At 40.1% G+C, this 288,358-nt stretch overlaps 3 protein-coding genes across 10 annotated transcripts; 2 read left to right on the plus strand and 1 right to left on the minus strand.

Moving 5' to 3' along the window:
• The first annotated feature begins 12,939 nt into the window (after positions 1-12,939).
• LOC119857958 (small VCP interacting protein) lies at positions 12,940-25,480 on the plus strand. The gene is made up of 4 exons (XM_038407566.2): positions 12,940-13,247; positions 15,938-15,988; positions 22,143-22,259; positions 23,378-25,480. The coding sequence occupies exons 1-4, from the start codon at positions 13,185-13,187 to the stop codon at positions 23,390-23,392; spliced, it is 246 nt and encodes an 81-aa protein (XP_038263494.1). The 5' UTR covers positions 12,940-13,184; the 3' UTR covers positions 23,393-25,480.
• A 16,756-nt stretch (positions 25,481-42,236) lies between these two features.
• Positions 42,237-203,275, minus strand: GAS2 (growth arrest specific 2). 8 transcript variants are annotated; one of them, XM_038407865.2, is made up of 9 exons: positions 203,014-203,275; positions 197,810-197,943; positions 162,255-162,416; positions 144,311-144,435; positions 119,051-119,192; positions 106,868-106,931; positions 96,964-97,108; positions 92,498-92,605; positions 42,237-42,970 (listed from the first exon to the last, which is right to left on the minus strand). In XM_038407865.2, the coding sequence occupies exons 3-9, from the start codon at positions 162,394-162,396 to the stop codon at positions 42,752-42,754; spliced, it is 945 nt and encodes a 314-aa protein (XP_038263793.1). In that variant the 5' UTR covers positions 162,397-162,416; positions 197,810-197,943; positions 203,014-203,275; the 3' UTR covers positions 42,237-42,751. The 8 variants fall into 8 exon arrangements, with proteins under 8 accessions (XP_038263793.1, XP_043372609.1, XP_043372611.1 ...); XM_043516674.1 differs by lacking the exon at positions 203,014-203,275 and adding an exon at positions 202,751-202,882; XM_043516676.1 differs by lacking the exon at positions 203,014-203,275 and adding an exon at positions 198,682-198,798.
• Positions 203,276-203,559: 284 nt separating this feature from the next.
• On the plus strand, positions 203,560-204,878 carry FANCF (FA complementation group F). Its single transcript, XM_043516673.1, has one exon. It carries the CDS (start codon positions 203,666-203,668, stop codon positions 204,812-204,814), a length of 1,149 nt encoding a protein of 382 aa, XP_043372608.1. The 5' UTR covers positions 203,560-203,665; the 3' UTR covers positions 204,815-204,878.
• Positions 204,879-288,358: the final 83,480 nt, after the last annotated feature.

Raw genomic sequence — 288,358 nt, forward strand, 5'->3', positions numbered from 1 at the left:
TTTAAAAGGGTCAATTCATTGATGACAGTGAAAGTTATACTTTCTGAAATGGATTCATGCCACAGAAATGAATTATGCCACTTATGCAAGGGGCAAATCTGGTCTTCAAGTTAAATCCTTCATCTTTTCATCAGCAAGGTTGAAGAAATGTGCCTCTCCTATGAATCTCTCCACACTATCACATATTTAAAATCTGAACATCTTTGCCTATGCACTTTTATATATTTTTGTAAATATGTACTTGTTGGGACCAGATTTGAGACAGTACAGTACACATGAACCCAATGTGCTAGGCTCTTTTACAAGTCAACTCACTTATTTGGCGCCTAAACGGGAGAGGAGCTCCTCCCAAAATCTGGCCCTTTGTATATATTTGGCCCCATGAAATTGTTTTGCTCCTTAAGAATTTTGTAATAAACAGACTGATTGTCAGAGTTACAGAGCTGAACCTGACCCAAATATAAATAAAGACTATTAATTTTTAGAAAGTGTTCACATGCGAGTTTACTGGTCACATTCATTCCCCTTGCGTATTCGCTATTTATGAACATAACAGCTACCAATTTTCATTAGAACAGTATTTTATAGAAAGCTAATTTCAATATCCGATGGGCGAGTATTCATAGGAATTGAGTTTTAAATTTGCACGAGTATTTGGGCTGCACATGCTACAGGCTCTTCTATAGTCAAGGATCACAGACAATGCCATGAGACCATCTGACTTACCACTAGTAAGCAACACTGCTTGGATTTCAAGTATTCACGATTTATACATATATGTAAGTGTCTGAACAGATAAATATTAAGTCAAAGTGCTCACAAAATAGTTTATCTGGAAAATGTACACATGGATTGCTAATGCGATATCACTCACCTCTACAGTACTTTCAAATTAAATGAGAATTAGAAAGCATTTCAGACTTTATTCTTCAAAAAAAAAAAAAAAAAAAAAAAAAAAAAAAAAAAAAAAAAAGCAAGCTTCTGATGTTAGTATTACTGCACCTCCTCTGGGTCATCAAGTGCATTTGAACAGATTTATTTATCTAGACTGCAAGCTCCTTGGTACAGGTACCGTTTCTTCCTATGTTTTTTGTACACAAATGAACACATTGTGAAAGTAGCAAAGAAAAATACATATTGGTATTTTATGTATTTTAGTCGGCACTAGCAACATTATAATTAAGGTTAAGACTAGCTTATCATTTAACAGATGAATTTTCTATGTGCTTTAAAAGCAAGCACATGGCCATGACTCTCCTGAAAATAACTATGCCTCATGGGGGTCAGACTAAAGTTTCAGAGATCCAAATTTGAGGTTGTTTGAGCAAGGGCTTCCAAGTATTTTTAACTCCTGAAAGTACTCAGCCATCAATTTGTGGTCATAGTCTATATAACTGTGCCCATTGTCCCCACATTCCATCTTTTTGTTTAACTCATCTGTTGTGCCTTACATAAGTCTTTACAGCATCAGAGTCGAAATGTTAAGGACTGCCAAGGTTCCTTCCCCATTCTGAACTCTAGGGTACAGCTATGGGAACCTGCATGAAAACCCCCTAAGCTTATTTTTACCATCTTAAGTTAAAACTTCCCCAAGGTACAAACTATTCTACCTTTTGCCTTTGGACTTTAATGCTGCCACCACCAAGCATCTAACAGATATATAACAGGGGAAGAGCCCGCTTGGAAACGTCTTTCCCCCCAAAATCCTCCCCAAACCCTACACCCCCTTTCCTGGGGAAGGCTTGATAAAAATCCTCACAGATTTGCATACGTGAACACAGACCGAAACCCTTGGATCTTAAGAACAATCAGGTTCTTAAAAGAAGAATTTTAATTGAAGAAAAAGTAAAAGAATCACCTCTATAAAATCAGGATGGTAAATACCTTACAGGGAAATCAGATTCAAAACATAGAGAATCCCTCTAGGCAAAACCTTATGTTACAAAAAGACACAAAAACAGGAATATACATTCCATTCAGCACAGCTATTTTAATCAGCCATTTAAACAAAACAGAATCTAGCGCATATCTAGCTAAATTACTTACTAAGTTCTAAGACTCCATTCCTTTTCTGTTCCCAGCAAAAGCATCACACAGACAGAGAGAGCGCCTTTGTTTCTCCCCCACCTCCAGCTTTGAAAATATCTTGTCTCCTCATTGGTCATTTTGGTCAGGTGCCAGCGAGGTTATCCTAGATTCTTAACCCTTTACAGGTGAAAGGGTTTTTCCTCTGGCCAGGAGGGATTTTAAAGGTGTTTACCCTTCCCTTTATATTTATGACAAGGACATTTAACTTTATGCAGTGCGAGTAGTCCCATTGTCTTCAATGCGGCTACTCACAGAAAAAGTACTTTACCCAGTGCTTAATTTTGTAGAATCAGGGCTTTAGAGTACAAGCTTTTCGTAGCAGGGACCATATCTTCCTGTATATATTGCACTGAGCATGAGGTCAAATCTTGATTATGGCTTCTGAATGCTACTCTAACAACTAAATAATTCATCTCTGGAAACTTTCCATTTTGGGCCAAAAACCTTAAATGCACTTTATGCCATTGAATCCTACAAGGGTGAGGAAGCTAGAATGGAAGACGCAGAGGCTCCAAAGCTCATACAAAAGCAGCATAATTGCCAACTTCAGTATGTGCCTGAAGTACAGCAAGGCCCATCTCTTTCTGGCAGCAAGGCTACCTCTTTTTCGGTGCATATCTAATAGGACCCTTTTGTGGACTGGGACAGATATAGTTAGTAACAGTCAGTTTCAGCCCAACTTGCTGTTCTGTAACTGATAGACTTACAAATGAGCATTTCCCTGTGTTGCAGGTGGCATTTAGAGAGCAGAACACACTTTTACAACCAGAAATAGAACTTATTTACTACTCAACAGGCAGGGTTGTAGGTGACTGAATGAGAAGACAAACTAGCACAAATGTAAAGATTACTAGGCTTAGAAACTTGCTGAACTAACCAACTGGTACACACTTCAAATCAGCGTGATGTCAGGCCTGTTCTCCCTGGAGTCAATAGAAATTTTGCTATTAATTTTATGGGATCAGGGCCATTTAAGAGATTCTTCCTTTAAGCAATTACAATTTTTGATTTAAGAAAGATCAGAGAAAGCAGCGATACCTATTGTATTTCCTTTTTTTTTTAAATGAAGTTTAATAAAAGAAAGTCAAGGACTACAATTCTGCTTTGGTAGAGGAAGATGATCTAGATGGTCTAATAAGTCTTCTCCATCTCTAACTTTAGGATTCCACATCTAGTGTTTGTTTTTGCTGATACAGACTAATATGGCTACCCTTCTGAAACCAATGGAGGAGTCCTTGTGGCACCTTAGGAGACTAACAAATTTATTTGGGCATAAGCTTCCATGGGCTATAACCCACTTCATCAGATGAATGGCGTGAAAAATTCAGTAGGCAGGTATAAATATACAGCACATGAAGCGATGGGAGTTGCCTTACCAAGTGAGGGGGTCAGTGCTAATGAGGCCAGTTTTGGTGGACGTGGCCCATTCCCAACAGTTGACAATTTGCTCCAATCCCTCAGACAGAGACAAACACCTACAGGATCTCTATCAAGCATTCTTAAAACTACAATACCCATCTCGGGAAGTAAAGAAACGGATTGACAGAGTCAGAAAGGTACACAGAAGTTACCTACTACAGGACAGGCCCAAAAAAGAAAGTAACAGAATGCCACTAGCCATCACCTACAGCCCCCAACTAAAACCTCTCCAGCGCATCATCAAGGATTTACAACCTATCCTGAAGGATGATCCCTCACTCTCAGAGACGTTGGGAGACAGACCAGTTCTTGCTTACAGACAACCGCCCCCCCCCCAAACCTGAAGCAAATACTCACCAGCAACTACACACCACACAACAGAAACATTAACTCAGGAACCAATGCCTACAACAGACCCCATTGCCAACTCTGTCCACATATCTATTCGAGGGACACCATCATAGGACCTAACCACATCAGCCACACCATCAGGGGCTCATTCACCTGCACATCTACCAATGTGATATATGCCATCATGTGCCAGCAATGCTCCTGTGCCACGTACATTCGCCAAACCGGACAGTCTCTATGTAAAGGAATAAATGGACACAAATCAGATATCAAGAACTGTAACATTCAAAAACCAGTAGGAGAGCACTTCAGTCTCCCAGGACACAGACTTAAAAGTGGCCATTCTTCAAAAAAAAAAAAAAAAATCTTCAAAAACAGACTTCAATGAGAAACTGCAGAACTGGAATTAATTTGCAAACTGGACACCATCAAATTAGGCCTGAATAAAGCCTGGGAGTGGAGGAGTCACTACAAACAGTAATTTTCCCTCTGGTGATACTCACACTTTCTTGTGAACTGTTGGGAATGGGCCACATCCACCATGATTGAATTGGCCTCGCTAGCACCGACCCCCCCCCCCCACACTTGGTAAGGCAACTCCCATCTTTTCATGTGCTGTATATTTATACCTGCCTACTGAATTTTTCATGCCATGCATCTGACGAAGTGGGTTATAGCCCATGAAAGCTTATGCCCAAATAAATTTGTTAGTCTCTAAGGTGCCACAAGGACTCTCGTTTTTTTTAAATCAAGTGTTTGTGTTTCAGTTTCTTTGGCTACTATTTTGGGGGGGTTGGACTTTCCCAGCTTTTTAGGACAGCTTTGTTAGTTTAAGATATTCCACTTTTTTTTTAAATAGGGTGGAGTGACGGCTTCAAGATATGTATTGTACAATAATTCAATCAACTGATTAGTGGAATTAACTTTGCAACTTAGGGCAGTGGTTTATTTAGGCCCCCAAATTGAACACACATTAATAACTTTAAGCATGTTAATAGATCAGTTAGGGTTCATGCTGAACAAAGGCTTAGGGGCCAGCCCTTCAAGATGCTGAGTGTATTCAAGTCCACTGGTTCCAAGCATTGTGTATGGACATTTAAGCAGGTGACTAACCACGGAGTGACATCAGGTGCCACTCTCTAAATATGCCCCGTAACTCTCAGATGCATATCTAAATTTGTGCTCCAGTACCAGTGCGCTTACAAAGTCTTTCCACATTGAATATAAATTGTTTAAGTTGCTGCATCAGCCATTTGTTATTTTTTTTTAATTATTCGGACAGTGATATACATATCAGAAGGATAGTGGCAATAGTGATATACAAATAGTTGTAATTAAATCAAAGCTATTCTTATGTACAGCCCTTGACTTTCTTTTCTTCCAGGAAGAGAGATTTGTAGTGTTAGAGACAAAAAGCCCAGATGCAGATAGTTAAAAACTTAAGATACGGTGCTGAAACTAATTCCTAACTGAGGCAAATCTCCCAAAGGAGTAGTGATTTCAGGTGAAGTTCTGTAACAAGAACATTAAGAGTTAATCTTTGTAGAGTTTTGAGGATTTAGTATTTGGTAGAATGCAGAGCATCAATTCAGAAAACTTCAAAGGTGTGGGGAGGAGGGACTTGCTTCCCCCTCCCTGCTGAGGCTGTACTTGCTTCAGGGGGGTTAACAGGGCACTCCTATCCCAGAAGGGGATGAGGAGGTAGTGTACTGGTCCTATATGGGGGTGGGGGAACGTGACAGGCATGGACACCAGAGGTGTCAGGGGATGGTCCTTCACACACAGGCTTCCCAGTAGAGCCCTTTTCTTGCTAGCATGATGGAGGGGTGGACAGGCCAAATTTTAGTGAGGGCATTGTGACATGAAGTGCCCCCACCCCAATTCTGCAGTCTTTCCAGCACCCCTGGTGGCAGGAGGTGTCTCTGGTAGCTGGCCTGGGACACGGATTGGGGCCCAGCTTGCTCTGTGCTCAGTTCTGGCCCAGGCTCTTGCCACCTCGTCCTATCTGCCCATCAGGGACTTGTGAGGCAGGCTGGGGTTCCTGATTACCATGAAGGAGGCAGTGCCTCCTCCAACAACCCCTATAGGCCTGAAAAAGGCAGTGCAGCACCATCTGGCAAAGAACTCTGAAAAGGCAGGGGGGCAAATCAAGGTCTGGAGGCAATTGCCACCCATAGCAAATGGTGTCCCATGCAGAATGACTTCACAAAACAAAAGCAGCAGTCAGTCAGCAAGTTCTTTCTCAGGGGGCTACTATTTATAAGAATGAAGTAACAGTAGGCAGTTATAGGCTAATCTGATCACAAGGCAAGTTTCTTCCTAATACTTTGGGGATTGTCTTATAGCCTAAAGACATATTTCCCTTGTCTCTAGGTAACATGAGAAAATTTCCTGAGACATTTCCCTCCCTGTCTCCCAGGAGATATTCTTATAGACCTTTCCATAGCCTCTACGTAAGAAAAGGGACAAGCTGAATCTCAGCTTTTCTTTACATCACTCCCTGTACCTTATCACAGTTGAGCAGAAAAAGGATGACAGGTCTTAGAAGTCTAACCCATTAGACTTTGTTGCTATTCAGAGCCATGCGGTCCATAACAGCCCATTTCAAAAAGCTAAAGAAAAACAGTGAGACTAATCATTTTACACTTTTAGACAGAAAAATGTGTGTGTATACAGCACCATCTCCTGGAATTATAGAGCGCTATTTCATGCTAAATACCAGTCAAATTCATATAGAATTAAATATCACACCCACATACATACCATCAAGACTAATGTGTTCCAAATGAAGTGATAATGAATTGTCACCTATTCTGAAGAGTTGCCAACAAAATTTCAGTGCTGGAATGTCAAGATTTATACTCCTTGTTAGAGCAGACACTCAAAACCCAATACGCTCTATTAAGTATCTTAATTAAAAAAAAAACTGTCACCTCGTAATATTGTTAAAGATCTATGCGGCTACTGATGTCATTGGAAAGAAACTGTTCAAGCACATTGTGAAGAAAGGTTAAAGAATGACAATTTAATGCAATTACTCCATTTCAATATTGCTGCAAACAAACAAAAAAAAACTTCTCATTATGAGCCACTAGGCAATAACCTTATTGACCTCATCATCATCATGTACTCAGCATTCAATTACCAAAAAACAGTTTCTTGTATAAATGAGAAAAGCACATACAAATTAAAAAATCATTGCTGTATTATCCACAGAAGGTGAAATACACCCTAATTCAGGCAGCCAGCACAAGGCCCTTTGTGCCATTTATGGATTACATACCCTGAACACTGCTCCACAGGTACAGAACATAAGAACAGACATACTGGGTCAGACCAATGGTCCATCTAGCCAATGTATCCTGTCTTCTGACAATGGCCAATGCCAGGTGCTTCAGAGGGAATGAACAGAACAGGCAATTATCCAGTGATCCATCCCATATCACCCATTCCCAGTTCCTGACAAACAGAGGCTAGGGACACTTCAAAGCATGGTTTTTCATCTCTGCCAATCCTGGCTAATAGCCATTGATGGACCTATCCTCCATGAACTTACCTAGAGGTTTTCTTTTGTTTTTTTAAACCTACAAGTGTTGGCTTTCACAACATCTTCTGGCAAAGAGTTCCATGGGTTGACCATTTGGTGTGAAGAAATACTTCCCTATGTTGGTTTAAAACCTACTGCCTACTACTTTCATTAGTTGACCCCTCATTCAGGATCAGGTTCACAGTCATGCTGGAAGGGCATAATGGGTGGGTCCTGCAGGAATTGGTTTTGGGTCCGGTTCTGTTCAATATCTTCATCAATTATTTAGATAATGGCATAGAGAGTACACTTATAAAGTTTGCGGATGATACCAACCTGGGAGGGGTTGCAAGTGCTTTGGAGGATAGGATTAAAATTCAAAATGATCTGGACAAACTGGAGAAATGGTCTGAACTAAATAAGATGAAATGTCAGCAAGGACAAATGCCAAGTACTCCACTTAGGAAGGAACAATCAGTTGCACACATACAAAATGGGAAGTGACTGTCTAGGAAGTAGTACTGCAGAAAGGGATCTGGGGGGGGTCATAGTGGATCACAAGCTAAATATGAGTCAGCGTAAAACTGTTGCAAAAAAAAAAAAAAAAGCAGTAAATATCATTCTGAGATGTATTAGGAGTATTTTAAGCAAGACACAAGTAGTAATTCTTCCACTCTACTCCATGCTGATTAGGCCTCAACTGGAGTATTGTGTCCAGTTCTGGGCACCACATTTCAGGAAAGATGTGGACAAACTGGAGAAAGTCCAGAGAAGAGCAACAAAAATGATTCAAGGTCTAGAAAACGACCTATGAGGGTAGATTGAAAAAAATTGGGTTGGTTTAGTCTGGAAAAGAGAAGACTGAGAGGGGACATGATAACAGTCTTCAAGTACATAAAAAGGCTGTCACACGGAGGAGGGAGAAAAATTGTTCTTCTTAACCTCTGAGCATAGGACAAGAAGCAATGGTCTTAAATTGCAGCAAGGGCGGTTTAGGTTGGACATTAGGAAAAACTTCCTGTCAGAGTGGTTAAGCACTGGAATAAATTGCCTAAGGAGGTTGTAGAATCTCCATCATCGGGGATTTTTAAGAGCAGGTTGAACAAACACCTATCAGGAATGGTCTAGATAATACTTAGTCCTGTCTTGAGTGCAGGGGCCTGGACTAGATGACCTCTTGAGGTCCCTTCCAGTTCTATGAACCAAGGACACAATCTGGCCCTTAATATTTGAAGTTCTATGTGAGTTTGAAAGTCGTGGATCCACCATCTCTGGAAACATTTAAATTAGATAAAGACAACCCCCAACCAACATTGTAGGGAACAATCCTGGCCTAGCCAGAGGAATGAAAAAGTCAACTCAATAGCTTTTACACTCTCTGATCTTCATACTTCTAATGATTCCCCATCCCCCAGAGAACTCTAGCCACTCATCCATAAGTAATAACTGGGATCATCATTTTATTATTTGCTCATCCACCTCTGCATGAGCCCTTTCATGAAAAGGAGGATCCCACACCGATCTGCAGATAACAGCAACAGATATTCCTGTAAGTATTTCACAAATATTTGTATGGGCGTGGGGAGGATTCCTTCTTTTATGAGGTTTCAGAGTAGCAGCCGTGTTAGTCTGTATTCGTAAAAAAGAAAAAGGAGTACTTGTGGCACCTTAGAGACTAACAAATTTATTTGAGCATAAGCTTTCGTGAGCTACAGCTCACTTCATCGGATGCGTCCAATGAAGTGAGCGGTAGCTCATGAAAGCTTATGCTCAAATAAATTTGTTAGTCTCTAAGGTGCCACAAGTACTCCTTTTCTTTTTTGCTTCTTTCATGAGTTTACTTATTGCATTGTGCTGCCTCCTCTTCAGGGATGACCTCCATTACACTTAAACAGCAACTGTTGTCACTCATCATGAGTTTATTTTTGTAGGAAGTTACTCATGGGAGTAGACAATATTTCAGAAACACCTACAGAATTTGGCAGGAGAAATCCCAAGTAATTCAGCATATAGGACTACCCTTTCTAGTGGCTTTTAAGCCAAGTATCCCCCTTAAACCTAGACAACCTAAAAGTCTAAATTTTGCTTGCACCACTCAGCTTTACAGTTATGGTTCTTATCAAGTCCTGCTACCCGCAGACTACTCTCCTCTACTATCATATGCAACATTCTCTCAGCTGCAGCAGTATTCCCCACAGAGGAGTACTGAGTCTAGTCTCCTGTGACAATGACAAGACTGACTACTGAGGGGCCATTGTCTGACAGATGAATCATGAGGTTGTGAGCCAGGAATTTGAGAATTCTAAACTGAGATCCAACAAAGAGTCACTTTATACGTGGGGACACTAAGCCAGAGGTTAAGACAGACTAGTATTATCTTAGTTGGGTTTAAGGTTTTTTCAAACTGACAATGAGACAGGGCTAAATGGTGACTCCTCATTCACTGTAATAGAAGAGCACAGTTAAACCTTCCCAACCACAGCTCCAAGAGGTCAGAGCCAGGCCATCCTTGCTTCACCCTTTGAAGGGGTGCAGCATGCCCTCACCAAATTATCCCACCTTTGCTAGTCAGTAAGGAGAACACAAACCATTCTACCTTTCCCCATATCCACAAGTCTAACTCTGCTCCCAGTTAAGGCAGTGGGCATTTTGGAAGGTACAGAAGCACACACCAGGCCTGTTTCATTAAATGCCCTCATATATATGACATACAGGTAACTGTTTTTTTCAAACCAAAAAGGTCTGTGCAGGTTATAGAAATTTACTCACCCACTGGTGGGTGGGCATGGCTCTCCTCCTGCCAACAATCACTCCAGTTATCTGCCTCTCAGTACTCTGATCAGATCACATTCAGTCTCATCATTTTCAGATTAGGAAAGTCCCTAATGACTTCACACCTGGTCCACAGATCCCCAACTCCATATCCAGTGTTCTTTATACCCCTTATCTCAGAGCTTCCAGTAGTACTCACCCCCTTTCTATAAGGTGGTTTCACACCATCTTCATTAGTGGCAAGTAGGGGAACCCAGGCTCTTCCTACACTCTAGGTTCTAGTCCAGAATCCTGGCTGAGAGCAGTTAAGATCTGCTTCCTTAAACCCGTTGTTATTTCTCTGGATTCTTTCTTTAGCTCGATACTAGGTCCTTTACCCCCAGGCCCTTTCCAGGCTTTACAGACATCTTTCTAGAGCTTATAGCAGCCTAGAGAAGTATTGCTTTTCTCCTTGAAAAATCTTATTCCTGCCCTTTTACCAAGGCTCAGCATAGGGACTCTCTACCCCTCTAGCTTCTCTAAGTCACTTTTCTAGACTGTGTCTACCATTCCCATCTCAGAAAAGATTAGTAAAGCTCAGCTATCTTCCTTCTGCCTACAAACCTTTCCTTTATATTAACTACACAGCTCCACTCCAGCTGGATCTTATCCTCAATTGAGCCTGACACACCCTTTTGTTGCCACCAGGTGCCTTAACTGAGGTCTCCAGCTCACTTAAATCACTTTCTGTGCCATGTGGGACTAGATATACCCATCACACAGCGTTTATTCAATCTTCACAATTCAGATTTTGTTAGAATCTTTGTACGTTGGCAATAGCAACATGGGAGCTGGCTTTCAAAAGAACATTCAAGCCCTGGCAAGACTAGCATATTAGCCTGTACTTTTAAAATAGCCCTTCCCAGTTACACTAAACCTGTACTTCTAGTTTTGGGGTTAATGCAAATCCAGTTTAAGAGCTATCCACATGTAACAGATAGTGTCCATTATATTTTATTACCAAAACAAAGCGTATGTAGCCAAGTGCAGAGATCACTAAAGTGAGTAATTAATGAATGTTAGTTGTTGCTCAGCACTAATAGATAGCTGTATAATTGAAGGAATTAAAAAGGCTCTGTGTTAAAGAGCTGCTAATAGTTTTAGCAATTTGCAGGTGGAATCCAAGTTTCAGTCTAGGATTTACCAGAATGATCTAGAAATAAATTAGGACAGTGGGTGATCCATGAAACTACTTAGGCTTTGTCTACACTAGCGCTTTTGTCACCAAAATTTTAGTCAGTCAGGGGTGCGAAAAAACACACCCCAATTGACGTAAGATTCACCTACAAAAGTGCTGGTGTAGACAGGGCTACATCAACAGGAGAGCATCTTCTACTGATGTAGCTACTACCACTCGCTGAGGGTGTTTTAATTATGTCAGTAGTAGAACTCTCACCTGCTGGCATAGAGCAGCTATACAGGAGACCTTACAGCAACGGAGCTGCAGCGGTACAGCTGTGCTGCTTTAAAGTCCATAGTGCAGACCTTAGTCCCCAAGTCCTATTTTGGGGCATCACTGCAATTCACAAAACCCTTAACATTCCTGATCAGCTCCATCTAATCCTGTAGGCTCAACTCGAAAACAAATGTTAGCATGTTCTCATGCTGCTTGAAAGAGCAGAGAGAGAAAAAATCCAGTGGGAGGGGGAAAAAAATGATCAAACATGCAGATATTGTGACAACCACTAATCCCTATCTGATCAGATGCACACACTGCTAGTTGATGGACCTTTTAAATAGAAACTGGATTTTTATCTCCTCTACTAACTTCACTAAATTCAAATTCATCCACATGAACTTTCACATGTGAGATGTATAAATGGACAACATTTCCTTAAAGATTTTGGGGTATATTGGACAATGCATTTTTCCCCATTGGCTTCACGGTTGAGAACCACCTAGAGACAGGTTTCAGAGTAGCAGCCGTGTTAGTCTGTATTCGCAAAAAGAAAAGAGAGTACTTGTGACACATTAGAGACCTAGAGACAGTATAGGATAAATGAAGAGGAACAGCCATGTGAAGAGGGGAATAGGTGGGATTAACCACATGTAGAGGTGAGAGTCCAACTAAACAAGAGTCTATCACTGCATAGTTTACAAAATTAATTGCAATCCCTGCCGTTTCCCAGGTCTGGCAAACCTGCCTCCAAACAGCGTATCTATTTACAAGCGCAATATTCTAGGGGAAAATATTTTGTTCGAATTAGTAAACATGATCTGAAGCATCATTTAGCATCTACTGTAGGCTCAGTTTAGCACCTTAATTCAGTAAGACATAGATTTAAACTAAACGGATACAAACCAGATTTACACCTTTTTAAGAGAGTGTCTACATAGGGGTGAGCAATCAATTTTTCAAACAACTGTAGTTAAAAGTCAAATCACTACCAAAGAAAGCTTCACTAAAAGTTAGATTTTAAAATGATTTAGTCAAACCAGTACAACGTTCTCATTTTGGTTTAAGAGGGGGCTTATTTTGGTTCAGTTTCAACCCATTAGGAATCCGTTCAAGATAAACGCAGGAAAACAGAGGGTCCGCAGAGAGAGCTGCACTGGTTTGACTACAATCACTTTACAAAAACAATGCAAAGGTGTACGGCAACTTTCTCGCGTCGACACCGGAGCCCGGGGCTGCTTAGTACGTTTGTAAGGACAAGCCCCTGCCAGCTCCCGCCTGTTCAGTAACGGCCAGAGGCTTTGAGCCCATATCTAGGAAGCCCCGCAAAGCCGGCCGCAGCCGAGCCCCTCGGTAACAGGCCCACGCTGGAGCGCCGGCTCCCGCCAACTTCCCGGCGGCCTCCGCCCCGCCCACCCCGCGGCGGCGGCGGCTCCGGAGCTGCAGGTGGCGCCGTGTGCCCCGATCCCAGAACTGGGCGGGCCCTGCCGGCCTCCGCGCGCTGACCGTGCCGGGCGGGAGCGTCGCGGCTCGTCCCCGGAGCTCCCGCGGCCTGAGCCGGGAGGGCGAGCGCTAGACGGCCCGGGGCCCGGCATGGGGCTCTGCCTACCCTGCTTGGGGGGAGCCGCCGAGGACGTGGTGGAGACGCCCGACCCGGTGAGTAGCCCCCCCGCCCCCCCCGCGGGAGCCCAGCGCCTCTCCCCCCGACACGCCCTAGCTGGGCCCCTCCGCGCTCAAGCTGGGCAGGGACCTCCCACCCCGGAGCAGGCCCCCCAGCCGGTGCCGCCGCCTCTCAGCTGCCTCCTCCGGGGTCCCCCCCCCCCCGGGGCGAGCGGTTTGTTTTTCTATTTCTGTCGGGTTTTGAAATTACCCCCAGAGAGAGGCGACTTTCCCTGGGGTGGTTTCCCCCTCATTGCAGGATTAAAATAACGCCGCAGAGCAGAGGCGGGGCAGTTGCTGCTGCCGCCCTCGTCCAGCCTAGGGACTGAACATCTGCGCGCTGTGGTCGCTCAGCCCACCTGGGGTGCAGTGAGGGTTGGTGCCTCCCAAAGGCGCACCCGTAACATGCTCCAGTGACATACACGCAGTCAGAGATCCCGTTAAAAGACTGCGTTTTTAATATGGGGGGTGGGGGGGCACAGAGGGAATTAAGCCCTCGATGTATAATTAAGGGTTAAATATACCCTTTAATTACAAAAAAAAAAAAATACATCATTGATCTTTCGTGGATCTGCAGAAGCAGGTCCCTAGCGCTCTAGGTTTGTTTTTGTTAAGCGCATTTTGCTTTAAAGGGACACGGTCAACTAGAAAATAATAATTTTGTGAGAAAATGTTCGACTTAATTTAGGTCTTGTAACTGAAAGAAGTTGATGGGCAACCAGAGATTTTTCTCTCATTCCATCCTGTCTGCTCTGGGCATTTGACCGCTCTTGGTATAACAGTTTCACTCTTTGCCCTGTACAGACCGGATCTTGCAAGTGTTTGCACATCTGAGTAGTCTCATATGAATGTTTGCTGGTCAGTTTCTTCCTTGATTGGCAGGGAGTCAGGGGGAAAAGGGAGATTATAAACATCAACAGAAAAGGCTTCAGAACTAAAAAAACAAAATCCAAACATACTTTTAAAAATTAGTTTGTCAAATTGAGTATCATTTTAAAATGTTTTAAAACATTGAAAATCCTGTTATTTATTTTATACTGTCCTTCTACCAGCCGGTACTGCCAGGTTAGTATCTCACCACACATTATGTAACCAGAGAACAAAAACCATAGGATACGATCCCTTCTTCTTAGCATGTGTGCAACATGCCTCTGGAGGCACATGACTAGATTCATCACCGAATTTGGTCGCTTGTTGCATTATTAGCTTCCCCAGGCTGCGTACTGACGGGGAGAGTCACATGAATGCTGATCCATGCCTGAAACCTCTATCATGAACTAAAATTAACATAATTTGGAGTTTGTCAGTCTCAGTCACAGGTGTCCTCCACTTGAAGTATCTGCAGGAGCACAAAGAGAGAGATCTGGAGAGACCATCTCTTATGAGGGAGAGGGTAATTCTGTCTTTATGCCCATTTAATCCTTGGTCTCTCTGTTACACTCCTGTTTGTTATAGGCACCCTCCTACTAGAAACTTTACTAAGATGGTGAACTCATTTCACATATTCCATCACTACCATTTATTACTGATATGGGTACCAATCTTCTTAGCAAAGTTCCCTGCATCCTTGTGGAAACCCACTGAATTCAGAATCAGTGGGACTCTTCATAGGTTTAGGGGCCTAGGCTAGCTGTCTTGATTGTTGGATCAAGATCCTGGTTGGGATTTAACTGATAAGGAAATAAATCTTCTCTTCTAACTCTGGAAAACTGTGGAGCCTGGTTTTAGTGAACTTATATTCAGTGAAAATCCATTTATAGTAATAGCTATTCTAGTTACAGTTGTTTTGTAAACGTCACTATCAGAGGTTCCATGATGTTTGTTTTTAAAATATTTATGCTTGTGATAACCTCATGAGACATGTGCCTCATTTTCATGAGGCCCTCAGGAAAACGGCAATCGTACCAAGATCTCATTTTTCTTTTCTCCTCAGATGATAAGAACATCTTATGCACTGTGTCCATTTCTCTGCCATATTCACCTTCTTATTGTAGGTTTCATCCTAGAATGATTTTTTTTTTTTGGCGGTAAAGATGCAAGTCACCTGAAATATGGCCTTCTAATGGATATATCTGCATGACACTAACTATTGTTACTCAAAGAATGGAATACATCATAGCAGCAATAACACTCTACCATCTTAACAGGTTTCAGAGTAGCTGTAGCTCACGAAAGCTTATGCTCAAATACATTTGTTAGTCTCTAAGGTGCCACAATACTCCTTTTCTACCATCTTAGTAACCAAAAGCATACTGTCCTTACGCAAAAAGAAAAGGAGTACTTGTGGCACCTTAGAAACTAACAAATGTATTTGAGCATAAGCTTTCGTGAGCTACAGAGTTCACGAAAGCTTATGCTCAAATAAATTTGTTAGTCTCTAAAGTGCCACAAGTACTCCTTTTCTTTTTGCGGATACAGACTAACACGGCTGCTACTCTGAACCCTGTCCTTATGTAGTTACTTTAATACTTAAAACAGAGAGAAGAAGCAGCTGCCGTTTGACTTCAATTCAGAATTTGATTAAATGACTTCCATTGTTCATATGAATGACAAGGAACGGACGTGGAGTAGTCTATGCATTATATCATTTAATCTTTTTAAAAACTACTATATTTTCATTGTTAAACAATTTATTCTGCTTTCTCTACTACAATGGAACAAAACTCCTTTTTTCAAATTTTCTGTAGGAAAGTAAAAGACGACAACTTGCGGAAGCTGCAGAAAAGAGGCAGATGGAGGTAACATTACATTTATTCAGAAACTTGTTATGTAGCCACTGGTTTTAAAATGGAAAATACCAGAGCTCTCTTTGCCGAAATGCAGCTGAACAGCATACGTGGACTATCGGCAAGTGGAATTTATCATTGCATTTGGCTGTCATGTTACTGATTTGATGGGTATTTATATAATGATGTCATGGAACATTGACGGGGATTTTGAAAGGATCTTAAGATAGTTAGGCACCTGACTCCCATTGAAATTCAAACTGCTATTAGCACCATTGAAAATCCCTGCCATTATAAAATGTGAATGCAAAGCTGGAAAGTTCTTTTAAACCAAAGAGAAATTGATTTTTGTCAGTGATATTTTTGTTTTACTTTAACCACAAATACCAAAGATTTCAGTTGCATTTTTCAAAGATATTTAATTGTTTTGGCAGCATTTGCAAGTGTTATTTTGAGACTTGCTTCTTCTAAAAGCTCAACATAGCTGAATTTCTTGGCTGTTCGCTTCATTAACAGGGGGAAATGTGGGTCTCTTTCCTCATCCCAGTCAATTATGCGGTGGCATTGACAGACTCTGGACCTGAAAAGTTGGGGACTTGGGTGTTGAAGCTAGGAGGTCTTAAACTTAGGAAAGTGGAGGTAGTATGTGCCTTAGGGCAGAAGTAATAATAGGAAGGTGGAAACATGTACAGAAACCTAAAGCAAAGGAACTGTAGCCTTATTTGCACTTGACCAGACTTTTTTTAAACACTGCATAACCTAAATTCTCTATAGTGTTTTGATGAATTTCAAATATGCAGCTGAAATCTGAAGATAATGAATGGGTGTATTGTATGAACATTGTTGGTTGTTCTCTGTATAGTTTGTTGGCCTTTTGCTGATACGGGCTTGTTCTGTTAGCTACTTTTTAAAAGATCATGATTATTATTTGAGTCATGGATAAAAGCACTTTCTAAATTATTATAGCAGCATTTAAAGGCCTTTTTATTAAAATTTTTTTGGTTTGCTTTGGCCTTCATTTTAATTAAAAAAAAAAAAAAAGATTTAGTACATCTACAGTGTTTTGAATCTCAGAGTACTTTCTAAATGTATATCCTTGCAACAACCCTGAGTAGTAGGTAGATAAATACCATATAGGAAGAGATATAGTAGATCAGGGATGGCCAACCTGAGCCTGAAAAGGAGCTAGAATTTACCAATGTACATTTCCAAAGAGCCACAGTAATTAATGCATCAGCAGTGCCTCCCGCCCACCGGAAGTCCTGCTGATCAGTGCCTACCCCTCCCTCACCGCACCTCTGATCAGTTGTTTCATGGCGTGCAGGAGGCTCGGAGGGGGAGTGGGAAGAACGATGGTATGGCAGGCTCAGGGGAGGGGGCGGGAAGGGGTGGAGTGGGGGCAGGGCCTGTGGCAGAGCCAGGGGTTGAGCAGTGGGCACCTCCTGGCATATTGGAAAGTTGGCGCCTGTAGCTCCAGCCCCGGAGTTGGTGCCTATACAAGGAGCCGCATATTAACTTCTGAAGAGCTGTATGTGGCTCTGGAGCCACAGGTTGGCCACCACTGTAGTAGATGGTGGAAACAAACACAAAGTAAAGGTCCTATTCTACAAACATGTAACTTGACACATGAGTAGTCTGTTGATTTGTGTGAGTGAGTTTAAATGACTAGGGACTAAGTACGTACATCAGTGAGTTGGTGTCCAAATTGGAATTAGAACTAAGGCTTCCAGCCCTGTGTTCAGACCATGCTGCAGCTAGTGTCATTCTGTTCCTGTGCAAATAATATGCTAATCTAATATACTGTTCAGATCACCCTACTTCATCTTTTATATTGCACTGACAGCTTAATGCCTCTCTTCAAATTCTTACTCCGTCTACAGTCTTGCTTTGTCACAACTCTGCTTTGACTGTTAGCACAAAACCAAGGTGGTGGTGACTGATAAGCTGTTCCTCTTTCCTCTCAGCATAGATTTAACCTTACTTTTTCTTTTTTTTCAGGTTTCAGAGTAGCAGCCGTGTTAGTCTGTATTCGCAAAAAGAAAAGGAGTACTTGTGGCACCTTAGAGACTAACAAATTTATTAGAGCATAAGCTTTCGTGAGCTACAGCTCACTTCATCGGATGCATTTGGTGGAAAAAACAGAGGAGAGATTTATATACACACACACAGAGAACATGAAACAATGGGTTTATCATACACACTGTAAGGAGAGTGATCACTTAAAATAAGCCATCACCAACAGCAGGGGGGGGAAGGAGGAAAACCTTTCATGGTGACAAGCAGGTAGGCTAATTCCAGCAGTTAACAAGAATATCAGAGGAACAGTGGGGGGTGGGGTGGGGGGGAGAAATACCATGGGGAAATAGTTTTATTTTGTGTAATGACTCATCCATTCCCAGTCTCTATTCAAGCCTAAGTTAATTGTATCCAGTTTGCAAATTAATTCCAATTCAGCAGTCTCTCGTTGGAGTCTGTTTTTGAAGCTTTTTTGTTGAAGGATAGCCACTCTTAGGTCTGTGATCGAGTGACCAGAGAGATTGAAGTGTTCTCCAACTGGTTTTTGAATGTTATAATTCTTGACGTCTGATTTGTGTCCATTCATTCTTTTACGTAGAGACTGTCCAGTTTGGCCAATGTACATGGCAGAGGGGCATTGCTGGCACATGATGGCATATATCACATTGGTAGATGCGCAGGTGAACGAGCCTCTGATAGTGTGGCTGATGTGATAAGGCCCTATGATGGTATCCCCTGAATAGATATGTGGACAGAGTTGGCAACAGGCTTTGTTGCAAGGATAGGTTCCTGGGTTAGTGGTTCTGTTGTGTGGTGTGTGGTTGCTGGTGAGTATTTGCTTCAGATTGGGGGGCTGTCTGTAAGCAAGGACTGGTCTGTCTCCCAAGATCTGAGAGAGCGATGGCTCGTCCTTCAGGATAGGTTGTAGATCCTTGATGACGCGTTGGAGAGGTTTTAGTTGGGGGCTGAAGGTGATGGCTAGTGGCGTTCTGTTGTTTTCTTTGTTGGGCCTGTCCTGTAGTAGGTGACTTCTGGGTACTCTTCTGGCTCTGTCAATCTGTTTCTTCACTTCAGCAGGTGGGTATTGTAGTTGTAGGAATGCATGATAGAGACCTTGTAGGTGTTTGTCTCTGTCTGAGGGGTTGCAGCAAATGCGGTTATATCGTAGCGCTTGGCTGTAGACAATGGATCGAGTGGTATGATCTGGATGAAAGCTAGAGGCATGTAGGTAGGAATAGCGGTCAGTAGGTTTCTGATATAGGGTGGTGTTTATGTGACCATCGCTTATTAGCACCGTAGTGTCCAGGAAGTGGATCTCTTGTGTGGACTGGTCCAGGCTGAGGTTGATGGTGGGATCCTAGCCACTATGGATGTAGAAGCCCTCTACACCAACATTCCACACAAAGATGGACTACAAGCCGTCAGGAACAGTATCCCCGATACTGTCACGGCTAACCTGGTGGCAGAACTTTGTGACTTTGTCCTGACCCATAACTATTTCACATTTGGTGACAATGTATACCTTCAAATCAGCGGCACTGCGATGGGTACCCGCATGGCCCCACAGTATGCCAACATTTTTATGGCTGACTTAGAACAACGCTTCCTCAGCTCTCGTCCCCTAATGCCTCTACTCTACTTGCGCTACATTGATGACATCTTCATCATCTGGACCCATGGAAAAGAAGCTCTTGAGGAATTCCACCATGATTTCAACAATTTCCATCCCACCATCAACCTCAGCCTGGACCAGTCCACACAAGAGATCCACTTCCTAGACACTACGGTGCTAATAAGCGATGGTCACATAAACATCACCCTATATCGGAAACCTACTGACCGCTATTCCTACCTACATGCCTCTAGCTTTCATCCAGATCATACCACTCGATCCATTGTCTACAGCCAAGCGCTACGCTATAACCGCATTTGCTGCAACCCCTCAGACAGAGACCAACACCTACAAGATCTCTATCATGCATTCCTACAACTACAATACCCACCTGCTGAAGTGAAGAAACAGATTGACAGAGCCAGAAGAGTACCCAGAAGTCACCTACTACAGGACAGGCCCAACAAAGAAAACAACAGAACGCCACTAGCCATCACCTTCAGCCCCCAACTAAAACCTCTCCAACGCATCATCAAGGATCTACAACCTATCCTGAAGGACGAGCCATCGCTCTCTCAGATCTTGGGAGACAGACCAGTCCTTGCTTACAGACAGCCCCCCAGTCTGAAGCTAATACTCACCAGCAACCACACACCACACAACAGAACCACTAACCCAGGAACCTATCCTTGCAACAAAGCCTGTTGCCAACTCTGTCCACATATCTATTCAGGGGATACCATCATAGGGCCTAATCACATCAGCCACACTATCAGAGGCTCGTTCACCTGCGCATCTACCAATGTGATATATGCCATCATGTGCCAGCAATGCCCCTCTGCCATGTACATTGGCCAAACTGGACAGTCTCTACGTAAAAGAATGAATGGACACAAATGAGACGTCAAGAATTATAACATTCAAAAACCAGTTGGAGAACACTTCAATCTCTCTGGTCACTCGATCACAGACCTAAGAGTGGCTATACTTCAACAAAAAAGCTTCAAAAACAGACTCCAACGAGAGACTGCTGAATTGGAATTAATTTGCAAACTGGATACAATTAACTTAGGCTTGAATAGAGACTGGGAATGGATGAGTCATTACACAAAGTAAAACTATTTCCCCATGGTATTTCTCCCCCCCACCTCACCCCCCACTGTTCCTCTGATATTCTTGTTAACTGCTGGAATTAGCCTACCTTGCTTGTCACCATGAAAGGTTTTCCTCCTTCCCCCCCCTGCTGTTGGTGATGGCTTATCTTAAGTGATCACTCTCCTTACAGTGTGTATGATAAACCCATTGTTTCATGTTCTCTGTGTGTGTGTATATAAATCTCTCCTCTGTTTTTTCCACCAAATGCATCCGATGAAGTGAGCTGTAGCTCACGAAATCTTATGCTCTAATAAATTTGTTAGTCTCTAAGGTGCCACAAGTACTCCTTTTCTTCTTACTTTTTCTGTTGCTCACATGTAGTGTTATAGCTCTAAATTATAATTTAGAAGTGCATTAAAAAATCTGTTAAGTTCAGATCTCAGAATAAGTAAGAGGAAAAAGAAGCTATTGTGTCCGGCCGTGGTATTCATGTTTTAGAACCGTATATCGCTCTAATTTAGGTACTTATGGCCCCATCACCACAGTATCTCAGTGCCTCAATCTTTTAATGTATATATCCTCAGAACACCCCTATGAAATAGGGGAAAGTACTATTAACCCTATTTTACAGATGGACAATTGAGGCACAAATAGTGACTTGCCCAGGGTCACAGAGGATATTTGTGGTAGAGGATTTGAACCTTGGTTTCACACATCCTAAGCAGGGCCCCTCAGTAGGGTGCAAATAAGGACTGTAGATGTGGGAACTAAATCTGTCATCTCCCCTCATGCACTTATTGTAAATTGTAATGAGACCGCTTGGCTAATATCGCTCTGTTAGCCATAGGATGCCCAGTACTTACAGAAATCCATGTCTTAAGAGAAGGTGGGGCAGTAATGCCATATAAAATAACAGTTTGGGTTCTTGGATGCAGCTGACTGCTTGAACCATCCTTTCTAAGTTTCAGAGTAGCAGCTGTGTTAGTCTGTATTCGCAAAAAGAAAAGGAGGACTTGTGGCACCTTAGAGACTAACAAATTTATTTGAGCATAAGCTTTCTAAGTTAAAATTCAATTGGTGAGGGCAAGAATATGGAGTTCATACCAATTGGAAAAACTGCAGGATCAAAGTGATGGGACTTCTTGAAGGGGAGGGGGAAACGTTTAATTTTACAATTTGAATACAAACCACATGCTACTCATTAAATTATGCCCATCTGGATATGTAAATGCAAATGAAAGAATACCCCATTGCCATCACTGGCAAATACTGTGCAATGTGAAAAAGCACCTTAAAAAATTATGCTGCTGTGTTGCATACTAGTATTAATTAGTGTTTCAATATTGCTTCCAAATAGAAACCCACAAAATATAGTTGTCAAGATTTTATTTCTTTGAAAAGAAATTGGACTGCAGTATTTTATCCAGTCTTATTTCCCTAAAGGCCACCTCTCGGGGTGTTAAGAACCCACTTTCTGTGGAGCAAAAGAAAAAGAAACAGGAGGAAATGGAGAAACAAATTGCATCTTCAAGCTCTGGAGGAGGAGGAGGCGGACTTAGAGTAAGTTTTAAGATTCACTTTGTTAAATCCTTTTTTAAAATATTTGGTTTTGGATTTAACTAGCTTTATTAGTAAGTTCAGTTTTGTCTGTATACATCTATTAAAGAACTATATAAAACAAAGTAAGCACAAATAGAAAGCAAAAGTAAACTTAACATGTCCCATGTTTTATTCCAGATCCTTCTTATCCACTTGCTTTCTCAGCAGTTATTGACAGTATCACCCTGCTCCCAGTCACAAAAGCCAATCATCTGAGTCCTATTTAATTTCTTCTTCCTTTGACCTGCATATCTAGGTTGTGTACAAATTTTTCAGGGCTTCAATTCCTGTCAAGTTTCTAAGATGCAGCCTTTCCTTTTTATTCCCACAGCAAAATCTTGATCAGACTCTTTATCTCATATTGACTGTTGCAGCTGCCTCTACTTATTTCTCCAGTACCCATTTGACCCTTCCCTCCAATCCATTCAAAATGCAGCTTCTAAGATCATTCATCTTCCTTCGTGTTGTCTTACTATATACCCCCACCCTCTTTGAATTCTTCCACTAGGTCTCCCTTTTGTACCACAAAGCGCAAGCTACTTTTCCTAACCTTCAAGGCTTTTCACAGCTCTGTCCTTCCCCACTTATCCATTCCTGTCTCTTACTGCATTGCACCACCATTAAGCTAATATTGACTTCCCATTTATCAGCTTCTCCCACAGTCATATTCACACCTTATTCCAGGCTGCTCCCTGCACATGGAACACTCTTACTTACCCATACTTGTAAGATGGCAACCTTCAAAAACCCATGTTTTTTCCTCTGTGCTTATAAGAAATTAGCCAATTAATAATAAACAGGCAAGGGGGCAGTTATGTATATTTGGTGTGCATCTGTTTTTTTTTTCTCTATACTTTATATATGCTTATTTCCCTCTCCCTTGCCTTTTTAATAAGTTACTGATTTCCTTTTAGATGATAGGGACAGGGATAGTATCTTTTTGAGACAGGGATAGTATCTAGAAAGTTGTGCCGCCTCTTGTTGCACATAAAAAGTATTGGTGGATTTCAATGAAATACATGGATTGTAATAAATCACTGAATTTACTGCATACATACAACTTTGTTTTATTTTTCTAGTGGCAGGTTGGATAAAGAAGTGTGGCATTTGAAAAGAAGAGGGTCAAATACTGCCAATAACTTGCCAGTTTCTGCAGCTGAGTGGCACTTATTCATTGTGTGGCTTTTGCTGTTTGCATATGAAGATTCAACAGTACTTTGCCATTGCAGTACGACAGAGGATAGAGGTGTATGCTAAGAATATTTTTCAAACAAGAATCTCAGAATGCAAAACAAAGGTGGCCAAAACTTGTCATTTTTTTTAAACGTCTCATGCTTCAACTTTTGGGTGGGGTGGACAGTGGGAGATGCACAGTTATTTGGGAACAAACTTAGTATTTAATGTGATACATTCACTCTATTTTATTTTTGCTCTTGAAACTAACTTATGCACAGCTTGGGTAACTTTTAGTGTGTGGGAGTTTTTCTTTTTGTTTTAGCGTTTATTTAAAGTTTTGTAATGAACTTTGTCTCCCTCTTTGTTTAAAAAAAAAAAAAATTATCTTCTCTAGATGCTTATAGTAAAATACATGTGCTGCTGTCCACCTCTTTTGTACTATTTATTGGTTAGTCACCTGTGAATTTAGTGCCTTTAAAAGGCTTTTGGAAAAACTTGGCTTCTGCAAATTGAGATTTTGTGAAATGTGCTATAAAAAAATCACTTTGAATTATAAATCACTTTACATGCTTTTATTGAGGTAAATATTTTATGTGGTCTTATGCCTGTTCTCTTTTCATTGATTCACCGATTATGGATTTCTTTTGAGTACATAATTATATTATATGTACTAGAAGCTAATGCTATTAGTTAAACATTGTTGGCTATGTTGTTCTTTTTTGCACCACAAGGGGGGGTGGTGTACTTCTGGAAATATTAAAAAATAGAAAAGGAAAAGACGTATTAAGTCATCTCTTGGATAGTTTATTTCCTAAAATCTTCTGTACTACCTGGGTGGCTTAACTATATATAGTACAATAATATTTTCCAAGTGCTAGAAACACTTTTACTGCTCTTTTGTATCAAGGAATGTCTGTAATCCTTTTCCCAAATGTGAAACTGCTTTTGATTATTTACAGCTAACTAAACTGATGTATTATGAACTAATTCCAAAATTAGAAGCGACCTCAGAACGCTACGGAGTAGATGAGGGAATTTAGAAACGATCCTCATGCAGTAAAAATACAACTTTTATTTTCCCTGGAGGGCACTGTTTGGCCTATTCATGTCCTAGTGACTCCATTTTTGACCCAGGTTAGACCGTGGAAGTGTTACTTGGATTAAATACACTATCAAGTCCACTTTCTTGAAAGAACTAGCTTTCTGGCTTCTGCCTTCCTAGCAAAGGAATTCTTAACAAGAGTATACTACTGTTAGTTTACTGACAAAAGCAGTCGCCATCACAGAAGATAGTGATACCTCACATTTACTTTGTGTGGGCATTTGCCCTATTCAGTGTTCTATTCCCGTTTTACTGAATTAAACTACAATGGAAGACTTATAAAATAGTGTATGTTTAATGTGCAACTTTCTGTCCAGGATTTCTAGTAGAGTGAGTATCCTACAGTGTGACTATGCCAAAACAATTTGTTGTGCCATTAAAGTGTTACTTTAATGGTTGTAGAGTTTTGCAGAGGGTTGGGTTGTGGGTGTGGGTTTTTTTTTTTTTTGCAGGGGGAAGGGTGGCGGAGTTTGTTGATCAGGAATTTGTGTTACTTGGAGTTAACCTCTGCATTCATGCACTTACACTGCATTGTGGCTCAGTAGTCAGCCAGGAGACAAATGTAAATAAGTGTTGTCCTCTTAAGTGTGACATTATTCTTCGTGCCAGCTCTTAACTGCTCAGTGACTTAACTTTGATTTATGTAAATGAGTACTATCTTTAAGTTTTAACAGTCTAGTCTTGCGAGAGTCAGAGTTCTTTCAGATATATTGACTTTAAAAACATTCAAAAGTATTTGGCATTTTAGAGGATTAGGTTCATAGTTTTTCGTATCTTAGGGTAGAGAAGAAAGTCCAAAGTCTATTGAGCTAGATGAACTGCTCAAAAAAGTGATATGGAAATCTGTTTACCCACTTGTATTGGTGGTTTCAGAAAGTACAGGAGATCTTGTCAATGGAAAAACTCAGCCACAATAGGAAAAACAAAACAGATTACAACACTGAGTGGACTTTAAGTAGAGTAATCCCAGAATAATTTTTTAGCCCCCCCCATTCCACAAACTCCTGCCTTTCTGCATAAAAAGTTAATGGAGTGCTTTGTACTTGTTTTTAGTGAAGAATAATAGAGACTCTACAATTGTATCTCAATTTACTGTATTTACAAAATAAATGGACAAAGTCTGGGGTTGCCCTATCTGAAAAGAATGTAAAATTAAATACATTTGATTGCAAAATATGATTTAATATGTACCTGTCTTCTGTACAGATCCTAGGAAGAAAAAAAACCAGAGTTCTAAACAATGCCTCACTGAAGTCTGTGGTAATTTTGCCATTGAGGTCAAGGGATCCAGAATTTATCCCCTTAATTTTTTAATCATTTACATGCTCTATGAAATCATATCCTTATGCCAAAGTATATGCTGCTTATGGAAGCTGACAATTCTATACTTGAGTGTGGAACTCTTTTTGGGTTTTTATTATAACTGAATTTTTTCCCTTCAGTGATAAATGTACTTTTTTCCAGTCTCTCCCCATCCATTTATAAAGTTATCTTCCCTGTATAAATTTAAGCCCTTATGCTGCAATTTGATCTGTGCAGGTAGACCTTTGTACCTGTATAGAGTTCTGGCTTCAGTCATACTCTGGATCTAGGGGTCCATCAGTACAAATCCAGTTGCAGCATGAAGGCCTTAAAGATTCAGCATGTTTAGGAGTGTTTGCATGCTTCAGTGTACGTATTGTTAAATATGTGCATATATTTTTGTATACGCCATGAAACCAAGAATTGATGTAGGTTTTCCTGCACACACTTTTAGTCTATTAATAGTTGATTCTCCCCATTCTTCCACTAAATGGAAGTAGGTCAAGGAATAAGTAGTTTTTGAAGAAATCAGGATGCTATTTGCATGGGGTCATCACCCTGATAAGATAGCAACACTGCATGTCTGAAATCCAACTAAAACATGTCCTGTTGAAATTAAAAGGATTTTTGTAAAACAAAATCATAATTAAGATGCAAACAAACATTTTATGTAGGATTACAGATGTTTGCAGTTGGAAAGACTGCAGGATGAGGGTCTTAAATGGGAATGATATTCCTCCATTTGCTGTCATTTTGTTTCTAGATCTGCCATTTTTAGTGATTATACTGTAAATCTGAAGTGGTGGTAGAGATGGATATCAAAGGAAAATTGGACCAACTTGTATCTACAGCCACTAATGTAAAAATAAGATTAGTAGTCAAATTAGATTGACAAATGGTCATTTTTGGAGAAAGCCTTTAGAATTTGTCTATGCAGAAAAGTTTTAATAGATCCTCATTAATAGCATCTACTGCAGTTAGTGTTCCTTTAGAATGCATAATTTGTATGAATCCAGAACCATCAAAACTACAATTTAAAACATGTATATTTATCACAATCCCCTGGTACATTTAAACATAAGCTACAAAGTTAATATTGTATTTTTTAAAAGGCTAGAAAGGAGGAAATATAACTACTTCACTCTGTCATGCTGTACATGTTCTACCACCCTCTAGCCTGAAAAGAAACTGCCTCTGAAGTCTCAATTTTTTCCAAATTTAAGGCCTTCACCCTATATGCCCAGTCAAATTCCAAATAGTTTAAGTAACAGTGGTAGGGAGAAGCCCCGCTAATTTCCTGGAATAAGAAGAGGCAGGTCCATCCCCCAAAACATTTGATTTCCCCCACCCCCATCTAGGGCCATGAAAAGCACTTGGCCAGCCATACTCTGCTTTTGTGATTAACAAGACTGTTACTGGGGGGGGGGGGGGGGGAAATGTCTGTATCAAACTGATAACTGTTTTGTATTCCAGGCTGAACACACTTCTAGCCTTCTCCAAGGGAAGTATATTGAATTGCATTCTAGCTAGCTTCTGAGCTGAGCCTTCAGTCAGGTCTCAAGTCCCTTTCCTGAGCCTGGCAGCTATCAAGATGGCATTTTAGGGCCATCAACTTCAATAATCTCTCAACTGCTGTCCTCTGGTACTGGAACAATATATATATTTTTTCCTAATGAAGGGCCTACAGAGGCCAAGAGGAAAGCTTTCCAGCTAAACAGATGGCATGGCTTCTCTGAACTGGGGCAATGACCATTACCACATCCAAAGCAGACTAGCTAGAAAGGGAAAGGTAGGAGGGACTACCAAACCTGACTCAGAAGGGGTGAGATCAGGTTTCAGGACTTTTTTGCAAAGATTTGTAACAGATTATTCTTTAAGCATAAAGAACTGTGGTCAAGAATTCCTTTGCTAACTGTACTTTATGCCCTTCGGGGACAACATGGCAGGGAAGTAATCTAGGAGTTTAGAGAGCCATCCCATATCCTAAGTGGGACTCTAAAAAAGCATCTATAAAGTGATAGAGAGGATGGGCCCTGGGAGGTCTAAAGCACTAGTTTCAGGGTCTAAGGTGATGGGACTGCAGGGTCCCACATCTCAAAGAAGGGCATCACTCATGAAGTCTGACTCTGGAACTGTGCTTTGTGGGGATTGAGAATAAGGAACCAACTTTTGCCTCTTTACAGCCTCAGATTTGTTTAGTTATCTCTACATTGAAATGGACTTTTCACCAAAAGCCACAATCTTGAAGACTACTATAAAATGCATTGTTTGGTCAGGGTCAGTGTGCAACCAACTTAACCCAGAAGATCACGAAGCTTATTTGTTCTCCCTTGCCCTCCAAAAAAAAAAAAAGTCTAATTTAAAGGGACATCCAAGACCACTTATGAAAATTTTAATAAGAAAGATCTTTCAAAGTCAGCAGTTCTGATGGTCTTTTGGCAAATGTTACAGCCACAAGGGAAGAAATCTTCAGTGAAAGATCCAAGAGAAAACTGGTCCTCAGAGGCTCAATAAAAGCCCCCATAAGCCTTGTGGAAACTAAAAGTTTCCATACAATGGATTTACAAGTTATGATTTTACATATACATACAGACATTATATACATATGAAACCTTTAAAATACTGTTCTCTACAGGATGAGATGACTGCCATCCAAACTGCAATGCAAGTCTGAGCCTCCTTGAACAGAAACACAAAAGGTAGACCTTGGAGTCAAGTATCCCAATAAAATACCAAATCAACTAGACTGATAACAGGACAAAAGACAGGTCATAATCTTATTAGGTTCCCCAAATTCTTAAATTACTTCCACTGAGACTGTCAGAGCAAAACCCTTTGAATAATGCTGCCCCATGCAACTGGATCCTTTTCTCATAGATATGAATGTTCCTTCTTTGTCAGGGACCCAGCAGAGAATTCTCCATGAAGATGAGTCCATGTCCTGACATTATCTTTCTCCCAAGTCCTGAACCCCGATCTCTCACCATCTCTAATACAGAGTGAGCCTATCAGAAAGTCCACATAAAAAACAAGAAAAAGATGACAATTTGTACACATTTTAAAATACATTATCCAAATAAAAACCAATACCAGGATAAAGATTGGGTTCACATCTGCACAGGCCTGCAGAAAGAAAAAGAACTGAGAGGCATTTGAAGGGTTTTTACTTCCCTTCCTCAATTGGTTGGGAACATTACCATTTTGTACAGAAGAGCTACAGAGGCAAAACCAATATATTTTGTTTTTAAAATGACTATTTTTAATATATCACTTCATTTTAACAATGACAGTGGATATATTCCGTAAGATTAATGGAAATCTAGTAATAGGAGACCTCAGCTATTTCCAGTTGAAGTTTTTCCTGAGAAATAGGGCCAAACTTTTAAAAAAAAGATATTTTACAAGTTAGCCGAGTGAGAATTAGCAAGATTCTGCCATGGAAACTAATAGACTTGTAGCTAAAATGATGTTATTGAGGAGGATGAATTACAGTGCCTCTTTCCAATGAGTAGTTACATACCAATATATTTGGAGATGGAGAAATTTCTTGCTTGATAATTTTCTTTAACAGCTTCTCTCTGAATTTGTTTCTTATGGGCAAATGCCCCCCCACCCGTGGAATATGGAGGCAGTCCAGTGTTGTTACTGGAGCCTCCAGGACTAAGCTCTGCCCTTCAGTTTAGGTCACCAAAAAGAGTAGAAACTCTCCAACCAACCAATTATTAGCATTAAGACAACTAGACAAAACACACAAGGTTAATTTAAAGACAATATTTGTCCGTCTGCCTTTAGAGAACATTTTCAATTTGGGTTGAATTTGGAGATAGACTGTTAGAAAGAAAATCAGGTAATAAGTTTTATTCTGTTGCACAGCTTCTCTCCTCATTCATTACTCATGGGAAGTAGCAAGCAGTGAATCCGCAAAGGAAAAAAGGAAAAGGATAAGCAGAGTTTTATTATAGTAGAATAGGCAGGACTAGAGATTCCTCTCAGATAAAACAAGAGCTTTGTAAACCTAATGATTTCTCCATGAATAAAGAAATTAGTTTCTTCCAGATCTTCCTTCCCCCCCCTTGACCCTGTTAGAATGTAGGAGTACTAGTCTACCTAATTCCCCAACAGTCCTCTTAGTCTTTAGGGCTCTTATCTTCCTAATTTCCATTAGATTTAACCTCTTGGGCTAAGGTTAACAAGTTTCATCCTTAAATGTATAGGATTTCTCCAGTTGCTACCAGCAGCACACACAATGGAGTCATAATACTCACACCATAAGCTTGGTCTTGGATTGGCTCCATTTTTGTTAGTGTTGATTCAAAAGCTGAGTTGAAGGCTTGGCATCCATAATCTAACTGGTCTTAATAATGCCCTGTCAGCATCAAGTGGGGTACAGATAAGAACACATTGTTCCCAGCAATACTTTTAAGCAGATTCCTCCCATCTTTGCATTTAGTCTTGATATCATCTATCTGATCCTCCCAAGTTAGTTTGTGATTCAACATCATTCAAAATTTTACATTCTTAGAAGTTCTGTATGGCTCTACACAGAAAAAAAAATACATTCCATTCTTCCTCAATCTCCACAGCTATCTAGTCTTCCATGATTGACCCATATAGCACAGTCCCCAAATAGAGCAATACCTACTCCTGCCCATATACTCTTGAGGAGATCATTCATTAGAATGTTAAACAAGGTTGGGTAGCTAATGCTCCCTTGTACAGTGCCATTACTAAGTTTATAATTATTCAACAAAGCTGTCCCCACTTTGACTTGTGTGGTTCTATCACTTAAGAAGTTTCATTCACCAGAACATTCTTCCTCTTATTCTAATTGTGGCTAGTTTATACAACAGCCTTCATTCTGTAGCATGCCATGCACTTTTTCAATGTCCAAAAAGACAGCTATCAAACTCTGTTCCTCATGGGTTTTGTATGCATGATTAGAAACAGAAAATATGATCAACTGTACATCTTCCTTTCTACTTTGTGCACTTTATATTTTTGTAAGTATGCTACTAATCTATCATTCTTTTAATATATTTTGCTCACAAGTGATGCAGGCAATAGATCTATATGCATCAGGTCTGGTGTAATTTGCCAGGTTTTCCTATCATATTAACCACTGCTTCATTCCATTCTGCTGATCGTATTCCTTTTCCCCATATTTTTAATTGAAATTTAATCTCAAACTCCCTTTCAGCAGGTGCTTAAGCATTGCATTACATGTGCTCTCTTTACCTGGAGCTATATTTTTACTTTTGTCTACAGCTTTTGAGTTCCTGTATGCTGAAGTTTTTAATTCAGTATTTCATCCTTATATTCTACCCAGCTATGTAAGAGCTCAACTTCAAACATTCATTTTTGTTCACTAAACTTTATATCACTGCTAACTTTTTGGAACTCTTGCCAAAAGATTTGCTTTCCTAAATTAGAACTTTCAACTTTATCATTTTCTATAAGACCAAGTGTAAATGTGTTTATTCCATTCACTTTTAATGTGTTTATAAATAACTATATTTCTCTGAAACCTTGGAATCAGTTCATTTTCCCACAGTACTTTCTCAAAGTGTTTCTCTGCCTTTTTAATTTTGTGCCACTGCTTTACATCCTTTATAGTTCGTTAGGTCTTTGACATTCATTGTCCTTTTTGCTTGTTTGTATGCCTTATTCCTATATTTAATCGCAGCTTTACAACCTTCACTCCACCAGGGAGCTGGATTTTTGAGTTTGTGGCAATTAAACTAATATAGCTAGGTTGGTGGCTGCTATGTCTATTATATCATGAATTTCCTCTACATTACATTTATACAATTGGTACTTAGATATTCAGCACATTTATTCTTAAAGAGTCCCCAGTTTGTTTTAAGGCTCCAGGTAGGAATTCCTTCAGTATTTTAAACATTATCTAGGCCTTGATATGTAATTAGCATAGGGAAGTGATCGCTTCCTATTCCACCTTCTTTGTAGATTTTTCTAGCTGCATTTACTTGCTGTATTGCTTGTTGCAATTCCCCAGATCTAAACATGAAAAGGTTCCATCCACTGAATTAACTGAGTAGATTCTCCAGTATTGAGTAATACCAGGTTGTGCATGTCAATAACCTGATATAAGCATTTGCCATTATAATTAGTTTTTCTGCTTCCCCCTAATCATTTACTATTAAGGTCTCCACAAATATATGGGCCTTTAATGTCATTAAATTGCAATTCTAGATTAACATGTTTATATCAATCTGTCTAGTTTACACTGGTTGTAAACATGTTATTGTTCAGAAGAATCTCAACATTGTATTCTAAACTTAAATTTTGTGCATGTCAATGTAACCAAGACCTTCCTTTATAAGTACAGGCCCCCCTCATTATTTCTCTGTCACATTTGATTACATCATATCCCAAGAATCTAAACATCATTTATCACTAACTGTTTCTTGTACACATCATCATGTCAGGTTTGTTTTCCATTTAAAAAAAAGGTGTTCTTTAACTCCTGACCATGAGTTAAATTATGTGCATTCCAGTAAAAAACTGTTAGAACCCTGTTTAAACTACATTACGTTCATTTAAAATTGCATAAAATGTGGTTTATCAAGAGATTGCCTATATGCAGTGGAAAAGCATTTGCTTTTGTTACATTTTATTCTTGTTCTTCCCTGTCTGTAAAATGCAGTTAATCGCTTTTCATAAATGCTACAACTTTCTTTGCCTACAAGTAGTACATAGTCATCTATTATGGTTCATGGCAGGAGAGATAAAGCTCTTTTCCCTCACCAGCATTTTCCTCCTCCACATTCAGCTGTGAATATCTTTTGCCAGCTTCTGCATGGGATAGCTAATGGATAGTTTTAATTTTCTGTACCTCTTTAGCATGTTCAACTGCTGCACACCCTTTGTATGCCGCACTGTGCTTATCCCCACAATTGCTGCATTTTAGGTTTGTTCTTTCCATACAGTTCATACAAGCAGTGTCCACATTTACCACACCTTGTTTTGCCCTTACAGACAGCCGCCACATGCCCAAACCTTTGACATTTATAACATTTAAGAAGCAGCCAGGATATAGGGTTTAACGTAGAAAAGTTGATATCCTATCTTATTTCTATCAGGAAGCATTGCACCTTTACATGTTACTCAGATGGCTATGGATAGTTTGTGTTCTCCCCTTCTCCAGCTAATCAGTTGTTTAAACAAACACCCGCTCCTTATCTGCACCCTTTGAAATTTCATCCTTAGTCATGCCTAGTGAAACGCCGTTACCCCTCTTACTTCTGTCATAAATTTAGGTAGCTGCCAAATTACTTTTAGTTTCCCTAAAATTGTAGTTTTAAGAAGTTTCTCAGCCTATTCCTTAGGTATGCAATCTACGAATAAATCTCCATCCTGCATTTTTAGCTCTGAATAGATCTCTAGCACTTCACCTAATTCTTTCTACTGTGTTCAGGGGATTAACATCTTTAGCTAGTTTTCATTAGGGAGTATACAACATCTTATATTCTTCAATCCTGTTTTCCTTATCCCTTGCTTCTTCTCCCTCATTTTCTAACATGACTTCCACCCTGTCAGCTAGTATTCCCAGCTTTGCTTAAGCAACCAACCCAAACTCCCCTGAGTTCCAAGCCCCAGCTCTCAGTCTCCCCAGCCTACAGTCAGTCATGCACAATGCCCAACCCAGCTCAGCCCCTTCCTGCTCTTGCTTCATGGTTTATAATCCAATTTTAACACCTCCTCAGATGGACTCCATTTGCCATTAGGCTTTATCAATCCCTGGTTCCTTCCCATGTGCAGTATACAAGGTTACTTGGCCCCTTCTGGCCCTCATTAACTCAATCAGGGCCTGTCTGGGATGGATACCCCATCACAGCTACTTTCATGTCATTATGTCTTCATATTTCTTTGTTGTTTTTCCCCCAGTATAGGAACTTTTAGCATTATGTTTTGTGTATTTATTAGACTAATTAGGACAAAAGTGATAAGCATTAACTAAACAAATCTCTATAAAAGATTAGCAACACTCATACCAAGCAAAGATCTAGGCTAAGGCTTTGGCACAAATATTATCCTATCCAAACTCATCCACTATCCAGAAGTATAAACTCTTACCATTCAAGAATTCATCTTTCTATTTCGATATCATAATTCAGCATTTGTATCATGCATACCATGCTAAGTTATTCATTATCTTTTTTCATTTTAATGGGAAGTTATAGGGAACATGATAAATGTTGACATTGGAAGTCATCTTCTCCAAACATGGGTTTTCAGGGAACTTTTGCTCAAAGTTCTAGCATCATAGTTGTAAATTATTAAAAGACCTTTTCACTAATTTTACCTGTTGTATTTTTGATGAGTACCTTTTATTTTAGGGCCTTGATGATTAATTGTTCCCCAAGAGATTGCTGTACTAGCTTCAACAGTGAGGGTTGAGGGCCTCTATGCAAGCTCAGTCAGTACTTTCTCTGTCCCCCCCCCCCCCCCATTACCCCTCACCTGCAAGTTTACATGCACAAAGTAACCATTTAAGATGGCTATTCATGAGTGTAACACCACTTCCGTGTAGCCATCAAGTTGGACTCCATTTCTTGTCACAAATTACATTAAAGGTTTGACCAGGAGAACCCAACACATCTCACTCCAAGGATACTCTAGACAATGAACCACTTTATGGTAAAGTAGGCTTTCCTTACTAAAGGAATGGAAAGCCTTTAATCTGAAAGACTATCTGAGACTTTGGACTTGCTGTGCAGTTTATTATCACTCCTATGGTCTATGGCATCTTTTGGAAAGAAGCCCCCTTAAGAGAAGACTGTCTGACTGTTGAAGCTACTGCTGCACCAAACTTAAGCTCCCCAAACGTAGGAAATTTTTGTTTTCAATAAAGATTTGGCTTAATCAGATGTCCTCACTTGGATCTCATGCTGTCCTCAAAGGCAGCATCAGCAGGAAGATTTGTATCTAATAACATATTTCTTGTAAGCTACTAGAAAAGTCCTGTATGCTGGCATGTGTGTGGGGCACTTCTTCCCCAGGCTATTTACAGTGAGAAGGTAGTACACTATTCATCCTGGTATGGGGATCATACAAGAGAAGAGGGATAATGGCACACATACCTCAGCTGTGCTAGTAGCTTGCTAGATATCCCTAGGAATCTGAAAGGCTTCCAGACTTCCCCTGGCCTGGTTACTATGGAGGCAAGCTACTTCCACTAGGGCTTTACTCAGTCACAATCATTGTGATCATAGGAAATGATTTCTCACTTGCCTCCCTGCAATCCCATGTTGATGCAGCTTCAGGGGAGAATGGAGTCCTCGGGCACTTCTGTTCTAGACAGAATGTGCCTGAGGTGCTCCTAAGACTTAAGTGGAGCCACTCTATGGAGGAGGAGGAGTGGGAGTCTCCTTCCTGTCTTAGGAATCTAAGCCCCTTTCCCTGACAAAGGAAGGGTTGTTGGGCTGAAAGGCATTCAGGCTCCATTTCCACCAAGCTGCAGCCTGACAGAGAAGCCTGTGCCTCCTGGGCAGCTCTACAGGCGCAGACATGCTGCAGGGTCTAGGAACATGACAGAGCACAGTGTAGGAGGAAAGTCCCAGCAAATGCTTCCTCCCCAAATCACTAACCTGCAAAGTATACACTTGCTTTTGGGAGTCTCTGGGATTTGCAGGATTTATCCTTGAGAATTCTCCCAATTCACAGTGGGAGGAAAGGGAGCTTTGTAGGAGCCCTGGTTCTTGATCCAGGAAGCCGAGCACCCATTTCAGTATCTAGGGCTGGAGGACTGTGGATCCCATCACTGCCCCTCCCCCGCCCCTTCAGCCTCTGGACTGTTGCAGCACTCACCTCCTGAGCTGAGGAGATGGAAACTTCTCTCTGTTTGGAGAGAGGATGAGGAGGGTTCTAGCTGGGCTTTTCTGCCTTGGACTCATGACTCTTCAGGACAGGTGGGGACCCTACGAGTCTGAATTTGAGCTCCATACCCTACTGATGTAAGGCTCAGCTGGCTGGCCTCAGGCAGGGCATAATTAATGTTCTGTAAACTCTAAGCACTGTCTCACATAACTTAAATCTAAGCAGTTTTCCCAAAGTGTGTGCAGTACAGCTCATGCCCAAGTGGAGGCAGAGTCCCCCCACAGGGAGGCACTGCAGCAGCAGATCCAGGTAGTTGAAGTCACCATGCTACTATTTATCCAATCCAGGTGAGGAAGAGGAATATTAGAGGTTTCAATTGCATGAAAGTGAATAAAAATAAAGGTTTAAAACTCTGGCTTGAAACTTGCCTCTCTCTCTCTCAACAGCAGTTGGTCCAGTAAAAGATATTACTGCACACACCTTGTCTAAAAAAAGTAAGGACTAGAACCTGAACTGCCAATTTGTTCCACTGCCAGAGGCAGAAAATCTGGTAGCCTGAACTGAAGGACTTAGTCCAGGAACCTCCAGCAATAACATTGCACAGCTGCTGAATTCCACAGGGTTGGGGGCATTAGTTCATGAGTAAGGGATTCAGACCCAAGTTGTGCCACAGAGCAGGCAAATGCTCAAGCCAGAGGGACTTTGTTTGGAGAAACAGTTGGAGAACTGAAAATGAATACTAACCACTGATCAATCAGCTGAAGAACAGGGTGCAGCCCCCTCCTGTACTTGAGAATAGAGTGCTTGTCTCTCTACCCTGCAGTGTATCATGACCCTCTCCTTGCACCCCCATCTGAAGGGCAGTCTGGATCTTGACTCCCTCCTTCTCCTGCCCCATTATGTAGAGGCAGGCACTACAATCCTCCCCAGGGAAACCCTTGTACATATGTGGTTCCCCCAGTCTTCCCCAATGGCCTGCATGCCCTCATATCCCCACTCCATTAATAGATTACATTTCACAGGGCATAGCCCACATCACCAGACTGACTCCTCCACCTTGGTTATGCTGAGGATTAACTCAAGGTTGACACCCACACGATGCACAACAGCTCCCATCTATGGCTCCTCTCTCAGCTACCAGATACACAGCACGTACATCTCAACTCAGCCGTCCAGGTAGATTGCCATCTGGGTTTCCCCCTCCAGGGGTAGAGATCTCTGTCAAACAGTCCAACCACTTCACCAGAGGCAAGTGGGAGGGGACCCACCCACTATTCCAGGCCCCTACCCAGGGACCCTGTAAACAGCAACCTCCTGCTGCTCCTCTGTAACCTCAGTCAATGCCACTATTTCCCTGGGTCACTTTTCCAAGGCCCCAACACCTTCTTCAGCCTTAGCTGAAGGCCTCAGCTGCTCAGTCCAAGGTGCTTTCAGTCCTCTAATGTACCATCCTTACCCTCTAGACTCCAAGCAGCAACTAACACTGTGCTACCCTGTGGCTCTTTTTATGTGGGCCTGCTGGGCCATTATTGGGTGTTCCTCACAGCCCCTCTCCTATTGGCTGCTTCCTGTGCATCCTTCCCAGGGTTCTATTAACCCCTTTTCTGCCAGTGTGGGGTGGACTTCCCATCACACTAGGAATGGTGCAAGGATCATAAGGACAGTGGGCACATCCAGTGAGATGGGCTATGAGGGAAGGAGGCAGCTGTGACTCTGGTGGGGACTGAGGTCCATTGAAAGGTGGTGGTTCCTCAAGAAGCTACATCCTGTGGTACTCAGGAGCTTTGGGGATTTGGGTCTTCCAGGTGGGAAGCAGCCTTTCAGTGCCCTGGGGCCCCCAGGCAGGTAACAGTCCATTGGGTACTGACAGAGCTGCTTTTAGGCATCTGCCCAATCACACTCCACTTCTGGCCAGTTCTGAACCCCAGTGGCCCTGCAGCTTCCCTTTCATCCAGCAAGGGGAGGAAGGAGTTGGAAAGAGGATATGGCATTACTTTGATTGGTCCCAGGGACGGTGCCTTCTCCAGGTCCACTGGGAAGGGATAATACCAGGGAGAGGTCTGAACCCTAAAGTTGGGGGGGGCGAGGAGGGGGAAGGGCAGGTGCAGGGGTGATGGGGAGGAGTGAAGATCAGTAGGAGTTTCCTCATCCCCAGTAGAATGTATGGGAACTCCAGCTTGGGCAGCATAAAGAGCATACACGCATGCATACCAGGTGGAGAGGATAACTCCCGTAATGGCCACCAGCCATGTTGACATCAGTCTCCAGGCTAAAGCACTAAAAAAACCTGCATCATGTCACACTTTCCAATCCTTCTGCAACTGCCTATAGGAGGCATTTTTCAAGTGCCTTTATAGCATAAAGAACTGTGTAGTTTAGATTGATGCAGGTCCCCCTCAATGTCTGGGGTAGTGGCTGATTTATGTCCCATTGTAAACAGTTTGCCTATCAATCTTGCTTTAACTTACCCTGGGAGTCTGAATAATTTTTTCTTCTTTTTTCCCAAGTTGTAGGAGTTTGGTTTCCTGTAGTTTTCTAGGACTAAAACTTTCCCAGACGATTACAGTTTGATTGATGGTGTGCTGTGTGATACCCGCAACTGGCCCAATTCACACATCCAGCTGAACTGTATAAGGAGTGGGCAGGTGTAAAATGGCTTTTTGCCACCTTTGTACTCTCGAATACGAGGGCTGATTCAACCCCAGGCTAAGTCACCTCAGTGCTGCTCTAACCTATGCCGAGCTGTCTATTGTTAGATGTCTCATTGTAGCCATGTCGGTCCCAGGATATTACAGAGACAAGATGGATGAGGTAATATCTTTTATTGGAGCAACTTCTGTTGGCTCAAAAACTTGTCTCTCTCACAAACAGAAGTTGGTCCACTAAAAGATATTACCTCACGCACCTTGTCTCTCTATAGTTAGAAGATGCTGTCTGGCAGCCAAGAACAGCTTGAGCCTAGAGATGCAAAATAAATCTCATACAACATGTCCATAATTGAGGACTGGTGTTCTTCTCTGTCATGAAGATTTTGTGACATTTATTAAATGTGTAATAAATTTAAAGAACCCAATCTAGGAAAATACTTTTATGATTATTACTGCCTGCCCCCAAATAATTAGTATGTAAGCAGACAGAAGATAGACTTTTTTAATGAACAAGAGCAGGTTAAGCTCTCCATTGACTGATATCCTGCAACTTGGTGCATGTCTACATTGCAATAAAACACCTGTGGCTGGCCTGTGTCAGTTGACTCAGGCTCACAGGGCTCAGGCTGTGGGGCTATAAAATTGCAGTATAGCTGTTTGGGCTCAGGTTAGAGCCCAGGCTGTGGGACCCTGTGAGTGGGGAGAAATCAGTGTCCAGAGCTCAGACTCTAGCAGAACCTGAATGTCTATACAGCAATTTTGTAGACCTGCAGTTCGAGTCCTGCAAGCCCAAGTCAGCTGATGTTTTATTGTAATAAAACTGGTGTTTTATTGTAATATAGACATACCCTTATTTATTTTTTTAAAGAATCACCGTCACTTATTTTAAAATGAAACTTGGACACAAACACTCCATTTTGAAGGGTTTGGTCCTGCACTCAGCTCATTTGACATCACGTCTCTTGCTAAGAAAATGTTTCCCTTCTGGTACTCAGTATTTTTACACCTACGTGTCACCAAGGGAGTGATCCTGAGAGAGGCTGACCACATACCACTCAATGAGGGTTGCAGTTGCTTGGCTTCTTTCAGAGCAGGCTCTCACTGAGGATGACTACCTTATTATTCACTTACTGCTAATACAAATAGTTACTCTCAATAGAAAATTATTGAAAATAAGTCACATGCAACTTACTGTACAAGTTATTTCTAAATGTAAGCAATTAAGCAGATGTGTTTTGTCTGTATTTAGTAGATACATATGGACAGTGGGGAAAATCCTGGGCCCATTTAATTTAATGGTAAAGGTCCTACCGCTTTTAATGAGGCCAGGATTTCACCCAGGCTTGACCCTGCCCAGTTGAAGTCAAAAGACATTTTTGCAATTGATTTTTAATGGAAAGGGGATCAGACTCATATTTAGGGATTCCAATTTGCAAATTTAAAGTGACAACCAACAGAAAACATTGATTGTAACTTTAAAAACCTGCTTTTTAAAAAAACAAATTCAGCTTCTCCCGCACCCTCCAAAAATGAGAAGGTTCCTTTAAAGAGATTTTCGACAAAATCCATGTCTTCTTTATGTCACCTGCTGAAAATTTCAGTGTGCATCAATTTCTGTTCCTGTTCTTCAGTATTTACATTTTGGGTTGCACATAGCAATAGTACAGGAAGCAGCTTGCTTTCTTTGTGTGTGTGTGATTATAGTGGGGGATCATATGTTGCAAACAATAAATAAGACTTAAAAAAATGTTTATGAGTATTTTAAAAAAGTTTCTGTTTATTTCATTGCTAATGAAACAACTGATTTCTGCTCAAATTTATAGCCATTCAAATAATCCTATAAAATGATTTTTCTAGGCAGTTACAAGGCACAGAAGTCACCAAATATAAACAAGGAAAAGTAGCCAACCCTCCCCCCCCCACACACACAATCCCTATATATATATTTTAGAGGTATGTGAATGATTTACAAGAATCTGAATTGCTCTAAAGAGTGGGCAATAGATCTTTTCATATTTGACCCAACTAATTAAAAAAAGTAGAGCTAGACTGTGCCTTTCAGTCAAACCCAAAGTAAGGAGCCATAGGAAGGTGAATTGCCACAAGGGAATCACCAGGTAACATTCTGACTCAAGGCTTGTCTACGCTTAAAATGTTACAGCATTACAGCTGTACTGCTGCACCTGCGCTACTCCAGCGTTTCAGTCTAGACACTACCTACGTTGACGGGAGGGATTCTCCAATCAGCATAGGTAATCTACCTCCCAGAGAGTTGGTAGCTAGGTTGATGGAAGCCTTCTTATGATGACCTAGCACTGGCTACATGGAGAATTAAGTTGGTTTAACAGCACTGCTTGGGGGAGTGGATTTTTCACACCCGACCAACATAGTTAAACCGGAGTGCCCATGCACACACAGTTTGCATTGTCATTACGACATCCTTTTGTGCATTGTAGTTTACAACCCCTGGTGCAATCAGGTGCAAGCCCCACTCGTCCCTATTGCATCTTATATCCTCCCATCATTGGGCACCCATGTAAGGACCAGGTGGATTCAGGCCTGGATCCGCAGAGGAACTTAGGCGTTTCAAGGGCAGCATTGCAAAGACTAACTTTTAGGCACCTAGAAAAGCCACAAACCCTGAGTTAGGCACCTAGGCTCCCTACAAAGGCATACAGAGAGTTAGGCACCTAAGAAAGGGATTCATAAAAAGCAGCATGCCAGCTGGGGAGCCATGTAAACTAAGAAGATGCTGAGAAGAGGTGTGTGTGTTAAGCCTTACCCCTCTACTAAGTTAGGCAGCTAAGTCCAGGAGTAGGGAAGTCCTATCTCTGCTTGAGTTCCAGAGCTGGGAAACTTTCTCCTGGGATTAGGCACCTAAGCCATTTCTTGCAAGAAACACTGATGGGAGGTGGGGGTCCTGCCCACCTTATTAATTTTAACCAGTGATTAGATCATTTGCCCAGCATATGGGAGAGCTGCATTCAATGCCCCTCTCTGTCTGGTGGAGAGAAAGGATTTGAACAGGGGCTCCCACCTCTTGGGGGCATGCCCTAACCACTGGGCTACAGGATAGCCTGATGTGTGACTTCCTCAGTTTCTCGAGTTGAAGCTGTTCCACCTTGTATAGTGCTATATTGAGAATGAACCTGGAAAGGGGGCACTCCCTTGGAAGATGGGAGACCCAGGGTCCACTACTGGTGCTCCAATGACTAATTATTTTTCCAAAGTGGAACAGCTTCCAGAGTGGAGTGGAGAGTTTGAGGGAGTCCCACATCAGAACATCCCATAGTGGTTAAGGCACTCACCAGTGTGGTGGGAGACTCCTCTTCAAAAATTCTTTCCTCCAAAAAGGCAAAGGGGGCAACCGAACACGGGTCTCCCACATCCCAGGTGAGTGCTCTAACTACTGAGCTAAAAGTTTTAAGCAGGGAGGTGGAATTGCCACCACTTCCTCAGCCGGTGTGACTTTGAATGTACCCCAATTTGGTAGGCATGCTGTGAGTGAGCTAGGCAGAGGAACGCCTATCTTAGCCTCATCTGAGGACCCTGCTGGGGCATGAGATAGGTGTCCAGATGTCTGACATGAGGTTGTGCGCTTGCTGGGAGGCAGGAACTTAGGTGCCTAGGGAACTTTTATAACAAAAATTGAGTTTAAGCACCCAAAGGATTAAGTGGCAGCCGAGCAGGTTTTGTGTATTGCAGTGGTGCCTAAATCTGGGATTTAGGTGCCTGAATCTGGGGCAGAGGTGCCTAAATCCCTTTGTGGATCTGAATCTGAAAGTTGACTTTGTCAAAGTAGCTTAAGGGTAACAAACTTTTCAAAGTGGCCTTTTTAGCGAACTGTCTAGCACACAATAATCATTTTTTTTAAATTATTGCTTAAGGGAATCTTGCAACCTATAAAAATAGTCCATTTTTATTTTAATTTGTAGGCAGAAAGTGTTAGCAAATAGCTTTTATCACTCTGCACACTCAACCTACATATATCTTTTCCAACTAACCCTAACCTAAAAACAGTCATGGACTCAGTGTCACAGGTTTTTCATACAAATATATTGTACTGCAGTTTCTTTTCCTTTAACATGAACCACATCCTTTAAATCATTCTAAGTATACATTCACATATTTAAGAGTAATGATTTGGCTAAAAATATATGTCTATTTCTTATCTGATTGTAGTAATTAACCTATCAAGGATAATTTGCTATAAAAGGTACAGTACTAGAAATAAATAGTTCTACAGTTCAAAGATCTTCAAAGCAGGTTGCCATTTTCAGTCTGTTAAATTTTCTGAAGTCCTTTCAAAGCATGAACTAAATTTACTACACTGAAGAAGATAATTTGGACCTACATATATATAGTCCCAGTCAAATGAGAAGCTAATTTCACTTAATCTCCTTCTTGGTTTTGTAATGGGCAGAAACAACCAAGTAATTGTCTGGATTCATGTCCTTGATGGTCGGAGACTTGCTCTGGATTGGAGAGGTTTTCCCATCCACCCGAGAGATCTGCATTATTCGGCATGGGTCGTGTTTCAGCAAGTAGCCTGCAAAAGTCTCCCATCCTCCTCCTACACGAACCATCACATGTTTGTTGTGCAGCATCTGAAATTACATAAAAGACAAAATCTTGAAGGGCTACCATCAAGTTGAAAATCACATTTCTGTTTGAACACGCTGTGCTTACTATAATTACAAGTAACATAGTTTGCAGCCTAGTTTACAAGAATGGGAAGAGGCAGTAGCTTCTGGCTTGCACTGCAGGTTAGTGCAAAAAAGTGGGGCATGAGCAGGGGAGATAGAAAAGTAATTGCATGGAAGGAAATGGAGCAGCACCCAGTCAGATTTTTCCATTTTAAAAAAATGTTCACTACACGTTCTTCTAGCCTTCCTGAAGAAGGTGATGTTGTTCTTTAGATGTTTATTGATGAGCTCCTCAGTAAAACTGGATGTTTTTTAGCTGTATTTGTTGAAAGCATATTTAGTAACAATGCAGCTAGCTTTTGATGTTGTAAAAACTGGCTTCTGATTTATTATGGAGAAGGGGCCCTAGCTCTAGAAACGGTCAACATCCAAAACAATCTACTCTGCCCAAAATTGTTAAATGAGATGTGGAGTTAATTTCTTTAATAAAAAGAAGCTCCCTTCTGTGTTAGTGATATGATTTAGCATTTCTGACACACTATAATGTACAACAGTAACAGATAAAGTACTGTGGTTCTAAAAGGAGGGACATCTAAAATAATGACGGTACCCTTAACCTGTTATGGAGATGTCTGATTTCAGAAATAAATGCCAAGTGAAAATACAGATGGAGGGCTGGAGATATTATAATAATTATTATTAATTTGCATTCTTGTTGGGTCCAAATTAACCACAATATTTGTTATGCTTGTAATCTGTATTTTGGAGACACTTGGACATTAAAAAATAAGTATGTTGCTTGTCAGGACTCACTTGCATTAACAGAGCTGTACTGAGAAACTTGAACACTGCCTATCTGTACCATGCCTTGTTCTAATACTAAGTCATCTGCCCCTTATTTTCATGAACTAAGTATGCATATTTAATCTGTTGCGCGCTTATAGCTGAATTGTTATTATTATTGTGTGTGCCCGTGCGCACAGCATGTGATATAGGTCACAATCAAGTATTAAGTGGTGGAACGTTGCAATCTTATTTGTTAAGTCTTTTCTTTTTTCTGATACAAAGTGAGAAATGTGATCCCACCCAAGTAAAATGTAACTTCTCTAATGTCTTCACCTGGTATTTCAGCTGGTAATTTCACACTCACTTCTTTTCATCTCATTTCCTATATAGCATAGTAAAACAAATGTCATCTGGGAATCATAAATGAGCAAGTTCTATGACAGCCACAGCTTAATTCAGGTAATGAAAGGTACTTCAATTAATACATTTCACAAAATGCTAGACATCTTTCATCTAGGGTGTAACAAATTCGAATTCTGGTTTGTAAGAGCTCCACCTCTGTGAAAATTCCTCAGCATGCTTACGTAATCTAGATAATGAGACTTGGATTAATAGCTGTGGTGGGTGGGTGTGTGAAATTCACCTAAGGGTCCACACTATTTTGAGGACATAAATAGAACTTAAGTGCTACAAAGGCCTTGTGCTGGTCCTCTGCATAGGGATAAATTTTATCCAATTTCTCATTTAAACCAGCAAACAGAGTAGTGGGGGGAGAGGAGGGAGGAGGAGAGGAAGTCAAGATAATGAAGTGTTACACTATTAATTAATTGTTCACACCCATCTTTTACAGTAGCTTTTCTTTTGGGGTCATAATTCCATTTAAAAATATATCATCATATGGAAACCAAAGAACAAGTTGCAAGGATTTGTGAAGTTTCAAAGACAGGACACATTTAAATTGAATCAATCTCTCAGTTTGAATTAGTAGCTGAAGAAAGAAATTAGAAAAGATTGAAATATTTCATTCAAAAATGTTTTCAATTAAAATGGCCTTTTTTTCTAAACATTTTTCTTTCAACACTTTATGAAAATGAAAAATGAAAAAAATAGTTTTCACAAACTTAAAACAATGAAAACTTTTCATTTTTCGTAGAGAAACAAAATACATTGAAAATTTTTGAATCAAATCATTTCATTTGAACATTTTTACTGAAAATACTTAACAATTTCTGATGGGCTCTAATAGAAATAGAACATTTCTTTATTCCAAGACCTGGGCAACATTTTGGACCTGACTCTGATCTTCCTTACACTGTTCTTACACTGGTATAACTGCATTGACTTTGCTCAGGTTACACCTGATTCACACAGATAGAAAGGGGAGCAGAATCAAATGATCTGATTTTTATTAAAATTATTCAAATACTGTATATGTGTAAATTGTTGGAGTGGGCTACATGGTCCTGAAACAGAAGTCAGTCAAACTTTGTAAAATTCTGTCCATCTGAATACATTTGGAGTTTTTCTGGATTTACCTAGTTGTGAGAGCTGAATCAGGCCCTTACTGTGGATAGGATAATCACAAAAAAACCCAAAAGGTTTTTATGTAAGGTTGGAGAAACCCCAGCTCAGACTAACCCAGCCTTCTAGAAACTGATATACAGCTCCTTTCTCTGCAGGGGCTTCCTCCTGGGTGAGCGCTGTCTTCTATTGGCTACGGCTACACTAGAGAGCTTACAGTGGCACATCTTAAAGCTGCACCGATGCAATTGTGCTGCTGTAAGCTCTCTAGCATAGCCACTCTAAACTCTCGGGAAAGAGCTCTCCCAGCAACTTAGTTAATCCACCCCCAACAAGCAGCGGTAGCTGTGTTGGCAGGAGAAGCTCTTCTGCTCACATAGTGCTGTCCACACTGGCGCTTAGGTCAATGTAACGTATGTCGCTCAGGGGGGTGGCTTATTCACAGTCCGAGTGACATAAGTTATATCGACATAAGTGGTAGTGTAAGACAAAAACGTCTAAGACATGATCCAAAGCCTTTTGAAGTCAATGAACTTTGGACCTGGATCTTAGTCCCAACTAAGTTCATTGCACCCTTCTATACTACTGTGGGAGAGAGTTAATTCCTTGTCTGCTGGTGTTCAGGTGATGCTTCTACCCTTTGTCACACAGTGGCTCTCATTTCAAAAGCAATTAGTTTCTGGATTTTTGATTTTGTCATACAAGTTAGAGATGGAAAGTTAGCAAAACATATATTAAGTTCATCCCCCTGCCAATGCAGGATTTTTGTGTAATTTATAGTGGGGTTTTTTTTCAAAAGAAAAGGAGTACTTGTGGCACCTTAGAGACTAACAAATTTATTTGAGCATAAGCTTTCATGAGCTACAGCTCACTTCATTGGTTGCATTCAGTGTTTTTAAATTTTTCAAGTGATGCAGCTTCCACCACTTTCCCTTTAGAGACTATCCCACAAACAAATAAAACTCATTGTTGGTAAGTTATTTCCCGATATTCAACTTAGCAGTACTCTAGCCTCTTTTTGTCTTTCCCCAGGCTGCTTTTGCCAGTTTTGTATTTTATTATAATTTGTTATGACATAGTGTTATGCATTTACTACCCATTCTTTATATATATATATATATATAAAAAAATGATGTTTTGTTGCCTCCTAAATGTGTCCATTGTTTTGTGCTATGTTCTGCCATGGAAAATTCCAATAATACATATATAGTCTGTATCATCATCTCATTTACACCAGAATAACTCTTCTGGCTTCAAATTACTCCAGATTCACACTTGTGGTAATGAGTCCAGAAGCTGGCAATTTGATAAAACAATAAATACATGAAATAGCACATTGCATTCTTCTCATTTAAAAAACAAACAAACAAATAAAAAACAATCTTTTTCCTACATATTACAGATGAAGATCTGATTAATTTGTTGTTTGAGACATTATTGTTGACCTGATTCAGTGACTCTATTGGATGAGAACTTAGGAAACAGTAAGAATTTGGATCCAGCAAGTGTAAAGCTTTTTAGTCAGACTTCAGTGTTGACATGAAGGAATTTTCATATTGCTACCAAGTGAATTAAAACTAAAATGAGAAAAACTTTATGATTCAATCATTTCCAGGAGATGTTTAAGAAGGATATAAATCTTTATTATTTGCTGTTTTCTATGAAGCATGGCTTCCACAAGAGAGTTGTTTTCTCCAGAATCTTCATTTGAGTTAGTATAGAAGAGTCTGTGGTGCAGTAGAAATATGAGAAAACAGCCTTAACAGGCAACAGCATCACAAAGGAATATATGAATGATGTACCACTGTAGTATACATTAAAGTTATCTCAAGAGGTAACATGAAATAAATGTACATAGAAACATTTGCAGTATGAATCATGTGGACTGAACTGTCATTACATAAGACTTTGGAACTTCAGTGAAATATACTAAAAATGGATGTGTGTTTCACATAAATTAATGTATTGAGAGCTTTAGGGCTTATTAAAGAGATATTGGGCCTATACCCTTAACTCATGTCAATGTAACTCAATAAATAGAGCTATGGTGGTTTACAAGAGTGGAGGATCTGGCCCAGTATGTTATTCTCTATACTACATTACAGCCATATTTAAGTATACATTTTGGGGGGAAAAATTACACACCCTGAGCCTGATCCAAATCCCATTAGAGCCAAATGGAAGATATCCCACTGACTTTAATTGGAGTCATATCGGGCTCTAGAAACCAAAATCAGCAAAATTCCACCGGGAGTAAGTTGGAAACCTCCAGGCCAAATTTAGTGGTGACATAAATCGTAGTGTAAGATACGTGTTAGGCATACATTGGTCATAAAGTGCATGGGGGCTAGTGACAGAGTGGGGTTATTTGCACCTATCTGGCATTCAGTGGTTGTGCAAAGTGTGTGAAACTTACACACTGAAAAGATGGAAAGTTGTAAAGCAGGAAAAGCAACTAATAGTGGGCGTGTCTGGTTCTAGGATAAAGATCACATCCACTTCAACTTAGCTCAGCTGAATTGGGGCCACTTTGTCAAATTCATTCTTGTCATCAGAGGGTACAACTCTCATTTGCCATAGTTTACCACTAAGCGTCCCATTCTGAAAGGCACTTAGCACTACAGCTCCCATGGATGTCTAGAATCACCAGTTTTTACATAGGCAAGGAGACAAATGCTCTTGGCACTTCTTTAGTGGTGGAGTGGGTAAGAAGGGTAAGACTGCATCATGAAAGGGGTGCATTTCTGTGGCAATGTTTTACTATATGTTTAAAATATTTTGATATAATAAGGTATCTAATTAGGAATAGGAATAAGGAATAATAAGGAATGGAAATTCCTAGTGTATTGCTAAGCAGCTACAGCTTTTTACCCCAGAGGTGGCTGCATTTCAATGGTGGAAGAAATGGTCCTTGTGCATTGTTGGTATATCGTTGCTAAAACAATGGGACTACTCACATGCAAGTTAATTGCCTTGTGTTTGCAGGACTGGATTCAAATTAATTTAACAATTTTTTATTATAAGAATATATACTGCATAATATATTATGCAAATACATTTCAGCCTATGGATAAGTCACAAACAGTTCATTATTCACAGGAATTACACTGATAATTTAATATTCACAGTTCCAAATTCAAATTGGTTTGATTGGACACAAATAATTTAGTATGTTTCTGTTGCCTTACTGGTTAAGCATAAAGTCTTAAAGTTAGATTTACAGTGCAAACGCTTTCAATTCTAAAATCCAAATCTGATTTTTCTGTAAACATTTTTGCTGGTAATTTAATTTTTAATTTAATATTTGTGAAAAGCAAACCCAAAAGAAGTGAAAATGCTATCAATGAGAATTCATTAAAAATGTGAATGAAAAGTGGGTTGTCTGATATACATAAATTATGGGTTGTCTGATATACATAAATTGCTATACAAAACACCTTAAATTTCTAAACTTTTCTTAAGTTTTTCAATACTACGATTCATGTTGGAGATGTAGAAGTCAACATTTGGAATCAAAAGACACCAACATAGATCTGGAGTAACTCCATAGCTCCATCTGTTTTATATATTTGGGGTATTATATGTTTTTAAAACATCATGTGTATTTTCAGCAATCCATGAAAAATTAAAATACCAATTGGATTTACTACTGTAAAAGACCATGTTTTTAAAATTATTAGACTAATTTATATTCAAACTAGTACATAGCAAGTAGAAATTTCAGTTATCATTAATGCAATATCATATTGGATGTTTATTTATACTTCATCACCTGACATCAGATATTTTTCCATCTACTAGTGTATTGGGCTCTTTTCAACAAATTCTCTTAATACATCCAAAAAAGGAAGTAGCCTTTTAGAAATCGGTAAGTAACTGTTGCTATGTTTTAATAGCTTTGAGAATGCCTACTCATCAAAACAGAAAAGCAAGAAAATGAAAATTCCCAACATGAATATGAAAGAAATACTGAATGGATACTAACTGAAATAGCTAACATTTTTCCATAATATTTTGAACAAAATAGATCATTTAAAAAGATTACAGAACAGATTTTTGCTGGTGTTAATCCAGAAAAACATCACTGATTTAAAGACACAGTAATGTTACTGATTTAAACCAAGGGGGTTAGTTTGTATTTATATCCGTGTAACTGAGATCCAAATATGTCTCTAATATCAGTATTAGAGCATCTCCATTTATTTTATATAGTCTCTCTCCCCCCACCTTTTTAATTAAAGGTCTATCTAGCATAAAGTCACTCCCCACACCAAGGCGCACACTGCATTTTACACTAATGGTATGGTCTAATTAGTTAGAGTACCAGTTTGGCAGTTGTGACTTTTAGGCGTAGTCTATACAAGAAAAGGTATTTTTAGTATAGCTATGGTGGCAAACCCTCCTAGTGTAGATGCAATTTTGCCCCATATAGTTTATACCAGTTGTCTGCATGAATTTGCAAACAATCCCAGGCAGATCACGTATCTGTAGGAAGCAGTCCAGTAATAGCAGGGGATGGGAAGCTATCAGAATTAGGTTCTGCTATCAACTCTGATAGTGACTTACTGTGTGGTCATGTGTAAGTTGTCCAGTGCCTCAGTTTTCCCATTTATAAAACTGGGATAGTACTATTTACACTCCTTTGTAAAGGTTTTGAGATCGAGGGTAGGGTAAACAGACATATCTCCACTGACTTCAATGGAACTACACCTATTTACATCAGCTAAGAATTTGACCCTTAAAAGCTATGTACTTCGGGAAGATTGTACACTTCCTCTATTTTATAATGAAAACATATCACCTCAAAGTGACATTGTGGATTGCATGATGTTCTAGCAAATGACCATGTATTTCAGACATGGTAAGGAGGAGTAAGATACCATGCTGGGAGGTGTTCAGATACTATTCAGAGGAGTGTGGTTTAAATACATAGATCAAGAGATAACCTTGTATTCTTAGTCTTTAAAATATATTTATTCAGCAACCTGGGCAAGAATTCATGTGATGAGAAATGGATGTAATGACAAAGGCAGGCAACCACAGGATGTCATGCTTCATTATATGAAGGTATATGTCAGGGTGAAAAAAGACAAGCTCAGGCCCCCTAATCAGTCTCTAAACCTCCAGCTGCAGCATTCCCATTCTCCGCAACAGCAGGAATGAAGCCAGGCAGAGATCCATGTGTTATTTTTTATGGAGCTCTATCTGCACTTAGGGTTTAGTGCAGAGCTTTCAGGGATAGGAGGAGGAGTTTTTTCTTCCCCCTCTTCCTTGGGTATGTGTGTGTGGTGGGGGGAAGGGAGAAGAGGTGTTCCAGGGCTACTTTCTAACTCCCTGCCAAGACCCTGGGATTTGTAGCAATATTGACCTTACCTAGCGGGACCCTGATGATGGAAGATGGAGCAAACAGCTATTCAACACCCCTCAAAGATATGAGATAGTGCAGGTGGCCAAAAAATCCCAAGAATGATAACAGTACAAGGGGAAGGAGGAGGTGAAGATGGCTGAGGAGATCCCCATGGATATGTGCAGGAGTTAAAGCACAGCTCCCCCTATTACAAAAGCAGGAAAACTCTCCTGCAGCTACTTATCCTCTTGGCTGTGTAGTGAGAACTTTCCATTTTCATTCTACTTTATGTGTGTGTTCACATCAAATATTTCTCCATGGGTTGGTTGAGTTTGTCAGAAAATAGGCCCATTTAGATGCTTAAGTGCTTATAGAGGTGCCTAGGTGCAGATTTAGGGAACCATTTTTGAACCCTGAGCTGCCCACGCCAATTTATGTAAATACAGGCACTGACTGCCTCTTAAGAAACTGCAGTGCAAATCCGGTAGCCAATTTCAGATATTAATCTTTGACCATCCTTGAGTCATCTATATACAATATTCATGTATGGATTGATAAACAACAAAATTAAAATTGGAAGAAACAAGACATTTCCCAACTTTGAAAGAATAGTCAGAATCCATCTCCTTTTTTTCCCCATTAAAATAAAAAATGAATCTCATTAAGTCACATTTTGTCCAATCCTCTGTCATTGTGGCATTGTTCTCTATAGAACATTTTTAAGTGTTTTATCACATCTAGTTCTAAATGTCTCAAGTGTTCCAGCTTCCACTACTACATCAGGAAAACTATGGATTGTTTCAAACACCTTTAAAAAAAAACACCTCTGAGATTTTGTTTTCCAAGTTCTAGCTCTAAACCCCTGAAAAAAGGATTGAATATTGCAAATGCTGGCTTTGGTCTCAGGAGGCACTTGTGATAATGAACACACAGAATAGTTAATACATTGGGGTAACATTTCCATCTCATTGCTGGGGGATTTACATGCACAAATCCCATTAACTGAATCCCCTATAACATGGGATGAAAAAAAAAATCACCTATAATAAAGCTAGGTCTGAAAAACATCTCCAGAGCTTTGTAAGAGTCCTGTTAATTGCTTGTCACAACATATCCAGCTGTATCAAGGAGTGGCTTTTATAAATAATACTTTGTTTTGAGCTGTACTTCTAAAGAATTTAATATCAGTTTTAGAACAAAAGATTCTATCAAACATGTTAAAGTGTATTCCCTTGTTTATCAAAACAATGCATGTGGGCCCTCTTCCCTCTGAACAATTCATTGTGATATACTGCATACTCAAAGAACAGGTTGGGAATCTGTTGCTGTTTAATATTTAGAACTTAGGTTCACTGATTTAAGTCACCAGTTCCAGAGTAAATCAAATGTAATTTTTCATGATTTTGTAGTGATTGTCTCTCATGGAAAATAAAGTGGAATGGAGTCACTTTACAGAGTCCTTCAGTTTCGAGTTGAGACCAGGGTAGACTTTGCCATTGTATTTTAATCTTTCTTTCTATCTCTTGCTTAAAGAGCTCAGTTTCCAAGTAGAAACAAATAGAATTACCAACTGCTGTGGCAAAACCGCCACACTTATGCATTGCACCCATACTGACCTACATTTAAAATACACACACATGCACAATGAGTGCTTACATGCAAGTAGCACTGACTTAACCATTCAGAAAGTGCTAAAAGCTCCATCCAGCTGGAAGGAGTTTTGACAGCTTCTGGTTCACTGATGCCATAGGCTTCCCTGGCTAGACAGACACCGATGCTACTACCTGTCCCCTTTTCAGCACCCACATTCTGCTCCTAACCCTTTCATAGGAACAAGGAACCTGCTAAATATGGTGATCAGGCTCTGAGGTGTCACTCAGCATGTGATCAGTTGTACACTCAGTGATATTCTTTCCCAGATGATTTAGGGACAGATTTTTAAAGAGCAGAAATCCAGGACACTTGCACAATCCAGAATTTGTAAACACAAATGCCTTGTAAGATGTAGGGTTGCCAACTTTCTAATTGAACAAAACCGAACACACTTGTCCCGCCCTCTTTCGCCCCCTTCCCCAAGACCCTGCCCCAGCCCTGCCCTCTCTCTGAGACCCCACCCCATACTCACTCCAGCCCCCCTCTCTCTGTCGCTCGCTTTCCCCCACTCTCACTCACTTTCACTGGGCTGGGGCAGGGTTGGAATGCGGGGGGGGGGGAATGAGGGCTCCAGCTGGGGGTGCAGGCTCCAGGATAGGGCCAGAAATGAGGGGTTATGGGTGTGGGAGGGGGGTGCGGGCTCGGGGATGGGGGTGCAGGAGGGGACTCTGACTGGGTCAGGGGGTTGGGGTGTTGGAGTGGGCTCAGGGTTGAGGCAGGGTGTGTGGACTCTGCGGTGGGACCGGAGATGCGGGGCTTGGGGTGCTGGAGGCAGCTCTGGGCTGGGGCTGAGGGGTTAGGAGTGCAGGAGAGGGTTCGGGGCTGGGGCAGAGGGTTTGGGGTGAAGGGCCCAGGATGGAGTTTGGGTGTAGGATGGGAATTTGACCTGGGACAAGGTGTTCAGGGTATGGGCTCCGGCCGGGCAGTGCTTCCCTCTGGTGGTTCCTGGTCGGCGGCACAGCGGGGCTAAGGCAGGCTCCCTGTCTGCCCTGGCTCTGAGCTGTTCCCCAATGTGGCTAGATGGAGGCATGGTGAGGCAGCTCTGTGCAGTGTATGCTCCCCACAAGCACTGCCCCTGCAGCTCCCATTGGCCATGGTTCCTGGCCAACTGGAGTTGCGGAGGCGGCTCTGGGGGGTGGAGGCAGCACACGGTGCTTCCCTGGCCACCCCTCCACCTAGGATCCAAAGGGAAATGCCGGTCACTTCCAGGAGCTGTGTGGAGCCAGGGCAGGCAGGGAGCTTGCCTTAGCCCTGCTGAACCGCCGACCGGACCTTTAACAGCTCAGTCAGCGGTGTTGACTGGAGCCGCCAAAGTCCTTTTTCGACCGGATGTTCCAGTAGAAGACTGGACACCTGGCAACCCTAGTTAGATATCCAAATAGTCATTTGCATGTGCTAATATTCAAACTGCTCATGCAATCACTGGAGCTGTGGAGGGGAAAAAACTGCTTCTGCCCTTTCCAGAAGCTGGCCACAAATAACAATCAGTAGGGGAACATCAATCAAAGGGGCCTACAGATAGCTGTCTCTGAGCAGCAAACTGTTCACTTTTGGAAGCCAGCCAAGGAGAAGAAATAGAGCATGCAGCTTTAAGTTTCTCCTCAATTTACAAAAAGCTGGAAACCATCACACTATTTTCATCATTTTTTCTGAACAAAGATTGTTATTAAAATCAGCATATTCAGAAAAATAAGGAAATAATAATTTATAATCTATTATTTAGATAGTCAGGGCCAAATTCTCTAAGGTGCATAGAATCCTAACTTCCATTGAAATCAATGGAAGTTGGAAGCCTAAATACTTTGAGGATCTGGGCCTAATCTTTGTGAGTCAAAGACCATCTTTTTGTTATGTGTGTTTACAATGCCTAGCACAATAAGGTCTTTGTCTCTGATTAGGGCAGAATATGTGCTACCACAAGACAAATAAGTAAGAATAATAGGGCACAATGGCAAATTTATATGCAATTTTAACTTGAGCAAATTTCAAACTGCTTCAGAAGGACACATGCTTTATTTCAGATTCATATTTATAAAGCTTCCTTTTAATATTCTTTTTAGCAATGAAAATACAATAATTTTAATAATGTTTTGCAGACAACTATAGGAGGTACCTTGACTTGAAAGAAAACCCTGAAAGAAAGCCATTTAGGACAAAATGAAAGATTCATAAGCTCTAGAGATCAATCAACAAAGGCCTAAAGATGTCACCAGTCTACCAAGGGACCAGATGCTTGGGCTTTTGAATTATGATACCACTGTATTCTGATTAGGAGGTGTTTTATCCTCCCCAATCATGTCACTCATTTCAGCGACATAAGCAGACCTGAATAACATTGAGATTTTTATAGTATTTGTGCAGTGTCACTGGCTTAAATTAAGGTATTAAAGAATTCTTTACCTGAGGCAAGCTGTTGTTATGTAGGATATAACAGCCTCTTAGCAGATTTTCTTTTGAAGAGGTAATGAAAATATTTATGTTGCATATAGAAAGGCAGATTTTTTTTTTTTGCCAAATGCGGAAGCTTACTGAGTTGATGTCAGCAGAAAACCAGTTAATAATCACAGCTATGCTCTTGACATTTACACTTTCTTCAAGGTTAGTAGGGTTTTGTAAATGTTTTTATTTAGAACAGAGAGAAAGTCAAAAGCAAAATGACTTCCAGTAAACACAGTTTGGCAACAAACAGATTCGTGCTCATATTCGATCACAGTACATTAATTTTCTTTTTCTACTATTCTTTTTTAAAATGATAAAATCAGGGGAATGAAGGATTAGATGGTTCAGAACAATGGGGTGGAACAGCATATGGAGTCTTTTACATCTACCTTACCTATTCAATCTGATCCAAGAGGGTACTGACCCAAAATCATTACTGTCTGATAGTTGTTTAGTAGATTATGTAAACTGAATCCAATTACTTGTTGACAGGTGCCCACAACACAAGTCATCCTTTCTGGCTATCTCAACAGAGAAGCCAGGGATTTGGCTAGTCAGGGAAAATGAACTACCTTCTTATCCCTTAAGACAATTGTACCCATTTAGGATTGAGGCACTTGGCTGGGCAGTTTAGGGTAGCTTGCACTGCCATTGCCTGTGCTGTACCTGTTTTGTTAGATAATTAGAACATGTATACTTTGTAAGAATGTGCATTAACTATTTTGACCTTTTTCTCACTGTTATTCATCTCTCTTATTCTGCCCATGGGATTTCCTGTGATACAAGAAAAGTACTTGATTGCTTAAAGAACATCCCAAATATAGATGCACATACCAATATTTAGTGACAGAGGAAAAGGGTGTGCTCGAGAATATGAATTTCAATATTGGCATGAAGATGTTATTTTTAACCACTTGATACATCCAACAGAGATTCAGACACAATGGGCCCAATACACATTTTTGTCACAAACACTCAGCATCCATTAATAATACATAGAACTTTTAATCTGCAAAGTACTTTGTAAACATTAGATCTCTGTGAAGTAGGTAAGTAAATACTTTTAAACCTTCTCTGCTGGCAAATTTCCTTAATATGCATATTGAAGTCTAAAAAAGATAATATTGACATTTCATAAAATTGACAGTCAGGTTATGCAGCATTTTCATTTAGGGCCTGATCCAAGGGTATGTCTACACTTAAAATGCTACACCAGCATAGCTGTGCCACTGCAGCTGCACTGCTGCAGCACTTCAGTGCAGACATTACCTACACTGATGGGAAAGATTCTCCCATTGGCATAGGCAATCCACCTCCCCGAAAGGTGGTAGCTAGGGTGACAGAAGAATTTTTCCATCAACCTAGTGCTGTCTACATAGGGACTTAGGTTGGCTTAACAATGCCACTCAGTAGCGTGGATTTTCCACACCCCTGACTGATGTAGTTAAATGACCTAATTTTCTGGTGTAGATCAAGCCCAATTCCCACCAAAGTCAACTGGAATCTTTCCATTGCCTTAAATGGGCTTTGGAACTTTATTAGATCCAAAATGACCCTTCTGTTTTAGTAAAAGGTCATTTTTTTCAGAGAAAGGCATTCAGATAGTCTTATGATGGACATTGTAGAAATATATAGCATGTCCTAACTAAAACCACTCCTAATTCAGATGCCCTAGTGTTCTCTTTCATCCAAAAGACATTGCTATAAAAAATGTAGAGTAACACATGGCACCAACTTGATCACTTCACAAAATTAGTTCCCTCATTGTAGAAAATGAACTTGCTCTGTTAAGATATAAGTGTGGGATAGAATGAATTGTTTTATAGCTTTCACAAGCCTTACCCTCACATAATTGATCAGACAGTAATTTTGCTTTTATATTGCTTTCCCTTCCCTCCAGGCTCAGATTACTGTCCATTCTGCAACTTCTTTCATTTGCAGGAAACTTTTTTATGAGCTAGTCAGCCTTTAACAGCAGGAATATGGAGAAAGCTGACCTAAATTTAGAACACCTTCGCCTATCGGGACTCACCATAGTGTGTTTTCAAACACCTTATTATTTATTCCATTCACAGGTTGTCTCTACAGGCTATTTGCACCTTGAGTGAGATTTTTTTATTGCCAATTGAGTCTTCTGACATTTATACATCTTTTTAAGCTACTTTATGAGTCAACATTGTGTTATATGAAACATTATTCTAAGATGGAGCACTCTCGGCATAGGTCTGCTGATGTAACCCAGAATTGAGGACATTGGTATCCTGTGAAACACTGAGGAACTTGAAAACAGGTGTTCAGTAGATCAACTGGAAATCAGACTACTAGCAAAGGCTGAATACTTACAGACAATCATACAATAAGTGTGACCAGTATTACCATGGCACCTGCTAAATAAAATTATTTACCTGTAGTTCTGCTTCTCTGAACATATCATTCCAACAGGATTCTAACTGCTGAGTTTTTTATCCTTGAGCATAGTGGGAACCCAGTAGCCAGACCCCTATTGGCCAATGTGCACTACATCTTTTGGGGTATAAATATTGCCCTCTGAATGTTCTAGTCAGTGCTTTAGGTTGCATCAGAAGCACAGCCTCATTTCAGGCCAGCCAAGGTCATACCAAAGTGAAATACAATCAGCTACCCATTTAGACTTAGTCATGACACCCACACACTTGTAGAAAGCACATTGAAATGAAAAAAGCTATGGAAGTGAAAAGTAAAGTATTATCTGTATTACAAACTCTGAATACAAGTCAGAAGCCATTGCAATCTTATGTTTTTTATTTCTTAATTTTCAGAGTATATCAGATGCTTAGCAGTAACTGGGTCAAAGATGGCTCACAGTTACAATGCTGTAAATCCTGAATAAATCATGGAAGTCAATGGAAATACTTTGGATACACTTTGGTGTAAATAACAGCAGGATTTGGCCCTTTGGGATTCACAGTTCTGTGATTAAACTTTTTGTTGCTTTTATTTCTGGTTTGTGTCTGGTACATGCTGCTTTTTTTTTCTTTAATAGGGGTTGGGGATATTCTGCTTTTGGATGTCGAATTAACACTCCTGCTTCTAAAAGGAAGCATGTGTGGGCGAGCTCCTGATACGTGAGAAATGATTCAGTTACAGAAAGAAGTAAACACACTTGTTTATTCATTAGAAGGCAAGTGAATTGCTGGCAAGTGAAGCCTGGGGCTTCTCAGGAATTCGTGTAGGAGGAACAATATGAAGCAAAATTAATTGGATGTGGTAGTCTCACTCACAGAATGGCATTTTCCATTTCCCCAGTACTTCACAGCATCCTATTGCCACTGTGAAATTAGGAGAACACAGGGACTGTGGGCTCGATCCAATATCTATAGACTTTGATGCACTTTAGATAAGGCCCTGTGTGAGAGGAACAAGAGATGGAAACTTCTTGCACACTTCTTCTCTATCCACTCATGCAGGGGCCCGCTACAATATAGGCCAGAGTTCTCCATCAAATTAAATCTGGGCTGTTTAGCAGAAATCTAAGTACCAAGCTGCTGCACATTTCCAGCCAGAGCAAGTGACTCATAACAAATATTTTATGCAATGCTCAGCAGAAAAGGTGATGTGGTGAATAGATTAAATATGAAGCATAAAGCCAGGAGGAGAGTTGATGAGGTTAAGGGGAAGACAAAAAATCTAAACTGGCAACTGCATGGAGACATAGAAAACCAGATGTATTAAGATTAAATAATATGGGAAGGGGAAGAAAATATATAAAAAAGTGCAAAACACATGAAACTGTCAAAGCAAAACTATGCATTATTGTAGGAGAGAAAAGGGCCAACTATTATCTTTGAATCAATCACACAGCTGTACCTTCTTAGATGTAGATAGCTAATTATTAATTCTTAGTTTTGTATCCATAATGTTTGTACAAGCATTTAGAGCCTCAGAGAGCCACTTATTACAAGCAAATAATTAATTTAGGGCAGATTCTGCCTTGCTTACTTAGGCTGAGTAAGCCTTTCTTATCCACTAGTCCCAATGAAATCAATAGCACTAGTGGAGGAGAGAGAATATGATTGAGGGCATAAGTAAGGGTGGCAGATTCTGGCCCTAAATAAATAAATGCATAGTAGTGCTCATCAGCAGCAATACTACAAAACAAAGCTATAAATAAAAAGGAATTTATTCATTTAAAGGGATACTATCAACCTATTTAGGTCCCCCAAATTTACTGTCCTTTAAGGAAATTAAGTTTTTTAAGAAAGTGCGTGCATACAAAAATCCTACCCATACTGATGTCAATGAGAGTTTTGTCATTCGGTGTTTTTACATATACCTCCCCCCAACATATAGGCACACATTGCAGAGCCCATGTGATAAATTTATTTAAGCACCTAATCTGTTCTCTGCCTTCTAAACCAGTCCCTCAAAACTTATTCTGCCATTCCAAATTTCTAAGCAGCAGCTTCAAACAGTTACCAATAAAGAAAATCAATCTGCCCCCAAAATCTTTCTTCCTCCTCCACAAAATATGGAATTTCCTATCAAAATTGCACTTGGCTGATATGGAGGTAATGTACATGTCATATACAGTACAGATATGTGATATATAAACTTAACATATGCCAGTGGAATTTATCACATACCTATGACTGCACCACCTGCACACTAATCTATCTCCTCTGGGATTCATTTAACATTCCAACCAATTCAGCTGCTTTAAACAGCTCTCTCTCTCTCTCCCTCCCTCCCTCCCTCTCCAGTGTATGTAATACCATTTTAGAAGCTTGGAGTTAAAATGGCTTGTTTGCTTTCTTCCTTTTTTGTGCACCAGCATCCGTGGGAATGCCACTGCAAGCCAGTACTGATACTCTATTGGTACACCTGCATATGAGCTGGAAGGTACAATTTCTAGCTCATGCAGACATACCCCTGCTAGCTCTGCTCAAGCTAGTGTGCTAAAAATAGCAATGTAGATAGCACAGGTGTTAGCTTGAGCTAGCTGCCTCAGTAAATACCCCAGGGGTTCAGGTGGGCAAAAACCTGGTCAGTCTCTTACTATGTATTTGTGAAGTCCTTAACTCAATAGATACCTGATCTCAGTTGGGACTTACAGGTGCTGCAGTAATACAAATAATTAGTGCTTAATAGTAATAATATAAAATGGGACATGGAACCAAACTGTTTTTATTTTATCAAAGCAAAATCTTATCAAGAGGTTTTGTGAAAATAAAATCAATCCCAGTTTTACTCTTTAAAGAAATGGGCCCAAACTAGAATCATTTATCCTCACCTCCTGAACCTTGGAGTTTGTATAAAAGGTAATCCTGATCCAACCCACTTGTTGGCAACCATCCCTAGTTGAACAGAATTATCATAGCTGCACATGTATACAATGTGTCAATGTGACCTCAGTGCCACAAGGCATACAAGTAGACCTTCTAACACACCATGCTGCCAATAACACAGGTGATTGCCTAGAGTAGCACTATTTGATGAAAAGCAATACTTACATGGGCAATTTAAGACTCTTTCAGGCCGGTATAATTGAGAACAGCATTTGGCCTGCTGATTCATGAGATTTTAAACCCAGTTAGCAATGGGAGGATGTGCTGCTCCATTTGGTAATGGCATCTTGACAGTCTTGTGCAATGATACATGATGACAGAGCACAACAATGTGCTCATCAGTTCATTAACAAACCCTGATGTGTGAGATTGTCAAGTGATTCACTCTTACATGTTCCTGAGAAACAAATAAATAAAGATATGCCACATATGTCGCTGCATTATTTAGCTGACTAATGGGATCTAAGCCTATCTCCAGTCTTCTGGGGAAAGCAAAAAAGACTGTGGAGCTGCAGTTATAAAGCAAATCACTGGGTGGCAGACACATACTATGGCCAGAAGGCATGAAGAGGGTCATTCAAGACAGCTGAAGCTCGAGGAGGAGGCAGTTTTGCCCAATTAAGTGAACTTTAGTTTTTCTTCTGCTTATATTATCAAAACCAAACTCATTGCGAAGGAGTGGAGTATGAATCAGGTTTGAAATCCCTAGACAACCTGGAAGCATAAATTCCCAGCATCATAACACCATGCAGTTCACTGTAGCCGGTGATGATGTGATTGATGGGCGATCACTCGTTACCGAGTAAGATCATCTTCCATGGCTCAAGTGGCTAATAAGGCCAATCCTTGAACCACAAGCCCTTATGGTCAAGTCAAGAGATACAGGACACTATTTATCTTTCCTTTGCACCTACGACCAGGTTACCCATATCCCCTGCACTCATACAATACAATACATTTTAGCCTGCCTATGAACCTGTTTGGATTGTGGCAACCACTAGCGCCCCTCGCCTGTTTGTGAAGTTCTGCGAACTACGGAGAGGCAAGCAAAGAGTATCTCTCACCCTGCTGGAATGGAAGGTGGAGGCTTGACCTTGATGCTCCCTGAAAAGTCAGTGTGGGAAGTGGTCAGCTGGCACCCCTTGCAGAGCCCAGGAGTGAGATGGATGCCAGGAAGAAAACAACAGGGTCCCCAGGAAGGAGTACTGAACACAGGGACTAGTTTCTGCTTCTGAACTTTCACAGATTTTGGATCGAAACCCAGAAGATGATGGGTCTGCTGTTCCCAATCTGAATACACCAAAGTTCCGGGGTATTCAGATCTGGAGTTCCAATCTAAGACCATAACTAATTTGGGGGGATTTTGGAAAAGGTTGATTAAATTTCAGAGAGAAGTGGAGGAGGGGCAGGTAGGTCAATGGGAAAAAACCAGGAAAGAGGATAAACACAAAGAGAAGCCATCTACTGTAACTTCATTTACTCTTCTTAGATGATAAAAAAAAAAGTTTAATCCACCCACCCTAGATAAAAATGACACCATCATAAAACTGGAAGACTTTGCATTAGGGATTTCTGCTGAACCCCCGTTTCCCCCATTGAAACCCTCTTTCTTTGGAAGGTATTTTAAACCTTGCACAAAGCAGGATTGGGTAATAGATATCAGAATAGTGTAATATTGCAAAGTACTCCTGTCATTCATTAACTCCCCTGAAGCATGAATTATTGATTGCCTGCTAAAATCTGATAATAATCTTACCAACCCCAAATTCACCATCCCCTATTTTTATTTTCAAGGCCGGTGATATCTTTGTGTAAATGGCAGCAAGAGAAAATTACTAAACCTAAAAACCCTAGTATGTGCGGCCAACAAAAAGAGTGATTTTTAACTACAGAACATTTATTATTGCTTCCAGAATTTTGTTCTAAAAGAGGGAGCCTCCTCAACAAACCTCTATATTTTGCTTTTTGGTGTCTGTATTTTTATTGTGCTACACACAATCAGCCAAAGAATTTAAGAGCTTATTAAAATGTCAAAATACTCATTTCTAAGAAACACTTTATTTAGCAGTTCCTCCTGATTTGATCAAGCATTTATCACACACCCAGTATCAGAGCATTTATAATTTCTTAATAGCCTCAAAAGATAAGTCTGGCTTCACCTACCCCAAAGACCGTTCATGACTAAATCTCATTTGTCTCATTAACTTAATTTCATTGACTCTCCTTTTCCCCAAAGTTTTTACTTCCAGGTTTTGGAAGGTGTTCCAGAACTGGCAAACACCACTAGAAAGTTCATACACTATATTTCTGGCTCAACTAGAAGCAGGGAGCCATTGCTCTTCACTTTGCATAGCAGTCCAACCACTGATGGAAAAACCAGGCTGCTGTATGCTGGGGAGCTCTGGGAGACACAACGATTCCCAGTGTTCTGTCTGGGTAATGTAATGTCACACTGCCAGCAAGAGCAACTGTACTTTAGTAAGGCAATCTTGACCTTGGAATTTAGAGAGGGAATTATTTTATTACTTTTTTCCTAAGATAGCAACAGTATGGTTCTCACAAAACACAGCAAGACAATATATAGAGTAGGGCCCCAATTCTCCACCAGCACAAGGGCCCCCAACACAAGTTTTGGTGCTTAGGGATATCATATGCATGGCTCCACATTCCTAGTGCACCATTAAGTTCACATCTGCTGGGACTTCTAAAGAGGCTGCCTGAAGTAGCTCTTCAGTACAGTGCAGTTCCAAAGACTCCACTGTTCCACAGATCCTCCAATTCCTTCTCACCCCCACACTTGCCATGGGGGCAGTAGGTTATGAAGCCTATTCTGGCTCTTGACCTGAGTATTAGCCACAGGATGTCTCTTATTACATTCTGCTTCCTGGGTTTGACTCAGGAAACCTAGGTTCAATTCCAGACTCTAACAGAGACTTCCTTTGTGACCTTGGGCAAGTCAATTAATCTCTCTGTGTCTCAGTTCCCCCTTATAGGGAAAATAAGATTTTCTTTCTTTGAATATTTTGTCTGTAAGCTATTTGAGGCAGGAGGACTGTCTCTGACTATGTTTATGTACCGCACCAACAACATCATGGCTTGTAAATACTACTGTAAAACTCAAAATGTGTTGAAAATTGTATTTAAAAGCAGTTTTTAAAGTTCTGTTAGGAAGCAGGACAGGTTTATAAGAAAACGTAGAGAAGACAAATAGCACTATATTGTGCCTTCTCACTGAATGCTTTCAGTTAAAATGGGACTGAGAATTGTACTGATGTGTTCAGCTAGCCAGGTTGTACTTGAGTACCAAAGATGCAGTAGCTGTACTGCACTATGGCAATGTGCACTAGGCCTCCCTCTCTTGGTGGAGCCACTTAGAAAAAGGAAATGACAGATTGATATGGCTAGAAATTTTAGTTAAACCAGTAAGTGACAAGTCTGAAGCCAGTGGACCCCAGTGTCTGACCTGCTGGAGACAGCATAACAGAAAACAGAAATTATTTGAGAATGGTCATATCATCCTTGGATTCCATTTACTCCAGTTCCAAACAATGTCACTTAAAAAGGCCTTTACGGGCTACATACTATACCATGCAGAATACAAAGCAATGTGTCTTTGGTTGCTTAGTGACACTAGAATGATGACAACAAGATGCTCACTGGGCTTTTATGCTACCCTTCTTTTCAGAGAGTTATATGTTAATTTTTTTTAGTGCATAGGTAAATAATTACAACGTCAATGCCAAATCCTTCAATGCTAAATACCCATAAAATATAATCTAATAATGAGAAGAACACAATGCCCCTGTTACTATTCTCTAAAAAAGACTCTCCATCAGGATGTCTCTATTTTTTAGATATTGTTTTCAGAAACTCTTCCACTGGCAATAGGAATGAGAAAACATCACAGGTTGGGGCTTGTGGGGAGAGGTTAAGGTTTAGCAACTTAGCATGCTAAACATTGGGTCATTCTTCTGTAATTTAACCCCCCTCTTTTCTGCTCCTCCCCCTCACCCCCTGGATGATTTAGTCTGCTTCCCCTGGGTTTCTGTCTAGGGACAAGCCTAGGATTGGAAAATAGAACATATGAGAATGAAGAGACTGATTGTGCACATGGAAAGGGAAGGGAGCAAGGAGCTTTCTTTCCCCCCAGTACTGCTCCGTGCTAGTGCACCTAGGGATTCTAGCCACCCTATAAGGGGTGGGGAGGGATACAAGAGCTCTGTGTCCCTCCCACACTCATCCCAGCACCCTCATGTGGGGTGGCACACTGGATCTCCATGAAGCCATGGCACTCCCTAGGGTGGAGTGGCCTTGTATCATTGCCAATACAGGCCTGTGCCTTAATGGCACAATCTGGCTCTGAGATGACAAATGGATTCCCAATATACTGAAACAGATCTTCTCCTCTGACCCACTTCCCAAAGGTCATGAGGCAAAGAGTGGGCTGGGCTCTCATACTTCCATCCAGTCCTCTCTAGCAGGAGCTGTGTCCTTTCCCCTTCTCCAATAAGAACCTTTCCATCACTCCAGCCCTCACCTCATTCCCTTGATGAGCTCCGGAAAAGAACTACGTTGGGTGACGAGCCTCACACTCCCTATCACTTTTGAGCAACCAGCAGGCGGCTGCAACCTATTCCGGACAACATACCAATAACCTCTTTCCCCAGCGTGCTCTCTTAAAACATGTCACATGCCAGAGTGAGGTGGCAGGGCACACAGATGGATGGTTTTAGGAAGGGTAGATGAAGGGCACGGATACTTAGTGAGAGAAGGTGGGTCTACTCAGGACTTTCTCAGTTCCATTTTAGCTCCAGCTCCCTGAAGCTAGAAGCCCTCTCTCCTCCAACCACAACAATGCCTGTGGTCTCCCCCAAAGCCATGGAGGTTAGGGTCCTTAAGGTAAATCACACCTAAAAAACAGACCAGTATCTTAAGGGAGATTTTTTTCAGATGTAGATTCCTGCCTCTCAGATGAATGCCTTAACCACTGGGCTATAAAGTCATTCTCACTTTTCTCTCTCTCAAAGCATATTTAATTATTTATACAGAGCAAAACAGCTTCAATAGGAGAGATTGAGAGCAACCCATATCACAATATTCCAGAGGTCAGTTAGGGCACCGTAAGGTGGGAACCCCAAATCTTTTCACCTTGTCAGGCATTGGAGGTAGTTGAACCAGGGTCTCCCATGTCTTGGTGAGTTCCCTAACCACTGGGCTAACGGTTATAAGGGAGGCCACGTCTCTCCTCCCTGACGTTTTGTGTGGAGGCAGGTGTGTGCCGCTACTGTTCCTGCAAGAAACTGCCTGATTCCAGAAGAGAGGTTCCCAACTGCAAATCCCGAGGAGATAGGCATCTCCTTTCAGCCTGGACTTAGGCACTGAACTCCCTGTGAGGGACGGGGTGTAGGACACACCCCTCATGTCAGCATTTCCTGTAGGCTAACTTAGGCAGTTGCCTTCCTAGTATACTGGCTTTTGTGGATCCAATTCTTAAGTGCCTATCTCTCCCCATTTTAGGGAACCAAGCTGCCTAACTCAGGCTTTGTGGATCCCATGAGTGACTAGGTGCCTTAAAGTTAGGTGTTGCAACACTCAGCATTGCAATGTGTAAGTCCCTTTGTAGATTTGAGCCTAACTCTTTTGAATTCAATGGACTTGATTATCCTTACAACCATACTGGTTTAACTCCACTGACTTTATTAGAGTTACTCCTTATTTACATTGCTGTAAATGAGGGGAGAATTAGGTCCTTTATATAATGTTTATGTTTAGACCTTATTTCCTTTAAGCAGCACAAACCATCCTCACAAAGTTCTCAAGATGACATCACTGCAAGCCTACAGGGGATAATATTACAATGTTGGAATGAAATGATGTCAGTGCAAGTCTATGAATGTAACATTGTATAAAAGTAATGAACTAAGGATATTTTAATGCATGTTATACAATCATTGCAGGAGCAGCTATCTAAGCAAATTAAACAACACTAAATAAAATTAAGATGAAGTCAGACTTACAAAAGCACAGAAATTATGATTTAGCTCTGCCATAATAATCATCAGTCTTAACTGGATACACTGGGTCAAATTCAGCCAAAAGCAAGCTGGAATGTTGGCCAAATTGTCATCCACCAAAGTCCACCTGGCTTCAGTGCATACAGATTGTCTGGAAATCTCTGGTGTAGGAAATCTCCTGTAAGCTAACTTAGGCAGTTGCCTTCCTAGTATACTGGCTTTTGTGGATTCAATTCTTAAGTGCCTCTCTCTCCCCATTTTAGGGAACCAAGCTGCCTAACTCAGGCTTTGTGGATCCCGTGAGTGGCTAGATGCCACCAGTGATGTATGCAGTGGTGAAACCACCTGTGGTCTGGAAACATGTAAGTAATCAAAGTAGTGTAACTTGCACTAATGTGGAATGCTGTGGGGACCAAATTCAATCCTGGGATAAGGAGGAGCAACTCACACAGGAATGTCAGTCAATCAGATTCTGATTTCAGTTACACTACTGTATAGCCAGGGTAATTTAACTGAAGTGTGGAGGACAGTGTGGGCATAAATTAACATGGGCACATGATGAAAGGGCTATTTTACCTTACAGTAGTCTGTTAGCTGCTTTTCCAGTTCCACTCTCTTCCTTTCATCCTGGGGCCAGGTTCTGTACTCATTTACACAGAAGTCCAAAGTTACACCCAATTCAAAGTCCATTTATATCAACTTTACTCTGAATTTAAACTGGTGTAGCTGAGTGCAGACCTTACACTTCAGCATGTAGGTTACACTCATTTTACTCATTCAAGATGATAGTTTCTTAAAAATTACAATGCTTTGTTACTTATAAAATACTCATTTTCTGATCACCTGACCGACCAACAACCCGTCTGTAATCTACACCACTGATTACATCAATGTTGAATATGACTGGATATGCAAAACTCCACCAACTCAATTCACAAGGGCTTATGCAAAACTTTCCTTTGGTTTCAGTACACATGGATTTGCATCTTCTGAGTGTTTCCTCTGCATTTCTGTTTGCATTAACCCCAAAGTTCAATTTAAAATTCAGCTGAAACCAGTTTCATCTGGCTTTGATGTGAAGTCACGCATTTTCTCATGGTTTTGAAATAAAGACCATAAATCTCAGATAAGCTTAAACCTGTGCAAGATTTGCCCCCGTGTCTCCTTGGTGGCAAAAGAGAAAAATGCTAATGACTTGCCAAAGATCTTCTGTTTTTTTCATGTTTGCTTTGACAGCATGCCTGATATTGAGCTTGTATCTAATCCTCTCCTTTCCCCAGGAAGGGTCCAGAAAAAACATTGGCAATACTATCTCTTTTGTTCTGTGGAAGTCTGAGTTTATCTTTAGAGTGAGTTCTGGGGCTGTTCACTGTTCTACTTTATTCTTGCAGCACTGATGAGTGATTGCCAAACTGCCAATCCCGGAAATCCATCTACGTGATGGGATTGCTACCAGAAAAGTCACTTTTCTGGGGTGGAAGTTTAGATACTGAGCTGATGACCTCAAATGGAAATGCAGCCTGTGCCTTGAGCAGATTGAGTTTCCATGTTATCCTTATCCTTATCTTAGTGGGATTTGATAGCCTTATGGCTCTGATAACTCCCTTGATGTGAGGATGAATTATCTGAATTTAGCATTAGCTGGCTAGTTTGTTTCTGATGGCTGCCAATTGTAACTTGATGGCACTCAGGCTTAGTCCCATGAAAATCCCCTGCTGCAGAAATGCTAATATGTTGGTTCTCTTTGCACTCATCAGTTTTATATCTTTCCTCCTATACCAGAAGAAAAATCTTTTTAGACTCTGGCAAAGGTCTTGGAATAGGTTCTAGCTGCCAAGGCACTGATTATTGTAACAGAATCTCCGGGAACTTTTATTCTTTTTCTGAAAAGCTGGATTCTGGTGTAGAACTGGGTCTTGTGACAGAAGGTATTTTGCCAGTGATAATTTGTGTGTAGTTTGGTTATCAATAACTCTGCTGTCTTGGAGTTCCATAGCCACTTCAGCCAATTTAGAGTGATCAGTATTAAATAACACATTGTCTTGAATCTTATGTAGCTTGCTTAGTATTAGAGTTGGAGAGAGTGCATACAGGAGCTAAGGGGAGAGAGAGGTCACTTACATGATACAGCATCTGTGCCCTTCTTGCCATGACTTCTGTAGCTGGTGAAAAATCATTTGCCTTTGTTTTTCTCTTAATTTAAGGAGGTCCATCTGTAGGCAACCAGAGCATGTGACTACTTGTTTAAAAAGCTTTTGGCATTTAGGTTCCACTTCTATCATCTTTCTGCTTAGTCTGTCATCTAGCTGGATTTTCCTCAAATACTGCTCTCACAGAGAATTTTGTGAGACAACTACATTGCATACAACAATAGAAAATTCTGTGGCATACAAAAATGTCTACAAGGACATCTTGTGTAGTAATGACATACAGTAACTCCTGACTTAAAGTCATCTTGGCTAACATTGTTACGTTGCTGATCAATTAGAGAACATGCTTGTTTAAAGTTGCGCAATGCTCCCTTATAATGTTGTTTGGCAGCCACCTGCGTTGTCCACTGCTTTGGCATGAACAGTCCCCTTCAGAAGAAATTACTTTTGCAATATCTACCTTAGGAAGGTCTATAAGCTCTTTTATGTCCATAAAGACCTTATACTGCCTATGGACTCTATTAGTTGGTCGACGGAGCATGAAGCTTTGTAAACAAATGTGCAGGTCTAGGCATCAGTTCTGATATAGGTAGACTTCCTGGAACCCCAAGTTCAAATCCTACAACTCAACCTTTCAAGCTAGGTTATGAAGGTGACTGTCTGGTTCTTTGAAATGGTCCTCTCTACCTAGGTCTCCATGTAGAAATCCATGTGCAATTGCATGATTAATTTACATGCAAAATTACTATATGTACAATGGAAATTTAATATTATATATTTAAATAGAAATAAGGGGCCTACTTATGGGCACCAATATATCAGCTGCTGTCCTTTTGAAAATCAAGTTGCAGTGGTTCCTAGGCATTCTTTGTGAGAACATTGCTTTGCCCAAACTGTGCTGGCCAATACATCTCTTTCTTCCATTTTTATGTAGTGTTCAGTATTTTGTCACTGTCCACCCAAGACGTGGCTGCATTTCAATGATATAGTATGTGTGTCCTGTCATTTGTGAAACAGTTTGAGATCTTCAGAATGAAAAGTACTGAATATATGTAAATACAAATGATACATTTTTCTCAGCCCTATACCAAAAAAATTCTGGAGAAAACACAGGCTCCCTCCCTACAGCTACAATGTTCATTAGAGGGAACACTTTTCCCTTTCAGAACTGCTGTTTCCTTGACTGACAAGAAAAAGCTAATACACACAAAAACACATATCAGAACACATAAGAAGGGTGGATTTGCCAGAATCACTTGCCTATAAATTCTATAAATCCTGATTTCAGACTGTATTCTGTGAACATGAAATTATGACCAAACATGTATACATGTCACTGTTCTTGAATACTGTGAAATAGCTGAGATGCTATGCTAGAACTTAATGGACCATAAAAATCAAGATCAATACTCATTTGAAAACAAAATTTTACCTAAAATGTTTAGTGAATCAAAATTTCAGCTGATTCGAAAAAAAATTCTACTTATTCTGAGTTGGCATCCTATGGTATTTGTTAAGAAGTGTGACTTCAGTCTGAACTGATATCTGAGAGAACAGTGTTGTACACATACATAAATAATAACTGGGTAGGGCTCACTGGGCCTGGGTGACACCACCACTAATGCAGACAAGAGTTTTTAAATGCAAATAAACTGTTTGTTTTTTTGTGTTTGTTGGAGATGATACTCTTGGATATTTTGCAGTATTATATCATCAGAACCAGACATTGGGGTGCACAGAATGCAAGCCACAGCTTCTTTAGCTTGAGAGAACCTAAGGGTAACTTCAACCATTTAAAAAAAAGATTTCTAGACCTTTTTTTAATAGAGAGAAGGAGAGAGAAGCTTGAAAATGAAAACTAAATTACTGCGGTTGGAAGTTAGTTTCTGATTTTTCCAAAGACCATGGTTTATTCCCTGACCCCACACAACAGGCCCCAGATAAATATGGGGTTATAGGAGCTCTTGCCACGTGGACTAGAAATGATGATGGTAGGGCTCCTGAGAGCTTCCTCACAAAAGATTTTCTGCAGCTGAGCTCAGCCATCTGTTGAGCAGTTATTGTGGATTCTGATCAGCTGGGTAACATGAGAGGCAGCCTCACCTAGTGAGTTCAGCACAGGATTGAGAACAAGGGATTCCTGTGTTTTAATCCCAGTTTTGACACTGAGTGCCTGAATCTGGTTATATTACTTAAATATTTTCTTTATTTTCCCATCCAAAATATTCGGGATAATACTCACCTACTTTTCATGCATTTTTGAAAAATTAAGGTTATAAATGCTAAAATTCAAAGGTATCCACACAAAGTCCTCAAAGATTCAAGGCCTAGCAGCAGCCAGACTTCTGGATCTTTGGGAAATATTCTAACAAAGACTTCTTTTAAATGTTGACAGACCCCAGCTCACAATTGAGATCCACATTTCCTGCAGCAAAGATCACCCACCTTACTGTACAAAACAAGTCAGTTAAGCTCAGAGGTGTCTCATCTCACTGACCTTTCCAAAATGCTCAGACCACTCCTGGGAACAGTGGAGTGATCAGAGTGGAGAAAAGTCACCTGTGTCAGTCCAGGGCAGGGGTGGGCAAACTTCGGCCCGCCAGCCGTTTTAATCAGACCCTCAAGCTCCCGCTGGGAAGTGGGGTATAGGGCCGCTCCGCGTGGCTCCCAGAAGCAGCAGCCTGGCCCTCTCCTGCTCCTATGCGTAGGGGCAGCCAGGAGGCTCCACTCTGCATGCTGCCCACACTCCAAGCGCTGCCTCCGCAGCTCCCATTGTCTGGGAACTGCAGCCAATGGGAGCTGCAGGGGCAGTGCCTGAGGACAGGGCAGCATGCAACAGAGCTGCCTGGCTGCCCCTCCACATAGGAGCCAGATAGGGGACATCCTGTTGCTTCTGGGAGCCACTTGAGGTAAGCACCTCCCAGAGCCTGTACCCCTGAGCCTCCCCTCGTGCCCCAACCCCCTGCTCCAGATCTGATCCCCCTCCTGCTCTCCAAACCCCTCAATCCCAGCCTGGAGCACCCTCCTGCACCCCAAACTTCTCACCCCCAGCCCCACCCCAGAGTCCGCATCACCAGCCGGAGCCCTCACCTCCCCCCCACAAACACCCCACTCTCTCAGCCCCAGCCCGGAGCCATCTCCCACATCCTGAACTCCTCATTTCTGGTCCCACCCTGGAGCCCACACTGCCAGCCAGAACCCTCACCCCTTCCCGCAACCCTACCCCAATTTTGTGACCATTCATGGCCCGCCATATAATTTCTATACCCAGATGTGGCCCTTGGGCCACAAAGTTTGCCCACCCCTGGTCCAGAGGATAAAGAATAATGATGCAAGCCCAGCCAGAAATGCTAAGGCTGTATCTGAATGCAATATTCTTTACTAACTGTAAGACACTTGGACAAATAGCACACTGGATGGTGTAAAACATACCAAACAAACTTATTTTGCTCTTTTCCTTAAGTACTCTATGCACATGTACACAAAGAACTCTTCAGAAGGGGAACTAAACAAGGTTTAAAGTTCAGGGTTATTTCCTTGCATTGGCAGGATATTTATCCTCTAGTTTTACAGTATGGGAGGGATTTTCGAAAGTTCTCAACATTGGCTCACTATGCTCCCACTGAAATCAATGAGAGTTTTACCACTGACTTCAATGGGAGCAGAGTTAGACCAACGCTGAAGGCTTTTACAAATTTCACATGGGAGAATAGGTAGAGCAGGTACTTTAAAACAAACAAACAAACAAACAAAAAAACCCTTCTGTGTATACTGTTTGCCTTCAGTTCTCTTAATTTAAGATGCTTTCCAAAATAAGTCCGGCCTTTGTAGTCCTGTCAACAACTACAGATAGACACTGACTCTGAGCAGAGTTAACAGCCTCAGCTATATACCAAGAATCATGGATGATAGCATGCATAATTCTCCAAAGACACCTGAACTATGTTTGCAACGGCCCTGAAAAGTGAGTTCGTGCCCATACTACTTTTGGGAGGACTTCACACTTTTCAGGGCTGTCATTTTGGCACGTTTCACAAACACTAAATTTTTTTTCTAAGAACTATAGAGAGCACCCTGGGGAGAAATGAGGGGAGGGTCTGAGAACAATGTACACTTTCAGCATGAAAATGCCATGATATCACTCTTTGGCTTGCTAGTGTATATATTTTGGGAGGGGGAAACAGAAACAGGGCTCTTTGTACCATTATGAAAATGCCAAATAACTCCCTGTCCTCTGCCTTATTAAATCATAGAGAAGCAGTTAAATAACATGAATCAAGAAGCAAAAAAATTAGCACTAAATATACCATGGTTATTTCTGAAAAATAGGTTTAACTAAAATGCCAGACTGTCATTTTATCTGATTTATTTGACTCAAGTTAACAGATCTTAACAGAATGTAAAAACCACCATAGACCTAGAATTTAAGCACAAATGGAGTATTGATCCTATTTTTATTGTCATCCCACCCCCCCCACCCCCAGTGGAGGCTCCTCAAGCTGGACAGAGGCTTTGTCTACCCAATTTGAATCAGATCTATTTGTCTTGTGTGTATATAGAGAGCACAGTAACTAAGCTCTAACATTATGACTTTTACCTGCTGTTGTAAATTGTCTCTGAGTTCACTTCTAAGTGTTAATGTCACCTCCCACTTGTAGATGTTACCAGCCTCCACTGTCTGTTGTTTCAGTGAGGAACTGACTGGAAGTACATTTAATCTTAGATTTAAAAAAATCATACCAGTCTAGTCATGCCAAAGTAGAGAAACTGACCTTATTTACAAGTGGAAATTATGACATGTTGACACCCAGCAGACTGCTGTACCAGCCAGCAATACTTTGAAGTCCAAAATCAACAAATTGCACTTTTATATATCTATTGCTCTAGTAGGAGTAAAACTAGAATAGGCAGTTAAAAATGGACTAATCAATGTTTGGTTAAAAAGCTGGTGGTATGCTAAAAGTTTGGCAAGAAGATCAACTCCATCTGCATGTAATTACCTCTTAAAGATCCAATTTTCATATACAGCCTACAGTGAATCTAACTGACCTGTACAAAAATTCCTTATTTATTATTCCCTGTCCTATAACCTCTAGTCACCTGCCTCTGTTTACCTTTACATTATAGGCCTCTCAAGGAAGGCACCATCCCTTTTAAATGTCTAGAAAGTGCTTACCATATTGTGGGTGCTGCCGCAAACAAATAATGAATAGTTGGAAAGGACTTTGCTTTGATCATAGAGCCCTGGAATATTTCTCCCCATCTGACTTTTGGAAGACACCCAGAATATTAAAAAATCACCTTCAATTTTGTAAACACACTAATTGATATTCAATCTCATTTGACTGCTACTATGTTTATTTTTCTATGAGACTCATTGAGGTTTTAAGGAAGATTAAACAAAACCAGAAAGGAATGCCAAAATAGCAGCATTGTGATGAGACTGTCTAAAAGACAAAAAGAAAAGGAGTACTTGTGGCACCTTAGAGACTAACAAATTTATTAGAGCATAAGCTTTCGTGAGCTACAGCTCACTTCATCGGATGCATCTGGTGGAAAAAACAGAGGGGAGATTGATATACACACACAGAGAACATGAAACAATGGGTTTATCATACACACTTTAAGGAGAGTGATCACTTAAGATAAGCCATCACCAGCAGCAGGGGGAGGAAAGGAGGAAAACCTTTCATGGTGACAAGCAAGGTAGGCTATTTCCAGCAGTTAACAAGAATATCTGAGGAACAGTGGGGGGTGGGGGGTGGGAGAGAAAAACCATGGGGAAATAGTTTTACTTTGTGTAATGACTCATCCATTCCCAGTCTCTATTCAAGCCTAAATTAATTGTATTCAGTTTGCAAATTAATTCCAATTCAGCAGTCTCTCGTTGGAGTCTGTTTTTGAAGTTTTTTTGTTGAAGGATAGCCACTCTTAGGTCTGTAATTGAGTGACCAGAGAGATTGAAGTGTTCTCCAACTGGTTTTTGAATGTTATAATTCTTGACGTCTGATTTGCGTCCATTCATTCTTTTACGTAGAGACTGTCCAGTTTGACCAATGTACATGGCAGAGGGGCATTGCTGGCACATGATGGCATATATCACATTGGTAGATGCGCAGGTGAACGAGCCTCTGATAGTGTGGCTGATGTGATTAGGCCCTATGATGGTGTCCCCTGAATAGATATGTGGAAAGAATTGGCAACGGGCTTTGTTGCAAGGATAGGTTCCTGGGTTAGTGGTTCTGTTGCGTGGTGTGTGGTTGCTGGTGAGTATTTGCTTCAGATTGGGGGGCTGTCTGTAAGCAAGGACTGGCCTGTCTCCCAAGATCTGTGAGAGTGATGGGTCATCCTTCAGGATAGGTTGTAGATCCTTGATCATGCGTTGGAGAGGTTTTAGTTGGGGGCTGAAGGTGATGGCTAGTGGCGTTCTGTTATTTTCTTTATTGGGCCTGTCCTATTTTCGACGTCTCCGACTCAAGGAATATTTCCAACACACCTCTGACCAACATATTAACCCACAGAGACCTTCCTACCAACACTACAAAAAGAAGGATTCTGGGTGGACTCCTCCTGAAGGTCGAAACAGCAGCCTGGACTACTACACAGAGTGCTTCCGCTGACGTGCACGAGCTGAAATTGTGGAAAAGCAGCATCGCTTGCCCCATAACCTCAGCCATGCAGAACACAATGCCATCCACAGCCTCAGAAACAACTCTGACATCATCAAAAAGGCTGACAAAGGAGGTGCTGTCATCATCATGAATAGGTCGGAATATGAACAAGAGCCTACTAGGCAGCTCTCCAACACTTTCTACAAGGCATTACCCTCTGATCCCACTGAGAGTTACCAAAAGAAACTACAGCATTTGCTCAAGAAACTCCCTGAAAAAGCACAAGAACAAATCCGCACAGACACACCCCTAGAACTCCGACCTGGGGTATTCTATCTGCTACCCAAGATCCATAAACCTGGAAATCCTGGACGCCCCATCATCTCAGGCATTGGCACCCTGACAGCAGGATTGTCTGGCTACGTAGACTCCCTCCTCAGGCCCTACGTTACCAGCACTCCCAGCTATCTTCGAGACACTGGTCAAACTGGACAGTCTCTACGTAAAAGAATGAATGGACACAAATCAGATGTCAAGAATTATAACATTCAAAAACCAGTTGGAGAACACTTCAATCTCTCTGGTCACTCGATTACAGACCTGAGAGTGGCTATCTTTCAACAAAAAAGCTTCAAAAACAGACTCCAACGAGAGACTGCTGAATTGGAATTAATTTGCAAACTGGATACAATTAATTTAGGCTTGAATAGAGACTGGGAATGGATGAGTCATTACACAAAGTAAAACTATTTCCCCATGTTATTTCTCTCCCCCACCCCACCCCCCACTGTTCCTCAGATATTCTTGTTAACTGCTGGAAATAGGCTACCTTGCTTGTCACCATGAAAGGTTTTCCTCTTTTCCCCCCCTTGCTGCTGGTGATGGCTTATCATAAGTGATCACTCTCCTTACAGTGTGTATGATAAACCCATTGTTTCATGTTCTCTGTGTGTATATATCAATCTCACCTCTGTTTTTTCCACCAAATGCATCTGATGAAATGAGCTGTAGCTCACGAAAGCTTATGCTCTAATAAATTTGTTAGTCTCTAAGGTGCCACAAGCACTCCTTTTCTTTTTGCGAATACAGACTAACACAGCTGCTACTCTGAAACCTGTCTAAAAGACGTATTGCTTTAAACTAAATGAACCAGCTCTTCAGTTGATGTAAATCTGCTTAGCTCCATTTGCTTGCTTATTTTCATCTGATACTAGAAGATCAGGTGAGGCTTAAAGATAATTAAATAAAGGAAATAATACATAAGATCAATACATTAATGGATAAACAGAAAGATCAATACATAAAGGGAATAGTTGTGAGAGTCCCGTAGATTAATTTAGGAGTCTTTTGATATGAAATCTTTTAAGGTTTGAAGCTTAAAAATCAAGTAAAAGCCACTAAGTGCACCTGATAGAACATCTTATAAACATTGTGATTAACTATTTTACAGGAGGTTTTATCTGAGATGTACCATCCTAATGGCCAGGGAAACAGCATGGCTGATGATAAAATATTTCTCAGCTCTAATGCAGAAAGTAAGCAATGATTTGTGGTCTGAAGAGACACTGTAGTGCTAGTTCTTTTGAATGGGTTCTCAGAAAAGTATAACATGCTTGAAACTGTTGTGTATTAAGTTGCCCTAGCACCAAAATAAAAGAGATATTCATTCTATTTAAAACATCTAGGTGGCAGGTGATGGTTTTTCTCTCTCAGCACATCTTTCATTGCTAGCAGTGCGTTGCATCAAAAATGACACCTGAAATGTTAAAGAATCCTAGCCTAGGTTTCTAAAAGCCAAACATTTGATAATGGAAATTCTTATTTAGTGATCCTGCTGTATACAGGGTCAGCCTAAGATGGGCCCTTAGTGTATCACATCTGAGTTAATACAAGTGGAAGAGCACTAGCCAATGGTCACTCACAAAAAAAGCCAGTCCTCAGATACTCTTTAGGAGCTATGGAGTTTGTTTCTCCCATTCTCATCTTCAAAAGGGGTCCCTCCTGCTTCTGCTTAGGCATCTTCTGGATTCAGCAGCATGCTGGAGTCCCTCACACCATCTGCTTCAGTATCTACATAGATGTGTTGCGGCCTCTGGGGGAAAGGATTCCAAGTCATATTTGGGGATTATAAATTGGCTTGTACTGCAAAGTCCAAATCCAGATGTGAATTTCCTCAGGATTCGAAGGTGTTTAGATCAGGAATTTTGGCTTCGGCTCACCTGTATGAGGAACTCAAGGTCCCCACTGCTTGCAATAGAGGAGAAAGAGACACACTTCTGGAGGAAGAAACGACATGGATCAGAGGCCAGATGGGTTATTAAGCAGAGTGGGTTGCTGGGAGGAAAGGAAGAGTGATTGGGAAGACAGGAGGCCATCAAATCCTGCACCAAAAGCCTCTATCGCTGCTGCCTTACCGTGATCAGCAGGAATACTTTTATCAGAAAGCGTTCAAGTAGATTAAGACTTCATTAACTTTTCTGGACTGAGAACACCAAGTCTCTTGCTTTATATTTAAGAACAGTCTCAGTATGGAATTGTTGGGAGTCTTTATTTAAATTAGAGATCCCTTTCTAGCTATGCATTTCACAGATAGTTAGCTGGGTTTCTTTATGAACACAGCATTGTTTTTAACTTCACATGGATGTATTTATTTGTCAGGATGTTCATGCTGAAAGGTGATAATATTAAGAAAAGCCAAATTGCCATAGACTTTATCAAGTAAACAGGGTAGAGGGAGTTGTTCCAATTTCCCCATATATTCTGCAGTGATGGGATTAAAGAAAGATTTCCATACAGATTAAAAATGTTATATGGAAATATTTTCAGCCTAATATATAAAAACATTCACCACTCCAAGTCTAATCACAGGTTTCATGTTTACAGCATTCAGTTCTACCACCTATGCAACTTTATAAGCTTGTGTAAATCAGGTATCGATCCGTTTATTTAGCCAGAGGACTTTTTCTGACAATGAAGCTTGTTTGCACACTGACCAGATCAATTTTTATTCCAGTATGAGTTTTGCCTGAAGACAAAACTAGAGACTGAACAAAAACTGAGTAAGGACATCAGCATGTGGCCCAAGGATTGGAATACTGATTGAAAAAACACCAGAATTAAAAAAAAAACTGATGTGAAATTATCATTTTAATTATCCTGTTCCTAGATTATATCTCTCCAAAAAACCAAGTACAGCATATAATGGTTTGGATCAGCTGGTGTGCAGTCAGGATCTGGGGAATGTCACTCTTTATCTGGCTTTCATTTGCATGATTTAGGACATACTAATTTCAACAAACATTTGAGTCACACATCTCCTAATTTCCCCATGGAGAATTATTTGCTGTATTTAATACTTCCTTACAACACAGGATTCTTGTTGTATTGCTATGAGATCCTCAAGAGACAAATACTGTATAACTTAACACCAAAACAGCCAATGCTACTGCATGTGTGTGAACAGATTCTGAACGCTCATAATGTTAACATTTCTCAACCAATTCTCTTCAAATTCATTCCTTAGGTCTCAGTGAAACCTACAAAACAAATAAAGTTTAACTAACACTGCTTCATTTGTTTTTGTGTGATGTGTATGCAAAATTCCCAGTCATAACCATACGCGGAAAACATTTGCTTTCAACAAACACACCCAGCCCTCAAAACAAAAAGACATAGCTCAAAATATCAACTCAAGGCCACCTAAAAACAAAAATCAAACAAAAAAAGGTACCTCTGAGCTCAGATGAAGCATGGAAATTTTCAGTCGAAAAGGAAATTAAACAATGGTGGTGTTTGTGGGTTATAATGACATTTTATGTTGTTTTATGTATTATGTAATTTATGTATTATTCCATAATAGCTGAAGCTGCAATAAGGCATAGCTTCATGGACTTCAGTGGAGTTATTCCAGATCCAGATGAGGATCTGGCCCATTAGGTTGCAAGCACAACATAACTCATTTACTTGAGATGAGAGGACACTAATTATTGCCTTAACACTTAGCTGCAAAAGGATGGTAACTTTAGTAAATAACACTTGCTAAAATCCATTAGCAGCTGATGTACAGAGCACAAATGGTCTAATGATCAAGTGCTACAATGATGTAGCATACTGAGAAGACATGAAGGGACTAAGGAAAAATGAAGCACAAAACAAACTTAGAGCCAAATTCTGACTTTGGCTGTGCTTTTGTAGTTCTCTTCAATGAAAGTCCTGCAGGCATACTTGAAGATAGCCCTGCATTAATTAGATGCAGGATGTAAGCCACAAACAAGAGTATCACAATTCTTTCACACAGAAAATCATAATGTACAAAAATAACACAGAAAGATTTTCTAAAATCTGTTGATGCAAAATAACTTCATCATAGGTAGATTTCTGTATTTCTCTGGTACTTTTTATCCAAAGGTCTCAAAATGCATTGAATTAAGCCTAATTTCATACCGGTGAAGTAGGCCTACATTATTATTCCTATTTTTACAAATGGGGAGATGGAAGGACAGAGCTTAAGTGACTTGTCCCAGTCTGTCCTTGAAGTCTATGACAGAATTAGTAGCCAATCCTGTAATAAACTAACTAAAGATTTACTAACTAGGAAAGGAAATGAGAGTTATTTACAAGGTTAAAACAGGTAACATACACACACACAGTGACTAGTTAAGGTTTTGTATTAATGAACAAAACTAAACAACAATATCACAGGATCAACTTCCACAGGAGAGACTGAGATATACCCAGGCCAGAATACTCATAACTCAGTGGTTAGAGCACTCACCTGGGAGGTAGGAAACCCAAGTCCCTGCTTCACATCTGGTAGAGAGAGGATTTGAACCTGTGTCGCCCGTACCCTAGATGAGTGTTTTAAAACCATGGGGCTATTGAGTAATTTTGGGTGGTGGATGGGTGGCTGCATCCCTGTAGTTTGTGCAGGGCCCAATGCAATACAAATGCTCAGAGGCTGCCTTGGAGCAGTGGTTCTCAACCTTTTTCCATTTGCAGACCCCTAAAAATACTAAATGGAGGTATGGACCCCTTTGGAAATATACTATCTGTGTATATATATAGTGGAATTCTGTTCAGTCAGTTTTCAGGCTATGTCTTTCATGGACTCCTTAGACATAGTCCGCGGACCACCATTACCTTAGAACCTATCTACAGATCCATCCCTATAGGCAAGATAGTTTAGTGAATGCTTAGTTTGTGAATCCCACTGAGGCACAGGTGTGAGTTAGGCACCAAGCTGCTCCGTGGTGTCAGAAATTAGGTGACTGTGTACATGCACGGCAGAAATGTAGCTGTCTTTGGGCACCTACAGGATTAGGTGGCAGCTGAGCAGGGGTTTTGAGAATCTAAGTTTTGGGCTTAGGCACCTAAAATCCCATTTGCGAATCCCATCCAAAGTGTTTAAGTGATTTGTCCAAAATCATACAGGAAATCTGTGGCAGATCCAAGAACTGAACTTAGATTTCCTAAATCCCAGTCCACTGTCTTAACCCCAAGGCCATCTACTCAGACCTTAAGCCACCAAAACTCATTGAACCAAATTTATCATCGGAGTAACTTCAGAGAAGTAACAAAGGGGCACATTTAGCCACTTGTTTCAATTAGAAAGAATGGAACATCAATTTAATTATTTGTATCTGGTTTAATGGGGATACGAATTGTTTAGTAATTTAAAACAGGGACTAAGACACACAAATCGCTGAGTTCTAGTTCTGACTCTGCCAATGGACATTCTGTGTAGTCATTTAGACCCCATATTGAATTGTACATATATTTTTCCTTGAGTTGCACACACAGCATTTGAGATGTGCATGTGGCATGTGTCTGCCTTGGAGATTGTTCACAAGCATAAACTTTTTAAAAACTGGGCCACAACCTCATTTCCTCAGTTTCCTCATCTGTAAAGTGATAACTACAACAGTTTCCCTCCTGCCTATTGTACTGGCTATGGTGTGAAAATTAATTACTTCAATCTTGCAAAGTGTTTTTAACTATCAAACACACTATAAATGTTAAGAATTAGTATTATTCATCATAATTTTTCACATAACTATGCTATTGAGCTTTATCAATTTAATATAATCTCAAGCAAGTTGTACTTACAAAAGCATTGGTTCAACACATCCTACACAATTTAGCACAAGGGAGATGCATACTGAATTTACAATCACAATGATATTTCACAGCATATGTCTTTGGTTCCCAAGCAGATTCATCAATAATTCAAGGACACAATATATTATTTATAAAATGTCTCATTTTTTTTACCCATTCAACACCAGAAATCTTTACTTTCGGTACATAATTTTTTAAAAATAAATGGATTCACACCCTTTGCAAATATTACTGTGGAAGGTGATGAGGTATTTTATGGTATGTTAGAACACAAAATCAGAAGCCCACAAAATGCCATAATTGCTATGGTAAAAGTAAAACATTAAAATGTGATTTTTTGGTAATCTAAAAAACAATGTAAATAACAATGGATGTCCATGGCATAGGGTATTTAGTAGCTCAGTTCATCAGTTTTGCGATTCTTTCATACAACTATAACTTCAGAGAGGTGGTGTTCAATCTCCCATACATAGTGTGGATCAAATCTTATTCATGGAGTTCAATTAATTTGGCAAAATGGAATACTCAAAGGGAGATTTCCAAAATACAAGCAGGAGTTAGGAACCCAGCTACTACTGGCTTTAAATAGAAATTGGGCACCTGACTGAGCTTTGTGCTCTTGATCATCTCTTCTCAGATGGTATATGCTTAAAAAGTGCTTCTCCTTAGCATTTCTGTAATCTAACAAAGATTAAGATTTTAAATGTTGTAACTTGGTTTTTGGTTTGTTTCCTTAAAACAACAACAACAACAACCCTCTCTCTCTCTGAGATGAGGAGAGATTTTAAAATATTGCCCTCAGACACATACAGTCCAGTGGAGCACAACTTGGAATATTCTTTGATGTGTAAATCCAAAGTATCTCCATTGAAAACGCTGCCCATTCCTGAATGTGCTGAGTAGGATTTGGCTCAAAGTTAGGACACTCTGGGAACCGGGTTTGACAGTTTGCTGCTGTTCAGAGCCAGAAGATGAAACATTATTAAACAAATACAGATTCTGATGCCTTTATTCATGGCGAGTAGTGTGTTACTCTGTAATTAGTACCACTGGATGGAATGAGTCTACATTAGTATAACACACTATTCAGTGTAAGTAAGGCCATCAGATTTTGGCCCTTATTTAGCCCGTAAATATAAACCATGCTTAGCAAAGTAGACTAATGCCTTAAACCCTCATTTGTACCAATGTAAACTGAAATAACTCCATTGCTTTCAGCAGAATTATTCCAGATTGATATCGGAGAGCTGAATTTGGTCAGATGATTTCTGCCCCAAAGAAATGACAAGGCTGTATTCCACTGGAGTGCTCTAGCACTTCTGGCTCTAATGCAATGTCTTGTCCCATTGAAGTCAATAGGGTTATCTGTCTGAATAAGACCAGCATAATTTGCAAGCAAGGTGAGAAAAAACCAAAGAAAATGAATAACTTCTAAATGGAAAAGGACTCGGTAAGGGAAGAAAATTTATTCTTGAGTTTGTAAAAGTATTGTAAGGAATGGCAAAGTAAAACAAAAAACCCTAAATAATGTATTTGGATGTGTTCCTTTTATTTCAGCAGCAGAAAGACCATGTCACACATCACGAACAATCTAAATCCTACATACTGTATTGCCAAACCATTGGCCATTTCAGCTCTAATTACACAGTAATACTATTCTCATGTTAAAATGTAAAAATTTTAAGTCTCCTTGGAAATCACAACATAAACTATGTGTCCTTTTAAGACCATTCAAAACCAGAACATGACCATAAATCTATAGAGATTGCAGTTAAACAATATTTTTATGCATGAGTACTGAATGTGTAGTGAGAATTGCTTCTACCGCATAGAGGCATATTTGCTGTAGAAATAAATGAGTCTTCTGCTGGTATCAATAATTTCTCTCAGCTGTACAATAATAATGTCATTTATGTTTACAGCATGAAAATAACCCCTTACTAGTACAAAACATCTGTATGCACCAAAAACCATAACTTAAACAATCGTGCAAATGGTAAAAGTTACCACAATGTAGCAGTTGCCTAAAGGTAAACTTCACTTAGTCCATAAGACATTTCACCATTAAGCCTATAAAACAGAGGTTTCTGCTTTTACTGATTTGAATTCTGTCCACACTATGCTTCACTTCACTAATTGCTTAGGAAGGAAAGTCTGAAGCTCAACGTTTTCCATCCTTAAAACATGACACCACTGAGTAGCTGCGTTCCCATTTCTAACACTCAGGGTTAGTAACTCCAAACCATGGAAAGCACTTACTGCCTCATCCCTAAAGCAAAATGTGTTTCTACAGTAAGACTTAATCAATTTCCAGGTATTCCGGGCATATAATCATAGCAAAATGGTATCACTAAACCATAAGAAAATTCCCTATTTTCCATGGATACTTCCCATTATACTTACTTAACTTTTCCAGAGAATTGCACTACAGTTCTTGAAGGAGAACATCCTGTAATGCTCATTTTTTAAAAAGGCTCCCAAGGTGATCCTGGCACTTACAGGCTGGTAAGCCTAACTTTAGTACTATGCAAATTGGCTGAAACTATAGGTAAGAACAGAACAATCAGATACACAGATGAACACAATATGTTGGGGAAGAGTCAACATGGCTTTTGTAAAGGGAAATCATGCCTCACCAATCTATGAGGATGTCAGTGAACATATGGACAAGAGTGAATCAGTGGATATAGTGTACTTGGACTTTTAGAAGGCCTTTGAGGAGGTCCCTCGTCAAAGACTTTTAAGCAAAGTATGCAGTCATGAGAAAAGAGGGTAGGTCCTGTCCTGGATCAGTGACGGGTTAAAAGATAGGAAATAAAGCATGGGAATAAATGATCAGTTTTCACAGTGGAAAGGGGTAAACAGTATCGTCCTCAAGATCAGTACTGGAACCAATGCTATTCCATATACTCATAAATGATCTGGAAAAAGGGATAAACAGTGAGGGGGCAGAATTCATAGATGATACAAAATTATTCAAGATAGTTAAGTCTGAAGCTGACTGTGATGAGTTACAAAGGCATTCACAAAGCTGGGTGACTGGGCAACAAAACAGCAGATGAAATTCAATGTTGACAAATGCAAAGTAATGCACATTGGAAAACATAAGCTATAGCTCATGAAAGCTTATGCTCAAATAAATTTGTTAGTCTCTAAGGTGCCACAAGTACTCCTTTTCTTTTTGATAATCCCAACTGTACATACAAAATGATGGGGTCTAAATTAGCTGTTACCACTCAAGAAAAAGATCTTCGAGTCATTGGGAATAGTTCTCTGAAAACATCTGAATCTTTGAAATTTACTTCCAAATTCCTTATATGGGAAAATGGTCTCTTTTTCCCAGGTGTCCTCTCAACTCTTTAAATTGAGGTGGTTCCCTATCCTCAAAGAAAAAATGGACCAACTGTATTAGTTTAGAGGAAAAAACAATGCTATAAAAACAAAAAGAAGTCTCCCCTTCTCCTGATCCCCACTTTTTTTGACATGATGTCTTTGCTGAGAAACTGGAAGTAAGTCAGCCATAGAGGAAGTCCCCAGGATGGGGTTATGCGTCACAGACATAGCAACAGAGGAAGTGGCAAATAAGAGGGTATAGAATTTAGAAGATGAGAATGTTGGGATCAGGAGAGGCAGAACAGCTGCTGTGGTGCTGAGGGTAAGAAGGAAAGTTAGAACAACCAAAGATAGGCTGGAGGCAAATCCAGGCATAATAAGCACATCATGGGAAAACTGTGAATATAGCTGTGTATGCATCTCTGGGTCTGAATGGTAGCACAAAATATTTGGCATCATGGCAGTTTCAGCATCATTTGTGCTTCGAAAATGTCCCCCCACAAAATGTCCATATTATCTTATTTCCCATGGTTAATTCCGTGATAATTTCCCTGGGTGGATGTAAATCTGTATATTTTTATAAAACAACACATTCTTCACTCCATGAAGGGGCAGAAGTGTATACTAGATTACTGTTTAGAGACTAATCATATGCACACACAAAGATATACTGGTGCCCCTTTCCATAGTGAATCCCAAAAGAAAATGCCCAGGTTCTGTTTCCATAGCAACCAAACTACAGTGATGTTCTATGCATGGGTTTATACATTGAGTTAGTTGTAGATAAATCCTTTGGTATTACTACTAGAATAGAATACTGAAGAATAAAAGTATTAGAAAAGCACACAGACAATAAAAATGTGATTGTATATGAGAGAGTATGTATTACTCATCGTTTGGTTTGCAGGGGATGATCCTGCAAAATATGGAGCATCCTTCATAGATTCATAGATTTTAAGGCCAGAAGGGACCGTTAGTTCATCTACTCCACCATTTTTCAAAGTTAGGGTCGCAACCCACTACTGGGTTGCAGCATGTAAGGCACTGGGTTACTCTGGTCAGTACCACCCACTGGGACGTTAAAAGTCCCGTCAGCGGTGCTGCTCAGCTAAGGAAGGCTTGTGTCCACCTGTTCCGAAACCGTGCTGTGCCCTGGAAGCGACCAGTTGCGAGTCTGGCTTCTAGGCAGGGGGGACAAGGGACTCTGCGTGCTGCCCCCACCCTGAGCACCTTAGCTGGGGGGGGGAGGCACGGTGTCTGCAGGTGAGAGCTGCACAGAGCGGCTTGCATGCCTCCGCCTAGGAGCCAGACCTGCTGCTGGCCACTTCAGGCGCAGAGCAGTCTGCAGTACCAGGACAGGCAATAAGTCCGCATCCCAACCCTGCATCCCAATCCCCTAGCCCAGCCCTGAGCTTCCCACAAATCCAGACTCCCTTCATGCACCCCAACCCCCTCATCCCCAACCCACCCCAGAGCCTGCACCCCTAGCCCAGAGCCCTGACCCCCTCCAGCATCCAACCCTCCTGCCCCATCCCTGAGCCCCCTCCCACACCCTGAACCCCTCATCTCTAGCTCCGTTGGTCACAGGCATCAACAATTTTCTTCAACTGGGTCCCCAGAAAAAAAAGGTTGAAAACCACTGATCTAGTCTGACTTCCTATATAACACAGGCCATAGAATATCACCCAGTTACCCCTATTTTGAGCCCAAGAACTTGTGTTTGACTAAAATATATCTTCCAGAATGGTATCTTGATTTGAAGACTTCAAGAGATGGAGAATTCATTTCCATTGGTAATTTGTTCACATGGTTATATCACCTTCACCGTTAAAAATCTATGCCTTACTTCTAATTTGAATTTATCTGACTTTACCTCCTAGCCATTGGGTCTTGTTATGCCTTTCTCCACTAGATTAAAGATCCGTTTAGTAAATTAGAACCTCAGAATTATGAACACCAGAGTTATGAACTGACCAGTCAACCACATACCTCATTTGAAACCGGAAGTATGCAATCAGGCAATAGAAGAGAGACACAAAAAAGCAAATACAGTACAGCTATAGTATTTAAACTGACAAAACATTTTTTTAAAAAAATGGAATAATGAGATTATAACAGAAAATTTTAAAATTCACTAAAAGTAAACTTTCACAACTTGCCTTTTTAGATTTTGTTAGCATTAACAAAAGTAAACTACTAAAACAATGAAGGGAAAGCAGCATTTTCCTTCTGTATAGTAAAGTTTCAAAGCTGTATTAAGTCAATGTTCAGTTGTAAACTTTTGAAAAAACAATCACGTTTTCTTCAGAGTTACGAACATCCTCCATTTGTGAGGTGTTTGTAACTCTGAGAGTCTACTGTACTTTCTATGAGAAGATGAGGACTCTGAAGTGTTATTGACCTCAGTGGAAATTGAGGGGTTTAGTACCTCAGGCCTGAACAAATTAATGCTAACAAAATCTGAAAAGGCAAGTTATGAAAGGTTTCTTTTAGTGAAATTTTAAAATTTTCATCATGTTTCTGTTATAATCTCATTATTCCATTTATTTTAAAAAAATGTTTTGTCAGTTTAAATACTATAGCTGAAGGATTGAGGATATTAAGGAACAGCCAAGTGTCACAAAACCAAGTAGTGACACAATGGTGGGAATGGGACACAATGAGCAAAATCATAGAAATGTAGGGCTGGAAGGGACCTCGGCAGGTCAACTATTCCCTCTTGTCCCAGAGCTAATATGCAAGTGGTTTCCTGTACATGGTATATACATATGGGAGTGTTAACTCTAAACCAAAGGATCAGATTTATACCTTATTAAATTGGATACCATAATTTATTTTAATTCAAGTAATTAGCATGCATTATTATAAAATACAGCTTTCGTTACCAGTATTTAAGCAACCTTTACAGTTATCTACTCCAGCCTAGCAGGCAAACACCATATAAGTGAATTAAGGAAGAACAAAATAAAGAGAAGATGCAATTCTCATTTAAAATACTTGTTTTCAGTATTTAAAGCTTTCATGTTCACTTCATGGAAGGCATGCTCAGTTTAAGCGGGGTCTGAAATTCAATCTGTTAATTTCCAATCTCAAGGAAACTGGAAAGGGGAAACAAACCTTAGCTATAGTATATTGTCAGACAGGTCCTTGTCATATTTTTAAATAAAGATTTCCATTTTGCTTTAATATTGTTTGTTACACATTTTGCTCTCTTTTTACATCACATGTAAATACACTCTGCTGAATACCAAAAAAAAACCAGATTTAATATCTGATCCTATAATCCTTGCTCCTGAGAGTAATATTCACTGAGGAAAGTAGTCCTGTTTGTTTCAGTGGAACAACTCACTTGAGAGAAGATTATTCTTGTGAAGGATTGGGTTCATTGTATTTTTGTTTTCTTTTTTATTCCAAAGAGAATTTTTTTCTGTGATAAATATTCCAGGCTGACAAATATTAATTTTGGGTAAATTGCACATGAGGATTGTGTTCTGCTAGGTTTGTTTTTTATTGGTGATGTGACAGGGTCAGGCCAGATGGCTACAAAAGAGTGGTCGAAGGTAGATACATTAGTTCCAGTTTAAGCAGGTCCCTTTTCCCTGGATAAAACAACAGGGACTATTCCAGAACACTCAGGAACTTTCTAAAATTAATTAAGGCTAATCAGGACACCTGGTTTAAAAAGGCTCTCACTCCAGTTAGTGAGGTGCGTGTAAGGAGCTGGGAGTGAGAGGACATGCTGCTGGAGTACTGAGGAGTACAAGCATTATCAGACATCAGGAGGAAGGTCCTGTGGTGAGAATAAAGAAGGTGTTGGGAGGAGGCCATGGAGAAGTAGCCCAGGGAGTTGTAGCTGTCATGCAGCTGTTACAGGAGCCATTGTAGACAGCTACAATCCACAGGGCCCTGGCCTGGAACCTGGAGTAGAGGGTGGGCCCGGGTTCCCCCCATCCCCCCAACTCCCTACTTGATACTGGAGGAGTTGACCTGGACTGTGGGTTCCACCAGAGGGGAAGGTCTCTAGCCTGTTCCCAAATCCATTAGGTGAATCAGCAGAGACTTTGGGGATTGTTCTTCTTCCTTTTCCCCATGCTGGCCAGTGATGAGCCAAACTGCGGGCTGCCATGAACCTCTGAGGTGAGCAAATGTGCCAATAAGTGCAGGACCCACCAAGGCAGAGGAGGAACTTTGTCACAGTGGGGTTGTAACTTGCGTTAAAAATAGCAGCATAAATCCTTACAGAAATGAAATAAGGGAAGTATTCTTAATTTGTCCTTTAAAAAAGTTGTGGATCCAGAATGGAAGAGGAATTTATTGCAGAGGGATAATTTCATTAAATACTCATTAGCATTTTCTTTTTGTGTCCCATAATCATTAACTCATCTACTGTAGTTACAGTATAATTGCATTTATAATGAACACTACGGTATTAATGTGGCCATAATGTAATTCTACCATGACCAAGCAATAATAGTAGTACCATTAAACCAAAAAGAAAAGGAGTACTTGTGGCACCTTAGAGACTAACAAATTTATTTGAGCATAAGCTTTCGTGAGCTACAGCTCACTTCATCCAATAAAGTGAGCTGTAGCTCATGAAAACTTATGCTCAAATAAATTTGTTAGTCTCTAAGGTGCCACAAGTACTCCTTTTCTTTTTGCGAATACAGACTAACACGGCTGCTACTCTGAAACCTGTCATTAAGCCAAAGTGCTATATAAGTTCTCAGACATGATCTATGGTTACATCTACATATACGGTGGAGTGTAGAGTACAGACACTACACTCCCAGCTAGCATGGCTATAAATACCAGTATGAACTGTGAGATATGGGTTAAGCAAGTAGAGTATATACCCTATGCAGCCCACTAAATGCCAAATAAATGATTCTCATGTCTACTTTTACATGCTATTTTTAGCAGTGTAATGTCCCACCGCCTCCCCCACCAAAGCCTTTCCCCACTGCCCAACGTTTCAGTGTGGCATATAGCTACACACTGCAGTGACAAGTGTGGATGTAGTCTGCCTCTCACATGTAGTGCCTGTACTGTACACACCACCCTAAATATAGACATAGCCTATCTTCTTACTTCACAAGTTTCACACACAATGGTATCTAGGTGCCTCAGGAGGTGAGTGACATCTAAAAGTGGGCAAGCAAAAGTGACAAGTAGAGGTACACTCAGCCAACTTACAGGAACAGGTGAACTTTAGCCCATGGGTAAAATTTTCAAAAGAGCTTAAGTGACTTAGAAGCCTAAGTCCCATTTTTTAAAGTGACTTGGACAGTGAGGGCCAGATTTACAAAAGGTATTCTGGTGTCTAAAGATGCACATAGGCACCTAGTGGAATTTATGAAAACACCTAAGTGACTTAGTGCTTAGCTCCCATTGAATTTCTTAAGTCACTTAAGCATTTTTGAAAATGTTACCCTAGTATCTGATGCAAGTCAGTGAAAAGTTAGATCCAGGATGGCAGAGCAAAACAAAGAGCCAGTTAAGAGCTATATTCTATAACTTCAGGCATCTCCACAGCAGAAATCAAGCCCAGCAGAGCAGCTCTCCACTGTGTGCAGAAAGGTAGTTCTGGTCTGCAGAGGATTTCAGTATTTCAAAGTTTGATTTTGTCCACAAAAGGGAAAGCCTTGAGGTCCCTGCTCTGAGGTGAACTGCCCCAGCGCCACAGACGCCAGTCCAGAAGCCAAGCCATCAGTAAACATTTTCACCATATAAGACCCTAACCCTTGTCCCATTGAAGTCAGTGGAATTTCTTCCACTGGGCTCTAATTGAAAAGAGCCATAAATCCAGATAATATTGTTGCTGAACCAAACTAATCTAGAAATTTCATCCAAATCTTTTAGTCAGTTACTTTATATGCAAGGGGACAGTTGATGGCAGTGTCCAGGGAAACAACCTATGTCATAAATGGAACAGATGGGACAGAAGGAAAAATTATCCCCAGCAACATCAGGAGATGGTGCCAAATGGCCATTGAAATTAAATGTCAGTTAAGCATTTCTCTACCTGCATTTCTACTATTGTAAGAAAGTTTATCAAGGGTCCAAAAGAAAAGCCTAATACATGTATTAATGTATATGTGAAAAATCCATAGCTTGAAGGGTTAAAATAAGCTGGTGAAGAATTACTATAACCCAGTGGAACGCTCCATAATGAGACAGATTCTAGTGCAACCAAACTATAATGTACTTTATTTTTGAAGTACACTAACTATGGATCAAGTGGCTCAAGCCGACTTCCACTGAAGTCAATGGCAAAATTTCCAATGACATTAATAGAACAGAATCTGGTCCTAATACTGTAGTTTGATGTCTAATCCATATCATAGTTAGATTTTTTTGGCACAATTCTACCTGGAATGCAGAAGCATGATATGAAAGGGGTGTTTTGTTTGCACACTTGGAATGGAAAACTGACTTGGAATGAATTATATAACAGAGAAGCCAGCAGTGGGGAATTTGTGATACAAAATTTTGGAAGGAAAACTTACAGTTTATCAAAAAGAGAAGGTTAAGAATGGTTTAAGATTTGTGATTTAAGACTAAAAATAAAGGAAGAAATCAAAAGTGTAAGCGGGCTAAAAAGCATCAGTTTTATACAAGGCTACTTTCAAAGTACAGCTGAAAAACTACAGTTACTCATTTTCCATTGTTAAAAATGTGCTTTTAATGGGAACAACAGTGACTTGTGAAACTTGATACTGTGAAATGTAATAGAGGACAAAAATTAAACTAGAAATGTGAATTATAAAACCTCATACATTATGTGCATAAATGCACAGCTATGGCCTTTGGCTGATTAACATTAACTTTTGCACAAACTGATTAAAAAGTAATCGTTTTAGTGCCCTAAATATATTGTAGAGTTAAAAGGAAGTTTCTGAGGCAATAAAACATAAATTCCTTTCTTTATCACATTAAAATTCCTTTGCAGAGTCCATCTGTAGTCCAATCTTTCATTTTGTGTAGACTCAGAACTCCTTAATTAATTAAGGGTTTTCAGGCTCCTATTCAGCAATGCACTTAAATGTGTGCTTAACTTTAATCACATGCTTAAGTCATTCCAATTTAGCAAAGCCCTTAAGTATGCACTTGACTTCAATGGGACTTAAGAATCTTCTTAGAGTTAAGCATATCCTTTAGTGTTCTGCTGAACTGGGACCTCAAGGAATGCAGGACTGAGAATATGAGGGAGTAAATAGTAGATTGCAGATTCAAAAGCTAAGATTCCAATTGACTTCATTTGTCTAAAAAGACTCCCACTGACTTCTACGGACTTTGGATCAGGCCCTAAACCCCCAGTTGTGCAAGAGCAGAGCCACGTACCCCTGGTGGAATAGAGATAGCACAGTCCATTTGCTCCAATGAGAAGAGGAGGTGAGTTGCAATTTTGTCTGGCTACTACTTGTGTCTAGCACAAATGTATGTTGGGGGACCGGGGGCATAATGACAGACTGGATCTTGGCCTATATCAAATCAATAATTTGGGTATTTTCAAATTACTAAAATAAGCAAATATACAAAAGATTAAGATTTAAGAATGACTGCAAAATTGTGCCTTTTGGGGGCAGCTCAACCAGATAGAAATTCTATGTGTATTACAAATACAATTCTTCGGTATGTGAGTTAATGTAGTACCTGTGAAAGATGCCTGTAGTAGTGCAATTTTGCCCATGCTACCCTACCAATGTACATCAGCCATGGGATGGAGGGATGGGAGAGTAATCTCATTCAGTCTTTGATATCTCTCCTGAGACTGTCAGGAAGGGTACCAATTAACACAAAGTGGGACGATGGCTTTTCTGACAAGAATACTATTCCCACAGGAAATAAGAAATCATCATCTCTATTTATGAAGATTTTTGGTCATCATTTATCATGGCCAGCATGGAATCAATGACCTAGAAGTAGAAGAATCTACCATGTTATTAATTCTCTAACCCAACTATCCCTTTCTCCTTCCCCTGAACCCTCCCATGGATTATATCTCCCCGATTGTGCTGTGGATGAGAATCTGTACTTGTCAGAAAGAAAATATTTTCTCCCATTAACCAGTGGTGCCATTTTAACCTGGGAAGAAACAGCCCAAGCATTAAAAAATGTTGCTGTCAGATGGCAGATATCAGTGATCCCCCAAAGGAACATTGCATAACATGAAAAATGAAAACTTTTTACCCTAATAAAGAGAATCTTCTCTCCAACTCTGTACCGTCCTTGTGAAAGACGCTCCACGCAGAATTTATTGGGGCATTTACAAGGAGGATCTTCAGAAATGTGTTTGACCTGAAAAACAAGTTATTATTGTATCTCTTTAATAGCATGTACCTGCAGCAAACTGTTCAAAAGGGCAGTTAACATAATGTCATGCCCTTGATTTATTCTCTGTCATCATGACAAATGACTTCTTCCTAACACCTCTTCAGGCCTTTAATTAAAGCGCTATTGCTGAAATTGTCTTACTTCTTTTTTCCCTCAACTCTAATGTTTTTAATAGTATGGCATTGAGTGACTTTTTAAGACACTGATTTCAATACCATCGCTGCTACTAATGGGCAAAATCATGAAATCTATACTAAGTTTCTATGTGGTCCATAGGGAACAATCCCAGTGTATTCAGTGGGTTTTTTGCTGAATTAAGGATGAGTAAAAACTGAATGAAGACTTCAGGATTTGGCACATCTGGTACAGGTAAAGCCTTGAATCAAATAGTAATAAACCTCATATAGCATGCAGATATTAGCAACACAGGCTCCCTTCTTATGTTAAGCCATTTGAAGGGCGGGGGATGGGGGGAAATAGGTGATCACAGCTTTTTCAGGGCCACTCTTTTTTTCTCATTCTGCAGTGTTTCTGACATAGCTTGGGGACCCACAAGAAAGACCCTAGACCTTAAAATATCTGCAGAAGGATCTTTTGCATCAGCATCTTCTGTCATCAACCAGTAATGACAACATAGATGATGTGTCCTCCCTTTGGGTGATGGGCAGAGTTCAGATGGGCCCAAGGATTGGGCCCTAATTTCTTCTTGAAATCTGCATGTATTTTCAATTACATAAAATGGTAACATTAAACAAATCTATATTCTGACTTATTAAAAATATTAAAATGAAAAATAAATACAGCAGCAGTTTTTTAAAGCATCTGTGAAATCCAAGGTTGTGGGGATTCCCAAGTCAGAAGGGAATTCCCAGGTGTGGAAAGATAAAATAGAGGCCAGTGATGCTCTCAGATACACAATTTGCTATGGAATTGCATTACATAACTGAGTGATCAACTTAGCCCAAAGTTTCGTCAGTCTGAAGTTGATGGTATGTGAATAGAATTGAACTCTACTGATTTTTGGAGGGTAGACTTACAATTAAAATCCACCTACAAGTCCCAGATGAAAACTAAAGGAAGTCCAAGTACTGGAGTCCTGAGTATATCTGATACACAAAAAGGAAGGTGCCCAGTAATTTCTCCAGCAGGGCTTCCCTACTAATAAAATTAACACTGCTTTATCTTAGAGATAGAGGACCTGATTTCCCACTACCTTCACCTTGCATATCCATTTATACCTGGGTAAAACACTATGCTCACTGATCATGAGCCATGACCCAAGCTAAACTCAGTGTCATTCAGAAGAGTTGCAGGGAGAAAGGTGCCATTTACGTTCCCCCTATCCTCAGCTCTGAGATGTTCACCAGTGCAGGGACATGGCTAAGGTAGATGACATGCTGCTGCACTCTCATGGTTGCCTGCTGTTGCATTAGTCAATTGGGAGCTGTTATCGCCAGGTGTAATTTAGAGTTGCCTTGAGGATTCTCTAAGTTACTGGTGTAAAAAATGGACCCCAAAGCCCAGGGATCAGGGATGAACAAGGGCTGCTGAAAGTTACTTTTGCCCCACTCCTCATTTACATCAGCCAAACTTCAGCTCCAACTGAGAATTCAGCCTTGAATGTGAAACCAGTGACATTAATATTTAGTAGATGTATATTCTGAACTTTTAGGTGATCTTAAAGTAGCACAACCATCAATGTCAACAAGCAGATCTGGTTGAGTGAACTCTAATTTGACATTCAAGTAGCACTTCCACCAAGAAACACTGACAAGTGCATGAAGGCAATCATTTCCACATACTGTCCTTCTCCTGGATGAAAGCTGACCTAATGTATTGATGTCAAATGAAACAAAATGCAGGACACACTTTCCAAAGGTTTTGTCCACTTCACATAACACTCAGCAGACCTTTTCAGATCCAATTTGTAAACTAAGGCCCCATAAAAAGAGCCTAAGTACAGAAAGAAAGTTGTTAGAATAACTTACTGATGAAAGTTTGAGTAACACTTTCTTAAAAGGAAAAAGGCCAGAGTCGCATACTGGGGCTCTGTTAGGTATTTTGGTTGTCTGACAAAAATACAGGAACAGATCTGTTATACAGAGGAGGAGGTTTTAGGATTTAGGTTTTATATTTGAGGGAAAATTTCAACACATCAAAGGAACTTTCTTTTTGTTGGAGGTGATTGGGGATATGGATAGATGTAAAAAGTGAACAAGTTAACTAACATTTTTTCTGTAATTAATCTTGTCAGCTGATGGCCAGGAAGAGAAACTTTGAAAATTGACTTACCTTCTATCATCTAATTTGAGGGCTTTCCACCTTATTGCTAAAATGATTCAATGCTCCCATCTGACCAGGCCTTTTCCCTTGTGGAATAATTGCTGGGAATGATTCCTCCCTCACTCAAAAATGTGCAGTAATATTGTCATGAAACTTACTTCATGGCTTGAAATTATACTTGGCACTAAACACATTAAAAATGGTCATTGGGCTTGATTTTCCAATCACTTATTTGTTTTTACACCAGAATAATTCCAGTGACTCCAGTGGAAATTCTCCTCTCATTCACACTGGCATCAAGAGTATTAGGTCTGGGATGTTGAATATCAAACCAATCTTAAGATATTCAGGACCTCTACCATCCGCTTAAAACAGGAGTAACTCTACTGAAATCAATGGGTCATATCGAATGTAGCTTGCAGGAGCTGCAAAAGGTATATCTGGACATATATGTCCTCGGATCTTGGGACTGCATACCAGAGTGATCCTCTAAATGTTCCCCAAATCAGCTGGCCCATGGCCCCAGGGTCTAACAGGAAGGGATCGCCAGTACATAGATACATGCCAACCATGCCCTCTGGTGACACTCCTTATACTAGAAGCCAGCAGAAAGGTGGTGTAGGGCCTGTAATGATAACTCTATGCTGCCAAGGATTCACCTGAGCAGGGGGAGTCCTCCAGTAGCTGGGTCTGTCACCTTTAGAGTTGCTTTATTCTGGGTAAGTAGCACAGAGCAGCTCAGTGTTCGGGAGAATCAAAGCCTTACTTTTGCATTTGCCATTGCTGCCTCCACAACCCCACTGGCCTGAGGTGCATAGAAGTATTATTGACTGGAATTTAAAAATCAAATATGGAAGTGGAGGGCAAAATTAAACCCTGTTTTATTTTTTTGTGTCTGGATTGTATGAGTGCTGCCATTAGTTTATAGTCTGGGGACAGTGAGGATCAGGAATTTAACTGGATAAATTCAACCCTTTCTATCCCTACTGCATTTTAAATTAAAGAAGATGGCTGGAGACAGCCTTCATACTCTCTTCTCTGTTCCCCTGAGATATACAGTCATCTCTTCCATTCTAAACATACCCGTATTCTCCACAATTCTCCGAGAGAAGCAATGAGTGGGTTTGCATAGTTAAAGATGACACAAAATATAAAAGTTAAATGTAACCTATTTACATTTTAAAAATACATTTTTCATTAAAAGAATGAACATTAGATTCCATCTGCTCGTTGTAACACAAAAGTGGCACATAGGTTTTTCAAGAAGCGCTTTGTAACTCCCAGGTGGCACATCTACCATGTGATATAGCAGTTACTATAGTAACTGTTTCTTTTTATAGAATATATTTGTAATTTCCTAGTTAACCTCTTCATTGCCTCAAATGTCTCTTTCAGCTGATTGCAGCTGTTTCAAAGTGAACCCCTCTAGTGGAGCATAAATGAGAAACGATCACTACAGTATCGTGTAAAGAGCTTAATGGATTGTAAAGTAAGGTATTTTCCTTGGTAATAGTAAGGGGAAAAAAATCTATTTTGAACTTGTTTTATGCTAGAAGAGACATGCAGACCGAGAGCATAAAAAGAGGCTCAAATAACTCAGAAATGTTTTGTTAGAAATATGTACAAGTCAGTAAGGGACAAATCTCACAGTCCTGACTCAGTCTTTCCTCAGAAAAAAACATCAAATGAGAGTTCAGTCAACAACTAGTTTAAAAAAATGAAATAAAATAAAATAAAATACAATAAAACAAAACAATAATGACAGTCAGACCTGGACCTCAGTAAGAACTTTAGCACTGCAAAGATGGGCCAAATTGCAGATTTCCATTATCCACTTAAATTTTCCAAACTGCAAATATTTGTGGTCACAAGTGATATTAATTGTAGACTCTTGCAAATCTTGTCATTAGACCTCTAAATGTGGTGAGATGTCAAACTCAGGCACTTATGTCCTGTGTATGTCAGAATGTGTCAGGAAGATGTTAGTCTATTTTTTTGTCGATATCTCATGATAAGAAGCCTTGCCCAAGCACACTTACAGCATCATCCAACAGTTTTCCTGTGCTCTTTTTCCCTGGAGACTTTGTTGGGGAGGGTGAAGGAGACGGAAGAGGGGCTGAAAGTATTTCCTCTTGTTCAATCTCTTTCTCCAGCTTTATTAACCCAGGAGGTTCCACACCAAACCTTTTGAAAACATGCAAACAAATTACCAGTGCTTTCATATCTTAATAGATCATGATGCATAAACTTCATACATATACAGCTGTGCAACACAGAATTGCTAAACACACTAATGAAGGGATGAGTACATGATATACTATTGTAGCTGCTATCAGTATCATAAATATGCAGTATAAAATTAAAATAGCATCTCTCATTTAATCAAATTTACAACAAATGGGCTGAGTCTTCAGCTTGTTAGAGAAACATCTATAAATATGTCATATGGTATTTGGTATGTGTCACAGGGTGCACATAGGTTCTCGCCCTCTTGTCACTGTGCTCAGGCTGGTCAAAGAAAGGGTCCCGATGCCTCTTCCAGGTGTTTCACCCATGTCTCTTTATTTAGAGTGCTTAGTGCAGCCCCAATTCCCCCAACACCGATCCCCACACTGACCCTCCCCTGGGTCTTCTGGCTTCTCCCCTGGCTAGCCTCCTCACTAAGCCTTTCCCTGGGCTTATATCTCCTCCCAGGCACCAGCCCAGCTGGCTCCACTTGGCTCAGCTGATTCTCCTGAGCCTGCCCTCGTTAGGGTCTGCAGCTGAGCTCCTTGCTGAGTGTCTGGGCCCCTGCCCCTGGCTGCTCTGCCAGGAAGCAGGGGAGGAGCCACCCCTTTAGCATGGCATCCAAGAGGTTTATACCCCTCCCTTGCCACAGTATGTGATAGACACATCCCAAAATTGTTATAATATGAGCGTTCAGTTCAGAGAACATCTACTTCGCATTTCACCATTCTCTCAGACTTTTTCTAGGAATTATGAAAACTTAAATAGTTTTCACAATAAATCTATATGAGAAAAAATTAATCTGTTAAACCTGAGCATAACCTGCTGTAATAGATATTATGCCCAGTTTACAGATGGGTAAATGGAGATAGATTCAGGCCAAATTTTTTCAAGAGTGGCCACTGATTTTGTGCACCTCAATTTTTGGGAGCCCAACTTTGAATCTGTGGGGTCTGTTGTTGTTGTTGTTTTTTAAGAACTGCGCAGTACTCACTGTTCCAATTAAAGTGAATCCCTGAAAATCTTAAAGTGTCTCAAGTTTGGCACTCAAAAAATTGAGGCACCCAAAATCAGTGGCTACTTTTACAAGTTTGGTTGTAAGTTACTTGGCCAATGTCATATAACGAGTGAATAGCAGAGCTGAGACAGAATCCCAGAATCCTGATGCCTACTTCACAGAACTAACCACTGAACTACAACCCATCTTTTTTTTTGAAATGAACAAGAAAAGAAAATATATTTTTATATGATTATTTCATTTTAGCTAAAGACCACCATGCTAAATATAGGTTTTCACATCAAACCATTTTTTAGTGAAAATACATATTGTATTGTGCAATATAAAAACCTAGGGTCAGATCCAGAACTTTGCTGATTTACACCAGCTGATGACCCAGCCACTAAAGTTATGTACCAAAAATATACCAAGTATTAAAGACTAACATTATCATAGAACTTAAAGTCATATAGGCAAAGGGCATAAGTGTATATATTGGCCCTTGCATTTTTCATTACAAACTACAAGCTAATCACACTGCTGCATAGTAAGTTAATACCCAGAAAACTAAGAACCAAATCTGTGCTTGTATTGGCTGCTAACTGGTGCAGTCTGCCTAACAAAAAGTCAGCCAACATTGGAGCGAACACTTATATACAATCCATTTACTTCCTGTCTGTCTGCAGATGCTGACATGCTGTAAATCATTAAATTCCCCCTGGGCTCTAAGCCTACACCTGCATGAGGCCTTACTCATCAAATAAACCGTTCCCACTCACATTAATGCTGCTTCTTTGCTTCTGCTGCTTTTCAGAATCTAATTCACCTCTGATTTCTATCATTACAATAGACAGTATATAATTATTATAGATAACTTTAACAAACTTCTTTCCATTAATCAGCTGAAATTAAATTTAAACATATATTCTCCATGTATTGCATCACAATCAAACAGCTTAATTAGAAGGCTGAATCGACAAAGAAATCCTTCTGCTCTTCTCACAGTGGCTTTCCATGAAAAAAAAGGTACAAGCCCTGTACTGAGAACTATGTTGGGAATTTCCTTCTCTACTCCTTTCTAGCCTGCCTTCTCCATAACTACAAATAGAGCAGCATCAGACTGTAAAATGATCTCCAATAGACTTCTAAGAGCATCACTTCCTATTTTTCCCAAGGAAAAATTAAGTACAATACCAGAAAGATATAACTTCTCAACAGACTATAATTTTCTAACAAAAAACATCTGGGGGCTGATTTAAAAAAAAAAAGTTTTACAGCCACATAGGAAGAATTCCAATTCTTTTTGTAGAACGGACAGCTTAGCTATTGCGTGTCATACCACCAAAAAAGCAGCACACAGATATATTTGCACCTAATTCACTTTCCAGAATGTAAACATTCTTTAAGACATATTTACACATGAAGCAAGATTGATTCTGCTCACTTTTATGTCAATTTTACCTCAGTGTAATTCCAACTATTTCACTGGAGCTTCTCCTACTTTACAAAGGTGTGAAAGATAAATCAGACCCGCACAATGCCATTGATTGCAATGGAACTGGATAGCCTAAGTCAGTACTGCATTTTACCCCATAGGATTCATCCATCTTTCACAAGGACTATCAATCCACTCATGTGGGATCAGTCAGTACAGAATTTGGCCAATTGTATTTATTGAATGAAAAGCCTACAAGTCTTATATTCTACTCTATTACTATACTCTATTCATATTTCCTGCTTTAACTTCCATCATATGAACAAAAGAGAAAAATCAGAAAAGTTATTGATTGGGGCCAGTAGCTGATTAGCCATTTTTACATGCAGAACAAGATTTTAGTTTCTGATAATGGGCTGACCCTCTGTTTAACACTGTCCCTGATCTTGCAATTCTAAGTCTCATGAGTACACTTCAACTGGAACTACTCACATGAGCAAAGGCTGCAAGATCGGGACCACAGATTACTACAGTGGGAGCAGGCTCAGGCCCTGAAGGTCTGTCAAGAGCCTGAAATATAAATAAACTCTTCTCTAATGAAAGGCCAACCCACTGTCAGCAAGGTATTTGTTTGTTTATTAATTTATTTGGATGATTTCCTCAAAAAATTTACTATTTTTGAAATTTCACTTTCGTTCATTTAAATGCAAGCTCCAGTAGTAACTTGCAATAGTTTCTCTCTTTGCGAGATGATGTGTTCTGTACAAATGGTGACAAAGCTCAATCCAATCAGGTTGGTCCATCTTTCTGCTGAGTGGGTGTACAGTATTAGCCTAGCTCTCTGGGCACAAATCACTAATGTAAACACTCTGAAAACTATTTAGATGATTTGCTAATAATGAAGGCTTCCATAATGTATGGTGAGTTAAATGGTAGCATCTACACAATGACATGTACCTGATAGTGATGCGCAAACTAGGAGAGGACCGATTGTGCCTACCCTTTGTCTGGAAAAAGCTGACTTTGCTTTTCCCTCATTGTAGGCTACCAAGACACAACATGGCCCAATGTTTGGGTTCTGTTTTGATAAGAAATCAAAAAAGTCAGGCAGTTTAACGGCTATCTCCCCTGGATTAGGACCTGCTTCTCTTCTCAGTAATACAGATATAAAGTAGTGTAGCTCCACTAAAGTCAATGGAGTTACACTGATGTAAGCAAAAGGGGAATCAGACCCTTGGTCAGCAAAATAAGTAATCTGAAAATCTCCTGAGAAATTCCCGCAGACAAGTTCAGCTGTCAATTATGGTCTGGAGTAATTATACTGATGTCAATAGTTACTCTAAATTTACACCTCTTCAAATGAAATCTGATTTTTTCTCTCTATTTCCTCTATATAAAAAAGTCTCCAGTCTTTACAGAACCTTAAAAGGTTTGTTTCTAGAAAGAAGGCCAGTTTAATAGGGTGATGGGAAGGTTTTCATCCCCCACCCACCCCCCAAACCATCCATACTATCTATCACTCAGTAAAGGCCTGATCCAACTCCCATTCAAATCAGTGGAAAGATTCAAACTGGCTTGACTGGGAGTTCAATCAGGCCCTAAACACTGAGATCTGAGAAAATTGTTTTGAGAATTTCATATGTGACTTTTAATGATGATCTCCCCAAACACCTCGTTGTGCTTTTGGAGGAGGAAGAAAAATGTATTTATAACTGCTCAGCATCTCTTCCTTTCCTAATTCCTTAGGACTCTGTAGAAGCTCCTTTTCAATGTTATATCTTTGAGATTCCTGTTCTGAAAAGCAGGCCCCACAGACTTTTAGTACAGTTAATTCGATCTTCAAGGTGAACAGTGCTTTGAAAAGCAAGAAAGATGTCTGTTTTACATCTTATTGTTCCTCATGGGTAATTTAAAGCAATAGCTATAGCAGAGTTCAGTTTATTAGAATGCTTTTTTCTTTGTTAAATCCAGCCAACATACAAAACACAGAGTCTATTCAAATCACTCGTCTCCCACATAGCTCAGATTTTAGCACACTTAAAGCAAGAAGGCCATTAGATACTTGTCATTTAAATGATATAACCCTGTTATGTTACCCATTCCAACATTTCCTGTGCACCTTGAAAACTTACTAGGCCGTGGAGAGTTTGCAAATCCCATATTGAGATAGGATTTTTTTAGGGGGGAGGAAAAGAAACAAGTCAAAACGGGAAGAAGGAGTTGCCTGTTATTCTGCTCCCAAGTTGGTTAAAATATGAGCCATATGTGATGGAGTGTATAAACCCCGCACTGAAAGGGAAGGGGCTTGGGAGGCTCTGTGTGCTAAAGTAGCCTCACCTTTCCAGCCCTGGCAATCATTCATGGTAGGGAGCAGGGATTTAAAAAGGAGGGAGCTGCAGTCAGCAAGGGAGGAAGCCCTGAGAAAGGAGTGGCTCCTGTGCAGCAGGAGTAACCATTGTGCAAGAAACTCCCCCAGCTCTGTGAGGAGTCCAGAGACCCCTGGGGCAACCCTGATAGGGAAAGACTGGCTTGGCTACCCAACTGTAAGGACTCCAACAAGGTAAGTACCCCTGAAGTAAGGTGGTGCCACGAACATTTCTGCTTTTTTATTGATCCCAGGAAGGGCCTTATTTTGTGTTGAATCTGAACTTTCGTTTCCCCCCCACACCTGTAAACAAAGTAAGCAGGCCCACAAGGGGGGGTCCACTGCAAGGATTAGGAGGTTGTGGCCTGTATTAAAAAGAGACTGCAGAGAGAGACTCTCTTTACACCGTATCTTGATACTTTTTTTTTTAACATTAAATTCCCATTGACTGCATGGAATGATGAAATGGAGGGTATCTTTTACAAACCAAAATAAACAGGCATGGTCATTTAAAAAAAAAATGAAGTTGTGCTTAATAAGTGATAGCACTATATGACTTGGAATTTGTTTTTACACCTAAGGGATACACTGCTATGAAAGAGGCAGGGCTGGCTTTACCATGAGGTGAACTGAGGAGGCCACCTCAGGTGCCAGACGTGGTGGGGGGGGGTGCCACTAGGACCCAGGCTGTAAAAAATTGTGTGTGCTGTTGGTACATGTGTATTCTCTCTGCTCTAGATGCACAGAGATGGTGGCGTGCTGTGCTGGAGGAAGGAGGGCACAAGAGACATAACAGGCAGGCAGGAGAAAAGGTGAGAGGGAATAACAGAAAGCAGCAGGAGCTGCAGGGAGAGAGAGGAGGAGGAGCCTCTTATGTACCTCTCTAGTATCCCCAGGAGCCTGGACTGATTAACACCAGCTTGTCAGGGAGCTTCCTGTTTCCTGCTGTTTCCCTGAACCCACTTGAGGAGAACAGGCAGTCAACTGAACTAGTAAGAGCTAGTTAGGCCTTTAAGAGGCTGATATCTTCCCTCACTCAGGCCCTGCTACCAACCTGCTTATTTGTCCCCCTCAGTTGAGTGTTGAGAACCACTATAGCTGGCACAGAACAGCAGTCATGAGTGAAAGAAGAAAACGCCCCTCTGGGACAGCATTTGGAAAAAGAAAGAAAGCAAAAGGAAGCTTTTCTATCTAAGCAGGAAGGAGCACTCCTGAGATACATAGAGACAAATGTTCATAGTGAGCCTTCCGGCCCCAGTGAGGATGTGAGTGGTGAGGAGATGCCTGATCTTCCAGTTAGTCAGAGTGCAGGTGACCTGGCAGCTACTGCAGCATCCATATCTCCCTCTCAAATGGATGTAACCATGCACATTCCTGAAGAAAAGTGTAGATCAGAGAAGAGTGTGGTGGAGGCACAAGAAACAGCTGCTGCTGAGTTTAGTTCCTTAAATTGAGATGATCCAGGATTATGGACCCACTTGAGCAGTAGCCTGAGGGACTTCCTTGTCCTGCATGGGCCACAGCAAGTGAAAAACTTTGTTCCCCAAAGACAATGAAAATAGAAGTTTCCATTCAACACATTACTGGCATGAAATCTCCAATGGTGACAAAATGGCTTATGTACTCAAAAACCCAGAATGCTGCATACTGTTTTTTGTTGCAAACTCTTCCAGTCTAATGTTCCAGCCACATTGGGTTCTACAGGAACAAAGGACTGGAAAAATCTGGCTAGAAATCTGGCATGCCATGAGAAGGCAGGAAATCACCAGAGAGCATTCCATAGATAGAAAGAGCTTGAGATGAGACTAAGGTTAAAGGCCACCATAGATGATCAGCATCAAGAGAAGATTGCATCAGAGTCTCTTTACTGGCAAAATGGACTGAAAAGGCTCATTGCCATTGTGAGAATGCTTGCTACCCAAAACCTAGCTCTGCGTGGCACTTCAGATCAGCTGTATGTGCCAAACAATGGAAATTTCCTTAAAATTGTGGAGCTGATGGCTGAGTTTGATGCCGTACTCCAAGAGCATCTAAGAAAAGTCACCACCCCAGAAATGTACACACACCATTACCTTGGAAAAACAATGCTAAATGAGATCATATAGTTACTGGCAACAAAAGTCAAACAGAAGATTGTGGCAGATCTGAAGTGAGCAAGATATTACTCTGTTGGTCTGGACTGCACACCGGACATCAGCCATACGGAACAAATTACTTTAATGGTGTGTTTTGTAACAACAACAGAACATAGTGAAAATGTCTCTGCAATGGTGACTGTCAGAGAGCATTTTCTAGAATTTATTGACGTTGATGATACTACAAGACCTGGTATGACAAATGTGCTTCTTAAAAAGCTGGAAGATATGGGAATTGCAATAGTTGACATGAGAAGTCAGGGCTATGATAATGGTGCCAACGTGAGAGGAAAGAACAGAGGAGTGCAGACACGGATCTGAGAGTTAAACCCTCAAGCTTTTTTTGTCCCATGCAGTTCTCATTCATTGAACTTGGTGTTCAGTGATGCAGCATCAGCTTCTAGTGAGGTTGCTGAATTTTTTAATGTAATTCAAAGCATGTATGTATTTTTTCTCTGCATCAGCTCATCGATTGCAAATTTTGAAGCAACATCTGGGAACACCCTCTCTGATACTGAAACCACACAATCCCACACAATGGGAAAGTTGAGTGGAGGCGATAAAGCCTATCAAACACCAACTTGAGAGGATAGATGATGCCATAGTTGCCATTATGAGGATAATGCTATGACAGGAACTGTTCATGGGAGAACAGTGGCAGAGGGAAATGGAATCACCAGAAACATACATAACTCCAAATTTCTGTGTGGCTTAGTGTTGTGGCATGACATACTGTTTGAAATAAGTGTTGTAAGCAAGAGACTCCAAGGTGTTGTCCTTGATATATCTGGAGCAATGGAACAACTGGACAAAGCAAAGTCATACCTACAGTCTTACCGGTCAGTTGAGGGATTTCAAAACGTTCTGAAGAGTGCACAGAAGTTGACAGAGGAACTTCACACTGAAGCTATTTTCCCACCCATTCAAGAATACAAGAGTCACCGAATAAGACGACATTTTGATTACGAGGCACGGGATAATCCCATAAGAGACCCCAAACAACAATTCAAAGTTGAATTCTTTAACCAGGTGCTAGATTGTGCAATACAGTCAGTTGAACATTTCATGCAGCTCAAGGAACACAGCAGTATATTTGGGATGTTGTATGATATTCCAAATCTCCTCACTATACTTGAAGAAGACCTACACCAGCAATGCAGGGCACTAGAGACAGTGATGACACATGATGACATGCATGATATTGATGCGAGTGATTTAGATGATGAACTGAAAGCCCTTTCAAGATACATTTCAGCAGGATCAACTCCAAAGGCTGTTCTGGAATATAGGTGCACAAATAAGATGACCACCCTCTTTCCAAATGCTTTTGTTGCTCTGCGCATACTTCTAACACTTCCTGTAACAGCTGCCAGTGGAGAACACAGCTTCTCCAAGCTGAAGTTAATAAAAACACATCTATGCTCCACAATGACACAGGAGAGGCTGGTTGGCCTTGCAACCATCTCAATAGAGCATGAGCTGGCCCAGACTGTGGATCTTCAGGAACCAGTTCAAATCTTTGCAACCAAGAAGGCACGGAAAGCACTACTTTCATTATTCAAACAGATAAAAATGCCAGTGTTTACTATGCTGACAAGAAAAGTTACATTTGCTGTTCGGGCATTTGAAAGTTAAGTGTTACTTAAAATTTTTGAACAAGGCATTTTAAGTTCTCCTTTATTGAGGTAGGTAGCAGAGCAGTACCATGAGAGGAGTAGAACAGGAGAAGGCAGAATTGAGACCTTTCAAAGTTTTGGACCAAGCGAGGGGGCATGGGGCCGTCATTTGAGCTTCCTGCCTCAGGTGCCAAAATGTTGTGGGCCGGCCCTGGAAAGAGTACCAATGGGAAAACCCAGGATATACAAATTTAAGTGAGGGAACTTAAGTTTTGAGAGGGAACAATTTAGTGAAGTTGCTTCCCAAGATATGAATGCATTTAAAGCAAACTTTTTCTTAAAAACAAAGAATAATAGCTTCTTGAGTTATAATGCCCTAGGACTAACTTGTGACATCCTTTCTAACATTGAAAATACCTTACTCCAAAAGTAGCCCCTTTGATTTCATGTAAAGGATACAGTTCACTGTGACTATGTAAGAATATCACAATATGACCTCTAAGAATAAAGCATAGACTGAATCTAGCAAGAGCAATAGTTGTCTTAGTAGCAGAGACTGTTGAAACCTTTCTTGAGTACCATGTCTGGCCATAAACATCCAACAGAGAAAGATTCAATTTCTGAGCTTGATTCTTATCTTAGATTGGTGCAAATCAGGAATAACGCCACTGAAGTCAACGAGGTTACAGCCAGAGTAAATGAAATCAGATCTAGGTTATCTGAAGGCAGATTCTACTACCACTGATGTCAGTGGGAACACTTTCATTGACTTCAGTGGGATCAGGGTTAGATGCTAATATAGAAGATTTAGAGAGAAACGAGTTTTGATTATTTACAGAGACAACATGATTATAAGGAGTAAGAATTTAACAACTTTACTTAGAAAAATCCTGTTCTAATTTTAAACTTCTTTTATATCAGTTTGCCCCAAGATCCCCCTTGCAGTATGAAGACAGCAGAAAAATCTTATTGCTATATTAAGGGAAGTTTGATTATATTGTTTGAACAACTGCCCACAAGGTGTTCTTGTGTAACTATCAGTGGGTGTTTTGCCTTGACCCTGGCCAGTGTAAATGTTAACATGAAGATGCACTGAGTTAGTAAGTCTCTCAGTAGCCACTGCTGTCAAAATGTAAATATGTTTTAATTCTCTAAATATTTTCACCTACCTGGCTGCAATCCTTCCAAGTTCCAGCAAACAAAGGCACACTTCTCTGGGCTGCTTATGGAGGACTGCGAAAGCAAAATACAGATAGAAAATATTTACAATAAAGGATATTTTAAGGCTTTCAGTGATAAACAGATCCCAGCTTACTAATGGCTGTCAATAGCATGTTAGTCCTGAATGTCTCTTTTAGGCAAAACTGCTATTGGCTTGCAAGATACTTTTGCCTGGATAAGGAGTTCAGGATTAAGACTCAAGATGTGGCATTTCCAAAGGAGCTTCCAACTCCCACTGAATATCCCTTAGGGTCCTTTGAAAATCCCAGCCTAAATCACCAAAGCTTGGTCTACACAATTTGGTAAAATACAGCCTACCTATAGCCATTATACATTAAAAATGGAGGTCTCCTAAAAAATGCTAAAAACTAGTGAAATGTCAAAGGGTTCTGGATCACTTTTTACGAACCATAAAGATAATGTTCTGTAGGAAACTGTTTTTCTCCCTCTGCTTCAATGAGCAAATATTAAAATTATATTAGTGAAGACAAATCCTTCTATAAACTTGATCCTGTATTACTTGTGCACCCAAGCTCTCCCTCTGAATACAACATGTGTTTAGGGTACTCAAGGAAGTCACTCAGACCTTGAAAAGAAAGCTACTTATCTGTAAATCTTGTTCTCTGAAGATATGCATCTATGCAAGTTGCCATGCTTGGATCCAGTGCAAGACCTGGGGGAGCTCCCATAGCTTTTATGTTTGGAGGCAGCTGCAGTACCTCATGGACCACTCGGTCAGGTATTTTTGGAAGCACTATCATGTTCCATTATCAGTTCCTTTAAAAACTTGGGATGGTAACTCCTCCCCACCCCTAAAGAGGCACAGTAAAATACATAAGGAAAAGTATACAAAAAATCTGATTGGAGAAGCTTGGTTGATGAGCAATCCATTTGGATGTATAGCTTCAGAGGATAAGAATTATAGGTACCTTGTTTTCTTTTCTCCAGAGATACCCGTCTTAGTGGAATCCTCCTCTTGGGAATAAATTCAGACCTTGGTGTAAATGGACAAGTTTCCCCTTGTCTAATGGAAGAGAAACCAGTGGCAGAGAAATCGGTCTACTTTGGCTGTGTTCATGAGAGCTTAGATATATGAACACTTAGTCAAGTGAAAAACACCTCCCAATAGGTGCCTCAGAGGCTAAAAAATTTAAGTCAAGAAGTTTTCATCTTCTCCTACATGCTGTACACATGGACCTCTAAGTGGGAACTGCTGAAATAGATATCTTTGAATATAATTAATACAAAGTTGGACAGATCCTCAGCTGATGTCAATTGGCATAGCTCTATTGATATCAATAGAACTATGACAATTTACTTCAGCTGAGGATCTGCCCCAATGACTTTGGGGATTGCACATTCAGCAATACTTTGAAAAAATATATATACATTTTCCCCCTAGAATCTGAACCAAAAATATTTCCAGAAGGAAAACTGCACTGCAGAGCAATAAAGTGGCAAGGCATTGGGAATAGAATTTCCATTCTATGGCCATCTGTTATTAGACATATCAGAGATGTAAAAGAAGACCTGGACACACCATCTTTCCTAATATTCTTTCTTGCCATAAACTAATTCATGGATGGAAAACTTAATCTTACTGAGAAACTAATATGTTAAAAAAATGTACACCAATGTCCCAGACATACATTCTACTGCTTCCACCTGAAAACTGTTTCAAAATAAGCAATATATTTAATGTATCTTAATGCTAAGAAATATATAAATATACAGCCAGAACAGACTGGATAAACCAGTTCTGGAAATATCTTGGTGGGATATAGGGGGCAAATATTTTTGACCTCTACTTTACATCTGCACACATCGGATGTAAGGCTGGGTGGGGGAGGGGGGAAAGAGGGCTGCATTTTGGGGGGAAGTATTTGTAAACATAAGAAGGTTTGAATGAAGGACAGAAAGTCTCTGCCAATGCTCAAACTTCTACTTCTTAAATGAAAACAATGTGCTCCAGTGAATCTGACCCACAATGCTCCAGACACATTTCATGCATTTCACAATGAACAATGTGAAAGAGTGAAATCATTGTTAGAGCATGACAAGTTGTAATAATCAACCATAAAAACAAACATCTGGTGATGTGATAAGAATATGGTGATACAGTATTTCTAACAGCAAAATGTTAGCATTCCTGAGGACTATACCAGCATACACATTCATGAACTTCAGGGGAAAACAAAAGCCATTCTGTATAGAATACAGTACCCACTGGAAATAGTTTAGATTCTCAAAACAGAATTCTTATATTTTTACAAGCAGGGCTTTTTAATGGACTATTAGCTAACAAGGCAAAGTGGCCAGGATTTAAAGCAAAGTTCTGAAAGTCAGAAGACATGGGTTCCATTCCTACCTCTGTTACAGACCTCTTATGTGAACTTGAGAAAGTCTCTAAAGCCAAAATTTGCAGAAGTGAGCAATGATTGTGGGTACCTTTTTGGGATGCTCAATTTGAGATGCCTTCTGTCTCAACCTGAAGGTACCCAGTATTAGTATCCACTTTTTGAAAGGTGGCTGCTACTCTAAACATGTTCCCTCTGCAAAATGGGGAGAACAGCACCTCCCTTTCTGACAGAAGTGCTGTGAGGCTATATTCAGTGTTTGTAAAGTGCTTTAAGATCTCTGATGGAAGGTGTGACAGAAGGTGTGCAAATCTTCTAAACTTTTTATGCCAGTGTGATTTTAATTTATGTTATCCTTTGACAATGATGTAAGCAGGTATTTAGGAGTGTAAATGTGGAACTGAACAGGAAAACCTGTGTCTGTCTTTGTAATTTTGAGGAAAATGGCCATGCATTGTCTGCGCTGGAGCAAGTTAGGTATCCTGTTTAATGTGTTTGCGTTCAAGGGTTAAAAAGCAGTTCCTTGATACCAATAAATATATATATTCAGTAACAAGTAATACAGTTCATGGATTAGAGGAAATTCCTCTTTGGAGTGAGCGATTACAGACTCAGATGGAAATCTTACATCTGTACCTGTGGTATGCTGTTGCTTCCTGTGGGAACTGTATTCATAATTTTCTGAATTACTTACTGGAATCTAACTTAATGTAGGTTTCTGAATTACTACCAGTACCTCAACTTTCTGACCTGAAAGGTTACCTGATCCTTCAAGCACTGAGTGGCAAATACAAGTTTGCTAAATACCAGATTTATGGTAATTGTAGCAATAGACATTCATCTTGACAAAGAAAGCATCATTGGCAATAGATTCAATGGGCCAAATTAATTCATGTTATAACTCTATTGATGTCTATAGAGTTACACCAGGGATGACAGTGATCCATTATATCTTCATTTAGGGGAAACTTTTCTTCTCATTTACAACCCAGGTCAATGTAATGGATGGATGGATGTAAAAAAGGAGACATTTGTAATTTCCTGCCAACAATTCACTCTGTCCTTAAGAAGTACATCATTTAGCATATGTAGATTCTTTAATACTTAAAAGGTTATTTAGTTTATATAGCAGCTTAATCCCTCCCAAGCAGTTTGTATAAAAATACACATTTGTGATTCATCTGTTCTGATACCTAAGTTTCCTCCCTTGTGTTTGATGTTCATTTTCTTATCACATATATTAAATGTATTGCTAATAATAATTTCAAGACAATATTATTAAATTATATAAACACACTTTGTATGATCACATACATGTAACATTTATGACATCCAAAAACCTACATTAAAAACTGTTAAGTTTGCAAAATCACGCACTTCATAGTCAGAAAAAGACAGAAATAAGGCTGCCTCTGCAAACTTAATTTGACCCCGTTGTGCACTGGCATATGCCAAAGGCTTTAATTACATGATCATATACTACTTTTTCCACAGGAAATCTGACTCATTCACTGCACAGGATGGATGGTATTGTCAATTTTTTTTTAAAAAAAAATCCTTATTATTCAGTGTGTGGCCGCATTCATTATTCACTGCACACCATCCAAACCCTGCACTGAATACAGAATTATTAGCTCCCTACTAGGTTTTTCTGAGGTGCTGTCATCTTAGCATTTTACAATATTAATGAATTTATCTTCACAATACCCATGTAAGGGAAGGTGGTATTACTTTTTTATACATGGAAATGGAGGCATAGAATTAAAGCCAAACTTGTCAACTAATTTGGGATGCCCTATTTGAGATAATTAGGATCTTATGTTTCATAGCATGTAGCATTTCCTAGCCCCCATTGCCCTCAGATACAGTTGTGAGTGCTCAACACTTTCACAGATCAGACCCCAGTGCCTCAAGTCAGGCACCCAGAAAATGAAGAATACGCAATCAGAGACCACACCTGTGAAAATTTTGGTTTAAGTGATTTTCCCAGTAGCACACAGCAGACAAAAGCAGAGAGAAGACAGTTCTCCAGGGTGCAATTCAACTGCTTTAGCCATTAGACTGTCCTTTCTCTTCCTACAATCCCCTTATTGATTCAGGACACACCTTCCAACTTCTGCAACAAATGAGGCTTTGGCCCTACAGCCTGATTCATTCCCAGAGTAAAAACCATCCTGGGCACTGAATGAGGAAGGGGTCCTGTAGAAAAAAAAATAGTATCTGAACACGTAGTTAAAGCCTATCATAAAGCATATGTTCAAGAGGGCTGAATTAAGATTACGTGGGCAGCCTTAATTTGAGTATTTTCTTAATTCTGAGTGCTTGACTTTCCAACCTTAATTTTCAATTAATGTAGTTTTTTGGGATGCAATTTTCTAACTTTTAAAAAAATGTAAATGTAGAAAAAACAATTATTTCATCTTGTGAAACCATATTGACCCGTACATGGTCTTCAGCAGGATGGGGATCTTTAGATCTACTGGACACCACTTGAGCAAAGGGAATAACTAGTAATAGTAGAAAGCTGTTATCTTCTATGTGGGCCTGCCACTAGACCGGAATGGAGATTCACACTTTGTGGGTTTCAAAGCTATTTGCTAAACAGCACCACAGAAGGCCCCAGTATCTGGGAAGAGTAATTGAAGGGAAAGTCCTGCTCAGCCCCTACAGACGTGACCTAGAACATACTCAGTCACTCTGTAGGGATGGCACCTGCAGTCTGGTCAACATTTAGGAACTGTGAGGGGATGGAGCATACTCAGCTGAGACAGAATCTTCAGAAAACATAGCTGCTAAATTCTAAGAAGTCTCTTACCAAGCATGTGAAACTTGTCAGAGGTTTATAACTTGGTCAAATCTGGGCAAATTTTCACAGAAATTGCAAAAGGCACTTTCCTGACACCATGATGACCTGCCCCACAAAATGTCAAGTCTCTGCTCCAAAGTATAGAAGTGCTGGTTCTTATCAATGAAGCAATTTTAAGAATATTTTTAACATGAGGAAATCATATTTTCCCCAACTCTCAGGAATGGATGAACCACTTCAGATGAAACTTTCCAAAAAAATTCTGCCTGAGGTAGAAATGCACCGTGGAAGATTTCAGCCCAAACAGTTTAAGGCTGGCAAGTTATAAGCAGCTGAAAACAAGCTTTTATGGAAAGTGTCTGGCAACCTTAATTACAGGCGTCACTGCCTATTACAGCAGTTGGGTTGAATTTCCACTATTTGTGACTACGGTATTATATGTCATTAATGTGGATTTTCCCTGACCTTTATGGGGAAATTTTCAAAAGCACAAATGAGATTTAGGAACTCGCATCTCATTGACTTTCAATGCAATTTAGGCACATAACTCATATTTGTGCCTTTCAAAATCTCATCCTAAATACCTGGTCCCCACCCCATAATCACCAAAGAGGTTTATATCCTTTAACCTTCATAAATACCTAAGGGAAACAATCCCAAATATTGGGACAATATTAGGACAACAAAATAATAGTTATTCTCCACCTTTCCCCAAACTCAATTTCTTTGTTCTGCACCATGTTCAAGTTTCTCAGTGTTCCAAAAAGAGTGATACCATCACAATGTTATTTCAGTGAGCTACTTCACTATTTTTTCTCCATATAGTGATGATATAGCTCTCAATCTGTAAAAGTTTTTCATATGAGATGTATCATGACTTCTAAATCTCAACTGTGGTACAAGTATGGAATTAATTATGGAACATCTAAACACTTGATATTTATTGGTATACATTAACTTAACTGTATAGTGCTAATAAAATAGGGTTCAAGGTGCTTCGATAGTCCTCAAAGTGACAAGACATGCTCAACAATAATGTGGATTGTTTAGTCAAACACTGTGAAGGATAGAAACAAAGTCTTATTCTGATGCAATTGGATATGAAATATAACCCAATATTTCAAATTGTAAATAGTCATTTGAAAAAGAGTGGCAAAGTCATCGATTTTAATTTTGTTTTTACTTTCTTTTAAATGTGAAATTTGAGCAAATACTAAGAGTATTACAAAGAAAAAACTGCTCTATATTGTGCGTATGAAAATGTAAGCAATAAATATTTGCTTACTATTTTTGACAGCATTGAAAAAGCAATATTAGAATGGAGAACACAGAAGTCTGCGTTTTACTCTACATTAACATTAAAACAATGCAGACCACTGTTTAGAGAACCTACTCTACTAAAGGGTGGTCATTGTATTGCATCAAAATAAGTCAATGTCAGATATCACACACACAAAATCAGAATATACAAGCACAAAGGATGAATAGAACAATGCCATCAAATACGCCTAAAACTAATCACACACAGCATGCTGGCACAGTTAATGGCAAACCCTTTTCTTGCTGTGTAGATTCTTTTCGAAGAAATAGATGAAGAATATTCTTTGGCTCCACATCCTATAACCATCCAATAACGTTAGAGTATAGACACAGTCATTGTTAACAAAAAGTCCTTAACTTTCTTAACTATGTGAATCAGGCTGAATTCTATCATTCTTACCCTGGCAAAACTTCTACTGAGGCCAATGGGAGTTTTTCCAGACTACAACATTCTTCAATCTAAGCCCCATATCAAAATAACCTCAGTATTGAATACAAGCTTCTTCTAGTAAATTGCTTTATCATAATCTCATGAATCCACTGGCCTAAATCCCTCCACAGGGGAACTTTTTCAGGATGTTGCAGGTGCAAATGCTACTACAACCAATGGACTGCAACACTCACTATTTGCCTACAGGACAAAAATTTAGGCCATAGATAAGGTTGCTGCTGGTAAGTAATTATAATCCCATATTCTTTAGATATGCTGTTTGTGAAAGACGTGACTGAAAGGGACACTATGTTGGAACACCCGTGCTGAGGAAGATGCAAGGAGTTTCCCCATCCCCCCTCTTGTGCAACTGCATTGGGGCTGGGTCATAGTGATACTGGTCAGTTGGGACTGGTCAGTTGAACTACTCAGGACTGTTCCATGCTAGTGTTAATACTGCTGATTTGGTAGAGGGAAGGGAGGAATGTGGTGTGAGAAAGAGATGATGCTGGTAGTTCCTGGATCTTGAGACAGGTACATCAGTCCCCTCTACTGCTGGAGACATTATGCCTGATTCTTTCCTGCCTTGTGCAGTCATACCTGTGCATAGTAAGTGCAAAGTGAGTATGACATGGTATCACTGAGCTCTAGTAGCATTTTATACCCATTCTACATGGGTGTAACTAACTACATAGGGGGAAAGACAATGGAGAAAGAAACCTATTGGGTCAGCCTGAGGCACAAGGGCCCCAGAGTTTCCATTTAAATGGGGCAGCTCAGCTTCACAGACTCTTTTATAGTGAAACAATGCAAGTCTAAAAAGGTCTAAAAGTGTCTCATTTGATGATAAATTACTAAAGAGCAAACTATTTTATGAAGAGTAATGAGCTAGATTCTGTTCTCCATCATTCTGGAGTAAATCAGAACTCACTTCTCCAACTCACACTGGTGTGAATGGGTGAGACCAGGATTAGATCCAGTGTGTACACACACTACACACTTCAGGATTTATACTCTTTAAGGACCTCTGTAAAATCAAGTTGCTTGATGACATGATAATTGTACTTGCAAAAATAAATAGAATGCATCGTTTCTTCTACTTCCTTACCAAAGATCCTGCATTCTTACATTGGCCCCACAGGTGCTGAACACTCTGGCCTTGCTCCAACAGAGCACTTAAGCTTGTACTTATCCTTTAAGCACAAGAGCAATAGCTTTAAAAATATACAAGAAGTCTGAGGGGAGAAGTGTAGGTGACAGTGGTAATCCATTTGGATGTATATCTTCAGAGAACAAATCCCTAAAAGACAATTGTTTTCTTTTTATAAATATACTCCTAAGAAGATTCCTATGCAATGGACAAATGCAGACCCTGGTGTAGGTAAAAATTCAGACTTTCACATGAACCTGAAGACAAGGGGTGATATCCGAGGGACTATTCATGTGCTTAAATACCTTACTGGATCAGGTCCAGAGTGCTCAGTACCTTGCAGAATTGAGGCCTCCCTAACTCCCAAAACTCCTATTAACATCAATAGTGTGTAGCTCTTTGGGGAAGTGATTATATGCTTCTGTGTTTATACAGTGCCCAGTTCTGAGGGAGGATATCTGTGAGTGATTATGGTCTAAGAAATAGATCATAATGGGGGTTTTGGATGCACAGGGAGTACATATTTGTGCCACTGTTATGATTTCCATGATTTATTAAATGATTTTTCCTCCCTCAAGAGGAGGATCCAAATTTAATAAAAGTGATAATAAAATAATTTATATTAACTATTATCATTATTACTACTATTTATCAAATGTGTCCCCAGTTTTATTCCCTCCTGCAAGGGACTCAGGGCATTTTCCCATTATTTCATCATAAATTATTTAAACATTTTCAACAACTCAACAGAAACATTATCAAAATCATCCTCATAAAATCAGACACAGCAAAAACAGAAAATTAGAGCAAGATCTTAGATTTAAATAGGACAAGGACAGGGAAATATTCTAAATATAGATATAATAGTGGTTCTAATTAATTAAAGCAGGTTTTATATACCATAGGCAGGCAAGTAAGATAATAAAGAAAGAGAGGACACAAAATCAGGTGGACTAAGACCAATAAACTGAGGACCATGGAGACTAGATGAGCAAACATTTGCTGTACCACTGACAATTTACACAGGTTTTACACAACAATTTGGTTTATTACAAAACAAAACAAACAAACAAACAAACAAACAAACCAAAAAACCTGTTACCTTAGTAACCACCCCATCTCCAGAGCTATGCAGTCTCAAAGACACAAAGATCTTTCATAAAGCAATGCAAACACCAGTATGTCATGTGCAGACATATCTCATCACTTTTATATTTCTTAGTTTCACTGAATTTTTATTTGCTGTCTAGAGGGAAAGTGAATGTAAAGGTCTATAACAGCAGTTGTTATTTCTACTGCATTGGCCTCAAAGGCCCTAATCAGGATAAAGATCCCATTGTGCTAAGAGCTCCAGCAAAAAGCAGGTAAAAATACTAATCCTCATTGCTTGAAGCTCTATAATTAAATGGACACCATCAACCTGTGATCTAGTCAATTTCAGAAAAGGAGCTCATATTAGTTTCAGGTCCTACATCTGACACTGAGTCACCACTCATTTCTTCCAAGTGTTCTATCCATTAGCATGGATATCTTGCTAGACATTAATACTCAAAAAGAGGAGGGAAAAAAACCACCACCAACAGCAAAACATGTTTTTAACAGACCTCTCAACCAGTCAACAAAAATGAGTTGCTTAATCAAGTTCTTCTAATAAAAGTTGATCTGAATTGTGCTTGATATATTCAGGAATACTTTAGCTTCATTTCTTAAGGGAGGAAGTTGTCCAATAAGGAAGGTCTCTTGTACTTGTATTTCAGTGGAATTGGAAGGGGCACGGCAGGCAGCCAATGGCAGCACTGTGTCTGTGAGCTGGGAGTGGGGGGGGGGGAGATGGAGGAAAGGAGATAGTATCCAGGGACTTACTCTTCACACAGATAACAGATTAGCCACAGATCCAGCTGTCGATCTCACAATATCCATACATTTAGGGGTCCATTCCTCTTGCTCCCCCAAGCGTTTGCAAACCCTTCTTTCTCAGATATTCCACAGCTTCAGAGCTTTGGAAGTGTGATCATTCTGTTTGCCTTCCATGTGATTTTTTTCATGTGAGAAAGATGATTAACCCAAAATACAATTAACCTACATAAAATGCGGTAAGATCCAATCCACATATCTTCAAAGCAATATCCTCAAAACTGGTATTTGTCAACACATGCTAAATTCTTCTCTGCCAAACGTTTTCCCCCAAAGGATACACAACAGTTTTGTGTATTAAACAAAACAGCGTAAGAATAGAACAGATCAAGTGAACAATGAAACAAAATCCTTTCACAAATAATAGTGCTCAAAAAGCATAACACTAGAACAGAAGGGGAACAGATCAGTTGCAACAGAGATAAGGCTTTACTTATACAGTCAAAGATCTTTTGAGGAACTGAATACCGAAGCCTCTTGATGCATTACAATGTGTTCATTTATCCTCAGTACAAACAGATTAGTCTCATCAAAACAGCTTTAGGCTTTTATCCGAGTTCAGATCACAAGTAAACAATCGATTCTCTTCATCTTGTGTTTTCTACTGAAATGCAATCTTGAGGCAAAAAGTTGTCCTACATTTTCTTTCAAAAGAGAAGAGTAATAGGTCTGAAGCATTATTAGGATGATGATTTAGCTGAAATAATCCATTCTTGTAGTGGAGCAGCTGCCGGCACGAGTGTTGAATATCACTCTCCTCCTCAACTGCCTAGAGGAATCAGCTGAAAAGAAGTCAGTGTGGGACGGGGAGAAGAATTTCATATTCTCTCCCATCCTGATATATACCTACCAAATCTGTGATATAATGGTGAATTTCCTGCAGCCAAAACTGTGAGCACATTTGGACCCTACTTTCCAGAGACAAAAAGAATCATCTTATTTGGTGAACTAAGGAGCAAGAATTCCAGGCCATTCTAATATTAGGGATTTGTACAATAAAAAAATGTACCTAGCATAAAATAAATCTTTGTGCAGGGGGAAAATACAAAGCCCGTGTACCTCTTAAGTCCAGCGTACATAGATTTAAGTGGTGCATAGGTCTTGTGTCCATCCCTTACAGGGGGGTGCATGCAGACACAGGAGCTATCACAGTATTTCTTCCTCCTAATTTCTGTCACAGCTGCTTTTTTTAGTTTTACATTATTTTATTAATTATTATTATTATTACTACAAGATGAAACTCAGTTGTACTTTACTGCAGGTTGCAAGCAGTGTCTAAACTTTAATGGATCTTGGTCCTGGTTCTTAATTAATTAAAATTTTCTGACCAATGATAAAGTTATAGTTCAGAAACAGATTTTTTTTTCTTTTAACAATCCATTTTAACACAAACCACAATATCATGGAGGAATTTGGTCATTAATAACTACTATGTATCTAAAAATGGCCTGTCTCACATATGTAGATATTAAAATATGACTAATTTTGAACATTCCATTGCATGATCTTATGCTTATGCTTGTCTGTCCAGATGCACCTCCTTGCCCCCCTGGCACTCCATCAGGTTAGCATTAAGTGGTGAGATCCAAAGCTCTAGACGGCTGTGGCCCAGCCAGGATATCACTGATAGGGGGCTGCCCTTTTAAAGATTCCCCCTTCCCCATTGGGTAGCAGTGGCCTAGGGCACTAGAGTGTCTAGTGCCATCCCTGACTGTGCAGTTCTTACTCAAACTGAATTGCCAGTGAAATAAATAGGAATTTTGACTGATTAAGGGCCAAAGGTTAAGTGCCTGAGATACATTAAGAAACTTTATTTCCAGGTTTTATTTCCAGGTGTTTTGGTATTTTTCTTTCTAGTCATCTGTTTTAAAAAAAATGAATATAGTATTTTGAAATGCTATTTAATCAGCTTTAGTAGATCACACTATACTTCTAACATATGTGACAAGGCATGTATGAAAGTTAACCATCTGCAAAATGTCCACCTGGACCAAAAAGATATTCAGTAGCCAATCAATTTTTAACAGCAGTGCTTTTGCCTTATTGGTTTAATACAACTCCCATTAAAATCAGTGGTAGCACAACTGACCTTTTAGTAGACTCTATAAAAGCAGAATTTTAACATTGTCGATTACCATATAAGCAAGTACGTACCCAAGCCTTCTGATTCAAATAGGCATGTGTCGTCCACCCCCACATCTCTGCACCAGGATAAGAAATTTGCCGTGTTGTCTCGTGCAAAAAAAGACCCTGAAGGAGCATTGGCTTTGCATGGAATCTTCCGCACTGGCAGGGTCTATAAAAATAAAACAAAAACCCCTCATTCTAGATATATGATATTTGGAAGGGCAGTATTTTTACCTAGGGAACATGAAATCACATCATGCAGGTACAGCATAGATATATACGTATTGGGTCAACCGTCACTCTTGCTCACTCCCTAAAGAATTACAGCCAAAGATAAATAAATAGTACAATCTATTTGGCACAAAAGTATTCGCCTGGCAGAGCTTTAAAAAGTACCAAGAGATCGACCCAAGATGTGAAGTTTGGATCTGGATCAGTACTAGAACTTTCCCCAAGTTTGGGAGCTTGGAATCCAGTGTTTTGGTTCAGCTAATAGAATAAGAAGTCAGCTGTTAAGTAAGGATCCAGATTTGGCTGAACTTCCCCCAAATTTGGGGCGGATTCCTTGGGTTCCAGGTTCTGGTCATATATAAAGGTAACAATACAGTTTTGAAAATACTGTATTCACATCTTTCATTAGTAACCAAGAAACACCTTAGGAACAGGGGTAGTGATGCATGTTCTAGAGTCTTTGGGACCATAAAATTCTGAACAGCTGACTTTCCAAGCCCATTGAGTAAAGCACACACTATCATCCCGTACTTACAAAATCAAGGACTAGGACACAGCCAGATTCTCAGATCAATGATACCAGAGTAATTCTAACTAAACACTGATTCCAAGGGAGATACTCCAGATTTAGTCAGGTATAACTGAGAGCAGAATCTGGTCCAAACAGAATGACTAGCACAGAAAAACTGAGGGAGTGTTGTACCCTAGTTGCATTTGCAAGAGATACATGCAAAGTTGCTATCAATAATTTTAGTTTTCATGTAAAGCTCATTTTTATGGTGTCAAAAGCTATATCTGCCATAGAAGGCCAAATAAGCTGAGAAGTGACCATTGTTACCCCATAACTTTTCAATGTTGCCCCATCACTGAGAAATTCAGACCTCAAAATTGTTTTTATTGTGCAGCTTTGCCATTAAGTGATTTATGGAGTATCTGCTTCTGTTCTGGAGTTAATTGTTAGATCCAATAGCCATTAACTAAAGAACTGAGAAAATGCAAATGGTGTCTGTAGCAGTTTCCAGTTCTATGTCCAACAGTTACTATCAACAGTCCAAATAATTCTTGAAAGCATCACATAAAACACTGCAAGAAAAAAAAAACAAATGACTTTAGAAGGCTTTCACCTGACCCCCAGCTGCTGGCAGCACACTAATTACAGGATTTAGGAACAGCTGGCTTATGTGGGGCAGTCAGGAGGGTGGGGGTGGGGCGGGAAATCAAACACTTATCTTATTAAAGTTACTTGCAAGACTTCCATTGACTTCACCAAGACCAGGATTTGGCCCAATCTTTAGGAAAAACCTCTATAAAGAACTGAGATGCAGTTTGTATAAAATATGTTACACAGCAGTAGTGTATAATCAAGATAATGCACCCAATTATTTGTTCTAATATGACCTCTTTGTGCTGCCCCAAAAGTACAAAGAAGCCATAAAGCTGGCCTAACTAGCCAATTCACAGTTTTTTCAAGATGTCGGCCTCTGCAAAACTGCCTCCTGGACTGTAGCCTAGAGCATGTGGCCAGAGTGCTGCTATGCTCCAGCAATGCCCAGCTCCAGAAATATCCACTAAGTGACAGGTACAGCTAGGAGGAACTCCGTAGCTGTGGGACTGAATAGGGAGAGGAGTGGTATAAAGGTCACATATATCCATGTTCCTATATGTCAGCTCCTGGGGTCCTGTGGCAAGCACAGTTTAGCTGAGTTCAAGAATTAGGCCAAATAATTTTGAGTTATACAGTTTTGAAAAAAGAAATTATTCCTTTTGTTAAGGACCAAAGGACGTAGTGTAGTGTAGAACAGTGAAACTTCCCAAACACCATTAGTTTCACTAGTTTATTTTAACTAGTGAAAGGCATTGGAATATAGGTTTTAAGAAAAAAAATATTACTGATGCTGATGACACTCACCTATATATCTCATTCTGAACTGATGGAACCACTGCTGCTACTAAAATGGCAGAATGCCTACAGGAAATTTGCTCTTGGATGAAAAGCAGCTGGCTCAAACTGAACCCAGGCAAGGCTGAAGTGATGCAGGTCAGAAAGGGGAAACACTTTGAAGATCTAGCCAAAATTCTGTCTCCACCTTCCAACAAAGCCATACAGCCCCATTCATCAAAGTGGCATGAAGCCTTAGGGTCTTGTTCGACTCCTCACTAAACTTAGATGATCAGGGAGCATCAGTTTCCCAAAATGCCTCCTTTCACTTTCAGCTTGCCAGGAAACTTCATTCCTTCCTCCCAGATGAGGACCTGGCTACAATGAGCCATGCATTTATCATCTCCAGGCTGGATTACTGTAACTTGCTTTATTTGAAGCTGAAGAGAATGCTCAGGCTCCAACTGGTACAGAATGAGGCTGTCCACCTACTCTATGGCTCAGCCCCCCATGAGCAAATAAGGCCTGTGCTCAAGTCCCTCCACTGGCTCCCAGTCAGCATCCAATACCAGTTTAAGACCATGGTCCTAATTTTCAAAGCAATTAATGGATCAAAGCCCAGGCATACCACAGATTGAATATTGATCTATGAACCCTCAAACAGCTGTGATCCTCTAGAATAATGCAGATCTCAAAGTCCAGTACAAAGCACGTGAAAGCTGTAGACAAAGTATTCTTGGTCAAAGAAGTTTAGCTCTGGCACAATTTTCCACAGAAGATCAGGTGAATCCAGAATCTGACCATCTTTAGGAAATATTGCCAAGCCTTCCTCTTTGAGGAAACTTTTACCACCATAAGAAATACTCACAGCTTGAATTCCCCTTTTATTCTCAAACTCCTCTCAACCCTCCCAAAAAACCTACCCCAAGCAAAAGTCTGACCCTATAAAAGAAGTTACAGAGACTTTCTGAAGTCCTCTAGGGACTTCCCTAATGCTGTTGATTTTACATGTAGGGCTCTTAGATAATATGATGATGTGTGGCAGTATAAAACTCTAAGATCAATAGAGAGAGTTTTGCCAGCTCCTGATTTTATTGCAAGTCTGTTGATATTTGGTGTTTTTTCTTAAAGCTCCAGTCCCAAGAGTGAGGTGCGAATTATGTGCGAATCTCAACTTTTTTATTTTAAGTAGGTTTCTAGCCCTCGTGGGTACAGAGAAAAACTTTAAAAAGTGAACCTCAGAGACAAACACCATGAGGCAAATAAAAAAAGAAACACATCATTTATTATTTTAAAAAAAGTCTTTTCATTTTTAAGCCAGTTTCATTATTTGGGGAACCTGTCTCATAATTTTGTACAAAGGGGTTGGCAATACCAAGGAGGCAATACATTAGGCTTCATCTCACGGAGTAAGAGCCAGAGCAGATATGGAGGGTGGAAAAATACTCTTGAATTTAAGTAAGAGTTTGTTGATCACTGTTTGAAGTCCTCCTAGCTGTCCCCCTTCACCCCACTACTAATGTTTTTCCCTTCCATCCTTCTTTGGTTCCCATACTGAGAAGTGCTGAGTTGAAGTCAATAGAAGTTCCTCTTCATAGAATTGGGCTTTAACAATATTAACAATTAGCACTAGTCAGGTTTCGAGAGTATTACCTCTTCATATCAGAACAATCTCAAAGAGTGAGTGAGCATCAGTATCCTGAGGCAATTTCACACTTTAAAGCACTGACTCCTTCGCATTTTCAATTGAGTTCTCCTTCATGACTTGCACCCTTCTTGGTGAGGTAATGAAGCATTCATCCATCTCAGCCCAATCCTGCACTCCTTCCTCAGGTGAACTCTCAGTGAATGAGAATTTCATTGGAATAAAAAGTAAAGTACAGAACTTTCAAAGGAAAAAACAACAATACAAAAGAAAGCTAATAAAAAATTAGTGATAGTTTTATCAGAATAAGGATTCGGGGCTAGGCTATGCCCTTCAGAAAGCCACCAAAATAGAGAGAAATCTTGAGTCCTTGATGCTAATAGTTCTCCTAATGAATACAAATTATATCACTGTTTTACTCAATATCATTTCCATCAGACACACACTGGTCCCAACTCTGACCTCACACTGCTGCAAATCAGGAGTAATTAATAGAATCAGCAGAGTTAAAATAATGCAAGACCAGTGTAATGAGTTTAGAAATTGGCCCAATGTCTTATAATACTTTTTTACTACAATCAAACCTTTGAAACGTATGTTGTTAATTTACAATAACTCCAATATATGCGTGAATTCGAAAATGTGGTGTTTGGCAACATTATTCATTCATTCGACTCACTAGACTATATATCCCCCAAAACCCAGTCTGATGCTGCTACGTAAGCCTATTGACACAGAGTCAGATCAGCTGATGTAATTGAAGCTAATGGAGAGAAGTCATTTACATCACTTGAGGATCTGACCCATAGTGTCCCTACAGATATGTGGATGATCATTTTACTCAGTTAGTTGTGACATTAAGAAGATCAGATGAACTCACCTCACAAAATATGGATACCTTCTCTTTTTAAAATCACTTTAGGTGTGTAATAACTTCATGCAAGACTAATTTAAGAACCAAACCTTGGTTGACTCCCACCCCTTGATAGGTAATTAAGAAGGTGGTGTGCACAAAGCTTCCTCCTTTGCACACCGGGGATAGGAGCCAGCCAGGATTGCAATCCCTGTGCTAAGAGCCTCCTGAGTGTTTACTATCCCAAAGAGGGTGGGAAAGAGTCAGAGCCTCTACATTGAGCACAGAGCTGAGTAGGTGTGAAGGAGAGTATGCTGCACTTGAAGAAGGAAAGTGAAGCATACATGATACCTTTTGTGCCAGGGATCTCAGGGAGGCATTATGCGTTGCTGAGGCACAGTGTCTTCCAGAGCTCTCATGTAGAGTAGTGTGGCTCTGCATCGTCATCAACACATGGTGTCACCAACACAATCTGTAATGTTCTGTTTCTGTGTCTCCTACTTTAAGTAGATGGCAAAGCCTGGATATAGAAATGTAATTGAGTATGGCCATTCAGTAATGTGTCAGGCCCATACCGGGTTCGTTTCAGTACATAATGTTTATTTAATGTGCTACCCATAAATTAAATATATTCACCTTGACAACTGAGGTCAGCCCCTTAACTGTATCAGTCAAGTGAGTTTCACTGTGAAAGAGATATTTTCATGAAGCTAGCAAAATCTCTTACTTTTATAATGATTAAGACTTCTAGATTACACAATTTATATGAAGATCTACTGAAGACAAATTGCAAAAGTGTCTAGGTTCCTGAACTATTAAGCTTGTCTGACTGCTGTGTTATCGAGTTTAACCAACAGACATCTTGCCAATGTCACTGACAGGTGGCCTGAACAAGTATGAAATCAGAAGTGACAAGCAATGGCATGTAAACACAAAACATGTGTTAGATTAGTGGTCGGGAGGGTGGGGGTGTTTTACTTTATAAATAATTCATGGCCTCCCTTCTATTTACTCAGATGACAGAACTTATCAGTACAAACGATATCACTGTCAAAAATGTTTAAAATAAGACTACAGAACAGCAAAGTACCATTCAGCCTAAGCTATCTTTCACGGTAAAGAACTATATCATGCATTCAATATATATCACAGTATATTCTACCCCATTTCCCACAAACTTAGGGCCCAATCCTGCTCCCACTGAAGCCAACCGCAAAATACCCTTTCATTTCAATTACAGGAGGATTGGGCCAATTCTGAAGAATCGCAAGGGGATACCAATATTTTCTTAACACCTGATACAATTCCCTACCTCCTTTTAAAAATAAGCCTTTTTTTATTATTATTATTATTTTCAAATCTATTACTGTAAGACCCAACTCTAAAACACATGAAAGTTCTTATTAAAGACAGGTTTTATGCTCAAATATTCTTTACCGATTTGTTTAAATGGCTTCAATGTCTCAAAAGTGTTTTGTAACAGATCATTCAGAAATAATTAGGTTTCCATATGGCAAGAGTGACTTTTGTTGACATAGTATAGTATATCCACTGTTACTTTGAAACAGCAGTGCCCACAATTACTCCTATCAAATATCACGAAAACAGGTCCCCAGTTACACTCTTTTTACAGTCTTGTCTTGTTGATGTACATACATGTGGTTTAATGCAGGATGTGAAAGTGTGAGTGAAACAGATGACGTAATCCTGGAAAAATGCTGTTAGGTTCACTTCTATACCCCAGAGTGTCTCTGTTTCACTGTGCTGTGAAATCCCATGGAAAAAGAAATGTATTTTTATACTTTTTTTTCCATAATGAGTTCCATAAATAAATGTTGTGTTTTGTTTTGTTTCTAAAAAACTATTTTATTTAAGCAGACTCAAAAGCAGGTTTGAACGATTTTGATAATGGCTACATTCCTTTTATTCTCTCCCCCATTTTTGCCACAAAATACAGGGAATATATGAAGCCATTTTTAATGCTAAAAAGGAGGGTTATAGCTGGCTAGGCACTTCCGCAAAAAGTTCTATTATGTTCTGAATTACCTACAATATCGAAAAAGGGAAGAAAGCGGTATTGTTGAATACTGCCATATCTACCCACAGATGTATACATCTATGATAGTTATTCAGCTAGTAAGGGATATGAATTCACACTCAAAAGGAAACTAAAAAAATTCATTCCAAACCATTTCACTGTCTCAGCTTCGTATCTTCTTTCATTTTGCCCCTATATTTGGAACAGGCTCTCATTTCTTGTCCTGCAAGTACCACCTTCCTCCTTCTCAAACCCCTTAAAATACACTTTCTAGCCTAATATGTTGTCTGAATTAGTGTGTTAGGGCAGGAAACACAAAAACAGAGTTTTGCCATTGACTCAGTGTGGCCAGGAGTTCTCCCCTTGTCCTTCATGAATTGGTGAAGTGTGAAATACACTTAAGGTTGGTGTCATATTTTATAAACATATCCTCCATTCCATTATCCAAGTCATTAATGACGATATTGACAAGCACTGGACTCAGGACAGACCGCTGCAGGACCCCACTAGATACGTCCCCCCCAGTTCAACAGTGAACCACTGAAAACTACTCTCTGGGAATGCTTTTCCAACCAGTTATGCACCCATCTTATAGTAATTTCATCTAGACTACATTTCCCTAGTTTGTTTATGAGAATGTCATGTGGAACTGGGTCAAAAGTCTTACTAAAATCAAGATATATTATGTCTATATCTTCTCCCTACCACCATCCAAGGGGTCAGAAACCCTGACAAAGAAGGAAATTAGGTTGGTTTGGAATGATTTGTTCTTGGCAAATCTGTGCTGGCTATTTATCACACTATTATCCTCTAGGTGCTTACAAATTCATTGTTTGATAACTTGTTCCAGTACCTTTCCAGCAATTGAAATTAAGATGTCTGGTCTAATTCCCCAAGTCCTCCTTTTTCCCCTGTCAAAGCTTCCAATCATGAGACCATTGATAAAATTACTGAACAAAGAATGGGACCAGAAAGAGCGCCCAGAACAATAGAAAAATGGCATTTTTTGTCAAAATACCAAAGAAAGGCAACCTAAGCAACTGTACTGACTGGTGAGGTGTAACAGTCTTTTCAATGACAGGCAAAGTCCTTTGCAGTATCATCTTAAGCAGAATAAGGGAAGAGGTTGAGACAAAGATAAGAAAGAGCAAGATGAATTTCAACCCTGAAGATCATGAGTTGACCACATTTCCACCCTAAAAATAATATTTGAAGAGAGCATTGATTGGCAAAAACCACTCACCATAAACTTCATAGACGAAGAGAGACGAAGAATAATCCTCCATTATGATTTACTCCATTATGAACATGCTGAAATGTTATGGTATGCCAACAAAAATAATTAACATCATCAAGTCTTCATATCAAGGTGCAGCTTGTATAGTTAAAGTAAATAGTGAATTTGAGTGAATGGTTTGACCTGGACTCTGGTGTCAAAGAAGGATACATTCTCTCAACTCTCCTCTTTGGCATAGCCATTGCCTTTCATGTATGTATGAGAAAAAGTGCAAATGGATACAACACAGGCATTGCATGTTTCAACAGAAGTACACTAGAAGGTTTAGATTTTGCTGATGACTTAGCTCTTCCACGTGACAGCTCAATCAACATGCAAGCAAACTTGGAAAGACTGTTCAGAATTGCTAAAGAGATAGGGTTAATGATCAGCTATGAAAAAAAAATCTAACGACAACCCAAGTGTAAGAGACCAGCTGGCCTTTAAGGTAATCCAGACACAGCCTGTGACCTACCAGCTTGCCCCAGTGAGGATTTGTGGGACCTGAACCTGGGCCTGGGGGTGCTTCCACACCACCACCAGGCAGTGCTGGCAGAGCCACAGTAAACACACCTTACATCCTGGGAGACCAGTCACTCCAGAAAGTGCTGCCCATGGAAGAGATGCCCAGCATCCCCTTCCCTGGCCTCTGTTTGTCCTAGACCTAATTTTAAGCCTGGAGGGAGTACTAAGAAGTTGTCTATGCAACAAGGCAGATCCCTAACCTGCTGTTAAGACAGATGTCACCTTGTTCCTGGTCCCTAGCTATTGACTCCATCTTGACCCTTGGCTACAGCCTCTGATTACCTCTGGCCTGACCATTGGCTCTGGTCCTGGCTATTGACTCCAGCTTGGCTCTTGGCTCCAGACCTTGGCTACGAACTCTGGCTCAAACCTCAGGCCTGACCACCCATGGTTCTACCCACTGAACCTGACCACCCATGTCTCAGTTCTTGACAGCCCCGAGCTGATGGTGATATGGCAGCTTAATGATAATTAATGACCCCAGCTGTGAAAGGGTCAGGAAAAGCCTATGTTCACAGAGTGGAGAACTCAGAAAAGAGAGACTAGGAGAGAGGAGCCAGGAGAGTTCCCTCTCTTTGGGAAGGGCCTGGTGAGGTCAGTCTGGGGGAGACACACAGGAAGCTGGTTAAGCTCCCGTGAAGAAAGTCCTGAGATAAGATCTTGAAGGAGTAGGGAGATCCCTGAGGAAGCTGCCTCAGTCTGGGGACTGGGAGGCATTGGAGGGAAACTGGCTAGGAGGAAGTAGCATAGGTGAATTTCTGCAGGGCTCAGGCATAGGGGCTAAGAAGCGGAGAATCACAGTGCAGCCCAAGAGGGCAGAGAATTATCATATTGATATCTGTTTGGACTTTCAGCTGGATCTTTAGTTACCCCAGAAAGGGGATGAACTTAAGAAGTGAACAGATCTTCTGGCCAGGTCACAGAAAGACTCAGAGAGAGACAGGTCGGCACAGGGCTAAAGAGGTGGTCAAAAGGAGGTGCAAGAGACAAGTCCCCCTGAAACATAGTGACCTTACTCCATGGGACACTACAGCTGGTATGTGTAGTGCAATGCAAGCATTATGTTAGAAGGCAAAGTAGTACAAGAGATGAGTCAATTCACATACCTTGGCAGTAATGTACAAATCATTGGGGATATCCGGAAGGAAATAATGACATGAACTGGCAAGGTGGCAACTGCATTCACCAGCTTAGACAAAATTTGGTCATTGAAAATCTACAGATATCTTAAATCTTAAAGATTAACCTATGAATTGTCAACATTAATGTTATTTCTGCCTTAATATACGCATGTGAAAACTGGAAAACCACCAAAAAGTACAGACAGGTGTCTAAACGCCTTTGGAAGCAACTGCCTCAGGAAATAGTGGGTATTAAATTGAATGAATTTATAATGAACGCCGAGAGTCATCCAAGAGTTCAACAACCCTGTTTTTTCTAAAGTTATCTGGAAAAGAAGATGGAAATATCTGGGCCATATGTGATGAATGAAATCAGAGTGTCTGCCAAGGCTGGCGTGCCATTGGGCAGCTGAAGAAACAGGCAGAAGTGGCCAAACGAAAGAATCCTTCTGTTGAACAGGACTTAGAGAGGGGAAACTTATAGGACTGACTTTCAAGAGGACATACAATGTACAGCCCAGGAAAAACCGGGATGGCGGTGCCTTGTTCATGCCCTTAGCTATGTTGGATGGTGCAAGAAGGATTCAGATTATTTTCATTGTGGTCATGCCGACAGGCCCAAAGCAATATCAAGGTCCATTTGTGGTTAGTACAGTACAAACATAGTAAGAGACAGTCCCTATCCCAGTAGGATTACTATCTACATAGAAGAGAGACAAAAGTATTTGCATCAAAATTGGATAAGTGAGAACTGAGGCATAGAGAGATTAAGTGACTTGTTCAAGATCATACAGGGAGCCTGTGGTAGAGCCAGGGCCCGAATCTAGATCTCCTTAGTCCAACTCTTGTACCTTAACCCAAAGACCAATCTTTCTGTGGACAAAAGTGTCCTAGTTTCTGTGGCACTCCAGTAGGTAAACTAAAAGTTGTGTACCAGATCCATGCATTTATTTTGACATTAAATATAATTTATTTTATACTCCCCTTACATTTCAGTTTCAATGTCTATGGATTTTTGTAAGGACAATGCATAACTGCATCATAGAAGTTTTTATAGAGGGAAGCTGGGCGATTTATCATTTGGGTAGGGGATAGCTGAGACTTTTGGAATGCCGTAAGGTGGTAGACAGTTTGAGATTCTGGAATAGGCTACATTAGCAGGATGTTTCTGCTAAAATGATAGTCAATGAAACAATGTCAATATTTACATTGCAATCTTTAGGTTTCATAATTAATAAATCATAGAAGAGACTGGGGAAGTTCTCATAATTATTGTTTCAAGCTGTCTATAGAATCAGGAAGACAATACTGGTGTATCCTTGATTCATACTTTCAAGGATTTTTTTTCACAATCATAAAGCTAAAAAATTGTTGCGTCATTCCCCTCCTCCCCGCAACAGTTTAGATTCTGGACCAAAACCACTACAACCTGCCACTCCATGCTCACTCTGTCTTTGCCTCATCCAGAGAGAGCAGTGCACACTCTTCTAGCTAACATCTGTAAGAGTTAAATGAAAATTGTGCAATAGTGCAACCTTCTTACCTTTATTACAAACAGAAAATGTGCGTGGCACATGGACATGGCGCAGTCATGTTAGAGACCTGAATCTGATTCCCAGCTCTTTCAGAGGTAACTTTATGCACCTTCCCTGTTACTTTCTTCTCCTCAAACTCCTTTTACACGTTTGAGGTGTTGTTAAAAATGATGTTAATGAAAACCACAGAATTATTAACATCAGTTAGTTCATAGTCTTCTGGCTCCCATTCTAGCTTACTATCCCTGCATGAATATTTGATGGGGGAAAGCTGGAGGATCAATTTTGTCTATGTTCCACTAAGAGGCTAAGCTTTGCAATATCAGCTTCAGAATGATGCATGGGGCTGGGTAGGGCCTGTGAACATATGCAATGAACTCAGGACATTCAGTAAAGAAAGGAACAATTGTTGAATGAGTTTTACTGGTATGCACAAGTGCTAATTTATAATATGTGGAATATCATCTAAATTGAAGAGGATTTTCACAGGGATAGCAAAAGACACTTCCATGACCCCATGATCAGCCCTGCCAAATCTCAAGTTTCTTCTTCAAAGGATGGAGGCACTAGGTTCTCTTAAAACTGAAAATTAGTCAGAAAAATTTTGAACATTAACAAAACTTCCTATTCATCACTAGACTCATTCTCAAAAAATGATAGAGCTATTTTTCCTCAATCTTTCAAAAAATGTTCAAGCTACCAAGCATGGAAAATTTCTGTAGGGGACAGGGGCATAGGCAGTCTTGTCTAGCAGTCACAGCGTGGCTGAGGTCTGTCCCCCAGGGTTTGGAATCACCAGGCCAGAATTGGAGGAATCGCAAGGCCAGGTTCCATTAACAAGAATCTGGGTCAGAGTCAGGCCAGGGTCAGGTAGTACCAGGTTAGAATCAAGAGGCAGGAATCAGGGTCAGAGTCAGGTTGGAGTTAGAGACAAGAGCAGAGGCAATACTGGGTTAGAATCAAGAGGCAAGAATTGGAGTCGAAGCTGGGCTGGAGTCAAAGGCAAAGTTTGGCATTGCAGCAGGCCAAGGTCTGTGTAGTTGCCCAGATAACTTTCTGGGCCAACCCCTGGGGTTAAGTACTGACACTTGACCAATCAGAGGGTGGCAGGGTAATGTCACTCTGGGTCTCATGGGTGATACTTCCTGTAGCAACTACTCTCCACAGAGCTCCCTGGCCCTACAATTCCTTACACTTTCAGCCTGAATAATCAAAGGTATCAACAATTAATAAAAAAAGGCCTATAAAGGGAAATCATAGAATCATAGAATATCAGGGTTGGAAGGGACCTCAGGAGATCATCTAGTCCAACCCCCTGCTCAAAGCAGGACCAATCCCCAATTTTTGCCCCAAATGGCCCCCTCAGGGATTGAACTCACAACCCTGGGTTTAGCAAGCTAATGCTCAAACCACTGAGCTATCCCTCCCCCCATGTTAGCAACCTTATCATAGCTGTTGTTACCACTTCCCAAATGACATGGTGCTGATCCCAAAGTACTAACATTTTGCACAGATTTATGGAACTGAAGGCAGATGACCTGCCATTGGCTGGTTGAGTAACAAATTCCTAGATGTAGTCATCATGACAGGGTGTTTATCATCATTTTAAAATAAAGTCTTTTCTCCTTCTCATTCCTTCTCTTCCCAGTTTTCTCTCAATGATCAATCTCATTCCTTGTGATTCTTTTAAATGTAGTGGTGCCGGTGAGGGGGGAGGTTCTTTCCCTTCCTGCAAGATTAGTTCCAAATGGGGCTTTACCTAACATGAGCCAAATGTCAAAAATAGAGACCAAGATAGTGATCTAGGAAGGAAGTTCTCTCTTCCTTTAGACTATTTTTTGCAGTTGTTTTATCTGATTTATTTTCAGATTTCCAGATGGTTAACAAAGATACAACTTTTATTTGACACCAAAAATGCTCATATAGGATTTCATGCATAACTGTACTGAAGTTTAGTTTGATTCTCCAAAGCCCTTGTACATTTATTTTAAACAAAAGTTGCATTTTTGTCTTTTTGATAAAGACTTTGGTTTTCTGTAACTTTTCTGATTAGAAATCACAAGAAAGCTGCTGGAGGTTTGGGAATTCTAAAAAAAGCTTCCATGAGTTGAAAAAAATATTGGAATGTTAACCTATAAATCCAAATTTCCAATCCATCTTTAAATCAGTCTGAAATTATGAAAAAAGCTTTCTTGTGTCCATCCATTTGCTCAAAGAGCTGTGAATTAACATGTGCAAAGAAAAATACATGCAAATGTAAAAATGCGAATTATATGTACAATTGTCCAACATATACACAATTTGGAAGCCATTCTTGAAAATTTTGTTCATAATCCATGATTTCTTCTGCCTTATGTTCTCCACTTGCATCTTTGTCTTCCATACACCTCTCTATTTAGGAATCTCTGCCCAGTGTTGTATGATTCACAGTGTTTGGATATAAGAACCAAATCTTGTACTTCTTACTAAGCTATTGCTCAGCCCAAACTGGAGTCCATGGGAGTTTAAACTAAATAAGGACTGCAGGGTTTAGCTCAAAGCAATTGTTTGCTATTGATGATAAATTTAACATGAATGTAAAAAACAAAATCATATGATGCACTTAAGTCCAGATTCTGCAATTACATCCAATAGTGTGTGTGAGAAGCCCCATATCAAGTGTTCTATTATAGGATATACAAGTTATTTTAAAGTACTTAAGAAAAGATGTTATAGTAACCTGTTACCAAGCATTTAGTAGAAATGGGGACACAAAAAATTTCTAGCAACAAGTTAAATAATGAATCTATCTATCTTAGCTAATACTAACTCATCTATCCCCATAATACTGACACAGCTTTAATGATAAATCATTTAGAAATCTAACAGGTAATACTAAAACTGGTAAGAACATGCCATGCCATAAATGCAAGAGACATAATTGTCAGCTAATGAAAGCACATGACCGGAAATCCAAAGATCTGGGTTCTGCTGCTCACTCTGACACAGTTTTGCAGGCTGACTTCAAACCAGTCACTTGGGGTGATATTTTCAAAAGCAAATTCAGGAGTTAACCACTAAGCTCCCATTGACTTTTCCAATGCAGGTTAAAAATCAACTCCCACTGATTTTAGGAGCTTGATAGGCTTTGGGCACCTAACTTCTTAAGCTGCTTTTAAAAATCCTACATTTAATATCTGTGCCTCAGTGTCCCCATCTGTAAAATGGGAATGATCGTATCAACCTCACACAAGTGTTGTGAGGATTAAATCGATGGGCCCAGATTCTGAGCTACCCTGCAAGGCCATGCAGAGGCAGCGGGGTGAACAAGAAACTCCTTATTCCCTTCCATGGCTGCATCTAGCCCATGACTGCAGCAGGGCTGGTACACTATGACAAGCAATCTGCTCCATTCCCAATTGAGACAGCAAACTAGGCTTTCTCCATGTGCAAGAAGCAGCAGGATGCTTTTCAAAGGCCCAATGTTTCCGTGCTCCCACTAGGACTGTGTGGCTCTAAACAGCCCCTGACTCAGTGCTGTTGTTTTAAAGCTATGACTTAGCCCCCAGTGTTTATAAAGTGCTTTGGGATCCTTGACTGGAAGGTGCTATATGGTTGCAAACCATCACACTTCCATAATAGTGTCAACTGGTGTGGTAGTATGCACAACTCTACATTACCATACAGTCCTCAGAAGACAAACAATGCTTCCATTGGGCTCAGTGGGAGAGTTGCTTGTCTGAGGCCTACAGAATCAGGCCCTTAGTGCATCTGCTATAAATTTGTTAGCAGTCCAGTTAGAGTGTCTGTAAGTGAGTTTAACACATTATTGACAATGCTGAAAAAGGTGTAAGGAATTATCTGACAAACGGCTTTACAGCCTTGTGAAAATAATTCCATCCAGATGGATTAATTCTTGTAAATGGTTTTGCAAGGTTATCTTTTTTTCCCTACACCATGTCAGCATATCTTCATTCAAAACAATTCAGAGAAAGCTGCATATGTAATTATTACCTCTTCTAGTCATTATGCATTCTAACATTTTGTGTGTTTTTCATGACAGCCGCTACACATTGAGCAGAGGTTTTCATTGAGTTGCCCTCACTGTGTCAGTTTTTCCCTGAGTACTTATATTAATTTAGAACCCAGTAAAGTCAATGTGTAGTTCCAGTTATTCCTTCCAGTGGTCATTAGATTGTCTTCCTGATTTCATTTCTTACATGTGGCTAGCCATATTTTATGCTCCTTTCTGCTGGCTTCACTAGGGCTGGATTCCCATTTTCTGAAGGATAACTGTTTGGCTCACATAACCTATTGAATATTGTCACTTAGCCATATTGGTTTATTTCTTGCAAATCTGCTTTTTTCTTTAGGCGTATGTATGCCTTCTGTAGCTGTCAAATAGTATGCTTAAGCAATCTCAATATAGAGTCTAAGGATTTTAATCACCACATTTGGGCATTTTTTATTAGCGTCCGCATATTAAAAATCCCTAAAATTTGCCACCCTTCTGGGGGTTTTATATGATTCCTCCCTTGAGAAAGTTGAATTTAATTATTTTGTTACCATTACTACCTAGTGGCTCAATTTTAGTTACTTCTTGAACCAACCCCTGTGTGTTACTTAGGACAATTGAGAATAGCCTCTCTTTTTGTATGCTCTAGGACTAGGTGTTTTAATAAATAATTCTCTAATAAATTGAGAAACTACTTCCCTAAGACTTGTCCCAATGTAACATTTGATTGGTTTGTATATTGATGTCACCCATTATGGCTACATTATTAGATTTAGTTGCTTCTGATCTCCCTCAGTACTGGGCATTCAATATCCTTTTCCTATTCCGGCAGCCAGAATTATAAACTTGCTCATATCTGCCTTGGGATTTTCTCATGTATGGTCCTCTCCACTCTGAAATATTATCTCATTAGATTCTATGGAATCCTTTATGGATAATGCTACTCCCCCATGTCTATGTCTTAATATGCCCTTCATGTATCAATTCTAGACACGGATTGCAGTACCCCACCGATTTTTGCCATTCCACCCCTGAGATGCCTGATTCTGATATGGAAATATTTAATGCTTCTCCAATGGCCCACATAACCCTGGTGCCCACCAACACTGTCCTAATCCCTTAGCAATATGCAGCTTTGGCTTCTGAAGTTTTGTTAATATAAATAATTACTGGCCAAACCTCAAAGTCATTACTCAGTCCTGACTCCCATTGATTTCAGTGAAACATAAGGAGATGTACCAAATCCTGAGCAGTTAGTCAGCATCCCAGATTCCCTAACATTCTGATGCAGTAGTACTATATTTTGCTAAGAAATGTCATCTCAAGAAGTTCTGAACATTTGGTTGTATTTGGCTAATTAGGATATAAATGATCTTCCTGGTAGAATAGTTGATTTAGTTCCACCTAGTATTTTCAATATCACAAATCCAAGAGCCCAACCTTTTCATTATGAATATATGTGTGCACCAGTGACCAAATTAACCCCTGTATTCACACCCTACACATTACTGTAATAATCTTTGTACAAAATAAGCCTTGTGACGTATCATTTGAAAACCAATCATTCACTGGTCAATAATATCATGGTGAAATGTATATAGCAACATTATATGTAAAGTTATGAAATCCCCCCCATATAATGTTAAAGGCACATGTTCAAACTCACCTAGCCCTGATTAGGTAGAAGTGGTCAACCAGGCCTGTCTTTAATAAAGGGATGTGTGTTTACCTCCATTTGAATATAAGCTGTAAACAGAGTCTTCAAACAGTGAGAGGGGGAAGAAAGAAGACAAAGAAAATTTGCATTTCAGCATACACAGGTGAAAAGAAACAGCATGAAGCCTCCCTCCTTCATCAGACTCCATGTGTCCTTATTCTCAGCCAAAAAGAACTTTAACTAGGGATTACTCTCATGAAAATGCTTTGCAAAGGGTGACTGAAATATAAAAATGAGGGTCAAAAGCACCCCAAGCTCTCTTTCCCTATCCAGCTGTCTTTTTTCACCTAAGAAGGCAAGACAGCCAGCCACTGGGACCAGATCCTGGCCTGAGAGTTTGGTCAGCAAAATTACTGGAAATATGATAAGAAACTTCACCTTGAGCCAAGTCTAGTTTGTAAAGTTTAGAAAGCATTTTATCTTAATTTTTCTTGTAACTGTTTCTGACTTTAATGCATCATTTCTTATGCTCACTTAAAATCTCTTTCTTTGAAAGTGAACAAACTTGTTTTATTCTTTAATCAAAACTAATCCTGTGTTGTGAACTGCATAAGTAACTCCATTTAACGTGCCAAACTGTTGAATCTTGATCCCTTTAGAGGGGTGACAGACCTAGTATATCTGGACTGTCCACGAGAGGGCTGGACACTTCAGAACATATGTTTTTTGGGAAAAATCTGAGACTGGCAGTGCGTTGGGGTTACCCTAAATGTAATAAGTAAGGCTGTTGGAAGCCAGAGTGTGGCTGATGTTTGTTAACAAGCTGCTGGGGTCAGAGCTGCTGGACTAGAGCTGTGGCTATACAAAGTCACTCTGAGTGTGGCCTGCATGCTGTTTGGCTTTGTGTGAGGAGCCTAGGTTAGGAACCACAGCAGCAAAGCATTGTGAGACACCTCAGCTTGCAGGGCAGGTGGTGACACAACCCCTCACTGGTCTGGACTGCACCCCAGAATGTCATAGCATCCCCCCATCTATAGTCATTGACAGACCTTCTAAAGCTCATGGTGTGCTAGCCACCCTTCATTCCAGCTAAACAGAAGAAATTATAGATCAAGACAGTTAGAGACATCTCAAGCAGTGGCTTGCATTATGAGACCACATGAAAGGCCAAATCAGCAGCTAAGCCATATGGACTGAGAAATTTCCCTGCAGACTGATTGCAAAGGAAGGAGCTGTGGCATTGATTGGTTATAGCTGTGTGTACAAGGTGGGTGTGGTAATATCTTTTACTGGACCATCTTAAGCTGGAGAGAGAGACAAGCTTCTGAGGTTACACAGAGCTCTTCCTCAGGTCAAAGCTCTCTGAAGCTTGAAAGCTTGTCTCTCTCACAACCAGAAGTTGGTCCAATAGAAAATATTCCCTCACCTGCCTTCTCTCACTAATATCTTCAGACCAATATGGCTACAAGAACACTACATGCATGCAACAGGCAGAAAGTAGCCAGAAGGCAAAATAAAATCAGCAGCCAGTGAGAGAAGTATTGTGAGCATGGCCGTAGGAGGGAACAGAGAAAGAACTCCTTGGGGCACAGGACTATCTGGAAAGGGAGCCTTGGATGGAAAGTACCTCCTGTTGAATGTCTCTACTTTGTTCAGGGAAACAGGCATTGTGTACATTTTTTAAAATAAACAGGATTGCCAAAAAAAGACCTGATTCATCTCATGTAATCAATTTCTCCTCCCAAAAGAAACAACCTAATGAGTCCCTGAACCACTCGGGCCCAGACCCATACATAACATATAGAACATACAATCTGAGAATCTCAAAGCACTTTACAAACTTAATGAATTAAGCCTTAAAACAATCATCCAGGATACATTTTATTCCTAATTCACATGTGGGAAGAGGAAGCATAGACATGTTAAGTGTTTTGCCCAAGATCAAATAGCAAGTCGACAGCAGAGCTCGAAACTAACTTGGGTCTCCAGCCTTCCAGTCATGTGCTTTAGCCATAAGAACATCCTTCCCCATTTGCACACAGACACACAATGCCCTTTAATACATTTTTTTTTAAAGGAGAACAGAGATTTTGAATTTTACAAGTTTTCACCACTATATGAGCTCTACAAGTGACAATTGCTTAGCTTCTCTGAAGCTGTCAAGAGACACTCTTTAACATGAGATATATCCTCATGGGAGAGTTTATTTATGGCAAAATACTCTTCTCCAATTCTCAATGTACACTTCTCATCTTCACTGTAAAGCTCAACATGGATACTCTGCAGTCACTGCGCCAGGTCCTCAGCTGATGCAAATCAGCATAGCTCCACTGAAATCAATGTGGCTACATCAATTTACACCTGCTGAGGATCTGATTCATTGTATATATTTTCCATTGCCACAAATGGAAGCTTTGGACTTGGAACAAGAGCAAAAAGTACTATAGACATCTGCAATGTGATTAAGGGATGGACAGTGTGGACCAAAGAAGAGACACATCCTGAAAATACAGACTCTGAACAATGATTGCAAATGTAATCACTATCTTTGGGTCAAATTCTGAACACAATCTCAATGGGAGCTGCATATGTCTGCATCCAAATGCTAAATTTGTTCCTCTATTAATACAGTAGCTGAATTCATTGCGTATGTAGTCTAAATCCTATAGTCATTTTAACTTAGCTATTAGACAAAGAAGACACACTGGAAAGCTGTCTCCAGTCCCCTTACCACATGTAAAAAATCCTAAAGTCCATCTATCCCACTATGAAGCTCAGGCATACCTCCATTACTGGCCCAAATCAAAGCCCAAGATGCAGACTCTCCCAATTGGGGCCGCGGGAGGGGGCAGGAGGAAAGAGATTTGGATTCAGACCCATGATTCAGGCTTATATATATAAAAAATATTTGAAGACAAGCTGAGCTAAGACACTTCCTTCTGAGAGGTCATAAAAAAACCAAGAATGAGTCTGTATGAACCTCTGGAGACTGAAAAATATGTCTACTGAATGTTTTATTTGCTTTTATTTGCCACACAACCATTATGACTTAATGGAATTCAATGATAATTCAGCATAAATATACATCCAGCTTAAGTACTGTGGGCAGAATATTATGATCTTGTATATGAAAATACTGATAACTATTAACACATTTTATTTGAGCTTACTTTAAAATCTTACAAGTTACTTAAATCATTCCTAGCAAATGTGCGCTCAGTGCATACCACACATGCCTTGATGCTTTAAATTTGTTTGTACAGCTGTGAAATTCTCAAATTAACTATCTGTCAGGAAAAGTAAAATATTGCCTGGAGATTTAGGAGATGAAATCTAAGCCAGTGGGAGAAAATTACAAATGGCATCCTGCAACATGAATCACTTTATTGAATTGCATTTGTTGTAATAAGAAGTTTCTGGGCAGCAAGTCCATTAGCTGCAACATGGGTAGTTTCAGACATTTACTTACTGTACAAGTCTCTGGCATTATTGATTTCACTATTCTCTATATCTGCCAGTTTATTAAACCTGCAGGGATTATGACTCATTTGATATTGCAAACATTATGCTTCTGAAAGAAAAATGCAGCTTCTCTTGCAGAATGCATTCTACACTGACTGCCCTCCAGGGTCTCCAGCAGTGCATGTGCAGACAAAGTTCCCATTAATGGCAGGAGGAGTTTTAACTGATTCAGCAGTGTAGGATCAGACCTCTAATCAATATGTAACATGAACAGAATTTCAAAAGTCCCTACAGGCCGATTTTCAAAGATATTTAGATGCATAAAGACATACAAAGGCACTAAGTAGGATTTTAAGGAGCACATAGGTACCTAATTAAAAATGGGTGCTTTCAAAAATCCCAGTTGTTGCTTTTCTGAATCTTATGTAACTAAATACCTGGAAAATCTGTCCCTGAATAATGATCAGCCTAAATCTATGGGGCTAAGGAATTAGCCCCCTAAATATGTACACATTTTTGAAAATTCGACCCCGTATGCATAAGGGACATGAAACTGTATTTGACCTCAGAGAATTTATTTCAAATTTGTCCCTCAGGGAAGCAGCATTTTGCTGTGCTTGCCTGCGGAAGTATCAGAGAATTCAGCCCCAGAAACCAGGGATCCCTCAAGACCCAATGCATGAGCCTATACTTTCATGCTGGTTTCGGCTCCCCACTTCCCTTTCCAGTTTTTTGTTCAACCAGGGAATTTCCAGCCCACTGCTTCTTCTGGAAGTATCCTAATACCACAGGGATGCTTCTACTTCACAGAGGGGGGAGCAATTTAATTAATGCTATCAGGGTCCTTTAGGTTTGGAGAGAGAATGCTGCTGTAGAAACAGCTCTGCCATTGGTTAACTCCCTCCTAATTCTTGTACTCCCCCACTCCAAAGACCAATTCCTGTGGGACTCCTAAGCAGTTGAGGAAAAGGGAGGGGAACAATCCCATCAAAGTGGTATTCCCCAAACTGCCCAATCCTCCTGGATATTTTTACTCTCCTATAACTAAAAGGGCCAGACTGTGATACTACCTTGCAGTAGGAATAGTTCCACTGGATCAGTGGTACTGCTTATGTAAAGCATTACTCAGGCTCTATGCAATTCCAATGAACAAATGAGCAATAACTTCCTTCAGTGATTCAGTGTGTGCATTATCCATTTTAATGCATTCCTAGATGTGTTACTGGACATGACACCTAAGGCAGACAACTAAAAGACTTTTAGAAGGGCCTAGGAATTAGCAACATACACCTGAGGTAACAGGATGTATCTTTTTCCTTAAACTTGTAAAAATGAATTAAACCCAAAGTATTTTATGGAGCCTGAATTGCCAGTTGAGAAGCAGCTCACAGAGAAGGGAGAGCTCCACGCTTGGAGGTAGTTTAAATTCCCTCTGGTCTTTAGGATTATGGCAGTACCTTGTGGGATTTTCCCATTATCTGTCTCTCCTGGTCTCACCCTACACTGTCTGCCTCCCCCACACTCAGCTTTGGCCTGGCTGCTGCCTCCAAGCCAGTTATTCTGGCTGCCATTCCTTTTATATCAGTCAGCTTCTATTTTTTTTTAAAAAAGGATCTAAGTGATTTCTCTATTTTAATAGAAGCTGGAGTGTCTAATAGAGCCAGCTGCCAAAAATGTCATCTTCGAGGGGGCGGCTGGGTAAAAGCCCGTTATGTTTCTTTATTCCTATGCACTGAGTAACGACCTAATGTACATACCCATATTCCAGAGTTATTGTAGAATTCTTACTATGCTAAATTTCATACACTATGATTCTCATATAAATTTCCTTGGCACCAAGAGTCAAACTTTCCAGTTATGAAGTCTACTGCCTAGGTCTGCTACCTTAGGGAATTACAATATGAAAGGATAAACAGACCCCTACTAGTTTGTAATGACACACAGCCATTACACTGTCATTTCTCTGAATTCTTATTATTCCAAATATGAAATATACATTGAGAAATAGCTTTGGACTGAGATTTTTCTATGTTATTTCAATTGATTATACCAGACTGACAAAGAAAATGACCTATAAATCTGAATAATTACAGTATAACAGATTGCCAAAATTCTAATTGTCCTATTCTTTACCTGCTGCCATGCTTACTCCAAAGAGTGAGTTCAGTGAATTTTGGCTCTTTTAGGGCCAGATTCTCACCTGATGTTAGTGTAAGCCCAGAATGTCACAAGATCTGAGGAGGTGGCCCTTGCTAACATCATCTCTCTCTCCAAGCAACATCAGATAACAAAGGTATGTGATAATGTGATGATACAGAAAACCAAAGTGTAAGTGTCCAGCAGAATTGCATTGCTCGAGGTGTTGATTTAATAAAATATTTGTTAAATTGTAACTACTGGCTAATCCATTTTGATTCAAAAATCTGTCTCATCTGCCTATCAAATTCCTCAATAGACTATATAGAAAGTAGGAGGGGGAGGAGAAAGTATACATAGAATCATAGAAATGTAGGGCAAGAATGGACCTCAAGAGGTAATCCAGTCCATCCCTTCTGAAAGTTTATGCCAACCTGTGCAAATGACTGACTTTCTGGGTCACCAAGAGACAGCAGAACTCTATAAGGGAGAGCTATCAATGGTAGTTCTACATCAACATTTTAGGTGGACCACCATAACTTGCATTAAACTTTCTTCTTTAATACGATAAACTAACAAACTGTGGTAAATAGAGGAGGTCACAGGATAGGAAAAACTTCCACAAAGTGTCTTTTTTGTCAAAAAATTCAAATTTTCAATTTTTTGATCCCCCCCAGCGATTAATAATTGATAGAACTTAAGTAAAACTCATAGCTGCCAAATTTTGCACAGCCCCAGGTGTGACATTTTATGCAAATTGTATGATAAACTAACTGCATCGAGATTAGAAGACTTTAAGGCCAGAACAGACCACTCCAATCATCCAATGTGATCTCTTGCACAGCACAGACCATAGAATTATGGTTTCTTCATCAAGCCCATAAGTACCGGTTGAGCAAGGGCATAACTTTGTATTACAAAGAAATCCGATCCTGATTTAAAGACTTCAAGTGATGGGAAATCTACCACATCCTAAAGTATGTAGCTCCAAAGGTTAGTTACATCCACTATAAAAAATGTGCACCTTATTTCTAGTCTGAATTTATCTAGCTTCAGCTTCCAGCCATTGGATCTTGTTATGCCTTTACTAGACTCAAGAGTTGTCTACTATCAGAAATCTTTTCCTTATACAAGTACTTATAAACTGAACTCTTAACCTTCTCTTTGTTAAATTCTTTAGCCTCTCATTGTAAAGCATATTTTCAAGATCTCAGATCATTCCTATAGAACTTTTCTGAACCCTTGCCTATTTGTCAACATCCTTTTCAAAGTGTTGACAACAGAACTCGTGATAGTATTCCAGTAATGGTCTTACCAATGCTATATAGAGAGGAAATAACACCTCCCTCCTCCTACTCGATATTCCATTGGTTATATACACACAACCCTAATATTTGCTCTCTTAGCCAACACATCACACAGATAACTCATGATTAACTTATCTATCATGACCCCTAAGTCCTTTTCTGAGTCACTGCTTTCCAAAATACAGTCCTACATTCTTGGTTCCTAGACAAATGGCTTTGCATTTAGCTGTAATAATGCATGTTTGTTCAAGAGATGAGATCTAGATTGCTCTGTAGTCCTGACCTGTCATCATTTATCACGGCACCAATTTCTTTGACTTGTGTTTGTGAGTTTTGCATATGTACAAACATCTGCATATGACCATAAACTTTAACTTATGGTCAACACATCCTGCCTCAGTCAGTGGCAAGTGAAGGACAGGAACTGCAGAAAATCTGGCAGCTTGTGGCTAGTGTAGGTGGGAGTGACTCTGAGGAGCTGCTAGGATAGATGGCACGTAAGTGCCAGACGGAGTCTGGAGATGGATGGGTGTCAAACAAACTAAGGTTGCTGGAGGGAGTCTGGAATTGCTAAAGAAGAGGAAGCAGGGAAAACTTGGATTCTCAGAGAGGACTGGGTGTCCACTTTTGGAGGGGGAGGGGCTAGGAAAGCCTGTTTAGACATAATCTGAAGGCTTAGGGGAGTTGGCTGTATTCAGAGGGAGAAAGCCAGACATTGGGATAGGTGACTCTGGTAGGATGTTGGGGATACTGGTGCTAGAACTAGGCCCCTCACCTCTGCCCTATGACTGCCTTCTTCTCCTCTTGGCAGCTCATTCCCTACAGTGATTCAGCATGGGGAGACAGACAGGCCACATGGCTGCCTGACTTCAGGCAGAGCAAGTGCTACAGTGATCACAGATGGCCTGTAACAGCAACTGCAGCCATTCCTGCAGCCCAGCTCTAATTGAATGTATGGCAGATGTTACCAAAATTATTACCGGTGAAGATGTGTAAGATGGAAAGAGCCAAGCTTGACTCTGAGAGCTCAGGCTTTGTTTTCAGGACTGGCGGTTAGAAAAACCATCTTTTTTTACTTGTACACTGCGTTCATTTGATAGGGAACTTACTGAAAGACAATGAACATGAAATTCCACTATGCCATTTTTACGATGTTACTTTGAAGAGCAGAAGCAGACTTTAGGGCTGATCAAAAGTTTACTGAAGCAAATAGAAAGACTTTCATTGTCCCCAGTGGTCTTTGAGGCAGTCCATTTAAGAACACATTTCAAAGCAACATTTGCTGCTCTTCTGCGGATTCCAGGCTGTTCACTGAAGTGCTGCTGCAACAGAGCCTCTAATGAAATGTGCACTACATTGTTGAGGATACCTGCATGATTACTAAAATAGCTCATTTTTGTGAAAGAATTGGCATATATGAAAAAGCACTCAGCATTTGGAGGAATGTATACTGATTTTACTAGAGTTTTATTTTCTCATTTTTTCTATGTGGAGTAGTGGTCGCAGGTTCTGAGGGGTAGAGCCTCCACAAACAAAAACCTCTGAAACTCTCAAATACAATTAGATCCATGAAGTTACAGATCCCTAATGCTGATAACATATGCGATAACATGTTATTTAAGACTTACTTTGCCAGGTTTGTTTGCATCAAAACTGTTTTCTTTAAATTTCTCTTGTAGGGTCTCAGCTAGTCGACAGAGCAGGGCACCATTATCCAACTTCTCCATAAAAGTTTCTGCCGTTATTTCCCTACCTGAAATGCAAGAAGAAAATTAACATGGAAAAAAAAAGGATGCCTGTGTCTACACAGGAAATGTAAATACTGGATTTGCAAGGAAAATCCATAAACCAAACCCACTGAGGTCAATGGGAGTCTTTCCATTAACTTCAATGGGTTTAGCAACAAGCCCTAACTGAATAACTCGCATTACACTGAGTTTTTATCATTTAGTCTTGCTGCTATTTTCCTGGCACTGAGACACAATTTTTTGGATACATTTTTTGGTTGGATAATTTGCTGTTTTCTTTGGGATGGTATTGTTAAACATTCGTCTTGTCAAACAACACATTTTTGTAGAATGAGTCCAACTAATATGCCAGATTCTGTTAATCTTATTTTACCATTTCTGACTATACAGGACCACTTTTTTATTTTAGTGACATTATAAAGGTGCCAGATTGACAGCCCTGCAGCATAATGTCTTAAATTTATCCTCAGAACAAGTACACTGCAAGCTTCACCCTCACTCCCAATAGTCCCCAAATTTAGAGATGAGAGGTTAATTTCTATTTCATTGTTAATTTAGGGTTTGATCCTGAAAGGTGCTGACAATCTTCTGTCAAAATTGTTTTTGAAGGAAAGTTGAATTTAACAAAATGATTTTTTTCATTAAAGGAGTGTCTACTTTCCGTGGAAAATTACCAATTTATTTGGCCTAAAAACTAAATGCCCATAAACAAAAATATTTTGATTTTGGTAACGCTGTCACATTGCTTCATGAGGATTGAAGTTTAGTTGCCTCATTTGCCCACTGAACTCTACAGGCTGGCTCCCTGGTGCACTATATCTCACATGATACACTGCTTCCACTCTCCAAGACGGGACATCCTGGTGCATCATAGCAGATGTAATCCAACCAGGGTGCCAAGCCTATAGATCAGCGGCCAGGACATCCCTCGGCCCACGCCGCTTCCAGCAGCTGTCATTGGCATGGAGCAGCGAACTGCGGCCATTGGGAGCCATGATTGGCCGAACCTGCGAACGCGGCAGGTAAACAAACTGGCCCAGCCCGCCAGGGTCTTTCCCTGGACAAGCAGCGGAACAAGTTTAGAACACTGCTATAGATAGGCTTAGAAGGACTTTTATCAGGGTCAGCAAACGTGGATTTCACTATACACACACAAAATGATAAAAATATTTCCACTGATAGTAATTGAAATTTACAGATAATCAAAGTAAGAAAACGCTGCTTGAAAACTTAAGAATTTGATTTAAGGATACTTAATTTGTATATTTTGACAAGTGTAGTTGACAATTTTGTTTTAACTGTTATAAAAATTTTGAATCTCAATGCCTTCTTTCATTAAATAATTTTTCTGATACCCTCCAATTTCCTGCAAGTGTGAAAATTAGAAATAGATAAAAATAATAAAATGATTTAAAATGATCAGTATTACCAATAAAATTATATAAAAAACAAAACTTGAATTCTGCTACGCCTTCCTATAGAGGAGAAATGAGGCAACTGAACTTCAGTACCAGGCAAATTAATTGGAGCTTTAGTAAAAAATATATATATATATATATCAGACACAGGTAAGCACAATATGTTGGGGAAGATCAACATGGCTTTTGTACAGGGAAATCATGCCTCACCAATATATTAGAATTCCTTGAGAGGTTCAACAAATTTGTGGACAAGTGTGATCCAATGGATATAGTGTACATGGACTTTCAAAAAGCTTTTTGACAAGAGCCCTCACCAATGACTTTTAAGCAAAGTATGCAGTCCTAGAATAAGAGTGAAGGATCTTTCTTCGATCAGTAACTGGTTAAAAGTCAGAAAACAAAGGGAAGGGATAAATGGTCAGTTTTCACAGCGGAGAGAGGTAAATAGCGGCATCCCCCAAGGAAATGTACTGGGACTTGGGCTGTTCAACATATTCATAAATTATCTGGAAAAAGGGATAGACCGTGAGGCGACATAGTTTGCAGACAATACTAAATTACTTGAGACAGTTAACTCTTCACAGTCAGACGTGGATTTATGAAGGGATCTCACAAACCTGAGTGACTGGGCAAGAAAATGGCAGATGAAATTCAATGTTGATAAATGCAAAGTAATGCACATTGGAAAACATAATCCCAACTGTACATACAAAATGATGGGGTCTGAATTAGCTATTACCACTCAAGAAAGAGATCTTGGAGTCACTGTGGATAGTTCTCTGAAAACAGCTGCTCAGTGTTCAATGACCGTTGAAAAAGCTAGAAAAATGTTAGAAATCATAATAAGACAAGAACTATCATGCCACTATATAATTCCATGGTATGCCCACACCTTGAGTACAGAGTGCAGTTCTAGTCTCCCCAACTCAAAAAAGATATATTTAGAATTTGAAAAAGTACAGAGAAGGGCAACAGAAATGATTAAGGGTCTGGAACAACTTTCATCTGAGAAAAGGTTAAAAAGACTGGGACTCTTCAGCTGAGAAAAGAGATGAGTAAGGAGAGATATGATAATGGTCTATAAAATGATGATGATGTGCAGAAAATGAATAAGGAAGGGTTATTTATCTCTTCACATAACACAAGAACCAGGGGGCACCCAATGAAATTAATAGGCAGCAGGTTTAAAATATAAGGAAGTTCTTCACACAATGAATAGTCAACCTTTAGAACTTGTTGCCAGGGCTGGTGTGAAGGCCAAAAGTATAACTGGGTTCAAAAAAGAATTAGATGAATTCATGGAGGATAGGTCCACCAATGGCTATTAGTCCCATACACTAGTTGTCCCTAAATCTCTGACTGCACACAATAATACAATGCAGTACATACAATAATAATCATTTAAAAAACTGTCTCACCTTTCCATTAAAAAAAAAAGGACAGAGGGGAGAAAAGAGAGAGGTTGGGTTGTTTTGTTTTGAACCACATTCCCTTTTTTTAAAATAAATTCCTTTTTTTTCTACCCCTTTAAAACAAAGCACATTTTTGAAATTTCATTTTGAATTTTTTTGTCCAAAAATATACAAACCAGAACAATTTTAATCAAATTTTAATTTACAAAAGCACAAAAATCAAAAGGATACTACAGTAGGATTTATCTGACCATGCTTTTGAAATTGTTGGAAAGCTTTTAGGTACTTTGACAATAATGTAACACCTTGAAGGAAAACAGTCCCCAGTGTTCTTCATTTTGTAGGCTAAAACCAGAGAGGAATAAAATAAGATCTTTAAAGCATGCGATTCTCAGATGCAACAATAGACTCACTTTTCTGGTTCAAGTTAAACTTGCTATTTCTGATACATTTATTCTTTCAAGAACATCTGTTTGACGTAAAATCTTTTTTCCCCTTCATTTTTTAGCCCTGATTCTCTCCATTGTATATTTCATATTGTAGCCTCTAGTGTATATAATGACTTCTGCAGGTGGCAGAAGAGCAGTAGCAGCACTGCATCACAATGGAAGCCTTTGCATAACTGACATTATTTTAGTGGTGCATGCAGCTCTTCTGGAGCCAGGAATTAAATTAATAGCCCCTAGACACAAAAAAGTCAGTGTCCCAGCATCTTAATACCTTCACCACTATGTTGGCCTACATTTTCTATTGTTAATAATGAAAAATATTTTCCATTTTGTCCCTTCGGTCGAAGGTGCTGAAACTATCAGAAAGCTAATTTAAAGAATGGACATATTAGAAGCTGTTTTATTTTAAGAGGCAGTATTATAGAACTCTACTGTAAGATACATACATTAATATATTTAACTATAACTGAAGTTTTATTGTTTTAAATGCATACTCTTTAGGATTTTCTATATAGGTAAAATAACCCTCATTTTAAATGCCTATGATATCCTATGATTTATGGATTTGGCTATTCTCTTGGCTACTTTTATAAATCTGATTAAAGCAATAAGCTTAAAATATATATTCCTTTTAAACAGATGCAGAAAAATGCTTTCTATCTTCTCTTGCCAGTTAACGATACAATTACATTAGCAGTTTGATTATTGCATTTTTATATATTAAGCTGGAATATTTTAGTTCTGCTGCCTTTTATGAATGCTAAAAGAATGAGTTTTGCATTGAACATCTGTATTTAATGAAAAATATATTAGGTGTTAGCTTTCAATTCACTGTATTTTATGGCCCCAAAAGGTGGCATTTCTTTGCTAAAAGAGACACATGACATATTTAACAGTTGAAATGTATTGACTCAAATAAGAGTTATGTTCATAGCCTGAGAACAAAAAATGGCTTCATATATTTGGATGGAATAAACATTAAACTCCATTAAAAAAATCTTTAAAAGAGCTATAATTACAAGAAAGCAGTTGCAATGTGTATATAGGATGGGAATAGCATAATCTATAATAAAAACTAATGCTAGACTCATGCAAACAGGAAAATAAAGTCTTCTTCAATATAGCAATCAGTCATCCCACTGATTTTAATAGGATCATTTTGCATGAATTAGGATAGCTTCTTACATAAATAAGAGTTATTTAGATCAGGCCCCAAATCCTGCTGATGCTGGATCAGGTTTTGCAATTCAGTTTTGAGAATCTTTAGCAGTCAAAGCATGGGAGCCAAGGTGCTCTGGCAGCTATAGTAGGTTTTAAAATGTCACTCTAGCCTATGTACTTACAATAAGATTATCAATCATTACCATTTTAAAACACAATTAAATATAATGTCATAAACTAAAGGTTTGTAAATTGAGACATTTTGGACCAGATCATCAGGTCTGGCTGAGCTGTGCTTTGCACTAGAACTAATTCTGGGGCCAGCTGAAGACCATTTCTGCTCCCAGCATAACCTGGAACAAAGTAAGGGCTCCTCTAAGGCACACCAGGAGGAACTTCTCTAGTAATTAGAGACCACTGAAGTCCAAGCACTTTGGCCTGCAACTTTTCACACCTATCCTACCCCCAACATGCCCCCCTACATCAGGGAGCTGAGAACAGATGGTATAGATACATATGTGAAATCTCCAAGTGCCTCAATAGGACCAGAGCAGCAGAAAGCAGCCAGTACTGCTGCCAAAGCCCGAGCCCTCTATCTTCATCATCACCTAGAATCTAATATATAATGCTGAAGCTCTAAAGTTTTTTTAAATTGTCCACTCATTCACACCTGGGTAAAGCAGGAGTAACTCCATCCAAGTGAGCTGATGCAAAATTAGTGTAGGAGAGGTGGATCAATCTCCATGTAGAATATACATCACATCAATGTGCTTAGCTGGGTAATAATCAGATTACCACCACCTGAGTGCAATAGTAATGAATATAAAATTCAGTGATGTATCTTCAAAACTACCAGAATTTCTTACTGAAACACACTCAGGACCAGTGGTCCATAAACTCGGTTTTCCAAGGATGACCTTCAGAAAGAGCATTTGTAACTGAGGATATGTCTACATTGCAATGTAAGCCCAGGGTTCGAACTCAAACTCAAGCCTAACCTCCTCTTCTATATACACACAAATTGTGCTAAGACCCAGAGTCCCAGGACCCCACAGGGTTGGAGGGTCTGAGCCTGAGTCAAACTGGGACCAGGATTTAAGCCCTATTGCTTTGCATTGTAAAAGCAGCCCCACTGGACCCATGCTCTGGGAAGCCATCAAAAGCATTCCACAATTCCATGGGCTGACCTTCGTTGTCCTCTGGACAGTCAACTTTGATGGACAGTCAAGTTTTGTCAGACTGCACTATGAACAAAGGGCTAACATGGCCATGTTTTGGGAGAGTGTTAGGAAGTCTGGGATATATGTGGTCAGAGTTAGGCCCATATAATGCAGTGTAGATGCTGGAGTTCCAGGTTGGGACCCAGGGTTCAACAATTTCTAATCTAGGGTTACAAATCAGTGTAGATGCTCAAGCCCTAGGTTAACAAACCCAAGGTCTAATAACTCCAGTTCTACTAACCCTGGGATTACATTGCAGTATAGATGTACCCTAAGACTAGATTGACTATTTATGGATGAATTAATAAAGAAGGCAACATTTTGCTAAATAGAAAAGGCCTGGTTGTTCCTTCTACATTGGATGGGGCAGGGAACACTCACTAACATTCATAGCTGTCATCTGTGAGTTGAAAAATGTTAGCAAAAGACAAGAGATACACTGTCCTTTCCATGAATAGTGGGCAGATAACGGACACAGAAATACATTTTGTTACATATAACCATTTCAAAAAGACACAAACAAAGAACTGATGAAGGGTCAGGAAATTCCAGAAGTACTAATGCAAAGTGTAAGGGAGGACTTATTTTAATATGCAAAGAGGCTTCTCTATTGTAAATTGATTATTACTTTAAAACTCACTAGCAAACACAAGAAACACAAGATGGCAATTACCCATTGCAGGATGTCAACCATATAACACTACAAGTTGAACTTACTGTCAAGAGATCCCAGTTTTCATGTGCAGACTTCTAAGAATTCTCTAAGACCCATTTGTGCAATGACGTCATGGGATTACTAAGAGAACTATTCAGACAGTGAAAAATCTCTTGAAGACATCTATACATGACAATAGTGATCCATATAGAGACCTGTTGAACCTACGAAATTCACCAATAGAAGGATGGGCTTCCTCAGTACTGATGCATATAGGTGCACACAGATGAACAAGGATTTTACTTCCCACAAAATCTCTTTTGCTCAAACTGAAAAAGACACCAGATTTAAAAACAAAACAGGAAGAAAAGCAAAAAAGACAACAATTTTACAACATGCATACAAAACCATTGTTCAAGTTGACAAGAAGGTGATTAACTCACTTTAGAGCAAATGATAAAAGCTGGAAGCCAATGAGAGTTTTGACTCCTACAAGAGACAGTGATCTTATATTGCAAAAAGTCAGCAGCAGAGAAATAATCAATGTCTACTTAAAATGAAATACCTAAGACATCCCAAAGGCATGTTGGGTCAGAAGGAAAAGAGGTGAAAACTCAAGGAACATGCAACAGAATAAGACTCTATTTGTGTCAGTGCCAGAAGAATTATTAGAGGCACCAAAACCAACAATGGCTTGATTTTCAGATATGTTGAATACCTACATTTCCAACTGACTGGAGCTGCAGATGCTCAGCACTACTGAAAATCAGGTTCCGTTTAGACACAAACATCACGAAGGATGACAAGTCCAAGTAGCACCTGGCTAAAGCAAAAGTATAAGAAGCCTAAAATGAAAGTCATGTTACCAGCTAGAGCTAATCAAAACATTTTTCAATCACAATTTGAAATATTAAAATTTTCATCAACTTTGCAAATTTTGAAATCTTTTAAACCAGCTCTACTAGCAGCTGTGCTTTGAGAAAACCAACAAAAGACACACAAGGTTGTCTGTGTAAGACAGATGTAACTGACTTAACAAATAATTGAAGGCAAAAAACTATTTAAAAGTTAAATATCCATAAAAAGGGGATAAAGGGAGGAAGTAAGGAAAAAAAGGACATATTTCTGTATGAGAGCTGTATGCTAATGAGATGATGTAATAATGTATGGCATGATTATGCTAATCCCTGTGTTAAGCATGTGAGCATGCCCAGTGTGAAACAGAAGTTTCCAGAGGTTCAAGGAAACTCTGACTAAGCTCAGTGCTTGTGAAGTAGAAAAAATATGCTGAGTTTCCTCCCCTGACAAACCTGGCTCCTGAGTGCTTCATAAGCATTACAACAAACTCTCAAGCTAAAAAACTCAAAACACCTACTCCACAGAGCTAATTGAACCATACTCTTAAATCTAATGCTTCAGTGACCTCTAAACTGGACAGGGCTCAGAAGGGGGGTCACCTTATACAGTAGACCTCATTATTATTAAACTCAGAAGTGGGGCAAAAGGACCAAAGCCAACTGTTCAAGAGTCCCTGAAAAGCCCTGGGACTTGCCCTAGCACATTAAATTTGATCTGTGGTTTTATGTGGCTTCAGATTTGGCAGCCTGGTTCAACCAGTCCTGAAAAGAAGTGGGAATTAGAAGGTAGTGAAGTTCCTGTCAGGAGTAACAAGGCAATGGACATTACACTTTAAAAGAGATTAAGGATTTGTCTTCACTACAGAGGTAAATTGACCTAAATTATGCTACTCCAGCTATGTGAATAACATAGCTGGAGTTGACGTAGCTTAGGCTGACTTAGTGCAGTGTCTTCACAGCACTGGGTCGAAAGGAGACACTCTCCGGTCTACCTCCCTTACTGTTCTCAGAGAGCTGGAGTACTGGGGTCGACCAGAGAGCACTCTGCCATCAATTTAGCAGATCTTCACTAGACCCACTAGTTCAATCCCTGCTGCATCGGTTGCAGCAGGGGCAATCTTCCTGGTAGTGGAGATCAGCCCTAAGTAACTGCTGGAATATAGGCTATCTTATAGCCAGTTTGGGAGTAAAATAAGTGAAGTATCCCTGTTTAGGACATTACACACTGACTCTGCAATATGCTATCTTTTCCAGCTGTCCAGTGTAGAAGGCAGTGATTGTACAGAGGCCACGGCCCAGATCTTCAAAGACATTTAGGAGCCATTTATTTCAATGGGAGTTAGGCGCCTAAATACTTTTGAGAACCTGGGACCAATCCTTCTTCAGCAAAGAACTTAAGTGCATGCTTAACTTAAAGCACATGGCAGTCCCATTTCAAAAGAACTCAGCTCCCACTGGAACAACCATGCTGGGTTCTGATCTCTTTTGAAAATCTACCCCATAATTTCACAATGGGAATATTGGGTGTTGACTATTTCTGAAAATTGGGCTTTTATTTAGATACCTAGACACAAGCTCTTTTGAAAACAAGGTCCAAAGCATGATTCTGAGCACTGGAAAAAAATTGCCCTTATTGTAGTGTACAGAATGATAATTATAAAGAAGGGAAACAGGGAGTGGAATCTCTATTAAGAGAAAACAATATAAAGGAGTAAATGTAAAAGCCACTAAATAAAAAATAAATAAATAAACACAAAGAGCTGAGAGTATACATGCATGTCAGAGCTAAAAATATTTTCAAAATAAAAGGTACAAATGTTGTAGTCCCCACTCAAGCAAAAGTCCAATTATGACACCTTCCCCAATATGAGGCAATCTGAGAACTCAGAGAGAGTGATTGTTTAAACAACCTGAATTACTGATTTTAGGAATTTGGCACTTCCTTTTATTTCTTGTTCTGCCTTTGTATGTACGCATGCCTAATGAAATGCAGCCACATGTATATAGACTCTGCAGTTGTCAGAAATAGTCCTTTGAGGAACTCTGAGAAGTGCACTCCACTGAGATAGTGTCACACAGGGGGGCCAATCTGAGCCTGAGAAGGAGCCAGAATTTACCAATGTACATTGCCAAAGAGCCGCAGTAATACATCAGTAGCCCCCCCATCAGCTCCCCCACCCCGCTCCCAGCACCTCCCACCCATCAGCAGCTCCGCCAATCAGCACCTCTCCGCATCTCCTAATCAGCTGTTTCGTGGCATGCAGGACGCTCTGGGGGGAGAGTGAGGGCATGGCAGGCTGAGGCGAGGGGGCGGGAAGGGGTGGAGTGGGAGCAGGGCCTGTGGCAGAGCCAGGGGTTGAGCAGTAGGCACCCCCTGGCACATTGGAAAGTTGGCACCTGTAGCTCCAGCCCCGGAGTTGATGCCTATATTAACTTCTGAAGAGCCACATGTGGCTCCGGAGCCACAGGTTGGCCACCCCTGGTGTCATAGATAATCAGCAGAACATGTGCTTAAACTACTAGGATCTCCTTGAAGATAATTTTAAAATAAAAAATATATATTTTTTTTAGATCATTAAGAGATCATCTAGTTCATCCCCCACACTGGGGCAGGACTAAGTATAACTGGACCATCTCTGTATCTAAGCCTGTTCTTAAAAAATCTCCAATGGTGGGGATTCCACAGCCTGCTTAGGTCATCTGTTCCAGTGCTGAACTGTCCTTATAAGTAGAAAGTTTTTCCTAATATCTAAGCTAAATCTCCTTTGCTGTAATTAAACTAATTACTTCTTGACTTACACCCACTGGCCGTGGAGGACAATTGATTACGGTCCTCACCACAACAGCACTTATCATGATTTGAAGACTGATGTTGCCCCTCAGCCTTCCTTTCTCTAGACTTAACATGCCCAATTCTTTCAATCTTTCTTCATAGGTCATTTTCTAAATCTCTTATTTTTGGTGTTCTCCTCTGCATTCTCTCTTATTTGTCCACATCTTTCTTGAAGTGTTGTGCCAAATACTGGGCATAGAACTCCAGCTGAGGCTCACCAGTGTAAAACAATTACATCCAGTGCCTTATACAGGACACCCCTGTTAATGCATCCCAGAATGACATTTGCCTTTTTTGCAACTGCATTGCATTATTGACTCATTCAGTTTATAACCCCAGATCCATCTCTGTAGTACTGCTGCCTAGCCAAGTTATTCATGTTATTCTTCATGCTGAATCAAATCAAAGGGACATTGTTTTAACTCTTCAGAGTTAATGGGGATAGGCTGTCAAAGAATGACTTTGATTAAAAAACAAAAACCCACCATGCACAGCAACACTACACATCTCAGTCTTCTCTGAGTTCCTCATCTATTTAAAATCACAAATTTAAGTTGCATTGCCCAGCTCTCCTGAATCTACTGTCAAAACCTCTACTTACATTTACAGTCTCAGCCAGTACATTGTTGTGGTTTTCAGTTTGTAATTCTGAGCTTAAATCATTGAAGCCAGAAGCAAAATGACTGTCACCTTTATTCCCAATGATCACTAACGTTGGGTATGCTATATTTGCCTCTGCAAATGAAACTCCAGAGATACCCCTGCCCCCATTCAGTAAACAGATTCAGATAATACTCTTGGCAAAAGAAGATATTTTATTTATTTGTAAAACTCTATACAGTAGAACCTCAGAGTTATGAACACCAGAGTTACAAACTGACCACTTAACCACACACCTCATTTGGAACTGGAAGTACACAATCAGGCAGCAGCAGAGACCAAAAGAAAAAAAAGGCAAATAGAGTACAGTACTGTGTTCAACACAAACTACTAAAAAAATAAAGGGAAAGCAGCATTTTTCTTCTGCATAGTTTCAAAGCTGTATTAAATCAATGTTCAGTTGTAAACTTTTGAAAGAACCAGAAGGTTTTGTTCAGAGTTACGAACCATTCCAGAGGTGTTCATAACTCTGAGGTTCTACTGTATTGCTGTGAGTGCAAGTGTGTCTGACTCCCTGTCTGCCTGACTGTCGTGCAGCTTAAGTGTTGTGGAATGTAAATTAATAAACAACAGTTAGGTGAAACAAAAGTCATGTCTTGATTCAGCAAAACAACAATGCATAGTCAGTTAAGAAACTTATTTTTAAAAACATGGAGAAAGTCTCCTGTCTGGTGTAGATATGAGGTAATTCCCTTGCAACTAAACTTGCATAAGTGAGAGGATCCATTTGTGAAAAACAGTGGGAGAATGAAACCGCTGGACATTGTATGCTGAATAATTAAAACAAAGCTGCACTTGTTTAAATTAGCACGGAACTGTGAAGGGTTGTAATTTGACATGTATTTGAAAATAAGATTTTTAACTATATTTGGCATTTCAGACTCTCCTGCTGATGCCACTTTCTTGCTGAAAAGTGACCTCATTCATGATCTTATCAGTGTTAGACCTGTGTGTTACAGACTGTAAGCAAGTTTCCATTTTGCTTCATTAGTGATTAGTAGTACTTTCTTGTTTAATATTTAAGCAGGGTTGTCAAGGTTTCTTCCCCACTTTGAACTCTAGGGTACAGATGTGGGGACCTGCATGAAAGACCCCCTAAGCTTATTCTTGCCAGCTTAGGTTAAAAACTTCCCCAAGGTACAAAATTTGCCTTGTCCTTGAACCGTATGCTGCTACCACCAAGCGTTTTAAACGAAGAACAGGGAAAGAGCCCATTTGGAGATGTCTTCCCACCAAAATATCCCCCCAAGCCCTACACCCTCTTTCCTGGGAAAGGCTTGATAAGAATCCTCACCAATTTGTACAGGTGAACACAGACCCAAACACTTGGATCTTAAGAACAACGAAAAATCAATCGGGTCTTAAAAGAAGAATTTTAATTAAAGAAAAGGTAAAAGAATCACCTCTGTAAAATCAGGATGGTAAATACCTTACAGGGCAATCAGATTCAAAACTTAAAAGTTACAAAAAGACACAAAAACAGGAATATACATTCGATCCAGCACAGCTTATTTTATCAGCCGTTAAACAAAAGGAAATCTAATGCATTTCTAGCTAGATTACTTACTAACTTTACAGGAGTTGTAAGGCTGCATTCCTGAACTGTTTCTGGCAAAAGCATCACACAGACAGACCAACCTTTTGTTCTCCCCATTCCAGAATTGAAAGTATCTTGGCCTCTCATTGGTCATTTTGGGTCAGGTGCCAGCTAGGTTATCTTAGCTTCAAGAAAAGGAGTACTTGTGGCACCTTAGAGACTAACAAATTTATTTGAGCATAAGCTTTCACGAAAGCTTATGCTCAAATAAATTTGTTAGTCTCTAAGGTGCCACAAGTACTCCTTTTCTTTTTGCAAATACAGACTATCACGGCTGCTACTTTGAAACCTATCTTAGCTTCTTAACCCTTTACGGATGAAAGGGTTTTGCCTCTGGCCAGGAGGGATTTTATAGCACTGTATTCAGAAAGGTGGTTACCCTTCCCTTTATATTTATGACAAGGTGCTCAATGTTTAAACCATGAAGAGCTTCCTGTGACTTTAAATGTTATTAAAATAGAAAAGGAGAGCTGTCTAGTAGTTAAGCGAGGTTAGGCATCAAGATTCTCTCCTCTATGGCTGCCTTAGACAATTCTATATTTACAGTGCCCATTAGCTTCAATGGGAGTTCCGTGCATAGAAGGCTTGTAGAATCAGTCCCTTCTTTTGTGACCTTGTTGAGACATTTCAATTTGCTGTGCCTCACTATCCCCATCTCTAAAATTGGTGTAATGTGTTAAGACTGTTGTAAAAAGTTACACAACAGACAATTAGAAAGCAGAACAAGAAGAAATGTTATTGTTCCTATAAAACACAGAAACTATGCTGCATATTCTTGAAGACCATGTACTGACATCTTCTCTATTAACTATTAACAAATGCACAACATTTCTTCTAACAATGATATTTACCTTCTTTGCAGGTAATATTGTGAGGTGAATTTTTATAAAAGCCTTTAAGATGTTCATTTGAAAAGCACCATACACGTACAGTGGTTTATGTGAAATTATCCCTGAGAAGGTTCAAATCATAGACTCATAGAAGTGTAGGACTGGAAGGGACCTCGAGAGGTTGCTTGTCCAATCTCCTGCACGCAAAGCAGTATTATGTAACAACTAGATCATTCCTGAAAGGTTTTATTTCTAACCTGTTCTTAAAAACCTCCCATGACAGAGATTCCACAATCTCCCTAGGTAACTTTTCCAGTGCTTAACTACCTTGACAGTTAAGGAGTCTTTCCTATATCCTATCTAAACATCCCTTGCTGCAATGTAAGCCCCTTGCTTTTTGTCCTATCCTCAGAAGTTAATGAGAACAATGTTTCACCCTCCTCCTTTATGTACATAAAAACTGTTATCATGTCCCCCTTCAGTCTTCTCTTCTCCAGCCTAAACAAACACAGTTTTTTCAATCTTTCCTCATAGTCATGTTTTCTAGACCTTTATCATGTTTGTTGTTGTTCTCTGGACTTTCTCCAATTTGTCCACATCTTTCCTGAAATGTGGCACCCAGAACTGGACATAATATCCAGTTGAGATCTTATTAATGCAGAGTAGAGGGGAAGAATTGCTTCCTATGACTTGCTTACAACACTGCTGCTAATACATCCCAGAATGATGTTTGCTTTTTCTGCAATAGTGTTACACTCTTGACTCATATTTAGTTTGTGATCCACTATAATCCCCATATCCTTTTCCACAGTAATCCTTCCTAGGCAGTCATTTCCCATTTTGTGTGTGTGCAATTGATTGTTCCTTCCTAAATGGAGTACTTGGCATTTCTCCAGTTTGCTCAGATCATTTTGAATTTAATCCTATCCTCCAAAGCACATGCAAATCTTCCCATCTTAGTATCATCTGAAAACTTTATAAGTGTACTCTCTGTGCCCCTATCTAAATCACTGATGAAGATATTGAACAGAACTGGACCAATCCCTGCAGGACCTTCCAGCTTGACTGTGAACCACTGATAAATACTCTCTGGGAACGGTTTTCCAACCAGTTGTGCACCCTCCTTACAATAACTCCATCTAGGTTGTATTTCTCTAGTTTGTTTATAAGAAGGTCATGCAAGACATTATCAAAAGCATTACTAAAGTCAAGACATACCACATCTACCACCTCCGCTCTATCCACAAGGCTTGTTACCCTGTCAAAGAAAGCTAGTATGTTAGTTTAACATGATTTTGTTCTTGACAAATCCATGCTGTTACTTATCACCTTATTATTTTCTAGATGTTTGCAAACTGATTGCTTGATTATTTGCTCCATTATCCACTAAGTCAGAACTTAAGCTGACTGCATGTGTGTTCTCCCTTTGTGTTGTCCCAGCTCTGCGCAGATAGCTGGCACAGCAGATCTCAAGCAAACTGCCCAATGACCACAAAATCCATTAAGGTGCGAAGTGCTTAGTCAGGTTTATTGTCAGCAAAGCACGGTCCTAGCTCCCTGAATCAATGTCTACAGTTACACTAACACATGTATGCCTCGGCTGGGCAAAGACACTCCCTCTGAGATGTTTCAGAGTAGCAGCCGTGTTAGTCTGTATTCGCAAAAAGAAAAGGAGTACTTGTGACACCTTAGAGACTAACAAATTTATTAGAGCATAAGCTTTATACACCAATACAAACAAGTTATGTATCACCCTCCGACGTATTAGGGTGCCACCCATTGCCTGGTTCCTGTAGGTTCAATCAAAACACCTATATCACTGGTGGGAAATCATTTCCCGCAGCTCCCATTGGTCGGGAATGGCAAACCACGACCACTCTGAGCAGCCATGCAAATGTAAACAAACTGTCTGGTGGCCTGCCAGTGGATTAACCTGACGGGCCACATGCAGCCTGCGGGCCACAGTTTGCCCGCCACTGATCTATAGTTATCCTTAAGATGGGTCAGCATGTTCCTGTGTTCTTTGGGGAATGTGTTTATCGGGGTGTTCTGATACCACCCTTCTAGAATGTGCTTTCCTGAGTGTTTTGTGCCTAGCACATCTTAGGAATATATGTTTTTACAATATCAACCCTATGCATGCCAAATTCTGTGAGCAGGGCCTGCTTCTTGCTCACAACTTAACTTTGCTTTATGTCAGCAAGGTTTTAACTACTTTAGCCTAGGCTTCATACCAGGCCTCTGATACATGATCTTATGTTTCAGGCCCTCTTCCTACTACGATCACTAAGGGGTCAGATATCTTGTCAGCCAGCTCCATGAGTAGTCTAGGATGTATTTCATCTGACAGTGCCGACTTGAAGACATCTAACTTGTCTATGTATTTTTTAACTTGTTCTTTCCCTATTTTAGCCTCAGATGCTACCTCATTTTCACTGGCGTCATTATGTTAGCTGCTACTAAACGTTTTGGTGAAAACTGAAACAACAAAAAATCATTTAACATTTGCCATTTCCACATTTTTTGTTATTGTCTTTTATCCCTCAATGAGTAATGGGCCTACCCTGCCCTTGGTCTTCCTCTTCTTCTAATGTATTTGTAGAATGTTTTCTTGTTACACTTTATATCTCTGCTGGTTTAATCTTGTTTTGTGCCTTGGCCTTTCTAATTTTGTCCCTACATGCTTGTGTTGGTTGTTTACATTCATCCTTTGTAATTTGACTTAGTTTCCACTTTGCGTAGGACTCTTTTTTGAGTTTCACATCATTGGTGATCTCCTGGTTAAGCCAACGTGGTCTCTTTCCATACTTCCTATCTGTCCTATGCAGTAAGATAGTTTGCTCTTGTGCTCTAAACTAAAATATAACCTGTGTCACATAAGGTATAATTTATGAACCAAAATGGAGAGCAAAAGGCTCAAAACTGAATCATAGTTAAAAACTGAGATCCAAATTCTCCCTTTAGATGATCTCAAATGATTTTTTTGTATTATAAGCTTCGGTTGTGGAGCAGAACCAACATACAGTGCCTAGCACAAACAGAGAACAAAAAGACAGTCCCTGCCTCGGTGAGCTTACAATCTCCTTAACTTGTATTTTCTAACTGCTATGCTGAGCCAAATAGGTTTTGAGGTTTTTGAGGTAAATGCTTAGATAATATGTAGTAGTAGTTACTGTACAAAACCAAGAACAATATCCAGAGCATTCCTTAACTGATTTCTCTATGCTACCACTATATTCTTCTGTCTGACCTTAAGATGATGCAAATGTTTTGAATACTGTATACTTACAGCCTTTCAAGTTATAAGACATTTAAATGTCTTTAAAATATTTATCTTTGTCTCTCTAACCACATGCAAAAATAAATGAATGGAAGCGTTCTAGTGTGCATGCATGGAATTATCAATTTTAAATATTCAGTTTTAAAACTGCTTACATGATTTTCTCCAGAACTGAACTGATTTGAGTTTCACTGAGGAATACTAAAACAAGCTAAACTTGAAGTTTCTCATTTTATCCATTTTTGAGTTTTGATTTGAATATATCAGAATTGTGTATTTTTTTTGTTCTTTTATATCTCTAAAACAGCTGAACTGATTTTGCTGAAATGTCTGTCCCCAAAAGATCATATCTGAACTAATGGATCAAGCATGGAACATGAACCCAAAAGGCAACTTATAACCAACTGAAGAACAGAGGCTAGAATGGAAGTTATAACTTATCCTTACAGTGCTTACTATCACAACTACTAAAATACGGTTGCCCCTTTTGGGCCTAAAGAGTTAGCTAACAGTTGAAGCCTTGCCAAGATTTTTCAGTGAGGAGGAGAAACAGATTATATGATTCAAATACTTCTTTGGTGTGAGCTTGTTTATTTACAACAAGGAATATACACAAAGTCCTGTTTCCCTGAACAGAGTCGAAACAGGAGACATTTTCGTGACTCATAAATTCTAATCTCTCTCTCCAGTGAGTCCTGTGCCCTATAGAGATCTGCCTTTGCTCTCGCTTAGGGCCATGCTCACCACTTCTCTCACTGTCTGCTCACTTTCTGCCTATCACACCCATGGACACACACAGCTCCATCCAGGCAATACCACATTTGCAATCAGTCCTCAGGAAAACCCCTCAGCTCACATGGCTTTGCTCTGATTGGCTTTATCATACAATGCTTTGCCTTGGGAGGCAAATTCTTATATTTTAGCTATCAATACACAAAGGGATATTTAAATGCTCCTTCCATTTAGCCTGAATGAAAAGTTACCCATCGACTTTAACCAGGTCTGAAATTGATGTCAAGATCAAAGAAACAATTGACGACAGCCATTAACATCTTTCATTGTAACAACAAAAATACTAAAACACACAGACATAATTCAAATAAATATCCATTTTCATGTTTCAAATTGTTCAATATTTCAAGGACCAACAGTTACTGGGGGAAGAACAATGTTCACCTAGCTAGTTACTTGATAAATAATGTGGATGTGTACCTCTTATAAGAAAGTCTTTCTGACCTTGCTGATGGCTGCATTACTCAGAGGGAGCCAGTTAATTGTAACTACTTATTTGGAAGGGAAAATAGTCTGGAGAACCACCTTTCCAGTTGAACTAGAGGCCAAAAGTTAACATAGTAACAAGTGTAATTTGTCATTGTATTTGTAATTGTATTTTGAATATGTGTGTGCACTCATGCATGCATACATATATATCTATATAAATATTCTTACCCAGTAGGTTTGTGAGCCACAGCGCTAGATCCTCTTTCATCGGTAATAAGTTGGCCTCATGTCTGCTGGCCAGCCACTGGCTGTATTGATGCATATCAGAAAGGCCAGGTCCTCGTGCCTTTGGGCTCAGAGCACTGCACATTCTTTATCCACTTGTAGTACCTGTTTTTTTAAAAAAGTACCTCATTATATTATATAAGGCCTGAAGCTTTTTTTTTAAGTTTATTGACAAACAAACTATGATCCTAGGATGCAAGACGTCAGACAAACCCATGTAAGTCTAACACATGGAAACAACATACACGATGAAAGTCTTGTTTTGCTAATAGAGCATTTTGCTGGTAATTTAATCATATAGATAGTGTCTGTTTTATTTGTACTCACCCAGGTACACGTGTTCCAAACAATCCACTACTCTGCAAGGAATAATTAAAACCAAATCAAAATAAACATTTTGAGATACAGACCTAACAATTCATTAGGACCTGATCCATTGCCCATTGAAACCCCTGGAAAGCTTCACTGGGCTTTGGATCGGGCTCCAGAAGAGCATATGAGTAAGGGAGTTCTGCAACTGCAATAAACCGTTAACAATACTAAACAGATACCCATTCCACCAAATGAAATCAGTCGGTTCTACAGCTTTATTGTCAAAAAAATACAAAGAATCCTTTACAATATTATTTAATTTACTGTATTATTCTACAAACATATACAAAGCATAGCAGTCCTGGAGGATGGAGTTTATCCACAAAACAGATACAGTAGCAGGACAAGCTTCTGACTTCACCATCCCTACACAAATGCTAATGGGCCTCAGTTCTGAATATGGAAACCACCTCTAGAGGTGAGAGAGTACTTCATTTTCCCATTCAATATTTTATTCCCAATTTAATTTTTTAAATCATTTCAATAGCCAGAGGTGTGAAGTGCCCACTGGAATTGTAGTTCTATTACTGAAGGTCAAATTCTGCCATCTGCTGCATGGGTGTGCTTGGGAAAGAAAAGGGTGTCAGACTCTTCCTGTCCCTGTGAAGCATAGCAGGGTTTCAGCCTAATGCTAAAGAGAGTGCCAAGTTAGGGGACTGGCTGCTGTCCCAGTTGGCACACCATGGCTCCTAGCGAGCACAGACAGGACCTGGCCAGCCAGCTTATATGCTGCATTGTGCAGATGGCATTAGGCAGGGTTCTCACTGTTCTTTTCTAAAGGATCAGGAAGATGCTTATTTACCCTGGCTGTTCTGTGCCATTGTGACCTGCACTTGTAAGATCATTGCAGGGCAGGATGCACTGCTGATGGCTGTTTCCTTCCGCCCCTTGTATAGTGTCTAGAAGTCATGAGTCAGCCCATAGGTAACAGTGAAATCTGTCCTATCTCGGGGCCTCTCCTTTTGCCCCTCCACCCCCACGAACATGATACAGTTCTGTGGTGACCTAGAATCCTATTTTCGACGTCTCAGACTCAAGGAATATTTCCAACACACCTCTGACCAACATATTAATCCACAGAGACCTTCCTGCCAACACTACAAAAAGAAGGATTCTAGGTGGACTCCTCCTGAAGGTCGAAACAGCAGCCTGGATTTCTACATAGACTGCTTCCGCCGACGTGCACGAGCTGAAATTGTGGAAAAGCAGCATCGCTTACCCCATAACCTCAGCCATGCAGAACACAGTGCCATCCACAGCCTCAGAAACAACTCTGACATCATAATCAAAAAGGCTGACAAAGGAGGTGCTGTCGTCATCATGAATAGGTCAGAGTATGAACAAGAGGCTACTAGGCAGCTCTCCAACACCACTTTCTACAAGCCATTACCCTCTGATCCCACTGAGAGTTACCAAAAGAAACTACAGCATTTGCTCAAGAAACTCCCTGAAAAAGCACAAGAACAAATCCGCACAGACACACCCCTGGAGCCAGGACCTGGGGTATTCTATCTGCTACCCAAGATCCATAAACCTGGAAATCCTGGACGCCCCATCATCTCAGGCATTGGCACCCTGACAGCAGGATTGTCTGGCTATGTAGACTCCCTCCTCAGGCCCTTCGTTACCAGCACTCCCAGCTATCTTCGAGACACCACCGATTTCCTGAGGAAACTACAGTCCATTGGTGATCTTCCTAAAAACACCATCCTAGCCACTATGGATGTAGAAGCCCTCTACACCAACATTCCACACAAAGATGGACTACAAGCCGTCAGGAACAGTATCCCCGATACTGTCACGGCTAACCTGGTGGCAGAACTTTGTGACTTTGTCCTGACCCATAACTATTTCACATTTGGTGACAATGTATACCTTCAAATCAGCGGCACTGCGATGGGTACCCGCATGGCCCCACAGTATGCCAACATTTTTTATGGCTGACTTAGAACAACGCTTCCTCAGCTCTCGTTCCCTAATGCCCCTACTCTACTTGCGCTACATTGATGACATCTTCATCATCTGGACCCATGGAAAAGAAGCTCTTGAGGAATTCCACCATGATTTCAACAATTTCCATCCCACCATCAACCTCAGCCTGGACCAGTCCACACAAGAGATCCACTTCCTGGACACTACGGTGCTAATAAGCGATGGTCACATAAACACCACCCTATATCGGAAACCTACTGACCGCTATTCCTACCTACATGCCTCTAGCTTTCATCCAGATCATACCACTCGATCCATTGTCTACAGCCAAGCGCTACGATATAACCGCATTTGCTCCAACCCCTCAGACAGAGACAAACACCTACAAGATCTCTATCATGCATTCCTACAACTACAGTACCCACCTGCTGAAGTGAAGAAACAGATTGACAGAGCCAGAAGAGTACCCAGAAGTCACCTACTACAGGACAGGCCCAACAAAGAAAACAACAGAACGCCACTAGCCATCACCTTCAGCCCCCAACTAAAACCCCTCCAACGCATCATCAAGGATCTACAACCTATCCTGAAGGACGAGCCATCGCTCTCTCAGATCTTGGGAGACAGACCAGTCCTTGCTTACAGACAGCCCCCCAATCTGAAGCAAATACTCACCAGCAACCACACACCACACAACAGAACCACTAACCCAGGAACCTATCCTTGCAACAAAGCCCGTTGCCAACTCTGTCCACATATCTATTCAGGGGATACCATCATAGGGCCTAATCACATCAGCCACACTATCAGAGGCTCCTTCACCTGCGCATCTACCAATGTGATATATGCCATCATGTGCCAGCAATGCCCCTCTGCCATGTACATTGGCCAAACTGGACAGTCTCTACGTAAAAGAATGAATGGACACAAATCAGACGTCAAGAATTATAACATTCAAAAACCAGTTGGAGAACACTTCAATCTCTCTGGTCACTCGATCACAGACCTAAGAGTGGCTATACTTCAACAAAAAAGCTTCAAAACAGACTCCAACGAGAGACTGCTGAATTGGAATTAATTTGCAAACTGGATACAATTAACTTAGGCTTGAATAGAGACTGGGAATGGATGAGTCATTACACAAAGTAAAACTATTTCCCCATGGTATTTCTCCCTCCCACCCCACCCCCCACTGTTCCTCTGATATTCTTGTTAACTGCTGGAATTAGCCTACCTGCTTGTCACCATGAAAGGTTTTCCTCCTTCCCCCCCCTGCTGTTGGTGATGGCTTATCTTAAGTGATCACTCTCCTTACAGTGTGTATGATAAACCCATTGTTTCATGTTCTCTGTGTGTGTGTGTATATAAATCTCTACTCTGTTTTTTCCACCAAAAGCATCCGATGAAGTGAGCTGTAGCTCACGAAAGCTTATGCTCTAATAAATTTGTTAGTCTCTAAGGTGCCACAAGTACTCCTTTTCTTTTTGAGAATACAGACTAACACGGCTGCTACTCTGAAACCTGTGATTATGCAAGGCACTGAATTTAGCCGTATAGAGTGGAAATCTGTCAACTTCATGAAAAAACTCGCACAGATACAGACAGACATCATCTTCCTCTCCAAATGCAAACAGATGGACATCATACCGAAAGGACTGAAGGTAAAAAATCCATTACAATCTACATACCACACAGACTATGCTGACAGCTTGTGCCACACACTCTCAAGGAAACTGCGGAACCACCTGATCAACATCCTCTACAGCAAACAGGGAAAGATTAAGAATGAGCTCTCAAAACTGGATACTCTCATAAAGAACCAACCTTCCACACAAACTTCCTCGTGGCTGGACTTTACAAAAACTAGACAAGCCATTTACAAAACACACTTTGATTCTCTACAAAAGAAAAAGGACACTAAGCTATCTAAACTACTATATGCCACAAGGGGCCACAACAATGGTTCCCGTAACCCACCCAGCAATATTGTTAATCTATCCAACTATACTCTTAGCCCAGCGGAAGAATCTGTCCTATCTCGGGGCCTCTCCTTTTGCCCCTCCACCCCCACGAACATGATACAGTTCTGTGGTGACCTAGAATCCTATTTTCGACGTCTCAGACTCAAGGAATATTTCCAACACACCTCTGACCAACATATTAATCCACAGAGACCTTCCTGCCAACACTACAAAAAGAAGGATTCTAGGTGGACTCCTCCTGAAGGTCGAAACAGCAGCCTGGATTTCTACATAGACTGCTTCCGCCGACGTGCACGAGCTGAAATTGTGGAAAAGCAGCATCGCTTACCCCATAACCTCAGCCATGCAGAACACAGTGCCATCCACAGCCTCAGAAACAACTCTGACATCATAATCAAAAAGGCTGACAAAGGAGGTGCTGTCGTCATCATGAATAGGTCAGAGTATGAACAAGAGGCTACTAGGCAGCTCTCCAACACCACTTTCTACAAGCCATTACCCTCTGATCCCACTGAGAGTTACCAAAAGAAACTACAGCATTTGCTCAAGAAACTCCCTGAAAAAGCACAAGAACAAATCCGCACAGACACACCCCTGGAGCCAGGACCTGGGGTATTCTATCTGCTACCCAAGATCCATAAACCTGGAAATCCTGGACGCCCCATCATCTCAGGCATTGGCACCCTGACAGCAGGATTGTCTGGCTATGTAGACTCCCTCCTCAGGCCCTTCGTTACCAGCACTCCCAGCTATCTTCGAGACACCACCGATTTCCTGAGGAAACTACAGTCCATTGGTGATCTTCCTAAAAACACCATCCTAGCCACTATGGATGTAGAAGCCCTCTACACCAACATTCCACACAAAGATGGACTACGAGCCGTCAGGAACAGTATCCCCGATACTGTCACGGCTAACCTGGTGGCAGAACTTTGTGACTTTGTCCTGACCCATAACTATTTCACATTTGGTGACAATGTATACCTTCAAATCAGCGGCACTGCGATGGGTACCCGCATGGCCCCACAGTATGCCAACATTTTTATGGCTGACTTAGAACAACGCTTCCTCAGCTCTCGTTCCCTAATGCCCCTACTCTACTTGCGCTACATTGATGACATCTTCATCATCTGGACCCATGGAAAAGAAGCTCTTGAGGAATTCCACCATGATTTCAACAATTTCCATCCCACCATCAACCTCAGCCTGGACCAGTCCACACAAGAGATCCACTTCCTGGACACTACGGTGCTAATAAGCGATGGTCACATAAACACCACCCTATATCGGAAACCTACTGACCGCTATTCCTACCTACATGCCTCTAGCTTTCATCCAGATCATACCACTCGATCCATTGTCTACAGCCAAGCGCTACGATATAACCGCATTTGCTCCAACCCCTCAGACAGAGACAAACACCTACAAGATCTCTATCATGCATTCCTACAACTACAGTACCCACCTGCTGAAGTGAAGAAACAGATTGACAGAGCCAGAAGAGTACCCAGAAGTCACCTACTACAGGACAGGCCCAACAAAGAAAACAACAGAACGCCACTAGCCATCACCTTCAGCCCCCAACTAAAACCCCTCCAACGCATCATCAAGGATCTACAACCTATCCTGAAGGACGAGCCATCGCTCTCTCAGATCTTGGGAGACAGACCAGTCCTTGCTTACAGACAGCCCCCCAATCTGAAGCAAATACTCACCAGCAACCACACACCACACAACAGAACCACTAACCCAGGAACCTATCCTTGCAACAAAGCCCGTTGCCAACTCTGTCCACATATCTATTCAGGGGATACCATCATAGGGCCTAATCACATCAGCCACACTATCAGAGGCTCCTTCACCTGCGCATCTACCAATGTGATATATGCCATCATGTGCCAGCAATGCCCCTCTGCCATGTACATTGGCCAAACTGGACAGTCTCTACGTAAAAGAATGAATGGACACAAATCAGACGTCAAGAATTATAACATTCAAAAACCAGTTGGAGAACACTTCAATCTCTCTGGTCACTCGATCACAGACCTAAGAGTGGCTATACTTCAACAAAAAGCTTCAAAACAGACTCCAACGAGAGACTGCTGAATTGGAATTAATTTGCAAACTGGATACAATTAACTTAGGCTTGAATAGAGACTGGGAATGGATGAGTCATTACACAAAGTAAAACTATTTCCCCATGGTATTTCTCCCTCCCACCCCACCCCCCACTGTTCCTCTGATATTCTTGTTAACTGCTGGAATTAGCCTACCTGCTTGTCACCATGAAAGGTTTTCCTCCTTCCCCCCCCTGCTGTTGGTGATGGCTTATCTTAAGTGATCACTCTCCTTACAGTGTGTATGATAAACCCATTGTTTCATGTTCTCTGTGTGTGTGTGTATATAAATCTCTACTCTGTTTTTTCCACCAAATGCATCCGATGAAGTGAGCTGTAGCTCACGAAAGCTTATGCTCTAATAAATTTGTTAGTCTCTAAGGTGCCACAAGTACTCCTTTTCTTTTTGAGAATACAGACTAACACGGCTGCTACTCTGAAACCTTTAAAAATAGGGAAGAACAACTTGCTATTCTATGACAGTGGTCAGACAGTGGCACCCTGATTTTATGAACGTTGATCTTATAAACGACCTGTTATATGAACCATTTTTCTGCCACTGATGGCACATCTTTCTGACGCCAAATGTGACTTCAATCCATCAGCCAATGTTTGAGCAGCGGCACAGGTTTGAAAAGACAGATTTGGTGGAAAAGAGGAGACATGGTTCTTTCAAAGAAAAATCAGGCATATATTTTTTACCATTCATTATGTACACAATCATTTAACACTGAATAAATTAACATATGCATTGTATCTACTGTAATTTTGAGATATTCAATTTTATTAACTTTTGGATTTTATTAACTCAATATCAAATTAGTTCATAAAACAGACATTATACTAAATCGATAGATAGATAGATAGATAGATAGATAGATAGATAGATAGATATAGAAAGAGAGAAAAATGGTTGCAGGACATACAAAGGCTTTTGTAAAAAAATGACTGCAGCATTTCATATATATTTGAATTTGGAATAATATAATATATGGATTAAAATTATTCCTCCCTCATTTAACCATGCACTGGGTAACAAACTTCTTGTTAGATAAAACATCTGGTTAATCTCTTGTTTAGCCCCTGTCAATGTGTTTAGTGTACCACTCCCCTTCTCATCCAAAATTCTGCTTCTACTAAAGTTTTGGATGTCCCCGTGGCATTTGAATAAATAGGCTCATACTAGTTATCGTTATTTAGAATATGTTTTCCACAGAAATCATTCTGCTTTTTTGGTTAGTGAAAAACACACAAACAAACTAGATTGTCTCTCCTCAAGGTAAAAGTAAGTTTTTGAATTATCATTAGGACTTAGATGTATGATGGTAAGAGACAAAAATTACAAACAATGGGCCTGATCCTGAATTGCTTGTGCAACCAAAACTCCTTTGCAAGTCAAGGGACTTTGGAGTGAGAAAGGTAAGCAATTAAAGTGCAACTCTGCTCTGAAAATTAACTGTGTAAAAATGACATCGTTTCTTGGTTTCTTGGTTAATGACATCCAGGTCAAATCTGCTCATTTTGGGGAGGCAAACAACAAAAGATTTTTCAAGCTGTCAGCTCTACAAACTCAGCCTGGAATCTGACTCTCCAAGTGGGTTCTTTCTGGCCCGTACATCAAATACAATAAATATTCCACCATCATAACTTATTTTAAAGCTTTTCTATGTTATTCTTCACCACAGTAGCTGAGTGCCTCAAAATATTACAGTGAGATAGGGAGGTATTATCATCACCATTTCACAGCTAGGGGAACTGAGACTCAAAGAGATTAAGCGACTTATCCAAATTGTCACAGGGATTCTATGACAATCAGTATTAAAAACTTCTCTACTTCATCCTTCCTCTCCAGAAGTTATAAAGGAGTCAAAAAGTTATTTTCCTGCAGTTAATAATTAGGTTGATGTGTGAGTCAGAATGTAATCCAGGTCACTCTCCCATAGCTGTTTTTATGGGGGAATAGTAGTAAAAACTTATCTTACTCATTCAAATAAATACATATGACTCAGGATGCACAAGGGAAGCAAAGTAAAAGGTACCATTTTTGCACAGTCATTTTTTACGTTTTCAGATAAGACTTTAAGCTAATCATCTTTTTATTTCATTTCATTTATTCTCAGGTGTATTCATTGGAAGATCTAGAAACCACATTGTTGCTCTGGAAGAAATTAAAAGACATTGTGCTTTAGGATTCTCCTTGGGAGCAAACTGCTTTCTGCATCCAAGGATACATGTATGGTGAAACGTTCCCCACCAAGGAGCCCCACCAATAAATGTTGAAACTGTAGTGTGGCTGTGATACTGCAGGGTGCAGTGCCACCTGCTGCCAGTGTCAGTATTTCTACACTCTATTAAAAGTCTACCACTGGCCCATGCCAGCTGACTTGGGTTCACAGGGCTCAGGTTAAGGGACTGTTTAATTGAGGTATAGACATTAGGGTTTGGGTTGGTACCCAGGCTCTAAGACCCTGAGAGGTGGGAGGGTCTCAAAGCCTGGGCTGCAGCCCAAGCCCAGATGTTCACATTGTAATTAAACAGCCCCTTAACCTGAGCCCTGTGAGCCTGAGCCAGCATGGGCCAGCCGTGGGTGTCTGTCCATGTTTGATTTTTGGTGGGTCTGGGGCTGCTCCAACCTGGCTCTATAGGCTGCTTTATACATGACTGCCACTAGGGGGTTTCTGGAGGCTCACACAGCAGGGAATATGGAATTAGTGCAAAAAAACAGACAAAGGACAGCACTGTCTGCACATGTTCCCTGCAGCCCCTAGAGTATATGGGCTTCTGTCAGCAGAAGGAGGCACAGAGCATGGAATTCAAGCATACATGTTGCTATTTCAGTTCAGACTCACAGTACAGGGCTGTTTGCACACACTCCCTGCTGACCTGGTTCTTGCCTTTCCCAGACCCAGCAACAAATAAAAGATGGGGAAGCTTCTGAGCAGAAGGAACTTTTGAGCCTGGTGGTGATGGGAGTTAAGGTTGCCAACTTTGACTGAAGCTATTCTGAGAGTTGTTTTTCTCCAATATGAGGTAATGTCATTTTCTTAAAGCATCCTATTAAAATCTCCCGGATTGCTTTCAACAGTCACTGGGAGATTGATGCCGATTCCGGGAGACTCCCAGCCAAACCTGGAGGGTTGGCAACCCTAATGGGAGTTAGGAGATAGAAGAGAGAATAGTTCTGATCATTGAGGTATAAGTGTGTAGGGCGGTAACTGGCGGGAGAAGATTCACACTGAAGTGATTGGTTTCAGAGTAGCAGCCATGTTAGTCTGTATTCGCAAAAAGAAAAGGAGTACTTGTGGCACCTTAGAGACTAACAAATTTATTAGAGCATAAGCTTTCGTGAGCTTTCTGAATGGTAGCGAGTTTAGGTAGAAAGAAGAGGGGTTCTCAGTATGTAGATGGGATGCGAGTGGCTCTTCTGAGCTGGTAGGGGTTGGAAGGAGCTGAGAGAGCTGAGCAGGGGAGGGGTTCTAAACCAGGAGGAGGACACATTGAGATGTTTCATGGTTGAGTGCAGGTGGAATCAAGTCAACTGGTGAATGGGGGGGGGTGCATGTGAAAGGGGGGGATTTTAGGGTAACAGCTAAATTGGCAGGGGTGAGGTAGGATGAGGAAAGAACAGTGACACAATCACAGATGGATAAATACTGTATCCACTACCTTTTGTAAAGTTTCACTATTTCTCTTCCTAAAGGGGAAAGAGGGTTCCCCTTTTTTTTCCCATTTCTCCACCAACCTTTCTTATCCCCCACAGCTAATCACTTACCTTTGACACCCATGACTACTTTGAGAATAACATTGGCCTAAAAGAAAAGGCTGAACATTGGTAGGTTTGGCTATGTGCTTTCAAGTTGTCAGTACCAGTGGCAGAGTTGTGGAATTCTTTATTGTTTTTTGGATTGTTGTTTTTTGTGTGCTAACACTGACCTTCCTCATATTAAATCTGGGAAGTTCATCCAAACTGAATTTAACCCTCCGCAGTGACTGTGTGATAAAATTTCTGGCTTCCACTTAAACACTTGTCCCAGTTCATTTGATTAGCATTACCGGCCCAAATGTTGCCTAGTATCATTTCTCTACACATTGGTTAGGATTTTCAAAGAAGTCTAAGGGAGACACACACTCAAATCCTACTGAAAGTCAATGGGAGTTGAGCACCTAGCTCCTATTGAAAATTCCAGCCATAACCAAGGCTGGATCTTGCAGTCCTTGCTCAGGGGAAATTAACTTTCTATATTTTGATCCCCATTACCAGAGTATCTGAAAAACTCACAATATTTAATGTATTTATGTAGTGAGATACGGAAGTATTGTTATCCCAAGTTTACAGAGAAAAAACTCAAACACAGAGAAATGTAGAGTACATCTGCACTCTGATAAAAAAAAATCCGTGGCATAGCCACAGCTGATCTGGGTCAGCTGACTCGGGCTCATGGCACTATAAAATTGCAGTATAGACATTCCGGCTCAGGATCCTCCCCCCCATGACAGGTCTCAGAGCCAAGACTCCAGTCCCAGGCCAAACAGCTACACTGCAATGTTTAGCCCCATAAGCCCGAGCACTGTGAGTCCAAGTTAGCTGACCCTGGCTCAGACTCGGTGCTGCAGGTTTTTTATTACAGAATAGACATGCCTTAAGTGACTTCCCTAATGTCACACATACGGTCTGTGGCACAGCAGGGAACTGAATCCCTAAGTCAGTCTAGCACTGGCTCATCCCTTCCCTCATTGAAATCATTAAGGACTTGACAGTCTAGCTTTAAGTTACCAGCATTTTACCCCCAAACATTATTATATTTTAAACAGTAAAGCCGTTGATATATCATCAGCTATAACAAAGCATTAAGATCAATTTGTAGAAATGCATGTAGAATTTCTCGTTATGAAATCTGTCAGCTTTTCTATAAGAAACTGAACCTATCACCAGACATGCATATGAATTTTAAAAACTTACCACTAAAATGCCTTGCTCCTCAAGAAACAAATTTCGTCCACTACTCTTCTGAAAGTGACATAAGCTAGGACAGAATGTTACTTACATTCTGTTTTGTTGCAAGTCATATTTATGCAGTGCAATCCTTTTTTCCCACCTCTGTGACAGCAATAAGGCATCTCAAATTCTAAGGCTCATTGTTTAGGTAAAGAATCCAGTTCAGGATAGTTTACAGTACACCTAATGACACGTAACAGTTTCAACAAGCTGGAAAGTTACATTCCTCCTTGTTTGCTCCCACCAAACAGTGAAGTTTTTATTTTGCTTTACAGTGGAACATTTAGTTTTCTGTGTATTGTAACTCAACTGAGTGTGTTGCCAGCAGTGTAATTTAAACTATCTGCTGATGTCCGTCAATGATCATCAGGTGTAAGTAGGGGGACCAGATGTCCCAATTTTATAAGGACAGTCCCAATTTTTGGGTCTTTTTCTTATAGAGGCTCCCATTATCCCCCAGCCCCTGTCCCGATTTTTCACACTTGCTGTCTGGTCACCCTAGGTGTAAGCCATAGAGTCAGTTAAGCAATTTTCTGTTATTCTTCTGGCTTTTTGTTGGGAATAATTATTACTGCAAAAAGCACCAAGAATACTACATGTTGTGTATTAAAAAGCATAGATGGATAGAAGAGAGAACATAGGGCAGAGAGGCGAGATGGTCCAGTGGCTAAGGCCTACCCTAGGACTCTGCAGATGTGTGTTCAATTCCCTGCTCCACTATAGACTTCTTCTATAACCTTGAGCAAGTCACTTGGGCCTAGCTCCTCAGAGGTATTAAGGCACCTCACTCGTTAATTTCAATAAGTTCATTTCCTTTGAGGATGTAGGCCTTAGTTCCTCACCTATAAAATGGGGATAATAGCACTTCCCTTTGCCACAGGAGCATTGTGAGGTGCTCAACTCTAGGGTAATGAGGGACATACAAGTATCATAAAAGGGAAATAGTAATGGGATATAGCACCTTTCACTTCTAAATTACCATTTCAAATCAGCACAGGTAAGCAATGAGTAAAAGTTGTTACCAGCTGAAGGCTATTCAGTGGCCTCCATGAATTGAATTTTGTTGTCTTGGATCATTTGGTGCTGGATGGGCATTCACATCAAGCCCTGTGTCTGCAGTCTCAGCAGACAGAGTAAGGGGCTGAACAGCTGCATAACCCAAATTCTTTTCTCATCCCTAGAGTTTGTCCTTCCAGGTCAGAGGTGAGGCAGAGTAGTGCAGCAGTATAGTAAACCTTGTTCTGTAGCTACCAGTGCACTATTTGCTTTGTGGATTAATAGAAGTTTTCAGCATCCAGGACTGCAAAAAGCAGAACCATTCATGAGATTTGTGTTCAGCTATTAAAAAACAAACAAACAAAAACCACACCAAGATTTAAAAAGGGTGTTTGGCAAGTATTTTCACAAGCCAAATAGATACTGTGTTCAGTATTCTCACCCAATTCATTCCTGGTGCTAGGGCCTACCGCAAGTTTCTCTACACCACTTAAGCCTAGCATGAAGCTGCATGGGTATGCTGAGCAGCAGAATGGGGTAACTATGCACCTGCTACATGCCATGGAACTGGTATCTGTGCTGGCCCAGATTCTGAGATTCCAAGGCCACAAGGGATTATGATCTAGTCTGGCCTCATGTATAACACAGGCCATAGAACTTCCCAAAAATAATTGCTAGAGTGTATCTTTTAGAAAAACATCCAATCTTGATTTAAAAATTGTCAGTGATGGAGAATCCACCACAATCTTTGATACATTGTTCCACTGGTTCATTACCTTCACTGTTAAAAATATACAGCTTATTTCCCATTTGAATTTGTCTAGCTTCAACTTCCAGCCATTGGATCATGTTACACCTTTCTCTGCTAGACTGAAGAGCCCATTATTACATATTGGGTCCCCACATAGACACTTATAGACCATAATCAAGTCACCCCTTAACTTTCTCTTTGGTAATCTAAATAGATTGAGTTCTGTCTCTACAAGGCATGTTTTCTAATCCTTTAGTCATTCTTGTGCCTCTTCTCTGAAACCTCTCCAAATTATCAATATACTTCTTAGATTGTGGGCGCCAGAACTGGACTCAATATTCCAGCAGCAATCATACCAGTGCTAAATACAGAGGTAAAATAACCTCACTACTCCTACTTGAGCTTCCCCTATTTATATATCTAAGGATTACATTAGCTCTTTTGGCCATAGCATCACACTGGGAGCTCATGTTCAGATGTTTATCCACCATTCCCCTCCCCACACCAACTCTTACATAATCACTGCTTCCCAAAATAGAGTCCCCATCCTGTAAGTATGAACTACATACTGTGTTCCTAGATTTATATAGTTACATTTAGTCATATTAAAATGCATATTGTTTGCTTGCATCCATCTTATCAAGTAATCCAGATTGCACTGTTCTCTTCATTATTTATCACTCCTCCAAATTTTGGGTTATCTGCAACCTGTATCAGTGATGATTTTGTGTTTTCTTACAGTCATTGATAAAAATGTTAAACAGCATAGGGCCAAGAACTGATCCCTGCGGGGTTCCACTAGAAACACTTCCACTCAATGATTCCTCATTTACTATTATATTTTGAGTCCTCTCACAGTTAGCAAGCTTTTAATCCATTTAATGTCCACCATTGTAATTTTAATATTGTTCTAGTTTTTTAATCAAAATGTTGTGCAGTACCAAGTCAAATACCTTACAGAAGTCTAAGTATCCACACTATTACCTTTATCAACCAAACTTCTAATCTCATAAAAAAAGAGATATCAAGTTAGTTTGACAGGATCACTTTTGTATAAACCCATGTTGATTGGCATTAATTATATTACCCTCCTTTTATTCTTTATTAGAATTCCATAACAGTCACTCCATTATCTTGCTCAGGATCAATCTCTGTCTGACAAGCCTATAATTACCAGGTCATCCAGTTTATCTTTTAAAAACATTAGCTTTCTTCCAATCTTCTGGAACTTCCTCAGTGTTCCAAGCCTTATTGAAAAGCAACATTAATGGTCCAGTGAGCTCCTCAGCCAGCTCTTTTAATACTCATGGATTCAAGTTATCTGGACCTGCTGATTTAACATGTCCAACTTTAGTAGCTGCTGTTTAACATCCTCCTGAGACATTAGCAGAATTGAAAGAGTGTTACCATATGTTATGACTACATCATCTGCTTTTCCAAAATGCAGAACAGAAATATTTATTGAACACTTCTGCCTTTTCTGCTTATTATTGATAATTCCTACCATTTCTATCTAGAAATGGAACAATACCACCGTTAGGATTCTTTTTGTTCCTAATGTACTTAAACTCCCCCTTACTATCTTTGACTTAGCCTATATGGGACCAATGCAGAAAGTCAATTTGCAAGTGAGATGGTGTTATGTAGGACAATTGAAGGAACTGCGGATCTGCATTTATGCTGATCCAGTGGCCCCCCCATGTTCTTCACAACTGGTCTTGGATTAGAGGGGTGAATTTCATTCCCTCTGCATAGAACTCAAATATTCAGGGTTTATGCTAGTAGGCCAAATTCCCTCCTGTGTGAGATGAGAGTTGGGAAAGCCTGCTAGCTGCAGAAGAAGCAAAGTATACTATAAAGTGAAAGGTTCACATGATACACAACTCTGTAGTAGCTTCACAGTCACTGGTAACAGTGGGAAAACATCTTGGAAGTGAGTAGCCAGTGCTTTCACCACAGGGACTGCAATCTATAATGCTACACAGAAGCGGTGAACACTGCCTTTGTCTGCAGTTGCAGCTGATGTCCCTCTCTCAATCTCCTGCTGACTTGGAGAGAAGGTAATGGTATTGGATAGCAGTCATTTTGGAAAGGGAGAAGAATTGAGGATCAAAAGCCAAAGCAGAGCTCATGAGTATCTGGCATGGGTCTCTGCTGGATCTCCCTGCTAATTCTAATCACATCAAGAAGGGTATGGAAAAGAACAAAATTCTGGCCCTTCAGCAGAATTTCAGGGTGTTGTTTGGTGCATTGGTTGACTCATTTTGAAATAACCATATGCAAATAACTATATATTTGGGGGTTAGCAAAAGAGGTTATTAAAAAATAGAGACTTTAATAGATCAAATTTTCATCATTAGGGCACATAAATTGCAAATACAAAGTCTGTTTGTGTATTTGTTTAAGCAAACATGAACCTGCACACAAATAGGGTCTCTTACATGCAATCATTGCTTTCAAGAGAACACGTACAGGTTTTACATACACAATGATTTTGAGCATAAAATATGCAGGTGCAATCTAAACACCCACATTTGAAAAGTTGATCTTACTAATATTATTAAAAACAAAATTACAAGTTGTCCTTTGCCCAGTACTTATGGTCCTGCAGACTCAGAATATGTATGAGATTAGTCCACAGACTAAATGCTGCATTTGAAATAATCTTTTGTTTTGTTCCTAATATATACATTGATTAACCTCTTCCCAGTAGCCACAGAGGCAAACAACAATTTATGTAATTTTTTTTCCTTAGTGTCAGGAAATTCTTCCCATTAACAAGATATGCTAGACAGTAGAATAATCTCCCAAGTGAAGTAGGGGAAGGTCCATCACTTGAGACACTTAAAACTGGACTAAAAATAGCACTAAATAAAATATAGATAACAATCAGCTGTTGGCAAGGATGGACTATATATGAACTAATCGGTCTCGTCATCTCTGACTTCTAAGATGCTATGACTTACTATAGAGTACTGCAATAATTGCTCTCGTACCCTTTAACTCTTATGAAACAATAGGGACTATACTTATCAAATTCTGATTTTGCTGCCATGATATATTATTCTTTCTGAACCCTTAAAAATTTTTACCTTCTATAAGATATTAGATGTCACTCTTACCTACATTATTTTAAGTACACAGATCTCTAATTTTAATTAGAGAGACAAGATGGGTGAAGTAGTATCTTTTATGGGACCTCACTCACCTTGTCTCCTAATATCCTGGGACCAACACTAATTTTAATTGTCTTTTCTAATTACAACAATTAATAAGATAAAACCTATTTGCACAGATGCAGAAAGCAAGATTATATTTTTGTAAGAAATTCATTTTTTCTAGTTACTTTATTATCCTTATAACTATACACGACTAATTTAGCCCAGTGTTTCTGGTGCTCTCCCAGATTAGCTTGGAGTATACTGTATATGTTAAAAAGGAGGGGGAATAGAGGGGAACCACCATCTGAAACTCATTAATCAATTAGAATTTTTAAGGGCTTACATCAAAATGTGATCTAGACTGATAAAGTAAACTCTGATTCACAAGAAGCTTTTGTCCCTTGTGTTATGAACATACAGAATACAAATGTGCACTGTACTTAAAATGTGTATCTGGAACCTAGCACAAGATTGTATATTGATATTTTGAACTTATCAGACCCTTGGTTTGAAGCCAGCAACAAATTAACTTTTTTAAAAAAATTCTAGGTTACTGAAAGCCTAGGAATTTCCAGTACTGTTTTTACCACAGACAACATTGCTGTCTTGCTAAATGTCTGTTCAACCAAAAGGAAAGCAGGAATGTTGTTTGCCTCTCTCTCACACATAATAACAAAACTTTAGGAATGTTCGATATTAACTTTGCCATAAAATGATACGTTCTAGGTAATGATTCTGATTCTTAAGGCAGACAAAAATTCTGATAGTTGACTTGCAGGACTGCAGGGTCTAGCCCTTACTCCTCATTTTTCTACTTGCCTAATCAAAATGATTGTTAAAAAAAATTGTACAGAAAGGTCAAATCTAAATCTTAGTCTCCATTAGTTAAAGAAGTGATAATATGTATTACAGATGGCAAATTTTAATAGGTGTTTGCCTGATGAGTTTAATTATTTTTTAAAAATGCCTGCAGAATCATGACAGGTTTCAGAGTAGCAGCCCTGTTAGTCTGTATCCACAAAAAGAACAGGAGTACTTGTTATCTCTAAGGTGCCACAAGTACTCCTGTTCTTTTTGCAGAATAATGTGGGTTTCTTGCCAATAATCAGCAGCTCCTATGACTTTGCATTTCTTTCTTAAATGTTGCTAGGCCTGCTCCTGCTCCCATGAAATCAATGGCCAAGCTTAAAATGACTAATATGGGAGCAGGACAGGTGCCCCTAATGTTAAGCCTGTCTCCTTTCTGATCAAATTATAATGAGAACAGATGTAATTTTTTTTTTCAAAAGCCCCTAAGTGATTCAGGGGCCGAGGTCCCACTGAAAGTCAAGAAGAGCTGGGTGGCTGGAAGGAATGCTAGTTCCCCACTGCCTCACCTCCTTCATCACGGTTTGGCTGAGGTTCCAACCTGGGTTCCACAATGTAATTCTCATCAGATGGCCGATTGTACCATATGAAATGAATTTAGAAATGTCAGCTAATTTCCTATTAAATCACAATCCACATCACAAAATCATTACACTTGGCACAGCCTCGGCTCGGCAGCGAAGAAGCAATCCAAGCTTTAACGTGCGTGGAGACTAAAAGAAAAGTACCTTCCCCACCCCACCCCCCGCAATTTCAAAGAAATGTCAGACGTGCTCCGGGGCTGGCCGAGAGGAAGGCTGCCCCAGATACAAGCAAAGAATGCTCTCAGTCCCTTTACCTTTCACACGCAGCCAGAGCAAGCCATACTGCTAGGCGATCGCCCTGCTGCCCAGCATGGCTGCAGTAAGGGGAGAGCATTCCTCGAACAGGAATGGATCGTTTCTAAAAACAATATGAACCAGAAGATCCCAGCATAAAAGGCAAAGCCTGCCCTCCCTTCTGCTGCTTGTGTTTATTGCGTGAGAAAGAAGGCAAAGGAAAAGAGCTCGGTTTAGAATTAGTGCTGTCCTGCCAGCCCTTGGGGGGGGGGGGGTCAAGATCGCCCTAATTCCAGTGGCCCAGCTCTGTGGGCAGTGATGACACTATAGCTTGCCCGCAGTCCACCAAACACTTGCTCCTTCGTTTGATGCAGAGATATATTTCCACTGGACAGGGCTGTCATATATAAACAACCTACCTTTCCCTTTTCTTCCAACCATAGTACTCGAGGGCTGGTGAATGGGGTAAGACCAGACACATAGCAGAGAAGGGTCCCGAATGGTGCGCTAGAAATTTACAAGATTTTCATGCAACTAAGGCAAAAAATATTCTCCTCCTGGGATCATTCTGAATATTTTGTTGCCCAACACTCACCCCTAGCCCGAACCCAAGTAAGTGAGCATCTCACCGTCTGATCCATACTATTCTGGGTGGTAAGTATTATTTTGCTCTCTTCGGGGCCCATGCATATACACCCGGACCGATGGCTTTGCCGCGGGTGTGCATAACACAGCCTCCCAAGTCCGGCTCATTAAAGGAGAGATAATGCAAACATTCATGGAAGGTTTATCTGCATTCAAAAGCGTTCGTGTTAGTCGCGCGGAGAGGAGACACCCTGGCAAGCTCTGAACTGGTAATAATGATTCTCAAATCATTAACGTCCCGTCCCCACTTTACCGCCGTGACACTTTCAAACTCCGGATCGTCAAAGGGGGGGGGGGGGCGGGAATTGCTTCCTCAATGAATAGGCAAACGAAAGATTTTTACCTGTGCAGGAGCGCACCGATTGCAATTTGCAAACTTCCTAAGCCCAGCTCTCCCCGTCCCTTCCCTACCTCTCTGCTGCAGCGCTCTAAGCAGTTATCCCTGCTGTATCCCCATTAATCACTGACTCGCAAACTCTTTGGACGTGAGAGTTCTTGCAATTTCAAGATTAGAGGAAGAAAACAAAAGAAACCCCGCTCTAAGATGACAGGCTGAAGGGAAATAATCGTTTTCTTGCTTAAATCCCCCGACCCCTTTCTCTCTCCGTTCAAATGCAACCGTGAAACAAAAAACCAAATCAAACACATTTTAAAGGAGCCCGGGCTCTGACTTCTGTAAATCCAGCCAAATGCCTGCACAAACTGCAGTAGCAGTCAGCAGAGCTCTCTTCCCTCGTTAGCCATTTATTAGTGGCCAGCATGCCTCACCCCGCACTCCTTAACCGCTTGCTTGGAAGAAATCTCACTCACTTTCTTTTTGCAATGCCACAAAGCCCTTCTCCTCCTGCAGCCCGTCCTGTTCTCCCAGCCTCAGCACACCACCACCACCAGCAGCAGCACTGCCACTCTTCATACTTCTGATCTCTCCACTTGGTGCTCTCTTTGGGAAATCTCCCCCCCCCCCCCCAGAAACAGATTTCCTACATTTCATCAGTCCACATAGACTGAACGGAAGTTAAATGCTTACTTTTTCTGGGGGACGGCAAGCGCAATTGACACTGAATTACCCTTGAAACTCTGAGATATTGTATTACAAGCCCTTGGCAGGAACTTGGCGCTTAGGTCCAAAGTTCCTTTTATTATTATTCCCCTTCCAAAACTGTGTTGGGGGGAGGGGGATCCCATATTTTAAGCTTAAACTTTTTTTTTCACAAAAATTGCCTTCTAAGATTTTTTTTAGCACTTTCTAGCACCATTTTATATTATAACCCGTTTGATTTTGCTGCCCAAGATGACATAATTTCAGCTTTATCTCTTGTGGTCATTGTGTATTTGATAGTGAGCGTTAATTACACTTTTCCCAACAAGATTTCATGCTCTTCTATAATTAATTTAAAATAGATACATTAATAACTCAATGTTACACTTTTAAAAGATCTACTAATTGGTGAGGTGTTTTGTTTGGAAAGCTGTTTAAATACCCACCTCACTTTTATTGCATTCGGTATATTTCAATGTTATGATAAATGTCAGAGAGTGTTCCCCAACTGTTGTTTATTAGTCCATTTTTTGTATCTGCAGAGAAGCCCTTTCATGAATTCAATAGAGGGAAACAGATGTTCAAACTTCTGCTTCTCCTTGTGAATGGATGGAGATTATTGTCTTGTTGATTTTCCTAATGGCATCATGTTATCACTTTCCATAAGAAAGCCCCAGATGAACAGCACACGATTATTTTTCTTTTATAACGCTACTTAATAGCTCTACCCAATGCACATTATGAACCACTATACTGAAATGGAATTGTCTTAATCAGTCAGTGTGGAGAGATACAGCTCATACTGACCCTTATTTCTCAGTAATGCAATTTTTTTCACTGGGATCAGTTGGAAAACCTGATTTGCATAATTAATGCATGGTTATTTCTCAATACTATATGTCAGCAAATTACTGTACTCTGATTATTAACCAATCAGCTGATCAGTAAGTGGAAGCTTTATGTAAATGTATGTATCCTGACAGGCTATTCTAAATCTCACTGGTTTGATCAGCTATTACCTGCTCAGCTGGGTTTTTTTCATCAAAGCACTGAGACTCCATGATGAAGTACATAACTATGAAAAGGAGTACTTGTGGCACCTTAGAGACCAACAAATTTATTTGAGCATAAGTTTTCGTGAGCTACAGACCCATCTTGTAAGTATCTGCACATCACTAACTAAACTCCTCAAGTCCTGGCTCAGCATTTACAGTGTAAAACTTGGGATGGATGTTCTTCTCTGTTTAGTCCAAGATCCTGGTCAGGAACATAGAGGGATAGCTCCAAAACTGTGCATAGCCCTCAAAACTCCACACTTTTATGCCCAGGAAAAGATTAACAGAACAAATACTGAATTAAAATAAAAATCTGACGAAAAGTAAAGTGAAGTTAAACACTTCATGTGACCTTGAGAAACAATCTTTTAAAGGATAATGAACAACATTTATATTCCATATCAATTCAGTCTTGAGCTGAGAAGGAACTTTCCAGTACCACTGTATTCCTGAAGGACCTGCTGTCATCTAATACAAAACTTTAAAAACATTCCATTTAGAAAATGTTCTGTATCTCTAGTTGAGTCTTCCATGCCTGCATTATCCTCAAAGCACATGACTTCCCACTATATTTAGGAGAAATCCTACACATGGACTCAAGCTCTGAGCCTACTCCAGATTTTAAATGATTAAAAAGCCAAATGCACATTTGTATACATGACTATGAAAAGATTCAAAAAGGTAGTGTAAAGGCTTTCTAGCCAGAATTAAATGTGGACACCTCCTTCATATGGAGAGCGTATACCAAACATTCCAAGATCTGCAACTGGTAGCAGTGGTCCTGGAACTAGGGGTGCTGCTGCACTCCCTGGCTTGAAGTAGTAATAACTAACACTAAATACATGGTTTCCATGATCAGCACCCCCCACTATAAAAATTGTTCCAGCACCCGATTGGTAATAAAGGATGATTCATTCTCATAGAGCTTTGATGATATTTAATCTTTTTATACTTTTGTTTTAGTTGCTGTGATTACTCATCATCACTTGGAAAAGAATTGTCAAATGCTAGAAGGGGAATATGCAACATACTGTACAAAGTTAAAATCCACAACACCTGTACAATTTAGATTAAACCCTACCTAAGGAGGACTGGTTGGAACAGACTACCAAGCATGCATCTGAAATCAACATTATACATATACTTTGGAGCCATCGGTAGTGATACCATAATTACGAGTGCATTGAGATTTGTATTTAAAGGTCAGAACTAAAATCTCTGTTTCCTACTTTAATAACTGAATTTAGAGTCTAAATTTAACACAGTATCTTGTCAAAGAATCATTGAATTTTCTGTGTAAGTTTATGTTAACTTGTTAACTTTTTCAGAGGAAACATAAAAATGCTCCCCTTTTGAAATTTTGTCCTGTTTTCTTCACATTTCCTTGGTTCCTTCTAGCTGAACAACCATAGTCCCACAAAACATTCAACTTTATGCACTCATTCTGGTAACATCCAGACACAGACCACCACCAAAGGAACCTGGGGGATAAGTGGACATTGAATGGAGGGGCAACTATGTGGAGGGGGTATCAGAGTGAAGAGGGCTTGGGGAGGCCTGAGGAGAAAGCAGCTTGTGAGGGGATGCTGTGGTTCCGCACAAAGTCTTAGTCAATGCATACTCAATTTCAATTATTGCTATTCTGTGTCAAAATTACTACCACATTTAGTACTATACATGGCCATTCACATAACTTTAAGAATCGGAAGAGTGACATTACCTCTGATTATGACATTGGTGACACCACCACTTAAATAGTGGATCCAGTTCTGTTGTCCACATTTTTAAGAGGATGTTGAAAAATTGGAAAAGATTCAGAGAAGAGTTATAAAAATGATTTGTGGTCTAGAAGACATGCCTTATATGCCTCTAAAGTAGTTCTAACAATTAAATTTAGGAAAAAAGAAGGTTAAGAGATTACATGATCATGGTCTATAATTATCTGCACATGGAAAAGGTATATATACTAGAGGCTCTAACGGCTGGAAGTTGGAGTCAGCAAAGTTCAAACTGGAAATAAGATACAAATCTGAAGTGTGTGTGTGTGTGGGGGGGGGGGGGTAATTAATAAGACACCAAAAGCTGTGATAAGTTTTCCATCATGTGGAGTCTTTACATCAAAATTGGATTTTTTCCCTCTAAAATAAAAGCTTTATCTCAATCAGTGGTTATTTATCTTGATGGGGGGATTGTTAAGTGAAGTTCTATGGCCTGTGTTATGCAGGAGGTCCCATCTGGTCATATGAGAATTCAGCATCCATGCTATAGTGTCAGATGCCCCAATGTTTATATCTTCATTAAATAGAGTAGAGGAATGAACAGATTGAGGGCAGTATGTGTCATCTCTGTGTTTGGCAGCTTGAAGAAGAGACATAAATATTCTGAAAATGGGCAAACTTTCAAAAGAATTCAGTCACGCTTGAAAGTAACAACTGGATTTATCATTTCAACTGTCATCAAAATTAGGCATGCCAGAAGTTAACATTGTCTTTATAAACCCATTGCACATGTTGATTTCATAAGCATTTATCAATTCTGCACTAAAATTCACATTTTTATGAATAACATCTACAAACGATTTTGACACTGCAAGGAAATATGATTTACTTCTTATTGTGTAAACTTGCTTTACCACAAACATTTTCTGTAAGTATAGTTTACACATCATTTATAACTACTTCAAAAAATGTTCATAAAGTTTTATTGCTATCTGTCACAATTGTGAATTCATTGCTATAGAACACAGTCTGAGTAAAAATACCAAATGACATTGTGTTGACAACCGCAAATCTAAATAATAATAAATTGGTTCATCTTTATCATAGACTTGATGTATTCATTAAGGAATCACTACTCATGATGATGCTCTTATGTAACCTCCCCTAATAAAGAAAAGAGACTGCTGATCTGTATCTGGCTAGATATGTACAACATTCTGTCCAGGATGGTGAAAAATGGATGCTTACCACAATAATCTATGACATTATCACTTCTAGAATTGGATCAAAATAATTGTAAAGGTACCATAGCTCCTACAACCATTCAACAATAAGAAAAACCTTATCTGCACAGATTACTACCGTTGTTTTTTAACATGCTCACTAGTTTGCTACGTGCTTCACAAAACATACAGAAGACACTGTTCCTGCTCATAAGATTTTATAATCTAAAGGTCAGATTCTGCCACTCTTACTCACACTGAGTAGCAACTTATTCCACCAGCATCCCCAATAAATTCAATGGGGCTACTTATTACAGTGAAATACTACTCAACATAACTAAGGGTGTCAGAATCTATCCACTATGGACACAAAAAGCAACGGGGAGGGGGAGGTAACAGGAGGACAAGAGTTCAACAGCAATGTTGTTTAGTTGCTTAGAGGGTAATATGATTTTTGATGGGTTTTTAAGGTGTGACTGGGTTTGTATTTTTTTTTCATTTTAGTATGTTCTGAAACTATTCTTTTATTATAGAAATATAATTTTCTTATCCTATATTGTGACAGGGCAGCCATTTTTTGAGCAACCCCCATGACCAGGGGTCACTTTGAAGGTACCCTGCTCCTCCTAGCTCCCCCTTTAGGCCCCTTAAGCATGCCACAACATCTCTTTTGTGTTTAACAGCACCTCCACGTAGGTCTAGTTTAGTAAGATTCAAACAGTCTTCAGAGTCCTTAATAACAAATGGTTCAAACAGTCCTCAAAGAGTCCCAAAATATAAGGTCCATAACCATGGAACCATGAACACAAAAGTTCATACTTAGCCCTGGTTCTTCTGCCAAACACAGAGCTCTTCCACCTCCTCACTCTACTCCACCCAAAGGCATCACCTTAGCCCTTTCTAGCTGACACTTGGCTCTAGTTTCTTTCTGTTTCAGTGTCTCCTCCATTCTGAGGGAGGAGGCAGTCTATATATTGCTTTCCTTCAGAGAGCTCCTCTGTATCAGCTGGAAGAGAGGAGAGCCCTGCTTCACCCTCAACAGGGTTCCTCATCCAGGCCATTAAAGGAACAGTGTCCTGGGATTTTTCCCCCATCCAAATCCTAATTCCCTGGGACTGCTTCCTCTTATTGCTATCAGGCCATTTCCTGGGCCTTTGTCCAATCCAATTCCCTGGAACAGGGTCTTCTGGATCCTTCTACCCAAAAATGGCCCTATTATAAGTATTCTTTTGAGTCCTCTTCACTTTTCATATTCAAGCATTGCATTGATACTATGGGAGTTACTTATATGGACTGAAGTCAAAATAGACTCTAGACTAATGATTTTTAAGAAAGTACTTTCTGAGAATATTATGCATTAAACAGGACTTTCTTAGTTAACTACACTGAACGTTATGAACACACTGAAACACAGAAGATCTATTCTTGATGTTAAATTCCATCACAGAGCCAATGAAATATTTTAGGTTGAAAATAATAACATTTTTCCCTGTAATGCTAATCACATGATTTGTAACTAAGACATTTTTTGTACCGTGAGTGATTAGAAAGGAATGATGAGCTAGTTTTCCATAGGAGTTAACTGACCGATGCTGTGCCATGGAGCACATTTCACTGTCATGTTATACAAATAATCCACATGAAGATCTCTGCTTTTTAAAAAGTAAGCAATTGTTCCAGAACAAGGATAATGGAAAAACAATGAATTATTCAAAAAGAATGCAAATTTCTAACAACAGGTAATAGATTTACAACCCATTCTGCCTGACCACCTGCTCTCTTTTGATTGGTCATAATTCCACCTTCCTGCTTTTTCACTTTACCTTTCAATTCCTTCTTTCTTCAGACACAAATCTAGGTTTCTCTTAAACTCATTAATAACTCTTTGCTCCAATTTCTTCCCCAGCAACCTATTTCATGTGTTTATGAGCTCTTATGTGGAATTGTTCTTGCTGAGTATCCCTATATATAGTAATGTAGGACCCAATCCTGCCTCTAATGACATAAGTGGTAAAGCCTCCATTAAGATCAATGCAAGCTGCATTAAGCTTTAATTTTTAGATTATTTCCTCTAGTTTGTGACTCTTTCATCAGCACGAACATTCTGAGCTAAATTATAGGCCACTACCCCAATCTGGAAGAGCCATAACTAAGCATGGATGATTACGAATCTCCATTCTGGTAGCTGTGGATTTATCCCTGCGTCCTCACAACCTAAGCACCTCCATATGGCTATTGACACTTCGTGAGCTGGTTTACACTTATCAGAGACATTACTATATTTATAAGACTTTACTCAGTGTGGTAAAAATAAACAAGTAAATTTATTTAAACAGGCCAGTCAGCAATTCAAACCCTTCTTATACCTTTAGGGGCAAATGCGAAGCCGAGCACACACCAAGGATCTCACATGGATGTGTAGGGCATATGTGGAAGGGATGGGGATGTGTCTTCCCTCTAAGCTGCAAACTGATTGTGGAACCTTGATCTTTTCACACTGCCATGCGGGGGTTCCTGGAAGAGAGTTCCACACTATCTGCGGTAGTGCACACCCAGTTTGTATGTATGTATAGTTTCCCTACTTCCCTGCCGCCTTTGCACAGCAGAATTATGGCATTTCACTGCCAGGCTTCTACGGACATGGAGGCAGAATATGTCCCTTAATGAAGTCTGAGGAGAATTAGAAGTACTTTTATCTTTTCAGGTAGGTCTGTTTCTCTTTCTTTCTCTACTATTTTCTTTGTCCTCGCTTTCTTTCTGTTGCTTTTCATCTACCCTTTTTCTTTCTTCACCACACTCCAATCACCTTTATGCTGCTCTCCAGGTACACTTCACACTGATTTCTATTCATTTTTTCCTCTAGCTATTCCCAGTCTTCTCCTCAAAGACAAACTGCTGCCATCCAGTGTCTCCCCTCCCCCCATCTTCTTCTTTCTCCAACTGTTCAGCTCAAAGAGCCATTCCTAAACCTCAGAGAAGGCTCTGGTTCCAACAACCCTTTCTGTTCTTCTATTAAAGAGGCATCACGCAAAACATTCTGAATGGACATATCACTCTGTGTGTACCTTGTTACAGTGTCACATGAAACAGGTGGTTCTCCAGCTCATTTCATGAACATAAATGACTCTCATTACTTAGCAGCTTGGAGACTTAGGTTCTGTTCCCAGCTGGCCACTGATCTGTTGTGTGACTTTGAGCAAGTCATTTCACCCTTGTTTCAGTTGCTGTATCTGTAAAATATGCATAGTCATACTAACCCTCTTTTGTAAAGCAGTTTGACATTTAGGAATGAAAATCATTATATAATAGCCATGCATTATTATTAATTATTTATTAATTATAGTCTTCTTCCATTTACATAAGTGAGAAGTGATGGCCAGCACATCCCTCGGTCCACACTGCTTCCCGCAGCCCCCATTGGCCTGGAGCAGCAAATCACGGCCAGTGGGAGCTGTGATCTGCCGAACCTGCGGACGTGGAGGGTAAACAAACCAGCCCACCAAGGGGCTTACCCTGCCAGGCTGCCTGCCAAAGGTTGCCGATCCCTGATATATAGGATAGTATGCTGTGGTTAGAGCAGGAAAGTCAGGAAACCTGGGAATAACCCTGGCTCTGACAGCCACTTGCTGTCTTAACCAAACAGAAAACTCATGTGTGATCTTGGGAAAGTCATTTTAATTGATCTTCCACTTGCCTCAGCATCCCAATGTATAAAATGCTTGTTGTAGCCACTTCACAGGCGTGTTTGAGGCTTACTAAGTAGTATTTATGAAATACTTTGAGATTCTCAGATATAAATTAAAATAGATACTATTTAGTAATTCTCTCTTTTACTTTCTTCCAGCATCCCCCTTGCCATGAGGAATTTGCCATATTCCACAATCCCTTTTTTAAAATGGCTTCCTTTGGTGGAACTCCCCTAGATTTATTGCACTATTCCCTGAAATGTGGCACCCTAAACCTGTGGTTTTCAACCTTTCTTCATTTGTGGACCCTGAAAAATTTTCGAATGGAGGTGCAGACCCCTTTGGAAATCTTAGACATAGACTGTGGACCCCCAGAGGTCTGCGGACCACAGGTTGAAAACCACTGTTCTATGGTAATGACAACCTTTCACTGACCCCTTAGATATAGTCTGTGGACACTCAGGGTTCCATAGACCACAGGTTGAAAACCACTGCCCTAGATAAATGTATATGTAGCTGCTAATTAAAGCCATTCCATTATTAATTATTGTTATTATATTCATATTAAGCACAATAATATACTTTTGGTACTGTTGATTCAGATTTTATTTTTTAATCTTATAAATCATTACTCTGATTAAATATATTTCAGCACCCTATAGGATCTTTCTTTCTAGTGCCTCTTCATATTCCCCCTCACTGGCAATGGTTCTTTATTCTTGTGACAGTGAGTCATTCTGATGTCCATGTGTGGGGATTGTTTTGTTCAGCAGGTTTCTTGTTTGGTATGAATGCACAACATCTTTGCCAAATGCTCACTTTTGGTTTTCTTCTAGTAAGTGATTTGTCCCATCTCTGTTTATATTACACACTGTGCCTTAGGCATGTTTTCCTAATTAGAGCAGGCTGAGCCTTTCTTGCTTTCCTGGGGCTTGTCATAGGCTGAATTACAAACAGTGGTGAGACTAGTTACCCAATTCACTTCATTAATGACACATGCTGCTGAAGCACATTGAGAGACTATGAAAAGCTCAAATTTCAGACCAACCTTAAAACCAGACGCGCAAAACCAACAATGAGAAGAGAAAGCCATAGATAGTAAGCCAGAGCTTTATCCTTTGTAAATATTGTAGGCATTCTTGAAAATAAGACAGGGCAATCCTTAAATTTAGTATGTTGCACATTTTTTATTTGTCCTGGGACAATACACCATAACAACGAGTTTATAAAAATAATCAAATTAATAATTACCCTACCAGTTTGAATAAAAACCCTGTGCATAATTTCATACAGTGAATAGGTGAAAATCACTGGGATTTGCTCTTTATTGATAGTCAGACCAGATAATAGTGCTGTCATTACATAAATAAGTAACCAGTCTTCAAATGCTCCTTGTATAGTACATTTCTATGCTACCAGGGAATTTGAGGATCTTTGGACACAAGGCAGGACCTGAAAGGTAGCAGAATTTGAGGCATTCTGTGTATAATAGCCCAGTGCTTCATAAAGAAGAAGGAAAGCCTGAGATAATGTAAGTGAGAGTAAGCCCTGGTCTATACAACAAACTTATGTCCGTATAATTAATCGAGGTAGTTATATCGACTTAACCCCCAGTCCCAGTACACACAGTGCTATGCCAATTGGAGGGCTTCTCCTCTCAACATTGCTACTGCTGGGGAGGTGAAGTACCTACGCCAACAGGAGCAGCTCTTCTGTCAGCATAGGTAATGTCTTCACTAAGTGCTACCGTGCACTGGTGCAGCAGTGCCACTGCAGATTGTGAGTGTAGACAAGCCCTAAGGGAAGACATAAACATTTGTGAAGGACCTTTTGAACTCTGTGCCAAAGACTGTGTGTGAAATTATGAGTTACCTTGTAATGTTGTTCCTAACTGAAGAGAAGAAACAAAATGTATACAGCGAAATATGTAATGGTCTGGCTGGGCATGCCTGGTGATTCACATTTCTTGCCTTACCATTCTGGCTATAAAGCTAAGTCTAACTGGCCAATGATAAAATAATAAATTGAGCAGGGTGATCCACTATACCTGAGCCTTTCTTAAAAAAATAAATAATGAGAAACAAGAACAATAAAATAAAAATCAAGAGAGAAGATAGCAAGGTATGAAAAACTCTTTCACAAAGTGGAATGGTTATGGAAAACTAGAATAAATATGATCCCAGTGATTACGGGAGCACTTGAAGTGATCCCTACAGGTCTGAATGAGCAGCTCAAGAACACATGAGGAGTGAAAGACATCAGGATAAGTGACCTGCAGAAGACAGTGCTCTTAGGTACTGTGAGAATTTTAAGGAAGCTCAAAGGAGAACGAATGCATCTGAACATCTAAAATGCAGGAATTCTGTGAAGGATTTAACAAAACTGACTCCACAAACCTGTTGAGTTAGTTCATGTCAGGATTTATTGGCAATAGATTTTAGAAAGTAGCTTTCCCCTTTTTATGCTTAAAGATCGTATATGTTGTGAAACTATTAGTTTTGTTGTTTTAAAAAATTCCCATGATGTAACACCGAGGGATGATAATAATTACAGTACCTAGCATTTTTAATTCTCTAGATAAACCCTGATAATGCCCTGGGCCTGCTCCTCCTTTAATTATTCTGCTGTAAATCAGGAGCCATTTAATTGAAGCCAATGGATTTATGCCAGAGTAAAAATGGAGCAAGCAAGAGGAAAATCAGGCTCATCCTGTGTAGCTCAGGGAAAATACAGGTTTGAAACATGTTGAAAAAAAATGAAGTCTGGGCAGGACTTCAACTTTGTTAAGTTTTACTCTTCCCATTAGCAAACCAGGAGTTCAGAACAATTAATTAGGCTTTGAAAAACACAGGCAGTGATTTTCATATAGCTCAGACAGAATAGGCTGGATACTCTCAAAGAGTTCTTGACAGCTAAATAGTTACAGTGGGGGAGGTTTAGGTTGGATATTAGGAAAATCTTTTTTACTAGGAGAGTGGTGAAGCACTGGAATGTGTTACCTAGGGAGGTGGTGGAATCTCCTTCCTTAGAGCTTTTTAAGGTCAGGCTTGACAAAGCCCTAGCTGGGATGATTTAGTTGAGGATTAGGTCCTGCTTTGAGAAGGGGGTTGGACTAGATGACCTCCTGAGGTCCTTCCAACCCTGATATTCTATGATTCGAAGATTCTATGAACCTCTTTGGGGTCAAATTCAAATGCATACCAGGGGACAGGTTTATGGGCAATAATTCTGGTTTATGATACTTAATTTTGTAACCCAAGAAGTCATCAAATAGGAGCAGGGTCCAAACTATGGAGTGTATGCAATATATTGATTAAACCAAAACAAAAAGCATATTATCCACGTATATTACTTTATGACAGACATCCTAATGGATATTATCTCAGGGTATGTCTTCACTGCAGATGGGAGCAAGTCTCCAGGCCAGGCAGGCAAACTCATATTAGCAGGGCTCGAGCTAGCACTCTAAAAACAGCAGTATGAACATTGCGACTTGGGCGGCAACTAATGCTCTCATGTGCACCTGACCCTTTAAGCTTGAAGGCCAAAGGTGCAGCTGAAGCCGCAATGTCTACACTGCTCTTGTTAGCATGCTAGCTCAAGCCCTGCTAGTACAAGTCTGTCTATCCTGGCTGGGAGGCTCACTCCCAACTTCAGTGGAGACATACCCATAGTAGCTTGGTTAATTCAAATTATCTGAGAGAGTGCCTCAATTGCCAATGAAACAAGCAGGTGAGAAAGAAGACACCCCTATCTTACATATTAGCAGGAAAAATTGTCTAGAATCAACCCACACCATGTAATTTGAGATTAGAGTTTTCTGATAGGGCCTGAATCTATCTTCTAAACCCCTCCCCAAACCAAAACTTTGTAAAAACTCTAAATGGAAAGGGCCTGTAAGCCTGAGTAGAAACAAAATGCCCCCAGAGACAGTCAGGTCTTTCAGCCAGAGAGAGAATCTTTATCAACAAAAATCAAACCAATATACGCAAAAAGAGAAACAAAACTTCCACAATCTGAGAAGTGCCAGTACAGTGGTGGTTTCTATGATGTGAACACCTGTCCCTTGAGTATCAAAGTCCATCAGAGTAATTTTGTAAACATGAAGACACAACAATAGGACAGTTTTCTATAACAATAACTTTTGGTTATTACCAATCTGTTCTCAACTCAAACTGGAAACCTAGAGTCTCTGTATCACATTACTTATCTCCTGCACAATTGTATCAGTTTTAAATCTATTTGACTTCAGAAGATGTTAAATTTAGAGAGTAGAAAAACACCACTCCACTATATTTAGCAAATGACCAAAAAAAAAAAAACCACCCATAAACTTTCCTTAAATGGGGTGGAGGGATAGCTTGGAAGGTAGGGTTGGTCTATGTATTAATATTTCTTGAGCCAACCATTCATATGATTTTTCACAGTACATTCTTCTTAATGTGCTGCGAATAATGCATGTGAAACCCTTTAATCATTAATGAGATTAGCATACAACCCTCACCATCAGAATACTCACTTAAGTAATGAGACAAATGCCAGCCCTAATGATGTCTGCCATCCCTTTTCCCCCACATTTGCTTCACAATGGAAAATTGAATTCCTTTGTAAATATGAACCAATGATCTTCTTAGCAAAGATTGAAAAAATGTATATATCCTGTGGTTTCCATTTCCTTGGCTTTATTGTTTTTATGTAAATTCTCCCAGGACATTTCAGGTTATATGTCTGGAAACCCCAGCCATCTAGCAGAGGAAAGGTTGAGAGAATAATGAGAAACGTGCTGGAAGAATTCACATAAAAGCTTTGGAGACATGAAAATGGAAACAACAGACACTGAGAAACTTATTGCACAAAAAATAAATCTCTATCCAGTGTGTGTGTATTCATGTGTATACATAGTGCACATAGATATATACTAAATAGGTAACTCAGATATTAGCCCATACAGACAATGAGAAGTTCTGAGATATCAGGGCAACCACAAGATTGATACTTGCATGGCTTGTGTTATTAGAATCCAGACAGATATAGAAATAGATTTATGCCCGGTTATCCTGCTTTGAATTTTATACACATTAAAAATATAATGGGCTCCAATATGAAAAATGTGTTTTTAAAACTTTCCTATACCCTCGTGAATGATAAAGTTTCATTTGTCACTGAAACACATGAAAACTACCAGTTGGAGAAAACTTTTAGAGGTGTTTTTCTTAACTGTACAATTTCACTTTAAGACCACGCACAACAATTCATTGTTCAAAAGTAAAGCTGTGAGATGCTGGCACACTTGACTCAGTCCTGGCACACTTGACTACATTTACATACAACAGCCTCACCATTTAAAATCAAGATTTTCAAGAGTGACTAGTGATTTTGCATGGCTCAATTTGGTATCCAACTTGAAATACTTTATCGGGACATTTGTTTTCAGAAAGTGCTGATCTTTCACCCTCTGAAAACCAGGGTCTCTTTAACGTGTCTCAATTTGGGCACCTGGAATAAATGTGGCCTAAAATGCTGTAAAAGTTATCTGAAGTTTTCTCACACACACCATATGCCAGACCTTTTTGCAATGCTACCCTAAAAGAGCAACTGAGGATTTTCCTGGCATGAAGGAACCATCACCTGGAACAGGAGGCTTGCCAGAGGCATGCATGGCCACTGCATATTGTACTCCAGCTATCTCTGTCTGGTGTAACTATTCTTCAGGAGTTGTTACAAGCTGGCATTACTTAGGCCTGAGGCATCTGTAAGTTGCAGCAGGAGCTAAACTGACCATACCCAGGCTCAGTAGCACAAAAGAGGTGGTGTAAAGCCACCTTTACCCACAACCCCTCAGATGCACTGACTGCATCTCCAGCATGGATGAATTGAGCTCTATGCCACAACTTTGATTTTACAGACATGACTGATACCATCAGAATTACAGATAAGCCCAAGCAACAAAGTTTGGATACTAATCTAAACTTCTCAAAAGATGAGTGTTTTAGTTTGGCCTCTATTCAGAGAGGGGGCTGACCAAGAAGTTAGATCATAGAACCAGATATCTCTAAATATCAAGGATGTTCCAATCTGACTTTTGGTTTTGTCTGTCTTTAATACAACAGTAAACAATTCACGTTTGATGTCTGGCAGAGGGATGTTTTAATCTCTTCATAGCCAAAATCTAATTGGCTGAGACATGTGTGAGGTCCATAAATAACTGTCCACTTATTATCCGGAAGGATGACCACACACTATTGGTAATTTAGTAATTTGCCAAGTGGCCAGAAGTTTTTAGAACTTTTGACCAAACAGTAACAGGTGACATGACACTGTCTCCCCCAAATAGCTTGTGTTTGGAAATACAAATCTTTTGCAGCAATCCTTTCCCATTTTGTAGTGCTATATATGTGGGCATATAGAGTATACCTCCTTTATTTTTAGAGGAAAAATTATGCCCACTTTACAGTAAATGTGGCTACTGAGAGGAAACAGAATTGAACAACAGATTACAGATCTCTGGCACATTTGATCAATTTTGCTGCAAATTGACCAGTCTTGCCTGAGGAGTTTTATTGGTTTCATAACAAAAGAGATTAAATTCATGAGTTTCGCAAGGTTTCATATGAATCTTTTGCTTGAATTTCAGGTTCAGACAAAGCATTAACAGTAACTCAAGCAAAATATAGGAGTTGTGAAACCATGCTGGTATGGGTCACTGAAAACTGGGTTTGGTTGGCTTGTTTCTCCTCTGGTTCTTTAATCAACAGCATCTTCTCATTCAACTACTCTCTGGAGGGCCCTACATCCTATCTATCAAAAGCCACTATAGAGGAGAAACTTTTCTCTTTAATACTGTTTAACAGTATGGCTGCTGAACACTCTCACAGATGATTGTTCCTGTTTAAAATCTGACTTCAAAAATACATTAAGGATCTTTATTTAAAAAAAATAAAAAGTCTGGATGTCTGTCTTGCCTGTTCTCCATCCTGCCTGCTTTTGCATGAACATTTAACATAAGAACTAAAACAACCCACTTATGGGCAGGCATTTACATCAAATGTACACATAGACATGCAGTGAAGGACCCAAAATGTGCCTGGATCTGACACCTCTCTCTCTCTCTCTCTCTCTCTCTCTCTCTCTCTCTCTCTCTCTCTTTAATTAGATGCTAAAAATGGGCAAATACATCAGATCTAATATATACATAACATCCACGTGAAAGAAAACAAACAGGAAAAACAACTTATAGACACATACATTCGTAAAGAAACTTGTAGATGCAACTAATGAGTCACAATATCACAAACAGATGATATATTAAACCAGATGATACTACTTTTTTTCTTTAAAGAAAACAGATTTGAAACCATATTCCCACTTGGTGAAAACAGACATATCTCCAATTAAATCAATGAAATTATTCTGATTTACACCACCTGAGAATCTGACCCTTTGTTTTAAACCTAGGCAATGGGGATAAGTGTATTATAGTGAAAGGTATTTCTAAGGTTGGGCATTGAGATAATAAGTTCTTTGGAATGCTTAATAAATGTTACTACCACGCTTTTCCCCTCCAAACAAAAAAGAGAGAGAGAGAGAGCTCATGTACTATATCCGGATGATTTTCTTTTGGATGTCCTTGTGGCTCCCTGTTCTCCCTAAACAAAGTATTGAGCTTATAGATTTTACCCAACATGAAATGTAACATATCCACAATGCTGACAATTACTGAAGCTGCCAAACCATAGAAAGGAGGCTTCCAACTCTAAAAGTCCTCCAGGAAAAAATATGTATATGTGGAAAAGATAGCCAGTTTGACAGGAAGCAGCTTATGCTCTTCTTGACCCAAAGAAAATTCTCCATCTGCTCCACTGCATTTGATTATTGAATCACGTCAATATATCAAGCTGATCAGTGGATTTCTCTTATACTTATTCTCTTAGACTTGTACTGGAAGGCCTCAAAAGGTACTGGTAGGGCAGCCAGACACTAAAATGATAAACCTGGATGCCTTTTATAATATTAGCGCCAGGGTATGGGAGATTAAGGTAGTTTTCTGAATGGAGAGTGTGGAAAAGAGAATTTATGGTTAGGTAGCTGTCATGCTGGGGTCACTGCTTATTACACAAATCATAACTTGTCTCAGTGTTACCTTGTGCTCTTCTCATCTGTTGTATTTGTTATCTTCAGTCTTGGATTGCAAGCTCTTTGGATCAGGTTCTGTCTTTTCATTCTGTGTGTATGTACAGTGCCTAGCATAAGAGGGGGGTTGGCGTGTAGGTGCTTCTGCAACAAAAATAAATAACAATAGCTTATTACAAACCTGGGGGGAGAATTTGGCATCTGGGATCAATAGTTCAGGTTGGGAGGGACTTGTGTGAGGTGGAGGTTGGCATGTTGAGAATCAGGGTTCATAATCAGGAAAAGTGCAGAAGTTTTGGTTAGAGAGATGGGGCAAGTCAGCTGTATTTGCTACTAGTGCAAAAGAAGGGTTTGGAAGTTGGGAGGACGTTCAGGTTACAGGTGTTTACCACTGCAAGTCTGCAAGAAAGTTTTAGCGGCTTTAGGGTTTGTGTTGTGAGATTCTTTTAGAGGTTCTGAGGAGATATGGCAACCAGGAAAAAGAGTTGGCTTGGGGGAACCTGTCACCCATTTTTATTAGAAAACCAACATGAGCCCCAAACCCCATAGATTTTCCATGATGTAGACAAATTTTATCAAACTGGCCTGTTGTAAATTAATGCCCATACATGGATACTAACTAACAAGCTAAGACACCGCTTTGTTGCCTTGATGGTCAGAATCCTCTCATGAAATTAACATGGCAATGTACAAATACTGTAATTTCATCTAACTTTGCCTAAGAAGCCTGTGCATTTACAAGAGAAGTTCAGGTATCTCTTGGAGTACAATTATCTTAGCTTTGATAATTCAGATTTCAAGTTCAATTTACAACATCAGAGGAGAGGATGTGGAGCAGCTAAACATCTACTGATTGTTTTGGGGGCTCTTCTTGGTGCTCACCTGATATTAGTGAAATCCAAACAGACTGCATCTCCCATAATGCACCACAATCTCTCCCAGGGTTTGATCCACCATGTTGCATCATGGGATCTTTCCTGTGGTGGAATTAGTAACTGGAATCTCATGAAACACCATGACACCTCAGGCAGACACAGAGTTAAAAAACAGGACTCGAAAAACCCAACAGGAAAAAAAGTTTAGTTTTGGATCAACAAACTGAAACAAAACATTTCATTTCAGGAATGTCAAAATGTTTCATTTCAATTAAAAATGTCAGTATTTTGACTTTTGATCCCAGTTTGGGACAAAATCAAATGTTAAAATACCAGAATTTTGCATAGGCTGGAAATTCCATTTTTCAATCAGCTCTACAGAGGCCTGTTAGAAATCCCATTCATTTCCCTTTACATGCAGGAATGTTCTAGACTTCTTAGGGCTTTGTCCAATGCGGTCATATGTTCACAGCCTGTTTTTGTTAGGTTCCTGGTGCTGAAAATGTGATTATTTAATTTCTTTCAAGTGAAATTTACAGGCACATTTATGTTATATAAACATGTACATTTCATCCAATAAGACTAAGATCAGAAACCCTCAAAGATTTCCTATCAGAAATTCCTGAAAGGAACTTTCTCTTTTATTTCTGCTGTGGTGCAGACAAACCTCCAAAATAAATCCTTCATTAAAATATACATGGACCTAAAACTCAGTGAAATTGATCACTTTAGAGACCATAACACTATTGCAAGACAGACTGTGTTAATACTAACATCCTGACAAAATTCCAATTCACATAACCGTTTTCTGACTACCAAAACTTCCACCTGTAGTTTCACCTGAATGCAGTATTCCCCACTTCATATCTTAAACTGTTGTGTTGTATTTTTCGCTGTGTACTATTGAATGGTTGACACATTCTACCTGCGAAATGACTGCATTTCAGCAGTGAATGACGTATAATATGCTTTTCAATCTTTTGAAATAAAAGATTATATGTAAACAAACTCTTATTAACATTAATAGCAATTGTGGTGGGTGTGTACCGCACATATGTAATGAAATAGTTAATTGGAGAGAGGGAACAATTAGTGTACCTGGTTGCACCTAAAGGGTGAGCTAGGCCCAGCTGAAGATGAAGCCCAGCTGAGGGATGATCTGGGTGGTGAACATAAAGGCAAGAAGCCCAGATATAAAAAGTGCTGTAGAGAGTAATCCTTCTTTGAATCCTAGAGAATGGAAAAAGGCCTAGGGAAGGAGAATGAGACTGACTAAAGGAAGCCAAGGTAGGAAGAAGTCAAGGGAGATAGTGAGGCCTCTGAAGGAGCAGATCTTAGCTGCTTACCCACAGGGTCCCTGAATGAAACCCCAGATGGATGGGAGAATGGGCTAGCATGCCTGTATTCCCCTACTGGATCACTGGAAAGATGATGTGGAAACACTATGAGAAGAGAGAGAAGGAATACTGAGTGCAAAGCTTCTCCTCCAGGGAGAAAGCTCTAAGAGATGTTGCTCTGCCGAACCGTGGAAGAACAATGTTGCAGAGCCTGAGTTGAAGCAAAGAGTTATGTCTGAGTTTAGTTTAGTGGATTGTTAGCTTACTTTAGAAGGAGTAAGACTAAATGTGAGCTGGCTGGAGGGTGAGTTGTGAGAGGAGGTAGACCGGGGGGGGGGGCAACCTGTGCCTCTGGAGCCACATACAGCTCTTCAGAAGTTAATATGCAGTTCCTTCTGTAGCACTGGCTCCAAGACTGGAGCTACAGGCACCAACTTTCCAATAGGCCAGGGGGTGCTCACTGCTCAACCTCTGGTTCTGCCACAGGCCCTGCCCCTACTCCTCCCCTTCCTGCCCCTTCCCTTGAGCCTGCTGTGCCCTCACTCCTCCCTCCTACCCCCCCCCAAAGCCTCATGCACACCACAAAACAGCTGATCAGGAGGTGTGGAGAGGGAGAAGAAGGCGCTGATTGGTGGGGCCGCCGGTGGGCAGGAGGCACTGGGGGTGGGGATGCAGGGCTGCTGATGTATTTCTTTGGCAATGTACACTGGTAAATTCTGGCTCCTTCACAGGCTCAGGTTGACCACCTCTGAGGTAGACCCTTTTAGAGAGCTAGAGCAGCTGTTGGCAGGGTGCTTGCTGAGGAGAGTCTGCTAGGCCATGCCCAGCCAGAAGGGCATATGCCAACAGTGAGTCCACTCAGCAACAAATTTATTACAATAGTATTGTGGAAATCTAGGGACCTCTGGCCCTCAGGAGAGAATATGTAGTTAATTCTGAACTGAAAGTCTATTCTAAGACTTTTAAACTCCAGTGCTTTCGGGGGGGGGGGGTGCGTGTTTTTGTTTTGTTTTTTTAGGACTGAAGGACTCATTCCGATTATCTAGTTTGATCCCTTGGCTAACACAGGCCATAAAACTTCACCCAGGAATACCCCCATTAAGTCCATATCTTTTAGAAAGACCTCAGTCTTGATTTTAAAGATGCCTACTGATAGGCAATCCACCCCATCCTTTCATAAGTTGTTCCAGTGGGTAAGTACCCTCACTGTTAAACACACAAATAAGAACCTTCTTTATTTTTTTAAAGTCAGCAAATTAGGAGGGGGAAGAGGTTAGGGGCACGAACACCCAACTATCTTCCTCATCGGTTCCAAGAATAGTTCTGAGTTGGCAATGATGATGAGCATCTGCTCTCTGTTCTTTACTTCAGGGGAGGGAGGAGAGAATAGCTCTGGCAGTGGGAGGCCTAGTGAGGATAGGAGCTTCACTGGCTCTGAGTGAGTCTAGAATAGTACTCAGGAAAGGATGGCTCTTCTTTTGTACAGAACTATTTAAGGTAGCCTAGGAGAGGGGAAAAACAGGAGAAACTGAGAAACCAACAACCATCTATGGTTCCCCAATTCTCTGCTTCAGTCGGTGTTAGAGCAGCTTGTGGAAATGTTCTAATTTGCACCACTGCAAACAGTCTCTTAAGGACCAAACATTGTCTAGGGACAATCAAAATGCAGTACACTCCAGCTGCTTCCCCTTTCTGCTCCCAATGTACCCCTTTGTGCATGCAGCTTCCAGGAGGAGTCAGAGCTTGCTATGCTATCTGTAGGCCTGCTGGGAACTTCCAGGTGGTGTGTGCTCCCTTTATATCACATGAGTGGTACAAAGGGAAGAGAACAAGGCAGAAAACTTGCCACAGAGCATCGACCTTCCTGAAATGATATATGTGGTCCTCAAGCTGAGAAGTTCTACACTAGTGCTCTATGATATCATTTGGAGCTTCATAGCAGCAGTGAAGATAAAATTGATGATTCTAATGCAAAAGCAAAGGCCTTGACCTAATAGCACTTGACCTACAGAAGAATTGCTAAAGATAAATAATGCAAATAACAGTGGGAGCTGGTCCTAGCACCAGGAGACATGAAAGTAAGCATATGCCATGTGGATGAGTAGGGGCTTGGAATTGGACAAACAGTGCTGTGAACTCTCACAATTTTGACCCCTGCTGTAGGTGGTTTCATGAGCATGTGATAAATTTCCAGCCAACTTTCATCCTCGTTGCCAGCCTTTCAGAAAGAACATGCCAAATTAAGTTCTACTGTAACCCATACTAATAGAGTGACTCTGGATCATCCTCTACTGGCTAAACAACATATAGACCAGTTCTCAAACTGGGGGTTGGGACCCCTCAAGGGATCATGAGCTTATTATGGGGTTATTATGGGGGATTGTGAGCCGTCAGGCTCCACCTCAAACCCTACTTTGCATCCAGCATTTATAATGGTGTTAAATATACTAAAAAGTGTTTTTAATTTATAAGGGGGTGTCATACTAAGAGGCTTGCCATGTGAAAGGGGTCATCACTACAAAAGTTTGAGAACTATGGATATAGACATTTATGACAGCTGCTGCTTGCATGCTAATACATCTGGCTCTTCAGCTCAAGTAGTAGAGGCTTATGCTTTTATACGAAGGGTGAGGGCTCTGTCCCCGCAGATGAGCCAACTAGGAAAATTGCTACATTTGGATATGCTGACTGTAACCACTAGACCACAATCTGGTACCAGAACCAGGAATAGAAACCAACCTGATGTCTGGCATTCTACTGCAGTATCACAGATAGTTGTGTAACCCACTTGCAATGTGTGTATTGTGGTCCAGCCCAACCCTGGAGAGACATAGTGGGTAACAGCATGAGTGTGAGTGGCATTTCTCTATTATTCCCATAAAAGTGAAAAGGAGAGGTCTCTGATTAGTATTGATAGCCCTCAATCATGAATCAGCCTGCCCAAAATCATGATTGTGTAAACCTCATCATGATTTAAAAACAATTTGGGGATTATTACTTACTGTTTTTTGAGTCTTTAGAATGATTCTGATGACATTTTCAACATTTTTCTCCACACCTGTAAGAGCTAGAACCCTTTTTAAAATGAAAGCTGAGCCACACTTAATCACAGGATTATAGCAAAAAGGGACTTAAACAAATGCTACAGAGCTAAACACTAGAGCTGGAATCACTGTGTAGCTGTGGATGTGAAGACTGCGGGTTCAAACGCTGGGGAGTAAAATCTATATATGTAAAAGTTAGTGTTAGACCCCTGCTGTAATTGGGGGGATTATTTTATATTGTACTTCACCGGTGTGGTCATATTTTATTTTAGTGTTGCAGTCACAGCAGCTGAACTGTGTTTTAAGGGAGCTGTCCCTCTAACTACAGGTCACTTAATGGCAGGGGCTGGTGGAAGATGCCTGAGAGGGAATGTCTATACTGCAAGCGGGGGCGGGTGACTGCGGGCTGAGTAGCGAGAGGGGTGCTCCTAGCAGCGCTGCACACGGGCAGTACAGGCCGAAACGGTCACCCCGGCCTACATCACTCTCGCCGCTCTACCTGACTTTGACCCAGCCTGATCAAACAACGCTCCCTCGGGCCCGAGGCCTTCTCCCGTGATCTAGGGGAAGCGGAAGTCAATGGGCAGGGGACTGACATCACTACCAGCCAATGGGATTGCAGGGCTCACCTCAAGCGGGTTCCCATTGGGCTACCTCATGGGCGGAAGGTAGAGCCGCTGCTCAAACTTGCGGCGGGAAGCGCGGAGGGTCCGGGCGAGCCGTCGCCATGGAGACGCTGTTGTGGCAGGTGGAGACGCTGCCCGGGCTCCTGGCCGTGTCCCGCTCGGGGCAGGTCCGGGACTGGGACCCGCCAACCGTGGACAGAGCCCTGCAGTGGGGCCGCTACTTCCAGCAGCTGCACGGCCGCTTCCGCGCCCAGCCCCGGCTCCGGGCCGCCCTGGGGCAGCGGCTCCGCCGACGGCGGCAGGGGCCGCCGCTAGGCTTCGGACACCTGGGGCGCTGCCCGGAGCTGCTGGGCCTAGCGCTGCTGGGCAACCGGGCGCTGCCGCCCGCCGCCTGCCACCGCCTCCTGCGGAGCTTGCTGCTGCCGCCCCGCGGCCAAGCTACCCCGGGGCCCTGCAGCCTCGGCCTCCTGGCCCGGCGCAGGGCCGCAGTCCAGCTGCTGCTGCTGCCTCCCAGCTCCGCCCCGACGCGCCCTGGGGAGCCGGAGCCGCCGCTGCGGACCGAAGCCCAGCTGCTGCTGTCCCGGCTGCAGGAAGACGAGGAGGAGCAGGGGCTGGCGGGTGTCCTGGGGCAGCTGCCCGGGCCTAGGGTCTACCGGGTGCTTGCGGCGCTGCTGCTGGAGCAGGCCGGGGACGACGCTGGCAGAGAGGGGGCCAGGCCGGCTGCGGCGGTGCTCTCCTGGCTGATCGGGGACCTAGGCCGGTTCTCCGACTTCTGCCGCCTCCTGCCGGGCTCCCTGCTGGTTGCCCTTTCTGCCCGATACCCCCAGCTGGGCACCCCTTACTTGCATCTCCTTATCAGCTGGGGCAGCCGCCTGCGCTACGATCCCCTGCGCGGCCAGTGGGCCAGCAGCCGCTGCCCCAGTGAGGACGAGCTCTCCTGGGAAGAGCTGCGCGAGCGCTTCAGCTGCTTCATGAGGGGACCTGCCCCGCTCCGAGAGGCTGCCCTGGCTTCTCTGAAAAACCTGAAGACCCAGGATGGAGACTTCGAAGTGTGCGGCCTGAGTGTCTGGACTGACCTGTTGCTGGAGATGGAGGCACCTCTCGAAAGAGAGGACAGGACTCTAGAGCGTTAGCCCGGAGGAGGAGAGGACTGGGACATTAAATAGGTTTCATAGGAAACTCAATGGCCTGAAATCCGAGAAACCGGAGTAACTTTCTTTTCTGTGTAACTAAGACCAAAGCCAACTGGATTATACCTTGTTTGGAGTGAAAAGGCAACTTTGTGATCAGATTGCATGCCATAAAACTTAAGTAAGTTAGCAAAGAGTACCTAAGGGACCGGGTTCTGCTCTTGCACATCCTGGTGTAAACCTGGACTGATTCCCCCCACAGGAGTTACCCATATAAAATCTGTGTAAATGAGCTCAGAATCAGGCCCCTTACATCTAGTCAAGTTGTTCCCAGTTAACTTTCTCTTACACTGAGAACAAGTTGACTAGGAATCTTCTTCTTTCCTCTTCCAATTTCTTTTCTTCCCCCCACTTCTTATGTCTTTGCCAGCTCTGATATTCCCCAATACTTATGGTTGGGCTATTTGGCTTATGGGTACCCTTAATTCTGCAGATCACTAACAGGAAATGCTTCCATCCCCTATTAGCACTATTGCTACAAAAGTAAAGTGTGCAAATACCTTAAAACACAGAGGAAACTAGCATAACTTTCTCTGTGTTGAAAAGTTAGAAGTTGAACTGTTCATTGCCGTGGGTACAGTGTGTTGACACTTGTTTCTAGTAGTTGAAGAGTACAAAACGAGGGAAAATGACTCTTTTTGTCTCACCTTTTTAGGATGCTCATAATTCCCAGTTAAATCTTGTCTTCCTGTGGTGGTTTATTTTTGCTTTTTTCCCCTTCATGCTTTGAAATATGCTAGGTACAATGTGGGTAGGGGTGCAGAGGTCAGAGGAGATTTCATGCCCAATGGGAAAGAGTCCAGAAAGAGTACATAAAGCCTGCTGATTTGATCTTTTCTCAATCACCATGTGGCTTGTTTGTTACTATATTGCAGTGGAAACTTCATTTTTCTATCCTGTTTGTTCATAACTATGAATGAGTAGCTTAGCTTTTTGTTGATTTTTTTTTTTTTTCATCAAACTGGAAATGCCAGTAGAAATACCTTTTTTTGCAAATGGGTTGGGCAACAGACTTCTTCTTTCCCTCCTAGATGATTACTGAAGAACCTGCTTGTCTTAATTGTCTTTATTAAATTGTGACTTTAATCACAATCTCTATGTGGGAAAATAATTACTGGTCAGGATTTGCTAAATGAAGGCTAGATGTGGAAACTGACCATGAACTATAAAATGGGCATTATCCTAACCCAAAAGCAACTGGCTCCTGCTGTTTACTGTGAAAAGTCTAGGTTAACTACTCACTTTTTAAAATAAAACATTTTATTACACAAAGCAAGACATGGGATGTTACAGGTATGAATGTGGAAGGTATTTGACCTACAGCTTCAATATACTTCTGAGCTTTGATGCTAACTGCACATAAAAATAAACAGTAAATCTGTTTTGCAAAACAATTGAAATGCTGTAGAGCGATGATACAGGGCCAAATCACGACCCCTCCACATCTGTGGGTGAGCAGTTAATTAATGGGACTACCAGGTAATGTTACTACTTCGGTGAGTGACTGCTCATCAATGGACCATAAAGGGGGGAATCATAATCTGGCCCATTGTGAGCAACTGTTAAGAGTGCATCAGAAAAATGACACCTTCATTAAGATATTTGATTGCTTTAGATTGTTTAAAAGCACTATGTAAATGGAATATGCCAGAATTCTTAAAATTGCTGTAAATCAGCAAGTCTAGTCTAATCTGAGAGCAAAATTATAAACCTATGAAAATAGGAAACTATTTATATACTATATTTTTATATATTTATATACTATAAACTTCTTAATTAAAAGACCCTTCCTTATAATAGTGATAGTAGATGATTTAGAGCAGAAGCTCCTTCTCGGTGAAGCTTGAGTCCTCTAGTTACACTGAGTTCATCTTCAACCCAATGTGGCCCATTAAAGCAAGGAATTTCTGCTGTCAGAACATTCAGGCCCCTGCATATCACCCACTTAATGAGGTTCTTACAGAGGTGTGTTGTTTTGTTTTTTAATCAAAGCTGAACATCTAAGCTTGTTGCCTTGGTTGCCTTACTGACATTTGCAGAATACACATAAATTTCAAAACACAAATAAAATACACAATAAATTATTCAAATAAAACGCCATTGAGACCTTTAGTAAATTACAGGAGCCCGAGCATTCCTTTGCTGTTCTACAAAATGTTTGCAAATATTCTGTTCCTGTGGAAATCTTATTCCTTAACCTCATATTTAATAATTTAACAATCCTACTTATCAGACAGTATGATAAAAACCCAAACTGTTTGCAATGGGAATTATAATTAGCAAATATTTTCTATTTATGTTTTAACTTGAGATCTGCTATAGGTCTCAGAGTAGCAGCCGTGTTAGTCTGTATTCGCAAAAAGAAAAGGAGTACTTGTGGCACCTTAGAGACTCACAAATTTATTTGAGCATAAGCTTTCGTGAGCTACAGCTCACTTCATCGGATGCATTTGGTGGAAAATACAGAGGGGAGATTTATATACACACACACAGAGAACATGAAACAATGGGTTTTATCATACACACTGTAAGGAGAGTGATCACTTAAGATGAGCCATCATCAGCAGCAGGGGGGGAGGGAGGAAAACCTTTCATGGTGACAAGCAAGGTAGGCTATTTCCAGCAGTTAACGAGAACATCTGAGGAACAGTGGGGTGGGGGGGGGAAGAAATAACATGGGGAAATAGTCATTACACATATTGAATCTATTTCCCTAAGTTAAGTATCCTCACACCTTCTTGTCAACTGTCTAAATGGGCCATCTTGATTATCACTACAAACGTTTTTTTTTTCTCCTGCTGATAATAGCTCATCTTAACTAATTAGCCTCTCACAGTTTGTATGGCAACTTCCAACTTATCTGTATGTGTGTGTGTATCTATATGTTCCATTCTATGCATCTGATGAAGTGGGCTGTAGCCCATGAAAGTTTATGCTCTAATAAATCTGTTAGTCTCTAAGGTGCCACAAGTACTCCTGTTCTTTTTGTGGATATAGACTAACAAGGCTGCTATTCTGAAAACTATAGCTAATGTAATTTATCTCTTCTAGTTCCACTCCCCTTAAACTCATCACATACTAGTGAAGTAGTAAATATGTATATCAGGCTCCTCCTTCTGCTTTCTCAACCTGTTGTATCAAGTTTTATCCTGATTTTCATACCTTGTTGGTACCTCCTCCTTGCTGTTATACAGGGAAAGAATACCACGGCACCAAATCTCCACTTTGTACTTTATCTCTTGGTAAGTGAAGCTACTACCTTTTCCAGAGTCTTACTGAATTATCCTGGAATTTCAAACCATACCTTGGATGGAAATAATTCATTTCTACCAATAGTGCAGCATGTGCAACATCTAGATCAGTGATACTCAGACTGAGGCTCATGAGCCGCAAGTGTCTCTTTAATGTGTCTCCTGCAGGTCTTTGCAGGGTTGAGTCCGGTTCTGTTCAATATCTTCATCAGTGATTTAGATAATGACATAGAGCAGGGGTAGGCAAACTATCGCCTGCCAGCCAGATCCGGCCCGTCAAGGCTTTGGATCCAGCCCACGGGATTGCCACCCCTGTGGTGCAGTAGGCCCTGCACCGCTCCCAAAAGCAGCTGGCACCACGTCCCTGCAGCCACTGGGGAAGGGGGGGGAGCAGAGGGCTCTGCAAGCTGCCCTTGCCTGGAGGCATCGCACCCCGCAGCTCCTGTTGGCCAGGAATGGGGAACTGCAGACAGTGGGAGCTTCTGGGTAGGTACCCACAGGCAAGGGCAGTGTGTGGAGCCCTCTGCTCCCACTCCTGCAGGGGTCACAGGGATGTGGTTCCAGCCGCTTTCAGGAGCAGCATGCGGCCAGGAAAGGCAAATAGGGAGCCTGCCATGGCCCCAGTGCGCGCCGCTGCCACCCCAGAGCCGCTCCAGGTAAGCAGTGCAGGGCTGGAGCCCACACCCCAAACACCTCCTGCACCTCAACCCCCTGCCCTGAGCCCCCTGCTGCAGTGCACCCCTCCCCCTGCCCTGAGCCCCCTACCCTGAGCCCCCTCCTGTACTCCTTCCTGTACCCAAATCCCTTGCCCTGAGTCCCCTCGCTCACACTCCACCCACACCATGCATTCCCTCCTGCACCCCAATTCCTGCCCCAGCCTTACATTCATGGCCCTGCATGCAATTTCTCCACCCAGATGTGGCCCTCGGGCCAAAAAGTTTGCAGGTGATACCAAGCTGGGAGGGGTTGCAAGTGCTTTGGAGGATAGGATTAAAATTAAAAATGATCTGGACAAACTGGAGAAATGGTCTGAAGTAAGTAGGATGAAATGTCAATAAAGACAAATGTGAATTACTCCACTTAGGAAGGAACAATCAGTTACACGCATATAAAATGGGAAATGATTGCCTAGGAAGGAGTACTGTGGAAAGGGCCAGAGTGGATCACAAGCTAAATATGAGTCAACAGTGTAACGCTGCCTCAAAAAGAAGCAAACATTTTGGGATGTATTAGCAGGAGTGTTGTAAGCAAGACATGAGAAGTAATTCTTCCTCCCTACTCCGTGCTGATTAGACCTCAACTGGAGTATTGTGCCCAGTTCTGGGTGCCACATTTCAGGAAAGATGTGAACAAATTGGAGAAAGTCCATAGAAGAGCAACAAAAATGATTCAAGGTCTAGAAAACATGACCTGTGAGGGAAGATTGAAAAAATTGGATTTGTTTAGTCTGGAGAAGAGACGACTCAGATAACAGTTTTCAGGTACATAAATGGTTGTTACAAGGAGAAGCAAGAAAAATTGTTCTTAACCTCTGAGGATAGGACAAGAAGCAATGGGCTTAATTTGCAACAAGGATGGTTTAGGTTGGACATTAGGAAAAAATTCCTAACTGTCAGAGTAATTAAGCGCTGGAATAAATTGCCTATGGAGGTGGTGGAATCTCCATCATTGGGGATTTTTAAGAGCCGGTTGGGCAAACACTTGTCAGGGATGGTCTAGATAATACTTAGTCCTGCCTTGAGTGCAGGGGACTGGACTAGATGACCTCTCAAGGTCCTTTCCAGTTCTGTGATTCTATCGCATTAAAACTGTATGATTATTAACCAGTCAGGATGCTTTGACTGTTATTAATCAACTGTAGTTGAAAATAATACATGGTCAGTCATTTTGCTGTGAGAAATATATAGTAAGTTAAACAATGAATTTACACTACTGTGGTTCTTATGGGTAATATTGATTGCTTATTTGGCTTCTGAACTACTGAGGTCTGATTATCACTGATCTAGATGTTGCTTTACGTGATGTAATTTTATTCTATTTCTAAACAGTGATAGTTGTATACTTTAATTTTTGGAGTATTTTCCTATGTTATATGACACTGAGTGCACTACCTGTAAGATTATTTTTCCTTTGCCTTCCAACCCAAGAGGAGTCATAAGTTCCAATTACATATTAAAGAATCTGTCATCCTGAAACATGTTTAAAATGTTAGTTTTAACAATAGTAAACACAAACACCTAAGATTCATCTAGCTGGAAGAAATAAGAGACCACTGGCACCTTACGTACAGTGGGAATTTTAACCAAAAAATGTTAGTGTATGTAAGATCAATATCTGTTTTAAATTTACTCTTTTAATTAGCTAATATTGTCCTAATTCTTCTTTTTATCATGTTTGACTGAATTTTCCTTTTGATCTAGTTTATATTCAGTTGAACTGGGTCTGATCAGCCTTTTGTGCAGGGTTTTTGTTTTGCCCTTCACATAAGAAGAAGTCATATGAACTGCCCTGATGGAAAATGCAAGGCAGTACAACAAAGAGATGGAAAATGACAGGGCTAAAAGCATCTGTGTACAGCTTTATATTGCATGAAGTGCCTTTCTGCAAATGAGTTAGCATTTGAACAAACTGACTCTGTGTATTCACAAAAACTTTAGAAAATTAACATGTAGCATATAAAATTGATAAAAGTAGCATTTTCTTGATTCTGAAGACAAAACATCTTGAGAATCATGTGCATAGAAGTGCGGGGAAATAGGCCGCGTTGTAATGGTTAATACAGTGTGTATTACACTTTGTTGCTTTCTAAAAAGTTGTTAAATGCACAGTGTATTTGGATAATAAAGAATGTCCATGTTCTGAATATTTATTCTTATTTCTACTATCTATTGATTGAAGTTATAATTTTTAATCAAATTATAGCTCCTATTGCCTTCCAAGTCTGTGACATAGGTGTGGTGAGAATAGGCAACTCCTGAGTTATTGCTGTTTGACCTTGGTTAGTTAATTCCTCACTTGGTTTTCTCCATTTGTAAAATGGGGCTACTGCTTAACTAGCTGTTGGGAGGACTTTCAAGATTGAGGGTTGGCTGGAAGGTAAAACAAACATCATCTTTGAAAGTAGAGTAATTTTACCACCAGGCTAAACTAATTTTGATTGATTTCTGCACACCTTGTCCACTAGAGGGTGCTTATATTATTTAGGAATTAAACAAATACTGAGAATTAGAAGGGGGGGGAAACAGTACTGGGCTAACCTGGGTTAGTCACCCTGAGGAATAGTGGAAACTTTGTTTGAAATTGTTTCAGCCGAAACAAAATTGCTGAACTTGTAGCAGTCGTGTTATTCTTTATCTGCAAAAAGAAAAGGAGTACTTGTGGCACCTTAGAGACTAACAAATTTATTTGAGCATAAGCTTTCGTGAGCTACAGCTCACTTCATCGGATGCATGCAGTGGAAAAAAACAGTGTGGAGATTTTATTGCAGATTCTGCCTGATCGTTTCCTTCTCTGAGGGATGAAAAGGAGGTGCCCCCACTCACACAATTTAGACACCTCTTCTGTATCCTGAAATGTCTATCTGTGAGCAGATCAGATTTATCTTTCTTTACTTGTACTTTTTGGATTGCTGACACTCCACTGTGCCCGCAGTGGGGGCTGATGACAATTCAGTGGGTCATAGAATAAAACATTTAGTCCTTTACTGAAGTCAATAGGGAGTTCTGTTATTGACTAGGGATTGGATCAGGTCTTTATCACTGACATCATTGATCATTAAATTGCACTTGGAATCCTTTCCCCCTCTCTTTTTGGGTCAGAGAGACAAATAAAGATGTACGAAATGGACAAAGATGCTGTCATCCTTCAGCAGCTGTTTGTCTGGAACATCCACAAAGGAGTTTCTGCAATGTCAAGTGTGGAATCAAGATGCAGAGTAGCCATTTGCCTTGTTCTTGATCTGTTTCTCTTAATTAATTTAGAAACATGTAAAATGGAACCACCAACTCAGGAAAGGGACTAGACAGATCTCTGCTTAATGTGCAGGTGTTGTCAAAAAAGCAAGCAAGATGTTAAGATGCATAAGGAACGAGAGAGAGAGAATACAGAAAATATACCACTACATCAATCAGGGCTGCAGCCTCTTTTGAAATACTGTATGTGGTAGTACATTTCAAACAGGATATTGGAGAACTAGAGAGGATCCACAGAAAGTCAGCACAAATGATGAGCATGAAAAATAACTTTCATACCAGGCAATTGGAATTGTTTACCAGTGGAGCCAAAAACTAATATAAGTATATAATGAAGCGGGGAAGGCAAACAGGGAGCTTTTGTTCTCCCAGTCTGACAATACACTATGGGATGCTAAACAAATTAAAAGTGTCAAATTCAAAACAGTTTCAAGGAAATAACTTCACACAGGGCATAATTTGTTTGAGGGACTAATTGCCACGGGATGTCACTGAGGACAAGAATTAGCTCGATTTAAAAAGATTAACATGTATATGGATAAGAAGAATATTCAGAATTGTAGCTAACGCTAGCTGATGTTGAATGGGATATTAAACCTTTATTTTTCCAGGTTTAAAACAATCTCTAGCTAATAGGGATTAGAATTGTCCCTCCTCTGCCTATTGCAGGGTTCTTTTACCTTCTGAAGCATGTGATGCTGGCCACTGTCAGAGAACAGAATACTGACCTAGATGGACCTCACGTTTGAGCCATTATGATAACTCCTGTGATACAGAAAGGAGTAAGTGGTCCTTAATGGCTAAAAAGTATAGAGAACATGAGTGTAAACTGTATCCAGACCTTGCTGTATTTTGCAGCTGTGAAATTTACTATTAAGTCCATTCCTTGCCACAAAATTATGCTCCAGAATTGAAGCTTTCATTTAAAACTTTTTCTAGCCCTATGATAGCATAAAAAGGTTTGGAGCATAAACAAACTGTAAACCAATGCAGTGGTGTCTTCCTAAATCTATAGCTATCCTAAAATGATAGGATCTTCCGCTGCCAGAGTCAAAGCAACTTTTTTCTCCAGTGATACGTAGTTGGAGAATTCATGATATGGATGCAAATATTTGGAAAGAGCTATTTAGAAAAGTTCAGAAAAGCCAGTATTTCTTTAGTACAGCTGAATGAAACTACAGATTATCTTCTGCACAACTTTTGCCATTTGATCAGTATGGATCCTTCCCACTCGTACATGTTTTGAATTCTGTTTCACAGTCCACTGAGAGCATGTGCAACAGGGGAACAAAATTATTTGAAGTATTCCAACTATCAGATCTTGTAGATGGGTTGGATTAACAAACATTAACAAACATTTCTGTATTGGTATTTGTGCTGACATTATAATTCAGAAGTGTTAGAGCAAGTTTTGTTTTTAATCTAATCAGTTTAGACACATCCTCTATGTCCTGTTGCACTTGTGTATTGTTTCTAGGATCTGGCTGGCATGTAGTTATGCAGAGAAGACGACCTAGTTTCCAGGCCTCCACCTGAGCAAATGTGTTTTCAATGTGTTTGATTCTAAGTAGCCTCAGTGAAGCATTTGGTCAGCTTCTTGAGAAAGGACTATTCTAAGTAAGTACCCAATCAAGAAACACTTAACTGACAATGGATTTTGGGAGATGCCAATCCACATCTGAGCTTTCCTGGGAATATTCAAACTAACATGTTTGTAAACAATGGTGTCAACCTGCAAAAAGTTGAATCATTCATGGACAGGTGGCTACAAACTCCATCTTGTTGCTAAAAGAAAAGGAGTACTTGTGGCACCTTAGAGACTAACAAATTTATTAGAGCATAAGCTTTCGTGAGCTACAGCTCACTTCATCGGATGCATTTGGTGGGGAAAAAAAACCCCATCTTGTTGCTGTGATTTTGCCCAGGAGAGCAAAAGGGTTTCCGCCCACAAGAGAACATAAAAGGCCCTGGAAACCCCTTCATTTTGTCTTCAGCTGGCTTAAGAGATGGCCTCTCCATCCCAAAGAGATGCCTCAAAGAAACCGGAACAAAGGACAGTAACTACGGGGTGTGAGTGATTGCTGGACCCAGACTAGGAAGGAGTCCAGTCTGTGAAAGAAGCTTATTGGAACATCTCTGGGCATGAGATTTCATCTGTAATCAATTTCTTAATGTATTAGGCTTAGACTTGTGTGTTTTTGTTTTATTTTGCTTGGTAACTTGCTTTGTTCTGTCTGTTATTACTTGGAACCACTTAAATCCTACTTTTTATATTTAATAAAATCACTTTTGCTTATTGTTGAACCTAGAGTTAGTGAATAATACCTGGGGGAGCAAACAGCTGTGCATATCTCTCTATCAGTGTTAGAGGGCAGACAATTTATAAGTTTACCCTGTATAAGCTTTATAGAGAGTAAAACGCATGTATTTGGGGTTTGGATCAGATTGGGAACTGGGTATCTGGATGCTGGAGACAGGAATACCGGCTAAGTGGTTTTCAATTAAAGCCTACAGCTTTGGGGTCTGTGTTTGCAGCAGGCTAGCGTGTCTGGCTCAACAAGGCAGGGTTCTGAAGTACCAAGCTGGCAGGGAAATGGGCTCGGAGGTAGTCTCAGCACATCAGTTGACAGTACCAAGGGGGTCTCTGTGACCCAACCCGTCAGTTACCAAGCAAAATAAAACAAAAGCACACAAGTCTAAGCCTAATACATTAAGAAACTGATTACAGATGAAATCTCACCCCCAGAGATGTTCCAATAAGCTTATTTGAGATATAAGTACATGGCCAATATTCATAGCTTCAAATACAAAAATGATACACACATACAGCATAATCATAACCAGCAAACTACAACCTTTCCATAGACACCCCACTTGACATTCTGTGTACAAGACCTGGTGCAATTATAGGACTCTATTTGCAACAATGATCTATGCGGTTACAGAGTAGCAGCTATGTTAGTCTGTATCCGCAAAAAGAAAAGGAGTACTTGTGGCACCTTAAAGACTAACAAATTTATTTGAGCATAAGCTTCCGTGAGCTACAGCTCACTTCATCGGAGGCATGCAGTGAAAAATACAGGAGGAAGATTTTATATACACAGAGAACATGAAACAATGGGTATTTACCATACACACTGTAACGAGAGTAATCAGGTAAGGTGAGCTATTACCAGCAGGAGAGAAAAAAACCTTTTGTAGTGATAATCAAGGTGGGCCATTTCCAGCAGTTGACAAGAACATGTGAGGAACAGTGCGGGGAGTACTCCTTTTCTTTTTGTGGATATAGACTAACACGGCTGCTACTCTGAAACCTGTCATTATGCCAGGCACTGAATTTAGCCATATGGAGTGGAAATCCATCAACTTCATGAAAAAACTCATACAGATACAGACAGACAACATCTTCCTTTCCAAATGCAAACAGATGGACATCATACCAAAAGGACTGAAGGTAAAAAATCCATTACAATCTACATACCACACAGACTATGCTGACAGATTGTGCCACACACTCTCAAAGAAACTGCGGAACCACCTGACCAACATCCTATACAGCAAACATGGAAAGATTAAGAATGAGCTCTCAAAACTCGATACTCTCATAACAAAACAACCTTCCACACAAACTTCCTTGTGACTGGACTTTACAAAAACTAGACAAGACAGTTCTCACACACTTTGCTTCTCTACAAAAGAAAAAGGATACTAAACTATCTAAACTACTACATGCCACAAGGGGCCACAATAGTGGTTCCCTTAACCAACCCAGCAATATTGTTAATCTATCCAACTATACTCTTAGCCCAGCAGAAGAATCTGTCCTATCTCAGGTCCTCTCCTTCTGCCTTTCCACCCCCATGAACATGATACAGTTCTGTGGTGACCTAGAATCCTATTTTTGACGTCGCCGACTCTAGGAATATTTCCAACACACCTCTGAACAGCATACTAAGCTACAGAGACCTTCCTACCAACACTACAAAAAGAAGGATTCTGGGTGGATTCCTCCTGAAGGTTGAAACAGCAGACTGGACTTCTACATAGAGTGCTTCTGTCGATGTGCACGGGCTGAAATTGTGGAAAAGCAGCACCACTTGCCCCATAACCTCAACCGTGCAGAACACAGTGCCACTCACAGCCTCAGAAACAACTCTGACATCATAATCAAAAAGGCTGACAAAGGAGGTGCTGTTGTCATCATGAATAGGTCAGAATATGAACAAGAGGCTGCTAGGTAAGTCTCCAACACCACACTCTACAAGCCGTTACCCTCTGATTCCACTGAGGGTTACCAAAAGAAACTACACCATCTGCTCAAGAAACTCCCTGAAAAAGCACAAGAGCAAATCCGCACAGACACACCCCTAGAACCCTAAGCAGGGGTATTCTATCTGCTACCCACGATCCATAAACCTGGAAATCCTAGATGCCCCATCATCTCAGGCATTGGCACCCTAACAACAGGATTGTCTGGCTACGTGGACTCTCTCTTCAGGCCCTATGCTACCAGCACTCCTAGCTATCTTTGAGACACCACTGACTTCCTGAGGAAACTACAATCTATTGGTGATCTTCCTGAAAACACCATCCTAGCCACTATGGATGTAGAAGCCCTCTACACCAACATTCCACACAAAGATGGACTACAAGCTGTCAGGAACAGTATCCCTGATGATGTCATGGCAAACCTGGTGCCTGAACTTTGTTACTTTGTCCTCACCCATAACTATTTCACATTTGGGGACAATGTATACCTTCAAATCAGCGGCACTGCTATGGGTACCCGCGTGGCCTCACAGTATGCCAACATTTGTATGGCTGACTTAGAACTACACTTCCTCAGCTCTCGTCCCCTAATGCCCCTACTCTACTTGCGCTACATTGATGACATCTTCATCATCTGGACCCATGGAAAAGAAGCCCTTGAGGAATTCCACCATGATTTCAACAATTTCCATCCCACCATCAACCTCAGCCTGGACCAGTTCACACAAGAGATCTACTTCTTGGACACTACAGTGCTAATAAGGGATGGTCACATAAACACCACCCTATACTGGAAACCTAGTGACCGCTATACTTACCTACATGCCTCCAGCTTTCATTCAGACCACACCACACGATCCATTGTCTACAGCCAAGCTCTACGATACAACTTCATTTGCTCCAACCTCTCAGATAGAGACAAACACCTACAAGATCTTTATCATGCATTCTTACAACTACAATACCCACCTGCTGAAGTGAAGAAACAGATTGACAGAGCCAGAAGAATACCCAGAGGTCACCTACTACAGGACAGGCCCAACAAAGAAAATAACAGAACGCCACTAGCCATCACCTTCAGCCTCCAACTAAAACCTCTCCAGCGCATCATCAAGGATCTACAGCCTATTCTGAAGGACAGCCCATCACTCTTACAGATCTTGGGAGACAGGCCAGTCCTTGCTTACAGACAGCCCCCCAACCTGAAGCAAATACTCACCAGCAACCACACACCACACAACAAAAACACTAACCCAGGAACCTATCCTTGCAACAAAGTCTGTTGCTAACTGTGTCCAAATATCTATTCAGGGGACACCATCATAGGGCCTAATCACATCAGCCACACTATCAGAGGCTCGTTCACCTGCACATCTACCAATGTGATATATGCCGTCATGTGCCAGCAATGCCCCTCTACCATGTACATTGGCCAAACCGGACTGTCTCTACATAAAAGAATAAATGGACACAAATCAGACGTCAAGAATTATAACATTCAAAAACCCGTCAGAGAACACTTCAGTCTCTCTGGTCACTCGATTACAGGCCTAAAAGTGGCAATATTACATCAAAAAAAGTCAAAACAGACTCCAATGAGAGACTGCTTAATTGGAATTAATTTTCAAACTGGACACCATTAATTTAGGCTTGAATAAAGACTGGGAGTGGATGTGTCATTACACAAAGTAAAATTATTTCCCCATGTTTGTTTTTCCCCCCTACTGTTCCTCACACGTTCTTGTCAACTGCTGGAAATGGCCCACCTTGATTATCACTACAAAAGGTTTTTTTTCTCTCCTGTTGGTAATAGCTCACCTTATCTGATCACTCTCGTTACAGTGTGTATGGTAACACCCATTGTTTCATGTTCTCTGTGTATATAAAATCCACCTACTGTATTTTCCACTGCATTCTTCCGATGAAGTGGGCTGTAGCTCACGAAAGCTTATGCTCAAATAAATTTGTTAGTCTCTAAGGTGCCACAAGTACTCCTATACGGTTACAGTTCATGTCAATAACGTCACACGTAGCACTAACAACATCCAAGGCACATGGTGCAATCAATATTTCTCCAATGATGATGCTTAGCAGCTTTTGCTATTCATGGAGCTACGCAAAGATACTAAATCTGATGTGTGGGGTGTTTTCATGTTTACAGTATTGCCAGACAATAAAACAATCTTTGAGTTTTGTAAACCCATAAATTTCTGTTTATGAAAGAAATTCTTTGAATTTTTCAAAGATGGTTACTTGCTTTCCAAATGATTTAGTGCTCATTCCCTCTAACAGCTGTCTGCACGCCTATAATATTTTGCCAGCTACTGCAACAACATCTTCACAGTACTGCAGTAGTTGGCAAGCATTCTATGCATATTTTAGATTGAGACTGCCAGAGAGAAAACTAAGGATTCATTAAAGAAATGAAAATTATAAGAAAAGAACAGTGGGTATTACCACCCTGCTGCTTTTCTCCATGAAACAGTGCAAGTAACATGCACTGTAATCTAATTGCTTCTTGTGAGGAAAACTGGAGAGCACGAGGAGCCAGGAGGGCAAGGAGATAGCGTACACAATGTCAGACATCTGGCTGCAGCAAAATGGCAAATGCCATTCCAAAAATGCTCCTTTCCATAACATACTGGAAAAATGTAAAATCCCATGGCTCCAAAATGGTAGCTTCTGCATGACCTTGATTGAAATGAATAGGGCAGTTCAAAGCAGGCAGCATTGCATTGGTTCACCTGAAAAATGTATATCAGGTATAATGTCTGCAATCATAAGGGCTAGAAATACGATTTTTTTCAATGAAAGCGCAGACAAGGGAGGAAAAGGTACGATGAAACTTGTTTGCATCCCTGCCCAGGGCCTCATGACACATAGATTGAGAATCCTTGATCTAAGCAATTTCAGATGATATAGGAAACACAATAGTAGAGGTAACAGACTGTTAATCTTTCATCACTTTTCATCACAATGTTTCTTTTTAAATGCATTTTTACCCCAGGAAATCAAGATTATGAGCTATAAATGAACTACATAATTTAGTTCTCATTTCTATGCCTGTTTACCTGGGAAAACATATACCAATTAAGTTCTTTTGTTTTCTATGCTTAACAATTTAGGAAATAATGTACTGTCTTTGCTAATAAATGGTACCAACAAACCCAGAAAGGTCTATTGATATGATTTTTAAAAACTTGCTGATAAGGGGAAAAAAACACTTTGTTGCCTATTACCAATTAATTTTCCACCAATGAGAGAAGAGGATGTGATTGGATGTTAAACTACAGATATTTTAATAATTTCTGAGGTGAAGTTGCTGTTGTTTCATAATGATCCCAGCAATCATAGTTTTATGAGAAAACACAGATAATAGAACAAGTACACAATTTAATTTACAATAACAATACATTTTATATGTTCAGAGACTGAATTAACAGTAGATGAAGCACAACTATAGAAATAAATAAGCAGAAAGTCCATTTGTAAACGGATATGTGAACCTGGTTCTCTAAAGGATTCAAGTTAAGCATTACAACCTTTACATAAGCAAAGCTCCCAGGAAGGTTTAATGAATATTTTAAAATATTTTTTTCCTGAGCAAAGGAAAAGGATAGAAACCTCAATTTATAGATTTCTTCAATGACCATCATAACCTGTACTATATGAGTACATGTGTTCCTTGTATCATAATATAGTAATATTTATTGTGTTTTGAAGGGACTAAATGTCTCACAAGTTTAAAAAATGAACCAACCCAACCTCACTTCTTCTATGACAGTTAGGGAAGGATGGAGTATGATATAATGGTCATAGCAGAAGAAAAAACTTTCCATTTCTGTCAATTACTGTGTTGTCTTGGGCAAGTCATTTAACTCTTCAGATTCCCCATCTCGTATGTATTTAATTAAACTTACCTGCTCCACGGGCAGCTGTAAAGCCCTTTTTGGTGGATAGAACTAGAGAAGTGCAAAAATCATATTTTCTTGGCCATAGTTAAGTATATTGGCTTCTTGGATTGCCTTAATTGTGTATATGTTGGATTTTTCACAAGCAAAAATTGCACTATTATAGGCGGTGCAGGAAGTGACACCTATAGTAAAGGTTGCCTTAAAAGTTTCAGCTAAAACAGTTCAGCCATTTCCAAACATGAGGTTAAGGGAAAATATGTTCCTTTGCCTATCTAAAAAAAACAAACAAAAAAACCACAACAAATCTCACAACCATTTTATTGACAAGCTCAAGCATCTCCAGGCTTTGGAGCAACAGCTTTAAATTTGGCCCGTGTTTTGCACTGATGTCGGGGTGGCCTTTTGCTGTCTCTGTGAAAATTTAGTTGAATCTAGCCAATTTATATGCTGAAAAAAATCTGAGTTTACATATGTTTGGTAGAGATACGTTAGCGTTTGGCAATTATATTCTCCAAAGATTCCATCTGCAATGGGCATGCTCCATCCTCTCATAGCTCTTATGTACCCACCATACTGCTTATGTGTCAGTTCTACAGAGTGATTGAGCATGCTCTATTCCAGGACTGAAGTGGCTGAGCAGAGCTTTCCTTGCAATTGCTCTTTCTGGCTTCTGGGGGCACTGGAAATTGGTATGCAGGATACATGGCAGATAGTTTATGACTGTTTGCAGTGTATTATTTTCTTGTCTTTATTAATAACTGTAGACCTCATTGTGCCCCCCTCACACCCATGTGTTAACTGTATCTTCTATGGGCAACTTGCACCATCTACACATGGAATGGGGACCCAGCCACTCTCACAGCAGTGTGTCATCCTTATAGGACCCTATGGTGGGCACTCTGTGTCTGGATCCATGTGCGGGACTGGGGAGATAGGCTAAGGAGGCGGGCATGGCCCCAGTGGGATGCACATTTTACCCCTTGTACTCAATGGAGCTGAGGAGCAGAAAGATAACATAGCTCCAGAAAACCAAGGAGGAGTCCGGTGGCACCTTAAAGACTAACAGATTTACTTGGGCATAAGCTTTTGTGGGTAAAATACTTCAGATGCATCTGAAGAAGCGGGTCTTTTACCCACAAAAGTTTATGCCCAAATAAATCTGTTAGTCTTTAAGGTGCCACCGGACTCCTCCTTGGTTTTGTGGCTACAGACTAACACAGCTACCCCTCTGATACATAGCTCCAGAGTGTACTCTCTTTCTACTCCCATCATGTTGTGATTGGGATCCTCCACGCCCCCATAAAGGAAATTCCCTTGCTGGCCAGTGGAAATGCACTGTGGAAGGATGGGTGGTTGGGAGAGACAGCCACTGTGGAGGTCAAGAGTCTCTGTTCAGATGGTCCCGCTCTCAAAATATCAGCAAAGCCATCTCCAGATCCTGGTATTTCAGAGAGAGAGGCAAACTATACTCCTCTCCTAGAGAAATCAATGATAAATCTCCATGAGGAACCCTCACAGAGATTCTACCCCTTTTCATGCTGGTTTTATTAGACCCTGAATTTGGCAGAGAATTCTTCCACGTACTAACATAAATTGTTACCCAAACTATCTCTATCTGCAGACCTGTTTTATTAATATTAAGTATTCAGCTCTTAAATTCCTCTTCTGTTACATGATAAATTCCTGTAGTATTATGTGATCAATTTATTGTAATCCCTAATCTAGAACATTTTAGCAGAAATGTTCCTGATATACATTACATAGAAAATATAGCAGTCAGATTCTGAATTTAGTTCTCAGCTGTGCCCTCCTATTGCCTTTCCCACTTTAGTGAAACTCCAAAATGGCTATTCTGTAACATTCATATTCTGTAACTTGCAAAGAGGCTAATTTCAGCATTTGATAAAGCATTGTTTGTGGAAATCATGATGAGTTTTAAATCCCAATCCAAAGAGTTTCAGTTTACATGCTTCCTTTGGGATTGTTTCCCAAAATCAAATAACACAAGCCTTCCTAACCCTGCACATTCATATCTTCATTCCTCTCATGTTATTATATTTTATAACAATCTGAAGAGGAAATATCATTATGTCATCTAGCATTTCTGAACAAAAGTCACAACATTGCTCTTTAAATATAAAGGTAGCAATTAAAGCAAATGGCATTATGACTTCTGCAATGTGCAACAGGAACAGTAAGACACTACAACTTCCAGTAGGAATAAATCAATAATCCAAGAAGAAATCTTGAAGAACTAACTGTTGTATGATATAACTATCAGAAAATGCAGAGAGCAATATTCTAGTTCTGGCTGCTAAATGCCAGAAATAATATAAAAGAGAAAAGGTGGGTGAGGTAATATATTTTATTGGACCAGTTTCTGTTGAAGAGAGGGACAAGCTTTCGAGCTTACAAAAAGCTCTTCTTCAGAGTACAGGGCAATTTTGTTCTGCTCTCCTAACTGGTGAACCTTCTGAACTACTAGGACTCAGTATTATATATATATATATATATATTGATAAGAAACTGTTAATGAATCCACTGCGCATACATATATGCAGTGGATTCATTAACAGTTTCTTATCAATGTAAATGATCTAGGTAGGAGCAATTGATTTCTCCCAGGAATTAATTGGACAGGATCAATCCCTGAATCACCAGCGTGACAAGATCATTCATCAGCTGCTTAATGTCACAATGGGCTAAGCTTGTCCTTTCAGCTGGGACAAGATGGAATACCCTGGGGGGGAGGAGGTTTAAATCATTAGGCTGTTGACAATTAATGTTTGTACTGCTGTCTCCCACAGCCTCATTACTCTTAATACCGAAGTGAACGTTGCTGAGTTCAGAGGAGCTTTGTGATGTTTTATGATTTCTGTGTAATTTTATCCCCTACACTTTTCAAACTCAGTTCTCCAAAGACACATAATTATAGCAGAGATACAAGGAGAATGAAAAGCAAAATCACAATGCATAAAAAGTAACTGCTGTTATTGAAGCCAGTTTGTTGCCAAGACTGGCCTAGGTTTTGTAGGGCTTTAACCAGCTCCCTCCCCACTTATGAAATCCTCCCTGATGACAACCTCTATGCATTTGTCAGTGTGGTTGTATATGCTGAAGAGGGTGATTCTGCACACTATAATTTTGATGTTAGTATTCTATTTTATGGGAAAATCCTTGTATGCTCTGGAGAGGGATGATACTAAGAGAGAAAAATCTTCTGCAGGTTTTAGAAGAAGAGAAAGAATGGCACGGTATGGTGCTATTTGCTCCTATGTCTGGAGGCCTTTTTAAACTGGTACATAAGCAAATACCTTGGATTGTCCCAATTAGATAATTTGGCTCAGAGCAGATGGAATTTGTCACTAGACATTTCATATATTAGTTTCTGAGCATGAATTCACTTGCAATTTATATTTTCAAATTTGCTGTCTTCAAAACCAAGGACACACCTGCCCATCTACAGCATTTAAACAAGTACAGAAATAGGTTCAGTTTTAAGGTAGCAGGCAGAAGACAATGACAAAGAGGAAAGTGCCACATTTCAGAAATTAACTTCCACAGCATATCTATATATACCTTCTTACTACTGGAATAGTGGGAAAAAAGTAATTTCCTTAATTTTTATATGACATTTATATATAAAATTAGACATATGTACCTATTCTGCAACACCCAAATTTTGCTGAAAAGGATGCCAGAAAAATGTTTATGGCAAGTATGCTATGCTACACTCTTTAACACAGTACCAAGCAGAGTGGGCATGTGTTTAAAAACTGTGCCTATGTCATTCACAGCTGAAAGCTACATACATTCTGAGCCAAATGTATATGCCTACTGCAAGCCCTGGAGATACTGATCCGACACCATTTAGTCTATTCATTTCAACAAGAGGCCTCTGCCATCACTAGCAGATCCAGAGTGGCCTTCTACATTCCACAGGCTACTGATGCTTATTCATATTGAAACAAAGAGGGACATAACTTGTGGTTTGGAAGATATGACTACTGAAGCATTAACCTACCATCCGGTTATTACATTGAGTTGCACTGTAGTATAACAATATTGTGTGATGTAAGTTATTTTCCTCCTGGCTCCTCTCATTGTTTTCCAACCCAAGCTTTTTTTTCATATTCAACGAAAGTGGTATATCTTTATAGTGGAATGTCTGATCCAAATATTGGTAGGGCATCATGACAGTACTTTCCTTTCCGCATTTCAGAACACTGTGTCTAGTTGTTTATCACACCTGTGACAGTGATCTCCTGTAACTGGTGAATGTAGCACAGATCATATGGCTCATAATCGCTAAAAGCAAAGCTGTAATATTTGTGAACAGAACATTGTTTAAGACTATTGGAATATATCCATTAAGAGTGAGGAAATAAGTTTTGGCTGGATGGGCTCAATAGTGCTCTCATTGAAAGCAATTCAATTTTTACCACTGACTACAATGCAAGCAAAATAGGATTCAAATGACTGTGTGAAATGGCAGAGGTGCTATCACCGGCACTGCAAGAAGAAATGATTGCTTAAGCTATTTGTGCGTGTATGACATTACAAATAAGTGCTTCAAGGTAGCAATTTATGTGTATGGAATTTACAATAAGCAAAATCAATTGCTCATTTTAGGATAAATTAGAAAAATTTTAACTGAACAAAAGTCTTTTATCTGATAAATTGACAGAGAATTGCATACTGTACTCTCCCCCACCCATCCCATCCAAATTAGGTTTTCTGAATCTTTCTATAGATTACTTACCTACATTTTGTAACCGGTTAACTTGAGGAGGGGAAAAAATGACACAAATCATTCTTTGTCTGCTTTTCCAATAATGTCAAAAGCATGTGTCATTGACGCTGTCAGTTTGAGATTGTTGTTGGAAACATGAAATAAATTGCAGGGGACTAACAAGAACAATTTGCAGAAGATACGTGACATATAAATATATATGCACCTCACTAGTCAGCAGACATATGGTGGCATCTGGAATTACTATCGTAACCAGAGCTAATAGCGAGCATACACCATTCACTAATTACAACAGGAAAAAGCTGGACCCTGTGCACTGCACTGGCAAATTGGTCCCAGTGGTATCTAAGGTATTTCACTGTTGTCATTATAGCCTCAAGCAAAAGTCAGGATATTTGAACAGAGTATGGTTTCTTCAACCTATTAAAGATATTATATCCCTATTTATAGTCTAGTTCCATGAACAGAACATTCCAGTAGAAGAACATTTACTGTAGACATTTTGGAATATGGAGTTTTCAAAGGCAATTTTGTTTAGTTTATGGGCCAGCTATTTTAGAAAACGTGGCTAAAGTCACCTTTCTCATTAACCTTTCAGTTCCTCATATACTGCTTGCTTTTTCAGCACAAGAAAGTAATTGCTTTTTGATTTGTAATTGTTCAGTGAACTGGACATACTATATATGAAAAGATCTTCTAGCAGTTGCATATAATTTTGCTCTGCAATTTTTTAACTTCCACCAAAGTCTAATCTTCTAAACTTGTCTGTAAATATGTGATGTCTAAGTCCCTACTGCCATGCATCTCTTGTAGTCATTTATACCTGTGCAAAGTGAATGTGAAATTCCGAAGTACCTGTAACATACCAGAAGAGTAGCATTGTACAGCCACTTTGCACAGGCGTAGTTGACTACACAAGATGTATGGCAGTGGAGGATCAAGCCTGTGATATTTACAATGTAGGTTTTGATTTTGTGTGTTATAATTGAGAAGAAATTATATCACAAATATGAAATTCCTTAAATTTAGTCTTATGCTTTTTTTCTCTTCTGTACAGGTGCTCAGGCTGGGATGCTTTAGGCCCCAGTTCAACCCTTTATATTCATCAACAGTGGTAAGCATTATGTTGGCTGTTACTGATTGATCTCTGGGACCACGACCTTGCCATAACATTGGCACATTGGAAAACCAAATGTTAAGTGAGAATTCTCAAATTTTTTTTCTGCTTGTCATAGTAGAGTTATGTGATACAACTAATTGAGTAATTGGATTTCTATAACATTGCAAAGGTATAATATTCTGCCAATAATATTGAATAAAATACACTCAGTCATAAACACTTCTAAGAGGGATATAATTGAGTGAATTTTATCTTTCCTTTTGAATATAGGATGCATATGTTATAATACAAACTTTGCACATTACCACTGTAGCAGGAAAATGCACGATCCACAGTGCTATTGAAAAGGTTTCAGAGTGGTAGCCGCGTTAGTCTGTATCAGCAAAAACAACAAAGAGCACTTGTGGCACCTTAGAGACTAACAAATTTATTTGGGCATTAGCATTCATGGGCTAAAACCCACTTCATCAGATGCATGGAGTGGAAAATACAGTGGGAAGATATATATACAGAATACATGAAAAGATTACCAATTCTATTGAGACAATTCAATTAAAGTGGGCTATTATCAGCAGCAGGAAAAATCACTTTTGTAGTGGTAATCCGGGTGGCTATTTAAAAGATTCTTTATTCTGATTCTTTTATATACAGAATTAAAAGCTTAAATCAAGTAGAACTTTCAGCAGGATATCTCAGAATCTAAACCATAGGATTAAGATTTATATACATCATTCCACAATTTGAATATCACAGTCAGCTGTTTAGGTGGATTGGTTTCCAAACGAAATAATAATTTTAAAAATATTGTAAGAACTAGGAATGGGGCAAGCTTCCCAAAGTAGTTTTGGGTTCACAAAAACTAGCTGGAGTTTGAATTTTTTTGCCCATGTAATTTGCAATCTAGTTTTTTTTAAATTTTCCCAAAGGTATTTCAACTAGTAATAATAATAATAATTAATAATAAAGAAAGACAGTATTATCATTAGATATATCTGGATTACATTTTTTTCCTCTCCACTGTGTCCCAGACCAAGCCTGTAGTGCAAAGCTTTGGAAGTTCATCTATTACTCCCAAGGTCATGACTTTGATGTTGACTCAGTTAGGGTACTGGATTGCTGAGATGTGCTGGGTAAGACAGCAGTGTAAGCTTGGGGTAGTATGCACAATATCTCTTTTCCCTTCTACCTCATCCTCCCCCACATTCAGAGTGTCAGTGGGTGGATGGGTTTGTTTGTTTGTTTGTTTGTTTAGAAAATGCATGAATTCCTTTTTCTTGCTTTTATATCCTCTTAGTTGCAGTCTAAGGATCTGGACTTAAGGCCCAAATTTGTAAAGGTATTTAAAGGTTGCTGTACTTAGCACTCTCTTTCTAAAACACTCAACCCCCTGCACATACCTTCCATACAGTTTCCAGTTATTTCATGGAAGGATTGAACATCTTTTTGATATAACTTTCATTGTGTCTATTGCTAAGTCACATGTTAGAATTGCAAAATCTCTGGTTTAATACATAAAACAGGCTACTTTTAAACCCATTCAGACAGAGACTCTGTCATGTTTTCTTTGTTAATGAAAACAAGTTCCAGAAAATGGTTCATATATATTCCAAGTCCTAAAGAGCTAGTAATTAGTTAAAGATAGTTATTTTTATTATAATAGCACCCAAAAACCAGGGTCCTGTAGTGCTACCTGTAAACTTACACATATTAAAGGATGGTCCCAGCTCCAAAGAATTTACAATCTAAACAAACAAGACAGGATTGTTGTCTCTATTTTATAGATGGGGGACCCGAGGCATAGAGAGATTAAAGCCCAGATCCTAAAAGTCTCCTAATTTCTAGTGAAATCAGTGGAAGTTGGGAGGCTAACCTACCTTTGAGGATCTGGGCTTAAGGCCCAAATTTGTTGTTGTACTCAGCACTCCAAGGCCTAACTGTTTAGGAACCTAAATCTCATTTTTAAAACGGATTTACATATTTAGGAGCCTAAATCACATTGACCATCAATGGGATTTGGGCTCTTAAGGGCCTAAATCATTTGAAAATATTTGGGTTTCTAAATCAGTTAGGTGTTGCAATGCAGAATACATCAAAGCCTAAATATCCTTAAAAATCTGGGCCTAGGTGACCTGCTTAGGGTCACACATGGATTCTTTGGCTGAGCCAGAAACTTAACCCAGCTCTATGAAGTCCTAGTCCAGTGTCTTAATCGCAAATCTATCTTTCCTTCATTGTGAGATCCAATCATTTTTACATGCTTCATGAAGTGATGGCAATCCTTATTAATACAACCCTTAAGAAAAAGTACATAATAGGTATTTAATATACTACTTTTAATAAAATTGTTGGTAACCATGTGCTCTGATTGTAAACTTTGTCTAAGCCAAATCCTTATTCTTTTGGCAGAGCTAGAATGAAAAGTAATTAACTTCATATCAAGCAAGTAGAAAATAGTAGCTTTTCAACCACAATGAAATGCTTAAATCTGAAAAAGTGATGAAGCCTTGGGAATTAGAGGCACATTACTGTGGTGAACTGAAAGGGTGACCTGCCCTAGAGGAATAGAAAGTAGTAATAATGTTCATGTCTCACCTGTCAAAAAGGTGTAGGAGACATTTCTTGTTACCTAATGGCTGTCTCCTTTCTTGAAATATTGAGGGGATTAGAAACACCTTGCATAATTTATGTGCATTGTCATTATTCCAGGACTATACATTATAGTTCCCACAGACTGATTACACTGTAACATTCTGGACCATATGTATGGTTTATACAGGTAACATAATACTTGCAAATTACATGTGCTATGTGCCAGTAAAATTAGTTTGGTGTACTTATGTATCAGTCCTATAACAGCTAAATAAACAAAGATTTATATATTAGATCTATCTCCTACATTTTTATAGGGGAAGTCATATTGATTTTTCCCCTCTCATAGATTTGCTAATGAAACACAGCATTAGAAAGGTAACTCTATTAGTACTAAAGAAGCCAATATGCTCAGGAATATATGGAGTTCTGTTCTTGTGTGCATTGTTCCCAGATTTGCATTGTTTTAGGGACAAAATCCTCAGGTCCTGTAAATCAGGGTAGGTACAGAGCTATGCAGTTGATTATCAGATCCCTAGAGAGATAAAAGAAGGCAACTCTGGATATAATTTCTGAGTTGGATTTTTAGTATTATGGGTTTGTGGTGTGGTGTTATGTTATATTTTCAATTGTATATATAAAGTTCCAAATATCTTAATTGAGTCACTCTATAAATATTATCACTGAAATATTTCATGCCATCTTTTGAGAGTACCCCACTGGTTAAAAATCACCTACGCTACATGGCTCTTTGGGAGGAAAATTTCACTAGGATTTATGTCTGAGGGGAACTAATCACATATGGCTCTCCATGTGAAGGAGGGTGAAAGAGTCAGCTTCCTCCACAGCAATGACTTACTGTGCTCCAGACCCACAAAGAGTCAGAACCATGGATGGGGCTAGGAAGATGTGCATTGTTTTTCCCACAAAGAGCAGTGAATTTGCTAAGGGTCCAAAGTGGCCTTGGCATGCTCCCCACATGTGGGGCAGTCCATTGATGCATTGCCCCAGGAACAGAAAAGCTCACCTCATGCTCCAGAGTACCCTGCCTCTATACCATTTCAACACATGCTTAATTTTAAGCAATTTTGCTTAAGTTCTGTTGAAGTAAAGGTGATTTAAGCACAAGTTTGAAGCCAAGAACGTGCTGAACCAGGGCCGAAATTAATAAATAAATAATAATGTTTCTAAAAGTACATTATTAAACACGTGATAAAGTATAACCCATTTATTTTATTAGATTTTTTTTACATACATGAAGCATGGAGGGGGGAAGTTATCTAGCCTCCACTTAGAATTAAATATTACTTCCTCCACCACATTATTTTGTGTCATAGATAGAAACAGGTAAAAATATAGACTTAGGTTCCAGTCTTAAAAAGATTTATGTATGCATTTAATTTCACACACTGAAAGCAGTGCCATTGACTTTAATGGGAGTAATCACAACCCAATGCATAGAGCTATGCACTTTGCAAGGTTGAGACCTTACTACATTGTTTCACAATTCTAGGTTTTATTACTTTTTTTTATTTGACTTGTGTCTAACGAAACTACAGTGAACTGCACCATACCTATAATCATAAGTGACATCCTTAGTATGCATAACCAGGATACATTTTTCCAGCATTTAGTTCTCTCTATATTCAGGAAACAAGGTCTGACAAGGTTGCTAAAACCTTGAAGTAGGTTTGCTGATACTAAAAAATTAATAGGTTTACAGTAGAAATATCTACTAGTTAATTAGGCGCTCTGTGTGTGTCTCTCTCTCTACTGAAGTTGCTCTATCCTGAAATTTTTACCGTATGCTATAAAATCAATAGGTTGTTGAGGTTATTGCTGTCAGGAGCAAGCATATTCTGCTGATAATGTTCTACAATAACTATCTGTCTGCAAAAAAAAGTCCAACCCAAATATACATTGACAAATATGATCACTCAATCTCTCACACAAATTAAATAGGAAAAAATACATATCTGTCCTCTTAATAGTATTGAGATCACATAGGGCAAACTAAAATTACAATTGTTTATTTATGTAAGCTATCCTAATTGAATATTTTTAACTATGTTGGGAGATGTACATATTTCTGCATTGAAACAGAATTAACCAATTCACCAGAATTGGAAATATGCAACTTTTCTCAAGCATCTTATACCTTGCTTTTCTCCTTATTGACCTGCAAGTCCTTGTCTAGTCTATGCTAGCATCTAGCATATATACTTTCATTATTTTTATCACAATATGACTTTATTAATGACAGGCTGCATTGAACTAGGAAAAATAAGTATTAGCCATACTCATTTGAGTTGTCAAAATGGTACCCCAAAATCAGATACCATGTACAATAATCAATTCTTCAGAATATAATCATCCCTCTCCATTCTTGTGTTCTGTGATCCCAGTGAAATAATTGATAGTTGACTCTTCACTGATTGTTTGACTTCAGAGTTAACAGCCCGTTGAGACAAATAAGGGGAGTTTATGTTTCTTATAGTTATTGTTTTCTGCTGTCTGAAGACTCAGGAAGACAGACTTTCATTGGTTTACACTTACTTCATAGCCTGAAGCTTATTTTTGACTCTATATATGTGCTAAAGACATTTATTTTAATGACAGCCTAGATTTTTCAGCTCAAAGTACAGGGGCCAAATGGTATTCACTTGCTAAGACATTAAGAGTTCTGGTGACAGATATGTAGATAGAACTACTTCAGCTACTGCAAGAATTGTGCAAATGCCCAAACCTACAGTCCTAAAATAGGTAAAATTGATGTCAGTGCAGCTTTTGCCGAAATGGGTGCTCTGATTCAGGCAAGAATCTCTTTTCAGGACTGCACTTTAGCACATACTTTAAGTGCTGTCTTGAATAGGGATGGAATTCAGCATTGCTTAAGTGCTTTCCTGATTTGCAGGCCAAGAATGCAGGAAAAGACCCTAAAACAAAAAATCCAAATTTATTTTTGATTTGAGTACAAAAGAGCTCAAGAGGAACACTTTCGTATTGTTTCAGAGGAGCAGCCATGTTAGTCTGTATCCGCAAAAATAAAAGGAGTACTTGTGGCACTTTAGAGACTGACAAATTTATTTGAGCATAAGCTTTCGTGAGCTGTAGCTCATGAAAGCATATGCTCAAATAAATTTGTTAGTCTCTAAGGTGCCACAAGTACTTCTTTTCTTTTTCCTATTATTATAAACTTATCCTGATCTTTCAAAGCTGCAGGCACAGGCACTATTTTAGAGTCTCCTGCAAATCATCTGCAAAGTCAACAGGTGTATTGCTTTATCCAGTTTCCTACCATATTGTGGATGTGAATTTACTTATAGGAAGTACATAATGTCATTTCCTCTGCACCTGTCAAACTGCGAAACACAACTGACAGCTACTTCAAAGAAAAGATGTATGTGTGGTGTTTGTTTTCAGTTGTAATTTGGTACAGGTCATGCGAAGAGGGCTTATTACTTACCACAACATCTCTTCTTTCTGCTGAAACAGTGGAGAACTGTTTTAATTAGATTACTGTATTTGTTATTAGAAGCCAGGAGAAAATGATACATCATCCTAGATTGCCCTTGAAATCCTGGCCCCATTAGAGTCCATTGACTTTAGTATATGTTCTTCTGATACAAAGGAAGATGATGAGAAACATCAACTTCCGCTCTGCAAAAGGATTGGGATTGTAATAGCTCAAATGTTTGGATAAATATTCTAAGTATCCTGCCTTTTGGTTACTAGGCCGTGTATTTTGGATAACTACTATCCTCTCTCTGCCACACCAAAAAAATAAGTTTTACCTCAGCTATTGGTTCAAAATATCTCTATGCAATCAGATTTCTTGGCGTCAAACTGCAAGTCAGCCTCAAATGCTATTTTAAAGTTTCAGTTATGTTTCCTCTGATTCCAGAGATACATGTACAAAAAGGTTCCAGGCTAGAGTCCATCAGATAAATATTTATTTTGTTTCTGTTAAGGGTCTCTTGCATAATTTGGAATATTACTAATTCTGAAATCCCACTAACCAGAGTCAACTGGGAACACTCATGGCTGGATACATAGTTATATCAGAGTCCTTTGTTTTAATAGATTTCAGACACCATGACCTCTATTACCCATTATTTGTATCTGGTACAGTATTTACAAGATGATATTCCTCAGATGGGCTCCTAGTTCCCAAGTCAGTAAATCACTTAAGCAAATGAGGAATTTTAAATACATGAGTAGTCCCAATGAAGTTAAGGAAATTACTCAGAAAGTTGCTTAAGTACTTTGCTGAAATGCAATTTAAGGCCCCAATCCCGCCTCAAGATTTGCTAAAGAGGATCCTTGCCCTAATGATGAGTTCTCATTGATTTCAATAAAATTCTACAAATGTGCAGAGGTCTGGGCTAGCAGATTCCAGTGTAAGATCAGGGATTAATTTACTTTTATCTGATAGTAAAGTGAAGGCTTTTGGATTGTCATTAGGAAAAACTAGAGTTTCCATGACTATGATGGTTCATTGACACACACACACACAAAGTTAACCATGATTTGACTGAGATTCATCATGATACTTTTTTGTGATACAACATAATAGAAAGGTTGATGATAAAAAGGAGCCAGCCAGGGTCTCCAGCTTTAGGGGCAGAAGCAGGCAAAGCAGGAACCATTGGTACTTGGAGAACTACCTGTAGTTTTGACTGGACTTTCTCTATACTACACTTCAGTTTCACTCCATACCTGCCCCTCTTATCCACTTCTCCTCTGCCCTGTTCCTCACCCTCTTACCTTCCCCATTCTTTCCATTCAGATGACACCTAAACCCTCCCAAAAAATAATTGAGGAATAAATGCTGCCATCCCATTACTTACACTGCTTGTGTGTTTATATCCCTTCCCCTACCCCGTGTTTGTCTTGTCTATTTAGATTGTAAGCTCTTTGGTGCAGGACTGTCTTTCTGTTCTGTTTGTACAACATCTAGCATCATGGGGTCCTGGGCCATTACTAGAGCTTCTAGGTGCTACAATAATACAAATAATAAATAATAATTCCCATTCAATCATATTAGATAGTGCCATTTGCACTGACACATTTAGTTTATTTTTTTCAGATATTTTCTTTTTAACCTGCAGAATTTCTTTCCCTCTTCTCTTCATTACTCTTCCCTTGTTACTGTTGCAACGGCTCACACTGTTATTTTCTTATTTTAAAACACACACACACACACACACACACACACACACACACACACACGCAACAAACCTTTTTTGTTTTTTACTTTTAATTCAAAAAAATCTGGTTGGTTGTTGTGGTAATAAGTAAGAGAGTAGTTGAAGTCACTGGAAGCATGATGGTTTAAAGAATGTCTTTCCTATGTCCAGACTGTGCCCTAAGGGTGAAATTCACACCATGCAAAAGCCAGCATAAGGCCTCTGCATCACTTTCATCCCATTTAAAACCATAGTATAGGATTTAGATAGCACACAGGTCCTGAGCTGGCCTTCTGCACAATGGTGAATGTCATTCCTACAGTACATTTAATTGATTAATAGGGTGTTGTGTAGGCTTTTTGCACTGAGATGAATGTCACTTCTGGTACAATATTTAAAAACAACATACATTCTTTTTTGTTGAGTATTTTTTTCATCTATTTGTGATGGCTTTTTAAGATTCCTTTAAAATATTGTTGTCTGTGCTATGTCTCTTTTCTTCCTTTGTTTCCTTTTGCTGTTCCAGTGAGCATTGCTGATTATGTTTAGATTAAGAGTGAACTGATGTAGAAAACCAACCTTAAACTTCTTCACTTTCTTCCTAATCTGGTAGATGACTCAGAGTTTCACTAAGCAAAAAAGGACATTGGCCAGAAGAAAAAATAATTAAACACAGGGAAAAATATGTTCCTCACTCTTTCAGAAAGCAAATTTTAAAAAAACCAACCCAAAATTTGCAAGTGATATTAGGTGAGGGATTTTTTCCCACAGATCTAAACAAAATAAAAAGCACTTGTGGGATTAGTCTGAACACATTTTATCAAAGAGGGATTTGGATGGAAAAGCTGTTGAGCTACATTGGGCTGAACATGAGAGCAGAATTTTCATTCCTGTAGAGAGCAAAACATTTACATGGGATAAATAATTAAGTGGGAAAATCACGTTGCTAAAGGTCACAATGATATTACAGAGTAGTTCTTGCATATAATTTACTATGGGTTACTGAAATAATCATCTCGTGTACTCTTCTATTACCACTGTAGCACTGATATATTCTTGCATTAATCACATTTGCAGCTCATTGTAAATATTAGATGTAGTGGGCCAAATTTTCTGCTGGCATCATTCCATTGAAGTCAATGGAAGGACACCAAGAAATAATTTTGTCTAGTTCCCCACCCCCATTTTTATCTTTTTCTTATTATTTGTATTACAATAGCAGCTAAAAGGCCCAGTCAAAATCAGGGTTCATTGTGCTAGGCACTGTGCTAACATAGTGGGAGACAGTTGTTGTCCAAAAAGAGCTTATACTTGAGATAGGCAAGGCAAAGGGCGGGAGGGGAAACAGAGGCAGAGAGAGAGGAAATGAAGATCATACACCAGTGGCAGAGCTTGTAACAACCCGGCCAGTTGCTCCTGAGCCAGTGCTCTGTCCATTAGATCACACTGTACATTGACTGCAAAATAAAATAATACAAAAACTACAGGCTATATCATAGTTATTTCAATCTAAAACAACATATCTGGAACTAAGGAATCATAATACTTAATTTACTAGGTGGTTCATGATATAGTCATTATCAACTACCATAGTAATCTTCAGAGCATTTAATTACTGTTTTAGTATTCATTATTTTAGTGACAAATGACAGTCGAACTCCACTAAATGTTGTTTGTTTTATTTCTTTATGGTCTTTATCAAGAATGGTAAATTGTATTTTTTTTTCTTTGAAGCCCCATTGTGAATTTGTACATTCACATTAATTAACTAAAATGTTTCATTCTCTGCTTATTTTAACATGACACACAGACTTGATTCCCTTCTGCAAGAGTACAGTTTAGAAGATTGATATTTAGCCTTTGTTATTGTGATGCTTTTTTAAGGATGTGTACTGAAATGGATGATAATGGACTTCAACTGCATCAGCGTAGTTTTGTTCATAATGTATTCAGCCTAATAAAAAAAGGAAGTACTTAGAGTGAGCTTGTAGCTAGGTCTAACATGGCTGAACAAGAGAGCAGTGGGGAATAAAAGCCCTCAGTCTGCCTATAGAGTGACTTTTCATGGCTCAGAACACAGCTGCGGGAGTGGTGGGGGGTGAAGTCTAGAGGTAATGCTCCCATTGCTCATCTACCATGAGCAAGTGGATGGGGAAGACTGGAGCTGGCTGGATGCAAATGGGGAGCATGCTCATCACTCATTAAAGGATATAGCAGATTTCTCTCATTCTCAGCCCAAGATGAGAAGAGCACCACAGCAGTTTTTAAATCCAATCACTTCATTATGGTGCCGAGATCTTTTGAAAATCTGGTCCATGATGTATAAATGTAAAATATTATAAGGTCCCTAAAATGCATGTTTTAAAATATATAAATTCCTATTTAAAGAATTGAATAAAAGTTCTTATGGTCTTTCAGATTAATACATGATTAATGTATCCCTATCCCCTAGATTCTTTAATGGGATTTTGTTTTATCTTTTAAAACTTATTTTAAAAGGGAAGGAAAATCCACAAACAATAATTTTGTTAAAATATTAACTATCTGTGCAAGGGACCAGTTACAGTGAGGCTGGTTCTAGACCTCAGGGATGCTAGTTGGCGAGCAGGAGTTGGAGGAATTTCGAGAGCCAGGTTCAGTAAGCAAGAGTCGGGATCAGAGTTAGGCTGGGGTTGGAGACCAAGATCAGAGGCAGTACCAGGCTGGAATCAGGAGGCAGGAATCAGGGACAGAGCCAGGCTGGGGTCGGAGACCGGAGATCAGGAGACAAGGTGAAGTCTGGAGTCGCAGCAGGCCCAAAGTCTGTGTGATTTCCCAGACAACTTTCTGGGGCACCCTCCGGGGTTAAATAGGGTACTGGCCCAATCACAGGGCTGCAGGTACTATCACTCTGTGTCCCTTGAGCGTACGTCCTGTGGCACCTGCTCTTCAAAGTGCTCCCTGAGTGTGATTCTGTATCACCTCTCAGTGGCATTGTAGGAACGTCAGCCATCCCAGGCTCTGCAAACCTGGGTTCTAGTCCATAGATCCTTATCATCTGTCTTAAGACAGACAACCCAGATTCAAAACTGAAATTCAATCTTTGAATCTTCCTTTGGTACTGAGGTTTTTTCAATTGATATGCTCCTCTGTTCTGAGCCTCATTATGGCAGATATTCTTACATACCATATGGTCTGCAATATTTAAGCATACTAGAATGAGCTAAAGGTATAGAACCAAATACTCATCTGGGGTAAATCAGCATAGCTTCATTGCAGTCCACAGAGGTATGTTGATTTACATCAGCTGGCGAGCTGGCCCATAGTTTTATTTTTAAGTTTGAATTTCCTGGCTTTGAAAGTTTGAGTCAAACCTGGAATTTTGACAGACTTACTATTTTAATATAATTTTTCTAGGTATTTTTTTAAAATATGTGGCTGAATTAACTCTGTCACATTCTGCATTGTTTCTCTACAGTCTTGCTAGGGAAGGAATTACTAACTGAATTAAGGAATATAGTTGTATCATAAGTTTGGCTTTTTATTGCTATTATCTGGTAATTATGCAAAACTAAACAAACTTTGGAGACATTCCTGCCTACCCTTATTCACAAGATAAAGCATTGCTCATGCAAACAAGACCATTTTCTGAATATACATTAATAAAACATGTTGTGCTAGATCCTCATATGATATAAATCAGTGTGGCCCCACAATGGAGCTATGCTGATATACACCTGTTGAGGCTCTGGCCCATTACAGCAAAGCAGACTGGGGCAGATTCCGAGAGCCTTGCTCATAATGAATAAGAGCATAAGATCAGCCATTTTGAGTCAGACCAATGGACCATCTAACCAAGTCTACTGTCTGTGACAGTGGCCAGTGCCATATGTTTCAGAGGGAATGAACAGAACACGATAATTATCGCCCAGTCTCAGCTTCTGACAGAGGAGGTTTAGGAACACCCACAGCATAGGTTGCATCCCTGACCATCTTGGCTAATAGCCATTGATGGACTTATCCTCCATGAATTTATCTAATTCTTTATTTAACCCTGTTATACTTTTGCCTTTCACAACATCCCATGGCAATGAGTTACACAGGTTGACCGTGTGATGTGTGGGAAAAGCAATTCCTTTTGTTTGTTTTAAAACCTGCTGTCTGTTCATTTCATTGGATGAACCCTGGTTCTTGTGTTGTCTAAAGGGATAAATAACATTTCCCTATTCAGTTTCTCCACACCAGTCATGATTTTATGGATCTCTATCATATCCCCCCCTTAGTTATCTCTTTTCTAAGATGGAACAGTCCCAGTATTTTTAGTCACTCTTCGTATGAGTAGTTCCTTACTCTGAGTAGTCCCGTTGAAATCCATATTCACTCTTTCTTAAGATTATTTTTTTCAATTAATATTTTAAAATTATATAAGGCAACATCAGCACCTTGGTAAGTTGCACCCATATAAGGTAAGGTGTATATTTAAACCGCTATAGCTATACCAATATAATTCCCCATGTGGACACTCTGGTTCCAGTATAAGAGTACCTTCCAGTTAAGCTTATGTAGCTTTGGAAGTGGTTTAAGCTAGGCAGAAAAAAGCTACTCTTATTCCAGAATAAGAGTGTCCAAATTGAGGAAGTGGGGGAGGTTTATAGCTATATAATTGTAGTGGTTTAGCATTGAATGGACATTACCTTTGGGGTATGACTAGACAGGCAAAAAAGGTTTTTCATGTGATTTTTCATGATCAAGCTAGTTTAATAGGACTGAAAAGACCTATTAAGAGGCAGGATAACACTTTTAAGCCATGTTAGCTAGTGATGTTGTAGCCTGTGGGGAAGCATAGGTTATAACAGGGCCAGCTAATATGGCTTCAAATGTATTAGCGTTCATTTTAATGGGACTTTTCAATTGCGGAAAGGTAACTTGATTGAGCTAACATGATGGAAAAATACATCCGTATTGTCCATCACCACAGGGCCTTAGATTGCTAGGCTTTTGTTATGGGAGCTACTGTGAGATTTAACTTGTGGTGACTACTAGCAGGCTATTGTGTGCTTCATCTCTGTTAGGACATTCTCGTGTCTGGCCTGCCACACTAAGTTTTGAGGTTTCAGATTAGCAGCCGTGTTAGTCTGTATTCTCAAAAAGAAAAGGAGTACTTGTGGCACCTTAGAGACTAACAAATTTATTAGAGCATAAGCTTTCGTGAGCTACAGCTCACTTCATCGGATGCATTTGGTGGAAAAAACAGAGGAGAGAGTTATATACACACACAGAGAACATGAAACAATGGGTATATCATACACACTGTAAGGAGAGTGATCACTTAAGATAAGCCATCACCAGCAGCAGGGGGGGGGGAAAGGAGGAAAACCTTTCATGGTGACAAGCAAGGTAGGCTAATTCCAGCAGTTAACAAGAATATCAGAGGAACAGTGGGGGTTGGGGTGGGAGGGAGAAATACCATGGGGAAATAGTTTTACTTTGTGTAATGACTCATCCATTCCCAGTCTCTATTCAAGCCTAAGTTAATTGTATCCAGTTTGCAAATTAATTCCAATTCAGCAGTCTCTCGTTGGAGTCTGTTTCTGAAGCTTTTTTGTTGAAGTATAGCCACTCTTAGGTCTGTGATCGAGTGACCAGAGAGATTGAAGTGTTCTTCAACTGGTTTTGAATGTTATAATTCTTGACGTCTGATTTGTGTCCATTCATTCTTTTACGTAGAGACTGTCCAGTTTGGCCAATGTACATGGCAGAGGGGCATTGCTGGCACATGATGGCATATATCACATTGGTAGATGCGCAGGTGAACGAGCCTCTGATAGTGTGGGCTGATGTGATTAGGCCCTATGATGGTATCCCCTGAATAGATATGTGGACAGAGTTGGCAACGGGCTTTGTTGCAAGGATAGGTTCCTGGGTTAGTGGTTCTGTTGTGTGGTGTGTGGTTGCTGGTGAGTATTTGCTTCAGATTGGGGGGCTGTCTGTAAGCAAGGACTGGTCTGTCTCCCAAGATCTGTGAGAGTGATGGGTCGTCCTTCAGGATAGGTTGTAGATCCTTGATGATGCGTTGAAGAGGTTTTAGTTGGGGGCTGAAGATGATGGCTAGTGGCGTTCTGTTGTTTTCTTTGTTGGGCCTGTCCTGTAGTAAGTGACTTCTGGGTACTCTTCTGGCTCTGTCAATCTGTTTCTTCACTTCAGCAGGTGGGTATTGTAGTTGTAGGAATGCATGATAGAGATCTTGTAGGTGTTTGTCTCTGTCTGAAGGGTTGGAGCAAATGCGGTTATAAGTTTTGAGTTGCTCAGTCAACTGGTCCTCAGCCAATATATGTTAGTACTGCCTGGACCCACTAAATGTGTCCAAAATAATATTTATGTCTCATTGTAAAGGCTTCTTTGTGTGATAGTTTTTAAAGCAGAGGCACTTGGATCTGAAAATCCGTAAGGTCCCAGGACACTTCTTTATCCTCTGTTGAACAGTCAGTGTTATAAAACAATAGTTGGCAATTGCAGGCAACAACAGAAACACAAAATTGTATAAAAACACTGTTGTCTCTGGGATTTGAAAGATGGGGGGGCTTCTATGGAGAATAATTCATAGTGGTGTACTTTCCAATGGTAGGAATAAATACAGTGGGATTTTATTGTGTTGTTTTGTTGATTTCTGGGGGGAAGCTATAGGTTACTGCTTTCTCATTAGAGAAACCCATCCCTTTCCTTCCCAGTGTTATTTGTTATTGTACATTAAGGACAGTGATCCAGATTTTCAAAACTGATTAGTGGTTTCTGAGTGCCTCAATTTTGGGGGGGTTCAACTTAAGACACCATAAAGAGCCCTGATTTTCAGAGGATGGTACTCAGTAACTTCTGAAATTCAAGCTCCAAGATAGGCAGCAAAGTCAAGGGCCCAAAAGAACTAATGAAATCATATGACTTATATCTCTCACCCCTTGGCCCAGATCTCAGCAGTGTCAAATCTCTGCATGGCATCTTTAAACATCTTTGAACGTCCAATGCCACAAGAGGCTGCTTCAGCTCCATGGTTTACCTTAGAGCAGCACAGTTGTGCCAGTTTATAGTGCCCCCTTCCCCCTTGTACCAGTTGGGGATTGCTGAAGAACAGAATGCTCTGGCCATGTCCTTTTCTGCACTGGCATGCCTCCAGCACTGGTAGGAGAGAGACCAGTATGCTGGATCTTCACCTGCTGTGTATTTCCCCATGCCTTAGGGCAGGTTTCCAGCCTCTTAGGGCCAGATCCTGTGTCCTCTGCTGTGGAGCTGTGCAAAGGGGTCAGAGCAGAGGCCAGGATCTGGCTCTCTTTGTCCATATTTTGTCTTGCTTAGACTGCACAGTCTCTGGGGCAATGACCAACTCTTCTTCTAACCATAAGTCTCCTAATACACTGACAGCACTGTAAGTAAGTAAGTAAATAAATATAAATGGACAACAACAACATGAGTAGCTTGTTCTTCAGAGATTGAATCTGTTGTCTCATTGCTATCATATTGCGTTCCCAAGAATTCTTTTGGCAGCACTCTGGAGAAGCTTAGAGAACTTCCTCTCCATTTTGGATAGTAAAGTTGACCTGCAGTGGTTATTGTTTTTATTTGCCTCCAGAGTTTTAGGACCAAATTCAACTCTGGCACAGGCAGGAAAAACTCCCACTGAAGTCACTGGAATTAGACTACGGCAAAATTTGGGCCAATATTTCCTAATTTCAGTTTGGAGAAAGCAATGGAGAGACAGAATTTGACTTAAAGAACAACCTGTGAGATTTGAAGTTTCCTGGATATCACTGTGAGGCATTCATCAAGTATGAATCTCTTTTGGAAAGGGTTGAATAGTACATGTAGTAGCATAAAAGTGTTGAGTTATTATCTATCAGAAATCTACCATTTAATTACACTAATCTGACCTCCTAGACCTGGGGCACAAAAACAGTCACCAGGGGAGGTTTTGCTGTAGCTTTTAAAAGTAGCTGTTTAAAACTCAGTCTCACTGCTGCCTTATAAATAACTTAAGATCCCCAACTGGACTGCAGTTGTGCAAATATCTTAAAACTCTGAGGTCACTTCTATAGCAGCGTGATGACTGCACCACAGAGAATGGTTTATAGTTACAAAGCAATATGTGAATAGCAGCAGAGTCCTCATAGGTTGGCATGTCCTAAATTTAAGGGGACAAGTTGAAATACTTTTTTCTTTTTCCCATTGGTGTTACCCTATTTGTCCTTTAGGAGCTGATGAGCTGAATCTTGGAAATGCTATTGTATCATCCTGTGCTTTGATCAAAGTAGGTACACAAAATGTATATTCTTGTTGCGGCTTTATGTAGGGATTAGAAGAAGAAAAACTTTGAAAATGTTAGCTGTGGAATATATTAAGGCATGGAATAGTTTCCATATAGCTGTCCTGAAATTTTTAGTGAAACAGTTTAGCGTGGAATATAATATATTAAAGGACCTTTCTATTCTTACTGACTGGTCTCATGGTCTTTTCAGAGGTCATGCTCTCTGCTGGAGAACAGAGAGTGGCTAGCTATTACAAAGTTTGTCTTCATGAAGTCCTTAAGTTCTTGTATAGTCCTGAGGAGCGCCTGGTGTTCTTTGAAGACTAAAATTATTTTTAGCCTGAATATCCTGAAGCTAGATAATGACTGACCTTGATTAGCTGCCCCCAACAGCAGTTATACTCATAATTCTTTCTTAGCATTTGCCTGCGGAAGTCTCCTATGTAGAAGCATGTTTGGGGCAATTGCATCTTTAGTAGATTTCAGGATCTTTGTTATGCTGTTTCTTAGATTGAATATCAAATTAACCTTACAATCAGTGTTCTCAGTATATCTGCTGTGTAAAGCTGGTGAATGCTGTGTCTAAAGTTTATTGTCTCTATGCATTATTGTGCTAATTTAGATTGTTAGCTCCTTAGGGGGCAGAGGTTTTGTTCTATGATTTTTACAGTACCAACCACAAAGATAATGATTAAATATAAGAAACTGTGATGAATGACAGTGTAGAACTCAGCTGCTGGAGGAGTTTTCCCTGCACCCTTTCCATCTTGAAGTCAGGAGCACTCAGTTTCCGGTTTAGCAGTTCACGAAGCAGCTTTTGCACTGACAGATGTGTTCTTTCCTTTAAGCCTTCAGGGACTCACAGGGTTCTCCTAATTTTCATTCGTAGCAAAAACAAACTTAAAAAAAAACATTTTTCCAATGCACATTGATCTCTGGGTTCATTTCTGCTTTATTGTCCTTGATACTGCTTGATATACTGATCCATGTGACTGCAGAAATGAATTATAGAAGTTAGATATAGAAAAGCCTTGTTAGATTATCCAGCCTATATCCCAGCTAGGGCAGGGATTGTTTCATATTGGTCTAATCTCCTATTTGGGACCAAAGTAAAGCCCTTCATATCTGTTATCTAGATAATCAAAACTGCTGGACAATTTTTTATATCTTTATCTTTGAATTTTGATATCTTTTCATAATATGTTGCCCCCTTGGCTTGGTCATTTATAGAGATTTTCTTCTTCTATGGTATATGTGCCAGCTAAAGATGAGACTATCCTCAACAATTTTTGTATCAAAATGTTTTTTCAGAGGTGTTTTTGACCTACGCTGGCTGGCTCTCTGCTTTTTCCCATGCAGCCCAGTGATTTGTTTTTAATTTCAGAAAACCCAAGCTTGGAGTTCATAAAGAGAATCAGAGTTCAACATTCACAGAGACTGCCTATTCCGCTTGTGGGGATGCTATATAGAAGAATTAAGGTTGCTGATAGTCTATGTTCTAAAGGAACAAAATATTTTTTGTTCAGATCCATTATTCATTAGATTGTGGAAAACAAAACAAAAAAGCCAGCCAGGAAATAATACAAATACCTGCTTGCAACATGAAAAATCCTGAAAAAATAGAATCAGCATTTTAGACGAGCAACAGGTGAGGTCTCGTTTATATGTTAAGCACTTATGCAGTAAATAAGCAAAACTTTTACTGCCTTGGCACCAGTACTTGGAAAATTCTTTCACAAGTCTGGATTTTTCTCACTTTCAACAATGTTTTCTATATAAACATTCTGCCAACTATAGAGAAAAATTCCACTCACCACTTTTCTGATTCCCCCCATGTACTGGATTGTGTTCCACACGTAGCTTTTTTATTTTTTTCAGGCTTTGCCCTCAGGGCTCCAGTACTATTTATTAACTGTAATTGTTCCGTGACCTTCCATACAAGCAACTCTAGTTCTCTTAGGAGACTTTGGACTTACTTTTCTAACTGTGTGAGTAGAAGGTGACTTTGATATATCATCCAACTCTTTTCAGGGACCAAAAAAATTATTGGAACAAAGTCTAATGGTCCGAGGCATATTAACACCAGTGTGATAGCCCATTTCCCTGTTTATCAACAGACTAGGAAGGATGCTCTTGTGATTGAGTAATACAGAAGAAAAGTATTTTATTCCCAGCATTGCTGGAGGATTTCTGAGACACCGTGAGCAAGTCAGTTAAGCACTTTTGGTCCTTCTTTTTTTCCCCCTATAAAATGTGGATATATTTTACCTCATGGGAGAATTGTGAGGCTAAATTAATGAATTTTTGCAAAACACTTTCCTGATTTATATTTCTGGAAGGCAAAGAACAAAGGTCTTGATATGTCAGCTCTTTTCCATTACAGGGTCTCAAAGGATGGTCTGAGACAGAGTGTACTAGTGTTGAGTGTCTCTGTCATTCTTGTGAACAAATATTACTAAAATCCAAGAAATACAGAAAGCTAATCAGTATTCAGCAATAGTAAAGATGTCTCACTCATGAATTCCAATTTCAGAAGATCCTTCACAAATGTTACTTTCTTTAATGGAAATTTTAAAAGCCTCTAAAGTGACACTGCAGAGAGACATCCTCTCAGACCTTCACATAACAATCTTATTCCTTTCTTTTTGTTGTAGCACTGTATATGTGGTATAGTGACAGCAGACTTTTCTTTTCAAGTTATCAAACATGCCTGGAATAAACTCAAAGGAGTCAAAGATAAGAATTTGACAAGAATCTTCCATGTGTTCCTTTTAAAGAAGGGGAAGGGACACAAATAAGGAATTTTTTTAATTGGTTACAAATGCTTCTTTAATAGAATCTGTAAAGTAATTATACAAGAGTAGAAGAGGAGAAGAAAACTAGAATAAGACAAATTCAGCTGTAACATTACACGAGAAAAAGAACATTTACTATTCACATTTTGGGTGTGTTTGAGGGAGTGTGTGTATTGAAGAGAGAGTGAAAGGTAATTGAAAACCTGGGATAAGATTTTTTTATCATTTTAAAAGCATTTGAGAACAAGATTCTGCTGTTGATATCCTTAGCTGTACTGCAGGAAAGGATGGATGGGTCAGATATCAGCTGGAAAGGAGGAATTTTGGTGGAATCAGCAGAACTCTTGCTCCCAGCTTGCACAGACTGGAATGTTAGCTCCTCTTCCCTTGCAGAGGTTGGGGCATGCTTCCTACTTGCTGCCCACTCAATTAACCAGCTGTTGTGAAGTATACATTGCCAAGGCTGATCTGTCATTTTTGCCCTCTTTCTGATTGTTACCCCCTATGGGGTTGCTAGCAGGGAGTGAGAACTGTGCTCCCTAACTGAATTCTTGCCAGCCCCTGGAGTGGCTAGTCAGAAATGAACTCTATATTTTACATCTTCTAACGTGATCTCAAATGTGAGGTTCTTTCCCGCATGAAGCCCAACTTTCTGGAGCTCTATGCATGCACTCAAATATTAAGGCTTGGGACAGGCACAGGTGGGAGAAGGAATAGGATCAGGGACAATGGATCTGTTGCTACTTGTGTCAGCCACCTATTGCTTTCTGAAGAATGGACTTATAGGTGCAAGCATGGTAAGCACTATTGCTCTGGGCCATACTAGGCTTCACAGCCTAAAAAAGAGGATTTCTTTTCCTATATCCTCATGAAACCCACCATTGCCAAACCTAGCTACTCAGCGTGGTTGCAGGGCACAGGATTTAAGGAAATACAATGCAATGCTGCATTCTTACTAATGTCCACTAATATGGGGCATGATAGGTATTTTCGCAGGAGCATTAGGAAAACAATGTTTTGATTAGTGTTGAGCCTGATTATAAGTTACTTCTAAAGACAGAAAAGGCCTTTTTTTTAAAGCCAGATCCTCTGACGCTGCCTGAAAATCTGGACTATAACATATAAAGTACTAGAAAAACAAAGATTGTACTAGTTACATTTGAATGGAATTTGTAAAGGGTATTGACAAATATAAGCAAATATTGTAATTGAAATACATTTTTATACACATAAGGCTTTGTGAACTTTTTACCTCTTTATGGGCCACATTCTGTTACCCTTGCTCATATTAAGGAGTGCCTTACTCTCCCTATAGTCTCACTAAAATCCATGGGACTACTCATAGAGTAAGGCACCACTGTTTCTGAGTGAGCATGGCAGAAGCTGGCCCTATATTTTGCAAAGCTGACACAGTTAAACAAAGAAAAGAATTTCTATTAAAGTTATTTTTCACTCTTCTTTTGTAATATTTACAACCTAGCAGAGAAAAGGTTAAATGGAAAAAATGAAAGCAATAGTGCTCAGCATGAAAGCAGATTCCATGCCCTTGTGGCCTTACAAAGAAACAAAAGAAGCAGGGTGCTCAGAATTATTATAACAGAAATGCTCTGGACTGATGAGGAGAAAATGAAACAGCTGAGACAAGATGAAGTCCTTGACTCAAGGAGAAAATGCCCAGCATCCATAAAAATGTTCTTATGAACTGAATCTTTGGAAAACAAATATAATTTGTTAGCTAAATATAATGCAATAGATGGTGCTTGTAGAAGTAAGTGAACTACAGATTACTATGTGCAATTCTGATTAACACTAGTGTGTTGGAAAAAGACAATTTTAGTGGAACGGTTTTACCTTTTAAGCATTCTCTTTTCCACATGTGTAGAATGGAATAGAATAATAATACCAGGCACATAATTAGCACTTCATGGGCAAATTCTACCCCGTTTTACAACCACTGCAATCTCTAGTACTGTTAACCCAAAGCATTCAAAAATCATGAAACAGGGCCCCAGAAATCATGAGATTTAGAAAATGATACATTTTGGATTTTTTTATTTGCCTTTTGGTGTTCATGTTTTCCAGCTTTTCTCCACAATCATGAGTGCTAGAAATTTACCTTAAAAAAGACATAAAAGCAGAGATTCTCACATAATCTGGGAGTTTGAACTTTAAAAAAGTAAAATATTGTGAAATATTGTAAATATCAAATAAAACACTTTTTATAAAATCTCAGCAGTTGAGAACAGACTATTAGTGAAGTAAATGTGGATTAGACTAGGCCAGAATTTGGTCCTTTAGAAACAGATAGTTAATTCTAACTTTTAGTTCTACAGAATTAAACTCATTCTGACTTATAGTTTGTTTTGCTTTGAGATCCCACTTCAACCACAAATGCTACTAATTATAGTCTATATATTTTAAATACATTTTCTAGGAGTCAGTATTTTCTAATGGTAAGAGTATGGGACTGGCAGTCAGAATTGTTGAGGTTGATTCTTGGCTCTGCCAGTGATTTGCTGTATTATTTTGGTCAAGTCCTCTAACCTCTCTGGCCTAGATTCTCAGCTGTTCCCAATATCTGCCTGATGCAGCTGAGAGAAGGGTGGGCCACAAAGACCTTGTCTCCCTGGTTCTAGGGCCAGTTCTTTACTGACCCGAGTCCTGGCATAAATGTGATCAGGCTTGGGGCTGTTGTAATCTATCCCTCCTTCTAGGCATCCACCAGCTAGGTAATTGCCAGAGTGCAGAAATACTTCTATAATACCCCTGATGTTCTCCACACTCAGCTCCAAATGAGTGCTAATTAGGAGCTAACTAGGCAAACTGGAGACTTCCCCATGGTAGAGAAGCAAAACAGGGACAGAATGAAATTAAGAATCTGGTCCTCTGTTTAATTAATTTACACATCTATAAAGTATTTCCTACCGGTTTAATGAAAGCTTCCGTTTTGGAATGCTTTTATGTTGAGAGGCTTCATATTTGGAACTGCTTTGAAGTCCTCAGATGAAAATTGCTGTATAAGCACAAAACATTGTAATTATTATTATTATTTATTATGTAGTTATAAGTCATTTGGTATGTGCTGTCTGAACTATTCTTGGTGCATTTTTTTATTGGACTCCATTGTCTGTACAAGTACTGTCCCCTGAATCAGAAAGGAGACTTTCTGTTTCTAAATTAGACAATTACTTCCCACAGACAACTTTTCTGCCAGTAAATACTAAAGAAAGCTGGACTGAAAGGTCACTACTACAGTAGGTAATGAAAGGGGATGTGTGCGTTTTGGTGTGCGTGTTTAATGGAAAGTAAGTATTATGTGGCTTTGCTGCATAATGTGTTTTGCTGGGAGATGAAGCTGTGCAGCAGCAAGCTTTCTCTGGGGGCCTATTTTCTTGGCTTTATGTCTAGGCCAGGTTTCAGCTTTAAATGGCTTTAAGCTTGTCAAAGAAAGGTTATTAAAAATGTTCCTGCCTTTCAGTCTCCATGCTCAATAGGCACAAAAAATGCAGTACTACAGGGATTTTTTCTTCTATTTAGCCATGTCATTTGGCACTTTGCCTATAGCTAAAACTGAGATACCATCTCATTTAAGCTCACTAATGGTTCTATATTGAAAGTTTAGCCTGTTCCCTGGTTTATTCTGGCCATTTTAGAAAAATGAACTTGTACCATACTGATTGCACTTTCCCTACTGCATTTCTCTGCAAGTTTTTAAAATGCAGTGGTTGTTTGCCAAGATGTGCATTTTCAGTGCTAGATATGAGGCTGATGTGTTGGCACTACACTAGTGTTATGCCTAGGCTGTCCTGTACTGCTCTTTTATCATCATGTATGCAGTGCCAAATCCTGCCTTTGGGCCTGTCAGGAAACAGACCCAATGAAATTCTACTGTGCAGGGGCAGGCAGGCTGCCAAAGTATTTGTAAATTCTGTGCACTGTGGAGCATGGCACCACTATTCTGCAGAAATAGGATGACCATATATTCCATTTTGGCCACTACAGTCTCTTTTTAAAGCCCTGTCCTGGCCATTCCAACTTTTCTGGCAAAACTGGGCATTTGTCCTGTTTACTCTTGCCAACTGATCAGCTCGGGCCTGCCCTGGGTGGGGGGCGCTTGGGCTAGCTCCAGGCAGTGTCCTGTTTTCCCTTTTGGGCAGTATGGGCACCCTATGCAGAAGGTGGATATGGGGTGCAACAGGGACAGGTAAGGCTAGGAGCAAGGGCCTAGCTATGGATCCACAACTGCACAGGTTCATTGGCTAAATCTCAAGTCCCCTGCTGTAGTATCTGTGTATATTATTACTATCTATTGGAGCATATATACTCTGAGACCTGGAGGTTGGGAGGATTTCATAGGCCTTCATGCAACTCTCCTATATAAAGCCCATTTACAATCTTTGCACAGGATGACAGGCTTTGGCCCTTGGGTAATAAGTACTAAATACATGGACACCCCCAGCATGAAAGAAGACCTCAATAAACATAGTGAGGAGACAAGTGAGTTAAGAGTAGTAAGAGCCTCCATGAGGGTCGGTAATTGTGCAGTATAATGAGTGACACTTCTTCCTTCCACCTTTCTCTCTATGGACAATCAATAATTCTGGTAGAAACTTGGTTCTATTTTGGAAGTACCCTTGACCTATAACTACAGACATTGAGCCAGAATCTGTGCTTTGCAGGAGATACAACCCAGGGAAACAGCCTGGAAGTGAAGAGAGCAAAGGTGACTTTCTACCACCTTTGCACCCTCTGTGTTCTGGGTCTACATGGAGGGCTTATCTGGTCCCTGGTCCAATTTAGAGTAGCTACTTGGGGTTTCTCTAAGCTACAGGAGTCTTGCATGATCAGTTACAGGGTTGCATTGTATGCCAGAACAAAAGGAATGCAGCAGGCTCCAGCCTTGACTCTTCCCTTTCCAAATCACTTCTTTCTGCTCCCAATCTTACCCCTAGCACATCTTGCAAGGGGGTGGCACTGAACTGCTCCACCAGTCGTACACCAGCAAAGGGCTTTTCAGAAGGGCTGCTCTGACCTATATATGTCCATGATCTGCCACCAGAACACTATGAAGGGGCTGTCACATAAGATAGAATTGGGCCGAGTATAATTATTAAAGACATTAAGAAATTGGGTTTGACTAGCATCAGCAAAACTGGTATATATTTTAAAATAATATCCAAGTCCATCGAAGAGTGTCTAGGATTCATAGACAAGATACTGATGTAATCAGACTACTGACAACTCCAGGAGCAATTGTTTCTACAGCTGTGCCACTAATGCCACTTATAATGGAGGGTGAGATGATTCTTCCATTATAAAACCTGATTTGAGGACGTTCATACCCCAGTTGCTTCTATTTGTTTAGGCTGAGATCCCTACTAATCAGCTTTTTCAGCATGAATGCAATTTTTTAGCCCCAAATTGTTTTACTATATTAAGCTGTATTTTAGATACTGAGTAGCACAGAAAGGTAATTTAAAGACAGTCCTGCCTGGGTTTGTTGCCAAATCCCCCTAAAAATAAAGTGCTTATTAAAGAAAGCTAAGATTTTGCAGCAACCATTCAAGGAGACAGTTTAAAAGCTTTGAAACTGCTGACATGCTCACTTTGAAAATTGACTGCAGCACATGCATGCAAATATGTTATTTCCAGGATATTTTTATTGTCTTGATGTGAGTAGTAATTACTTCATGATGTTGTGATCAGGGATGGACAGATCAGTTTGGACATAATAAGAACCGCTGAAAATTCCTTGAACTCAATGTTTTTGAAGAGTTATACAGTTGCAAATCCTATAGTGAGACTATCCAATTGGCTTGCAGAATTAATAAAATGTGTGTGCTAATTGGCTGATTGAACTACATGATTTGAACAGGTACATCCTGTTTGTGCACACAGCTTCCCATATTTGTTTGCAAATGATTGTACTTGAAAAATTTCATGCCTAAATATAGACATCTTATTTAAAAAAAAAAGTCTTAAATATTTTTAAACATGTACATGGGAAGCAGAAGCCAGCATAAAACCCAAGCTGAATTTAGCCCATAATTCAATTAAAACATCTTCCTATTTGAAATTAAGGAGATATGCAAACATTATTACAGTTTTCCTTCTCACTTGTACATAGGGCCCTACCAAATTCATGGTCCACTTTGGTCAATTTCATGGTCACAGAATTTTTAAAATCGTAAATTTCATGATTTCAGCTATTTAAATCTGAAATTTCATGCTGTTGCAATTGTAGGGGTCCTGACCAGACCCAAAAAGAAGCTGTTGGGTGGGGGGGGGGTTGCAAGGTTATTGTGTATGTGTGTGGAGGGGTTGTTGCGGCACAGCTACCCTTACTTCTGTGCTGCTACGGGCAGCAGTGCTGCCTTCAGTGCTGGGCAGCTGGAGAGAGGTGGCCAGGAGCCCAGTTCTGAAGACAGCACCAGTAGTGCAGAAGTAAGGATGGCATGGTACGGTATTGCTACCCTTACTTCTGTGCTGCTTCCTACAGAGCTGGGCCCTCAGTCAGCAGCCACATTTCTCTGGCTGCCCAGCTCTGAAGGCAGCAGAGCAGAAGTAAGGGCGTCATGGTATGGTATTGCCACCCTTACTTCTGCACTGCTGCTGGCAGGGTGCTGCCTTCAGAGGTGGGCGCCTGGCCAGCAGCTGCCGCTCTCCAGCGACCCAGGTCTGAAGGTGCAGAAGTAAGGGAGGCAATATCATGGCCCCCTAAAATAACTTGCAACCCCCCTGCAACTCCCTTTTGGATCAGGACCCCCAATTTGACGCTGGTCTCCCACTGTGAAATCTGTATAGTATAGGGTAAAAGCAAACAAAAGACCAGATTTCACAGTGGGAGATCAGTTTTCATGGTCTCCTACATGTTTTTCATGGTCATGAATTTGGTAAGGCCGTATTTATACAACTTGTATGTTGATTTATGAGGAGATCCTTTCTTTCTTAATGTTTAATTTTTCAAGACACAGTAATACAGTGTATGTCTATTTCAAAAAGGATTTTGATCTTTTGTGTCACAGTGTGAAGACTGCATTTTTTTCCATTAACTTTACTTTTGTATTGCTAAACAAACTTGTGTCACACATTCTCATGCATAATATTATTCATAATTTTATGAACAAAGGTCTTCCAGTCTTAAACAGAAACATATTCTGTCACCCCTATGTTCTACAAAAAACAGCTTGGATTTCAAATATTTAATGCATGAAGCAAATCGTACAGTGAACACAGTGAACATGGTCAGTCTATGTTCTAAAATACACACACACACACACACACACCCATTCATTGGATAGCTTTCTATAATGCACATTTGTGAATAATATGATCATTCATGGACAATCACAAAGGATAAGGAAATGTTAGCAAGAAATCTTGATATATATTTGGTGAAAGGAAGTTTTAACAATTTCCAAACAAAGACTCTGAATGTGTGAGGCATTGTCTACACTGGCAAGTTACTGCGCAGTAAAGCAGCTTTCTGTGGTGTAACTCCCGGGATGTACACTGCCAAGCCACTTGGTCTGCAGAAACTCCTCTGTTGCAGTGTTGCAAAAAACCACCTCGATGAGAGTCATAAGCCTTAAAGCGCAGAGGCTCCAGTTCCGTATTAGCAGTGTAAACACATTACAGCGCAGAAAGCAATCAATTGGCCTCCGGAAGTGTCCCATAATCCCTCCAGTGGCTTCTCTGCTCGGCTGCCCTAGAGACATGCGCTCCTCCCCTTTCAAAGTTCCCTTTCTGACAGCTGTTGCATGCTGTGTTGTTCTGCTCCAGGACATAAAGCAAACCATTAATGTGGAATGCTCCTACAGTTGAACACAGAGGCAGGCATGTGTGTGAGACAGAGAGAGAGAGAGAGAGAGAGATTGCTGTGCAGACAGCTGGGGAAGGAGGCAGGGGCTGATGTTGGGGTTTCAAGACAGCATGCTCACATGCTCTCTGTCCCCCAAAACACATGGTCTCTCCCGCCCCCTCCATATATATATATACACGCACACACACACCCTGTCACACACTCTGTTCCCCCCCCACCCACACCACCACTTCAGTTGAAAAGCAGCTGGCAATGTAGTAGGATGCCCATGGAACAATGGGATCGGAAAACCTGCATCATGTGACACTGTGCCTGCCCCATGAGGCATTGCAAACCCTTCCCAAAGCACCTTGCAGTTAATTGCACAGTGGGATAGCTACCACAGTGCACTGCTGTGTTTGCCATTGCAAGAACTGCTAATATGGATGCATTCCACCGTCACAAGGAGCACATTGTGGATACGCAACAGTGGTTTGATTCCAGTGCTTTAATAAAAGTGGTATAAGTTGTTGCATAGAAATTTGCCAGTCTAGACATACCCTTAGAAAAAACTGAAAAAATAGACACCTTGCTGTACAATGTATCATGAAATACAGAAGCAAGAGACTAGGATCTAAGAATTAGGATTGTGGAAAACAAAAGGAGAAATAAGCAAATTATTTTGGTACAAACGACAGTAACCAAATGGGATCTATTACATGAAAAGCATGTGATCTTCACAATGCAAATCTAGTCAACAGAATTAAACACCAGAACAAGAGCTGAGTTAAAAGTGACATGGAAATGCAAGAACTTAAAAGGTCCAGACCTAAAGGGTTCAGCAGAGTCATTTGTTCTGAATATTCCCAATGGGTTTTAAGTCTATATGTCTTTAATACTAATTAGAACATAATGTTCTGGAGATAGATTTATATAGTCCTTTAGCTTATTCAGTAAGAGCCAGATTCTACCACATTTACATTGAACAGTGTCTGCCTCCACGAGTAGCCCTACTGAAATCAGTCATGGAGGGAGGAATAATTAAATGCAGGTAAAGCTGACACTTCATCATCTTCTTCCCTTTTCTCATGTAAAGCCGTCAGATCTAAACATCCACCATTTTCATTTGTCTGAGGTAGCCCGAAAGTTCCTTTGCTTACCATCTTCTTTGATGCAATCCATCATCTCTTCCTCAGCTTTCCTCAGGGTCTCTTTCCTACCACCCTCTCTTCCCATGCTATCTTCACCAGTCTCCTTCATGCATCCTCTATATGTGTCCAAACCAGCAAAGTTGTGCTTCCTAGTGCATATCTTGGAGTTTGACTTCCATCCTAATACTTTCATTCTGAAATCTGTCTCTACATTTAACTCTTCTTATGGCTCAAAGACATCTAATCTCAAACATCAGTTGCCATGCTTCTGTACCATAAACATTGAAGGGGGTTTTATTATCTGTACAGTTGGGCTTTTACAAACCCTGAGATGTCATTCCACATTTTTCCAGCACTCCCCAACCTAGACCATATCTCACTTTCAAGCTCGTCATCCTCCAGAACCCAGCTACCAAGGTACTTGAATTGGTCAGTCTGGTTCAGTTGTGCTCCATTAAACTCCATGCCCATGGCACCTCTGCTGAGTCCACATGACCTCAGTCTTAGACATGCTTCTTTTCATGCCAGGCCATGCCAGCTTAGCTGGTCATACCACTTTACTCTTTCCTTAGGAAATCCTTCTTTTGAGGGTGTCCTTATTGCATATAGTGTCTTCTCATCTTTTCTCATGTGGATCTTTCTGCTTACATAGTCCATCAATCTGACACACAACAGTGAATTTAGGGCTGAGCCCTGATGCAGTCTGACTTTCACCTCAAGACATGTGTTCTAAAACATATTCAGATCACTGTTTTGGGTGACCTATATAGGTCATTTCCCATAGTTATTAACTACTCAGACATTCCATATTTCCTCAGCACTGATTTAAGCATCTGTCTGTCCACTTTACGATATGGCTTCTCTAGGTCTATAAAAGCCCAGAATTTATCTATTGGTGCTCTAGCCACTGTCCTGCCCACTCTCTCCTATACTAAATTGATACTTCATACTCTCACAATATGACGGTTTGTACAATGTTTACAGTATTGTTGTAGTTGTGTTGGTCCCAGGGTTGAGAAAGACAGGGTGGGTCAGGTAATATCTTTTATTGAACCAACTTCTAATGAAGAACTCTGTACTGCTTGAAATCTTGTTTCTTCACTAATAGAAGTTGGTCCAATAAAAGATATTGTCTCACTCCCCTTGTTCTTCAGTTTACACAACAGCAGTTTCAGCAGAAAAACTTGAGATCCCAGCAGTACGGTGTGCAACATTTTCAAGCATCTGTGGGATTATTTATTATTATTCATAAATATGGCTTTCATGAGCCTCTAAGAATCTCAAAGTGCTTCATAAACATTAGAGATTGTTTCCCAAGTTGAAAAATCAGATCCAAAACCAAATTTACCGTAACATAATAGGGCTATTTGTATCTGGTGTTCTGGATTGGCACATTAAAGAGAGTTCCAAATTATGAAGTCTGAACCATGATCAAAATCTCCTGTAGTTTGAAGGGTATCAGGCCCAATATTCTAGTGTTGGTCCAACTGTGACAAATATTAATCTCAAAATCACCTGTAAGAGGTAAGGAAGTATTATGATAGCCTAACGAAAGAGGAAACTGAATTACATGAGTGTTAAGATATTTGATAAAAGAAAAGGAGTACTTGTGGCACCTTAGTACTCCTTTTCTTTTTGCGAATACAGACTAACACGGCTGCTACTCTGAAGATCATACATTGCAGATCATACATAGATTTGATGAAGATCATACATTGCAGCAGTGGCAGAGCCAGGAAAAGAACTCAGCTTTCCTGTTTTCCAGTGCCTTTATCTAGTCACTAGGCCAGGCTTTCTCATTGTGTTTTCATATGGGATATTTTATCATATGTCATCAACAATTTGCACAATGATTTGCAGACCCTATGAGGTCAATCCCACAAATGCACGATTTTGCCACAGAAGTGCATTATTATATGTAGAGCCATTGATGCTACTGATAGCTAAGGTTGTCTGGCAATTCCCATTATAAGACCTGGTTTTCAGTTATAACATTTTGCCAAACTTTAACCATTCAGGCTTACATTTTCCACATCTGATTTTTTTTTGAAAGTTTCAGCTAAAAGTGTTCACCTGTTTCAGAGAGGGTCTTGTAGAAAAAAATTGTATGTGACCATGTAATTAAAATCATAATGCATATGAATAAGGGAGCCACATTAAGATTACATGGTGTCAAGGTTCCTTCCCCACTCTGAACTCTAGGGTACAAATGTGGGGACCTGCATGAAAACCTTCTAAGCTTACTTTTACCAGCTTAGGTTAAAACTTCCCCAAGGTACAAACTATTTTACCCTTTGCCCTTGGACTTCCACTGGCTCCACCAAACATCCGGGTTTAATTTTTTGAGAAAGAGTTGTTTGGAAACGTCTTTCCCCCCAAAAATCCTCACCAAAACCTTGCACCCCCCTGCCTGGGGTAGGCTTGAAATCCTCACCAATTTGCATAGGTGACCACAGACCCAAACCCTTGGAGCTTAAGAACAATGAAAAAGCATTCAGTTTCTTACAAGAAGAATTTTAATATAAGAAAAGGTAAAAAGAATCACCTCTGTAAAATCAGGATGGTAAATACCTTACAGGGTAATTAGATTCAAAACATGGAGCATCCCTCTAAGCAAAACCTTAAGTTACAAGAAAGACACAAAGACAATAATATTCATTCTATTCAGCACAGTCTAATTTCTCAGCCATTTAAAGAAATCATAATCTAACGCATATCTAGCTAGATTACGTACTAAATTCTAAGACTCCATTCCTGTTCTATCCCCGGCAAAAGCATCACACAGACAGAGCCTTTTTTTCTCCCTCCCTCCAGCTTTGAAAGTATCTTATCTCCTCATTGGTCATTGTGTCAGCGAGGTTATCCTAGCTTCTTAACCCTTTACAGGTGAAAGGATTTTTCCTCTGGCCAGGAGGGATTTTAAAGGTGTTTACCCTTCCCTTTATATTTATGACACATGGGCAACCTTGATTCTGGTATATCCTAACTCTTGAGTGCTTGATTTTGCAACCTTAACTTTCTTTTAACAATGTGTGTCTGTATTATATATATATGGATGATGTTATTCCTGTTATTGTCTATTTCCAGTTATCTTTCTACCTCCTATGCGTCCTCTACTGTGCTGATTCCACTAGTGGTTAACAAGTGCTGCTATGGCTATCTTCATAATTAAACAATTTAATCAATTTAAATCCAGCATAACTCCACTGTTTTCAGTTAAAATAATTCCAGATTTATGCTGATATGAGTACTTAGCTACATATCCTGAGAGAAGATACAAAGACAGGAAAGCTCCAAACAGCTCATCTAATCTGATTCTTAGCATTCCTAAGACAACCAGGAGGAAATAGCAGCTCCCCTTCTGTTGTCCCTAATGTCAGCTTCCTGTGTCTGATTGACTCCTTATTTCCCATAGCTGCCTAAGGAATACATTCTCTCTCTTGACAGGGAGGCTAATAGGGCACTCCTGTGTTCTCTCCTTAATCAAATTGCCATTATAGTGAACCTATGATTTTCATATTTCAAACATCCACAAAGGTTGTTAATTTGTGACTCGGAACCTAAGAGGAAAAATATTCTAGTTGTAGAAAGAAGAAAGAATCCAAGACAATTTAATAAAATGAAAAATGACTAGAACTCACTCTTCTTTCATTCATCTCTATGGAAATTTTTCTTAGTGGTGTTTACACCTAAGTTCGATTTATGCTACAGTTCCTTACCTCTACATATACTGTAGTACAATATTTAAAAAAATAGACTAGGGTATTTTATAATGATAATTATTCAGTTGATATTACAGCTATAGGGTGAATGCAACAGCCCTGGATGACATGAGTTATCCCCATGACAAAAAATTAGTCAATGGGTTTCCTTGAGTTAGCAATGACTACTTGTGTGAGTAAGGGTTGCAGGATCAGGTAGTATTCTAAGTGACACTACATAGAACTAATCCAAACCACATTGAAGTCAAGGGTTTTTGATCAGGCTGATTAACTCCTATTACTAACTATAATACTATATTCCTAAAAAGAAAAGGAGTACTTGTGGCACCTTAGAGACTAACAAATTTATTAGAGCATAAGCTTTCGTGAGCTACAGCTCACTTCATCAGATGCATTTGGCGTCCGATGAAGTGAGCTGTAGCTCACGAAAGCTTATGCTCTAATAAATTTGTTAGTCTCTAAGGTGCCACAAGTACTCCTTTTCTTTTTACGAATACAGTCTAACACGGCTGCTACTCTGAAACCTGTCACTATATTCCGAGTATCTTGGAAAATGTTATTTTAAAGTAAAATGTTTTTCTAGCATGAGAGAGCACTTTCAATAAAACTATTTAGGGCCAATTTCTGATCTTAGTTGCACTAGTGAAAATCTGATTCTCAATTTCCACTGAAACCAGAGTCTGGCCGTTTGAATTTTCTTGATCCTAAGACTTAGCTAATGGTACTTCTACTTGAAGTCAGGGAAGAATATAAATTATATAAAAGAATAGAATTATATAAAAACAATTTATTGTAATATAAGAAATACACTTTGACAAACTAAAAACAAAGGTATTATGGACCCAGCTCTTCCTTCTCTTAGTTCCTGATCCAACTCTGATTTTAGTTGAAGTAAAAACGTCAGTGGACCTCAGTGGGAGCTGGGCTGGAGTCTTATATTGGTAATCAATGGGAGTTGTACATGTGTGAGGGAGGACATTAATTTAGTTCTATATAAACCTCAGTGTTCTAACCTGTCTTTAGAATGATTACTTACATTTCTGAGTTGAGACTGTACCAAAACTGCCGCAGGATTTTGCCTGACTAACATCCACATGACTGGGTTTGAAATTGAGCACTTTTCTGAGGATAAGAAAAATGTTGTAAGTAAAGAATATTCTATAATGGGATTTACCAATGGAAGTTTGGAGGTAAGCACAGATAGAAATGACTGAAGAGTTTGAAAAAAAAAACCCAGTGAATTTGTGTTCATTTGATTTGGGGTTTTGGTTTTGTGAAGGGTTTTCTTTGGTTATTTTTGGCTTTTTCTTAGATTTTATTCATGGGAAGTCCGCTGGTACACTGAAGGCTAATCTTAGCCCTCAGAGACAGACTATGTCTGTGAAACGTTAGTGTGCCTTGCAATCACAAGATTTGATTTATTTATAGCAGAGTAAATAGAGTGAGAGTTTCATAGTCCATTTCCTCTTAAAAGTCCCTCAAAACTATGGGTTCCACTATCTCCATCTGGGGTTATAGCCCCCTCATTTCCCTCCCCATTCCTTGCAAAGTAAAGTCAACCAAGAGAAGGCATTCCCATTCCTGCTACATATTTTGTATCTACACGCCAAAAAAGAAGTTCAGAATATTCAGATACTTAGTATAAGTCCTGATCCAAAGCCCATTGAAGTTGATGGCAGTCTCCACTGATTTCAATGGCCATTTGCATGTAATGGCATTTGCAGAGTTAATATCTATATCTGATACAGTAGAAAAAGTTTCAGTTTCACAATAGAATTATATTCTTCACAGTTAATATAAAGAAATTCATTTACATGATAAAAAAAATGCTGCACTGTAGCACCTCCATTCTCCCCAGCCATTCCTGACATAGGGGGTATGTCTGGAGAAGGAAGGGGGAGTGATAGAGCTTTGCTTTGTCATGGCAAGCCTGCACTCGATTGGATCAGCTAAGGACCATAAATCAGTAGCTTATTTCAAAGCAGCTTGCTAGCAGCTTTAAACTGAATCAGTGTCTGGGTTAGCTCCAAAAGTTGGGGATGCTGAGGATATGCCTACACTTCAATAAAAAACCTGTGGCAGTGACCTCAGATGCCAGGTCAATGAAGACCCTCCCCACTCGCCAGGTTTCAGAGCCTGGACTCCAGCCTGAAACCAAATGTCTATGCTGCTATTTTTAGTCCTATAGCACAAACCAGAGTCAGTTCACCTGGGATCTGAGACTCACTGCTGCAGATCTTTTATTGCAATTTAGATGTACCCTACGGGTTCCTTAATGACCCACCTCATCTTGTGCTGAGCTTGGCAGAGGAGAGAATCTAGTCCTACATCTCTGACCTACTTCTTTAAATGCTGCAAATGTTCCAGTGCAGATTCATATGTTTCAGTACACCATTAAGCTTTGTCTACCCTATAACTTTTTTAAAATTTATATTATAGACATGTGGGAAACCGAGACTCAACATTTTTGGACCATTCATAGATAATTATTTTCTCTTTGAAATGGGACCCTAGTCTATTTTTTCTACTACCAGAAATGTAGACTGAATAATGGAGTTGGGAATTCAGTCTAAAAGCATTTTTTTAACATTTCTGCAATGTACTGCATTTTGTTTAGTATTGTGTTGCACTGTTCCTTTGCCTTACAGTCTGCATGGCAGCACAGCACTCAGAAATGTGGGGTATCGTACTTAGCCTAAAAATGTCTTATATCCTACACTGAAAGCTTGCAGTTTGAATAGAAGGGGCAGATCCTCAGTTGGTGTAAATCAGAATAGGTACGTTGAAGTAATTGGGCCCTGACTGATTTACACAGGCTGAGGATCTGGCTCACTAAATCTTTGGCCAGATCCATTCCTGGTGTAACTCTATTCAAGACAAGCCCCTTTCTTTGAATCAAACAAATCAGATGTCAAGAATTATAACATTCAAAAACCAGTTGGAGAACACTTCAATCTCTCCGGTCACTCGATTACAGACCTGAGAGTGGCTATCCTTCAACAAAAAAACTTCAAAAACAGACTCCAACGAGAGACTGCTGAATTGGAATTAATTTGCAAACTGGATACAATTAATTTAGGCTTGAATAGAGACTGGGAATGGATGAGTCATTATACAAAGTAAAACTATTTCCCCATTTTATTTCCCCCCCCATCCCACCCCAATGAAGTGAGCTGTAGCTCATGAAAGCTTATGCTCAAATAAATTTGTTAGTCTCTAAGGTGCCACAAGTACTCCTTTTCTTTTTGTTCCTCAGATGTTCTTGTTAACTGCTGGAAATGGCCTACCTTGCTTGTCACCATGAAAGGTTTTCCTCCTCCCCTTCCCCCCGCTGCTGGTGATGGCTCATCTTAAGTGATCACTCTCCTTACAGTGTGTATGATAAAACCCATTGTTTCATGTTCTCTGTGTGTGTATATATAAATCTCCCCACTGTATTTTCCACCAAATGCATCCGATGAAGTGAGCTGTAGCTCACGAAAGCTTATGCTCAAATAAATTTGTGAGTTTCTAAGGTGCCACAAGTACTCCTTTTCTTTTTGCGAATACAGACTAACACAGCTGCTACTCTGAAACCTTTGTTTGAATAGGAGACAAAGAAAAACACATGCTACCAACTTCTAATTACAAAGCTGTGAAATGCTAATTGGTGGTTTTAACACTGGAGCCTAAACTGGAAGTATTCCTATCTTCAGGTGTGCCTCAGAGTTTGGAAGAACTATTCAATTATGAACAATTGTATTTGAGTGGCATTTGAAAGCAGAGAAAACCAATTTAGTAAATTTTGAGAACAAATCAATTTTTTTCTTACATAAATTTTTTGTCAAATCTGTGGCTTAAAAAATTGTCCAGGAGTTATACCAAGAGGTATATTTATTTTCCTGTCAATATGCATGTGTATCACCTATTAGTTCTAATAATGTAACTTACCTTTATATATGACTAAAGGATCCCTAAACTCTTTCTGTGTGACTTATGTTAAGCCACTGCATGGGTACAAAGAAAAGGAGTACTTGTGGCACCTTAGAGACTAACAAATTTATTTGAATATAAGCTTTCGTGAGCTACAGCTCACTTCATCGGATACAAGTGAGCTGTAGATCACGAAAACTTATGCTCTAATAAATATGTTAGTCTCTAAGGTGCCACAAGTACTACTTTTCTTTTTGCAAATACAGACTAACACGACTGCTACTTTGAAACCTGCCTGGGTACAGTTTGGCATCCATTTATCACCCATAAAGTTTAAGACAGGAAGTAAAGACAAATGTTATATGTAACTGAGACTCTGATATTCTTGTTAACTGCTGGAATTAGCCTACCTGCTTGTCACCATGAAAGGTTTTCCTCCTTCCCCCCCCTGCTGTTGGTGATGACTTATCTTAAGTGATCACTCTCCTTACAGTGTGTATGATAAACCCATTGTTTCATGTTCTCTGTGTGTGTGTATATAAATCTCTCCTCTGTTTTTTCCACCAAATGCATCCGATGAAGTGAGCTGTAGCTCACGAAAGCTTATGCTCTAATAAATTTGTTAGTCTCTAAGGTGCCACAAGTACTCCTTTTCTTTTTGCGAATACAGACTAACACGGCTGCTACTCTGAAACCTATGGGGAGGTGGAGTTACTTAGGTGGAATGTAATAACCAGTGTTGGAATTTAGCCAGGACACTATGATTAACACCCACCTTATTTAAAAGAAAATAACATGGTTTCTTTAATAATCATGAGCAGACAGGATTTCATTTTTATGCAGTATTGTAACCATGTTGATCCCTGGCTATTAGAGAGACAAGGTAGGTGAGATAATATTTTTTGTTGGACCAACTTTTGTTGGTGAGAGAGATAAGCTTGTCTCTCCCATAAAAAGAAGTTGATCCAATAAAAGATATTACCTCACCCATCTTTTCTCGCTCAGGATTTTATCTGACAGACAGATATTACGCAAGTGCACTGACAGATTTTTTTTGTTTACTCAGACTCTCATCTTGACATAAATCTAAAAAGATTATGACACTACAAAGGAAAAGAAGCATCAGCACGCTCCACTTTCCCACTTGTCAGCTTGAGCAATTAAATGAATTTTATTTTAAAGCCTCATACTGAACCTGGAATACTTAGCTGCAAACTAAAATCAGTTTTAAAAAGACACCTAAAACCACTACAAAAACAAAAGTGGGGAATAAATCCAAAAGGAAAATGTCTGACTCATTTTCTTCTGAAGTGTCTGGCTTTTCTGCTAAGCAGTAGATTGGTACAACATGGGTTCATTGATTGATTTACAGAGTTTATGCAAACATTTTCTTCTCTTTGTCTTCATGGGTTTCATGTCCCTTCAAGTTTTACTTTGAGTTTCTTTTCTGAACAGACAAAACCAAAAATTATCATTACCACAAACCAACAAAACAACCAGGAGCAAAAGGTTTTGATGTGAAAGTGTAGATCAACCCAGCTTTGCTTACATTCTTTTTTATAACTACAGGATTATTGTTCAATTGTTAAGACAAGACACACTAAAAGGCCAGATCCTCAGACTTCAGTGGGGCTATGCTGATTTACTGCAGCTGAGGATTTTTGCCTGGTTTAGAGAGCAGGGGAGTCAAACTCCCTTGGAGGAGGGCCCGAATTTAATATTTAAATCTGATTCATGAGCCAGATTATAAATTCAGGACTATACAGTCTCCACAATGCAGAGTGCAGTTTTACTGATGCCATTAGGAGATTTGCATAGATATCAATGTAAGTATATGTCCTTTAGGTAGTAACTAAATGTAGTGATTAGGTATTATTTGTTCTGGGCCATATTGTCAATTCATCACTCAGTGGGAAACGTTGTTCCCCTTTAGTTCATTACTACTTCTGCCCATTGTTCCTCTTTCTTCCCCTCCTCCTTTCTCTCACCCTCCCTTGTCTTTGTGAATCAACTCTGTTCTTTCTTTTATTTCCTTCTGTGCAGCAACTTGCAATTCTCAACCCAGTGGGCATCACTGCCACACCCTTTCCCCATTCCATGCACTCAGATGATCAAGGATTAAAGACACCTTTAGAGGGGTCTGAATTTCAGATGGTCTGAGAATCAGGCCCTAAAATTGGGCACAAAAGAATGAAGGCACCCAAAATCACTTCTCATGTTTGAAAATTTAGGCTGTAACTTCCCAAATACTGATTAGAATAGCAATTCTTACAGCTCAACAGCTGTTTAAGAATGGACTCCACTGTTTTGTTTACAGTGACAGCTTTTTGTGTTCTCAAACTGGTTGTGTATTTTTAAAAACTCATCAATATGTCAGTAAAAATATAATAAATAAGTACATGGGGCCAGATTCTGATACCCTTATTGTGGATAAGTAGCCCCCTACTACATGAGTAGTCCCATTGACTTAAATGGAAGCACTTGTGGTGTAAGATCGTATTCAACATATAAAGGGATCCCAAAGTGGTTTAAAAGCTATGGCCCAGATCCTAATACTCCTAGTTACACTGAGTAGTCATTTACTCCATGAGTAGTAGCACTGGAATCAGAATCTGGGCTTATGCAGAGTACTGAACACTGAATCATCCTGCTGAAATACCTACTCTGCACATACTGTACTACAGCAGGGATGGGCAAATTTTTTGGCCTGAGGGCCACATCGGGGAATAGAAATTGTATGGTGGGCCATGAATGCTCACAAAATTGGGGCAGGGGTGCAGGTTCCAGCTGGGGGTGCGGGCTCTGGGGTAGCGCTGGGATGAGAGGTTTGGGGTGCAGGAGGGTGCTCTGTGCTGGGATTGCAGGGTTTGGAGAGTGGGAGGGAGATCAGGGCTGGGGCTGGGGGCTGGGGCATGGGGAGAAGCTCAGGCGCTTTCCTCAAGCTGTCTGGAGTGCCGAAGCAGGGCTGAGGCGCGTGCTGTGGCCACTGACCTGGTGCCCCGTCTGGAGAGCCAGAGGGGGCTGTGGCATGTGGTGCAGCCCCCGACCTGGCACCCCTGCTGGAGAGCTGGAGTGGGACCAGCCCCAGACTCCGCTTCCCAATGGGAGTGATCCGGCCCACGGGCCATAGTTTGCCCACCCCTGTGGACAATCTGTCTCATTACCACCCTAGCTATTCTTACCGTAAATCAATCAGCAGTGTTGCCAACTGTCAACATTTTATCAAATATCTCATGAGATGATATTTTGTGTTTTTCTTAAAGTATCAGCTGCAGGAAGCATGTGATCAGGGAGCATATGTTTTCATTTATTTGTAAGTAAATTTCTAGCTCTCATGGTTGCAAGAAAAAGCTTGAAAATCTGATTAAAGTACATCCTAAAGGCTCAGAAACTAGAGAATACACATTATTATAACAATAATTAATAATAAAAAACCCTTCATAATTTTGGAGCGCCTGATTCATGAATTTTGAATGCATGGGGTTGGCAGTACTGTGTATGTCACCCTATTGAAATGCTACCTGTAGGAAAAAAACATTAATATTTGTTCGTATGATGATATTTTCAGTCACTGGCATCTGTCCATTTCCCTGGAACTCTGAATTGCTTTTTATCCACCTTAACTAAAATGCTTACATTCTAAGGCTACTCTTTGATTATGTGCTATGAGATCATGTAAAGCCAAATTTACTGGCAGTCTGGAACAGTGAATTCCATTAGTGCAGACAGTACTCCAGAAGTTTTAATTATTGAAGCTGTGTGGAAGTTGGTTCAGCTATTGACCTGAGCATGCCTTTGATTGCCTGGGTCTTGGTCTAGTTTACTACAACTTTGACTAATAGTTCATCTTCACTCCACTTTATTTTATTTGTTTAACAAAGTACTTGAGCTAGGCTGCTCAGGATGAAAATAGTGACAGCAAACAATTATTTTCTCTTCTAAATCATCAAAATAAGGAATATGATTTCATTAGGCAGTGTGGTCTAGTCAGTGGATAGAGCAGTAGAGTGTGACTTAGCAGACCTGATTTCTATTCCCAGCTCTGTTGCTGGGTGTCCTTGGTCAAGGCACAGCCCTTCTCTGTGCCTCAGTTTCCCTATCTACAAAATGGAGATAATGACTCTGACTTCCTTAGTAAAGTGCTTAGAGATCTATTGATGAAAAGTGATTATATATATATGCAAGATATTATTATTAGTGTGTGTGTGTGGGGGGGGGTTCTGTTCAGAGGATAGTTCTGAATAAAGTTCCACATCATGCTGTTTCTATATTTAAACATTCCCAAAGATAAATAAACTAGCTAGCCTTCTACTCTAGATACAACTTATCCCTTTAACAATAACAATGATCTGACATATGTTATTTTAGTACTACTTTGCCTTTTCCTGTCACAATTATTTTTACAGCTTCAGAATCAGGATGCCAGGTCTTTGTTGTTATTCAAGCAGATGCAAATGGGGGTATAACAAATGTCTTTTCTGGCTTCCTCTGTTTCTTTTCCAAGCTTTTGTCTTGTTCCTTCTGAATGTTTGGGGTAGCTGGTGGTCAGTATGCACATCTGGTTTTCCTTTCCACATAATTTTATTTGGATTCTGTCATACTTCTAAGAATGATGATACCTATACCTGTGAATATGTGCACTCGTGTATATTTGCCAAATTTACCAAATATGTATTATAAATAGTCCCAAACTAAAACACAGGATCTTAAAAAATAAAAAAAAAACACAAAATTTGAGTGGGAATAGAGAAGTTAAAAATCCAAATTCTGAGTGGTCTCTTGCTGTATAATGGCTGAACTAAACCATTATGCTAAATGCATAATCTTTGCATAAAACCTGTTCTCATGTGCTTATCTTTGCATACTAGCAAAGGACTGTTCCCTTTTCCCCCATATGGCAGTGTTACACCAATACAACACAATGGATTAACAATACACAAATTAGTAAATGAAATATAGGATTTATCTAGTAACTTTTCTTGCTAGTAAATTAGTAAGAATAAAAAATTAGTAAATCCCCAATCATTATTTTTTAAAATTGCAAAGCTATTGTATTTCTCAACTTTTGAACATCTCACTTCTTCTACCACTAGAGTGCACTAAAATATTTGGTTCAAACGTAGTGATTTCATGCCTAAAACTATTGCTCCTTATTTCATCCTGTAAAATATCTACTCTGTTAAAATATCTGCATAGCTTTTAAATAATGTAAAATATCTAGAGGACACTGTTAAAAGAGAAAGCCCAACTGCTGTTTATGTATTATCTGAATGGTACACCTTTAGTTTGTTTAAAAGCTTGAAGTTTCAATCTCTCTCACACACACATGCCTCCCTTACTCTCTCCCATTCTGTTTATATTCATTTCAAGCTTTGGGTTTCTAATACTGGATTTTTTTGGCAACTGTAAAGAAGTAGCTTGAAAAACACAAAATTTGAAAAGAGAAAATTTTGACAGTTCTTCCTAGCCCAGAATATCAATGACTATAATTTAATCAGTGTTGTGACTGGGCACTGCTAATCTGGTTTATAATATTACTTCTATTAAAGTCAGAGAGTCAGGAAAATAATGGTAGCTTTTAACAGTGATAGTACCACATATATCATGTAGCAGATCAGAACATGAGGGCTGATCCAAGTTCCTGGGTTGAGAGCACAGCAAAGACAGCACCCACTTGGCATGAAATCTGGGCCCCATTGAAGTCAGTTGCAAAACTCCCAATGACATTAATGTATCCAAAATTTCATCCTCTGCCTTGAGAGGAGGGAACACCTTATGACGTGACAGTTGAGTGTTCCTATGGACATATCTTCTCCTACTTGATTTTTAGCCAAAGGAAATGCAGTAGATCTAATCTACCTGAATTTCAGTAAGGCATTTGATACAGATCCACATGGGAAATTATTAGTTAAATTGGAGAAGATGGGAATTAATATGAGAATTGAAAGGTGGATAAGGAACTGGTTAAAGGGGAAGCTACAGTGGGTCATACTGAAAGGTGAACTGTCAAGCTGGAGGGACATTACTAGTGGAGTTCCTCAGGGATCAATCCCTGGAGTTCCTCAGGGACCGATCTTATTTAACATTTTTATTAGTGATCTTGGCACAAAAAGTGGGAGTGTGCTAATAAAATGTGCGGATGACACAAAGTTGCCAATACGGAGGAAGACTGGAATATCATACAAAAAGATCTGGATGACCTTGAAAACTGGAATAATAGAAATGGGATGAAATTTAATAGTGCAAAGCGCAAGGGGTCATTCATTTAGGAACTAACAATAAGAATTTTTCCTATTAGCTGGGGACTTATCAATTGGAAATGACAGAGGAGGAGAAAGACCTGGGTGTATTGTTTGATCACAGGATGACTATGAGCTGCCAGTGTGATGCAGCTATTAAAAAGGCTAATGTAGTCCTAGGATGCATCAGGTGAGGTATTTCCAGTAGAGACAGGGAAGTGTTAGTACCATAACACAAGGCACTGATGAGACCTCATCTGGAATGCTGTGTGGAGTGGGCAGTTGGTACACTCTCCCCACTACCTTCTTGCCTTTGCAGAGCTGACCCGATTGGCTCACCACACTGTAATCTCTGTCCTGTCACCCTTAGGAGAAGAGTGATGCAAGCAGACCATGCCCAGGATGTGCCAGGGAGGATACCACTTAGCAAATCACCTAATTTCCCTCATAAGAAAAGGTTGTGGAGCTTGAGTCCTTCATTGTGGAATAAAAGATACCAGAGTTTATTGCTGAGATTTTATGAAGGTGGGGGATCTGCAAGTTGGTGGGGCTGAAATGGGTATAAAAAGTGTGGCTAAGCTTTGCAGGAGCATCTGAACTTTCAGTATTTTTCCAAACCTGACAGCTGCAACCTTGGAGGTGCAGATGCCCTGAAGAAACACGAATGTGAAAAAAAATATCCTGCCTCTTTTGAGCCTAGAAAGAGGTATTGTAGTGTAGACCAGGCATCTCTGAAGTGTGATAATCATCAGTCTCCACCCTGTGTGTTCTAGGTGGAAATCCTACTATCCCTCTTTAATCTCCAAAAATTGAGAGTATTGATGTACCAAAATTCTGCTTAGGTGAATTTCCTTTTTTTACCTTTGTACCACTATTTATATATGCACAGAAAAAGAGAAACAATAATATTTCAAAGGCTTCACAGTAGCAGCCAACAGGCAGCCCTGATTCCAGGTGATATTTAGTTAGAATAACAGAGAAAGTGACCAGACCATTAACATTTGAAAGAAACACAGAATCTGATCCCACTTAAGTGTATATATGGCAGCAGTTTAGAGCCCTGCTCGCTCTAATTCATCATCCACCACAGTTAAGCATTGATAGTGAGTTGCAAATTTACACTGTAGCACCGCTGGACTTAATTTACTCGCAAGTGACATGTTGGGGCTTATATAAAAGCAAAACGTGCTAAAGATGTATAATTACTTCCAGGGGGAAAGTAGCTGGTGCCTATTAGACAAATATATGATGAAGCATCATATCTGCCCATACAACATCCACTAATTCTTATGCTCCATTTAGATAGGAAGAATCTAGGAGGATTTAGGAACTGTGATAAAAGAGGTACTAGAACTACAGAAATAACCTTCAATATGGCCCTGATCCAAAACCCACTGAAGCCAGTGAATCTTTCTACTGACTTGAATAGGCTTTGGATCTAGCACCATGGCCACAGTTCAGAAAAATACTTATGCACGTGCTCACATCATTCCTATTTTGCAAGTCACTTAAATTTGTGCTTAACTTTAAACAAATGCTTAAATCCCTTTAAATCAATGAGACTTTTGCATGTGCTTAACTTTAAGCACTTGCATAAGTGCACTGCTGAATTGGAATGGCATGCTGAGCAGGGGGTTTATTGATCAGATCCAAAACCTACTCAAGTAAATGGAAGGACTCCCATTGACTTCAATGGGCTCTAAATCAGGCTCAAAATATCTAATTATTCTAGAAGGTTTTCTTTCTTTTTACATTTAAGTACTATATTTAAGCAGCAGTTGTTTTTCTACTAATCATAATAACACTCCTTGTTTATCATATTATTCTCAGTGTTATGATGGCCCTTTGTTAGCCAGTGCTACATTCCTTCCTCTAAAGGGAGAGGGTAAAACAATATCTGAAATAATAAATGAAAACGTAAAAATTCTATATTGCATGGAGGATTCAGGGAGATGACACTTGAGCAGCCTAGAAGAAGAAATAACTCACATTTCCAACATAATTTATTCTGCAGCAGAAATATTTATTTTGATTTTTCTGACACTAACAACAACAACAACAAATCTACTTTACAATTTCCAATGGGACTATGAAGGGATTTTTCACAGAATTCTGTTTTTAAAAGATATCGTTAAAGTGAAAAGGAGGATCATTACGTGATTGTAAGGTTCCTGTTGTTCAAAATCTGATTCCCTTCAGAGAAAGCTATAGATATTTTATTAGTTATTTTTCATAGCACTGATTTAATGAAGATAGAAGTCAGAATGAGGGGATAACTGTTTTCTGCTCCCTAAACAACATTATTTCAATCTTTCCTCCCCAAATCATGTATATCTTTTGACTGTCTTAAATCACACTGTGCATCTGTGGCAATAAATATCAAATGAATGGGGGAAAAAAAGCAAAGGAAACTCCATTGGGGTAATGAGATTACTCTGGAAATAAAGCGGTGGATTACTGAAATCTAATTTGGAAGTGACGAAGTGCATGTGAGTGCCAAGTAATTATTTCTGCACAGTTCTTATCCATGGGGAGAATGGAGTTATTGGACATTGCACTATGTTAATGATGCCATAGCTTGACATTTACATGAATGTGCAGAAAAATTGGTCTTCCCAGTCCATTCTGTTACAATACGTTACATCAGCTCAGAAGCCTGGCATTAATATCACTGCACTGGAAACAACCTGAGAATATAGCTTTCTTGGCTGGTCTATTGTCATGGAAGGAAAAGTATAACATTATACTACAGACTGCATTTAAAACTCTAATCAAGTCACTCAACTCTCTATTGCAGAACATAAAGGAGGGGGCTGGGGGCAAATGGATGCTGCTAAGAGAAGTAATGAAGGAATTAAATACCCTGTACTGTATATATCCGAAATGTAATTTTGGTTGCAATATTCTATTTGAGATGTTTTTGCTAGACAAATGCTAATAGTAGATCACTACCGAGGATCCATATTTATTAAACATTGTTATACCCAAAATACCAAGAATGTTTAATAAAAAGGCCTTACATTTCAGGTATGTGGTCCCTTCATACAGTCTCTACCCAGACAAAGCTATCATTTTATCAACTGGGTCCATCATAAACAATCATGCTAAAACTAATCAGTACCAGATTAAGGCATAGGCAAATTAGGTCTGTGCCTGGCATCCCAACTCCCAGAGTAATGTGATGAAGTCAGAATCTCAGGTTTTATTTCAAAACAAATTATCTTCGATGTCATGATCGTAAAGAAAAGCTTGAAAAGGTGAATGGCGTGTAAAGCAAATCAGCAATGTCTGCCTGAGTCTGCAGATAGCCTCCAGCAGAGGACACCGCAGCAGCCACATGAAGCCAGGGAGAAAAAAATCCCGTCAGAGCAGATCACCAGGCCACCTTGCTCAGTGGGGGCTGCTGATACATGACAGGGAATGTCTTGTCATTATATGTGTGCACCATGTGGCCAATAGGTGCTATCATAATACAATTAATAAACACTAATAATAGTAAAATACCGCTGTGCTTGCCCTTGAAGGATGCTACCACTAGCAGCCTATGCTCGCTTGGTTAGTGGCTGTGGTGGGCCCTATATGGGAGTATATTTAAGGCCCCACCTTGCCTGATCTGACATTGAAGCTGATACTTTGCTAGGTTTGCTTCCATAAACCCTAATTTTGAGAGTTTGGCTCAAGAAGCAAGATTTGTATCTCAAACTCTACACAGGGTTTGGCTCTTGCCTGCTGCTACCATCATTGGGGCTTCAGACACTGATAATTTTAAAATAGACTATTCTGCCATTTTTACATGATTCCTAGAGATCATTTGATTTTTATTTTTAATTAAAAATTGACTAGATTGGTAAAGTCAATTTTCATTTGCAAATACTAATGACAATTATTATAAAGTTTTCAAAATGGCCTAATGATAGTAGAACTTTCACATGTAGTGTGGAAGGTAACATCATCTGATGTCTTGAAAGAAATATTGTAGTGGCAATGGGAGCTGGTGGGAAAGGGTGAAGATAGATTCATGACATTTTTAGGATTTTTCCTCCTTATGTTTTAATTTTACCCTTCAAATTGCAAAATTTTCAGTGCTCTAGCACCAACATACTTCTCTTCTAACCGAGACATATTAGTTGGTTTCTGCAATTTAGCTTTCAGTTCAGGAAGATACATTGACTTCAATGAGATTAGTCATGTGCTTAAGTGTCTACCTGAATCAGCACATTTACAAATTGTATCTGCTTGTCAAATAATACTAAGAATGCAAAAATAAATAAAGAAATAAAAATGTATATAGACAAAACCCCAAAAGAGAGAACCATATTGAACAATGTCCGATTGAATCTATAAATATACTGTACTGCAAAGAAATGCTTTACTAAATGTCACCTTTGATGAACCACCATTGTAATGAACTAGATAGAAAGCATGTTTATTACTGCACTGTACTAGACAGTATCAGAACTACCCAACTGTATTTCATATGCCAATTTTTTGACTGATCGAGTTGGCAAGAGCAAACCAAACAAATGCCCACTTTTGCCAAAAAAGTTGGGACTGCCAGGATAGGACTTAAAAAAGGGACTGTCCCAGGCAAAATGGGGCATATGGCCACCCTAATATAGATTATTAGAGGGGCAGCATTTGCCTGTAAGTAAGGATTGCAGGATGTGTCCATATTGTAGCATAAAAATAGGTAAATGTGTATCCTGTATTTTTTTTAACCTCCGCTTCCCAGGAACAGATTCCCATCTCTAAACCTTAGTTTGACACCCCTCCCCTATATATTGTGATAGGGTCGGGTCAGATGGCTACAGGAGAGTAATAGAAGGCAGATATATTAGCCCCAGGTTAAGTAGGTCCCTTTTCCCTGGGTAAGGTAACAGGGAAGGTTCCAGAACAATCAGGAACCTTTTGGAGACAATTAAGACAGACAGGCTGATTAGAACACCTGCAGCCAATCAAGAAGCTGCTAGAATCAATTAAGGCAGGCTAATCAGGGCACCTGGGTTTAAAAAGAAGCTCACCTCAGTTTGTGGTGCACGTGTAAGGAGCTGGGAGCAAGAGGTGCTAGGAGCTGAGAGTGGGAACACATACTGTTGGAGGACTGAGGAGTACAAGCATTATCAGACATCAGGAGGAAGGTCCTATGGTGAGGATAAAGAAGGCGTTTGAAGGAGGCCATGGGGAAGTAGCCCAGGGAGTTGTTGCTGTTGCACAACTGTTCCAGGAGACACTCTAGACAGCTGCATTCCACAGGGCCCTGGGCTGGAACCCAGAGTAGATGGCGGGCCTGGGTTCCCCCCAAACCTCCCAACTCCTGGTCAGACAAAGGAGGAGCTGACCTGGACTGTGGGTTCATGAAAACGGCCAAAACTGAGGGCTGCTGTGAAGCTCCAAGGCGAGCAAATCCGCCAAAAAGCGCAAGACCCACCAAGATAGAGGAGGAACTTTGTCACAATATATATTTAAAGTATTGTTTGGTATTTCCCTTTGCCCTTTACACTCAGTTGTATATGTCCATTGCCCCCTCCTGAACCCATTTGAAGTCCAAGCTCATAGAAATATTTAATCAACAAACCCATCCTCTTCCAGGGCTTCCAACCAACTGAATGCCACTTCCTCCTTTTCAATTGACACTAAGTGGTAATGTTAGCAGCTGAAATAACCTGATAGAAGAAGCAAAACAAATTGGATGTAAGGCAGACTGGAGATGAGACCAGTAAGCCTGTATTTTTCATGTGATCAATCAGAGGCTTGTCCAATAAAGTTTGAACTCTGGCAAGTGTTTCATTACACACATAAAGCGCAATCCAGGAACCTACGATTTTTGTCCTTAATGCCATTTTCTCAAGGGCAGCTGTGAAACTGATATATATTAAGGTGCTGATTCTGCACTGCTGAAGTCAATGGGAGTTTTGCTATTGACTTCAATGTGAACAGGATCAGGCTTCAGAGGTTTTATTTTCTAAGCAGTTTCTAAATTACAGGTGTAATTTTACATGCCTGTGTTTGTATGCAGTTTTCCAGTACTGAATTTTCACATGCACATATATTCAAGGTTTGCACATCCTGGGTGAAAATTTAATGCTGTACAGAATGGCAGTACTAGGTTTGTGCATCACTCTTAGCCATCATAATAGGGTTTAAGAAGTTCACTGTGATAGTCGTATATGTAACCCTCTGGTGAGTGTGTTACAGATCCCCTCTTTGATAAATCCACAAAAGAAAAGTGTCTGTTTCACCACCTACATAATTTTAGCCCATGCTGAAGAAGCTCATGCTTTTTAGCTCTGGAGATCCCCAGTTCAGTCCCAAGTGTGTTGGCCAAAATGGCACCTGTAATATCTGCATAGAGTAAATTTCACCCAAAGTGGGTTTGTTTGCATTAAACTGTAATGCTAGCTGCTGAAGCAACTGATTTGCTTGCTTGGATGTTGTTTGTGTACACCAATCCACTCCTGCACATGCAGAAATTTGTTTGTGAAAAATCAAATGAGCAAAAAAGTCTACTATAATTTTAGTTACTAATGTCTTGGCTTGGCAGAATTCAATTTTTATTTTATCATTTTGGTGGATAAAATCAATATTTATTTTAAAGAATTTTTTTCTATTTTTCTTTAAATTTATACAGTTACACAAAATTATGGGTTGTATGCTTTTTATTATTTTTATCAATTTAAATGGTCACAGTTTCATAAAATTATGGGTTGTAAGTAATTTTTAATTTTTTCATTGATTTCAGGCTTCACAGTTGCGGGAAATTATGGCAGGTCAGATAATGGGAAGGTCAGACAATAATTATATAATGATAGTAGTCAATAAGATTCAAAAAGTTAAAGCTTTATAAACCATTAACACACATTTTGTCAGCATTTTTCTTACATTGTCTATCTGTAAATTTCAATGTTTATCAATGGCAAGATTTTTTTCATTGGCTGGTGTGTGTATGGTGAAATTGACGTTTACTGACATTTACTGATAAAAATCTAATCCTTCCAAGCCTAGTAATATCTTAAATTACAGGTATGCAGAAATGTTACAACTTGATCTGTACAACTTACATAAGCAGTAAAATAGAGAGAAGCACATTTACAATGAAAGGAAATACAGTAGAATGGAGGAAATATGAACTATGAGTTTTAAATGCAATATACTAATATTTTAAAAACTGTATCAAAGATTTGTTTGTAATCAGCTTCATATTTCATTAAATAGTTCATCTGTTAATATAACACAAGCAATAAGTCTTTACATTTCTCTTAATTCCTGGCCAAGGAAGACTAGATTGGTCTTCATTCATAGCTCATCGGTGTCACATTTCTTTTACCCAGAAGGGTCAAATTTGAACGTTATGGGGCCTTTCCCTTCCCAGGCTGCAGCCCCAAAGCTAAGCACATTACCTATGAAGTGCATCCTATCTCTGTCTGGAAGCAAAGAATACAGATCACCCGCTGGCAAAAGTAAGGAGAGACCCAACAGATCTGGGTTCGATTCCTAGCCCTGGTCTACACTAGGCGTTGAGGTCTAATTTAGCAGTGTTAAATCAATGTAACCCTGCACCCGTTCACATGACGAAGCCCTTTTTTTCGACTTAAAGGGCTCTTAAAATCGATTTCCTTACTCCACCCCCGACAAGGGGATTAGCGCTGAAATTGGTTTTGCTGGGTCGAATTTGGGGTACTGTGGATGCAATTAGATGGTATTGGCCTCTGGGAGCTATCCCAGAGTGCCCCATTGTGACTGCTCTGGATAGCACTCTCAACTCAGATGCACTGACCAGGTAGACAGGAAAAGGCCTGCGAACTTTTGAATTTCAATTTCCTGTTTGGCCAGTGTGGCAAGCTGTAGGTGACCATGCAGAGCTCATCAGCAGAGGTGACCATGATGGAGTCCCAGAATCGCAAAAGAGCTCCAGCATGGACCGAACGGGAGGTACGGGATCTGATCGCTGTATGGGGAGAGGAATCCGTGCTATCAGAACTATGTTCCAGTTTTCGAAATGCCAAAACATTTATGAAAATCTCCCAGGGCATGAAGGACAGAGGCCATAACAGGGACCCGAAGCAGTGCCGCGTGAAACTTAAGGACCTGAGGCAAGCCTACCAGAAAACCAGAGAGGCGAATGGCCACTCTGGGTCAGAGCCCCAAACATGCCGCTTCTATGATGAGCTGCATGCCATTTTAGGGGGTTCAGCCACCACTACCCCAGCCGTGTTGTTTGACTCCTTCAATGGAGATGGAGGCAACACGGAAGCAGGTTTTGGGGACAAGGAAGACGATGATGAGGAGGCTGTAGATAGCTCACAGCTGACAATCGGAGAAACCAGTTTTCCTGACAGCCAGGAACTGTTTCTCACCCTGGACCTGGAGCCAATATCCCCCGAACCCACCCAAGGCTGCCTCCCGGACCCACCAGGCGGAGAAGGGACCTTTGCTGAGTGTACCTTTTAAAATACTATAAAAGGTTTAAAAGCCAGCATGTTTAATGATTCATTTGCCCTGGCATTCGTGGCTCTCCTGGATATACTCCCAAAGCCTTTACAAAAGGTTTCTGGGGAGGGCAGCCTTATTCCATTCACCATGGTAGGACACTTTACCACTCCAGGCCAGTAGCACGTACTCGGGAATCATTGTAGAACCAAGCATTGCAGTGTATGTTTGCTGGTGTTCAAACAACATCCGTTCTTTATCTCTCTGAGTTATCCTCAGGAGAGTGATATCATTCATGGTCACCTGGTTGAAATAGGGTGCGTTTCTTAAGGGGACATTCAGAGGTGCCCGTTCCTGCTGGGCTGTTTGCCTATGGCTGAACAGAAATGTTCCCCACTGTTAGCCATGGCGGGGGAGGGTGGGGAGAGGGAGGCAAAATGCGACCTTGTAACGAAAGCACATGTGCTATGTATGTAATGTTAACAGCAAGGTTTACCATGAAAGAGTGTACCCATTGTTCTATAAAATGTGTCTTTTCAAATACCACTGTCCCTTTTTTTTTCCTCCACCAGCTGCATGTGTTTCAAGGATCACAGGATCTTCTCCTTTCCAGAGGCTAGCGAAGATCAGAAGGCGAAAAAAACGCACTTGCGATGAAATGTTCTCTGAGCTCATGCTATCCTCCCACACTGGCAGAGCACAGACGAATGCGTGGAGGCAGACAATGTCAGAGTGCAGGAAAGCACAAAATAACCGGGAGGAGAGGTGGCAGGCTGAAGAGAGTAAGTGGCGGGCTGAAGAGAGGGCTGAAGCTGAAAGGTGGAGGCAGCGTGATGAGGAGGTAGGATTCAATGCTGAGGCTGCTGGAGGATCAAACTAATATGCTCCAGCGTATGGTTGAGCTGCAGGAAAGGCAGCAGGAGCACAGACCACTGCTACAGCCCCTGAGTAACCAACCGCCCTCATCCCCAAGTTCCACAGCCTCCTCACCCAGACGCCCAAGAACGCATTGGGGGGGCCTCTGGCCACCCAGCCACTCCACCCCAGAGGATTGCCCAAGTAACAGAAGGCTGGCATTCAATAAGTTTTAAACTTTTAAAGTGCTGTGCGGCCTTGTCTTTCCCTCCTCCACCACCCCTCCTGGGCTACCTTGGTAATTATCCCCCTATTTGTGTGATGAATTAATAAAGAATGCATGAATGTGAAGCAACAATGACTTTATTGCCTCTGCAAGCGGTGATCGAAGGGAGGTGGGGAGGGTGGTTAGCTTACAGGGAAGTAGAGTGAACAAGGGGCGGGGGATTTCATCAAGGAGAAACAAACAGAACTTTCACACCGTAGCCTGGCCAGTCATGAAACTGGTTTTCAAAGCTTCTCTGATGCGCACCGCACCCTCCTGTGCTCTTCTAACTGCCCTGGTGTCTGGGTGTGAGTAACCAGCAGCCAGGCAATTTGCCTCAACCTCCCACCCCGCCATAAACGTCTCCCCCTTACTCTCACAGATATTGTGGAGCGCACAGCAAGCAGTAATAACAGTGGGAATATTGGTTTCGCTGAGGTCTAACCGAGTCAGTAAACTGTGCCAGTGTGCTTTTAAACGTCCAAATGCACATTCTACCACCATTCTGCACTTGCTCAGCCTGTAGTTGAACAGCTCCTGACTACTCTCCAGGCTGCATATGTATGGCTTCATGAGCCATGGCATTAAGGGGTAGCTGGGTCCCCAAGGATAACTATAGGCATTTCAACATCCCCAACGGTTATTTTCTGGTCTGGGAAGAAAGTCCCTTCCTGCAGCTTTTGAAACAGACCAAAGTTCCTGAAGATGCGAGCGTCATGTACCTTTCCCGGCCATCCCACGTTGATGTTGGTGAAACGCCCCTTGTGATCCACCAGTGCTTGCAGCACTATTGAAAAAGTACCCCTTGTGGTTTATGTACTCACTGGATTGGTGCTCCGGTGCCAAGATCGGGATATGGGTTCCGTCTATGGCCCCACCACAGTTAGGGAATCCCATTGCAGCAAAGCCATCTACTATGACCTGCATATTTCCAAGGGTCACTACCCTTGATAGCAGCAGATCTTTGATTGCGTTGGCTACTTGCATCACAGCAGCCCCCACAGTAGATTTGCCCACTCCAAATTGATTCGCAACTGACTGGTAGCTGTCTGGCATTGCAAGCTTCCACAGGGCTATTGCCACTCGCTTCTCAACTGTGAGGGCTGCTCTCATCTTGGTATGCTTGCGCCTCAGGGCAGGGGAAAGCAAGTCACAAAGTTCCATGAAAGTGCCCTTACGCATTCGAAAGTTTCACAGCCACTGGAATCGTCCCAGACCTGCAACACTATGCGGTCCCACCAGTCTGTGCTTGTTTCCCGAGCCCAGAATTGGCATTCCACTGCATGAACCTGCCCCATTAGCACCATGATGCCCACATTGGCAGGGCCCGTGCTTTGAGAGAAGTCTGTGTCCATGTACTCATCACTCTCGTCACCGCGCTGATGTCGCCTACTCGCCCGGTTTCGCTTTGCCAGGTTCTGGTGCTGCATATACCGCTGGATAACGCGTGTGGTGTTTAATGTGCTCCTAATTGCCAAAGTGATCTGAGCGGGCTCCATGCTTGCCGTGGTATGGCGTCTGCACAGAAAAAAGGCGCAGAACGATTGTCTGCTGTTGCCCTGACGGAGGGAGGGGCGACTGACGACATGGCTTACAGGGTTGGTTTACAGGAAATTAAAATCAACACAGGGGGTGGCTTTGCGAGAAACTGAATGGCCGCCTCAAGGATAGAACTCAAAACTGGGTTTAGCAGGCCATCGATTTCACAGAGGGAGGGAGGAGAAAATGAATACAAAACAAATCTGGTCTATTTCTTGTTTTGAGCCATTTCATCTATCTTTATACATCATGCTGGCAGCAGACTGTGCAGTACGACCGCTAGCCATCATCACCTCCTGGGTGCTCGGCAGAAGACGGTGCAGTATGACTACTAGCCATAGTCTTCTGATGGCTGCAAATTAAAAGACAGTGCACTGCCGGTAAGACTCAATCGCCATGAGACGAGACAAGGGAAATGACCTGGCTGAGTCACTCCCATGTTTGCCCAGGCACCCAGTTAAAAGAGTACCCAGGACTATGTTGATGATGGCTACCAGTCATACTGCACTGCCTGCTGCCAAAAGGCAATAAACTGCTGCTGTGTAGCAATGCAGTACCATGTCCGCCAGCATCCAGGAGACATAAGGTGACGGTTAGCTGAGCGGGCTCCATGCTTGCCGTGGTATGGCGTCTGCACAGGTAACTCAAGAAAAAAGGTGTAAAATGATTGTCTGCCCTTGCTTTTACGGAGGGAGGGAGGGAGGGAGGGAACGGGGGCCTCACGATATGTACCCAGAACCACCCGCGACAATGTTTTAGCCCCCTCAGGCACTGGGATTTCTACCCAGAATTCAAATGGGCGGTGAAGACTGTGGGAACTGTGGGTTAGCTACCCACAATGCAAAGCTCCGGAAGTCGACTGTTGCCTTGGTACTGTGGACACAGTCCGCCGACTACATGCACTTAGAGCATTTGTGTGGGGACACACACACTCGACTGTATAAAAACGCTTTCTACAAAACCAACTTCTATAAATTCAACCTAATTTCGTAGTGTAGACATACCCCTAGCTTTCCTACAGACTCCTTATGTGACCCTGGGCAAGTCACTTAGGCCTAGATCCTCAAAGATATTTAGGCACCTAATTCCTATTCATTTAAACAGAAGCTAGGAACCTAAATAGCTCTGAGGATCTGAGCCTTAGTCTTTTTATGTTTTAGAACCCCCTCTGTAAGATGAATGATAGCATGGTGAGGAGGGCTGTAGAAGTACCTAGACAGAGAGACCTTGTTACCTGATTGCTATTGAGAAAATGGAACTCGAAATTCAAGAAAAGAATTTTTAAACCAAATTTTAATGCATAAATTCCTATAAAGAATACTTGAGGAGAGCCAATTTTTTAAAAGAATCAAAATAAAAAAGTCTGATTGAAGAATAAATAGCAAAAACCATTATACAAATTGTTATGCAGCAGCAAAGTCCAACGGCACCTTCACAATGATAGCAGGAATCAGGGAAAGGTGAAAGCTAATCTGAAATATAATTTAATTAAATTGACTTCTTGCATCTCAAACTTTAGTTTTGCATAATGCTGAAATATTTTGAAAAGCTTTGAGCCTTTCTTCCTGTGAAACACATAAGCACATTGAGAATAATATTACACTTCTATTCATGCATGCTGTGCCACAAATACCTTCCTGGGAGCTAGGAAAATACTGTATAACAGTGAGCTATACTGTAATGGTACATCCGGCACCAATATGACATGAAAAACTAGGAAAGACATTGTCTTTTTTCAACGGGTAATACTAAAATTAGATATGTACAGTTAAAGAAATATTTACGCATCTTATTACATCTCTTACAAAATTATAGTACTAGAATTCTCTGCATCATTTGCTATGGGCCTAAAACCGTTGGAGACAATAGAAAGGCTCCCATTAACTTCAACGGTCTTTGGATCAGGACCTAGATTCCTATGGCTAATTACCTCTGGAACCACTTTATTCATTGATTAGTATTCTTCCTTTTCTCTCTTGTGCCTGACTGCAGTTTAGCTAGTAAGCTTGCCAAGGGAAAAACTGTCCCTTGTCTTTGTTGATATCGTGCCTAGCACTTTGCAGATGTCACTGCAAACTAATAATAAATGGTCATTAGCACTGGCATCTTCAATTGCCCATTACAACACCATTTTTTTTACCAATAAATTCTGTGAAAGAAACTAATTTAAGGGTGGGATTTTCAAAAGCACGCCGTGTTGGCCCATTTTTGTCCTCATTGACCTCAGTGGGAAATCTAAACTTTTGCCATTAGCTTCTGTGGGATTGGAATTAGGCCAGGACTGAGCACGTTTGAAAATCCTATCTTAAATTGATCAGTCTAACTTTATGTCTGCTTCCCTCAGCGCAAAGGAGGGATGTGTCCTCCAGATGATGGAAAATGATGCAAAGTGACCACAGCCTCCCTGGGGAGCCTGTTAGGGCCGTTTCAGCCAAAAACGTATGTAGTACTGATAGTGAAGGGGGATGCACAGATTCAGTGTATTCCTTTAGCATCCTTTGCTGGCAAAGTTCATACTGTATCTTAAAGCTACCTTCCACTGGCAAAAACACCCAGGAGATGGCTGGCTGTGGTCACATTCCCTCCCTTGAGATGAATCTCTCTTGCAATGCTGAAGAGTAATTCATACCTTCCTGTGCCATCTTGGGTGAACTTGGCCACTCAGAAGGTATAACTAATATGATGAAGGCACAGAAAGAAAAAAAAAAGAAGATATTGGGCACCTCTGCAAATGCTAACAAAACATATTATTATGAGAAGTAACATCTACTAAAAGGTCAATAGAACTCATTGATACATGGCGGGGTGATGGTGAGGAAAGGGTTATTGCAAATGTGGAAAAGATTTCATAGTGCTTGAGTGATGACTTTCAGGGGATTTATTCTTTGTTCTGGCCCAGGGCTGTATACACTTTCTATAAAATAAAATAAAATAAAATAAAAGATTTGAAACAGAAATCTTAGATTCAGTGTCCCAGCACCGAGAATTCATTTGTGTTTTATAGAATTACATTTACAAGCCTGGTATATTCATGAAATATATATTCTCAAATCAGTTATGAAACTCTAATGGGTTAAATTAACCAGGCAGTATAAATGTGAGCTGAACATATGGTCAGGCCCGCAGAGGGTTTTTAAAAAAAAGAAAATGTCTGGTAAAACAAGTAAAGTCCAGCCTCTGAGAATATGCTGTCAGCATGAAAAGAGTCCTCTTATTTACCACAATGAAAAGAAGGGGACATCCACCATTATTTCACCTCTTTGGCATCACACAATGAAGTGGGTGAGAAATAATGTTTAAAATGAGACAAAGAGGAAAATGAGTGGAAGTTCCTTTGGGAAAATGGGTGTGAAGAATTGTGAGGGAGGGGTAGAAATCTTTGATGGCTCTGCCTGTAATGGAAAGGAGAGTAAATCTAAAGTGAAGTCCCACAAATTGCAACAAAAATTGCAATTGCTAGGAGCATCCTTTTGTGTTTTGCCTCTAATTGTAGCACTTCAAACCTAATGAATTGAATGTTTTGGATATTTCAAGTCCTTTAACTGAAACAGTTCATCACAGTAAAACACTTATTACTTGTTTGATTAAAATTGTTTTTGTAAGCTTTAGAATTAATCCAGGAAATCAGTCATTTGGATGCCACTTGAAAGAGGGTACAATAAATGTCAAGACTGCCTCTTCTGTATGATGTGTCTGTGAATCAGAAATTATTTTCCCAGCCCTTTCATTCATTGCAAAGGAATATATTGAAAGGACCAAACATTTATTAGTGTGGCTTCCTTTTTCTGAGAGCATTTCAGCCCACAAATTTGTGCCTCTATTTTTAGCACCATCAACTGAATTTCAGGTGGGATTTTCAAAAGTGTTGTGTGTTGGTCTAACTCTGCCTCCATTAGAATCAATAGGAGTTTTACTATTGATTTCAATGGGAATTGGTTTAGATCTATGCAGAGAGCTTTTCAAAATCTTGTCCTGTCTGATCTTTTGTGCCTGTAGCATGAGAGTGGGAGTGCCAATAAGACAGCAATAGCAATAGAAGTGTTCCAATTATTACCCACAGGTCATTTTGTGACTGCGAATTCTGCAGGCATGAAGTGGACTCATCCCTTTTGAAAAAGTACCCAATAAAGAGCAAACATTTTTGCCAGCATTAATATGGAGACTTTCTCATCTAGGTTACTTGCTAAAATTTAGCCCAGGTTGATAGTGACAGAAAGTTGTGGTAGCTATGGGCCCTCGGGTGTTATAAGTCTGTGTGCTCATAGTCTTCATCCACATCAGAAAACCACATTGGCACTAACTAGTATCCTTTGATAGGCCTTTGATACCCTTCCCTTAAAAGGTAACTCTCCAGAAAAAAGTTGAGGCATGTGGGTGGCGACGTGTACGTGCTTGTAGTGCTGCTGTCATATCATACCTGATAAACAAAAGATTCAATCTTCAAGCTAATCGAATCAGCACCTGTAGGGTCTGATCCAGAGCCAAATGAAGTAGTTGAAAAGACTCCCATTAACTTCAATAGGTTTGGATCAGGGCCTTAATGATCATTAAACATTTTTCCCCTGGAATATGTTGTTTACTTATTCACTTTCAGTAATTTTGCCTGCTGTCACATAAAAATTGTTCCATTTGACTATGTCAAAAGCAGTCTTTTTCTGGCAAAATAATCTACCTTTCACTTATCGCAAAAGCTAATGTAACTCAATTAGTCTTCACTTTTTTATGAAACACTAGAAGTGAAAATGATTCTTGATTCGCATAATCCTCAATGAGTTATGATGGGAGAAGATATCTAAACATTTTTTCTTTTTTGTTTATTTTGGTTATTTCAAATCAAGATGTGAGCCAGATTCTCAGGGCCATTTCTTCTGCACCTAGCTCAAGATGGGTGGCTACAAAGGTGGAGTTACGCCACATTTATGCATCATGGGGGCTGCTAAGCATTGGTCCTATCCTGACATTCTATTTAGAGCAGCCTAAAAGCTGCTGTAACTTGTTCAGGCTGGTAATAGCCTCCAAGGTGGTGTTAATACAACTGGGGATTGGCCAGATATAACAGCTCTTTCTCTAAACCCCATATGTGGGGCAGAGGATGAGGCGGGGCAGAAGCTGTCATTACAAAGGAATGCTTTGTTGTCCAGTTAAGCCACGTGTGTGGCAATTTTAGGCTTGCAGACCAGTGCAAAGCAGCTATAGCAATGGTCATGATCAAGCCTAAGATATCTGACAATACATTGGGATTTTTACTTATGCTTTAGATAAATGAAATGAATCAACTTTTAGTCTTTATCACTGTTTCATGTGCTGGAAAAGTATGTGGAGGGAGAGTTGGCTGTTAAAACAATTAAAATACAAAAACAGAGTATACCTAATCCTTTTGAGAGATCTTAGAGTTTTAACAGAAAATAGATCCAGATGGGTAGTAGGCCTAGTGCTCTTGAGAGACACTCAGAAGTAGCCTGCAGTTCAAAACATTTTGGACTTATAGCTCTACAGGCTTGTTTATTTGACTATTTAAATTCACCAAAACTTTTAAAAATAAAAACATTGAAGAAAAGAAAGATTATCCCTGAGGTCCTTTATTTGGATCCATGAGGACCCTTTTGTTGAAATGTGATTGTAGTCTCTCTTTAGCCTCTTCCTACAAAAATTTGGGATTTTCCTACTGATAAATACTGCTATTGAAAACTTGGGGCATGCAGTTGGGGATGCATTTTTCATATATAATTATCTGGACCTAATTCTGATATACATGCTTTAATTGTTAAGTGTGCAATTTTTCAAAGATGAGATCAGTTGGTACGCCCACATAAAATACCTGCATACTTGTAGTAACTGGAAAACACCACATTTGTCTTTCCATTGCCAAATCAGTGATAGTGCATGCTACCTGATTTGTGCATACAAATAAATGCTAGTTAGCATTTTAAAGGTGTTGTTGGTTGCAAAGTTCTAAACTGACCATAGACAGCATTCCAATTTGTTCAGTATTTTGATCTGAAAATCCTGATAGATAGATTTGATTTTTTTCTTTAATGCTTAAATAACAATCATTTAACAAAGTTTTGGGGCAACTTCCAATGAGTACAATTATATATCCCAAAGACAGGATGAATTTCAGTTTACTTACCAGCTCCTGGGCCAGATTCTGCTCTCAGTTACACCAGTGTAAATCCAGACTAACCCCATTGTTGTAAGCAAGAGTAGAATTTGGCCCTTAATGTTTCATTTCCCAAGGATGTGGAAATACTTTTTGTGGGCAAGGATCAAATCGCATGAAATGGACACTAATTAGAATTAGAATTTTAGATATTTTTTCAAAAAATAAATGTGTCCTCCATAGACATATTTTACAGATCTGTTTTTGCAGAGCTTGGAAAACTTGAACTAACATTTCTGCTTTCAGCTATCATTCTGGCATTGGAGGTTAGTAAACCAGACATTTTTTTAATTGCATGTAAAAACAGACTATTTGCCTTACATTTCAAACTCTATATTGGCCCACACTCTTGGAATTGCTTGAATTCTTGCTGGCTCACTAGTGAGGTTTTTATTTGCTTTCTTTTCATCTAGAGACATCTGCATTCAAGCTTGTGATGGAGTGTGAAATGAAATCATTGGGGAAATTGTAGTGAGCACATGAGTTTTGGGGGGGAAGGGGGGAGGGGGAGCTTGTTCTTAGTTGAGAACTCTCTAAAACTCTTTGTTGTGGCCCTTATTCCAAATGTCCTCTGTTATTCTCACCTATCAGACAGAGACAGCCTTAAATCTTCTCCTTATATACTGCAAGGCAGTTCAACAAATAATGCACTGGGGGTGTTCAATAATATTTTGTAAGAGAATGTAATATTAAGCCTGGACTACACTGTTAATAACAAATAAAATAATAATGATTATTTGTTTGTTTCAGTTGTGGTAGCACCCGGAGGCTCCAATCTGAATCAGGGTCTTGTTGTGCCGGCCTTGTACTAACACACAGAAAGACCTAGTCCCTGCCTCGTGTAATTTATAATCAAAGGGTTATATCTTGCAACTGGATCCCCTGAGATGATCTCTGTACCTGAGTGCAGGCATATGGGCATACTCCTGAGTATAGGTTTGTGGGTTTTCATTGTGTGTGTCATTTTTACCCCATTCCCTTGCACATGCATCCTTTCTTCAACTTTGCTTTCCCTCCCCCTTGCTGGCAATCAAGTAGGCAGGCTGTTTTTTAATGGCCTTGCCCCTCTTTTACTATCACTCAAGACAAAATTCAACTCTTCTTTGATATGTTCCCTTGGTGAAATCCTGTCTCCATTGACAGAAAGGCAAAACTACCACTTCAATGGAACCAAGATTTCATCCCTTCTTTCCAGATGATTGAAACAATATAGGCCTCCAAGGCCTTAAATCAGACAGGTTAGAATTTTTGGCTTCTTATGTTCACTCACTGCTGCCTAGAATAGCTTCATAGAGCTTAGGATCTGGAAGAAGAAGCAGTATAGCACCATGCATTAGAATGTATGTGTTTGTAGAAGTTGGTGTTGGGTTTGGGGTATTGAAATATCAACTATCCCTTTCTGCGTGGAAGGTAATATGGTAATAAAGCAAAAAGTATTCTGGCCTAATGCATTTTCATGTAGTATCTTGAAAAATCTTCTCTCTATCCATCCATCATACCATAAAAAAGGGCAAAACTTCTGGATAAACTGCTAAAAAAATACGAGATAGGATGGGTGAGTTAATATCTTTTATTGGCCCAACCTCTGTAAGTGATAGAGACAAGTCTCACCAACAGAACTTGGGCCAATAAATATATTATCTCACCCACCTTGTCTCTATATTATCCTGGGACCGATATGGCTACAACTATAAGAGTTTCCGACAAGAGTTCGTTTTGAATAAGATGTTCAAATTCTTTCCTGAAACATGTCGTAAGAAACATACCCAGTGGTTTATAATTTCTGGCTGTAAACCATTGCATGAAGTTAACACATATGTTAAAATGCACATGAGGTATCTCATTTTCCACTAATGCGATTTCAAAATCCATCCTGATTCGCTGCTGTTTACATAGGGAAATTAAAAAATTGATTAGTTACTTCCTTCTCTGCATTTCTATACCTTGATTGGCTATTTGCAGTGGCTAGGCAACCAAACTCACAATCTTTGGAACAAGTAGCAGACTTCATAGCAGCAAGGGCTATGAAGCAAGAGGCTCTGGGATCAATTAAAATGCCAGGCTTTTCCAGGCTAGTTTCCAGAGCATCTGTGCATGATTCCACATAAATTTAGGGAATTAAAGATCGCACAAAGGTAAACATTTCTGTGCTTTGGTTAACATTGAATTAAAATGAGAAGATGAAATATGACAAGACCATGCAGTCTGAGGCTACATTTACACACCTTTCATTTTATTTATTTTTTAACATCCAGTTTCAGTCTTTTAGGTCTGTCATAACCATAGGCTGTTTAAATCATAATTGGGAAGAGCTGTGTTGGGGCTGCTATTTCAAAGGTTTAAATAAAGATAGTCTGGGTATTATCAAATGGTTAATGTATATAATTACAATTGTGTATACTTGTATAGAAAGATCTTTCAACAAAAAAACAGTTTCCCTGTAGTCAGACATTGTTAAAAGAAGAAATCTCCAATAGTCATAACACGTTCTGGATAACAAGCTCGCTACAGTCAGTTGGAAAGATTATTTTGTCTTTTGAGGTAAGCAACAATATTTGTGTGTATGAAAGATACTGAAATAAATTACATATCCACCTCAGCAAGAGACGTAACAGAAAGAAAAGAGGTCTCCTTTCTTTCTGTTGTTTTTAGCTATGGGAAAAGCAGAGATTTAGACCCCACTGTGCAGCAGCACTCTGTATGAAAGGGCTTGGTTGAATGAACAGCCTACAAGCCTTTCATTGCTGTGTGTAGTTGGAGAGCAGACATGTCACATGAAGGTGATAGGATGATGTAACCAGTTCACAGAAGGCGCTAGCTACATGAATAGGCATTGCAGAATGAATGAAGAATACTGCGCACCACGTGATAACAAATCCTATGACACTGTGCAAAAATGCTAGAAGTAACCCTTCAGTCAAAACAGCCAACAGGAAAAGCAGTTGAGAGCTGAGAAAAAGATAGGGTGCCAGGTCGGAGGCCGCACCACGCAGCTCAACTCTGCTCCAGTGCTCCAACTGGGGCGCCAGGTCGGGGGCCACACCACGCAGCTCCCGGAAGCCGCAGCATGGCCAACCATATAATTTCTATCCCCCAATGTGGCCCTCAGGCCAAAAAGTTTTCCCACGCCTGGCGTAGGTAATTAACACAGTCTAGGAGAAAACTCTCTTAGAGCATGTTTGTGACAATTTATTGTGTATTCTATTGATTTCTGAAGCGTAGATCATGTTATACAATGCTAGCTCTTTCTGCTGCTTAAGAAATGATCAGCTTTATGAGTACTGATAACTGCT

Source organism: Dermochelys coriacea, chromosome 6 (genome assembly GCF_009764565.3).
Source record: "Dermochelys coriacea isolate rDerCor1 chromosome 6, rDerCor1.pri.v4, whole genome shotgun sequence".
NCBI classification, from domain to species: Eukaryota; Metazoa; Chordata; order Testudines; family Dermochelyidae; genus Dermochelys; species Dermochelys coriacea.

Bases quoted from the DNA above. Each gene is read 5' to 3' on its own strand.
- LOC119857958 (XM_038407566.2), top strand. From the start codon at position 13,185: ATGGGGCTCTGCCTACCCTGCTTGGGGGGAGCCGCCGAGGACGTGGTG. The intron at 13,248-15,937 runs GTGAGTAGCCCC...AATTTTCTGTAG, and splicing joins TGGTGGAGACGCCCGACCCG to GAAAGTAAAAGACGACAACT. The intron at 15,989-22,142 runs GTAACATTACAT...ATTTCCCTAAAG, and splicing joins CAGAAAAGAGGCAGATGGAG to GCCACCTCTCGGGGTGTTAA.
- GAS2 (XM_038407865.2), bottom strand. From the start codon at position 162,396: ATGTGCAGTGCTCTGAGCCCAAAGGCACGAGGACCTGGCCTTTCTGAT. The intron at 144,436-162,254 runs GTAAGAATATTT...CTTGCATTTCAG, and splicing joins GTGGCTCACAAACCTACTGG to GTAGGGAAATAACGGCAGAA. The intron at 92,606-96,963 runs GTAAGTGTGCTT...CTTGTTTTTCAG, and splicing joins GAAAACTGTTGGATGATGCT to GTCAAACACATTTCTGAAGA.
- FANCF (XM_043516673.1), top strand. From the start codon at position 203,666: ATGGGATTGCAGGGCTCACCTCAAGCGGGTTCCCATTGGGCTACCTCA.